This window comes from Diorhabda sublineata, chromosome 3 (genome assembly GCF_026230105.1).
Source record: "Diorhabda sublineata isolate icDioSubl1.1 chromosome 3, icDioSubl1.1, whole genome shotgun sequence".
In the NCBI taxonomy this organism is placed as follows: Eukaryota; Metazoa; Arthropoda; class Insecta; order Coleoptera; family Chrysomelidae; genus Diorhabda; species Diorhabda sublineata.
This window is the reverse complement of record NC_079476.1, coordinates 21,936,922-22,155,905: the sequence shown is the minus strand read 5'-3', so window position 1 is coordinate 22,155,905 and position 218,984 is coordinate 21,936,922. Positions and strand designations below refer to the sequence as shown.

The 218,984-nt window shown below is 31.7% G+C and overlaps 26 protein-coding genes and 1 long non-coding RNA gene across 42 annotated transcripts; 15 read left to right on the top strand and 12 right to left on the bottom strand.

The window, feature by feature from the left end:
• The first annotated feature begins 2,561 nt into the window (after nt 1-2,561).
• LOC130441110 (gastrula zinc finger protein XlCGF26.1-like) lies at nt 2,562-34,033 on the top strand. Of its 5 annotated transcripts, XR_008909589.1 has the most exons (3): nt 2,562-2,791; nt 11,308-12,963; nt 14,733-19,131. XR_008909589.1 is itself a non-coding variant. In XM_056774640.1 (2 exons), the coding sequence occupies exons 1-2, from the start codon at nt 2,769-2,771 to the stop codon at nt 12,782-12,784; spliced, it is 1,500 nt and encodes a 499-aa protein (XP_056630618.1). In that variant the 5' UTR covers nt 2,562-2,768; the 3' UTR covers nt 12,785-19,131. The 5 variants fall into 5 exon arrangements, 4 of the variants coding, with proteins under 4 accessions (XP_056630618.1, XP_056630622.1, XP_056630620.1 ...); XM_056774640.1 differs by having other exon boundaries at nt 11,308-19,131; XM_056774644.1 differs by lacking the exons at nt 11,308-12,963; nt 14,733-19,131 and adding an exon at nt 28,777-34,033 and having other exon boundaries at nt 2,584-2,791.
• Nucleotides 34,034-53,787: 19,754 nt separating this feature from the next.
• On the top strand, nt 53,788-57,108 carry LOC130441700 (zinc finger protein 585A-like). The gene is made up of 3 exons (XM_056775483.1): nt 53,788-53,882; nt 53,936-54,382; nt 55,908-57,108. Exons 1-3 carry the CDS (start codon nt 53,788-53,790, stop codon nt 57,106-57,108), a joined length of 1,743 nt encoding a protein of 580 aa, XP_056631461.1.
• A 707-nt stretch (nt 57,109-57,815) lies between these two features.
• LOC130441111 (uncharacterized) lies at nt 57,816-63,407 on the top strand. 2 transcript variants are annotated; one of them, XM_056774645.1, is made up of 5 exons: nt 57,816-59,286; nt 60,269-60,660; nt 62,072-62,233; nt 62,449-62,613; nt 63,314-63,407. In XM_056774645.1, exons 1-5 carry the CDS (start codon nt 58,865-58,867, stop codon nt 63,379-63,381), a joined length of 1,209 nt encoding a protein of 402 aa, XP_056630623.1. In that variant the 5' UTR covers nt 57,816-58,864; the 3' UTR covers nt 63,382-63,407. The 2 variants fall into 2 exon arrangements, with proteins under 2 accessions (XP_056630623.1, XP_056630624.1); XM_056774646.1 differs by having other exon boundaries at nt 57,823-59,059.
• Nucleotides 63,408-63,955: 548 nt separating this feature from the next.
• Nucleotides 63,956-65,967, top strand: LOC130441109 (dynein light chain Tctex-type protein 2B-like). Its single transcript, XM_056774639.1, has 4 exons — nt 63,956-64,442; nt 64,921-65,054; nt 65,474-65,607; nt 65,851-65,967. Exons 1-4 carry the CDS (start codon nt 64,339-64,341, stop codon nt 65,896-65,898), a joined length of 420 nt encoding a protein of 139 aa, XP_056630617.1. The 5' UTR covers nt 63,956-64,338; the 3' UTR covers nt 65,899-65,967.
• Nucleotides 65,968-67,109: 1,142 nt separating this feature from the next.
• On the bottom strand, nt 67,110-69,648 carry LOC130441106 (parkin coregulated gene protein homolog). Its single transcript, XM_056774637.1, has 5 exons — nt 69,060-69,648; nt 68,684-68,984; nt 68,450-68,621; nt 67,848-67,997; nt 67,110-67,335 (listed from the first exon to the last, which is right to left on the bottom strand). Exons 1-5 carry the CDS (start codon nt 69,086-69,088, stop codon nt 67,175-67,177), a joined length of 813 nt encoding a protein of 270 aa, XP_056630615.1. The 5' UTR covers nt 69,089-69,648; the 3' UTR covers nt 67,110-67,174.
• A 145-nt stretch (nt 69,649-69,793) lies between these two features.
• Nucleotides 69,794-72,277, bottom strand: LOC130441108 (cytochrome b-c1 complex subunit Rieske, mitochondrial-like). The gene is made up of 2 exons (XM_056774638.1): nt 71,654-72,277; nt 69,794-71,366 (listed from the first exon to the last, which is right to left on the bottom strand). The coding sequence occupies exons 1-2, from the start codon at nt 72,076-72,078 to the stop codon at nt 71,057-71,059; spliced, it is 735 nt and encodes a 244-aa protein (XP_056630616.1). The 5' UTR covers nt 72,079-72,277; the 3' UTR covers nt 69,794-71,056.
• Nucleotides 72,278-74,468: 2,191 nt separating this feature from the next.
• LOC130441105 (cytochrome b-c1 complex subunit Rieske, mitochondrial) lies at nt 74,469-76,626 on the bottom strand. Its single transcript, XM_056774636.1, has 2 exons — nt 76,028-76,626; nt 74,469-75,022 (listed from the first exon to the last, which is right to left on the bottom strand). Exons 1-2 carry the CDS (start codon nt 76,518-76,520, stop codon nt 74,709-74,711), a joined length of 807 nt encoding a protein of 268 aa, XP_056630614.1. The 5' UTR covers nt 76,521-76,626; the 3' UTR covers nt 74,469-74,708.
• LOC130441104 (probable glutamine--tRNA ligase) lies at nt 76,615-82,358 on the top strand. Of its 3 annotated transcripts, none has more exons than XM_056774633.1 (14): nt 76,615-76,673; nt 76,959-77,209; nt 77,267-77,659; nt 78,133-78,265; nt 78,333-78,472; nt 79,071-79,257; nt 79,746-79,933; nt 80,020-80,243; nt 80,307-80,446; nt 80,553-80,724; nt 80,781-80,943; nt 81,380-81,600; nt 81,664-81,853; nt 82,233-82,354. In XM_056774633.1, the coding sequence occupies exons 2-14, from the start codon at nt 77,087-77,089 to the stop codon at nt 82,278-82,280; spliced, it is 2,322 nt and encodes a 773-aa protein (XP_056630611.1). In that variant the 5' UTR covers nt 76,615-76,673; nt 76,959-77,086; the 3' UTR covers nt 82,281-82,354. The 3 variants fall into 3 exon arrangements, with proteins under 3 accessions (XP_056630611.1, XP_056630612.1, XP_056630613.1); XM_056774634.1 differs by having other exon boundaries at nt 76,624-76,673; nt 78,336-78,472; nt 82,233-82,351; XM_056774635.1 differs by lacking the exon at nt 76,615-76,673 and having other exon boundaries at nt 76,998-77,209; nt 78,336-78,472; nt 82,233-82,358.
• Nucleotides 82,359-83,993: 1,635 nt separating this feature from the next.
• LOC130441103 (B-cell receptor-associated protein 31) lies at nt 83,994-86,719 on the top strand. Its single transcript, XM_056774631.1, has 3 exons — nt 83,994-84,412; nt 84,525-84,802; nt 85,901-86,719. Exons 1-3 carry the CDS (start codon nt 84,184-84,186, stop codon nt 86,078-86,080), a joined length of 687 nt encoding a protein of 228 aa, XP_056630609.1. The 5' UTR covers nt 83,994-84,183; the 3' UTR covers nt 86,081-86,719.
• A 304-nt stretch (nt 86,720-87,023) lies between these two features.
• LOC130441100 (lysine-specific demethylase 8) lies at nt 87,024-92,364 on the bottom strand. Of its 2 annotated transcripts, none has more exons than XM_056774625.1 (4): nt 91,366-92,364; nt 89,406-89,623; nt 88,858-89,013; nt 87,024-87,763 (listed from the first exon to the last, which is right to left on the bottom strand). In XM_056774625.1, exons 1-4 carry the CDS (start codon nt 91,973-91,975, stop codon nt 87,506-87,508), a joined length of 1,242 nt encoding a protein of 413 aa, XP_056630603.1. In that variant the 5' UTR covers nt 91,976-92,364; the 3' UTR covers nt 87,024-87,505. The 2 variants fall into 2 exon arrangements, with proteins under 2 accessions (XP_056630603.1, XP_056630604.1); XM_056774626.1 differs by having other exon boundaries at nt 87,024-88,104; nt 91,366-92,320.
• LOC130441097 (probable ATP-dependent RNA helicase DHX35) lies at nt 90,841-123,919 on the top strand. 5 transcript variants are annotated; one of them, XM_056774621.1, is made up of 11 exons: nt 90,841-90,895; nt 93,779-94,104; nt 108,405-108,575; nt 111,563-111,703; nt 112,624-112,786; nt 112,950-113,264; nt 115,555-115,696; nt 121,644-121,930; nt 122,988-123,296; nt 123,443-123,596; nt 123,753-123,916. In XM_056774621.1, the coding sequence occupies exons 2-11, from the start codon at nt 93,853-93,855 to the stop codon at nt 123,874-123,876; spliced, it is 2,058 nt and encodes a 685-aa protein (XP_056630599.1). In that variant the 5' UTR covers nt 90,841-90,895; nt 93,779-93,852; the 3' UTR covers nt 123,877-123,916. The 5 variants fall into 5 exon arrangements, with proteins under 5 accessions (XP_056630599.1, XP_056630597.1, XP_056630601.1 ...); XM_056774619.1 differs by lacking the exon at nt 90,841-90,895 and adding an exon at nt 92,808-92,942; XM_056774620.1 differs by lacking the exon at nt 90,841-90,895 and adding an exon at nt 93,108-93,211.
• Nucleotides 93,976-107,051, top strand: LOC130441102 (ceramide phosphoethanolamine synthase). 2 transcript variants are annotated; one of them, XM_056774629.1, is made up of 2 exons: nt 93,976-94,104; nt 102,302-107,051. In XM_056774629.1, the coding sequence occupies exon 2, from the start codon at nt 102,483-102,485 to the stop codon at nt 103,515-103,517; it is 1,035 nt and encodes a 344-aa protein (XP_056630607.1). In that variant the 5' UTR covers nt 93,976-94,104; nt 102,302-102,482; the 3' UTR covers nt 103,518-107,051. The 2 variants fall into 2 exon arrangements, with proteins under 2 accessions (XP_056630607.1, XP_056630608.1); XM_056774630.1 differs by lacking the exon at nt 93,976-94,104 and adding an exon at nt 99,435-99,516.
• On the bottom strand, nt 123,888-125,060 carry LOC130441101 (tRNA (guanine-N(7)-)-methyltransferase non-catalytic subunit wuho). The gene has a single exon (XM_056774627.1). It carries the CDS (start codon nt 125,020-125,022, stop codon nt 123,916-123,918), a length of 1,107 nt encoding a protein of 368 aa, XP_056630605.1. The 5' UTR covers nt 125,023-125,060; the 3' UTR covers nt 123,888-123,915.
• A 54-nt stretch (nt 125,061-125,114) lies between these two features.
• Nucleotides 125,115-131,702, top strand: LOC130441099 (WD repeat-containing protein CG11141). Its single transcript, XM_056774624.1, has 8 exons — nt 125,115-125,442; nt 126,420-126,701; nt 127,115-127,275; nt 127,511-127,646; nt 128,201-128,406; nt 129,013-129,107; nt 129,889-130,689; nt 131,084-131,702. Exons 1-8 carry the CDS (start codon nt 125,218-125,220, stop codon nt 131,188-131,190), a joined length of 2,013 nt encoding a protein of 670 aa, XP_056630602.1. The 5' UTR covers nt 125,115-125,217; the 3' UTR covers nt 131,191-131,702.
• Nucleotides 131,703-133,166: 1,464 nt separating this feature from the next.
• Nucleotides 133,167-134,345, top strand: LOC130441096 (ragulator complex protein LAMTOR3-A). The gene has a single exon (XM_056774618.1). The coding sequence runs from the start codon at nt 133,268-133,270 to the stop codon at nt 133,640-133,642; it is 375 nt and encodes a 124-aa protein (XP_056630596.1). The 5' UTR covers nt 133,167-133,267; the 3' UTR covers nt 133,643-134,345.
• Nucleotides 134,346-134,494: 149 nt separating this feature from the next.
• Nucleotides 134,495-138,631, bottom strand: LOC130441095 (vacuolar protein sorting-associated protein 26C). Of its 2 annotated transcripts, XM_056774617.1 has the most exons (6): nt 138,480-138,631; nt 138,283-138,426; nt 137,869-138,196; nt 137,648-137,818; nt 136,568-136,693; nt 134,495-135,622 (listed from the first exon to the last, which is right to left on the bottom strand). In XM_056774617.1, exons 1-6 carry the CDS (start codon nt 138,534-138,536, stop codon nt 135,540-135,542), a joined length of 909 nt encoding a protein of 302 aa, XP_056630595.1. In that variant the 5' UTR covers nt 138,537-138,631; the 3' UTR covers nt 134,495-135,539. The 2 variants fall into 2 exon arrangements, with proteins under 2 accessions (XP_056630595.1, XP_056630594.1); XM_056774616.1 differs by having other exon boundaries at nt 134,495-136,693; nt 138,480-138,624.
• Nucleotides 138,632-138,639: 8 nt separating this feature from the next.
• LOC130441094 (E3 ubiquitin-protein ligase ariadne-1-like) lies at nt 138,640-141,805 on the top strand. Its single transcript, XM_056774614.1, has 4 exons — nt 138,640-139,318; nt 139,525-139,908; nt 140,805-141,118; nt 141,221-141,805. Exons 1-4 carry the CDS (start codon nt 139,010-139,012, stop codon nt 141,717-141,719), a joined length of 1,506 nt encoding a protein of 501 aa, XP_056630592.1. The 5' UTR covers nt 138,640-139,009; the 3' UTR covers nt 141,720-141,805.
• Nucleotides 141,806-142,319: 514 nt separating this feature from the next.
• On the bottom strand, nt 142,320-145,309 carry LOC130441092 (gastrulation defective protein 1 homolog). The gene is made up of 6 exons (XM_056774612.1): nt 144,657-145,309; nt 144,474-144,596; nt 143,572-143,796; nt 143,119-143,514; nt 142,744-143,068; nt 142,320-142,639 (listed from the first exon to the last, which is right to left on the bottom strand). Exons 1-6 carry the CDS (start codon nt 145,180-145,182, stop codon nt 142,351-142,353), a joined length of 1,884 nt encoding a protein of 627 aa, XP_056630590.1. The 5' UTR covers nt 145,183-145,309; the 3' UTR covers nt 142,320-142,350.
• Nucleotides 145,294-151,452, top strand: LOC130441093 (26S proteasome regulatory subunit 10B). The gene is made up of 7 exons (XM_056774613.1): nt 145,294-145,699; nt 145,761-145,880; nt 145,934-146,233; nt 146,288-146,497; nt 146,559-146,659; nt 146,726-146,940; nt 149,957-151,452. The coding sequence occupies exons 1-7, from the start codon at nt 145,606-145,608 to the stop codon at nt 150,093-150,095; spliced, it is 1,179 nt and encodes a 392-aa protein (XP_056630591.1). The 5' UTR covers nt 145,294-145,605; the 3' UTR covers nt 150,096-151,452.
• LOC130441090 (protein MMS22-like) lies at nt 150,420-154,401 on the bottom strand. The gene is made up of 2 exons (XM_056774611.1): nt 152,901-154,401; nt 150,420-152,114 (listed from the first exon to the last, which is right to left on the bottom strand). Exons 1-2 carry the CDS (start codon nt 154,260-154,262, stop codon nt 150,489-150,491), a joined length of 2,988 nt encoding a protein of 995 aa, XP_056630589.1. The 5' UTR covers nt 154,263-154,401; the 3' UTR covers nt 150,420-150,488.
• A 94-nt stretch (nt 154,402-154,495) lies between these two features.
• Nucleotides 154,496-156,197, top strand: LOC130441089 (mediator of RNA polymerase II transcription subunit 18). The gene has a single exon (XM_056774610.1). The coding sequence runs from the start codon at nt 154,679-154,681 to the stop codon at nt 155,351-155,353; it is 675 nt and encodes a 224-aa protein (XP_056630588.1). The 5' UTR covers nt 154,496-154,678; the 3' UTR covers nt 155,354-156,197.
• On the bottom strand, nt 156,188-167,854 carry LOC130441088 (cilia- and flagella-associated protein 91-like). Its single transcript, XM_056774609.1, has 14 exons — nt 167,721-167,854; nt 167,573-167,649; nt 166,005-166,174; nt 165,640-165,887; nt 163,940-164,102; nt 163,190-163,365; nt 162,622-162,807; nt 162,038-162,193; nt 161,815-161,987; nt 161,613-161,759; nt 159,296-159,666; nt 157,782-157,954; nt 157,529-157,674; nt 156,188-156,706 (listed from the first exon to the last, which is right to left on the bottom strand). Exons 1-14 carry the CDS (start codon nt 167,773-167,775, stop codon nt 156,494-156,496), a joined length of 2,454 nt encoding a protein of 817 aa, XP_056630587.1. The 5' UTR covers nt 167,776-167,854; the 3' UTR covers nt 156,188-156,493.
• Nucleotides 167,855-171,055: 3,201 nt separating this feature from the next.
• On the bottom strand, nt 171,056-186,436 carry LOC130441087 (uncharacterized). The gene is made up of 15 exons (XM_056774608.1): nt 186,286-186,436; nt 183,464-183,597; nt 183,210-183,363; nt 182,907-183,155; nt 181,234-181,445; nt 181,014-181,158; nt 179,927-180,138; nt 179,075-179,368; nt 177,218-177,395; nt 176,644-176,760; nt 176,338-176,591; nt 175,014-175,215; nt 173,924-174,274; nt 172,924-173,070; nt 171,056-171,695 (listed from the first exon to the last, which is right to left on the bottom strand). Exons 1-15 carry the CDS (start codon nt 186,413-186,415, stop codon nt 171,418-171,420), a joined length of 3,057 nt encoding a protein of 1,018 aa, XP_056630586.1. The 5' UTR covers nt 186,416-186,436; the 3' UTR covers nt 171,056-171,417.
• Nucleotides 186,437-187,372: 936 nt separating this feature from the next.
• LOC130441086 (leucine-rich repeat protein SHOC-2) lies at nt 187,373-192,832 on the top strand. The gene is made up of 4 exons (XM_056774607.1): nt 187,373-188,366; nt 188,491-188,743; nt 188,836-191,184; nt 192,609-192,832. The coding sequence occupies exons 1-3, from the start codon at nt 187,876-187,878 to the stop codon at nt 189,040-189,042; spliced, it is 951 nt and encodes a 316-aa protein (XP_056630585.1). The 5' UTR covers nt 187,373-187,875; the 3' UTR covers nt 189,043-191,184; nt 192,609-192,832.
• Nucleotides 192,833-193,274: 442 nt separating this feature from the next.
• Nucleotides 193,275-194,882, bottom strand: LOC130441085 (rRNA 2'-O-methyltransferase fibrillarin). The gene is made up of 3 exons (XM_056774606.1): nt 194,760-194,882; nt 194,293-194,672; nt 193,275-194,030 (listed from the first exon to the last, which is right to left on the bottom strand). Exons 1-3 carry the CDS (start codon nt 194,770-194,772, stop codon nt 193,449-193,451), a joined length of 975 nt encoding a protein of 324 aa, XP_056630584.1. The 5' UTR covers nt 194,773-194,882; the 3' UTR covers nt 193,275-193,448.
• Nucleotides 194,883-196,560: 1,678 nt separating this feature from the next.
• On the top strand, nt 196,561-201,026 carry LOC130441084 (uncharacterized). 2 transcript variants are annotated; one of them, XM_056774605.1, is made up of 3 exons: nt 196,752-196,802; nt 196,857-197,011; nt 200,588-200,992. In XM_056774605.1, the coding sequence occupies exons 1-3, from the start codon at nt 196,799-196,801 to the stop codon at nt 200,780-200,782; spliced, it is 354 nt and encodes a 117-aa protein (XP_056630583.1). In that variant the 5' UTR covers nt 196,752-196,798; the 3' UTR covers nt 200,783-200,992. The 2 variants fall into 2 exon arrangements, with proteins under 2 accessions (XP_056630582.1, XP_056630583.1); XM_056774604.1 differs by having other exon boundaries at nt 196,561-197,011; nt 200,588-201,026.
• A 3,579-nt stretch (nt 201,027-204,605) lies between these two features.
• On the bottom strand, nt 204,606-218,570 carry LOC130441083 (uncharacterized). Its single transcript, XR_008909588.1, has 2 exons — nt 218,021-218,570; nt 204,606-213,148 (listed from the first exon to the last, which is right to left on the bottom strand). It is a non-coding gene; the product is annotated as an uncharacterized LOC130441083 (long non-coding RNA).
• Between the last annotated feature and the right edge of the window lie 414 nt (nt 218,571-218,984).

The following is a 218,984-nucleotide window of genomic DNA, read 5'->3' as shown; positions in this document are numbered from 1 at the left end:
GTAAAAAGAAGGGATAATTTCTTAGTGTCTTCTGTAGAATTCCCAGAAAGCTTTAATGTGTATTGTCTTGTCTTTCTCAAGGTTAGGAAAAGCCAATCAATTGGTTCTAAATCTAGTACGTAAAGCGGTTATATACAGGAGTTAACGGGTTACAGGCACTTAAGTCTAAAATTTAACTTTCAAAGACATCTCCTTATCTTGTTATTGCTTATTTCTTGTTAATGACGCAACAGAATCTTAGAGAATTGAAGTGGATGTAACAAACATTTGTCTTGGTGCTTCAAGTCTCAAAAATACGTCACGATTTGCATTAGTCATACAAACATAGACCTGGTCGTTGATTTGTTCTGCTCCATCTTTTAGAACCTTCGTAATTTTGTAATAATCCACAATTGTGTCATTTATACTTGCCTTTTCCGATCAACGCAATAACTGCAGTACATTCTTCTGGGGTACACAGATACACTAAAAATTATAATTAACGAAATATATGACACAGAAGAAGCGCCAGATTGGCAAGTATCATTAAAGAAATAAACAAGAAACTGATATAATTATGGAGGAATCACATTACTAAATATAGTCAGCAAGATGTAAACTAAAATAATAGAAAAAAGAGTAAGAGAAAACAATAAAAAAAACCATACCAGATTCACGAACAGATAAGAAACAGATGCAAACTTCACAATTAGACAAAAAGGTGAAAAAGCAATAAGAGAAGGTGAAAAGATACACCTGTATTTCATACATCTGACAAAAACATTTGACCTAGTCAATAGACTTGATACCTATATATATATATATATATATATATATATATATATATATATATATATATATATATATATATATATATATATATATATGGAAAATTGGGTGAAGTTGCTTAATATCTTGCTTGCTACAATATCGACTGTTTCCGTCAAAAAATTATTAATTGATGAAAGTTTCTGTTTTCTAAAATCAGCTGTTGATCTATTGATCTATTGTCTATCCTGGTGTTTTTCAGATGGTAATTCATTGGACAATGTCCATTGAGCATACTAGTAACTCCCCTTAGCTCATTTTTGCTTAATTAACGGGCCTTTTGGGATCATTTTGTAGAATAAGAAAGAAATCTAAGATTGCTTCAGACCTGGTGTCTCATTCCATGTTTCTGACTTCTTCTCGGTTTCCCACTTGTTTATGAACGTGACGTAACGGATTTTTGGGAAATCTATGCAAGGTTGTGGTCCTATAAAAGGAATTGTCCGCCTTTTTCGCCAGGTGATCAGCTTGTTCATTGCAGTGTATTCCGTTGATTTTCTACTCTTCTCTTTATATGACTCTTTACTAAAGTATCAGCTAATTTTTTTAAGAAGTTAGTTGGAGTATCATCATTATCGATGTTTGAAATCGATACAGTACAAAAAAGTTGATTCCAGCCGCGTCTAGCATATCGTAAAAATCTTCGTGTTTTACGTTTATAATAATGTTAATATCTCTCTTCAAGCCCGTGATATCAAATACTCAAAGGTTTTGATGTCTACTTCCGCTTACCACTCTATGATAGATTTGAGATACTCTGGGTTGTTTTGTATTGGAAGGAATTTGCTTAAAATTTGACGATTGTCGATTGAAAGATAGAAGAATTAAAAATATAATTAGAAGCGACATTTATCCGTCATACTAGGGACATTTTAATCGTTGTTTTTTAATTTTTCTTTGTTCTTTTGTATTGCCAGTTTGGAGAGATATTATGGTAACATGGTGGTTGGGTGGAATTTAAAAAAATATCGATTTATTTTATTTATAGATTATAATGTGTTATAAAATTATTGTTCGCACGTACAAATGTGATATAAGGGGTTAGAGGTTATTTAGAATTATTTAATTTTTTTTTCAAATGATTTATCGCAACAAAAATGTGGGTATCATTATCAAAATGGCATATCAGATGATGAAAATATATTAATTTGAAAGATATAGGATGAAAATTGGAAAAAAAATGTGATTATTTCTAATACTTTTAGTACCACGTCACTCATTATTATTTGTCAGAACAATACTATGTGTTTCTGAACTAGATCCTATATTATTTTGATAATATCTTTCTCTTTTTCATCTTTAACTACCTGTATCTCATAAACTAACAAAGTTGCAAGAGAGATTTATGTCTTTTTTTTAAAATAATTGCAGATCTCGAACAAAGCTTCTTTTAGGGACCACCCTACCCTTTATATCAAATATTTGGGAAATGTACTAAAAATATATTTGAATATTATCTTGTTTTATATTAATAGAAATGTAGGAGCTCTATTGTTGATTACAAAATGTTAAAGTTTTAATCTATATTACATACTTAATAACAAAGTTACTCTATTTTATTATAGATATTTTATATTTAAAAAGTATTCGAATAATAAAAACATTTTACAATCTTTTCTCTCATGATTTCTCCTTAGAATAGCACAGTTGGATTTATATAAAATTGAGCATAACACAACATTCATATGTATACTGATGACGTCAGGGTAATGAAATGATTTGGTTTGACCGATGAGTCTACCCCGCTTCGTAAATCTTGTTGTAATTCCGGCGCATGCTTGAAGAATCCGTGAGGCGCTTGTGCAAGCCATTAAAAATGATGACGCGTTTCAAGATGGCGATACACAGGGTGTTGCGTTGTTTGTGTGTGTGAAAAAACATTATTTATTATTTTATGAATTTTAACCTTAATTATTCTTTGTGGTGGTGTTTTTTCGGCGTTTTGTGAAGGAAGTTTTCCAATGGCAGAGACAGACGAAAAAGAGTGAGTTTTTACTTAATTGGTTTGTTTTATTTAAATTTTCTTTAGTCTCCTATGAACGATAATAAAGAATACCGATTCCATGTGTGCGTTAAGCACATGCGCAATGTCTTCGATCCTATAAAAAAATACAATAACCAAAACATTTTGAGTACAACTCGTATTATTGAAAAGAATTAATAAATATTATATACAATCTTAGTAGTCTTATTTACGTTAAATGACATTTGACGTAGTTAGGTTTAAATGTTGAGTTACTTAGAAAACCCTGTGAATGTGATATTGGTAAATGGCTATTCAAAGATTTTAGGTAATATTATTGATTTTTTATTTTTCTTTTCTGTTATCAATAATATCTCACATATATGTTACTATATTAGATAATTAACTACAATGCTATATTAAAACATTTTTCGAAAATCATTGTAATAGTATTACTTAAATAATATGTAGAATATTGGAAGTTGTGAACACGGAGCAAATCAGATACTTTTGATAATACCGACCAATAAATTTTCTAAGTAATATAACTAATAGCAAATAATCAGATGAGGCTTAATGTAAAAGTATGGGTTTTTCTTTATAGAAATCGTTCATAAGATATTATGGAATCATGCATGCATTTCTAAGTACATATACTTTTATTATACTTGAATAAAATTTTGGATACATAATAATCATATTAGTAAAATTTTAATTTTGTAGTGTTATAATATAAACTAAAATATAACAGTGTATAATACAGTTTCACATAATATTGAGCACTTCCTATGGATACATGAGAATATTAGTTTTTATTTCTATGAATATATAAAGTTTAAGTACAGAGTATCGCTAGATAATAATATACATTGGGATCCAAGAAATGAATTATTCATTATAACAGTGATACATTTACTAAAAAGTCTTCAGATTTGTTAATACTTTTTCTTTTGTGGAACCTTCATTTTTAATGGCCTCTCTTTGCACATGTTCAATCCATCTTAATCAATTTTCTCAAGTTGCATAACTACCAAGTAATCCAACTAATAGTGTACTAGTAGTAGATATAGAATACAATTTCCTGTCATCATATCAGTTATGCAAATTAATTTGTATGCACAGCTCTCATCAGTTGAACATTAATCTTGTTCTCAATTGTGGTTCTGTTTCGAAATGAAATTTTCTTTTAACTTTAAAACATTAAAAATTGTATCTATCTATTACATTTTATGACATTTATTTTCAATTTGTTTTACCCATTATTATAATTATATTATCTTCTTTAAGGCTTCATTTCATAAGTGTTCCAATTCATAATTATAGAAAATTGATAGTTAGTAGTGAAGTATGATGTTTCCATGGTTGACTATTGGTATTAAAAAATTATATTCTAAATTTATAGGTTTATACTATTGGGTCCAATACAAAATTAACTGTAATATGTATATTTATTTTAGTATATAATTAAATTTTTGCATACTCCTGTTAACACCTCTTTTATGGAGTCAAATTTTATTTGATACAGTTGAGGAAACTGTATAATACACATGTTGTAATTATATATCCTATAAAAGTCGTAAGGCACCAGATGTTTTTAGAAAAGAACTGTTTATAAGTGAGATTGTTATTTATAATTTATTAACCTACTGGGTTTTCTAAAATTTTTATTTTTGTAACCAAATTATCTATCAAAATGTTTCCTGGATATTTTTGGAAATTTACTCCGTAAAATGATCGCCTTGTTAATCGTTGATATAAAAAGTAACCTACAAAAGTGTGTGAAACGACTTATACAACATTTGATTATAGACCAGAATAGAGACTTGAAGACCATTAAAGATGAATATTATAAATTTTCTAACAATAGTTTTTATACAAATGATTACTAACTGAATAGTTCTAACATTTTAACTTTTCTAGGTTTGTATTTCTTTTTAAACTTATTAAATTGTATTTGAAAACATAATCAAATCTTTCTATATATATATATATATATATATATATATATATATATATATATATATATATATATATGTATATGTATATATTTGGGATCTAATAGAAGTTTTTCATCCACCGTTTTGGATGCTCATTCGATTGTTATTTATGTCCAATAAAAAATATTTGCCATAATAGTGTATAATACACTAAAATATTTAAATATAGTTGTATTAATGTATATGTTTTTAAAAGAGATTGAATATTTCTGTTCTTACAGGTATGTGCTGTGAATAGTACTATATTTTGCTATTTTTGTGGGAATTTAATGAACTAAATTAAGGTTCTATATTACATACACTAAGAATTGGTTTCTAACTTAAGTTTTAGTGAAAACTTCAATACAAATTTAGTTTTATATTTCATTTCCTGATGTTTCATACAATATTGACTTGTTTTATAAGATAATAAGAATAAGGGTATGTTGTCACTACATGAAATTCATAATTACTTGAATTTTGCGGGAGATGTATGACACTATAGTGAAAATAGAGGCGGTTTACTTACTTCTAAAGCACTTTTTAGCCTACACTTCTTGTCGATGATAATTATCTAGCCTGGGATTTATGTTGACTTATATTTTGAATGTACATGTTTGACACAAGGAAAGCTCAGGGTTTCAAAACAAAATATTTTCAATTTATCTAGATAAATTTATATATACAACATATGCCACATGTTTTAAATTTTATTATTTCAATTTTTGAAAAATAGAGGGTTCCATTAAAAACCCTTTGAAGCATACTTATCACATTACATGTTGATATAACAGAAAATAAATTTCTTTGTATAAAATATATATTTAAGTTGAACTTATATGAAAATGGAGACCGATGGTACTAATATACTTTTATGTTTCTAAATCGTCTTGATTTTAGGTCTCTTCTGTAATTTCAGGCTTTATCAAAATATGATATTATACAGACTGAAAGTAGTTAAAATTTTATAACAGAAGAGATCTAAATGAGACGATTTAGAAATATCGTTACTATTCTTCGGTAGAATAGGGAGTAGAGTTTAACAGTACTACTATGCTCACTCTATACCTCAACTTTCAAAATATTTTAAAATATTATTAGCTATCATAGTTCCATCCTGTAAACTAACTTCCTATAATATTTTATTATCTTATTTGTGAGACTTTCAATTTAAATAATGTATATTATTTTCCTTTTATACATAGATCCATTAAAAGTATTTTGGAAAAAACGTTATCATTAAAAAACGACTATTTAATTATGAATATTGATTAAACTGAAAAATAGAAGTAAATTTCGTTTCGTAATATTATATCAAAATATTAAGTCGATCTTCGTTTACCTTTGTGAACACTCTTAGATTGTTGCCTTAAGGGTACTAGATAGATTCTTTAGTTTTATCAATTTTTTTATTCCTATTTATTCTCTAACCTATAAATCTATTATCACCATTTTAATTCTTACAAGAGTTCAAATATTGTCTCAGAAAAGTGACTCTCGATTAGATCTTGGTTTCTGTTAATATTGAAACTGTTCAAGACAAATTCTGCAACAAAAATGGCCTTGAGACAAATGTTATAACAAATTTTAGATCTACATAGTGTAAAAAATATTAATGTAAGCCAAAATTCTTGTCCTTGAATGGTTTGATAGTTAAATTGGGATGACAGTTGGTACAAATGGGTCCAGAGATAATCAAGGATGAGTCTTGAGTGACCATTTCTTACCCATCTTAAGAAAGTTGATTCTAGTTTTGAAATGTCTACGAAATTACTTGGTTGAGAATATTATCTATCGAATGTAAGGAAATACCAGTATCATCTACCATATTACTCTAGTTTTTCTTTTAAAGTGTACTTTTACATCCTTAAATTTATTTTATCGGTGATGGTATATGAAGAAACTATTTTTGTCAGTTAATGTTTCTTAAGGAGAAAATAATAACAACTGATACAAAGAAAATAAAAAGATGGTAATAGAGAAAAAACACAAAAAGAAAGATTAAAAATGTCAATGGAATCAATAATAATGAAAATAAACAAGGAACTGATGAATTTGCAAATAGTAAGCATGAAAACAGATAATTGAGAAAATAATTGGAGGCTGGAAACTCTTTTAAAAACGAAGAGAAGACCAAGAAAGAAATAGAAGGAATGGGGGGAATACTTTGGAAGAATAGAGGAAGATGGCAAAAGAAAATGGTGCAAAAGTGATCATTCAATATCTGATTTGTGTGTAATCCTGATTAATTCATATCGTTCAAACATGACAAACCCTTGGATGTACCTAATCAACGTATTTAATTGTTTTTATTTACAAAAGTCTATAATTTCGAAACAAAGGTTCGTATGACAAAAAATTTGGCATTGATGTTTTTTGTTTAAAAAGGAATCACATGTTAAGGTCATTTGCTCAAATCCGAGGGTGATTCAAGGTGAAAAATTTAGTGTCTTGAAAGTGGCTGAGGTGGGTTTTAGATTGGTCAGTTACGAAGCGATGGCGTAACCTCGTTTATATTTGAACCATCCTCGTAGTGTTGGGAATGTTCTTGTTTTGTGAAGGTATAGTCGTCCAATAACTGTGGTCGAAAGATATTAAAAGAATATAACAATCGAAATATAACTTTAAATTCAATACTTCTTTGTAATCTGTAATATATCGGACGGTTCTAGTTGGTTACAGTTCAACGCTTGGAAAAGTACAGTCATTGTTTTCTGTCGTATTTAATGCGCGCCATCGATTGATTTGTGATTTTTTTTTATACAAGTAGGTATTTTTGTATTTTTATTATCATAAAATACGCCTTGCTCGTTACTTGGCTTAAACGTTTTCTGTTATTGTTTTAATCGTAAATCTATATAAAAAACGAACATGTTCTTTTTTAAAAATTATCTGGGCGTCCTAAATTATATCTCTAGATTATTACTGTACCATCCGACACACTGCCTGCCAGTATTTAAAATGCTCTTAGCTGTACTGTACTTGTACTGTAGACGTAATTTGACGAGCATGTTACGACCACTACTGATTTTATGTTCATTCGTTTCGTTGCCATAACGAAGTTACGAATGTTTTTGAAGGATTAAATTATAGGGCAGTTATTAGTAAAAGTAAATGCATTCTGGATCATCCTTATAATTTTTATAAGCTATTTTATCGTATTCTGGCTTCTGAGTTTTCCTTTTCAAGAAATCTGGTACTTTAGAACAACCAATCATTTTTATACAATCCAAATTTCGAATTAGTTTTCTAATATGAAAGCTATTTCTCCATTTATGTAAAAAAAGTGTCGAAAACTTTGAAATATTTGAAAAAAACTAGAATTATCTCGTTTATATGTATATCTCTTGTCCACGCGGTTATATAATATCATTTCAATAGATACCAGGAGTAGTATAGCGATTGTTGTGGATTTAAGGGACATTTTTAACAATTTTCAAATCAAGTATTAACTATTAATCGATTCTGAGTGACAAAAATGATGGTTGTATAAAAATTTTAGTAAAAAAGGTTTCACGCAAAAGAAATTATACTATGTGTTTAAAAATATTATTTCCATAAATTTCAATTAAAAACAGGTAGTGTGTTGGTGTAGTTAATAAAGTTGTGTTGCAAGGTATCTGTAACGAAAAGTGAAAAAATTAAATAAAAGCTTTAGTAATTCTAAAATATATTAGCAACATTGAAATTATTATATTATCAATTAGTATCTAGTATAGGTACCTTTTTTCAGTTTTTTTATGGTAATTCTTACTGCTTTTTCGATTTTAATGATTATTTTTCAACTTTTTTTGACGTTTTGACCTTACTTCGGTTTTTATCAATGCTAGATAATAAATACTATTAGAATTATTACAAGAAAATGTGGAAAAGATCGAGGTAATCCGTATAAGAAAATTAATATTAATTCCAGCAAATTATATCTCTAGATAAACTTTCCGTTATTTCTATTTTTTTTTGCATACTTTAACTTACGTTTCCGCATGTCTTCGTCATATTTGGTCTTGTCATTTCCGTATATAAATTCTTATGCATTTATCGCCAATCAAGCTCGCTTTTACTTTGAATATAATTTTAATGTCAAATAAAATAATTTTGACACAGAAAAAAGTTTTTGCCACGAGTATTTTTTTTCCCTTTTACATTTTTAATTTGACCTGATACTGAATAACAATTAAGGAACGTATATTGACCATTAATAGCTAAAAGACTGAATACTTTGGTTTATTTGTTTGGTTTAGGATATTCTAAATCTAGTCTAGATACAGATAACTTGTAACTAAGCATTGAAGCCAGTTATTTAAATAAAAAGGACATGTTAATGCAATAAAGTTTGCAACGTATTTGAGAAACTTTTAAATTATTAAAATAACGCCAGTTGAATTAATTAAATATGTCCCAAAGTTAAATTAATAAATATTTGTTATACAAAATCCAAAAATTGATAATTTTAATGTCTTTTATGTCTCGTTTAGTTTATTTTCTCGGCCTCATTTTAAATGAAAATGAGACCTATGTTTAAAAACCAATAATTTTATATGGAACCACATCTTTTCAAATATATTGAAAACACCTTGGTAAGTAACTATATAACCCTCAACCCTTCAGTTAGTTTGTGTATAATAATCGTGTCAAACATAAAAGGGGAAGGAACTTGTACTTCATCTTCACTTCAACTTTTGTCCTTTCTAATTTCTTAGAAAAATGCGATAAAAATTGTCATATTTGAAATTTTTTGTGACACTTGTGATACTAACCCTAAAACGATACTACTATCACATAATGTAGTAAACATCAGAAAACGGTACCGATGAATCAGTTGTTGCATATGATGAATTGGTTGGCTTTGTCTCTTCGTACAGTATTGGGGACCTAAATATCGCTCTATTTATTTTTCCAATCTGCAGCGAACATTCTGTTTGTTGTAAGCGTGTCTTTGTCTAATGCTGTTGGTCTTAATGACCGATAGGAGTGAGAAATCAAAATTACCGGACCTGAATTTAGAGAACCATCTTTGGCATGCAATTGCGAAACTCATCAAGCATTTGATGGCTGATAAACTCTTGTGGTATGGCCATTTTACACTAAATTGCAAAATATCTAATATTTAATTATTTAGGAGTGTCACAAGTCACAATGATTTTAATATGCTTTTGATACGTCTTCGAAGTACAAAATAAGCTGACAAATGACAATTAAATATCGACATGTGCTGAAATGACTTTTACTCTCCGGTCCAACTAAATAAAAAATTAAGAAATATTAGTTTTGAGAAAAATTCATATTTTTTAACATAACTCATATACGACTGAAAAGTTTTAATATTTTTTAAGAACAACTAGTTTTTTGGGTTTTAATTAATAAAAAAGTTTCTCATGTACTTCAAATTTCAGTGAAGAGTATAAGCAATATTTCTTTAAATTTACTCGTGATATTTTGAAAAGAAACGTTTAAATCAAATAATTTTATACCTGGTGTCGAATGTCTCAATAACTTCAAATATTTGGCTCTCTGAGGAAACTATTGCAATTCATAAACATCTTTTTTCATCTGACCTGGCCACCACTATATCGTGCAGGTCTCTATCTCAAGCTTCATATCTTTTGTGATGAGTTCCTCTTGAGGTGATGAAAATCGGTGTTCGCGCATCTTTTATTTGACAGTGGGCAACAAGAAATGATCATAAATCGGTCAGTTATTTACCGCGGTTTATGTGAAATCCATCATTGTCACACTTAAATGTTTCTGTAAAATCGATTGTATTGCAGTCAACGGTATCCTAAGAGACGCCTGTATCTGTCTGTAAGTCACACAACGATCTTCTTCATCATGTTACATTCAGCATCGATGGTTTTTGGAATGATAACAGATTTTAACTGATCTTCTCGACATTCATCACCGACGGACCATGACGAAAATTCTACAAACTAATTGTAAACACTCTTCTCGGATGATGGTCCTTCACCAAAAGTTGCACGAAGTGATTTTATGCATTGTTATTGAATAAGGCCTTTTTTAAAATCATAAATTATCATCTAACGTGAACAGGTGATTTCCATTTTTTGCATAACTTCTTTTAAACGCTGGCAGTAAAAAATTTGTCAATTTTTAAAATACCACTGGTGTCGCAACAACAAATGTCAATGTTCACAAATACATTGCTGCCATTTCATTACCTATTGGAAAAACTTGAAGGCAAACCTCGTAGCACTCAGCAACATCCAATTACAATTTTTTTACTAACAACTTTTAATTTTCCATAATTATCAAGATTTGGCCATATTTATCAAGTCGCAATAGTCTGGGTACCTATAACTTTTCCTATTCAACTCTCATTTTCTTTAAAAACTTTAATGCGAAAAATTTTATAAAAACTGCCCGTTTCAAGATTATTCATTTCTATTCATAATTACTTATAAATAATTTATGATTTCACTGTATACGTAATATCTATTCATCTACCGCACAATGGAACAACTTTATTTTCGAGTAAATTCAGAGAATATTGCTTTTGGCGAAAGCATTGGAATATATTGTTTAAACCTAAATCATTATTTACAGATTTCCAATGGCATTTTTCACACCTATCGTTACAATAAATGAAACTCCCCCTCCAGAACCGTCTAAAACGCCGAAAGTGAAAAAGATAAAGATAAAAATTGAAGGTAGCCAAGAAGGCGTCATTTCAGGCGAAATAATAAAACCTAAACGTGGCAGACCTAAGAAGATTGTCGTCGATGACGAAAAAGATCCATCGTGGATAGAAGAAAAACCTAAAAGAAAAAATAAATCACCTCAATCGGATTTCGTTAGGAAGAAATCAACCAGAAGAAGAAAAACTGATATGAAGGAACCAGTGCGAGATGCCGTAGCCGAAACAGTTGAAATAAAAAAAGAACCTAAAGATGACAGCTCCGAAAACGAAGTAGTAGATATTAAAAAAGAAGTTAAAGAAGAGCCCTCTGACTCTGTAGAACTGCCTGTGATAGTACCGCTTTCCGAAGAGGAATTCAATGCTCTCATGCCTATGGAAGAAGAGAAAAAATTCAAATGTCCTTTATGTTACAAAGAAAAACAGGACGCCACCGAAAGATTTCCCAAAGAACTTAAACAGCATTACAAAGAACGTCATCCTGGTAAGAGACTTCGTCAAAGTAGATTTTCCAACGAAGTGCATCCGTGTGATATATGCGGTAAGGAATTCCGCACCCATAGCGCCGTTAAAGACCACATCGAAACCCACAACAATTACTTCTACTGCGAAATATGCAACGCTTCCCAGAAGAAAATTTTAGATCACATAATCCATTTAAGGATTCATTCCGAAGAAGAAATGTTCAATTGTCTAATGTGCGACTATCGCACGCCGGAAATCAATCAAATAACAGAACATATTAACAACCACGATGATACTCTCAAGTACTGGTGCGACGCTTGCAAGAAAGGCTTCCAGATTCTTCCTTGGTTCCAAGAACACGATAACTATCACACCGGTTTGAAACCATTCGATTGTGAATTTTGCGGAAAATGTTTCCTGTATTCAAGGTACTTACACGCTCACAAGATCAATCTTCACAAAGACGATATGAACTGTCCTAGTTTGCACGAATGCGTCATCTGCAAAAAACAATACCAACACAAGAACAGTCTCAAGTTACACATGAATTCCCACACCGGTAATTTTTCAATATGCGATATTTGCGGCAAAATGCTTTCCAGCAAAGAGAAACTCAAATTCCATATTCGTATCCATACTGGTTACAAGCCATACAGTTGTTCGTATTGTGATAAATCGTTTACGAAAAAACCGATACTCGTCGAGCATACTCGCATTCATACCGGCGAACGACCGTATATTTGCGATTATTGCACCAAAGCGTTTTCGCAAAGATCTAGTTTAGTAATACATATGCGCGGACATACTGGCGAACGGCCATACGCTTGCCAATTTTGTACTAAGGCTTTTGTTGCCAAGGCTATGTTAAACATACATTTGAAGTCGTGTAAAGGTTTGATAGTTAGGCATGATGATTATTAGATCATTTTATAGCTGAGCAGAACTTTTTCTCTTTTTATATATGTGTTAGCAGTATTTTGTGATTGTTTCAACTTGTAAATAATAAACATTCCCGTTTAGTTAAATATTAGTTGTGGTGAAAAGGAAAAAGAAAATAATATCTTAGTATCTCGAAGAATCGAAATAGCTGTCGGTATGAGGTGAGTTTTTGATTAAAATTTCTTAACGAAAATAATGTATTTGGTGTAAAAATATGATGAAATGTTTCGGTTCATCGGTATTTGATATAAATAGCCATTCATTCCGAAAGCGCATTCAACATTTATTCGTATAAAAATAAAAATTAATAGGAAAATTAAAACTGAATGGGAAAAGTCCCTATATGTCTCATTTCTGCCAAAATATTGATTTAAGATGATATTTCCAAATATTTTTTAATCCCCTAACCGAAAGTATCCCGGTCTTCCCGGTAAATTTTGACGACTTATAACCTAGGAGTGTTTTGGTTATACAAAACCGTGCGTTTACGAAGTCTGGCTATTAAATAACGAGAATGGTTACGAAAAACGGTTTTATTATAAAAAATATTCCACATTCAAATGCTTTCCTTCAATATACTCCCCTCCCCTCACCACCAACCTTTCCATACGTTTTTTCCATTAATCGAAGCAGTGCTGGAAGTCTTTGGCCATTTTTTGCCTTACCGCTTCCATTGACTCAACTCTGGTCTCTTTTAAAACAGATCTTTTTCTAACCTTTCAAGGAAATCTGAGCAGACCCGCTGATGCAAAAGCTTTTTGTCATATGCAATTCCTCATCTTAAATTTTTCTAACCGTTTCATTATCGGCGTTTACAGCATGGGTAATCATTCGGATGCTCATTCGACGATCTGCACGCACAGTTTGGTAGATTTTGGTCACTGTTTCCGGAGTTGAAACAGTCACAGGGCGACCTGGGCGCTGGTCATCTTCAGTGCTCTCTAGGCCTTCACGAAAGCGCTTACACCACTTAAAACACGCGCACGAGATAGAGAATTGTCCCCATAGGCCTCTAGCAATAATTTATAGTACTCAGTCGGAGTTTTTTTCAATTTAACGAGAAATTTGATATTGATACGTTGCTCCTGTTTTTCGTCACACATGGTTTTCGCCCGTCTAGGGCGCCCTCTAGGCGCGCAGTCTCCTTATTTAATAGCCAGACCTCGTACATCCAAAAAGTTCAACTTCCTAGTTTTGAACTTATGCAGCTTTCATCTGAACGTAAGTTTTATCAAAAAAATTTGTCTGGCTCAAATGGTTGGTCTTACATTATGTACGGCGATTTATTGAAAAACTTTTTACCAAATATAGGCATAATGGACTTATTTTTTATTTATTTAATTTCAAGTCACAGCTTACAAATATTATGAAGCTGGATTTGTGCAAGATGTGTTTGCTAAGAAAATGAAAAACGACTTACCCGTTTCAAAGGGACTTGCACAAATTCTCGCATTATTTAAAAAGTGATCGCTTAAAATTTCATCCTCTTCAACGCCCGTATCCAACATTCACGTCGTTCTTTGGCTAATGTCATAATTTGTTCTCCTTTTTGTAAACTTTTGGGAATCTTAAAAAAACGAACTTGGTCTCTGCTAGTAACCCACGATTGCACAAAACCCCGGTATTTTCACATAAATCCACTTCATATGAAATAATATATTTCTTACCAAAAGTTTTGTAATCTCAAGGTTACTTTTCAACATAAATCTCCAAAAAGACATGGACAAGTTTTCCAGTGTCCACTTCCAATAAAGTTGCCGCCAATTCATTCAAATGTGGATTGACGTTGTCTTTAGTCTTTATTTGTTTGGAAGCGATGTCCCTTCTAGTCAAGTTTTTAGTTCTGGAAAAAGGTGCTACGTCAAAAGGAGTTGTTATTTTTCATCAGCAGTGTATGGACGAGCGTTGTTATAGATTAGCTCTCTTTCAGAGATCATCATTCCGGAACAGTCGTTTCACAATGAACAACTTCAATTCACTTGGTGGGGGAAACAATAACGGCAGCCATGTTTACTTGGCGGTAGCACAACGCAGATTAACACTTGTTGGCAATAGCACACTGTGTAGTATGAGAGATGCTTGTCGCTTTCTGCTATTCAGAGCGATCGTAGGTTGAAAAAAAAACGACATGCGTATATCTGGGAATGAATTAATAAAGGATGTTTTAATAAATCCAACGCCATCTATAGATCGAAAAGCGCAAAAACTGATTTGAAAGTCTACTTCTCAATGTTTGCACTGGTTGCAGTAACCAACTATTTCTATTTATATTATTGTTTTGCATTAATTGCTTAAAACAATTATTTTTATTGTATGTTCCTTATTTATTGTTCCTGTTATTTATAATTTTAATGGCCGCACATATGCAACACTAAATCATTTTCTTTGTACTATCATATATAATATAATCACCTTTGTGTCTTGGGCATTCAACATCTGGTGCGGTACTCCTGTTTGCAAGTGTTATGTCGTACCCATATCAGTGGCCCAATGATCATCCTTAGCTGATTTCTTTCGGGTTGTACAAGACTGTCTCTCATTACCTTGGATTACCCTCTGCAGAGTGTTTGGGTGTATCGCATGTCAGTGGTTATCAGTTGTCTAGTCAGAAAGCTGTCTTCAGCTCTTCTCTAATGAAATCTTCAGGTATGAAAATTACCCTTCTATTTCCCTGATCTCCAAGCATTCAATACGTTTCTGTACCATCTCCAGTTGATAACCACTGCTTTGAAACACTCGAAAGCTTGTCGGCTGTTCGCATCAGATATAATTGTGCTTGTCCCCTGCTTGAAAGATTGTGGATTATAGTATCCACCGTTGCTTCTGCCCCCAGTTGTTATATTATCAAACACGATGCGTTTCGATTCTTACAACTACTTATCTATGACTAGATGTTTCACGCTCTAAACACTACCACTTTGTGGGTCAAATATTTGATTCGTGTATGTTGCATTGAATAATTGTCAAGAAATTTTACCACGTAGGATCTTTGATTTGATCACTTCTTTAATTTAAGATAAAACTGGAAAGTACTGGACAAATAATTTCAAGCTCTCCAACTTCTCGCAATGTAATACATCAACTATCCACAGTTGCGTTCACACGTTTATATGAAAATGAAAATTTAATTATAATTTAAATGTGTGATGAGGAACCCATGACTGAAAGCATCATTGCAACATGCTATACTAAAATTTAGTTGGTAATATGTGATTGAGGAGTAGCTCGTAGCTCACACATGTTCTATGAGATTGATCTGTGCTGGCTTTAGCATAACATCAATTGAATCAATTGCGAGTCCAGAAGTATCTGGAAGATCATCAACGTTAGCACCTACAGCTGTTGCTTATGGAATGACGATTGTTTGAACCATAGTTGTACTGCCTCGGCAAGAATGTATTTTCTAGATAAAGAGGAACTCTTAAAGCGCTTTTGGCACGTAGGTTGCGTTAATACACTCTTCCACTTGTGAACCTCTTGAAGTGTAATTTGATGTTATATTTTGATGAGTACCTTCTAAATTTAATTGCATAAAACGGTTTTTATCTCGGGGTATGATTCATATGTCTTTTCGTGATGTAAACGTGAAATAACACGAGTCATATGCCTTCTTGTCACTATGTATACATTGGATGTTTTTAAAATCTTTTAACAAGAATATCTATTTTGACGTGATTTAGTGTTGTTAAATGCCATCTCGAAGTATTTATTACTTATTATTTATTATCAAGTATCGAAGCTGAGGAAATAAATTTTTAATAACGTAGATAAGTAGAAAAGAAACGCATTTTCTATTCTGCTTTGATATTTGTAAATCTCAGTACCTAAGAGTGTAATATACTTAAACAAAATATTTATTGATGTTGTAAATCTAATTGTATTAGAAAATGTGTAATTCAATGTGCGAAAATTATTCGTGTGGACGTAGATACTTATTTATTTACCAAATATTGATTTCTATAATTTGTATATATAATGATAGCTGGTTAGGTAAATGTTTACGTGTTAAAAAAATTGAATTGCAATCTCTTCTTACCAAAGGAATTTGCTTATACAGCTATTACTTTTAGAAACATATTTTACACATTAAACATTCCAATTATGCTATTCCGTTTCCATTGTGACGTGTATCTTTCACATCTCGAGTTTACAGTACATCTGTTGCCGAAGAAATTTCAGCTGTTGCTGACCATATATAATATGGTATTTTCAAAAAAATAATTAGATTTTTATCAGCTCTAATTTCCGAGTTTCAGAGTTGCAGCTATGTAGGTATAAAACAGAAAAAACTTGATTATAGAGTTCTGAAATATTTGACGTATCAGAGACCCAGAAACTCTGGTAGCGCTTTTCCATGAGGCTTTATTCATACCTCATAAATTCTCCTCATAGAGGAAGTGGAGCTTCATGCTCATATGACAACCTATATTTTTTAATTGTAGCGGAAATTTTGCAGAAACGAAAGCTGTTCAATTATAGATTTTCTAAATTGAGTATCTTTCGTAAGTTATTTAATTTGGAGACCATCAAAAATACTGGATTCAATCTTTTCCAGGATTTCCAGGAAATTTTTGGCAAATATAAGAAAAACAGTTTTATGATGCCTGGTTTTATATGTACTGGTGGAAGGATAATTTTGTCACGAGTCACCCTTGAATCCTGCACTGAAGTTTTCTTTCCAGGCTCAATATTTTTTTTAAGGGACAAGTTCTGGTCACCCAATGCTCTTGTCTAGCTCTACTATCCCAAAGACGCTCATTTTTATCAACAAGTTTTTGATATCATAGAGTTTTCTTCGGAAAATTAATACGTAATTCTTCAATCTCCCATATTAAAAATTTATTTGAATGTCTTTCAGTCGTGATGCTAATAATTCTAAACCTCGTTCATAATCTATTACAAGACTATCTAATTTATTTTGGGTGGATCATTTTGGTCCATTCAGATACCTCCAAAATCAGCATCATTTTTTGATGAGCTTTGTCCTTCAATATCTTGTTCTAAGGGTTCGGATATATTTTTAGGCTCTAAAGAATCAGGTGAGCGCTGCAGTAGCCATTTGACACAACTAGTACTGGGATACTTTCATTTGGCTAGATTTTTATTGTTCAAACCGAGACCATTTCGTGGTTCTCGCCAAATTGGAATTCACTTTAACCACTTTTCCATAATCTTAAATATTCCATATACGACTTAGAAACACAATTGGAAGTCCAAGACTCATCATTTTTATACAAGAGCTTCCCAAAATACTCAAAATAGGTATTTTCCACAAACAGAAAAATAATGAAATCAAAAACAGAATAACTGGAGCTGTTTTTAAAATAGTTGAAGGTCGATTTCAACAACAATATTCGCGGCAACAGATTAAAAAGTAAATTTTGTAAACTAGTATTAACTATATTTTGGTAAAGTTCTTTAATGACAGCTGCAAATTTGTACAATTTTCAAGTTCATTTGATTAAAAAATTCCCAACAAATATTTTTACTCTTTGACATAAAAACCCAGTAAAAATTATGTCTTTGATACTTTCTACTACTGATATTCACACGTTTCCTCATGTGTCTAGAGATACCCTAAATAAGGTGATCGGTATATACTGGATTTATTATATTTCATCCCCTCTATCTCATGTAGGAGAGTCATCGAAGTTTTCAGAGGGCGCTGTGAATTTTTTTTCTACGACAGATTTTGCTATTACATAAATTTCTCAATCTTGGTGGCAAATTGGCACCATTGGAGGGAGCGACAGCAATGTTTATGTGACAGATCTCAACGGGAAATGACCTCTTGGAATCGCCAGTGACAACGCGGTTCATTAGGGAAGATGCGCCGTCTCCTACTACGCACAACAATCTCCTGCTGTATTCCTGGCTATCATACAGTGCAATCGTTGTGAAAAAACAACCCTCGTATGTTTATATATATATATATATATATATATATATATATATATATATATTGAAATGAAAGAAGCATTTGACATTTACAAAGAAATAAACACTTTATAGTCTTTAATTGTCTTTCCCCTATTATTGTTTTGATAAAATTTTGACTGATAAGAATTATACAAATTTGCGGCTTATTACTTTGAATCTCTTATTGTCTCCAATATTTAAATTTAAATTGTTTTTTGGCGTTTTTCGATATACAATTGATTTCGAAACAAAGGAAATCCAGATCTGACAGATAAGAAGCACAATTTTTTCAAAATATAGTTATAGTTACATTGATTAGAAACAATTTTTTGTTTTTATCATGTGATAACTATATCAGTTCCAGCATATATGGTAGCTATTGAATTTGATAGTACGTCCATTAATAAAAGTACCTCTTTATAAAGACTTTTTTTTTCTCTACGCCTCGTACTTTTTCAGGTATCAGCTTTGTTCATAACTGCGTAATGATAAGTATACTGTGAGCAAACAATGAATATTGCTACGTCTCCATATGAACATCAATTACCACCTTAAATTATTTCCCTCTATACAAGATGTTCCAAAGTAGTATTTTTGATATTACATGGAAAGTTAGGTCAACTTCCATTAAGGTTTCATGTACCTAGGTTTTGCCATCTTTAAAATATTCTTTGTTCAAACTGTGTCCCATTTACTATTTAATATAGACCAATACCATGGTAAACCTGATTTGCAGATTTTCATTAATTCTTCTAAATTGTTAGCTCACATAACATAATATGGACTCGACTTTTTAAATGTCCCCACAGAAAAAATCAATAGGGGTGAAATCAAGTGAACTTCGTGGCAATTCCATTGATCCACATCTTCCTATCCACCTTCCTTCAAACTGGTTTTCCAGAAACTTCATATTAAGAACATTATATTGACAAATTTGACGGTAAATACGATTTTACCTTTTTCCATATAGCAAGGAGATCCAAGATGTGTTTAGTTTAGTTGCAAATTACGAGGTGCATTGTGAATTCTAATGTGATTATGGGAACTTTGGAAGGGCGGCTTAAACGCCGAAACATTGCTTTAACAGTTATGTTACATCTGTTTAAGTTAATATACAGCTGAAACCGAGTATATTTGTAACTTTTTTAAATGAGTCTGCAAGTAACATTTCCATCGTTGCGTTCTCAATTTTAACGAACATGAGTAGGTTAGTGATAAACCAGTGGCAACTCAGAAATACTAGATAAAACGTAAGCTTTAGGTAGAGTTAACCTCGTTTGATTAGATGCAAAAAGTTTTAGCTAGAATCCTACTCAAGTTCCCAATATACTTGCGTTTAAGATTATAATTACCGCTAACCTACACTGAGCACGACACTGCAAAATGGGAAAAAAACGGCAAAGCCACTTTCCGGTAGAAAATTCCGCATTTCTTTTCGTGGCAACTCTTTAAGAAGCAATTTCCCAATATAACTCAAAATAACAAGCTGATATAAGCTCGATAAAGCGAAGGCAGACAAACCCTTCATGGGACCGAATCCTTCTATGATATCAGAAACAGAACAGAAGCATTAGAAAAGATGATAGATAGGAGCAAAATCAATTATTGGGACAACCTACAGGGGCTGAGATAGACAAAGACTCTTCTGGAAAACTATAGCCAGAGTAGATCTGCAGAATGTATGTCATTCTGTCACCTCAATGGACATCTAAAGACGCTAGAACTAGCAGATAATGCGGCGTGCGGATTTTGTTGCCTAGAAGACGAAACCTCTATCCACATTCTCTAAAAATGTGAAACACCAAAGAACTTCAGAGTACTACTACTAAAGTCACCTCACATTGTAAACCCCAAATCAATGGATTAAGAATTGTGTAAAATTTTTTTGCAATTTTATTATTGGAGGAAATGAAAAGATCTTTGAAATTAATCGATGTGTTTTATTTCTTATTCCTACTACTATTATTATTATTATTATCATCATCATTTACTTACCTTTATTTTATTAATTTTTATTAATATGAATGTAATTTTAGGAAAAATAATAATTCAGAGGAGATTCTCATTGTAATCGATGAAGATATCGAAGTAAAAAACGAATATATCGATATAAAAGATGAAAATGATTCTTCTTGTTCTGTTTCTTCAAAATACCTTTATATCGACGGACAAAAAATTGAATTTGAAAATATAGTTGAAGTAGTAGATTCCGAAGAAGAATGTAATAGAAATACGAAAACGCATTCGTCGTTCAAAAAGTTAGGCCTTTGTAGCATATGTGGTAAATTTGTGAAAAATATCGATAAACATTCAATAACACACGACAAAGAAAATTGTGATCTTTGCCACAAAACTTTTAAAACTCGCGACGAATTACAAATACATAAGAAAGATCATAAGAATGATAATTATCAATGCAAAGTATGCAATTTATCTTTCAAGGATACTTTGGATTTCGTATATCATAATTATATACACCTTAAGACATATTCTTGTACGCTATGTACGTTCAAAACCGCCAGAAAACACACAATAAAGGGCCACGTTCTTCGACATCAAGGTAAATTCAATTACCACTGTGATATTTGTGGTAAAGGTTTCTTCATCAAATGTTTGTTGGACTCTCACATGGATATGCATTTGGATATTAAAAAGTATTCATGTCAATTTTGCGATAAAAAATTTTCCGTTAAGGCTTACCTCCACGGACACATGTCGCTTAATCACAGAAAGGAACTTTTCGGTATCGACGAACTCTTCAAATGCGACGAATGCGGCAGAGAGTTTACTTTTTTGAAAAGCTTAACGAGACACAGAAGCGTTATGCATCAAATTGGTAAAGATCGTACCGTAGAATGTCCCGTTTGTCACAAAATGATAGCTAATAATTATAATCTGAAGGTGCACATGAGAGTTCACACAGGTGAAAAGAAATACTGCTGTGATCTATGTGGAAAAGCATTTCCAGCTTATAAGAATTGGAAGAAACATTGGAAGGCTCACGAAAAAAAGAAAAATGTTGTACCGAAAGACAAACCAGTTTTAGGCTTTTTTCTGGATGACTCTGAAAATGTTGACCTCAATGATATGGGCGAACATTTTATCATCGATTTCGGTCTCTAATGTATTTAATAGTTTGTTTTGTGAATTCCAATTTCATTATTGATAAATATTATTTTTTAATGTAAAATAAAACAGTTCAAGTTAAGTTTTGCCAAAAATTAAGAAATAATAAAACCCCAAATATAATTTCGTTTTTTTTATTTGGTTTTCTTTCATATTTTCAATTTTTACTCAAAAACTTATGTATTCAGTGATTGAAATATTGCCCATGAGTTGCTTTTCTTTATAATCCTAGTGGAAACTGCAATCTGCATAGCCTGGACTAAGCGTGACATAAATACAGGACTTACAGAGTATCACTACGATATAAGTTATTATTATGAATTATATCAAATCAGTCTTAATGAACTTAACCTATTGTTGACTGAGTCCTGTAGACAGGTTGGCAATACTAGTTTCAGTTGACACAATTCATTGTATCCTTGACTGATTCTGTGGGGATGTTATGCTGAATCACCTTGTTTAGAACATAGTAAGTCGCATTGACGATGATGCGTAGCACCTTGTTTTGGGACCTTTGTAAAATGTTTATATTGGTCATACTGGGCGCCCCCCGTAAGTCCAGATGGGTTTAAGGGTACGCACACAACTAGGACCTTCGATTCTCGCTCAAACTCCCGCACTGGTGGTCATCTTGAGGCTCGGACCATCTCACTTTTGTAGCAGTTTATTGAACAAGGATTTGATCGATGGTCGAGGGTCGAAGTTCGATGGTCCTCGTTGTGTCCGTACCCTAAAGATACAGTTGTACAATAGAATCTTGTTACCCATTTGGTTTGACGCCAATAAGCCAATACATATGGCTTAATTTTAGTCCCAGATGCATGCGTTTGGTAATTATATGCTTTTTCCAAGACGACGGTCTAAATTAATACCAACATATTTGGCATCTTCGACTTGCGCAAGTTTCAGTGAATATTTATAGAACACGTTTCTCTTCGCAACGTAAACGTCAAATATTGGGCTTTAGTTTCAACAAATTTTTGTGTACCATAGGCCAAGGACGCTACCTAGGAGAACGATTGAGAATTTATATGATGAATATCCGTAAATTCGTTTCTTTGTTCCACTAGGAAGTATATGTCGGTCATATAGGAAGTTTACCAGAAGAAGTGGGGATAAAGTAACAGCTTCTATAGTTTAACTGGCAATCTTGTGTTTCATACTTTGTCAATCGCTTGAGTAATATCAATAAAAGCCGCCAACAAAATTTCTTTACATACGTCAAATTGCCTAATGACAAAATACAAAAAATGCCAAGTTGTAATGTACCTACACTTACTACTATTGTGATTTTACGAGTACTATAATATCCCTAGAGCTTGAATTGTTTCCGAAAATTTTTTTCGAGAAATATTTCACAAGAATTAATTCGAACTCGTGGGAGATGGACGTGTGAATAAATTTTAAACAAGAAATAATAAATAAAATTTTTAACATATTGATGAGTGTTTATTTTGGTTTGATGTTTGGTTACTTAATAAATTAAGATGGCTATGACACAATTTTTTCTTGAGTTATCTATATAAGTTTCAATAGCGAATTTTCCTGAAAAGAAAATGTTGGAAAAAATAGTTTGAAAGAAATAAAAATTGAGGTAGAATACTGTCCAAATGTGACACACACAAAACAGCTGTCAAGCCAGGGATATTATTAATTTTGCGGTTAGGTCTCGCGACCAAAAAAATTTCTAAAAAATTAAGTATGTTGTTATAGCAACTTGTCAAAGTTAAGGCATCCGATTGGCTTAAAATGACAGGTATAAAATCTTGAATGGAAATACCATAGCCGGATACGAGGAGATATCTTTATCAATATAAATGACCTGTTCAGTCCTATCACCCAAAAATGCAGGCGCGCACACCTTAGATCATACAGTTAGATGGACTCCTATTTTCCATAGCGTAAGGAAGGTTGCAAAACGCCAATGAGTATAAACAGGTCCTCTTAAAACAAGAACAACAAATATTTAGTTCGGATCTTAAACCTTATTTATTCAGATTAATGGTAAAATTCTTGTATTGGAAAAATTTTGGATCCAAAAGAGATCATCTAAGCCCAAAGAATGGTTTAACAAGTTTCTTGTTGAACGTTGGGTCAATGCTTCGAATATTAAAGTTTTCTTTGTGTATGTTTATTCAAATTGAAGTTGGAAACCAACATTATTTATTTGACGCCATCTACAGAATCGTGCAAGATCGTTTTAGCGTCAGACCTTTTAGATGTTTTGCCACTTTTTCGGCCAAGTAGCAGTTTATGTATCTGTATGGTTTCATATATACAATGTCCATACAAGTCTATATGCACGTGCGCCAATAAAAACGATTTTTTCGCAAAAAAGTGCGACTGTAGCAGTTATATCTCCTCATAGGAAGCATGTAGCGAACTCGGCTTTTTGCATTTAATTCCTCTATTGCTGTAGATGTGCTACAACGATAGAAATTATCGACATCATAAGACATCAATCAACATCAAATGACAATAGACGTCAATTGTTTTCAATGGACGTCAATTCGTATCATTTGAAGTCATTTTTCAATTCATAAACCAATTATTATGAGAATATGAAATTTTTTTTTACATAGTAAATTTATTTGTAAATTCTAAATATTAATTGAATAAATTGAATAAAAATTAATGGTGTTTTAATGAATATTAACTCTAATATGTATTATAATTATGGTAAGTTTTGTGCATTGGCTATTTAAAAATGACTTGTTCCTACCAGACACAACATTTTTTTGTTTTTTAGGAAAATTAAAACTGAAATTGACGACTTCCTATATTATGATATACCCAATCAGATGTTGAAAAACCCTAAAGTAACAAAAAAAGGAAAAACCAAAACCGTCGTAAGAAAACAAAGAAAGTCACCTCAAACGAAATATCTTCCGAAAGTGAAACCGAATCACAAAGCAAGAGCATGGGTGTGCAAAATTTGCTTCGAAGAATTCGATTCGCGTAAAAATATGTTCGATCACAGAAAATTAGTCCACGATGACATCGACGATGTTTTCAAAGAAGACGTGAAACTACAAAAGTATACGTACGACGAAGTCTTGGAATTTTATACATGTAATAATTGTTCGGCCGAATTTCAAACTAAAGAAGAAGTAGAGAAGCATGTAGAATCTCACGATGAAAAATACGACTGTCAGATTTGTCAGCTCACCTTTCTGGGTGCCTTGAACTTTTCTGTACACATGCAACAACATAGAGAGGACAATAATTTTCCTTGTCCGATGTGCCCGCATACAGCTAGCAGAAAATCAGCGATGCTGACCCATATAACTCGAATGCATTTTAGGAAATACGATTTCCAATGTCGCACTTGCGGAAAATGCTTTAACGACGCCACAACGTTCAAAGAACACGAGAACTTCCATTTGGGTGTAAAACCGTTCGTTTGCATCGTTTGTAGCAGAGAATTCATTTATTCTCGTTATCTAGTAGCCCATCAAATCCGCAATCATAGAGTAAGCGTCTTGGATAAAGATTCCAAAACGCAATGTCACATGTGCCCGAAAATGTACGCCAGGAGCGAAACGCTCGTCAAGCACATGCTGACCAAACATTTGACTTATCACGAAGGACCACACGAGAAGAAGCACCTCTGCGACGTATGCGGTCAAGGTTTCTCCAGAACCGATAAATTGAAAATCCACTATCGCAAACATACTGGAGAAAAACCTTATTCTTGCGTTTACTGTAGCAAGAGCTTCATTAAAAAAGATTATTTAATTATGCACGAACGTATCCACAACGGAGAGAAACCATACGTGTGCGACTACTGTGGTAGATCGTTCAACCAAGGAGCTCCTCTGAGGATTCACATGAGATCGCATACAGGGGAGAGGCCTTATAAATGCCCCCACTGCGAAACTGGTTGTGTCTCAAAAGGAGCTCTCAACGCGCATATTAGAAGCTGCTTGAATTCCGTATTATAATTTCAGCATTTCTTCATATTATAAGTTAGATATTACTTCAATAGAATCGTTTACATGTTATGATTTTATATAGAAATTAATTTAATTTGAAATGAAAGAGTCTTAGCAAACTATGTTCAGTATATTGTCTTGACTTTATGGAATAAAAATTTCTATATTATACCATTTTTAGTTTCCCGTCTTCGTTTTCATTAAATTGAAATCAGTACATAACGTTTTGTTATTTTTACTCCCTATTAAATAATGAACAGCCTTGATATATTCCATTCGTCCCTCAATGAAAAGTATCTAAACATAATGGAAGATATAAGATGAAACATGTGTCTATTCACAACACGACGAACATTGAAACCAGCCGTTTTGTATATCTGCCCTCTAACAGAAAAAAAAACACAACATGTGTTTCGCAATTTTAGGGTAAATCGGTTCTCCTTCCTTTTTCATATCTTCTTTTCTCCTACCTTTCTAGTTAGTTTCTAGGTAGCTGAATAAATATCTGCTGTCACATTTTTTTTTCTTATTTTGGGGACTACTCAGTCCTACCTGCACATTTAAAGTTTCCTCGATAATAAGAAAAAGGGATTTCGGGGGCAATTGATTAGCTTAAAAAATTCAACAGAATAAGAAACAAAAATATTTTTGTTAAAAGGTAACTGAAGAAATAATCAATATATATCTATTTTAAAGCAAAATGGGCTTAGATTTCTACATTTAATTCTAAATCTGTGGAACACAGATGAATATAAGTTATTTGTCTTCCTTTCTTAGGCTCATACTTTCCTCTAAGACAAAATCACATCCAATGCTCTATCCTCATCACACAAATGTAATTATCTTTCTCAACTACTTTCTCTGTATTTAAAAATTCCTCTTTTGTACTTTAACACATATTTAATGTGGTCGAAAAATGTTTCTTCTTCTTCAGATGATGAGTTCTTTCAAAGTGTTGAGCACTTGGCCTGGTATCCCTATTGATACTAATATACGCTTAATTCAAATGCAATAATAGACTATATTAGGTAGTTCTGTTGATCATGTGATTCGGTTTATTGGTTGAAAATAACAAGACCTTATCACCCCATAAGTATGAAATGGTACAAAAACTGTTTTATCCAAGGGCTGAAGCTCATGGGTGATATTGTTGGGTAAGCACAAGATAATATAATTTTTTTTCTGCATCTTCAAAGATAATGTAAATTACATGAGATTACGCCCTATTGAAAATCAAAAGAGCTTTTTCAGTTTTTATATTTACAAAAAATACTCTATCCATATCACGAGTCACCATGCTCGCTTTAGAATTCGTATAAAGATCTGAATCAAGTGATAGGTGGAATTGCTTGATCTATTCCGTTGACCACGTAACATCATATTTTGATATATATATATATATATATATATATATATATATATATATATATATATATATATATATATATATATATATATATTGAGTTAGTATTCTCACACTCAATAGTTTATTTGGGTGATATACAACAAATAAAAATAATACGATCGATTTTGATATTTACAAGGGCCATTTTTTTTCAACCTTCGATCGCTCTATGCAGACGCTGCGCAGGCAGAAGAAAGCGGGCGTGTGCTGTAGATGACTGCGAAGCTCTCGCACTACACACTCCTCCATTGTTGACATTCAGGCGTCAGTCGGCGTTGTGTAAACATGTCCACTATTATTGATGCTCCGGTCAAGTGTGATTCGTTTTCTACAGGCTGAAGGCAATAGTGCTGCAGAAATCCATCGGAGAATGAGTCGTGTGTATGGGAGAAACTTCATGAGTGACGGTGTCGAAGGCTTAAAGATGGCTGTAATGATGAGCATGATGAAGGGGCTAAGGACGTAAATCTGTCATTTCAGATGACCTGGTTCAACGAGTTGAGTTAAAGAAAACCGCAGATTCGCGATTACTGCTTTGTCTACGGCATTTCCAGAAGTTTCAAGGTCTGTTTTATACTAGGCTACATTGGCGTCAACTTTCTTTGAAGAGGGTATTGAAAAGCTTGTCCACAGATATGACAAATGTCAATCTCTTCGGTGATTATGTCGAAAAGTAACCGTAAGTGTACCAATCTATTTGTAATAAAATTATTGTTTTATATGAACTTGTCTTTTATTTATATCCTATCGGAGGTTGAAAAAAAACGGCCCTCGTATATTCTAAAGAACATATATAGATAAGAATATAGTATTAATAAAACTATCACAAAGCAAATAATTGCTGGATTGGCAAAACCTCAAGCACAGAGAACCGCCACTTAGAATGATAGGTACGTGCAAAAACATGTTTACAACGCTTTGGACAGAATTACGCATTTATAGATCACTATATGACTGGCACGTCGAACTAACAATTGTTTGTCTGGTTTTTCAATAAATCCTTCAATAAGATTAATACGTCTTCCATTCGGTTGAAGTCTTTTTCCATTCAGAGTAAGGCTGCACCAAAACATGCATTTTCAACACAGATACAGTTTATTCCAACTGTTGAAAATCGTTGTTCTTCACGATAGGAAATAAAAAGAAGTGCCAAATCTTGGACATGTGACACTTTGTCGAGAAGCGGTTTAGACGTCGCCTCTTCTATGATTTTTTACAAATTGTTTCAAGACTTCTGGCTAATAACATTTTTGTGTTTCCATGACTTAATCCTTCAACATTTCGTAATAATTAACTCAAAAATCTATGTATTTAGCTCAACATATATTACGTATCTAATCTGACAAGATGATGCTTCTTTCGGTCAAATAAAATGTCAATAAAAAAATATGCTCGAGTTGTAACTACTATTGCTTAATTAGATAAAAATATTGGTAATGTTACCTAATTGATATGTATTGTAGTGTTGGTTTCGCAATGTGCTTATGTTTTCTAAAAACATTTGGTGCCTCTCTACGACAAAGTACGTAAAATCTTCTAAATTGAATTTAGAAGGCTATTAGGTTATCGTATTCAATTTTTTTTTCCAGACTTTTGAATCCCTTGGATATGGACGTGAAAATGGACGAAAAGTTTTTTCCTAACGTAGACGTCGACATAAAACAAGAAGAAAAATTTTTCCCTAATGTGGAGGTTGACATGAAAGTAGACGATAAGTTTTTTCCGGCAGTAGAAGTGGAAATGAAAGTAGACGACAAAATCTTCGAAGTGGATAATATAACACCTCCTACAAGAAAAGCTAAAGAAATGGCTCCAAAGAAAGTGAAGATAAAATTAGAAGAAGACGATGAATTCACAGAAGAAGATTATAGCGATGAAGAATATACCCCACCTGGATATAAGAAAAAGAAAAATAAATGTCCCAAAGAAAAGAAACCTCCTAAACCGAAATCGTCCAAAGTTAGAGTGAAACGACAGGAGCACAAAGTTTGGACGTGTCGAAGATGTTTGGAGGAATTCATGTCAAGACGTGAATTAACAGATCACACGAAAACGTACCATCCCGAAGAAAACAAAGAAATACAGCATACATTCAAATTCGATGAAGAGCAAGAAATATATACTTGCTCAACCTGTTCAGCAGAATACCAAAGTCAAAAAGAAGTAGAAGAACATATTTCTAAAATTCACGAAGAGTTCTACACCTGCGACGTTTGCCAGCACACCGCGACAAAAGCTTACAAGTTTGCTCTTCATATGAAAATCCATAGTGCTGATGATACATATACGTGTCCTTTATGTAGTTACAACACACTTAGAAGAACATGTCTCCAAACTCACATCAATAGAGTCCATTATCACAAGTTCTACTACACTTGCCCTACTTGCGGGAAAGGATTCAACGATTCCGTTATATTCAAAGAACACAACAACGAACATTTAGGAATAAAACCCTTCGTTTGTGTAGTTTGTAATAAGTGTTTCGTTTATTCGCGGTATATGCTCATACACCAAACGAGATACCATACGGTCCACATTGAAGGTACCTTACACAAAACCCAATGCAGCATCTGCTTGAAAGTGTTTAGTAAAGTAACAACGTTGTTGAAACATATAACAACGAAACATAGTGCGAACCCAGCAGAGAAGCCCGAGAAGCGTCATCTCTGCGATATGTGCGGAAAAGGCTTCGGGACCTCCGATAAACTAAAAATTCATTATAGGATACACACTGGAGATAAACCATTTGCTTGTAGATATTGCGAGAAACGTTTCACGAAAAAGGACTACCTTATTATGCACGAACGTGTCCATACAGGAGAGAAGCCTTATCCTTGCATGTATTGCGGGAAATGCTTTAATCAAGCAGCCTCACTACGCATTCATGTTCGGGGCCATACTGGCGAAAGACCTTACATATGTCAGTTTTGTAATGGGGGATATATTTCTAGGGGATCTTTGAATTTACATTTAAAAATTTGCAATGGTATAGCTGTAATGTAATTGTTATTTTAAAATAATTTTACTTTCAAGATAATATACAGGGTGTTACAAGTAAAATTTGCATAACCTTTAGTGTTACGTTGAAATTTGGAAAAAATACGAAAATAGGTCAATTTCAACATGAAGAGGACTCATTTTTTCATCCTTTAACGACCCTTGACAAACGTTGAGTAGCTAAAAGTGTTCTCCCATTATATAACTTCTTGGATTATTCTAAAAAATCACAATTACCGTACAAATTAGCCATCTCTACAATAGTCTAACTTCCATTCTCAATTTTATAATTAAATTACATTCCATTCAGTCATTCTTTATCGAGGCTCTTGATGAGACTAAGGTGGTGTAGCATAAACTTTGGACCTTAAGTAGCAACGCAAAAAATGTATTGGAGTTAAATCGGGTCACTTAACTGTCTTATTCATAGTCCAGAACAACAAGTAAGCTATTAAATTGTACATCGTATCGTGGAGGCGCTGCATCTTATTAAAAAATCATGGATATCACATAATTTTCCAATAACCGTGTTATTTGAGTAAATGTCCGTCTAATTCCCATCATAATCCAGTCATTAATAAGAGATGATTTTTTGTTTTGTTATTAGAAGCAAGAAAGAATAAAAGAGTGAAATTGATGGATCAGCTGTAAACACTGGGTTCTCCAGTATCGCAGCAGGAAAGGGGTACACAATAGGTCCTTTGGGTCGCAGTGTATATGAGACCACAAATCCATACATACAAAAACGAATAACGCACATGGTCTTCCGAACCGTGAACATGCCACAGAAAATTGATCATGACGAAAACTTTGCTTTTCTATATTCCTACCGTAGACTTTCAAAGATTGTCCTTATGATTTGTTAATGATCATGGCAAACGACGAATCTTGTAATCTTCCTTCTAGATCGTTGCTCTACTAACTGTTGAAAATAACCTTGATTGTTGTAGGCTTCATTTCGTCAATCCATTTCGCTCAAAGTCGATTTGTCTTCTCAATATAGGCGTTCGAAAAAGTAGGAATGTTGAGGGAGTTAAAAACAGATAGTTTTAAAGAGTAGTTCAACTTTTTGAGAACTACCGAATTCCACGATAAAAACAAGCTTTCATGTCTGACAATTTTCATCTTTTGAAGTCAGAGTGCGACCAGGAAGTCATTTATAAACAAAAAACAACTCCCGAGATACTGCAGAACATGTAACAGCTCATTAGAACGTTTTGTCCTTTGTACTGGTGACAGGGTTGTACAGACAATTAAATTAACTGCAAAATAATATATTAATTCACAATCCTTGCCTTTTAAGGTTTGCATGGACTTGACACTGGAAAAAGACAATTAAACTAAGATTAAAATTGACCTATTTTTAAAATCTAAATGAAACTTTGAATATATTTAGAGATGTGCAAATTTTAGTTGGGTCACCGGATATAGTAGATTTTAGGTTATGAGACAAGGTAATAGACTGAATATGTTCAACAAATCCATTTAGCTTTAAATATGTTACATTTTTTTTATTGAATTGTCTGAAAATGCAATTTTAGATCGAGCTAATTCATTCCGTTTCAGAAAAGTAATTTATATTTAGTTGAATTATTGATCGAAAGTTTAATAGTTTTTTCAAACTATAATCGGGCAGTACATGACGTTTTTTGTTAATTTAACATAAAATCGCCTGGAATGTTCCAAACGGAATAATGTTATAATAAAAACTACCAGATAGGTCTACTAGATACAGTGAGTTTCAAAAAATATATATAATTCAACGTACTATCTTTTTTCCCGCTTATTACTACATAAAATCAGTCGTGTGACTAAGTAAAACACATTTTTGCCATAAATCGATTTTATTCATCAATATAATCTCCTTCAAGAGCAATACAATCATTTCAACGCTTCTCGATGCCGTGTTTGTAGGATGATTTATCTTTTGCCTCAAAATTTCAAATCGGCGATCATTAATAGCTATTAGTCACTGGTGCCATATCTCGACTATATGGTAGATGAGGAAGCAATTCGAGTTGTTCAATTTAACCATTGTTGCCATAGACTTGTGAATCGGTGCATTGTCTTGGAGAAACAGTGTTTTTTTTTTTCTATAAGGCTGTTTTTTCTTGATTTTTACATTCAAACAATCCAACAACTTCCCAGCTGACTGTTGTGCCTTCGGGCGTGATTAACCGGCTGCAGTCTACTTAGATGACGATTGTTTTGATACCGGAGTGAAGTGATGGATCCATGTTTCATTTATTGTCACATATCGATGCAAAAAATCTTATTTATTACGTGTAAATATGGCCAAACACTGCTCTGAATCATCAACACGTTTTTGATCGACTATTAGTAGACGCGGCACCCATTTTGAAAAAAGCTTCCTCATGGTCAAATGTTCATGCATAATTGTATACATACTGCCTGCTGATATCTTTACGACCTCAGCTATCTCATGCAATTTCAATTTAGTATTAGATGTAACTATTTTGTGGATTTTTTTGATGTTTTCTGAAGTAATTTTTTTCATCAAGAAAATAACAAAAGTAGCTCCACTTGAATGGCTGCCACTTTTTTCTGACTTATCTAAATGTCATGAGACATAGTCTTTTGAAAGTTGGTACTTAATAAACGTCATATGAATTTGACAATGGCAGCGCCATCTGTGTATCAGTCACACGACTTGAATGATTTTACATTACGATTAGTACTATAAACTTAAGTTGTTTGTTATGTGGTATGAGAATTTTTAGGATTGATGTCCAGTGACATCATACCTCACTGTTTTCATTCACTAATATATCATAATATACAGTAATACCTCGCTTTACGCGAAGGATGCTTTCCGATCGAATTCCTTCTAAGCGAAATACGCGTATGACGAGGTCAATGAAATAACAAGCAAAATCCATTACAAATTACTTTTATTACCTATAAGGTTACAAAAAAACGAAATAGATATTTTAAATTTTCAAGAAACTCTGATTGAGTGGAATGTTTCTTGCGCTCAAGTAAAATTTTTGCCATGGATTGCCGCAGATATAAAACACGGTTGGCATCACTACCCGAACTTTCCTGCAAATCTAGACCAGAATATTTTTTTAAACACCGAATTGAATCAAAGTGGAGTTAGTTTGTTTTGACAGTAACCCGATTAACAAGCAAAACAGAGATTTTGTCCAACTTTTTGTGTTGAGTGAGTGGTGTCTAACTAACGAAATAAGAAAAAAATTGGACGAAAAATATTACAGTCAGATCGGCATATTACAGATGTTGTTCATTAGACATCAATTAAAACGGGTATCATCCAATTTATCGAGTACCTGTCGAAGTACTACTGCATTTGCGTATCTGTAGCACGCGATTTTAAAAAATTGGCAGTACATACTAACTCTACTTTATCGCATATTTTATTTTAATAACATCTGGGGCCCTGGAATTTGTTATATTTGTGTGTTCAAAATGCTGTTGAATCATTACCGTAACTGCTACTTCCAAATATACTATTGAAAAAATCTATTTGGTGAACTAAATCAGTTAAAAACTTTGTACCAATAAGGATAGTATATTTTACACTTAGATAAACATTATTAAAGATATATGAAACATGGTATTTCTTTTATTTCAACCCTTTTTAATCCTTGAATTATTATAATGAATAATATTCAGTTTACCTGTGTATACTTGATGCAGAAAATTCGAGATTGAATAGATGACGTGTAAATAATACTGTGAGATAAAGAAAATGTCTCATAAAACACTTCGTTTCTGAGTTCTAGGCCTTCAAAGTTTCGAAATGAAAACTTATATTTAAGTATATTTTCTAAATTATACATTCGAACATTACGAATTTCTAATGGATGATTACTTTTACAGGGACAACCTGTATAATGTAAATATAGCAAAAATGAATTTTTATATCGATTTTTTAACAAAAAGGTACTCTTTGTTCAACTCTATAAAATTTATGGTTTAGGAGATTTGTTGATTTTTAGATGGTTGTACATACCACGGAAACCGTTCGTCATAAAGAGATATTCTGAGGAAAATTATTTTCTCTTTCTGCAACTTTGAATGCCTATAACTCAGAAACAAGGGGTCGTATGAGAAAATTTTTTTACGTCGCAGTATTATTTCCACGACATCTACTCACTGGCGAATTTTTTGCATCAAATCAAACCTTGTATACAAAAACATGAAAATGAGGTAACTCATTTGAATGTTACTAAAGTTCACGTTTTTAAGTAAAAAGCAAGCACAAGAGGGTAAACGTACTACGCTCGAGTAGTTCGAGTGGTACTGGCAGGATATTGATCTTAAACTGTAGCTTGTGGAAAGATGTGCCTTAGTAGCTGATTTCACAGACTTGCACTTCTTCTTCTAGGAGTTTTCAGGCGAATTCGTGTTCATGAGCCATGTTTAGACCAACATAGGCATATGTCAAGGCACGAAATATAAAATTGAGGAATAGAAGTTGTAGAGCCAAAAATTCCGAAAAAAAAATCAATTTCTACGCAACTCTTAATAAACGGTAAGTAGAAAGCGATTGAATCATTCTGGGGTACTAATTTGGGTCTAATAGTTGGTTTAAAAAAGTTTATTTTCATACCATGGGTAATAATTTAATCCTAAAACTATTTTTACTCCACAATTCTTCTCGGGAATTATAGTTTTTGTGGACGTATTGTGATAAAATTCGATTAGTACGGCTTGTATTAAAAATATTCACTAGTTCAGAATACACATAAATTCTATGTTTTATCTATTCAAAAACGCAACCAGCGAAACACGGTGGCTCGAGGTGGTACTTCATCACCAAAAGTCGAAACGAGATGATCGGTACACTACTGTTGGTTTAATCCCCTTTCAAAGTTATAGAATCGCATTGCGCTGTATGATGACAGTCCAAGCGTCCAACATTATATAGATTTTTGATGTCTCAAAACAAAAAGTAACCGTGAGCTACTGATTGGAAACATAAGAGAATTGAACACAATTTTCATACCAGGAATAAAACAATACCGTGAGAAGAGTCCATCCATAATCTACATGGAACCATTTCACGTTCAGCAAGAAGGTTTGATAACAATAACAAAGAGCAACAAAAACCAATATTGAAGAGGAATCATACCGAATGCTTCTCCTATTTTTAAGGCAACTTGATGTCAGTTGGTTGACAATGACTATACTCGATTGTTTTTAGACGTTTTTTTACATAAAAAGAAAGCACAAGAAGGGAACCCTATTATTCCAGACTAATTCGATTTGTGCTTGCCGTGTGGTGATGCCTATGGATCTTGAACTTGGTAGCTGATTCCACAAATTTGGAATTCTCAAAAGGAAGGAGTTATGATAAATTAACGTTCTGTTTGTAAAGAAGGTCTTGCAGAAACTGCTCTAGGTGGAATTATATTGAACAGCTTAAATGTGCATCTGCCGTGGTATTATCGGTAAAACATCGGCAACATTTATTATATGCTCTAAGTTGTTCAAGTTTCTGGTCAACTGTGAATAGCCTATAAGTCGAATTACTCTCTTCTGTATTGTATCCTCAGAAGATGGTAGAATGTGGACCCAGTTTTTCCCATGACAGTCACGAGGTTTTCTGCTAGGCAACGCTTTTTGTCATTTCTTCAGATCGTCATGTGCAAGCACGTGCGCCTTCATAGGAGTAATTTGACTTTATAAATTAATATGCAGAACAGAAAATCTCAATTTTTTTCCTCGTGGATCACCTAACCAAAATTTTACTATTTTCAATGGAAAATATAAATATCAGATCTAACGATGGAAATTCACGTAGACCCGTCGAGTGTCTCGTGAATCGTTGGGGCTCAACTGGACTACTTTGGGAATCACTGATGTGGATTGATTTAAAATTTCTAGATTATCTATTGAATGTCATCAATTCGACGAATAAATTCTGAGAAAGTAAGTACGGAAAAAAACTTTTTGTTGTCATTTTCTCATAATTAATTTAATATTTTTAGATTTTTTAAAACGGAGTTCTTTGTAAAAGAAGAATTCGATCTTATTGAAGGTTCAACCAAAGAAAATATAGATAGTTGGTTGGAAAATTACGATTCCGACATCGAAGACGAGATGGATATTTCATCTCGAATAACCTTGAACAAAAAAACGGAAGCAAAGCTACGAAGAAACGCTGGTCTTAGTTATATATCCTCTAAAAGCAATAAAATAATAGAAGCACGAAAACTGCGTTCGCCGTGTGGAAACAAATGTAAAATAGGCTGCTCGAAAAAAATCAACGAATCTCAAAGAAGAAAATTATTCGACGAGTACTGGGCGTTAGCCGATCTGACAAGGCAACGGAATTACATAACTTCCGTAACCACACCCATTATGCCCAGATATAGGTACGTTAATGGCGATAAACACCGACAACTCAATAACGCCTTTTATTTCGAAATAGACAATAAAAATATACGAGTATGTAAAACGTTTTTTAAAGCCACCCTGGACATCAACGACAGAACAATCAGGACCGCTTTGGGTAAAAAAAATAAAGACGGTTTAATCGAAGCCGATATGCGGGGAAAACACAAACATCATCCGACTGTCGGGAAAAAAATCGAAGAAGCCATACGGAAACACATCGAATCAGTTTGTGTTTCGAGTTGCTCGAATGATCGTCGAAGCATAACACACTTTTGGAAAGATTACAAAAAAAGTTCAATTGAATCCGATAAAGAATACGCAAGCCTTGCTACGTATGGAAGAATATTCAAACAATACATATAGTAGATTTTCAATGCGAGAGTGAGATACGTATCATTTTGGTTTTTAAGAAATCCTTTCCCAGGTCTTCAGTATCATCTAGCTAAAGATCCATAGTTCAAAGTACAATACGAATATTAATAAGCAGTGGGGTCAAATTCAAATAAAGATTGTTTGGAAATAAAGTTTTGTTTATTGTTTATTAATTATATTATAATATAAATTAATAAAATATAATAAACTTGAGATGTTCCATAAAATTTTATTCATATTATGAATGAATAATATGATGACAGATATCCCCATATTTCCATATTTTTTAACCCAACGAAAATTATCTGTGCGCCAGTATCAATATACCCAGAATGATTCATTTGCATCGACTCATCATGACTCAGAGTCTATTTTTATAAATGAGAGCGTATTAAAATAATGAGATAAACGTAATACAAGTGTCATTTCTTTTAGTAGTGAAACAAGGAAACATTTTTGAGTAGGATATATGCAATATGAGTTTATTGCAGAAAAGTTCCAGATTTGCTGTTTTGATAAAGAAAGCTGACACTGCAGCTCATCATTTGGTTAAATTTGAACATGAGATATCACCATCATCACCGATGCGCTTGTTGGATATTGAGATTCGGAGCAATACGTCTTGGTATAGTCACGTGGCTGAATTAGCAAATGCAGCTTCACAAAAACTTGAAGCCCTCTTCAAGACCAAAAAGCTATATACCCCGCTACAATTTCGAATTCTATACAAGTCCAGTATTTGTCCATCTTTGAAGTATTTGGAGCTCGACTCCCAAGCATACCCTGCGGTTAATCGACTAAAGAGAAGAACAGAAGACTTATAAACGATCTAGAGTAGACTAGAAACAGGTTAGAGCATAGAAGAAATGTCCTACCACGACAGATGCTCTTCCATACTGTCCAACATAATCCTACCTAGAGCAGTATTTGCGAAACCTACTCGACAGGCATCTCCACATGGCAGGCACCATTCGAACTACTCGAGTGTTACAGGGTTAACCCTCTATTGCTTGCTTTTCACACCAAAAAATCGATCCGGAATGATGTCAATTTTCCTCCTTTTCAAGGATCTCTTTTCAAACATATGTATACCTTACATGATATAAGCGAAAAACCAAACACAAAGGTGTTTAATTGTTTACAACTTTTGAAATTTTTTATGGGTATCTTTCGAAACTCAAACATCCGATTATTGGAACGCGCCATGATTCAATAGAGATTATAAAAAATAATTCGCTTAAGGCACTGAAGGACATAAAGATTTGTATCAAAATATGTGACAATGTTATTTCTTGGTGAGTCTGGGTCAAATTTAACCTCGATGCAATTGTTGATTTGGTCTTGATTCTTGTTTATATTGTTGATATCGCTGCTTTCCACTACACTTAGCACTCTTTATATTAAATAAAAAAGTCAGTAACGAGAATTTCAAGTCTTTATTCAACACTGATATCAAATAATGAAATTTTATTTTAGGAAAACCTTAAAGAAACATTATATCACAAAACACGAAATTAGTAGATCCTGTGAATCTATAAAATCAGAATGTGAAGATGAAGATTATGGATACCCTGCAGAAACTACAAACATTAAATTGAAACAAACACACAAAAAAATCAAAATTAACAAACAAAGTGATGATGAAAACGAAGATGACTTTGAAGAGTACCCTGATAATGATTACACATCAACCAAAACTAAAAAAAAACAAAAATCTTCTGAATCTAGAACAAAAAGATCGCATGTATTTAAACGATGGCCTTGTAAGAAATGCGATGAAATTTGCTTTACAAAAAAAGATCTAGCTGCCCATAGGAAGGAAAACCATATTAAAGAAGAGCCGGAAGAACACACATACCAATTTGATAATATTCAGGAGCTCTACATTTGCAATACGTGTTCTGCAGAGTTTACAGCGGAAGAGGAGGTGAAAAAACACATTAAAACTCATTCAGAACAGTACGAGTGTACCGTCTGTAACCAAAAATTTAAAAAACTATACGATTTTGCTATCCACAACTACACGCATGATCCAGAAGGGCTATTCCGTTGTCCATTATGCCCATATTCAACTTTGAGACGTACTGGTTTTTCGGTACACATCAACTTTACTCATCTAAAAAAATGTAATTACGTTTGTGAAACTTGCGGTAAAGGTTTCAACGATATGGTTTTGTATAAAGAACATCATAACGAACATTTAGGCGTCAAACCGTTTACTTGTATAGTTTGCGACAAAATATTTACTTATTCGAGATATCTGTTGAACCATCAATTACGCTCACATAGAGTCGGAATCATTGGTCAACTCCTTCCTAATCAATGCTCGATATGCAAAAAAGTTTTCAGTAAGATGAGTACCTTAGAAAAACATTTTCAAGATAAACATATCAAAAACAATCTACCTCATGATAAAAGGCACTTGTGCGATACGTGCGGCAAAGGTTTCGCCCAGAAAACTAAACTAAAGATCCACTATAGAGTTCATACCGGATTTAAACCGTATACTTGTTCTTATTGTTCGAAAAGTTTTACCAAAAAAGATTATTTGGTTATGCACGAAAGGGTACATAGTGGAGAAAAACCGTATTCTTGTGAATATTGCGGTAAGTGTTTCAGCCAAGGCGCTCCACTTAGGATACACCAACGGACGCATACTGGAGAAAGACCGTATGTTTGTCAGTTTTGTAATACTGGTTTTATATCTAAAAGTGCTTTAACTATGCATTATAAAAATTGTACTCGATAATATGAAGATTATAAATAAGCTGTAAATTATATGGTAGAAAATAAATTTATTCTTTAAAACTATTTTTAATATATACTATATCCACAAAATCAAAGGCAATTTTTTAGAGAAGCTAAACACAATTAAAAGTCTCAGTTACTTTCAATGGGGCTCCCACAAAATAATATTATCATTACTTTACATAGCTTTCATTGGTTTTAAGTTTGTCTATGATAGCTTTATCTTTATATCTGCACCCAAGTCTAACAATGATTAATTTGATTCTGTTCACAATACCTCTACTTTTGTACCTTCTGCTCTAGACCGGCTACTAATGAATCAAACTTCTCTTTAATATTACAATCTCTTCATCTTTCATTTGTTGCTTCAGTATACTCTAATCCAGGGATTCCCAAACCATTTTAAGCAACAGACCCCTTTTCCTAACTGAACTGATATCTCAGACCCCCGTATTTATTTTAAAATTAATTAAAAAATTTTATCTCAATTTTTTTTTCTATTGATACAAAATACTTACCAATTTAGAAACTTTGCTGTTGGTTAAGTGAGTGAACTTAACATTCTTTAGTCATCAAAATTTATCAAAATAAATACAATAAAACTCAGTAAGTAACAAGTGTAATTAATAATTATTAATACAAGTTACGTAAGAATACTTGAGTAGCGATTATTTTTTGAAAAAACATTTAAATCGCAAAGTGAAGATAAAAAAATGAAAAATTCAGTGCGATGGACGAATCTGGCGACTTTCTACTTTTTTAACAAGTCAATTTATTTTCTACGGACGTGTGCACGCTTATCGATTGTTAGGTTTTTTTAAGTACAAAAATGATACTTCCTACTAAAATATTAGTCATTCTCATAACATGTCGGTACCCCTAGAACAAGTTATACAGTATCTAAAAAATTTTAAATGAGAACTCGGGTTAGTTAATTCCGACCACTATGGGAATCTCTGCTCTAATCGTTACAATCCCACTAACAAATCTCTATAAATTGCTCGCACTTTTGTCTACTCAAAAGAAGAACTCATTTTTTTACCTCCCTGTCTTCTTCTCCTTCTTGCACTAAAAATATTCTTGTAATCGACCCCACAGATACAGGGTGCGGCAGCATAACTTCCTTTTTTCAAAAGTTAATAAAACTTATTGTATGAATCAGAAAATTTTTATTCGTTTTTTATAATACAGGCACATACATAAAGTTTTGTTTTACTGAGTTTTGAAGATCAAATCAGTTAGGTGACGTCCCCCATTCTCCATACACTGAGTAAACCGATTTCTGGCGTTTGTCATGACTCTTGCCAGCATAGCAGGCGTTATGTTGGCAATTTCTTCCTGGATGTTCGTCTTCAAATCTTGTAGGGTCCTTGGACGGTTCACATACACACGGGATTTCAAAAAACCCCATAGGAAATAATCACAAGGGGTCAAATCGGGAGAGCGGGCTGGCCACTCCAAATCGCCCCTAATTGAGATAAGGCGCTCTGGGAAGTGTTCCCTCAAAACAGCCATCGATGTTCTTGAAGTGTGTGCCGTTGCTCCGTCTTGTTGGAACCAAGTGTCCCCTAAGTCCAACTCATCTAGCCGTGGGAAAAAAAATTCCTGTAACATGTTTACATACCGGTGCGAATTCACTGTCACTGTGACTTCATTTTCCTCAAAGAACCAGGGACCAATAATTCCACGTGAGTAAATTGCACACCACACTGTGACTTTAGGTGAATGCAAAGGCCGTTGATGCAATTGTCGAGGATTGGTATCAGCCCAGTAGCGCATGTTTTGTTTGTTTACGGATCCACACAAATGAAAATGGGCTTCATCACTAAAAAAAACAATAGCGTCCTCAGGAACGACTTCCAGAAAAACCTCACACGCGTTCCTCCGAGAATTGAAGTCACGTTCAGAAAGTTCCTGCACAATTGCCATCTTGTATGGATGAAAATGAAGATCATCATGAAGTATTCTCCTCACAGAACGATCGGAAAGTCCAAGGGCAGACGCATGTTTGCGCGCAGAACGCCGTGGTGATCGCAACACTGAAGTTCTAACTAACTCAATGTTCTCCGGTGATCTAATGGGCCGAGGGACTCCAGTTCTTCGTCTTGTCACACTTGCAGTTTGTCTGAACGTAGTGACCCACGTAACAATTGATTTCCGGTCCGGGACAGGGGCCAAGGGGGCTAAATTAAAGCGATTCCGAAAGGCGCGCTGGGTTGCGATCACAGAACATCCGCTCGAAAAGTAAACCTCAACGGCAAACGCACGCTCCTCACTGTTCCAACGCATGATGGCGACTGAACTGTGCCGGGACAAAACTTTATAGTCCCCCCTCTCGAACGAGACCACTAGCACACCGTTACGACATCTACCGACTAAATGGCGAACTTTTTAAAAAAGGAAGTTATGCTGCCGCACCCTGTATAAAGGCATATGTACTGATTCTCTTTCGACTATTCAGTCAGTTGAAATTATTTTTACCGGCCACCCAATAGTTCAAAACATACATGACATCAACCAAAATCATTTTAATAGTGATCACCTCGACACAAAAACTTCTAACAAAAATCGTAGTTCAGATCTCGAACTTAACTTAAAAAACTTTGTACAAGCTAAATGATGATTTTAAATGGCGATATTTGAAATTTTTAGTAGATCTAAGGGAGTGCTGGTACTAGGTTGTTTTTCTACCACTTGCCTTTTAACCTCAATATCTCACAAAATAAAATCTCCACTAACACTCTGTCGTTCGCTCATTAGCGACGGTGTCTCCCTCTCCACTTTCACATAATCTTCTTGTTTTCACTTTTTTTGCCAATAATATTATAACAATACAGGTGTTTTATATTTATCGCACGCCATATTATTTATTATAAAAACATACTGCGTCTTCAATAAACAAAGAGAGTATGGTTGAAAGAAAGTAAAGCAATTGGAGTCTTCATAGAATTAGAGACAAGTTACAACGTGTTTAAATTGAGGCGTAGGAATTTTCACATTTGAAAACTCTCTGTATATCAGTGATGTAAATATTAATATATTCAGAAGCTACAAAAATTGTATTTACATAAAATTTACAAAATATAATGAAACCCCACTCGACCAATAATCATATGAAGTTAAAAAAAATCATGAATTCATTTAGGTTAGTTTCCGAGAAAAGAACCAATACAGTTCCGAGATCGAGAAATCTTCTGGACTCGATCGCTTTCCTCAATCCGTCGCGAAGAGCCAGAAAGTAAAAAAAACATTGCATAAACTTTGAAAATGACTTAACCTAGTTTTCTGTTCCTCTTGGAATAAATATTTTAAACCGTGAACGCACTCCGGGCTTGGATCATGATTATCGTTTTTTTTTTGCAAATTGTTGAACAATGATCTTTGAGCATTGACGGTTTATAACTTTATTGTTTTTCAAGAAATCTAGACGAATCTATTTTCAGATTATAGCTATTTTCTTGCTCTATCAATGACCTAACACAGTGACATCTACCAACCATTGTTTCTTTTGCGCGAACCTAATTAATATCGTCCGATGTCTAAAATCTATTTATAGAAGAAAAATAGTAAACCAAAACAAATTCACGAATAGATCATTTGATCAGAATTGAAAACGCCAAAGCCGAGCATGTTACAGGACCGCAATTTAAGAAATAATTTGCGGTTTCATGACATTGAGCTTCCGCTGTCTTCAACATTACAATAAGATGCTCCACTTGCATATCAATGACAATGTATATATCCCACATTTTGGTTTCAACCTTTTCCTAGACGCTTTTTCCACTTATTCTTTGATTAGCTTCATGGAAAATATTTTTAACGACAGAAAATTGTTTTATTTAGGTAGACACTTGAAGAAGAAACCCAGCAAAATTGACCGTTTTAGAAATAACTCATCTGTCTACGTGTCAAACATTTTAAGAAAATTATGCAACAGACAAATAAAAACAATCTCACTGCAGTATAATAATACGATGCAATTCCTTTAAAATACTTGATCTAACGGCTTCTTCAGCGATCCGGCGCTCGCTCCTCCAACGCGGCTTTTTATTTGTGATTTATTATGGTCCTATTAATTTGGACCAATAACGATGCCTCGCCGCGTTTCATCCGGAATGTTCACGTGTAGAGCCGCGTTGATATACAGTTCGTAAAGAATTCCAAAAATATTTTCCCTTTTATTTCAGTCAGTTATTGTAGTAAGTTATTATAACTCAAGTTCATTTATATACCATCAATTCTTCAAAAACAGTTGAATAATTAATTCATAAATTAATAAGTAATAGATAATTTTAACTAGATCATAAATATATTGAAATTAATTGAGTGGTACGTTATAAGCTACTTTGGAAAAACGTTTCTTTGAGCGCAGCGAATTCACAGATTTCCTTTCCTTTTTTACCCAGTTAATTCTCAGATTCAAAGAGAAAAATTTAGCAATTTAATGCCTAATTTTCCTAGTAATTAGCCACAAAAACAAAGTATGCTTCAATAATTTTGGTTGAAATTTTTACATAAACTTATCTTCGAAAATAATAAACGACGAAAATTTTTCAAAGCATTAAACTATATTGTCATTAATATACCCACTTTATTTTAGGATAAAGCAAGAATATGATTACTATACAAATAACAGACCTACTCGAATACATAAAGTTACGAAATTCACCTACAACCAGAATTCAAACGGCGAAGAAGACAGCGATTATGGACCGACACCCAAAAAAAGATATAAAAAGTATTCTCAAGTCAATAAATCTATTTATCCGAGAAGGCAGTATAACATACTGAAACAATGGCCTTGTAAGAAGTGTGATGAAATTTGTTCCAGCAAAAGAAATCTTTCCGCGCACCGGAAGGAATATCACAATAAAGAAGAAGAAGAGGAACAGCACACATACCAATATGACGCAGTACAGGATCTTTATGTTTGTTGTACTTGTTCAGCAGAGTTTACAGCCAAGGAAGAAGTTGAAATGCACATTAAAACCCATGCGGAACTTTACACGTGTACGATTTGTAACAAAAAATTTACGAAATTGTACGAATTCGGTACTCACAATTACACGCACGATCCCGAAAACAAATTCCGTTGTCCGTTATGTTCCTACACGACGTTGAAAAGAACAGGATTTTTGGTTCACGTGAACTATACTCACCTGAAAAAATTCAATTACGTTTGCGAAACTTGCGGTAAAGGCTTCAATGACCTAGTGTTGTACAGAGAACATAATAACGAACATTTAGGTATTAAACCGTTCTCTTGTATAGTTTGTTCTAAAATGTTTACCTACTCAAGATATCTCTTGAGTCACCAATTACGCGCTCATCGAGTAGGTATCGATGGTCAACTACTTCCTAATCAATGTTCCATTTGCAACAAAGTATTCAGTAAAATGAATACTTTGGAAAAACATTTTGAAGAGAAACACGTTAAAAACAGCCTGCCGCACGTCAAAAAGCATCTTTGTGATACTTGTGGCAAAGGTTTTGCCCAAAAAAATAAACTTCGAGTTCACTACAGAGTTCATACTGGTTTTAAACCTTACACTTGTACGTATTGCGCGAAAAGTTTCACAAAAAAAGATTATTTGGTTATGCACGAAAGGGTACATAGTGGCGAAAAACCGTATTCTTGCGAATATTGTGGTAAGTGTTTTAGTCAGGGAGCCCCACTTAGGATCCATCTAAGGACGCATACCGGGGAGAGACCGTATATTTGTCAAATTTGTAGCTCTGGTTTTACGTCAAGGGGTGCGCTAAATATGCATACTAAAAATTGTGCAGGTAGCTTGTAAAATAGAGATTATACGAATTAGAAACTATAAATTACAATTATCGATTGCAAATTACTATGTGTTAGTTATTTTCACATGTAGCAGATTATTACTTCTTCAATGCATTCTTATATAGCTCCGCCAATAGACAGTTAATTATAGCTTGCTGCTTCAGTACTTTGCTAAAATATATCGCTAATAGAATCAAGTTTTTCTCGCAAATTTACAGATTGTATCTTAAATATTTATTCTGTATATTCCTAGAATGAAAATTTAGCTGCGAAAGCTGTTTTTGTTTCAATTTTCGTTTGTGTCATAGTGGTTATATAGGTATAAGGGTTTAACTTTGATTCCTAAACAAACTTACGTCCATAAAGAATAATTTTAATATTAAAACTGACTAGTATAAGTAGATCTATCCCTTATAGATCCAACTCAACATCGGAATCAAAAAATGAACTGTTACAACCATTTCATCAGTAATATTGTCCAACTTCCATATTTTCTCTTCTTATTTAATGGTATGATTAACTGCCTTCTCCCAGTTTTCTGGTTCCATATTATTTACAGCCTCCAAAGACAACTGTTAAACATCAATCATTTTAAAGAATTTTTTTCTTGAAACTTATCCCTTTATATGTACCATACCAGTTCAATCGAAATATCGAGACATAACCACCATCATTTAACGATTTTTTTGCTATTTCATTAATTTCATATTCTTCGAATATCTAAGGAGGAAACACAAAGATTACAATTCTTTTTCACAGAACCACGATGGAACTTCATATTCTTTGAATATAGCTTTTCCTATAATTTTTTTAACCACTTGGTTGTTCGAACCATTTGGAAAATCATCAGCATTCATGTCTTCATGGTAGTCACTGGAAAGAGTAGTATCAAAAATCAACAATTAGGTAATTTCTGCTCAATATTTAAATATCGTTTTTGTTTAAGTAGACTTTTGGGGAATCCTTATCATTCTTATCATTTCGATCCATGACAAGACCTTTTTCTACTGTTGGAGATTCTTTTTGATAGAAAGTTAGTAGTACTTTCCTTCGAAGTCTTTCTTCCAAATGATTTTCTATTTGAAATTTTTGTTTCTCTGGAGTTTTACATGCTGTTTGATACCCGCCACACTTCTCGTCTTTAGTAAATGTAAATCGTAGTATTACTAGTAATTATTCCCATTGTATCATCAATACTTTTACATAAATGTTTGTCTGTGGATGATTCAAAACAATTGGACCTCCTTACTATGTATCTAGAATCTTATTTTCGGTGAGAGCCAATTTAATAATAAACTTTTCTTAGCTGCCAAACGATTATCCTGGTACTTCTTTATCAGTCTTATTCTTAGAATCATAAGCAACACACTGCACCGTTGTATAAAAATTCAAGTCTTGAATAAGTTGTATATATAAGAATTAATTATCACACAATAAAAATATTAAAAAATAGCGTCCATTTAAATGTAGCAAGCCCAGGATCCATTAGTCTTTCCTTGTCTAGCTGTTCATGATCATTGCAGGATGTTTTCAAACTACGTTAAAAACTATATGAGTGGAAAAGGTGTAGAAAATTAACGGAGGGTCGAGCAACATGACGAAGGTAGTCAAGAACGCAAATCTGTCGCTATAATGACTTAACCAAATGAACCGCGAGATAAAGAGGCTCGAGATTATGGAATTTTCCACAGAAATTTCACGATTTCCCCTGCATAAAATTGTAATCACGATGCTAGGCTACCGAAAACTCTGTGCCTGAGTCAGTTGCACTTTTGTTCACAAAGTTACAAGGATCCCGTAATATCGATCAGACTTTCTATTATGCAATTTGGCATTAGCCGTCGATCCCTACCAAGAATTTTGTTAAAATATTTGAAGATATTCCACCTGTTAACGGCTGAATGCCAAACGCGTGAAACCTACTGCATCTCAACGAACGAACATCGGAAAGCATCATAAGCGAAGAGGCTTATTTACATATTTATCGTTACGTGAATTAACAAAATTATTGTTTCTGGGACACTTGAATTCTGTGTATCACCATTAAACCCGCTCGAGGTTACTGCGTGGTGTGTTGTTTACTCTGGAGGAATCATTGAGTCATTTTTTAAAACGTCGAAGGCCAAACGACAACTGTGGATGGCGCGGGCTACTAAGCCTCAATTACCAATTTTTTCCTTCCTCAATTGAATGGATGGAGACCGGAGAATATAAGGTATCAACAAAACGATGCAACAGCACATATTGCTTGAACAACTTCCTTGCCACTTAATCTCTTGTTATGGTGATTTGCACTGGCCGGCCAGATCACCAGATTTAACCGTTTCAAACTTTTTTTATGGGGTTATTTAAAATATTGAACTCACGTATTTTTCTCTTTCAGTTTTTATTTGAATTACCTTAAAGAATAGAATATTATCTTGGAAAATAATATAATATTTTTGGAAAAACCTGGTTAGGGTTCTCAATTTACTTTTTCTCAAAACTTACTGCAGCAATATAATTGTAACAATTTAGCGGATCTAAGTGACCACATTTTGTAATTTTTTGAACTAATATTAATGGTTTATTCATTAACTTCTTTTTCTGCACTTCATATAAAGAGTGTCTCATAAAAAACAGTTTGGATGATAATACAAATAAATAACCAGAAAACGTAAACGTTTTTTTTATTCACATGTTCCCCTTCCTGTCATTTTTTATTATAAAAGCGAATAATCAAACTTTTTTTCTAATTTTTAGAATAGTTTGCTTGTAGCTATATTTTTTACGAAAATAGACAGTGGGCTTCAGGCTAAACATTTTTTGTCTCAAATTTGAGGCCTAGCTTGCGCCTATGATTAAGCACGCTACTCCACTGGATTTAGATATAGGTTTATATACCAAACCAAATACAGGGTGTCTATTCGAAGTAAGCACCTCATAAATGATTTAAATTGTATATTTGAGGGTTAAGTTAAACACCCTATATGAATTGGATACATGCAGTTAACGGGCAAGCCCTTGTTTATTGGTTACAATTTCAAGTCTCTAGCTTGTGGTATAGGATATTTCAAGAATTTTGGAAGTGCCACATCATGTTTCAAAATCTACAGCTTATTTCAGATTTTAACATAACTCTAGCCGCCATTACTTTAGACCAAAACTTTTCGAGCTTACCCTGTATTGTATTGTGTTTCATTCACTATCATTATCTAATATCTTAAATTAAGTCTTTATATTTGTAAAAAATATGGATATATCTTTGAAATACAAATTATTTATTTGTTCGCCTGCTAATCGATTTTATAGTTCTAATAAAAAATTATTTTTAGGTACATATTACCAAGCAATATTTCCGAATCTCTCACCTCTGAAATTCATATAAAAACTGAAATTCCAGAAGAATTAGAACCGCAAATGATACACATCGAGCCGAAATCAATCACAAAACAAAACATTGAAGTTCCTCCTCCATATAAAACAGTGGTCAGAGAAGGTTTCCAATTTGTAGTACCAACAATAAGTCGTCAACCGCTTACTCCAAACCAATCAACCTCACAACCTATAATTAATTCTCGGATATATAAAAAAATTGTTAAAGATGGCAATACTTTTATAGTACCACTCAAAAGCGACGAAGCTCAAAATGTCAAATATGTTAATTTCATGAAAGTTAGAATACCCGAATTAGATGTAAACAATACAAATAGAAACAGCACACACCCAGTTATACCAGGAAAAGTTAACAATAATGGTCAAGTAGCTACATCAGAAATAAACTTTAAAAATAATAATCAAACAAACACGGTTTATCAAGCACTACCGAATCAAACTAATAAAAGTTCTATACAAATAATACCTATCGTTCAAGAAGCTACATCACTTTCACAAACAATGTATCCAATAGTACCCATTAAACTTGCTAACAGTTCGGTACAAGTACCAAACTCCGGTACTGTACAAAATCAACTTAATAATAACCCAATAAAAACATCTAATATTCAAACTTCACTATTAAAAACGACACATTCACCAATATCTAATGGAACATCTAGCTCAAAACCTTTATTATCAACGGTACCAAATCAACTTAATATTGGTTCGGTACAATTTGTATCTAAAAATCGTTTGAATTTATATCCGACAGTACCAATTCAACTATCTAATAGTTCAACACAACTACAAAATGTCAAGACTTGTACATCTGCTCCAAATACTGTATACACAACATCAAACTCATTACCTATAAAAGTTGCGCATTCACAAATTATCAATCCACTCGATATAATGCGTAAATCTTTTGTGTTTTCATCCGAACATCCCAAGCAAATATTCCTTATTTCAAACCAAATAAAATCAGTTCATGACGAATATATAAACCCATTCGATTATTCAACTACACCCCCAAACTATACTACAATGACCGAAAAACCAAAAGAAAAAGTTAAAAAGTTGGAGATCTCCTGGACGTGTTCAATGTGTCATGAACAATTAGAAAGTAAAATTTCATTAATCAATCATTACGCCGAGCACAAACAGACAATGGACAAATTAGAAGAAAATGACATCGTAACTGAAGAAGAGAAAATTGGTTTACTTTGTCGCGTATGTAACGTTTACTTATTTTCTGAAGGAGCTTACGAATTTCACATCCTGAAAAACCACGCACCTAAAAACGACCATTGCACAATTTGCTTTCAAACATTCGAAGACATTTTTAAATTGTGCTCTCACAGCGTTTGTCATTCGGAAGATGCGTCAACGTTCACGTGCTCGGTTTGCAGCAAATTTAAAACGAAAAATCTGACAGATCTAGCAGATCATTTGTCTAGAGAACATAAAATCTCACCTATTCACTGCAACGAATGCAATAGAGACTTTTATTCCCAAAAATGGTTCGAGGATCACAAAGCTTTTCATCTAGACGAGGATTGTTTTAGTTGCAAATTATGTCCGTGTAAGTTCAACAGTAGATCCGGTTTAAATAAACATGTGAGAAAAGAACACGGAGAAACCATTAAATTGGTAAAGTACAAATGCGATATTTGTAACGTAACTTTTCCTTATAAAAAAAATATACTCAAACATAACAGATGTTTACATCCGTCTAAATCTTACCTGTGCAGTACATGCGGGCAAACTTTTACGGTTAAACACAAATTTACGACACATCTAACCAAACACGAGGAACAAAGTTTTATGTGTACAGTTTGCGGAAAACGTTTTAGAAAAAGTTGTCAATTGAAATTACATATGAGGGTACATACTGGAGAAAAACCTGCCAAGTGTCACTTATGTGACAAATCTTTTTCCCAACGATCAACGTTAACTTTACATTTACGATATCACACCGGAGAACGGCCCTATAGTTGTAATTTATGTAAAAAAGGATTCGTTTCGAAAAATATTCGAGATCATCATTTAAGAACCTGCGAAGGAAAATCAGAAAAATCTGTAAAACGTACTAGAAAATGTTCGCAAGCCAAAAAATAAGTACGTTAATCAATAAGACTGATACAGTATCTTTAGTATGTAATAATAAGAGCGTTGATGAAAAAAATACAAATCGGTTAAATAAATATTTATCAACAAGTTGATCCAATAAATCCAAGGTCTCAGTGAATAATTTGACATCGTTATCTGGATAGAACCGTATCCATACGCAGAAACAAGAAATAATCACTAGATGTCAAATTTGGGCTGTATCGAGATATTTTACATAGATCTTTACAACTTTACTTGCCTTACATGACACAATATCCATCTCTGTTAATGATCCGGTCTGGATGACCAATTAATTGATCAATATATAATCCAGGATGTTTTAATTCTAAGTTTCGTCCTCCGCTATATACTTGCAAGATCTGAATATTTTGAGGTGTCCTCTGCAGAAGACTGATCTAGCTAAGTCATCAATCCTGGAGATATCGATATACAAGATCCATTATGCAATATTGTAGATTCAACGTCATTCATCCAATGTTTTGACAGTAACCTTTTTTATTAATAGTCACATGTCACTGGGCACCAAAAGCATAGGGCATTCACCTATAGCCTGCTTCCAGATTTTTTCATGGCTATAATTATTTGTGTGGCGTTATCTATAAGGAACGGTGGTTCTTCTTCTGTTATGTACAATTCATAGAGAGCGTGGTACTGGAGCTTGATTAAATGGGTCTGAACTGCTAGTAAAGAGAAAAAGAATATGAATGTACCTTTTTCTTTACTTGTCTAGTCTATTCTGATGGATCTCCTTGACGTTGAAGTTCCGAGAGATAAGATCAGCAAAGTAAGAGTAACAAGTTTGGATTTGATTGCCGAGAAGTAGATAGAGAATGGTAAACCGATGTTTTTCTAATCTTTTTCAATTGGATTCCACTAACAAACCGCTCTCTCTTATTATTAACTCCGTGCATTAATTTTCGTCTTTTAATTCATTCTTATAGAATTTACCGTTTTGTCAAAAAACGCAAAAACTTCAGTTAGGACATTTTGACCTTTTACAGATACGGAATCGTCGGATATTATCAGCATTCATTTATAATGGTGTTTTATTATTATGCTGATGCTTTATATATCGGATCGAGCTACTTCAATTGCCGGCAAATATTTTTGATTCGACAATGAATATATAAATTATTAATAGATTATTGAAATGTATAAAATGCGCATACAAATTACTTGTTTAGCCCTGCTACAGATATTGAAAATTATCAATATCTTTAATTTTAACTTGTACTTTTGTCATATTTTATAATAATCGGCCCTTTACAGATAATTATTCTAGTTATTTAAGTTTTATTATAAACAGTGTTTTTTAAATAAAATAGTTCTTCTCCTATGCTTTTTTTTTTTCGTAAAATTTGTAATCTAGAATTTCTACGATTTTGGACTATCAATAAGTGGAAAAATACGGTAAGTTTAAGGTTCGCGTCAACCAGATTGGCAAACGCGATGGCACTACGGAATACACCTATCCCCAGATTTACACGCTACTTTTCGCTTTTACACGGTTTTCCAAATAAGTTTTTTTTGTTTTTATCGCACTCTACTAAATGCTACTGTGATTGAACACGTGCGCTGTATACACATCTCACACATCCCGAGCTGATGTGCTGACTTGCTGCACACGCACACTGTGTCTGTACTTCTTCGCATAAAATTAAAGTTTTATCTATGGAAAATTGTATTTGAGTGAAAGTTTCACAGTTTCAGAAATATTTAATTTTCCATATTCGTAAATTACAAGTGAGTGCATAATTTAAATTTTTATAAATTAACGGCTGTGATTAAAATAAAATTCAGAGGGAAAAATGCGGGAAACTTTTGAGGGAAATGATGGCAATTTACCAAATAGATTTAATCAAAAAAAAAAAAAATTAAAACATTTTAATTGGAATAAAAATTAATTAATAAACTTTTGTTAAACAGTCTAGTTATGGTGAATTAAAACAACTGGTTATTTTATTAAAGGTATAATTTTGTTCTTATTTGGCGCTTAGTGCTTGTAAATTAATGAAAAAAACAATTATTATAATATATAATTTGTTGATTTTTTTTTAGTTAACCAATAAACATTAGGTAGAATTCTCTTACGCTTTGATAAAGTTTTATTTATAATACATATATAATAAAGAAATAAATAATAAATAAATTAGTTTCTAAAGAAAAGTTATTTCTTTAGAAACTAAACGAAATTTTGGATCGCTTACGAAAGGGAGAGTAGAGTAGATATTGCAAAATCATATAGCATGAACGAAGCTACAATAAGAACTATTAGAACAAATGAAAACACAATTAGAAAGAGTATTGCAGCTTGCAATACCACGAGTATGGGCACAACATTATGCACCAGAAATATCGCAATGGAAAAAATGGAGAAAGCGTTAATGCTTTGGATAGAAGATCAAACACAAAAAAGAGTACCCATTGATACAAGCGCAATAACAAATAAAGCACTACGAATTTACGAAAAACTTGTAGAGCAATTACCATCTTCTTCTTCAACTGAAAAGAAGCCAAATTTTTTGGCAAGTCTTGGCTGGTTTGAAAGATTTAAAATAAGACATTCGTTACACAGCTTAAAATTAAAAGGTGAACTTGCTTTTGGCGGCGTAGATGCAGCCTAAGAATATCCAGCTAATTTTGCAGAAATTATTAACGACAATTCATACACCCTGGATCAGGTTTTCAATGCTGATGAGTCAGGGTTATTCTGGAAAAAAATGCCTGAAAGGACTTATGTCTCAAAATTTTATAAATCGGCTAGTGGTCATAAAGCAGCATAAGAATTCTTTTCTATAGCAATGCTTCAGGAGATTATATTATGAAACCATTAGTGATTAACAAATCAAAAATGCAACGTGCCAACGAAGTAAACATCAATAATCTTCCCGTTTATTGGAGGGCTAATAAGAAAGCGTGGGTTACTGCTGCAATGTTTACTGAATGGTTTCATGAATGTTTTATTCCAGATGCCAAAAAATATTTGCCTTATCAAACACTGCGATTAAGCAAACAACGCTCAATAGCTGTTGGGAAAAATTGTTGCCAAATGTAGTCAAAAATGAACATTCCATTTCAACGTTAAATGATGAATATCGGCAGATGGCGCATTCATTGGGCGGAGAAGGTTTTGATGATTTTACTGATGATGATATCGCAGAGTTAATGCCTGATAAAGAACTAAGTGAGAATGATTTAGTTAACTTAGTTTGCGAAAGTGAGTCTGACAAATCTGATGAAGAGGAATTAGTACCGGTAACATTCACTGATAAAGTCATCCGCGAAGGATTCTCATTGGGAAGAAAGCTTATACAAAATGACACAAACGTTGAAATGGCTTTACGATTCCAACGTGACATAAATCACTGCTTGGTTCAATATGAAGAAGTTTACAAGGATCTTACAAAAAATTCGTGGCAATTGTTAATAACCGATTTTATTACCATCTCTCATAATGTAAATATTTCTGCTTCAAACATCGAATCGGAACAAATAACTTCGAGTGATGAAAGTGAATTCGAACCTTCGATTCCTAAAAAAAGAATGAGAGTAATTTCTGACAGTGGTGAAGGATAATAAAACACCTTTGGTTTTATTTTTTGTTATTCTGTTCAATGTATTGTAATTAAATAAAAAAACATTGTTTCCGTAATATATTAAATATTTTAACCTGTCAATGCATTTCATTTTTGTGTACACCTAAAAATATTGAAAAAAATCGCAACTGTTAAATAGCAAAATTATGCATTTTCTGCAAGCTTTTCGATTTACACGATTTGATTTGAAAATTTTTAATTTTCGATTTACACGTTTTTCTCAGGAACGTATCCACCGTGTAAATCGGGAGATAGGTGTATACTGCGAATATAAATAAATGATAAAACCAAAATACAAGGTGTCTGAAAGAAAGTTGACCTTTGTATTGCTTGTTGCGTGAACACAGCTATACGGAAGGGCGCGAGAGGTATGTCAATCGGTAGCCTGGCTCTTGGGAATTAGTCGCTATGGAGAGTTTCTCAGCAGCGAACCGTGAGTTGTGCGTGTGTGAGTTTTACAACAACAATGATTCAGCGACTGTGGCTGTAGAAAATTCTGCTTAAATGATGCGCCAGGTGCTCGACTGATTCTAGAACGGTCTGAGACGATGTCTCAGGATGCTGGTCATAGGCTCGGCTTAGTAAACCAGATGCTTGAGCGCTTTTCAACGTTCATTAACATCTTGTTTTCATTTTCATCTTAATAGACACGTCAACAAGTAAAATTGCCGCTACTGGAATGCAAATAATCCAAAACATAAACATCAGAAACACCTACATTCGTCTAAAGTGACTGTATGGGCTGTCAAAAATTGCTATTTCATTTGAAAATGAAAGGGGATACATAGTTACAGTTAATTCATCCAAGTATACCATATTTTAGGGGTTATTTATTTATTTGATGGAATTTACCAATTTTTAATCAAGAAGAATTTGGGGACTGTCATCACTGTGCATGACGAACCTTTTTTGAATATGAATTGAATAAACCGCTGATTAATGAGTTTTCATTTCTACATATACCTAATAAAAAATTACGATGGTATGAGTTGCATTTAACCAAACATGATAGTTTAGTTGACAAGTCCTTTTTTCAATATACTTTAATAGAGTATCACGTCGACAAAAGGTTGTTGGAAGTCACGTACTACCTTAATGACCTAATTCAATATGCCTCCCGTTATCAGCCAAATTTTCATCTTCTATGAACGGCAGACAATATTTACAAATTATTGAAACTCTAAACAATATTAGAGTTGGACTTTTATCCAATATTATTTTGAAATTGTGTATGTCCTTCTACCGATTCCTCATTCTGTGTCTCTTCTTCTATATGCTCTGGCTCTTCTTTTTGCTTATTTGGTACTTTTTCTGAAATAAATTTACTGATAAACATATTTTTTAGGCAAGAAGAAGTAAAATTACTTTCTAGTTTGAATAGAATTATAGCATCACATTCCATTTCATCCAGTCACAACGTACAATGTACATCTGATGAATCACCAATCAACGAAGATCAAAAACCTCTTTCTTTCGTGGAATCTTACAAGAATCCTTTCGATTATACGGCTCTAGCAGAGAACAAACTTCCCAGGAATGCATCGAGATATCGAAGATTGTTTAGAACACCATCCAAAACAAAAATTTGGAAGTGTGAACTCTGCTCCGAAACACGAACTACTATAGAAGCTTTACTGGATCACTATGAAACTCATAAGAAAATAAGAGATGAATTGAAAGACGCCGAAGATGAGACCGAGGATTTATTCAGTTGTCCAGTTTGCAAATTCACATTTGATGATGTAGAAAAATTCAAACGACACGTGATCTTGAAACACGGACCGAAAGAATATTTTTGCGACATTTGTAAATACGGATTAGCGAATTACGTTTTCCTCACAGTTCATAACGCGATACAACATAACGAAGATCACGAAACGTTGATATGCGCTGCTTGCAAACGGTTTTCAACAATTTCGAATGATGAATTAATGAATCACATCGAAGTTGAACACAAAACCAATAACTTTTTTTGCGACGAATGCGAAGATAGTTTCATTTCCAAGGAATGGTTCGAGGACCATAAAATATTTCACGTTAAATCCCAGATTACACGTTACGGCGAAAAAGTTTCTAACAGTAATGAAACATCTAGTAAAGAAAATATAAAGGATATTATATACAGGAAATTTCACTGTAAAGATTGTAAACAAACATTTCCCTATAACAAAAATCTGGAAAGACATCTATGTTTAATACACGGAATAAATAAAGAGAGTTTCAGTAGTAATGTTCTTGGAAAAACTTTCGATAAACAAAACGCGTTGAGTACGAATTTGAAAACACATAAAACCAAAGAATACATTTGTTTGGTGTGCGGTAAGCAATTTTTACATTCGCAAGGACTAAAAATACATAATAGAATACACACGGGGGAAAAACCATATAAATGTCAACATTGTGACAAATCTTTTGCACAAAGATCGCAACTGAAATTACACATCAGGGCGCATACTGGAGAACGTCCTTATGCATGTAGCAACTGTGATAAAAGATTTATAACTAGGTCTCGTAAAGATACCCATCAAAGAAAGTGTACTAAATAGAATTTAAAAACAATAAGGTTGTTATTTTTTCCACAAGAATAACATAACAAAAATACTATCGACCATCCTTTTCTCTCTTTTGAAAATAGGACAAGGTTTTAAAAACAAATTATATTCTGCTATGACACATTTAAGAAAAGACTTCTGTAGAGAACCTTAAAAAATTAACAATTACTTGATTATTAACACTGTGAATTTAGTTATTATTCGTACCGACGCGAACTTCAATCATATACATATGACTTGCGCCTCATCATTAATACTTGTCTGGTAGTTTTAGTCAGCAAAAAGCTATTTCTTAAAAGTTACATAAGGAAAAATTTTCGCACAAATGATGCGAAGAGTTCTCACCCGTGAACAAAAACTACAGGGATTCAAAGCAACGGTTAATTTGTGCTGATGATGTTGATGAGAAATATATGGACAAAAGCCAAGGTAAACCCAAATCCCAACTGAAGGTTTCTTTCGATATTCACTTCATCGTGCTTCATCACATCAGCTGTCATCACCGGACAGTTCGATATTAGCGTCATAAAGCCGAAAACGCTATGACAAGCTGAATTTTGCTCCACAATGAACCACGCACCATTCCTCATTGATAGTGCAAAAGTTTTTAGCAAAAACAGACATTCAGAAGATTTCGCACCTACTCTATAGTCCCAATATTGGTTCCAGCGACTTTTTGTATTCACACCTCAACGGGACTCATCATTTTGGCGTAACTGATATTCTAAACGAGTTGACGTCATGTTTTAGATTATATAATCGTTGTATAGAATTGAATGAAACATCAATAAATAAAATTTTATATAATAGTTATTTAGTTTCATACAAAATTTTTTCTACGTCCGTAGACTTAAAAAAACTGTGGGCATTATTAATTTGAACAAATAATATCTAAGCTTACATTAAAATATTTTGCTAGCATACCTTATGTATGAGATAATGATCGTCTGGAGCTTGCAACAGAAACTTATCAATTTCTTCACAGGCAAATGTTTTAGATTCTTTGAGTCTATAGCCAACTGATTTAGTTATTTACTATTAGGGTGCCTTTTAGTTTTGAATAAGTCGACCAAAGTGTTAAAGACTAGAAATACTCTTTCCGTCAAGCTGAAACTCCTTTTAATTAGACACAAAACGTATTTTCTTGAACGAATATCAAGAGAAATAAAAGTGTGACAGTTTATAGGAGAAACTAATTGACATGAGAAAGAAATCGTTCACATCCCATTATTTTGATAAAACAATTTTATAATTGCGTTAAAAAATGACACGTTATGGTACTTTTTTTCACGCTTTTTAACCGATTCAGAAATTACATTCTTTATAAATCCAAATGAATAAAAGAAACGTGAATATTATAACGGACGTTTATTCCCTTGTTTCTTATTGATAAATTCCCCGTACTTAATTGCCACACCTCGTAGTAGTTGTTGTAAAATACAAACCGCGGAAAGATGTATTGATGTGTAATAGTTTGCTTATCAATGAAACGTTTCTGTAAATAAAGATTATTTTATATGAAATGCCAAATAACGGGTGAAAATCAAGATTCTCAGCGGTAGACGAAATATTCTACGAAAACAAGGCTTAAAACTGTTTCTAATAGATAGCCTATCCTAGTATAGATATGTGTCAAATATAACTCACGATAGACGTTTGTCGTAAACTGAATTTTTGGAAAACATTTTTTTTATCTCGAGAAATTTTAGCTACAAATTTGGTCAAATTACAATGTTTCCTGCATTAGATTATGGATAGTTATTGGCAAGACTCGATCCCGATAGAAGTAGTGTCCGAAATTTTCAAGTATTTATCTAGAACGGATAGACTGTCGTGTTCAGTAGTTTGCCAAAAATGGAAATATGCATTATGTAGACAATACTTATGGGAAACCATTGTACTTCGTGTGGATAAAGATTTTCTGGAACCAAGTACCACTTTGCTGGTAAGAGAATATTACAGACACATAAAAACATTAGAAATAGGATGGGATAAACCTCTGGTGCAAAATAGATGGCTGCCACTTAAAGTGCATGATTTGACGAAAAGAATGGTACACTTTATATTTATATTGTACGAAAACTGCGTTCAACTCAGTTGCTTCAGGTTCTTTGATTGGCACGATATATACGCTTTCAAGAAAATTATTTATCATTTGAGTAGGTTTTTGAAGTAAGTTCTTTTTATATATTTTTCAAATATTGCTATCCATTTAATCCCACATTTTATACTACTATCATATTCAATCTTTCGTTTATCCATCACTCCTCTAATTCATTACTACGAGGAATGTTTTAAGTATATAACGTATCTTCCAATAGTTTTTACACAAAACATTTTATATGGGAAAATACTATATATAACTATATTTAATATATTCAACCTTAACGATCTAATCTTGATGTGTCTCTTCACGTTTGGCCTCAGTATTGTTGTTAATTATATAGATTTTCATTATTTTTCTTCTTATGTTTATTATTTTCTTTCAATTCTTCCTCCTGTCTCTGGATGTAGTCTTCTTTTTGATACCGCGTGATACCTACATATAAAAGTGAATCATCCCATCATCTTTCAAGAGGTGTCTCCATACTTTTTGAGAATTGTCTTGGTCACCATTTTAACAATTTATACTTCCTTCTTGAAATTAAACTTCTGACTACATGACTGATTTATCTTTACCTTCATTTTAGTTACTCTTTCGAGGATGTCTGTTATTTTCCAGAATCTCCAGTTTATATATTGTCATTATAAACGCGCAGTGCTTGTTTGATATCTTTTTCATATTGATAGAAGGATTTTTTATTGCCTAAGATGTATTCCCATTTTTTGAAACTAGATCACTAAGCTTGACTCTTATTTTTAGAAAACTGATTTTCCATACATAATTTAATAGCGTGGCATAGGTAAAAAATTCATAATTTCATCTTCTTCTCCTTGTTGCAAGAGTCCTTATTTCATATAAAGGAATCTCCGCGATCTTTGATTAAATTCCTTCCTTCATACGTTTATTGGTTTTTATTGTTTCAGTACTTATTTATTCAATATTTTCAAAGAAAAGTATGAAATAAGCGATGGCTTTGCAGCCATTTAAAAGATTGTACCTACAAGCATAATTTTAACTCAAACCATACACGGTAATCACCTTATTTTTTAGGATACAATCGAATTTGAAAAAGCTGATATTCCACAATATTAATTTACCAAAAAATGAATGTTTGCGAATCCTCAACGCCTGCGTGGGATCCAAATTATCGGTGACACATTTAGAAATTCACAACAACTATTACAATTTTAACACGGCATTCGATACAATCGAATTCGTGGTGTTTTTAGAAGAATTTTTATGTTTAACGGAATTGAGATTGGATTATTTTATTCTCTCAAGACCGAAAGTCATGGATGTGATAACGGAAAATGGTAAAGATCGACTGAAATTTTTGGAAATTTATTTTGATGAAACAGATCTTCATAGCATCATAATTCCGGAAAACAAGTGGAGAAAATTAAACAAATGCTGTCCTGATATCAAGGTCTCCATAAAAATAAGTGAGTATTATTTATTTATATAAATTGTCCTATATTGTATTTAGTAATTAAAAATTTCGTCCATTGAATTCAATCATTTGAATGAATTTGATGTGAAAGCGTCTAAATTGTACAGAACATCAAAAATCAATCGTTGAGTTATAAAAACCTTAATTTTAATGTTCTTCTCTGATGTGTTGACTTTGGAAAATGACGCATCAAACATAAACAATAGTAAGACGTCATATTCGCATCTCAGAAACCCTAATACAGTTTTTCCATGACGTGTAAGTCCTTATGCATACCCTTTCCCTACTCTTCGCTCATATCCTTGGAGAAAGTGGAGTTTGATGCTCGTGTTGTACTAAATATTGTTAAATTGTATCAGAAGGCCTCTGCAATATAATTTTTAGATTTTTCACTTACGAGAAATTTTTACCTCGGAGATACGAAAACTGCCCAAGCCCTCAGTTCTAACTCACACTAAATTGAATATATTCCATAAGTTGTCTTATTTGGCGGCCATTCAAAATACCGGTTTCAATCTTTCTCAAAGTAAGCTGAGCAGTTCCCATCTTTAGTAATTTAACAAACTGCTTAATGATGCCCAGTATTATATGTACTGGGGGAATGATAATTTTGTCATTAGCTACTATAATGAATTCTGAACTATATTTTTCTCAGGCTCCATATTTTCTCTCAACGGCCAGTTTTTTCTTACCCAATGCTATTGTTTGGCTTTACTGTCCCAAAGACATAAAAAACAGAGAAACTTAGTGTATGTCAACAAATAACTGTCAGTAGCTTGATGCGTATAGTTCCAAGCCCATGTGTTTCAACAAGGTTTCAATATAACCGTGTAATTCTTTACATCTTTCACTATTTTTCCTTTCAGCCTTTATGCTAACAATTCTGAAACTTGTTTAAAAAGATTTAAATCTCTTACAAGATCATCTAAATCGTTTGGGGAAAAATATTTGGATTCATTTTACATATCTTCAAAATCACCATTATTTTGTGATAAGCTTTGTCCTTGAATGTCTTTTTCTAAGGGTTCAGATGTATTTTCAGGCACTGAAGGGTCAAATGAGCACTACACTGGACGTTGAACACAACTACTACTTAGATACTGCCTTTTAGCTCGATTTTTAATATTTGAATCATAATCTTAAATATTCCACACACAATTTACAAACATAATTGGGAGCCCAAATCATTTTTATCTAAAATAATCCCAAAAAACTCAACATACGTCTGTTATCGATTAATATAACCCTTAAAGAATAAAAATCAAAAACAAACTAACCCAACTGTTCAAAAAATTTTTATGGTAAATTTTATAGAAAAAGTCGTAAGTGACAAAATTCTGGGCAAAAGACAAAAAGTTTAATTATGTAAATAGAGTGCATCATAAATATTATCTGTTCTACAGGGAATATCTGCCATTATGAACAAATAGAATTCATCTTCTTGATGGATACCATACCACTAAATTCATTCACAATGGTGACTAGCTACAAATTCGATCAAAAAGTTAGCCGAAATTTCGGAACTACTCTTCACCGTTTAATTAATAACTACCATAATACTATAGGTAAGTTTATTTACTCGCCACCGAAGTCGGGATTGTCCAAGTGGTCTTTTCCCAGGTGAGACTTCTTGCCATACTTACCTTATTGTACTGTAACCATAAACATAACCCTGTAACTGGAATCACTCACATTCCCTCTAGTCTACATTGAAGTAGTCTACAAAAATATATATGTATATAAATATATATACAAAAGTATATATATTTTTTTTGTTTAGAAAGAATAAATTTGGATCTCAAAAACAACAGGGAAAATCTAGACGACGTTCTTCTGGATATCATCTTGAAATGTCCCAAATTGAAGACCTTATTTTTTGATGGGATCGTGAATGATAATATGAATCTATTTCATGAAATATGTCATTATAAACAAACTGCGAAGGGTGAGTAGAGTTCAAGTTGATAAATGAAAAGTCCTACAGCAATATATTATAAAAACTCAATGTTTATATCTGTTATTCATTTTTGCCGATTGCTGATTTGATCCATTTTAACCCTACAACAATTCATCATCAAATTCTTCCATTTCCCAATCCAAGCTTCTTACACAATTGATGCCCTTTAGCAATGATTATTATTCAATATACAACATACAATTCAATATTCACAATTACTTGTCATATTACTTATTAGGTATAGCAATGCAACTAGTGTGATTTATCATCTCACAAAAATAAGAAACATGCAGTTTCCGTATGTGTTGTACTCTATACCTTTCCTATGATCTACATGAAATCTAATAAGTTACAATGAGCTAGTGCACGTAATTGTTGAGAGTACTACTATATTTATATTTGTGCGCATGTACATCATTGTGCGAAGAGCGCATAATCTCTTGTATGTGTGGAAGAGTTCATGCGCACGACGTGTGTCTTGACAGGCCCCAGTTCTATGTTCGACGTTCTATTGTACTGATAGTTCTTTTATTGTTCTTATTAACAGGCAGTAAACCTTTTTTATTACGAGTGATATGTATAACTTTCTGCGATAGGTCGTAAATCAAAATTTTAAACATTCCGTGTAAGTCATTGAAAAAATAGTTTTCATAGTATGTATTCAATTATATCATTGATTTCTTCACAGGAATCCACATGAAGGTTTTGCCGAACAAGTATAAATCTTTAACTAATGTAGTACACATGTTTTCTTAACTGTCTAAATAAATTTTTCAAATTGTTTTCTGTCTTTTCTTTTGATTAAAACCGTAAAAATTACCTAGTATTCAATATGCAGTAAAAATGTGCTATTCAGAACATACGAGATAATTGTTATTTTCATAAAAACTTTACATGGATTATTAGTCACAACCATAGACCTATTTAAGGTTTTCACAAGTAGTTCCGAGGTGCCAACATTAGAAAGAGAAGTTCGAGATAGAGCTAAAGAGGGCAAAAAGCCATGCTAATATGTAAAATATAAATAGGACTATCAGAAATACTGTTCAAAGATCTGATTTAAATTGACAATTTTTTGAAAATTTTATAATGAATATCAATTGATACTTTCATTGTATTTATGAATGATATATAAATAAAATAATAGGAGTAATTTAACTATTAGTATAGGTAAAAACGGAAGAATAAATCATATTTTCTATAAAATCTTGACATTTCTAAACCACAAACTATGCCCATATTTTGAATGAGTCTCAGGTGATAAGACACTAACGGACAAAGAGTTCTTAAAGATCCTTCAGGAACTCAAAGATAAAGTATCGTAGGTAAACGAAATAAGCTCCAAATATAAATTCCTTTCATGTTGTCTCTCTTGCACTACGCTGGTATCGATTTAAAATCGTTTGGGCTAGTCCATAACCTTTAATAAGTTGATGTTCACAACCAATGAATCCTATATTATAAAAAGCCTTTAGTAGTTGAAACATAAAGTAGGCATATCATGAGATTACTTGGAAAGAAGAATTAGGTTATGATGTCAAATATAACCAAATAAACAAAAATTTTGAAATTTGAATCTACAAATACACATTTCTAAATATCGGCTCTAAATGCTTCCCGTTTTTCCGAAACAACAAAGAAATTTTATAATCAGGTTGTCATAGAAACAGTTCTTAAATCAATAGAACCTAAAAAGAAATATCTAAACACAAAATGACCGAGACTGAAGCTGATGAATTAAAAGAAGTTGAAGATACAAAAGGCTCTATTTCAACGGATGGTAGTTCGTACACAATAAAACCATCGTTACAACACAAGTAGGTAGTGGTTATCTTTTTAGTTGTACATCAATTATCATTAATAATTAATTTGTGCAGTTAGGTGAATTCTATTAAAACTAATTTATTACAATAAACACATAGTAACAATTCATAATAGCCATAGTATTTTTCAAAAATCTATAGTATCATTTGTGTAATGAAAGTATAAAATTATATATATATACATTATATAATTACATAATAATAAATAAAAATCCAAGCTGTTAATGATACAAGCTTTGTTCTGTAAAGTTTTTCAGGCTGAGTTTTTTCAATATATTATATTATTAAAAATAAATATACTAGTTCTAATATCAAATAAACAGTTAAAGCAAAAAAATCACATGCAATTTTTTTTACATAAAGATAGTTGAAATTAAACCAATTGTTTATATTTTCAAGAATAGTTTCTATAATACTGCCTATTAATGTTGTATTATTTACACGTATACACACAATAATATTGAGCGTTTAGATTTAAGGAACTGCCAGTGAAGGAAATTATTAGAAATGTTGTTGCAGCAGTATTAACAGGAAAATCATATGATCCAGATCGAGCTAAAAGCTGGTCTATGCAGATATCAAATGAAGTAAATGAAAAAGTAAAAGGTACTGAAATTTTTAAGTTATCTTATCCAAACTGTCTTAATTTCATTCAATAAATGGTCCATGTAAATAGTATCTTAAATTTGTTTTTTTTTCAATCATATAGATTTACTGGTTTTTAGTCAGGAAGATTTAAATATATAAAGTTCTAATCATAGTTTTACTTTGTCTTTTCTCTCTTCCTTTTTTTATTTTAATTTATGGCCCCTTCAAAATAAGAAGCTGAAATTGCGCATAGGTTTAGTGGTAGCATAAATTGTAAGCTCAGTAGAAGTTCTGGTGCTGTTGACTATGAGATAAAATATAAAAGGGAGAAAATAACAAATATTTTACTCTATTCTAGTGTAAAATGAATAATTTGTTCACATTGTGAAATGTTATGTATTTCCTGTAGATTTTCCAAAAAATTATCTATTTTTTAGATTTACAAATGAAGAGATATAAACATATTGTACAAGTAATTATTGGAGAAATGAAAGGGGCTGGTGTAAAATCTGGAGTAAGATGTATTTGGGATTCAGACGTTGACAGTTATACTAGTGAGATATTTATGAACGTAAGTTTATATATCATAAGTTTAGGGAAATAAATGTGTTTCATAACTCAAACTTGGGAAGATTTCTCATTTATTGTTATATTCGTTTAATATGTCAAGACCTCCCATTATCAGTAACTTAGTTTCCATTCTAAAAGTTTTACCAAAATTACTATTGTAAAATAAAGTCAAATAACGTTTGAAGTTTATGTAATTTTTCAAATTTTCTTTACACCTCTGTGAATACCTACTATTTTCTTTTAGGACACCATCTTCTGTGTAACCACCGTATTTGCAGTATATCTTTATTAGTATAAACTTTTTATTTTTATATATAATGTAGATAATTCAATTTTTAAAAATAAAATATATTTTTTTTAATCTCAGCCTTTTGATTATTTCCATTGTCTTTTTTAAAAAAAAATCATTCGTCTTCTGCTTGGGTAAAGTTGACTCTCCTGCACAGTCAACAAGGTTTGCTATTCTTCGGGTCTTCCTGGCCTACATTTTTTACTAGTCTTTTCCAAGATGTCCAAGAATCGGAATGCCGAAAGTTCATTGATTTTTATTAGGAAGAGTCCTTATTTTTCAAACCTCAACCACCATATCTGAAGTAAATTGATTATCCTACCTTCATTGTCCTTTTTCCTATTTGTGATTGAATCTTCGAAGGATTTTGTACTCAAAAACTCTTCTTGCTGTATTTTTACAACTTAAAACTGAGGCTTTTTCATTTTTGCAGTTTTAATAATGCTGTACCAAGCACAATTATGGTCCCATGTTTCTTGCTTTATACCAAATTCAGTATCGTTGGGAAGGAATGACCTGGTATCATAAATTTCATATCAATTGTTTCCACATCCAATAGAGGGTCTTGAACAAGTTTCAGTAAAGTAAAAGGATAGTTTCTATATTCCTGTTTTGCCCAGTGCATAAGTCAAAAAACAGAACATAGCATGTTTATACAATTGTTTCCTAAGGCATGAAACTAGATCTTCAGAACCCCTTACACCAGTAGTCTCATCCCAGACGTGCATATAGGTAATGCTGTTGTTAAAACAAGGAATACCAAACTGGAACACAAAGTTTTCTCTATTGATGATGTGAGAAAATGCAATGCCTTTCGAAGATCAAATATGCAAAAATATTTTTTATCCTGCAGGGCCCCTGCTGCGCTTGTTCTGGTCACCTTAAGTGCAATTTTCTTTGTATCTTGAAGTCTGCTATAAGTTTCAGATCACCTGGACTTGGTTCAGTTGTATTCTGAAAGAAAATAACAATCTGTCTTTAAACAACAGGGCTTGCTTCTATTCAACGGATATCCAGCCATAATGTAGGAGGGCTTTTGTCCACTAAGATTCACACTTGAATTTCGAGGTGACGCTAAGAGTACAATAAACATGTTTATGGTTTATATTTCACTGAAATTTCACATAGTTGGTGCATGTTACACATGACATAATTTTAAAATATTTGCATACTTAAATAGGTTCAACATTGATATAGACAATAATAGTTTGATGTATGGTCATGAAAAAATGTATATATTTATTGAAAAAGAAATGAAGGATTACATTCGAGTCTTAATTTAATTTAGCATACAGGATTCGTAAGTTGGAATTAAATATTTAATGTTTATGAATGCATCTTCTCCTCCGTATCTTTCTAATACTTGTAAAGTCTCATTTACGTTATCCGCTAAGTTATCTCCTCTCATTTGACTGTAATCGATCTCGTCTCCACAGTTTACTGAAAAATTAAATATTGATAAACAATTACATATATTCTTAAATGGGTAAAATGCAGTCCATTGCCTCAATAGCAGAGTAAAAACTGGTTCTTAACAATCGAAAAATAAATACTTCATCTATGAATAACTGGTCTTACATGACATAATAATAATGAGTGCTTAGTTTGTTTTTCAGTTCATAGTTTCATTTTATAGGTTATGTTAGTAACATCATTGCGTGTGCTAATTGACCAATTTAATGAATTGTCAAATTCAACTGATGCTCACTTAAAAATGACCGTCGTAGGGTAAATAAATCCTTTTGCTTCAAGTTTTTGTGAAGTTATTTACAGGATTTTAGACCTTATTATTTCCATTTTTATTTCGAAATGGCTTTTTAAAGAGTTATTACTTAAAAAAGCTCGAAATTTACTCCCGGAATGGTGTATATATATAGTCCAATTAAAAGTTCCTCCATGTTTTTTGAAACTGTTCAAAATAAAATACATTATCAGAGTATGAAATAACTTACCGTTTTTTTCTTTGTACATATTAAGACAAGGTAAAATTTGTCTATAATATGGTACCAAAGCTTCACCAACCATATCTCCAGATTTCACTAAATGTTGTAAAATACGCAAAGTGTTACACATCACCTCTTTATTTTTAGTTCGAAGTGCATCTACAACACAAGTAAATTTAGCTAATACCTGTGTAGATTTAGAATAAAAATTTTATCAGTCACATCCAACAACAGTTTTTGATTACACTAACACTTTTGATTAACTAAACAAATTTTATACAACTCTGTAGTTATTTAAATTTGACTGGACTATGCACAAAATAAAAATTCAGAATTTCAAGAAGAGCATAATGAACGACTCTCATATAAATAAAAGTTTCTTTGAAATTGTACTATAAACAAACATATTCATACACACAATTTATAGCAAATTATTTGGCAATTATTTTTACAAGATACCAGTAAATTTTGGAAATGAGACTTAATTTACAACAAATATTTACACCCTAATACTTTAAACCTGATTAAAACACTAGAAACATTTATAATTCTTCTCAAAGTACTCAATACTATTACTTAGATTAGATTTTTTTCAAGAAGAGTATACTTACCTTTTATGGGTATAATTAATTGAGGAATGCATGGGAAAATTTTGTTTCCTCCATGAGTTAGTAAATCATGAATTCCCTGTTGGGCAAATAGTTTATAGGGGTGTTCTGTTTCAACAAGTCCTTCAAAAAACATTGGCAAATAATAATGAAAGTCTAATTTTGTTATATCCGCCTATAAAATATCAATACAATAAAATAAGTAGTTATTTAACATAGTATTCGTAAAAAACTTACTTTCCAAGACACTTTGTTACCTTTTGGATCTGTTCCTATGGGTAAATTACCTCTTAGATAGTTTGTTCTGAACTTTCTATTAGTTGAAGGAACTTCTTTATAAACATCGCATTTAGGAGGTGGTAAAACACATGTATGCTTTTGTAGGGCTTGAACAGTAAATGCGGGTACCCAAATCTTGCACCCGTTTTGCTGTTTTTCGCCGGTTTTAGGTCTTGACTCCTTATCTGTTACCATTACGGAACAAAATGGTATGAAAATGGAACACACATTACTTATATGAAAGCAGTAATGTCCGATGCTGACAAGATTTTGTTGATATGGAAACGATTGTTTTGTCAATTTTATGGAAATTGAAATCTGGGTTAAGACTTACGTGATTTGGTTTTCTAGAACCTTCGCCATATATAGATATCACAAAACATACTTTTTGCTTCATTGTGCAATATATTTAACCGAAAACACTCATTAGAAAATGTTGTAACTTACAGAAATATTACAAAGTTGATATTGTTATAAATTTTTATCATATTTTCTTTTCAAAAATGTCACTTTTATGAAAAAATTTTATATTTAGTAGGGTTATGTTATTTGCGTTTGATTTAGAAATTTAGAAAAATTTAACGAGACAAAGATAAAAAATTCTGCTGCATCTGATTTTATAAATATCCATTGGTGTAAAAAATGAATCTTCAATGCCTTATTGAAAGATTCTCAATATATGTACATGGTTTACACAATCTCTTTAACCAAAATTCTACTGACACCATTTGGTATACCCTTTTTTAATTAACTTTTTAAAAATTATAATAGATAATTATAACAGATAATCTTGAAGAAATTTGAGGATCCTTAGGCCTTCTAGAAAAAAATTACATATTTTACATGTGCCAACGGCTCATGTTTACCTCATCATAAAAAAGTTAATAATTTCTTACATAAAGATACAAGTATTGCAGTGCGACATACATGTGCAATAGTGACAGCATTTTGTAATAAAACAAGTTTAGACTTTATTTTGAATAGTCTACTAATAACTACCACATTGTATTTTTGAGTAATTAGTTTATTGAAAGAGAATAAAACGTGATAAATTGAAACGACTTGAAATACTTTATTATAATAATGTATTTCCAAAAAAAAAACACAGAAAATTCCTGCCAATAAATTTATTTATCTATTAAAATCTGTTTCAACCAATCAAAAATTTGACTGGTATTCTGGTTCATTGTTGTAAAAAAACTCGTCACATATTAATTCGATTCAAGAATGAACTGTATCAAAGATTTCATCAAATTGATCAAACTCTGTGAATTAACCAGATAAATCTGGAAACATTAGAAAGTAGGTTAGTGAGACCATTGATTAAACTATATAATGCAGTAAAACAGAATGAATCTAAGTATATTTAGCAATTCTAAATTATAAATGTTTGAAAAAATACATTTCTCCGATTTTTGAAACATTACTGGTGTCTGATTAATTTTAATTGATATAATTTCAAATGCTATAAAATCTTCCTCAATTTCAGTGAGTAAGTAAGGGGAATTTTGAATTTTGTACCAGAGCATCCTCCAATTCTTGAAACTTGATCTCAGCGTTAGACTTTTTTTCAACAATTAGGTGCTTTTTATTTCCCATACTAGAAAAACGACGTTCCGTTAAGGTTTTTATTTTTAAAAACAGAGAATATGAAGGATTGGGCATCGTTACAGTATTGTTTTTGAACAGAAACTCACGAAAAGGCAATTATAAGCCAGCAAGTGAATAATCGTCGAGAACTTTAGATTAGGTTAGGATATGGAGGATTGGGCATCGTTACAGTATCGTTTTTTAACAGAAACTCACGAACAAGCAATTGAGTCAGTAAGGGCAGTGCAGAATTGTTATTGTTACCAATTAATAAGTGGAACGAGGACTAAGTAATAATAACAGCGGGTCCGATTCCGAATCAGTGTAGGGACCGATCGCATGCGCACTTCCAAAATTAAGTCGTTAGCGGGGGAAAGAAGCCATCGACCCGCAGTCGACAATTTTGTGTTCCAAAATCGCGAAATATTAAGAATGCATCACATGGCGATCATTCATAAACACTCCTTTTACTCATATCAGAATCACCAATTATATTCACTCCAATTTTACATACTTTTTTTTTTCATTTAAAAAAAATTGATATAAATCCTTTTATCCATGCCTTTTGACAAATGAAACCCTCCAAGCTCAAAATAATTTTATTTATGTTGATCATAGCCAATAAAAGATTTAGAAAAAGGCACTATCAACACAAATTTTTGCAAACTTATCAAAATACATAAGATTGTGTAATGAGTGTGTCATTTTTATATCCAATATCTCAATTTAATCAATCAACCCCTAACCGACAATTAATAATTCATCAGATGTAAAGGTGTATGGAGGCACTTCCAAATTTGAAGGAGCAGGACCTTTACGGATACGACCAGAAGCGTCATAGTGAGAACCATGACATGGGCAATAATACCCTCCGAAATCTCCAGCATTAGCAATTGGTACACAACCTAAATGGGTACGTACACCAATAACTACCAAGTAAGATGGATTTTGGACACGTTCATTTTCATGTTGAGGATCACGAAGGGTATTTATAGCAACTGATTGTTCTGATTCTATTTCAGATGGTGACCTATGACAAATGAATAGAGTTCTGAAACAAATTAATAGTGAAGCATTATTTGCTTGAAATAAAAACCATAACAAATTTTAATAATTGTTCAGTACATTAGATATTGATCTTCAATTAGTTTGTGGATAATGCTATTATTCTTAAAAAAAATAATAAAAAGTAAAGACAGTATCTATCAAATCACCACTCCATCCAAATAAAAATATCTTAAGTCAACTAACTTTTATAGTCGTCACCCTACTTAAAGTTGTCGTAATTTTAAAAAGGCAATTTATACCTAAATAAGTTCAATTGTTAAAAACTTCTGCTTACTTCTCCATTTAAAGGTAACAGATTTTCCTTCAGGTATATCAGCTAGTTTAATTTCAATTTTGGCCAAAGCTAATACATCAGCTGATACACTCATAGAACTGATAAAATGAGTAACTATAGACTTTGCACCATAAGCAGTACCTACACTGAATGCCCCTGCCATTAAATATGTAGAATTCTCAGATTCTTGAGATTTCCTGCTAGGATTTTTGGTACTATCCCTGCGGTAAGTACTGAAATCTGGAAAAGTAATGTCTGTGTGAGCCCATCTAATTTGAGTGCTAACAGCTGGTCCAACTGATATTGTAATGTTTCTATTGGGTAGAGCTCTCTTTGAGAATAATGCAATTTGGTTTCCAGTATTCAATTGGCTACTCACTACTTTATTCACAGCTTTAAAGTAACCAGGAACGTATTTCATTATTTTAATATAAATAAACTAATCTGACAATTATTTAAGGTGTTTTTGTAAAGGTACGTATTTCATTGATAATTTACAAGTTTAACTAAACAAACACGTATACATTTTCATAATTTTGAAAATGCGTTTGCATCATTCTAATAATGTACTTAGAACTGATGATATTAACGAATAAACATGTTTTTATTATCTACAAGTGTTGTCATTTTTATTGTTAATAAATAATTGAGACTAAAATAATGTACATATGAACTACGAATACATACCTATGAACTATTATACCACGTGTCGAATCTGACATGTCATTTTGCCCAGCTTTAAATTACAACGGAATGTTATTATTTAAAAAAAATGTCTCAAAATAATGATGATAGATTTAATTAGCTTCAAGTCATTAGAAAGCAGAGAAACAACGTTTTCCTGAATAAAATGTTTTTCTTACACTACGTAGGAGATGGAGCCTCTTATATCAACTAGGAAAAAAACTACAAATTGCTCATAATTTACAGCTCCTGATTAAGTATCTATAATCTAATAAATTCGATTAGTAATCTAAATACTAAAAACTGGCTGAGGTGTTTTTATTGTAAAAGCAGTCGGGAAAAGGGTGAGAAGTTAAAAATATCGTGATTAAGGTAGGTGAGGTTATAATACACGATAGTGAAAAATCTGTTGATATTTAGGCACCTACAACTTTCCACTCACAACAAATTATTAATGCCTATAAAGATTCCAAAACTGAATATTTAGGTTCTCCAACAATTTACATGAAGACCTGAAGTTAAATTTGCCACACATGAAATTTAGAAAGTCACCAAGAGACTCCACAAACTTGAATTTCTCTTACTTATAGACCAATAAAAGTTTCTATGATATAGATAATCAATTCCAAATACGAAAGTTTAAAAGAATTAATCATTTGAGATTGCGTAGGTAAGTGAAAAGTTACTATATAAGATTTGTTTATTCATATTTATAAATATTATCAAAATAGTCTCCATACTTGTACCAGAGCTTTTCCCAATCCTTGAAATACTTCTCTAACTTGATAATTGCGATAAATTCGAGCTTTTCCATTGATATACTTTCAACGCTCATTTATACTTCGTGCCAGTGTAGTCGGCCGAGCAAAATGCGCGCGCCTCACTAGCAAGGTATTTGGAATTGACTATTAAATTTAAAGTTAAGGGAGGAGCAATAAACAAAAGTTTGGTGGACCAGGATGGTTATTGCATATGGCGATCGGCAATATCCGTTTTACCATAGGCGTGGAATATAAAAATTATTTTATAATGAATAAAAAATTAAGAACAAAATGACAGAGTGCTAAAATAACTATATAAAAAAACACATAATTCAGATGTAGAAATTTTACTGTCCTTTAAATATAATTAATTTGGTTAATATTCCGAGTATAATCTGAACTAACAACATTTTTACAAATAAAACCACCGCAACAATCAAAATCAAATGAGATTGGATACTTAAGATGGCTACTTCCTTCGCACTTGCCGTCATGTATATAGGTAGCAGCTATTCTTCCTTTACTTTTAATTCAATGATATTGACACATACTAGTTTACTGGCAAGCTTTTTTACATGCGAGTTTAGTTGAAAATACTGTGGTTCTTTGAATGTAATATAGCGTTCTCTAGAACGATAAAGTCAAGTCAATAAAGGGTATTAATTTCTATACAAAATAATCTAAGCCAGTGCCCATTCAATACTTTACTTTTTTTCAACTCGTGATAATAAGTCGATCTAATGTTTTTGATATTTTTTTCACATCTTTCTTTTTAGGCCACTTGTATTGTTGTCTGCTCATTTTTATTTTGATACAACTCGCTAAACAAACGAAAGAAACATGCTAGTACATATTCACACTGCTAGTGCACTGGTGATTTCAGACCCCAATCTTTACTAGCACAAAAAAAGTGGAGCTGTGTGTTTTTAAGTTCTTCATGCCACCTGTGTTGAATTTTTAGGTGGTACTCCATCTTGGAAACACTTATTTTACTAATATCAGTCACCATAGGCATTTACTCAAATTTCACATACTTTGTTTTATTGATTGGAAAAAATTTGATACAATTTCTTTAAGCCTTTTTCTCTTCAAAAAAGAAAATTGCCCAGTTCATAAAATTATGTCTAATCTTGGTTAGTACATAAAAAGTACAACTGAAGATATTATCATGTCAGGAGACACATAATGAAAAAAATTGATAATAAGACTCTAAACCTGATAAAAAACTTATCGTTACTTTCTGATACACCTCGTATATTTTTTAGCACTTTTACTAAGAGCTATTTAAAGTTTAACATACACTAAATTTCGTATATCACTATTAAAAAAATTTAAATACACTGGAAGGCAACTAAAACATCAATTATTCACCCTAAATTGTTTTATTTTAAAGTCGAAAGGTACAGTTGGTTAGAATACTTAAAGAAATATGTACATAACAAGAAACAATATGTCTGGAATAATTTTTCAAGTAAAAATAAATAATTTCATTTACGTTGGATTTAGAAAAAGGCATCCTCAACACAACTTTCTACAAACTTGGTACAACCAAGTACATAAAAATTGCGTAACGAGTATACCCTTTTTATATCCAATATTTCAATTTCTAACCAACGATTAATAACTCATCTGATGGGAAGGTGTAGGGGGGCACTTCCAAATTCAAAGGAGCAGGGCCTTTACGGATACGGCCTGAAGCATCATAGTGAGAACCATGACATGGGCAATAATATCCTCCAAAATCTCCAGCATTAGCAATTGGTACACAACCTAAATGGGTACATACGCCAATAACTACTAGGAAAGAGGGATTTTGGACACGTTCGTTGTCATGTTGAGGATCGCGAAGAGTGTTTACAGCTACTGATTGTTCTGATTCGATTTCAGATGGTGATCTGTGACGAATGAAAAGTGGTTTACCTGAAACAAATTTATAATCTCATGTTTTAAATAATTAATACAGTGGCTACCATCAGATTGAATATCTGCATCAACCATAAAACATATTTAAAAAATTATAAATAATATATTATTGGCATTATTGTAACTATATTTTATTCAGTAAGTGGAAATTTGCTATTATTTTGTAGATTGTCTGTTATTCTTCCCAAAAAGCTAAAAGGCAAAGTAAGGTAAAATTAAATACTTTATTTAATTCAAAATGTAGTTGAAGTTACTTTAGCAAAAAAATTTTATGGGATTGATCATATTTGGTAAATACAATAAAGGTGAAGAAATTTTACCATGCCTCGAAAAAGGGTAAATTTCTGCATTTCTTCCAGTTTTTCTTCATGCTCATACCCATATTTCATTTTTGAAAAGAGCAGGAATTTCATTTCTCTGCCCAAAAAATATTATAAAGCAATTTCCAGCACTTAGCTAGCATTTTTCTCAGTAAAATAAAATGTCATATAAATTATATTAAAATTGTAGTATGTCCATTGTTTCACTTAATTTTTCCACCTCATCTTTCTCAATGAAGCCGTGGAAAAACAAAAAAAAATCAATCATTTTTCTTTAAACGGCACCTTTGTGAAGCATCAATATGGTCGTTAGTTACTAGAAAAACCATTAAAAAGGGCGAATTTTTTTCCTCTCCAAATATTGAAATATATTTTATTTATAATTTCTATTTAGAAGGGTATGGGTTAAAAAAAATAAATAGAAAGGCCACAGGTTGCACCACATTGTCTCCTGTAAATTTTACAAAAATTTAAAAATTGGAAAAATAACTGTATAACCCACATCTCAATATTATGCTCTCTGGATGCTTATGCTTAAGATTAAAATTATTTGTGCTATATATATATATATATATATATATATATATATATATATATATATATATATATATATATATATATATATATATATATATATATAATGTGTGTGTGTTATTTCAATGTAAAAATGTATTTTGCTTACCTCTCCATTTAAAGGTAACAGATTTCCCTTCCGGAATATCAGCTAACTTAATTTCAATTTTGGCCAAAGCTAATACATCAGCTGATGCACTCATAGAACTAATAAAATGAGTAACTACGGACTTGGCACCATAAGCACCACCAACACTGAATGCTCCAGCCATTAAATATGTGAAATTCTTTCTAGAATCCTCAGATTCTTTAGATTTTTTATAAGGATCTTTGGTACTATCCCTACGGTAGTTACTGAAATCTGGAACAGTAATATCTGTGTGAGCCCATCTAATTTGAGTGCTAACAGCTGGTCCAACTGAAATTGTAACGTTTCCATTGGGTAAAGCTTTGCTAAGGGCCAAGGGAGAACTGCTAGACCAAGGTATATAAACTGAGGTTTTCTTTGGGAGAACTGCAATTTGGTTTCCTGTATTTAATTGGTTACTTACTACTTGACTGACAGCTTTAAAGTAGCCAGGAATATTGGCGGGTTTCAGCATTTTGCAATTTTGATATTTTTTCTTAAAAATTTATTATGCAACAAAACCACTTTTACGAAAGCACTGGCGTAGCGATCTTTTGAATGACACAATTGTCAATTATGTCAAATAACAGTTATTTAAGGTGTCTTCACAAAAATAAAAAATTTATAGGTAATTTATATGTTCAATTGAAAAATAATTTTTACATTTTTATAATCTTATAATTACATGAGACCATTTAAATATTTCTCTATCAAAATAGGTGGTTATCAAGAAATAACATGTTTCATTGCATAGGACTCTTTCATTATACAACCACATGGAAAATATTATTTTTTCTGCATATTTATAGCTTTCATTGTCTTTTCTATATACATTATTCTTTTTATAATAAATTTATCAGCCTAAATAATATAAAAATAATATTTAATAATTATTGTTAAATTTCCATTATAGTTATTTTTCCTGATGTACATCTGAACTACTATACCACGTGGCCAGGCTAATGTTCCAATGGTCTGACATGTTATTGTCACTTTGTCCGGTTTTAGGTTACATCTGGATAGGTTATTACTTTTGAAAAGATGGCTCAAAATAATGAAGAAACTATAATAGCTTTCATGAGTTTAGGATTAAGTGAACAAAAAGCAAAGGAAACTTTAAAAAACAGCGTAGTTACCAATACTTTGTTAACTATTCTACATGAAGTAAGTTGAATCTTACTTTCACTTCTGTTTCACAATAAGATATTTTTCTTACATTAGGTACGAGGAGTGAACCTTTCAGAAGGTACTGGGGCCCTTTTATATCAACTTGGAACAAAAATAAAACCACAAATTGCTCATCATTTACCGCTCCTGGTCAAGTATATATCATCCAAGAAACTTGATAGTACATTGAGGGTAGATAAAGCCATAGAGTATGCTATTTCCCACATTAACAACCTAAATACCGACGAACTAGAAACTTATTGCGGCGTTGGTATTGTTATAACACCGGAACAAATTGAAAAAGCTGTTGAGAAACAAATAAAACAAAATAAAGATGAACTACTTGAAAAACGTTATAGGTTTAATACTGGACCACTTATGCAAAAAGTTAGATTCGAATTGATATGGGCGGATGGTAAAGCAATAAAGAATGAAATAGATATGCAGGTATTGATTTTTCATATATTTTAAAATGTGGATTATGAAATGATAATACTAAATTTTTGTATTTGTATATTTGTAGTTAGTTCTTATCAGTGTAATCATATTTATTTATATTTTGCGAACTTAGGTGTCACCTCACTACATGATATAAAAAAAGTTATCTGCATGTCTGTTTATCTATTAGTAATAAACTCTAGAATTATTGATGAATGGATTTTCATGGACTTATCACCAATGAATTAAGTGATTCATTGAATAACAAGTATATGTGTAAATTGATTGAAATATGATATACAATTTCTTTATTCAGTCTATTCATTTTTTAGATCTCCCCCTTCGCTTTTTAACAAAGTTTCCAGCCTCTATCGTATTAATGTATCTGTCATCATTTTTATGTTTCAATTATTAATGTTTGTTATTAAATTAATTTCATGACAATTGTTATTACCGACATAACAAAATTTTGTTGTTTTAAGGTGTTTGATCTTCTGGGACCAAAGACTGAAGCAGATTTAGGACCAGCTCTAAAACCTGAGAAGAAGATCAGTAAAGTTGCCAAAAATGAAGCAAAACCAAAAAAAGAATCACAAACAACTGAAGTACAAATAGGTAAATGAATGCATTAATAAAACAATTATCAAAAACTGAAGGATTTTAAAATCAAATTTTGTTTTAGCAGAGGGTCTTACTATTATAGATGTGATGAAAAAGCTTAACTTTCATGCTCCAGGGGAAAACTATAAAACAGATGGATACATTGTTACAGATAATACAGAAAGATTATTGAAAGAGCATTTAAAAATCACTGGTGGACAAGTATGAATATTATTTTTTAATGATACTAGTGTTGCTTTTAAACACACTTATCCTTAATGAATTTTCTACAGGGATTGTTAGTAGAAACTCTATCCTATAAAACTACTTTATAGGTATTTCAGAAATGTAATGAATACTAAAAAATGATCTTTATTTATTTATATAATTATTATTAGAGCCAATCTCAAAAAACTATTTTTAACAAAATACCATAGTGTTTAGAACAAAAATAGAAAAGTTAGAAGATAAAAAAGCAACAAAATTAGTTCAAAATAAACAATGTAAACAAATCGCCTACTATTATATAGATATATATAAAAACAAATATCAAACGTGCCGCTTTCCACGAATTTTAGAATTCTATCATAACCAGATAGGGCCGGCTTCACGTCAGGGACGAACGAGTTCGTTACAATATAAAAAAATTGTGTTTACAGATTTCGCCTTAAACATTTATTTTCTTATCAATACAACTTCTGACAATAAATTAAACAATACCTAATTCCTGCAGATAGATATGAAAAATAATGTTTGAAAGTGGTTCCTGTACAACAGTTAACTACTTCTAAATTTTACAGTGCTAATTATTTATTTTTAGGTAAGGACCAGATTTCCTCCTGAACCCAATGGTATTTTACATATTGGTCATGCCAAAGCTATTAATATTAATTTTGGATATGCAGCTGCACATAATGGTATTTGTTTTCTGAGATATGATGATACCAATCCCGAAAAAGAGGAAGAAAAGTTTTTTACTGGAATCAAAGATATGGTAGACTGGTTAGGTAAAAAACTTTGATATTATCTGGTATAAAATTATTTTTCAACATACATCGTATATAGATTCAGTATTCATTGTAACATAATTTTTTCCCTGATTCCTGTGTTGCATTAGTACTTGTTCTCATTGACTATTCAATATAGTTCAGTATTGTCTTCCGGTCTTGTTAATAGGATTAGTTTAAGTGGTAAGTAGATGCAGCTCTTAGCATTAAGAGCACTTATTTGTGAGATCACTAAGATTATATCAAGTGTATTGTCCCTCTTTATGGCCAATACTGGACATTTGCATTATGGTTCTTACTTGGTGCCTTGCAAATATGGTATGAATGCTTAAACAGTATTCCAAGCCTAGTAAGTCTGTGTCTCACTTGTTGAAGCACTTCAAATTGACTAGCTTTCATCTCTCAGATAGGATAAATAAACATGAAGGAAAATATTTATATTAAAAGCACGATATGTACATGGTAAGATTTTAGTAAAAGATTTTTAGGTTATACGCCCTACAAAATTACCCATTCATCTGATTATTTTGATCAATTGTATGAATGGGCAATAGAGTTGATCAAAAAGGGACTTGCTTATGTTTGTCATCAAACTGCTGATGAGATGAAAGGTTTTAATCCTGAGCCCTCCCCATGGAGGGATCGTCCAATTGCTGAAAATCTACAATTGTTTCAGGTAATTTATTTTTTTCAAGATCACAATAAGCGAAGTAAATTTTTGTTTAAATATTTTGTTAGTTGACATCAAAATTGTGATTTTAGGATATGAAGAATGGTAAAATTGATGAAGGAGCGGCAACACTAAGAATGAAAATCACTTTAGAGGAAGGTAAACTAGATCCAGTAGCATACCGAGTAAGATTTACTCCTCATCACAGAACTGGAGATAAATGGTGTATTTATCCAACATATGATTACACCCACTGTTTATGTGACAGTATTGAACATATCACACATTCTCTGTGTACTAAGGAATTTCAATCAAGGTAATTAATCACATAATAAAACATGGTTTTATTTGATAGTTAATGTTTCCTTGGATTTTTTAGACGGTCAAGTTATTATTGGTTATGTAATGCACTTAACATTTACTGTCCCGTTCAGTGGGAGTATGGTCGTCTGAACTTCAATTATACAGTTGTATCAAAAAGGAAAATAGCTAAACTTATTACTGAAGGAATTGTTAAAGGTAATCAAAATTTCTAAAAAAATTGAATCATTAAAATTTATTACCTTTCCTAAAGTTATACATAAATGATAAAATGTAAATATCTATAAAAAATGTTCTATTTAAGATTGGGACGATCCAAGACTATTTACACTAACATCTTTAAGAAGACGTGGTTTTCCATCAGAAGCTGTCAACAACTTTTGTGCCCAACTAGGAGTTACAGGTGCTCAAAGTACGGTAGATCCATCTATGCTAGAAGCTTATGTTCGAGATTATTTAAATAATACTGCTCCAAGGTGAAACATAATCTATAAACAATTAAATCAAATATTGTACAATTATATCTTTGCAGGAGAATGGTTGTGCTGGAACCTTTGAAAATTACTATTGAGAACTTTCCTCATGGTAAACCTATTACAGTGGCAGTTCCTAACTTTCCTTCTAAGCCAGAATTAGGTAGTCACAATGTTACTCTTGATAGGACTATATACATTGAAAACAGTGACTTTATGGAGGTAGATAGTCTTATTATCTAAAGTTTGCATATTTCGGTGTGTGTATTATCATTATAAACAATAATATTTTCATCAATGTGACAATTTACTAGAAATTAATTTGATATTTTGCTAAAACTTGTAGTATAACCGTCGATTTATAGAGCATTAAGGTTCTAAGGGTCGAGAAGAAATGAAAGAGACCAAGTCAGTTCTAATCAGGATTGATTTTTGTTATTTCAAGTACTAAAACAAAAGTTGGTTGAGTTTTCTTCACACCAAGATTTTTATGTTGTTTTTGGTTTGACTGCCTACAACTGGACCTCTGTTATTTCCAGTCTATCAAAGAGCTACAGTGTGTTGGAGATAATTATACGATTTGAAATCCTCATTTATTGTTTATAATAGTGTATATTATAAATTTATTTCATCATAATTCAAATAATATATTTTATAGGTTGGTGATAAAGGTTACCGAAGATTAACAAGATCCCAATCTGTTGGTATTCGACACGCTGGCTTCGTGTTAGAAGTAATAGATGTCAAAAAAGATGGATCTACTATTAAAGAAGTTATATGCAAATGTACCGAAGTTATTAAAGTGAAATCTAAACCGAAAGCTTTCATTCACTGGGTTAGCGATCCACGAGAGATAGAAATTCGCTTATACACTTCATTGTAGGTTATCTCAGTTATTAATAAGGAATTTTTATTCTTATTGTGCTTCTTGTTGCTTTTAAGATTCAAACATAAAAATCCTGAAGATCCCAATGAAGTACCTGATGGATTTTTGTCAGACTGCAATCTTGATTCTTTAAAAATATTGAAAAGTTATGCGGACAAATCTTTATTAAGCGCTAATGTAAGTGATAAGTTCCAATTCGAAAGAATCGGGTTCTTTTCTGTTGATCCGGACACGAACAGGAATAAAGTAAGTTATTTTATATTTATTATGTTTTCGATCATACGAGAAGAAGTGGAATGACAAAGTCTCATCTTATTATACCATATTGCAATACATTTGCATTTATTAATTTATTTAAGGCTGCATTATAACTTTTCCCTTCAAAGTTTGACTTTTAAGTGAATTATGTCCTTTTTCCTGATCCTCTTGTGTGCTACTCATACTGTGACAGTATCACCCTTGTAGTATCCTCGATAGTTTTGGTGTTCTTGAACGAAGTGAAGGTGCTACCTAATAGTGTTATCTCCTAATGAACGACATAACTGATTGAATATCTGATTCAATAAATTTTTTTTATTCAATTTTATATTTTTTTAGTTTACTTATCTTTTTTTTTTAATTTCAGTTGGTCGTCAACCAAACAGTTAATTTGAAAGAAGATGCAGGGAAATGATCCAAAGTATTACTTCATATAATTTGCTTCTATTTAAAAAATTGTAATATATTTTGCCGCACTAGTGTTTATTTATTACTTTTAATTTCTAACTTAATCACCCGATGTGATAATCGAACATCCACTTTAAAAAAAATCACCCCTGTGATATTCTATCTCCAGGATGTGGTAAGCAAAAGGTTTTACTTCCTGAAAATGGAAAGGCAACTGCTGTTATCAGTGTCAAAAGGGCACAAGGAAAAAGAGGTATCTATTATTGACTTATGGAAAAGCGGAAAGGGAATTGATTGGGGATTACTGCACACTAAAATCGCCGTGGTTGCCACGACTCCAAACGTCTTTTTGGTTATATTTACTAGGACGTATGTAGGTAGGTGAAAGAATTTGATGGTTACTGTGCTTTTCTATAGTTTACTCATATTTAACACGCTAGGCACTATCAGAAAGTCAATAACTAGAAAGTTATGGACGCTGGTCTTAGGGTCGAGGTTTGCGAAGATATATCTATGTATGTTATTGCTCTAGTCCAACCTACAACCACGTACGAGTTCTCTTCAGCAGCCTAAAGCCGACATTAACATTCGAATCAGTCGGGAATCAAACGTAGACGGTAAAGATCACGCAACTAAGACGGCTCATTTAGCGTATAAACTACATACACGAATATTTTTACTATCAACCTTAGTTCTCTTATTTACATTGTACATAAGTAAAGTGTTTTCATTATTTAAATTTCTGTAATAAAAGTGCTTTCTTTCTAACCGGCGTTAGCCTACATTGGGAGACCCCTACATATATACTACATATATATATATATATATATATATATATATATATATATATATATATATCAAACTAAAAACTAAACTAAGTCGCGCGTATCGAATTTCTAAAAGTTGCCTAGCTCGGCTGAGATCTAGGCGTTCAAGTTTCTGATCGTGTCGTTCAGAAACAGAATGAGCTTGGTTTTTCCTAAATTACGCATTAGCTATCAAAAAGATTAAATTGATTGCATGTTATTAAGACAGTAAGAAAATTATAAAAAAAAATTGGGATTGCAAAAAAAAGGTAACTTGGAATTACCTGCGTGGGTATCGTTCAGTTAGGGGTGGTTATGAACAAATATTGTAACACATCAGGGATTTTTACATATTTTATTAATTGGAATCACCGTTTATCTAGAAGGGTCTCCAGCTTGAAATTTTGTCGTTTTTCTAACTATCACTCTTTTCATTACTTTTATATTATAGTCACCCCGAGGCACCAGAACATTCTTGTAAGTTTTTTAAAATACTTAAAACATCCACAATATTCGATTGCTATGTAATTATATAGGCAATGGCCAAGTTACAGAAAAAGGAAGCACGATTTTTAATGGAACAATCAATCTAATCTCGTTACAATTAAATGTTAAATAAAGGTAGCGTCACATTAGCATCAAGATAAATTCCTGTTAGGTTATATTTACTACATTATTTTGTATAGCACAAGTCGTTGAAATTTTAAATAAAGACCTGTATGAGTCAAAAATTGTATTAAATATAATTTTTTTAATAATTAAAATTACTACAAGAGGTCTATAAATTTAAGGGTAAACTAAATTTTGTTTGGAATCCGGACATTTAAAAAATACCGTTACGTTATGTTAATCATATATTCAACTAATAGCTGTATGTTTCATCTTGAGCCGTTCCTGGAATTTTATGCATTTTTGAATTCTGTCAATTTGACTATGTCAGATGTCAATTTGTACAAAAAGTGTACGTCATTTTGATCTTTAGAATCGTGAGTAATAATTTGTGTAATTTATAAATAGAATAAAGCCACATCAGACATCGTTTAGATCTTTAAATAGATACAATCGACTCTCCCTCTCTGTTAACTACATTCTTCATTAGTTAAAATGAGTCTTCAGTGGACACTAATTGCCGGTTTTTTGTATCTGGAAATTGCGGTGGTACTTCTTTTGGTACTACCTATAGCTTCTCCAAAACGATGGAATTCCTTCTTCAAATCCAAATTTTTGCAAGGATTGCAAAGACAGGCAGGATTTTACTTTTTGATGTTACTAGGAATTTTAGTGCTGTTTCTTCTAGACGCCATTAGGGAGATGAGAAAATATTCAAATACTGGTAAGAAACAATTATGATTATTATGTCAAAGTTCAAATTAATTATTAGATTGAGGAATATTTGATTTGCTTTTTGAAATCCTATAGGACTAAAAAAAAAATAATTATTACAGAAAGTGAAGAGCACGGTCATGCTCATCTTGATCGGGAAATGCAAGGTAGTATGAGATTATTTAGAGCCCAACGTAACTTCTACATTTCTGGATTTGCTTTATTTCTTTCACTTGTAATAAGGAGACTTGTTATACTAATTTCTGAACAAGCTACTCTTCAAGCTCAATCTGAGGCTTCTATGAGACAAGCTCAAAGTGCCACTACTGCTGCTAAGAGTTTATTAGCTCAAAGAGGAGAAGAAGCACAGAATCAGAGTAATGAAGCCCATGATGAAGAGGTGAGTCCACATTTATCTATGCATTCAGAATATTTCTAAAAATATCTATTAGTTAGGTACTGTTTAAATAAACTTGACCTATTGCTAAAATTTTAGATTAAAATATTTTCAATTTTAAGTTTTTTTCAGGGCTACTTTCAAATAGTAATAATTGTTATTTTCCTAAGAACAGGTGATAACAACCTTTAGCAATAAATAATATAGATTGTTTATCTTAATAACCTATAAACACTTTGATAAGAGTTTCTGAGGCTAAACTAATTAGCAAATATTTTTTTTAATCTATTTCCTTAGGTCTGCGTAGAGTTACAAACATATATTTTTCTTTACAAACAATGTTTATCACCACAAGTTTATGAGAATAGAGTGAAATAACTACCAAATAAATATTTAATATATTAATTCTGCTCACTATCACCATAAAATATTTCAATGAATATTCCAAAGAAACACTTCAATTTTACATACATTCTACAAGAATTATACATTAGTACAAAATGTTAAATTTCTGAGTAGGTAAACAACAAGATCTCCCCATTTTTAGTAGTATGGTGTTAAAATTATCACATTTAGCTACTTTTTTTCTGAAAAAACTCTCAGTGGTTATAATCATCATTTACTCATAGTGCCGTTACAATTATATGCTTTAATACATGTCTTACTAACACTTCCCTTCATCTCAATTCCCAAGAAAATGTTTTTTGAAAAAGTGTGCAAAAAGCCACTCCTTTTTAGCGGTAGGTAAAGGTTCCTTTAATTTTTAATGGTAATTGACATTATCTATAACTATTAAAAATGTATCATTTGATTGAAATATCTCGAAAAACAACAACATTAAATTGCCCTTTAATTTCATGGAAGTTAATTAGACATTTTTGCCATTTTTATTGTAAACTGAAATAATGTTGAATTTGAATAACCCTTTTTATCCATTAGAAATTTTAATTATTTCTAAGAAATTTGAGGACTGCTTATCTTCAAATGTGAATATTTTCTACCTATAGATTAAAAGCAAGGCATTTTTATAAATTTTAGAAAGAAAACCAAAGATAACGTTAAAGTTACAAGTTTGTACAAGGATAATTTTTTTATTTTCAGATTAATGAACTGAAATCTAAAATTGTTAAACTTAAAGAGGATCTTAAATTAGAACAAAAAGATAAACAGGCTGTTAAAACTCAAGCTGACAATTTGGCAAAAGAATATGATAGATTGGCCGAGGAGCACAGCAAACTCCAAAAAAAGATAACTATTCAAGGTGATAAAAAAGATGAGTGATCTGTATGGTAACATCTTTGTACTTAGTAACATTAAGAGGCATAGGTGATTGGTAAAATGGTCATTAACTTCTATATTAAACTTCATATTTATAATAATATTCTAAAATGAATCGTATAATGTTTATTGAAGAAAAATTTACAAATCCTAGCTTTGATAGCTTAAGAAAAATATAGGAAACATGATTATTTTTATTGAGTAAATTTTCTATTTTTAGAAAAAATATTGAAGCATTTTTTACCTGATTGTAAACTAAAAATTTTAAAATTCTTACAGTCTTGAAATTATAAGTAGTTGTTGAATAACATTATTTAAAAAAGAAAAAATTCACTAAGAGTTGGTTAAAATAATTATGATTAATGTATAAACAATTCTTGTTAACTATGGCTGTTCTGATAATCTTTAACTTCTTTACTGATACTGACGATTATTTATCAGAAATTTAAGTTAATTTATTATTAGGAATCTTGATGGAGTATAATTGATCCATTATTTTTAGACATTAATTTTTAGGAGTTGATAAAATTTCCGTTAAAATTAATGTAAATGTACTAGTTATGTTTTTAATTTATATTTATCCATTTTTGTATTGTTTTTAGTTGTTGAAATAAATGCGTTCCTTCATATATTTTTCAATTATTTGTCTTTTAATTGAATTGATTTTTACTGAGCGTTCAAAAACAAAATGGCGTCAATACAGAGCTATAATCATAAGAGGAATTTTCAGTGGGATCTCTACTACTATCAACTTTTTGTCATAGCTATACTATCTAAGAAACAACTAAAATTGCAAATAACTTAAAACTATGGAACAGTTTTAAGTTATGTGCAATTTTAGTTATTTAGTATGGGTCCAGTCAAAAGATAAAAAAAGAAGAGAGGACAATGAAAAAACATTGTTGCTTGCAAACGATAATGAAAGTACTAAAAATAAAACTACTAGTAAATAAATACAGTTTTAATAAAACATATAAAAAGAAATTGAACAACCAAAAAAATCAGTGCTTTGTCAGTGGCATCCCATCAGTTTTTACGTTAGGTTCTTAGTTAGATTTTTTATATTACCTATAACTTTACCATTTAACTTTTATCTGCAGAACATATAGTTTTGGAGGAAATAAAATCATATTTTATCGTTAAAAACTCACCCCCACCCACTTCTTGATCTCGAATAGCTCGTAATTCATTTTTTCCTTCATTATTTTTATATCCTCTGCCTTTTCTAATAGGTTTCATCCTACTATAATTTTTTTTCACTTTTTATTATTTTTGATGTCTTCTGCCATGGTCTAATAACATTGGCAAAATAGTAAAACTATTCTTTTACAAAAGTTAATTAATATCTCTTGAAATGATTTTGCAAAATAATTAATTGCTTTGATGTAATAAAAATATTATAAATGAAAAAAATGATGAACCAAATCTTTATTGCCACCAAAAACTGACGGAGAAACTTTTGTCCAATGCAGTAACATGATGCCACCATTTAACTGGTATAAATAACATGTCTCCAGGTTCTAAAAGGCATTTGTATAATGTAGATTTCACAAAATTTGGATAATTTTTCAAATCTGGTTCTAACGGATCTACTTGAGCTGTGTTGTTTAGCAATTTATCTTCATGGGGATATAAATACTCTGTATCTTTAGGTGAAAACAGTATTACTTGCTTCGTACCATACACCTGAAACAGAATGTGAAATACTTGCATATTAAGTTTTGTCAATTTGTAGTGAAAATTACAGCCACTGAACAGAATCTAAATACCGATAATAGTCAACATCAAGTAATTATTAAAGAATTTTTTGTTTTTGTTCATGATCGACTTCTCAAGGGCATGATGGGCCTATCTGAAGGCATATGTGCTCAAGGCTTCTTTGATCATTCACAATGCTACAAACAATGCTCAAAATTTTAAATTCTCTGCGGCTATTTTCTTCAATGTAACACAAGTCAATTTACTGTTAAGAACTTGTCCATAGCATAGACCGTGAAATCGGTCCTGTCCAGTTATCATGGAAAAGTCTAAAATTGTTTATATTGTTTCTTTTAAACTAATTTCTAAGAAAGCCTTATTATATATATATATATATATATATATATATATATATATATATATATATATATATATGTTTCTTTATCCACTAGCTTAACTCATAGTGAATAGAACAAAATAGTAAAAAGTATATATATATATATATATATATATATATATATATATATATATATATATATATATATATATATATATATATATGTATATATGTTTCTTTATCCACTAGCTTAACTCATAGTGAATAGAACGAAATAGTAAAAAGTATCTGGTAAATTTATATAAATTACAAAGTAGTGATAAGTTAATTATTATAGTGTCTAGTGTAAATGTGTAAATAAATGAGGTAAGTGACATTGTGTAGAAATTCACCCCACTGTTGAAAAAAGTTTAAATAAATAAAAAAAATTACATTACATTATCATTTTATGTTAAAAATTACAACACAACATTATGTAAAACATTTTTCAACTTATCCTAATACTTCATATTAAAATTAATTTCATTTTGTTCATTTTTTATCTCATTTAATATCATTTTGAACAGAAAATTGCTTTGCTTCAATTTTTAACTACAAACAAAAAAAGGTTCTCAATTATCAAAGATAAATTTTTCTTCTCACAAGCAGATCAAATTAATTTTTTTTTTCAAAATGAAAACTTTGCTTATCATTTAATATCCATAAGAAACAAGGAATAATATTGACTTAATGCAATATACCCTACCTGAGCAAGAAGATTGTTCTTTGGATCAGTATGCAAGGGAGATAATGTTCCTTTAGGGCCGAACCATGCGTTTATATCTGGTTCACATGAGTTTTCATAATCTAAACTTAAACAACAATATTCTGGAATACAAATATCATCTTTTAACTCAGTTATCTAAAAAAAAATACTTATTGATTCTACATGACATAAAGTATTTTGATTTATAAATATTCAATAAGAAAACATTTCTGCAGATGCTTAAGGGAACAAAAATTAAAACCTTTAAGTTTTGTTGAGAAAGTAGAAGCAGTAAAAATATAGGGAAATAAATAAGACATTTTTTCAAATAGCCAGACTGGTTAATTGTGTGTGAACAATAGATATATTTGAGATATAATAAAAAATAATACAATTTGCTGATCATACCACAACAGGGCTAACAGGTGAGGAGAATTTGACATATTTATGGGAATTTTGGGTCGTCAAAAAACAGTAAAATGTTCTAAACCTTGATTTCTGTAAAATGATTAGTATTTATTGATTAATAATTAAAGCAATATATCTACCTGTTCAAATAAATTATGTTGAGCAAGGTATCCAATATCTCCATTATCGCTTACGTAATATTTAGTGATAAATTCTTTAAGCGTCATTAACTTCTGTGACCAATTTGCATCAACATAATGAGAACCAATTTCAACAGGAACAGTTCGATCACCTGCCAATTCTAATAAGTAGTTTAAATCGAGCCATTTTTTTGAAGCTGGCCAATGTTCCAGACAACCTTGAACAGTTAAGGTTCAATCTAAATTGTTTTTGCCCATTTGCACCGTAATCCCTAATCCACTGTTTAAAATAACGGGCTGTTAAAATTCAAACAACGGTTTAAATCATAATTGCTTGCACACCGTTCAAGTTATGTCACAAATTTGGGGAAATTTTCTTAAAAATTAAAAGAATTCGCACAAACACATATATTCATATCATACATTTTAAGGTTGTACAAGCAGTTTTTTCGTGTTTTTTTTTCTATTTTAAGATTTTCTAGTGAAATTGCTAAATGCGTAAGATCATAAACTTCTGATGAAAAAATACATCTAATTAAAATGAATAAAATCCCATTATCATATATTAAAATATAATATAGTTTAACTATGGTTACTGGAAGAATTAGAATTGATATGAGACTATCCTCAATTTGCTCCAAAATATTAATAACTGTTGGATTTAAAAGTCTGAACCTTATAAAAAAGATAAAATATCCTAATTTGTAAAGTGATCCGCTTTATTATCAACTCTCTAGGGAAATTCTGTAGCTTTTACTGCCAATTTTTTAATTCAGTAAACTAAAAGAATGTCTTGTTACTTATGAGAGCAGAGACAATAATATTGTGTAATACCTATAGCTATAATGATTGTTTCTGCTGTGTTTTTAAACACAAAATTACCAAATTATAGGTTAGAAACTGTTTAACTAAATCAGTTTAGGCCTCGATTTTGGGGGTTTAATTAAATGATAGTTTAAAGACTTTATTGGTTTAACACACCGTGCAATTAAAAAAAAATTAAGCCATTGTTAAAATGTACACCATTGTTAACCTTAGGGTGCAACTGGCCATTAGTTACTTACATTGCAATCTTATCGAAAATTTGTTTTTAAAAGAAACAGTGGAAATACCGATATAATATGTATATAATAAACAACATAAATACATATGAAAGTAAACTAATTCCTGAAGCAATAGCTTATTAAGATTATAAAATGTATATTTTATCTAATACAGATTCCAATGTGGTTGGATTTTTTTGACACTTCCACCAATTATCATATTTCAACAAAATTACACAAAAACCTTGAGAAATTACATATCTCAACCTTCTTTATAAATCACTATCTATTGGTGAAAACCACATGAAAATCTGTTTGGTAGTTTTTGAGTTTATCACCGTCAGATATAGAAACTGTTTGTATCAACCAATATTATTTTGAACTTTTGGTAATACATGTAAAAAAACGAGCTTCATATGAAGAAAATAGTACATGAGAAATATGAAGGTAAGTTCTGTTTCTGCTATCCTAGAAGTGATGGTGAAAAACTACTAATATTGCGCCTTGAAAAGCTTCTATTTACAAGTGCAAATGTGCTTTTACAAGGAGGAATGTAGAATGAATTATACTGATTGGGGATGGGAACTAAAAGAATGGCATTTAGTCCTCATAAAAATGACAAAATTGCCTTGCCCACCAAGCACCATGGTCCATGAATATAATATTTTGCCAATGCAAAAGTTATAAATTTTTTATTTTTTAACAATTTGAGATGCACTTTTTTCCTACACAAATGCAATTTTGATTCCTCATTAATAATTTTTGTTAACAAAGTTTCCTGATGCTCTCCTGAATCAAATGCACTTTGTTGCATCTTAAACTGTCTTATTACTCAGTAATTCCAAGTTTTGTGTTTTATTTCCCAACTAAGTTTTTATCTAGGAATGTGAAATTATTTTGATATTTCAGAAGCTTACCTGTCAATTTAACTGGAGTTTGAGGTAGGAACCATTTGCTATTAAAATATTCTATTGAAGGAGAATCTATTGAGTCTACTAATATGCCAGGAATCTTAGAAAACTTATCATATTCTGTAATCTTCCGTTTATTCTTAATTTCAACTTTATTTGAATCTTTCAAAACATGTTTATTTATTTCTTCTCTTAAAACTTTGGCAGAATTTGTTAAAATTTCCAAATTATTTTCTAATGGAGCTCCAAGTAACAAACCAATATCGAGGCATTTTAAGCACGTTTTTAAAAGCTGTTCCTTATCGCAATTGTTAGTTTTTAAAAGTACGAGACATTTAACAAAGCTTGCAATTGTAAAATAATGTCTTGTATGAATTGGAACATCGCTCCAATGTCCACTATTCAATTCATCATTTAAAAAATCTAATATGCTATCTATTTCTAATAATTTCATATCACATAATGAGCCTGTTTCTAAGGAGTACTTTAAGCAGCTCACCAGTAATTCTCTCATGTCAACATTCAAAGTACCTTCCTTTATACATTCCAACTCACAATAATCACTAATACATCCTTTTAGTTTCAAATATATTACGTGTGTGTTTATTTTATCCATTTCATCTTAACCTGGTTGACAAATTACAGATGCTTAACTTGTAAACAGACGATCAACTAAATTTCGTACCCAATTAATATAGGTAGTAATTACATTTTTTAGAATTCTTAATTTTTTATTCAACAATATGAGAGGCGAAAATAATTTAAATATTTCGCATTCAACGAATTTAAAATACAAAATCCTCTACAATAATTGTCGCTTTCCAATAACACAATTTGAACACACAATCGATCACATGGATGCACAATGGTTAAAACCGACGTTTCAAATTGTCAAATTTAAGATCTGTGCGTCCAGACATTTTTCTAAATTTAACACTTGACATAAAACTTACCGAGGTTTGTTCCATTTGATTTTTGTGTGCAAAGCTTATAAACGACGAGCCCATAGGTTTCGTGCACGATAGGTGCACTCCACTAAGCACTTACGACCACGATCTTTCTCGTTCCACTTAGTCCAGAGCGTTATAATCGTAAAACCAAGTGGAATTGATTAAGAGGCATTTTGAGAGTTGAGATAAATGTTAAGGAATGGCAAAATAGAAAAAATTAAGCGAAAGCTTTAAGAAGTTATGTTATAATTTGTAAGTTATTGAATTTTTTTAGTGGAGTGCTTAACTGATTTACATTAAAGTAAAATCAAAATATCTTCTATGGCGATAGTAAAATATTTGGATGTACATCACAAGAATGCTTCAAAAGTACTTATAGTATACCATACCGCATCAAATAATGAGATAGATTCTCAGGGTTGCAATCTGCGTTGCTTGAGCTTTAAAAATTCCATTAACTATTTCAACGCTCACTTTCCATTGACACGGAGTATATCTAGGAACGCAAGTTAAGCGAACGGAGTTATGAAAATTTGACTTTATAAAAATAGAGAATTGTCTAAACAGTGAAGTTTATGAATAACTGTTATATACTCCAATTCGAATCCCTTATGGTTGTAGTTACATGAAAAGGTAAACAAACGCTTAATAAATTACAATGTTGCTTGTGCTAGTGCTTTCATCGATTACCTGTTGCAATTTAAGAATCCTGGAGTTATTTTGAATTAAAATAATTACAGTATTTCACATCAGTTACTTAAATAGAACTTAAATCGTTTGTCAGTTATCATTGACCAAGTTTTGATTAATTTATTTATAGGTAACTGATGAAAGTACTAATTATAAGAGAATTTTGAATAAAGACTATGTTTAATATTAAAAAGAAATCTTTTTCAATGCATGTAAGTCATAGTTGTGGAACTATTTCACATAATAATCGTTGACTTATAAAATAATTTAGATATGATGAAAACCTGTATCTTAAAAAATAACTAAGTGAAATTATATCTATAATTAATATGGTAAACGTTTTTACATACTTTTAATGTTGATTTCATGACAAGTTATTTTCAAAAACTTTTTGACTGTAATTAAAATAATATTAGTATTGATAATATCGTAATTTTCAATAGTATATCAGTATAAGTACAACATGAAGTAAGTATGTGCACTAAATACTAGGCTATAATAGAAGTATAAAATTAACTATATATAATTTCAAAATACAATAATTCTCTTCAATCTAATGTGTGACAAAGTTTGTTTCTTAAAATAATAATGCATTAAGAAAATTGTTAATTAAAATTATATTGTAGTACAAAACCCTGAAGGCTATTCATGTTATTTTTTTCTTGAGGTAACTATGTAGTTTTGTAAATTTGATGTTCAAAATGGACATTTTTTTAATCATCTGATAATAAATTCTTTATACTTTAAACTTTGTTACAAATTGTTTTTTATTGTTCCAGATTTTTTTAAAGGCGTACAATGAGCATGATAAGCTTGGTATTTTTCTAATTATTATTCATGAACTTAAAGCTTTATGATGACTGAGTTCAAGCCTCGGTTTCTAAAACCTTCAAATACAACTAGTTTTCTGGATAAAGATGAATCAGTTTCTATAGAAACTACAGATTTTATTTATAACAAACATTTGTCGCAATCTATTCAGACGCAAAGACAACGTTTACCAATTTTTAATAATAGGAATCACATACTGTATCTTGTGGAGAAATACCAGACATTGGTTCTTATTGGAGAAACAGGTTGTGGCAAGAGTACACAAATTCCACAGGTAAGCTTTTTGTTTTTCTGTACTATATTTGATATAAACGAAGTTTTTGCTCACCGATTTTATTTATTTCATTTGCAAACTAGATTTGCATGACAGATGTGTATGATTATATTATATTTCAAGGTTTGGAAGACTTTTTGGGTTCAATTTAAAGTGACATAAAATCTAATTTTCTGTGGTTTCGTATTGATTTATGAGCAACAGATATAATTATAGAAATAAGAAAATAAGTTTAACACCTATAATATTCATTTAAACAAACTTCATTGATACGAAATTTAATATAGTAAGGTACCTCAGCTTATAAACCACTTCTACAGGTGTAAAAAAACGTTGACCTCTCAGTCTATTTTTGATCTGCTGGAATAAGGAGAAATCATTGGGTTAGGACTGTACTGTGGATGATCCATCAATTCGATGTTTTGACTGTTCAAAAACGTTTTTGTTTGAATTGATATGTGAGAGCTCGCATTGTAGTGGTGGAGAATGATTCGTCTTCTACCAAGATCAACCAGAAACATTTGATCACTCATAGCTGATGTATATCTTAATTTTCTTTCTAACATAAGCGCCAGCATAGGAAAACCAAATATATATATCTTCAGAAAACTGAAACTTGCATCTATGAAACATTCAAAAAAATAAATTATTGCTAGGAAAGAAGAACAATTTCTTGATTCCAATCTGAGGATCACCAAGAATCAAGCAGATGTAGACGTTTTTCAAAATGTATTTTCCGATTTTCAATTTTTTTATGACATTTTCTACTATTTAGAATTTTTACGTCAACGACGATAACCCTTTGAAGAAAATACCTTGTCTATCTATGAGAGAGGATATCTCTTCTGAAGGTATTATAGAAGCTGCCACTGCAAACTTTCTGAAGTAAGCCAGCGATCAACTTTGACAGTTTAGGAAAATTGGGGTCAGATTTTCGCTCGATGGATGAAGACTTCAAATTTAAGGACGATGTGCGCTGACTTTTTGTCTAAGTTTTAACAAGATAAGGATTTGATAAAATGCACGTAGCCAAAAAAGTATCAGTGGAAAAAGTAGTGGCTGATGAAGAATGAAGAAAATACTTCACTTTATCCAGTTGTTTTTTTGGTTAATGTTTGGAGTTTATAAACGGATTTCTGTCGCCCAGAGTTGGACATCCTGGTGTAGGTTGTGATATGTTTATAAAAGTAAATAACTACTTCTGATGTAATCACTATCTAAAACACCCAACCCCTCATGTTATCTAAGCAAAGGAAATACCTCCCCCCTCCGGTCTCTATGATGCTTACATAATACCTGATCAACCCCAAGGCTGCATCGAAGAGAGAATTTGATTTTTTGGTTTTTAAGTAGCCAATTAAATTATAATTTTATTGTATTTGTTATGTTGAATTGAATATTAGAAAAAAAATGTGAAAGAGATGTGAATTGTTCTTATTTGGATTAACATTTTAATAAATACTTTTAAACATATTAGAGTGTGTATACTGTAGCTGTCTCCAATATTAAATTATCTTTTTATGTATTGTGCATAGTTATCTTGTTTATAAAAATAACAGTTTCATATTTTTAATGAGATAACACCACACCTGCGAAGTTTTTTCATGCTGAAAGCCCATTAAGTACAAAATCAATTTACACATGGTGACGCTATATATACAGAGCGAGTCTCTAATTTCGAATCTGTTAAATAATGAATATTCTTTTTTTTTATTGGAAAAATGCCAGAACTGGCTGTTTAATTGGTCTCCTTCTATGGGGAGACACACCATCTTAACCAGTTGTTTCTATTCAGGATATTAGCTTATGCAGCTTTTTCCTGTAAGAGTTCCAAATATTGTATTCAGTAGAGAGTTTTCTATTTGTTGATGATGGCCTTTCATCATTCAGTGTGGACTTGCATCAACAATTTCATCTATTGACTTCACTATTAAACATAAACATTCACAAATAGTCTGAAGTTATTGCCCACCATATAGTTTTCTTTCTCTAATTGTCGTGTATTCAAATTTTTTCTTCTTAGATGTAACTTCCTTTTGCTTTTATTATTTCGGTACCCAATTTTAACATCCTTTGTAGCAATTTCGACAAATAATTCCATTCGTTTTCTAGGATATTCCAGTAAAGTGGGGCACCGCTTTCTGTCTTCCCTGTACAATTTGTCTCAAAACAACTCAATCGGGTTGAGGTCGAGCTACCAAATCATTATTTTTAGTACATTCTTCCTTTCCAATTCTTTCAAATCCTCTTTGAACAGCTTCGAGGAATGCTTGGGATCGTTGTCATACTGGAAGATGAATTTTCTTCTGATCAGGCGCTAGTCTGAACGTATTACATTTTCCTTAAATATTTTTATAGCCCCCTTTTTTCAAAATCCCTTCAATTTCAACCAGGTGTGCAGTCGTCCTTCCTCCAAAACATCCCGATACCATCACCGAGCCTTAGCCATGCTTTACAATCTCGATTGCACATGGATCTACCGTTCATCTTTAGCCCACTGCAACCTCTTAATTTTATTTTCACGTCTTATATGAGGTCTCTTCAGTGCCATCCTTCCAAAGCTTTTTCTCTTAAAGGCAGGTCTCTAGATTCATTGATCTGAGCTCGTGAGTCTTCGTTCACGTTTACTGATCAATACAATACGTTTATCTTCAGTGGTTATTGTTTTTCCTCAAGCCGATAACGAAAACAATTCGTTTACAAAAGAAGATGTCTTCTTCTTAAAGTATAAACCAATTGGGACTAAACTACAATCATAAACACCGAAGAAATAATTCAATATGAAAGAGAAATTTGTTAAAATGTATTATTTTGAAATTCAATGAATGGATTATGGGGTGGGCAAAATCTTTTGGCCGGTAGTATAAGTTTATTGGAAAACAAAAAACTGCCGTATTTTCTTGCTCCCTATTCAAATCCAATCATTTCTAAATTTCAATACAATACTTTAAATAAACCATATTGTAAGATTTCTCAAAAAGAAATAGTTTAGCTAAAATCACAACTAACATTTTGTTTTATATCCGACGAATATGAACCCCTCTGAAGGGGTTTAGTATTTAGAAGAAAATAAGTATTTGTCTTCTTGAATTCATTCCAAATTAAACAATCATATTGTATAGGTTTTGTGTTGATTATATTTTCAAAACCAAAAATCTCAATTTTATTTCTATCACTGTTATTTCTAGAGCTCAAATTAATTTTAAATTGAAACCATATGTTACTATATATTTTATAACTGGGTAGTGCATATTATTTTACCTTTGAAGTTTAATAGGAAACATAGGAAAATAAATATTTCCATAAAAATAAGATGTATTTACGGGCACGTTAATTTATTTTATGAAATTGTTAAAAGTAAAAAACGACTTATACAATATACTTTCTTCTCTTTTGAACAGTAATAATTTTCCATTGTATAATTTCATTTGTTCCTATTGAGTGAAAGTAGCTTTCTGTTGATTTGGTTTATCAATTAATGTTCATTCTCAGCAATATCTGGACCATGTTTCCAGTATTTTTTAATTTAGTAGACTAAAATCTTCTAGAGAATAGCGAAAAGCGTTATCCAGCTGCAGTAGAAACGTACGTTGTTAAAGACACAATGACCGCAGAGAAGACACTGAAACAATAGAATATATAATTTCCGCTAGTATCCTCAAGAGTCATTTTGTAATGAATTCAAGTTTGTAAAGCTGATTCTGTGTGTATACCTTACCTTACTAATTGGCACTACACGGTTCTTGAAGAACCTTGGCTTCCCGGACAACTATCCTCCATCCTTCTCGATGTTTTAATTTTCTCCGTCTAGTTCTTTTATGTTCTGTTCAACGTCTTCCTGTCATCTTATGCGTGGTCGTCCTGGTAGTCTGCGGTCTTCCGGCTTTTGCCGCTATCCAAGTTTGTTTCCTCGACCCTGCGGCATCCGTTCGACGTGACCAAGCCATCTTAGTCTCGCACCCTTTATCTCTGCTACTAGGCTAGTCTCTCAATACAGCGTAGTACGGATGCGCTATTCTTCTTGGCCTTGGATTGGGTAATAGTTGTGCTGAAGTACTTTCCTCTCACACGAGTTGAGTCTCAGCTCTTGTCTAGAAGCAAACATGATAACTGGCCTAGATCCTCTCTTTTGTGCGTCTGCTGAGTAGGCGAGATTTCAGCATCTTCTGGGTCCCGTTTCCAGCTTTCACTTTCTCCTGTATCTACAGTGCAGTCTCGTTATTTTCAATTATGAGAAAGTTGTCAACACGCTCGTAGGTGTGATTATCTACCGTAAACGCTGTCATGTCTGCAGGGTCTATGTTGTGCGACATGAGCTGAGCTTCATCCACACTAAGCCCTGCTCGCTTGGATTCTTAATTGAATGTCCGGAAGTCCTCTCTTAGCTCTATTTATTTTCTGCTTAGCAGGTCAACATCATCTGCGTAGGCCACCTTCTGTCTTAATTGATTGAGTAAGGTAGAGTGGACTGTAAGAAATAGACGCCTTGTCCCAATTTAAACTGTTCTCACATTTAATTAATATACAATTTATTATTGGATACATTTTTTAATAATTTTATATTATTTATATTTATTTTTGGCTGGCAACGTGCCCTATATACGCTAATTTCATATATACCACTTTTTTCCAAATTTGGTTTTTATCCTTAAGATTACCCAACAATTGTTTTAATTGTATTATAACTCTTTTACTCATAGAAATATTCCTTTCGGTCTATCCTAACCTAATCATATTTTTCTGAGTGGTTCTAGGGGTGCAAATAACATTTTTCAAGTGGTACAATAGTTATTTTCGTATGCACGTTTTTTAAGGGCACATGAGAGTGCTATTCTCTTGAATGATCCACGAAAACATGAGTTTATACACGAAATTTTTTATACCACTGCGAATCTGTCTCCAATGTAGAAACATATATAGAAGATAAAATATAACGTTTCTTATCAGCAGCAACATGGAGCATCGGGAACTTATTTTGGAAGTAATTGTACAATCATTATAAATTATTATATCAATAAATGAAATTAGTTTATGATGAATTATCAATCAATAATTGACTGTGTTCAAAATAAATCCTCCATAAAGTAATATTTCATTATGCATTAATAGAGGTGCAGAAATGTCAAATTTTTTGAAACTTGTACCATAGTATATTATTAGGAACTGACATTATATGTATCTCGAATATTGTCCTCGGCCATTTCTCGTTATTTTTTGTTAGCATATGGCAAATACGTTCATGTCTGTTAATCTATTTATTACCATAGGTATCATAAATAAAGTCTTATCTAATATCAATAATTTTATAATAAATAATAGATAAATAACACATTGTAATATGAGCTAAGGTCCATATCGTTTACAACACTAACCGGAATATTGTAGTGTTTTTAGATTGGTGTAAAAAATCAAGTAAGTCAGAAAATATATTGTTCGTTGTAACGCTCATTTTTAATATTCACTGCATAGAAAAATCAATATAAAGAATATAGATAATAAATATATTTTATGTCGTTATATTCTGATTAAGTATTGTAGGAATTTCAGCTGTTTAAGTTAGATAAGACATTAGGTCAACACCCACATCTATTGTCAAGATCATTTGTATCGTTCCACCTTGTTCGTTACTCTTCTCTTTTCTGTAGACATGGTGATCTGGAATCGATTAATCAAAGAAACGATTCCTAGGACCAAATATATCAATTTTTCAAATCGATTTCTTATACTGGATCGATTCAGTGGAAAGATATTTTACCCTTGATAAATGATTTTTTCTGCTTAGATAAAAACTATAAAATTATTTACAATTATGTGAATGTGCTCGTAATATTAGGGTGTTGCCGGTGTGTATTTAGTTTACGATACTTGTAAATAAATTCACTCTCTACATATTTGCACTGGAAAGGGCATAAGAGAAAAATTTAATCATTATTTATCACAGGCAGTTGTGCATCTAAAGTTTTTTCAACTTCTTGGCAACATCGCCAGTGATGAGCGGATGAATTAAAAAATCCTTGATTTTACTGATAAGAGATCGCAGACATTTTTAATTATGGTATCTCTCTTGTTTTTCATAAAATGGATTCATATCTACATTTCAAATACAAACTTGGAAAAAAGTCGATATTTTAGACCTCGATTTTTTTATGAATCGATTTATCAGGTTGCGATTGGAATTGATTCAAAAATCGATTTTTTTTGAAAATGATCGCCATCCCTAGTTCTGTCGATGGCGTGGCGCCCATTCCACGTATACAATTTTGGTGGGTGTCGAATTTCTTTTTTTAATGAAACGAATATAAATAAGTTTTTTGGAGTTTCTCATGCCACTCTATATAAATATTATAGTTTAAGAAAATGTGTTCTGGAATGCTCGTCAGCTTCCTAAAAGTGTTTTTCAGAAGTTTGAAAAAACTGTAGATTGAAAAGCGTCTACTAAAATTCTTACACTTGCATAGTTTCAGATGTACGAAATGAGCAACTGGAAGAAATGGAAATTTATTTCCGCTATGTAATAAAATGCTTTCAAACTTTTCGTCAAGCTATCAATAAATAAACACCACGCACTAAGAACACAGGGTATCCTAATTGATTCAAATAAACATTATTACAGTCTATCTTTTTTGGTTGACATCAATAAGCAAATTCTATTGGTTAAAACGGAAATTCAAAAGCTGAGCCTTACTCTTAGGAAAATTCAAATCTCTTATTATGTCATTAAAGTCTTCTAATGTAAAAAAATGAGATTTTGACGGGTGCATTTTCGTCTTAAAACAAAAGACATTGGGTTGAAATAGGAATTGGGGCTTGGAACAGTGGAACAAAATACACTTGATCGATGAATATCTCTCTGAAGTCTGTGATCATCTATGTAGAGCTTTCTCCTTCGTGAAAGAAGTGAGACATATCATCCAGATTATCTGAAACGACATCCGTTATGATGTGGATTGGATATCTCTAAAGGTGTCGGGCTCTGTTTTACTTTATATAGTGCACTAACAACGATAAGCACAGCAAGACCACAGCCTTTCCCGTTTCACTTATTTTAGACTGTTATAATTATAAACCTACACTACTGGTTAAATTTTTTGCTCACCATACATATTTGCGACAAATAAATAAATTTTCGATAAATAATTGTTGTCTTGGTATTTGGTTCCATTCGTTTCAAAGATTTGATGTGGAAGCAGAACACTGTTTGTCGTTCCTTTCCTGTTCTATTTGTCCCACAACATCACAATTGGGTTGAGGACGGGCAACCATATCATTACTTTCAGTACATTTTTTTCCAATTCTTTCAATTATTCTTTCCACGGCTTCGAGGAAGGCTTGGGATCGTTGTTTTGTCGGAGGATAAATGTTCTGCAAAAACATCAAAATTTGACTTATCATTTAATAAAACTCTTTCTTACACTTTACAGCAATGTCTTAATTTCATGTTTCGATAGAGGTTTTCTCACCGCCACCCTTCCAAAAATGCCAGCTTGTCTCAATATCCATTTCACTGTATAAGTATTCAAAGGCAGATCCCTAGATTCATTGATCTGAGCTGTTATCTCTGGCCCCCTGAGTCGTCGATTACGTTTACTAATCAATATACATAATACAATCATCTTCAGTGAATGCATATTTTTTCACGTTGTAGTCCACGGTATTTGTAATTCGGCGGCAATGGTACCGTAACTTTGCTTAGACAACCGATAATTCTTTAGTTTTACCCACTTTAAAACTTACAAGTCCGAATTAACGAGAACGGAAAAAAATTGAATACGAACTTCAAAAAAAGATGTCTTGGTCCAAAAAGTATGAATCACCTCACAACTGGGACTAAACTACAATCATAAACACCGAAGATATAATTCAAAGTTGAAGAATAAATTACAAATCAGCCGGTAATTGCAAGTTTTAACTTGTCGCACTCGCTAACAAAATATAATCATAATTTAAACAAATAACGGACACTATTATTTTTAGTTTCTTTCGATCTTTGCTTGAAAATATGAAAGAAATTTGTTGAAATGTATTATTTTGGAAATTAAACGGATGGATTATAGGGTGAGTAAAAACTTTTGACCAGTAGCGTAATTTATCGACAATTACAGTTTTCCTATCACCGTGTAAGTAAAAAAAAAATTAATCGTTCGGATCTTATACTATTTAATATTTAAAAAATGTCCAAACAACAATTTCTTTTCAGGTAAATGAACGCCAAGTGCTCTAGCCGTACTTCTTCCTCATAATAAGAAATCCAAATTGTACTTCCTGCAAAAAAGTATGCAATATCCAAGAACTTTTTCATTATTTAAGGCTGACCGCCTTCTACGAAGATACGTACCCTAATATTGATTTTATCAAAACAAAAAACGAAACTTGGCATAATGATTTGTCCGGCATCGCAAATTAGCAAGTTCCTATTAACTTTGCTAATTATAATTTTATTATTTTATTTCTACATGGATTTCAATTTGTATCTCAGATTACAAAATTATCCTTTAGACAACGATAATTCGTCAGCGATTACCTACGAAAAAGTAACGTGGTTAAGCTGTCGAATAAATCCACTGTGTGAAGTAACCGTAAAAGGAGTTCTTTTAGACCATACTAACTATTATGTTTTCGGTCCGTTGGTCCAAATAATCGACAATATTCTTAGAATAAGCGACATAAAATGGATAACCCCCAATTCTATTAGTTTCTTTCATATATTCGTAGCGATCCTTAGCGCGAAATGCGTGACCAGCCATAGTTTGACTTATAGGAGAATCGGTGTTTTGCTATTCGAAATAAGAACCTGGTTAGATGACCTAGACGGTCACGTAGCCAGAGTGAGGAAGCATATTAAGGGGGAACGATCCGAAATCGGTACAGCAGGTTATTACATCGACGGTATCTGCGACGCAGTGGGTTGTACAGCGTTAATTATCGGCGTTTTCGTATTTTTAAGAAACAACCCACCTAGAAGGGGATACATTCTACTTTCTACTACATCTGACAGCAAAGAGCCTAATATTTTACATAGTTTTAAAGTAACCGTTAAAAAAGTTGCGAAGACCGTTTGTTGCTTTAGTTTACAACTCATCATTAGTTCCACGGCTTGGAACAGATACATAGCGTTGTATCAAGATTTGTTAGAAAATTACGATTTACCTGGCGTCGATAAAGTAAAACAATGCGATGTTTTCAAAAATTCGTTTTTCTTTTTCGTAGCTTGGCTGTGGCGAGTAATAAACATTCATAATTTATTACATTTATTATTACTCTCGATATTTTGTGATAAGTTATGGGAATTTTTGAGGAACACACAATACGTTGGTTATGGTGTATTAATATCTGTTGTATGTATTACCGAAATTAATATTATAGACATTAAAAATTTTATATTTTACTCTTTGAATGAAACCGAAATCGTTTGAGATTATGACGATTTTTTGTATGCAAAATTGATTTTTTTTATATACGGTATGTCGTCGTACTTAAACTTTTATTCTTCTCCAACTTCATTTTCTTTTTTTTTTTATAGTGAATCTGCTTCGAAGTAAGTGAAACGTGAATCTCCAATATTGTTTTTCTAATAAACGTTTTTTCCACGTCGTCTAGCGCAAATTTTTTTTTGATGATGAGTGAAAAACGAATCTGCTTCACTTTTTTCTATCATTTTATTCTTTTGAAATGCGCATATACAACTCATACTTATATATGTCCGGAAATTGATGCATTAAGGTTCGAATATTGAAATTTATTGATCTGAATTGTACAGTTTGTTAATATTCTTGGATCTTCCTACACCAATACACTTTTTCCGTGAATATTTCTCTTTCTAGAAGAGAAATGTCCTTCAGCAACCTCGTCTTAAAGGCTCTAATGCTGTCCAGCATTTCCAAATGTTATTCTTTCAGCGATACATTGAGCCAAGGAAACAAAAAGTGTAGCGGGACGATGTCGGGCCTGTATACCAGTTGGGGTTTAATGCTGATTTCGTTTCGTTAGAAAGAACGATTGAGTGGACTCATTTTCGTGATGGAGTTCCAAGAATCTTCGATTTCCACTGATGACTCTTTGTTTTAATCGTTGTAGCACTTTGACAGAATGGTTTATCCAGGTGGCGGAAATTCGGAGTGTCTTCGTGTCTTTTCCCGGCCAACATCCTGTCTGACTGGATTATCGACGGATAATCATTCCTAAAGGTCTCCTGAAGAATTGCCAAAGTCTCTGATGGCATTTTATTCAGTTTAACGCAAATTTTGATCGATTACTGCTGCTCGATCGTTTTATTTCTCAACCCCCTGCTCGAATCCAACCCTCATATCGTTCCAGAAGCTCGGAGCTCATTGCGGCTCTGTCCGCTGTGTTGCCAAGCAAAGAAAATGTGAAAGATCTCGAAGCCAATGGCCAAATAGGCCTTAATTGCTACAATAAACTCAAAAATTCAATATAGAATAAAGGAAATGGGGATTGAACATTCACAATTGGACGATTTTCGGGATTTTTCATAAATAGGTACGGTAATGAAATAATTTCGTTTTGACACACTATATAAATTCAATAAAACGTTAGTATCATTCCCGGTTGTCGCATTAAACAAAAAATATTACAATGTACATTGATATTTATAAACGTTTGAATATAAAAAAAATTGTTTGGCCTTTCAGTTACCTGTTTTATCAAATCTAAATAAATGTGCTATAAGAAAAAAAATATAAATAAATGTCCTCGCTTGTTAGTAGAATGGCGTGAAATATTAATGATTAAACATACACGTAGAATTAGGTTCCCATTTTTTTTATTTGGGTATTAATTTTTAATATTTCATGGTTTGATATTTGATGCTCTGATATAGAATTCGTTTCCTATGCTGATATAAATTTCGTGAGATATTTCCCAATTTTTCTAAAACTTGACACAATGATAGTTTGAAGCAAGCTGATTAAAAGCCTCGAAATTTAAATTCCAAAACTCCCAAAAGCCTCAATGTGCAAGAAATCTCAAATCCAAGACCCTCCTCAACTCCTTCAAACTCCCACTGAAGTGTCCGATGGTACCTTGAGCGGAAGGAAATTAGTTTTGGCCAATTGTTCTGAAACTTGGCACAATGATACTTCGAAGCAAGCTGATTGTAAGTCTCAATGGACACTACATCCGAAAACCCCCCAACCTCCCCAAAATTACTCCTGAAGAATATGCCTTGATTTAATGATGAATTTTTTTATCCAACTTACCTACCCCATTAATTTTTTAATCAGCTTGCTTCAAACTATCATTGTGCTAAGTTTCAGAAAAACTGGCCGAAACCCTATCTACTTGAACTCTTCAGGGGTAGTTTTGGTGCTCCATGCCTATTGACCAATTATTTTTCTTTCAGGGTATCTTCGGATACGTCAGGGGTAGTTTTGACGGGGTTTTGTACCTATTGAGACGTTTTAATTATCTTGTTTCAAACTATTAGTGTGCCAAGTGATTGTTCTTCATTGAAATGATTGGTCGTAGAAAAAATAATGGCTGTTAAGAAACATTACTCGTCAAGGTTCGTATTGTAACTTTTATACATCGTGTCTTAACAGCTATCATTAAATACTTGTTACATAATATACTATGATTAAATATTTAATTTATTCGTTATCGAGAGTTATAATAAAAGCCACGCCATCTTAAAACCACAAGAAAAAGTTGCTCGTCATGATTCATCGCTTTACAATACACATTTTTTTACTAAATTTACCAAACGTTATACAAAATGTCGAGGACGAAATGACAAAGAAATACGTGGAACTTTTGCCTAAGCAAATAACGTTTAAGTACAAATTGCTGTTAATTTATTCTAATTAACCTTTTTTATTGTGTACCTGTTTACGTACAAATCACTGGGGTTATCCATTTCAAAAGTTATATTTATTAGATAATGTACTTTGGAAACAAATATTATATAAAAATGTTGTATTAGCTCATAAATATATTTATTATATTATTGTTATATTTTTTATAGATTTATATTTCTTTTTTATATTTATTTTTGTTGACATCACGTGGATCGAGTCATTGAATATATATCAAAGGTAAGATGTATGCAAAGTGGGATTTGTCAAATTGGCTAAATTTAACACTTAAAATTAAATTGGGCGGTTTTGATTTTCTAGATTCTGGGAGGTTTTGGGATACTGAATAAGTCTAGCAACTCTTAACAAAATTACGGGCACGGATTTTCGAAATTTTGGGACATGAAACTTTTAAAAAATTTTGAATCTTCACATAAAAGTATCGTAATTATTTGTTCCTAACCTAAAAATTATCACCGTAAAATGGGTTCATGTGCACAAAAACATTTTGAATTGCGGATAACTCGAAAACTATGAGGAAATCGACACAGACTGCCGGGACAAAAAATGTGGAGCACAACATTCTGTACAAAAAAGGTTTCAATTCTTTTCCTAACCTCAAAGCTTCCATTATAAATTGGTTGTAGACCCTCAAACATATTTTGAATCGCGAATAACTCGAAAACTACGTTGAGGGAGATTTACTCAGAAATAGTGGCTCCAACGAAAAAATGACTAAATACATTTTTTGTAGAAAATTTTGTGCACTACTTTTTTTGTTTGGGCAGTTTTTTTCAGATTCCTCTTAGTTTACGAGTTATTCGCATTTCAAAAATTTTTTCACTTACAAAATATCGAAAATCAGAAGCGCCCAATTTAATTTCGGGCTTAATCCGTTTTCACCTGTACTAAAGTACCTGGCCCAACAAAGAAAAAATATTTTTTTGGAATTTTTTTTCTTTCAAACAGTCATGTAAGATAATCCTTCAATTTTTGATCATATTAGAAAAAATAATTATTGCAAAAGTTTAAGATTTGTATTTTCCATTATATATATGTTATTTATCATTCACTAGAGTGTTTTTATTCACGATAACTTAATATTTATGTTTTTAAAGAGATTATAACTTCGAAACGTCCTAATAAACTATTTTTTTTTAGATATTTTGTTTTATTTATTGTTTAAAACCACTTCCTTATAGATCAACCTTTGAAAACCAATATGTAGTAGGGGTGAGTTTTTAAAGGTGAAAAAACGGTTGATTTTGATTTGCAGTAAAACTACAATTCCTTTGGAAAAAAGTTAATGGTAAAGTTGCACGTAATAAAAAATTTTCCAGCTTTTTTATTTAAATTTCTCTGACATAACATATGAAAATTTCAAATAACCAAGTCTTTGATTTTTCTAGTGTCATCTTGAAAAAATATTTTCTTATGAAATTCGGTGAAAATTAACCTTTGTATGTCCCAAACATGCTGTAATTTTTTTAATCTAAAATATTAATTTTTGTTGCGTTATTTTGACTTAATATCGAAAAACCTGTTGATGTGAAAATGTGACATTACTTTTGTAAATTTTCTCAGAAAAACCTAAATATAGTAGGCATTTCAAAAAGTATAATACATCGCATATTAACTAAAAATTTGGACATAAGAAAGCTGTGTGCAAAATGGGTGTTTTCATCGAGTGTTTGCAATGTGTCACAGAAATAAAGCCGTTTTATAACCATGAATGGAACGTGGGTCCATCACTTTGCCTCCCCCTCCCCGAAACAAAAGAACTGTCAAAACAATGGACTGAAAAGGGAGAACCGGCTTCAAAGAAGGCAAAGACCGTTCCATCTACAGGCAAGGTCAAGGGGTTCCTTTTTTGGGATGCACGTGGGATAATTTTCATTGACCACCTTGAAAAAGGAAAAACTGTAAACGAGTATTGTGCGAATTTATTTCAGCGTTTCAACGAAGAAATTAAGCAAAAACGAACCTATTTGGTTACGAAGAAAGTGTTGTTTCATCAATACAATTCACCAGCTCACACATCCGTTATTGCAATGACCAAAATTAATAAATTAAAGTTTGAATTGCTACCTCATCCACCAGATATCACCCCCTAGGATTATTTTCTGTTTCCAGACTTAAAAAAATGGTTCGGTGGTGAAAGATTTTCTATAAAAGAAGAGGTGATGTCTCGTACGAATGAACATTGCTAGAAAAAGTGTATCTGGGGCCACCCTCGTATATGGCTTGAAAGCTTACTTCCAGATGGATTGAAATATATTTAGTTTCAGCTGTATTAGTTCCACTGATATAAATCTAAAAAGTATCCTCTTAACACCATAAAACAAAACAACTGACGTAGATCAGCTGTTGTCTTTCATACCCAAATCGGTGGGAATAATGTGTCATCTTTTTTTAAAAATCTATTGTAATAAAAATCCATTTTGAACCTGGCGTTTTATTTCGCCTCATGTTTTTTCTCTTCTTTCGCAGTATCTAATTGAAGCAGAATGGCCAAAACAAATCGGCGTGTGCGAACCGAGAAGGGTGGCTGCTATATCTTTGGCAAACAGAGTAGCCGACGAAACAGGCACTCTAGTTCAACAAGATATCGTTGGATATGCCGTTAGATTCGATGCTTGCTACAACAATCCAAAAATTAAGGTAAGTCATAGTTTACTAAATTCAGTTTTATTGATAAAATATTTGCCTTACTCTTAAAAAAAGTCCTACAAACTTCCAGAGAGAATTTTTTCGGCACATTTCCAAATAATTTGGTACAAGAAAAACGAAGTTTTTTCACCCTCATCATCATCAAAACTATGTTACTTCGTTACTATGTTTTACATCATTTCATATATACTAAAAAAAGTGGTAACCTTAATCGACAAAGTTTTTAAGTCCATTTGTTTGTCTGACCCCAAGCGTACCTTGCGGTGTCGAAAATGTCGAACTCAAAATTTTGTCACACCAGGTCCCTGTTCATTCGATATGCTTTGCAAAGGAGAAAGAAGCTCATTGCGAGATACGGTTTTTTTAGGAGTGGGGTTTGGGTGATTTTTTGATGTTGAGGTGGTTTCTTTTCGTGAGACGCTCGCTCAATGTGCACGTCCCCTCTCTATCGCGCGTGGAATCGAATTTAGGTAGTTTGAATATAGAATAAAAACCAAAATGGCAGCTTTTGTGGTGTATTAACTAGGGAGCTGCATTCTTCTCTCTCTCTCCATTTGACTGGTGAATGAGTTAAGCATGTGACACCACAAAAACACCGACGATAGGTGCTTAGGATTCACCGAATAACGATCGGGTATCAACGAGGAAAGTAAGAATTAGATAGATGGGAGAGATGGGAATGGGGAAGTTTCCTCTTGAGAGCCATTCTGCAAAAAAAGCTAGTAGAGAAGTAATTAAGTTTTCATGGTTCGACTTGGCACAGTTTAGGGTGTCGGACGGGCATCAAATTAACAATGATTTATTCTTCTTTTTAAAAGTGCTCGAGTTTAAGGTACTATCTATGTTTCCCCATATGAAAAGGGTGAGCATGAGATACTTTAATACAGCAGACTTTGCGTGGAAGTACGCCAAAAGCACAGTTTCTTCCTTGATTTTTCGGGCAGCAGACATTTGGTGGCTGTTCTTCATAAAATAACAATGCTTATGCTATAGAAACCGGTCAAAGCTGTTCATAATTTTATGCGAAAAGTAACGAATTGAACCGATAAAAGTCTAAGAATAAATTCTGCGGGCAGGAAACAAAATCTTACATAGTTTGAAAGATGTCTCGGACTTTATTTCCAGCCTCGTAAATGTTACTTACATCCTGTTCCTGTTCCAGCAGACTGCAAATACTGGATTATGCTCAATACGAAAATTGCGTTAAAGTAATGAAAATAAACTTTCACGCTCCAGCAATAAATTGAACTAGTTCAATACTAGTTCGAGACGGCTACGCGCATGTCGACATATATTTTAGATCGTTTATCGTGCTTTATCAAGTTGTAAAATATCCATAAGATGGAATTTGGGTAATTAGTCGGTAGTGGAGATTAGAGTGAATGGTCCAGTGAAACTATAAAAAAACAAACATAATAATTTTCCCTTTTTTCGTATCTGTTTCAGCAGCAATTGTTAAGGACGTTTTCGTAACAGATTATAGTTAAATAATGCGTAGTGCGCCGAAGTGAGAAATATGATCTTAACGTACTGCCGGAACAAACCTTATTGATTGGTCTTGAATTTTATTTTCAGCCCTCGTTCTGGTATATGTTACTTGCATCCCTTAGTATACATATTCTTTAAATCATGATGCCCCGTGTTAACCTTTGGTGCCTGTTTTACATAAAACATGAAATGAGTACAACAATTAACATTTTTATCAAACAGGTGCTACGTACAACCAATTATAGCTCATTTTATTTTTTAACATAATTTTTACAAATTTTATCTATAGAATATAATTAAGTATGTTATCAACAACTTTTTATGGAAATATTTCTACTGTAGGACGTTCAACGTTAACGATTTTCATAAAAAGCTTGATAGCACCTACACTTTTTCAAGTACATATCATGATTTGAATTGTATTGAAATTTTTTATATTTCAATTATACCGGGTGGGCAACTGAGAATAGCCCTGAGAAACCCGTGGAAAAACAGATATACACTCACACACATCGGAAGTCGGTTTGCGGCATCGGCAAACGCTTTGTAACATCGGAAGTTACTTTTGAGGCAGCTGCAGTTGCTTTGAGGAATCTCCTCGTGCGTTCCTGGTGATATTTTTCAGCTGATTTGCCGCCGGGAGTGCAAGCCAAGAGATTTAGCAAATTTTCAAAATTTATCTATTCCTACGTAGTTTTGGGTACACGAATGAATAATTGGGGGATCTCAAGAGATAAAGGCGTACAAAATTCTTTATTGCTTTAACGTGCTACAGTGTTAAGTTTACTGAAATTTGGAAAATAACGAAAATGTTTTACTTAATAATTGTCGCTGTTCATACGGTGATATTCAAGCGTAGGAATAACACTACTTAAAATATTTCAAAGGACTCATGAAACGAATGTTTTTTTTAATCGTGAGAATCGGCATTTATTGATTTATAATTAAATATGACCTAGTCCCCATTAGTGATCTTGCCGTACTTTCACTAGTACATCGGCCAGCATATTTGAAACGCTTGAAGCAGCAATTTAATCATAAAAATATTTATATTAAATCCAGATGAGTTGCGATTTGATTTATAGCCGAAATCTAAATTTCGTTTTAGCTTCCATAATTATATGATATAATCCCAAATCTTATCCTGTAATTTTTTTATCTACCCTAAATGGCGATAATTATTATTCATTCATTTATTTATTTTTTCATGATATGTTGTAAACGTCCCAAAACTTTGCGTCTTTGCTGTTAACCCTACCCGATTTCCTCTCTTATGCAAGTTGCGCCTTCGACATAGGGAAAACTGCCCAGTACGCAAAGGAAGTCCAAAGATCCTCGACCAGAATCACTTGGATCAAAGGACAACCCCTCCAGGAATTTCAAGTCCTATAGCGAACGTACCCCCAATGATCCCTTTCTATTTTTTTTTATTTACGTTTGAAAAAAATTGATTAATCAACAGGATAGTTGACAATGTTTTATTTTTGCAGTATATGACTGAAGGTATACTCTTAAGAGAAATGATGGCAGATCCACTTCTGAAAAATTATTCCCTTATAATGTTAGACGAAGCTCACGAGAGGTCGCTTTATACTGATATCTTAATGGGATTAATGAAAAAGATTTTGAAGGTAGGTGATTTTTATTAATATACGAGGCATGTTCTTTCAGTAAGTACAGTTTTTAAAATCTCGCGACCACGCATTTACGATGTCTTCTGCATCTGTCAACATTCCTCAGATGCCAGTACGGTTGTTTAAGTCAAAGTACATTCTCCAATGGAGAATAATCTCCTCCGTGCTATTCAAAACAAAAGGCGCGGAATGATGAGTGGAGGCATCATTTTGCTTCACGATAATCCAGTACCACATCCCGATTTAAAACCCAGGGAGTACTACTTCGTTTCAAAGAACATCTAGGTGTTGAATATGTTCGAGTTATTGACAAAACAGGCGGTAGACATCTTTAAAGGCGAAATTCAACAGCTTAATGGAGAATATTGCAGGTCCCTTAATATTTGTGGAAATAATGTTGAAAATTAGATCAAAGTACAGTGTTTAAACAGTGTTTTTAATTACGAAACGGTGGGGTGAATTTATAAACACGCTGTATCTTAAGTAATTTATTTATATACTAAAACTTAACTAAACCATTCATTAACACTTATTACTAAACACTAAACATCGTTTGGTTGTTTACTGTTCACTATCCCGATGTATTCACTATAACATCAAATTATTTACTCACTTTCTCAGGCTATTAGAGACTTTTTTCATGTACTATCTCACTTTTCAAAATCTTCTTTGCCGTAAACAAATTAAAAGGCTTTCTCGGTCTCAACATAATGCAAATAGTACCGGCTTCACTGTCTATAAGATAACAAAAGTATGTTCTTTTTTCACTGAAAACGGGACTTAATTCAAAAAAAACAAGCTTTGCAATTAATCTTCAACAGAAATTCGATCAAAAGTAGCCGATAATGATTGTTGTTTATGTGAGTTTAGTTTATTATAGGCGATTTCTTCTTTTAAATAATGATGATTCTATATAGAAACGGAAAGAACTTCGACTAATTGTAGCTTCCGCTACATTGGATGCAAACGAATTACAGCAGTTTTTTAATGAAAACCCTACTGGCAATAAGAAAAACGACACCGCAGTTATAATGTCAGTGGAAGGAAGACAATTTCCTGTTGATATATTTTACGTAGCTGGTAAGTGATCTATGTGAGCTACGCCCCTCATTAGCGTTCGTAATATACTAGAAATTGATAAAAGTAATGAAATACCTTTTTTTCAAAACTTAATTACAGTTATAAAATAATTGGTAATAGTGCGCTTGAATATAAATAAAATTGTTGTATATTTTGTTATTAGAACCAGTGCCATGCTATATTCAAGCCTCTGTAGACACTGTTCTAAAAATAAACTCGTCGAAAGAACCAGGAGATATATTGGTATTCCTAACCGGACAAGAAGAAGTGGAACGAACAGTAAGACTACTAAATGAACACGAAAATTTAATCGAACAATCAAGAAAAAAGGAACGGATGATGATTTTGCCTATGTACGGATCATTACCTCATCACGATCAACTAAAAGTTTTTAGACCAGCACCGGATGGTTGTAGAAAAGTTATTGTCGCCACTAATGTTGCCGAAACATCGGTTACTATACCCGGAATTGTACACGGTAATTATTTATATTTGAATCGATTCATATTAACAAAAAATTCAAGATTGGAAATATTTCTAAATGATAACTGGTAGCTAATTAGATGGACTGCTACTTCTTCTGTTCTCCCATTGAGGAAAAACCAAAACTTCTAATAGAACTAAGGTAAACCATGAAAAGTATGGGGAGACCAAAGATAGACTGGTTGGATGCAGTTTTGAAGGATATTAGAGAGGTAGAACAAAATTGGAGCGAAAAAGTTATTGTTTCCTTTTGGTGAATCCAAAAGTTCAAAATAACATTCTAAGCAACTTACGACTCCTTATCAAACGATAATACACTTAAATTTGAGATTAACGAGCTCAAAACAAGTTTGAATTAAACATATTTTCCAATCGATTTTATATATTGAACCATAAAGTTCGAATTAATCAAATTGTATATTGTTTACCATTGAAGCATTACACCATAAAATTACCTGGACTTCTGTTTTGGCCGAGAAAGTGGCAAAACATCTGAAGGATTAACGTCGATCTTCCACAACTATATTCTCTTGGCTGATAGAGTTATAGACAGAGCGAGGACAGGGTTGTCCAAGTGGACCCGTACCTCTGATAGAGAGAGAAATAGCATCGGTTTACCAATCTCTACTCTTGAAGTCATGAAATTATTATCCTCCTTTATCGTTCCCACCACTCGAAACTTCGACATTACGGCGATCCGATTAGAATTGAAAGTGGTATTCCGATGTTCTTTCTCTATCCATCACCAGTTCATGCCTTCTTGAACAAGCTCTCATGCCTCGCTCTATCTTTAATATTACCTCTATACCTTGGCTGCTCTTAATTATTTCGAAAGAATTATTTTGAATGCCTTATTCCAAAATGGTTTTTACGAGTAACGAAAATAATTTTAGAAATCATTCATATTGTTTTCAAGGAGTCGAAATCCATTATTAATTCTTAAAAAAATAAACGGAATGTATTGTTCCTATACGAAGGTTGCTACTTAAGTCTTGAGTTATTTCGAATGGATACAAAACATGTAATTTGAACGCATCAACCAGTTCTTCAAGAGTAGAAAAACGTTGCCCTTGCAATTTATTTTTGATCTGCGGTAATAAATTGAAATCATTGGATGCCAAACAAAGACTGTTGGTCGGATGACCCATTAATTCGATGTTTCGTATGTTCAAAAACGTTTTTATTTAAACTGATGGGTAAGAGCTCGCGTTGTCGTGGTGGAGAATGATTCTTCTTCTGAGATTGGTTTGTCTAATTTTTTTGAACACACAAATGCTGGAATAACATTCAAAATTGGCCGTTCTACTTTGTTGTGATGAAATGGTGTCCAGTTATTCTATAAAAACAATCGACCATTTGGTTCAAAGTGCTTCGAGCGCCAAGAACTTTGTTGGATTTGACTCGTCTTGAAGTCTCTAGTTTCGGATTCAAATGCATAAATCCATGATTCGTTGCCTGTCACGATCTTATAGACGTCTTTTGAAGCACCGTGATTGAATTTTTTAAGCATTTTTTTGCACCAATCGACACGAGCTTTTATTTTTGAGCGATTGTCAAGTTATGCGGTATCCAACGCGAACAAACTTTCTGGCAGGCAAATGTTCATGCAATATTGAATGTATGCGAGTAGAACTAATTCTTAAGAATGCCTCAATCTCACGGTATGTTACATATCGATCTTGCAATAACAGTTCACTCATCGATGTTTTATGGTACAAGAACCGATTTTAGATGACCTTCAATAAATTTTTCCTGTAGTGATCTGTGACCACGATTGAAGCGAAACACGGTGAATCGAGATAATCGAAGCGAGTCGCTCAACACAGTTCTATTGATTTAATCCACGTCGAAAGTCATAGGAAATCATCGCACGAAAATGTTTCTGTGAGCAACTCACATAGCAATCGTATGACAACACGTTCTGAGTACGTTCACCATTAAAAATGTCAAACTTTATGATGGAAATGTCAGATTAATGTAATGACATCAGTGTTGCCACCTCACTGATTGTTCTGTTTTGCCATTTTCTTTTTGCTGTTGAATAAAACTTTTATTTTCGACCCTATTGAAGTCATTAAAAGCGTCCAAAGAAATATAGAATCGTGTCTTTCAACATAGTTTTGACGTTGGTTCATTCAATTTTTTACCACTCTTTCTCTGCCGAAGAAGTTCATGAAACTGTATGTGTAAGAAGTTTTGCCATTTTCCTTCGTTGAAAAGAATAAGAGAAGTACCAGTCCAGATAACTGAATAATCCACAGTGTGTACTTACATTTTTTTTCTAGTCGTTGATTGTGGATTCGTTAAATTGAAATGGTATAACAATGAAGCACACACTGACAGCTTAATAACTGTTCCTATTAGTAAATCTTCAGCAAATCAAAGAGCTGGAAGAGCAGGACGAGTAAGATCAGGAAAAGTTTATAGGTAAAAATATCTTCTAATATAAAATTGATCGGAGCGAGTCAGTAAATGAATCAACGAACAATTAAAAGCATAATAATCAATTAATGAGTAATGATGACTATTACTTATAAGGATTTAATTTATGCGTATGAGTAATAGCTATTACTTGCGAATAGAATACTTTCTAAACAACTATCAAGGAAAAAAAACCAATTTAATGTCGTATTTTGAAATTTGAACTGCTAGGAACGTAAAAGATCCGGAGGAATGTTGAGAATGAACGCGAATATGACGCTGGTTCGCTATTAAACATAATCTTAATTTGACATTTGCCCCGGTGTAGGTGTGTGAAACCCCTCAATTGGAATTAACCGGGGTTAATCAACAGTTCTTGTTATGAAATTCCCTATATGCTGCAGAATTTTAATTTTCTTGTATCTAGCCAACTGTTCGTTATATAAACCCTCATGAGCACGTACAAAGTCTATCAGCCTTTTACTAAGAGAAGTCATTTTTCAGGGTATCTGCAATTACAAACTACTCTAGAAAAGTGAGGTTATATTTATGATTTTCAGCAACGTAAAAAGTTAATTCCGACGTTAAGAGCGCATACAAACGCAATAATTGTGTGCGTTATCACAAGGTTTGTTCTTGGTAGCTGCACGGATACAAAGAACGATATAGTTCAGAGTAGTGCAGAGAGCAATGGAGCGTTTGTTGATTGTTGTATTTGAGGTTATTTGATGTGATTCAGGCCTTGTAGTATTAACAATAATGGAAAGCGATTTAGTACTTTTTGATATTTTAAATTCGTCCGTTGACGAAGATTTAGTGCCACCGTTTTCAGATTACACTTATTGCACTGCACTGGCTGAACTGGCTCTAGACTCGGTGCAAGCAGTACAGTGAACTGGGTGAACTAGTTCTCTTGTACTGCTACTAAAAACAGCGACACAAGCGCAGGTTCTGCTACTAAGAACGCTTTAGTGTGCACTTCCTAAAATAGTTCTGCCAGTGCAGCTACAAAGAAAAAACCTACAGTTTCTCAACGAGTTGAACTATCTTTGACATTTATGAACACCTCTAGAGCGCTTCATGCTTGCGTTCATTCTGTTTACCGCTTAATGATACATTTGATGAAAAGTTTGTCCTTGACTTATTCTAATTCACTGTCACTAGAATCGTGTAAATTCATTTCAATTCTGTATTCTCACGCGATAATAAATATTAAAGGTCGTGTGAAGCAAACTGTCATTGAGAGTAAACATTTCGATAAACAAGTCGTTGCTACGATACCGGAAGCAAAAGAAAATTCTTCCCGGGAGAGAAAAGGCCACTTTTGTCCCGCATACGAAGGAGGAAAAGCGAACGATTCGTCCTGGCGAGAAAAAAATTGTCGTTTTTGATGATCTGGTGCTTCGTTAATACGTTGAGCACCGGTGCGGTTCATTGGCCCACAACTGAACTTCCCCGCAGCCCAGAGTGGTACTACGCACGATGTATTTTATTTAAAACCTTCTCCACGGCCCAAGGGACCGTATTTAAATGTGTTTTAGAGTTTAGTTTGATCGTCCCGGTTCCTTGGAACATTATCCTATACTTGGTCCATTTGATTTGTTTTTCATGATCTTTAATTTCAATGTAAAACAAAAAACTTGGTTTTCATTTTTTTTTATTTTCTTCGACATGATTCAAATAATATTTTAATTTGTGCTACCTAATTTATGTTAATTTTGTTTTTAATTGTATAAAAAACATGGCAAATTTAAGGGCATCAATACGTCGAGCTCTGGGCCCTGCGGAAAGTTTTAACGGTAAACTTTCCCTCGGTGTGAAAACACAAAAAAATTCAGTTTATCAATTTTGGTTGGGACTCAAGAAATTCATTCAGTTCCTTCGGTCTTTAAGTCTAGGTTTTTTTGATACATAGCACTTCAGGAGCGCTGGTAACTTGTTACAATTTTCCAGATGAATAACATAATGAATCTCGTGGAAAACCCATAGTGAGAACGACTTGTACTTCTTGTTTACTTCAGCCAAATATACGGGTAACACTTTTTCGGAAAAAAGAAGTGGAAAGGCACTAAATGAATATTTTTACATTAATTTTCAAACCAAACCATTCGCAAAAGTGATAAACAAAAAGTTATGCGGTTTTTAGTCCTTGGGGAAAATTAATAATAAAATAATTATGAAACATAGTTTTTAATGTTTAAAGCAAGTTATGGGAACGTTTCTAGTAACCCGACACCGCTAGACTGCTGAATTGCAATCCCACGGATACTTTTCATATTTTAATGTCATAATGAGATATTTTTTAGCTTTCGAGTTGTAAGGTCTCTCTTTTAGTTTGTAGAAACAAAAATTATTTTTTAAAAAATAGTTTTAATAAACTATAAATTTAATTGGCGCAGTCAGTAGGATTGCAAATCGGTTCAACAAAAATCGTGACACCGGATCCTTTTGAAGAAGAATGAACATTTTCTTCATAGTACTGTAAGTCGAAAAACATTCCATTTTCCCTTTTCCAAAATAAATTTTCGATTTTTATTTACGTTTATATACTTTTATAAAAATAAAACATTTATAGTGACATAAAGTAAATTAGTTGATGAATGACTCAATTGTAGAAGAGTTAGCAGATTTATTTAATTCTAGTATATCTTTAGAAGAAAAAAGTAATATACCAGAAATTGAAACAATGGCTAATCCAAACTATCAATTATTAAAATTATATATTGATACAATTCCACAATACGAGGGCAAACCTCATACTTCAAATATTTTTCTAGATAACTGTAACACATTACTTTCTCAATTTTACGATGTAACAAATCCACAATTAAATAGTTTTTTATTACGCGCATTATTGAGTAAATTACATGGGCTGAAATAAAGCAAGCTCTTCAATTATGTTTTGGAGATCAAAGAAATATAGATTGCTTAGTGCAAGATTTAATTGTTTTGAGACCATTGAAAAATGAAACACCATACAATATTGGTATGCGATTTCAGGAAGCACGTAACTTTGTAATTTCAAAATTAAATGCTTCAAATGATGCTCTTGCAGCAAAAGCAGTTGAAATTAAAAACTATAGCGATTTAGCACTTAAAACTTTTATTAAAGATTTAACTGGTCAATTTCACAGTAATATACGTTTAAGAAACCCAGACACTTTAGAAATAGCTATGTCTTTAGTTATAGAAAAAAAGAATTTTATGTATAGTCAGAATAGAAATAATACTCTAAATAATCAACCTTACAAACCAACACCGAGAATTACTCCATCCAAACAAAACAATTATCATCCCAATTTCTCCAAAAATAACAACGCTAGTTACCCAAATTTCCATTCGCCATTATTTCATTTAATAGGAATTCATATCCTAATAATCAATTCTCGCAACCCCCACAGAATTCTAGTAATTTCAATCGTCCTTTCATACAAAATTCACAACCCCAGTCGAGGAACTATAATAAGTTCCAAACTCAAATACAACAATTTTCCAATCAACCCAGGCAAAGCCAGATATCGAGAGCACCTTCAAATCGAAGCAGAAATCAATCAAATCCCAACAAACCATATAAACCTACTCCAATGGACAACATTATCAGAGAAAATTTACGTGCACAGAATTATTTGCACATGATGTAAATCATCAAAATTATGAATTCAATAACCAACATGGTGAATGCTCGTACCAAACCCATGACGTCCAAAATAATTTTGATACATATACTAATCAAACATATCCACAATATGACAATTCTGATCAATACCAATTCGATGATACTATCAAATTTCTCAAGACCCAAATGAACATTTTCAACAAGAAGCCACTCAGAAAAATCCCACTTAATAACTTTAAATATATCTAAAGTAGTATTAATACTGATTTTAAGTTAGGAAAAATAGTATTTAAGAAAAACTTTCGTTATCAAAGTAAAAAAGATAATAAATTTATAGGACCTTATGAAATAACAGAAATTGTAGATAGGAATAAAGTAGAAATAACCTCAATAAAAAATCAAAAAATACATATAAAGGAACTACAACAACCTCCAGCTGTTACAGGTTGTCCACCCACATCCATGAGGGATCAAACCACTCAAGACTCCATAACTTAAATAATAACCCCGGTCTTCTACCTTACAAATTAGGCAATGCTCAAAATAAAATCGATTTTTGGTCTTTTATTAAAACTTTTCAACATTTCAGATATCATAATCATTTCGAAATCATACAAAACCACTTTAAAAGAATTCAGCAAACACTTCCAAGAGATAAAGATAAATCGGTCTCAATTAATGAATTTCAAAGTATATGCAACCTAATCTTAAATCTGAAACAAAAAATACAAACTCAGTTAAATCAAATAAATCCAGTTTTCAATATAAGAATCAAAAGAGGAGTAATAAAAGGACTTGGCTCAATAATTAAATCTTTAATGGGCAATATAGACCAAAACGATGCAGAAAAATACGATAAAGCAATTAACACACTTTCTGACAATCAATCAAAATTAAAAAATATAGTTAATTCACAAATAACACTTCTTCGAAATTCTATTTGTCACTGATTTATCAAATCGCTCCAACGTATCAATTAATTTACAACATTCTGGAGAAAATCGAAGTAGCTATCACATTTTCCAAATTACATACAGTTCATAATTCAATAATTGAACCTATAGAACTTTTAAATGGAATTAAGATTGTGAATGAACAATTGAAATTTAATAAGCTTCCATTTGAACCGAGAGTAGAGAATATTCTCTTATATGAAAAGGTCAGAGAAATAAAATGTTATACTAAGGGATACAAAGTAGTATTTATCTTAGAAATTCCTATAGTAGAAAGCGAAATGTACCATTATTTCCACATAATATAGTCATTGCCTGTACCCACTCAGAATTCCTTCAAAGTAATTTTACCTCAAGCAAAATTCTTCATCCTAAATGACCTTTTCTATATGTTTTTTGACGAGAATTGTCAAGAAGTCTAATCCGAACAGCTCATTTGCAGCCAGAATGGACCCGTCATCATTCAAGAAGAAACCCCATGTGAAATTCAAATGCTCCGCTACTACTTCAAGAATGTCTCATCATGTCAACAGTTAGCTATCCGAATGCCAAAATTACGAATCCAAAAATTAGAGAAGAATCATTGGATTCTAACATCTCCTGAAATAAGTGTAGATAATCAAAAGTGCGGATCTAACAAAGACAATTTTCCAATTCAGGGAACTTTTATTTTAGAACTTGACTCGGAGTGTGAGGTGAACATAAACGGTATTATAATTAATCATTGTGAAAATTATCAAACCGAACACAAATTAATAAACTTTCCAAATTTAACGTTTCCTAGTGAAATATCAAAATTTCAAATGGAACCAATTCAACTACATTCTATCAATTTAGACGAATTTAAACATATTCAAAGTGCTTTAGACATTCAAAAACAGAAAATCTCAAATATTTCATCTCCAATAATATCGGCAAATTTTTATATTTGGACTGTTTTTAGTTATTTCATTATAATAATTATCACTTTGTATTGGACTGTAAAATTCATCCAAGTAAGAAAAACCAGAAGAAGAAGTTAAGGCCGAGAAATCCAGAATGGTCCCCAAAATTTGGAACTTTGAAATTCAACATATTCCTTGAATTTCTGTCTAACGGCGGAGAAGTTATGGGAACGCTTCTAGTAACCGGACACCGCTAGACTGCTGAATTGCAATCGCACGGATACTTTTCATATTTTAATGTCATAATGAGATATTTTTTAGCTTTCAAGTTGTAATGTCTCACTTTTAGTTTGTACAAACACAAATTATTTTTTAAAAAATATTTTTAATAAACTACAAATTTAATTAGCATTTTTAATATGAACAATTGTTACATAAGTCACCACTGGGATTATTAATATGAACCAAAAGGTCTCGAATATCTTATTCTATTATTGTAGACTATATACTGAAGACTATGCGGTAAAGTTGGCTGATAACACCCCACCTGAAATGGTACGAAGTAATTTAACGTACCCAGTGCTTCAAATAAAAGCTTTGGGAATAGCCAATATACTCAAATTTAATTTTCCCAGTCCGCCTCCTCTAGAAAATTTGAAAGGCGCTTTGGAAATTTTGTATGCGCTCGATTCTATTGATATTGACGGGGAACTGACGAAACCTTTAGGCTACAACATGGCTGAATTTGCTTTGGATCCTTTATATTCGAAGGTTTTATTAAGTTCAGGTGAGAAAATTTGAGAAATTACCTTCAACACGTTTACATACCTACTAAATTTTTTACGCTAATAAAATTGCGAAAATTTCAAAATTTAAAAAAAAACTTATCAATCAAATTGTAACCAATACATTCTAGTTGGTTCATTCAAACTTTTAGGGCCAATTCTACAACCTAGAGTAAAGCTGGAGATTAAACTAAAGTTTAAACCATGGTTTGAACTCTAGTTTAAACAAAGAATAAACAAAATTGCTTTATTTTACAAGTCACAGTTAAACATACATTTTACTCCCAGTTGTCACAAATATAACCAAAGTTTTTCCGGTATTTGTTTTAAAGTTGAATTGTTTAAGAAAATTGTATAAACATAAATGAACGAAAAGCAATTTGAAATTTCTCTGAGCTTTCCATCAGGACGACACATATCCGAACACGAATTGCACGTCAAATTTGTCGACCACCCACCAGATCTGGTACCTAGCGACTTTTTCCTGTTTATAACCTCAAATTTCTTGCCGGAGAGAAAAAAGATGACAATTATTATTTGGAAAAGTTAAAAAGCTTAGAGCATTGCTAGACTAGATGTATAAACTTAAAGAGACTATGATAAAAATGAAAATGATTATGGGAAATGGTATTTAGCAAAATATTTCCGTCATAGAGATATACCACCAAATTTACGAATTACCTTAGTATTCTCTATAATTTCACCTCAATGCTCCCATTATTTTGACGTGGATGATTTTTTAAACATGCATATGTTTTACGTCAATATTCGAACATGTCTGTTGCTACGTGTATTTCCAATACTGTGTGAGCCAGCAAAGTCTTGATTTTTTTCCACACAATATTTTCCATAAATCAAATTCAACCTAATTAAAAGTGTTTAGCCCTTATATGTATCTTAGTGGTATATACCCTATACCAAAATTCTCAGGAGAGTTCTGTAATTGACTAAATTTTTCTGTCTACAGATAATATCCATTATAAATATTTGTTAATTCAAGTTTTATAATTCCTGGGTATGAATTTTCTAAAATCCTAATCAACTAAAATCTACTTTTAGGCGAATTCGGTTGTTCCGAAGAAATCCTTACAATAATAGCAATGCTTCAAGTTGAAACAGTGTTTACAAAACCTACCACTGGAAATTCTGTAATAAAAGCGAGAATACAAAAAAGACTTTTCGAAGTAGAAGAAGGCGATCTTATAACATATTTAAATGTATATAACGGTTTTATCCAAAGTGAGATGTCACAAGGGTTCTGTCACAAGAATTTTCTAAGTTACAAAAGTTTGAAAAGAGTTGTCGAAATAAGAAATAGATTGGAGAAAATGATAAGAAGTTATGGCATTCCTATTGAATCGTGTCTAAGTAAGTATTAGCCATAACTCTCACAACAAAAAGTACTTCTAAATGAATCACCTGTTACAATATATTTACATATTTGAATATAACTATACATATAATTGATTAATCCCAACCAAATTTCATGAATCTAATATACAATCTATTTTAAGGATCTACAGAAACAATAAGAAAATGTTTGGTTAAAGGTTTGTTTCCTAATGCTGCATATCTTCATTACAGTGGCGTTTATAAAACTATAAGAGGAGATATTGAATTATTCGTCCACCCAGATAGCGTTCTATACACAATTTCACAACCACAATGGTATGTTCAAAAATGTACTGTTTTGTGTACACTTTTACCTAAAATTGATTAATAATAAAAGATCACTGACTCTGCTTTACACTAACATTCACGCCATTCATGCTGTTATATCATAAAATAGGTTTTATTTATTATTTTTCTATTGTATTGTTACAGGGTTCTCTTCTGTCAAGTTGTGCACACAACCAAGCTATTTATGAGAGATATAACTGTAATTGAAAGTGATTGGCTATTAGAATTGGCACCGCACTTTTATTATAAAACAACTTTTTATGAATAAAATGTTCCATACACATATAAAAAATATATTTTGAAAGTGTTACAATCTTTGTTTTTTTCTTTCCATATAATCCTGTACATTATCATATTTTCTTTTGTAGAGTACTGACACATCGTTAATATTAGAAAATTTTATTATATCCTTATACTTATCATACAAAGTAATAAGCCATGGTTCAGTGTTTTCCTCAAAAACATTATTTACAAGTGTGTACTCGCTAAACTTATTACTTAAGACAAAAAGTTTGTTACATAAACAAAAACTAAATGGAATATCCACTTTCAAAGTCGATACCAAACTTGAATTAAAATTGGAAATATCTACAGTGTATAGCTGAATAAATTCATATCTATAAATTGAAACTGCTAAATAAACAATTTTATCAAAATATATTTGCATATCTATTATAGGTAATGCCAGTATTTCAACTTTTTCTTTAATCATTTCTTCAGAAAAGTTTTGCAGTAAATTTTCGTTTTGAATAAAAGAATTAGTGTCAATTAAACTTAACTGTTTGCCTCTAACAAAATCCCAAAATCTGATAGTACCATCTCCTGAAGAAGATATTAATATATCTTTCAATATTTTCAACCTATTCACAAACTCTGTATGGCCTAAGCAATAACTAGCGATATTATAACAGTTTGGAAAGTGTGATACTCTGATCTTCTCATCTCTATCACTAGTTATTAAATACTTTCCACAGTCACTTATAGCTATATCTAAAATTACACTTAAATGTCCAAGAAGTAGGATAGGTTCCAGTTTTTCATCGTGAAGTTTGTATAAATATACATCACCCGTTTTATCTGCTACTAAAATATCGTCGGAAGGCGTGAAGCGTGCTATACTAGGTGCACGATTCACTATAAATGTCTTCACTATGTTAAACTTCTTGTCATATACTAAAATTTGTTTATTTTCTGTTGAAATTAAAATGTAATCCTCTGTTTTTGAAAATTCTAATGATATTATATTTCTTTCTTCCCGTTCTAGAACCTTGATTTGGTCATCTCTCAAATTTTTAGGTATAATTGGTTTTGGAATTTTCAAATGTAGATCCGTTAAAATATCATGTCTATATTGAATAACGTTATCAGCGTAAGTAATATACATTTCAGGTCCTTTTTTCTTCAATAAAACCATAGTTAAAACAATTCATAAGCAAAAATAACCACGAAATGTTTTCATAATAAAGGTTGTTTTCTTCTTCTCATTTTTTTTTGTATAAATCAAGCAGACATAAATAAAAAAGAAGAATATGCCCTACACAAGTTTAAAGTACTGTCAGAATTTAATATTTTTGATTAAAGTCCCATAAAAATTTATCTTTATGATACAATGGCTTTATCTCAAAATAGTATACGCCCTACATTAAGAGAATGGGCTCCGTTGACCGAACTGTTAGCAAAATTACCGACAAAACATCAGAATGGTTTACTTTATCAAGAAGTAAAAATCGCCTGTATTGATGTTTTACCCGAATTCATAGCTGTTGGGACAAATGTTGGAATTGTTTATTGGTTTGATCGAAGCACAAAGGATATACAGAGATTGAGATGTGAAGTAAGTTTTTCATAATGGATTGATTTTATTTTTATGTTTACTTACTTATGTTTTTGAATCTAAACAAATTAGTAATGCGAAAATTGGATCGTCTTGTTTATATTGTCTAACAACCAATTCTTCAAATTAATTTAGCTTATTTTTGAAATTGAATTTCACTAGATCCTGTTTTATGTTTAAATTGAAAATTTAATAATTGAAACAATTTGTAAAATTTAAATAAATCTCCATAACAAAATATTTGTCATTCTCAATCTTCTCTATATACATAAATATTTTGTCTAATTACATATTGGGAAATATTTAATTACCATAATAATTGAGAATTTATAAATTTCTTAATTGGCATTATATGTATGTATATTAGGGTATCAAGTACACCTTGACTCAAGGGATCTATTGAGTCCCTCTTTATTTCTGCAATACTGGGGAATCTAGTGTTTACAGCTGATCTATTAATCCCACTCTTCTTAGAATGTGGGATAACTCTAGCTGTCAGAGATCTTTCTCTTCTGTTTTATACACTTCAAGGTATAGTGCTCTGGAGTGTCTCACACTTTGAGAGATTATGGATATAGATTTTGTTTTCTGTCCAACAGAATCTGCACAATGCATTATCTGCTGAGTCTAGCATCTTCAGTGTGAGTCTCAAATATTTTCCATCTGTTTGCCACTCAATGGTTTGCCTGTCTAGCTTAATGGGCTTGAGATTGGGTTTTTTCTTCCTAGTGAAGGTAATTATGTAGGTCTTATTTGGGTTGACATTTAGTCCTACCAATTAACACCACCTTTTTGTGTGGTTGAGTCCTTTTTGATCTATGTTACAGAGTGTATTCTCAAAGAGTCCACATAAAATTTTGTCTATTAGTAAGTTCTACATAAGCATGGATCTAACTCCCCCTTGTGGACATCCCATGGGGCAGAAGCATTAATTAATATAACATAAAAATATGTTATTTATATAGTTATTTTTTTAGAACAATATTTCAGTAACTGTCCTAAAAATCATATCTACCGTTGACTACATGGTAGCCTGTGGAAATGCAGTCGGTAATATAAGTATTTTTCAAATACCTAAAACATGTCCAGATAATCTACCAGAAAGTTTAAAGCCAAAAAATAAGCAGGTAGAAAGATACACTGTAACATCATTGCATAAGTCTCCTATAAGTGCAATTGAATGGTCTAAGAATGGAATGAAATTATTTTCTGGTGATAAAAATGGTTGCGTGGTATTAACAGAGATAGACTTTTATATGGTAAGAAATTCAAATTATACAATTAATTACATATTAATTAGATAAGTTTTTTTAAGATAATCAAAATTAAGTGAATGATAAGAACTGTAGTTTACCATGATAGTAATTTTATTTAGATGAATAAAAACATTCTGTTCAGCTTAAAATAATTATAAACATTAATCACTACTCATTACTAATACTATGCTCCTTTACATTTATCAATTATATTAACTAAGCCATTTCCAAAATAACTTGCTTGATAACTTGGTTAGCAAAATGCTGATTAGACTATATTAGTATAATGGTAATCATCATCAACAGTTCTAGAAATTCCAACTTAGCCATCTGTTCATAATTAATGGGCATTGTATATACTTTCTTGTTTCCAATAACACATATATTTTCTTCTTTTTGCATAATTTTGATTACAGCACATTTGTAAATCATATGATATTTTGAACGAAGCCTATGAAGTGGTTCAATTAAGTTACAATAAGCAACGACTTTTAGTATCAACTACTTACAGAAGTATTATTTGTCAAAAAGTAGAAAAGTGGAAAGTATCACAAGTAGGAACAAAAGATAGAAAAGTGTAAGTTACAAATCAAGTAATTTGTGAATGTTTTTATTTGATTACAAAAATTTTTGTTGTGCTAATATGAAAATCTGAATTTTTTCATAATATTTATAATCAAAAATATCAATGTATCATACATTGTAGATTGATAACAACAAAAGAATATCATCTGATCCATTCTTCATTATCACACTTATATACTTACTTTATCCAACAAATATTTGTACTATGCTGGTAATCTATTTTATAGACTTGGTAGTTTTGGAGGTATAATATATCAATACAGTGAAAAACCTTCAGATATTTGTTTGTATTGTACAAGACCAGGATTACGACTTTGGTTAGCAGATATTGAAGGAAATGTAGAGAAAACACTTCTATTCAAGGTAAATTATAGTAAGATATCATTGTTGAGAGAAACTCTCCTGGCAAACACAAATTACAGATACTAGATATCTTTATATTTAATTCCTCAAAGAGCCATTGGAAGATGGTACTGCTAAGTTAATTCTTTAAAAATACTGTCTATAAACTTTCTACATTCTTTAAGGAAATTATTCATGATATTCCTTTTTATTTATTGCCATTACAAATTCCCATATTCAAAAGGCGTCAGCTGCAGGCACGGTTTCAATTTCTCAGTTTGGGGGGTCACGGAAAAAAAGAAACAAAGAAAAAAAAAGTGAAACTGTGGTATAGGTAAATTTTCCTTACTGAAAAACAGCAAATCCATATAAAGAAATAAAGACACTATTTACATGAATCATTTATTAAATAAACTTTTTCAATATAATAATACAAAGTCCTTTAAAACAACTTTTAGATGAAGGTAGATTAGGTTAGACAGACATAATATCACATCTAGTACCTGTAGTTGGTATTTGGTAGGAGAGTTCCTGTATAAACAAGCAAAAATATATTTACCGTTAGTTATTTTCAGGAAATTTTAACTAAGGAACGTCCAGAAGTGCCATTAATAAACCCAATTTCAATACATTTGAAAAGGTTAAAACCACAAAAGGAACCTGCATTTGGAATTTTGTTACCATTCAATGAAACATTATTAGTCACATATAACAATGATGTTCTATACATTTTGGATCCCAAAGAAATGGCCGTTATTTCTACAGTTAGTCATTTGAGAGGGTGAATATTTTTGCACACTTCAGTTACTAAACAAATGTTGAAAAATTACAAATCCTACTTCTTTTTAGCTTCTGACTAAAAAAAGTCATTTGCCCTATATTTCCTTTGTTATTGAATATTTCTGATTTATTCTAATAAAAGTAAAATCCCTTGAAATAACTCATTTATAAATTTTTTCAAGGTAATTAAACCAGCTCCAATATAGATGGAACTGAATATTAAAAATTGACTTTAACTCAAAAAAATCGATAGATTATTGTTTCATGGTTATTAGTTTTGTTATTGGAATATATTTTCCATAATATTCCAGTATCAGCTCCTGTGACAGTTTTTGAACCATCTTTATACACCATCTAATGGTCTTAATTTTGAATGTTTAGGTAGCGTAAATTTTCTCCGTCATATTTTACAGTAAAATTCTTCTTAAGTAACATGTCATTTTGTTGAGGCTGATATAACAATGTATGTAGGACCTTGATTAGATTTATGTTTATCTAGATTTAATCGATTTGTTTTGATTAAAAGCAACTTGTTACTTTTTTTATTAAAAACCTGTGCAAACCAATGTATTTTATGTGTTTAAGTATTTATTGAAATTATTTTCAGAATCTTGAATGTCGCTACACATAAAGATGAAATTTTCATATTGGAAGAAGATCGTAGTATAGTGAGGATATCAATTAAACCAGAAATAAAATGTGGTATGTTTTGTATATGAGATTTTTCATAATTATTATAGACATGTTATTGACAGAGTATCAATCTGAATTATCTTTCCACTCCTGATGCGAACTATTAGGATCTGTTAATCATGCAGTTACATGATACAAACTGTCCCTTATTCTACCCTCCATTAACTGACCGCTCCTAATTGAAACCAATGTCATAGTTAAGTGATTCCAAGTGTCTTGAGTTCCATTACCTTATCAAACACTGTCCTCACATCAATTTTAACTGTTACATAAATAATATTCAATCTTGTTATACTAACTATTATTTGTATTTTACTGTTTCATCAGTTTTATTCGATTAGTTGTACAAATAGTCTATTCTGATTTGATTAATTTCATGCTAGGTTCAAGTTTTTATTCCCAAAATTGATGCTCATTCACTTTCTCCTGTTGTAACACTTTAAATAATTGGAAAACTCATGCTTTATTTCTTAATTTTAATTCTAAACGTGCTCTCTACATGGTTTTATAAATATTTATTTATTTTTATTGAAGATTAAATTAATATCATTATTTAATAGATTTACTTGATAGAGTCTTTTCTACCTTTTCCAAATCTATTTTTTTGAAATAGTAACAAATTTTATTTGCTAGTAGTATAAAACCCAGAATTTTAAAAGTTGAAGTTGAAAACTAAATTTGTAATTAAGATACAAAATTAAAAAAAAAAACTTGTTTGGATTAAATGTAAATAAATACAGATACTTAAAAATTGTTTGCAGTAAATTAAATCTTATTTATTTTTCAACAGGAAATACATTTGCATCTACAAAAGAGACATTTCTGCCACTGAGTTCTCTAAAAGATTTAACATCAAAATTACAATCAAAAAATATAATCACAGCAATGCCAGCGCTAGTAGAGGGTTCCTTTGGACAAGATCTAAATATTCACACTGATGACACATTAATAATGAATGCAGAGGAAGCCAAAGAATCTCCAACAGCAAGTGGAAGTTCCAATTCCCATATTCATCGAAGATTTGAAGAAATTGGTAAACAAGAATTTGAAGATAATATTTTATATAAAAAGAGTAAGCGTAAGAAAAAACGTTCGCCCATGGATACCAGTACCTTGAGTATAAGTTCTAATAGTTCAGAAGAAAAGGAATCTAACTTGACTAGACCAACAATCATGAATTTAAGTACTGTAGGTGTTTTGCCTGATTTAAGAAGTCCGGAATCTATAAAATATGATATCGAATATAAAGAAAAAATATTAGCAGATGTATTGAATTTAGATAAAATCAGAATACTGGATATAGAAGATAGTTCTGGTGAAAATAATGTTCCAGATAACAAATTTCTTGATGATAAAACTTGCAAGCAACATTTAATTGATCAAGAATATTCTTTTAAGCAAAGCTCTAGTAAAATAGTACCTAAATCAACATCATATTCAAAAGAAAAAGATAGTTGTACCATATCTTCAACTAAATTTGAATCTCAAAGCAGTTCCGAATCAACTGTAACGAATTTACACAAAACTCCAGAACCTACTAAAAAGGTACCACATGATACAACTTTAATATCCAATGTTTTAGATCCACCAGGTAGGTCAGAATAGGGAAAAATGTTATATGAAGTATGACATAACATTACACTAGTCATTATTAAAAATTAAAAAATCTGAATATTTTTGAAAACCGATCTGCAATGAGATTTCAAATACATTAGTTCTTAATTTGCAAAAAATTGACGTTTGTAAACTATTGCTCTCTGCACTATATCATTCTTTGTATCCGATCGAACTAATTCTATACACTCATGAACTAGCACTGGTCCAGTACCATTGCAACTACCAAGAACAAAACTTATATCCCTGAAGCAATGTTTTCGAATAAAACTACTTAAGCTGTGAATAATTAAAATTCCACTTTTATTAATGACAATTGTAATGGTACCTGGATAATAAATCCTAAGGTTGAATTGTATCACTTCTTTCAGCTTGCATGAACATCCCAAATACATGGGGAGTAAGCAACATCCGTTTAAGAGATCGAACGATCAATGTGATATCTGATGATTCTCTAAGTGACTGGGAAATTGTTTAAAAAATACTCACTATTATTTTTTAATAAATATAAGCCTAAATGATCTAATGAAATTATAGTCAAACATAAACAAGGTGGTCTAGATTTATGTACGTTAATTTCTAGAGCTGGTGGTAGATACAACACTTTAAGGGATGAATTGGGAACCTAATTTTTCCAAATATCCGTTATCATACAGGATGGGTAGTGGTATGAAATTCGTACTTAAACTGGTTGGTAGATATTTAGTCACTCCTTAAAATAGTTGTACCTTCCTTATTATTTAGCTCTAGAAATTAATGTAGCTGGAGCATATATTATTTTTTATTTTCACATGGTGATATTTTCGTTGCTACAATATTAATATATTTTTTTTTATATTCAATGAATAAAATTATGACAAGAAAATTTGTTGTTATCATTTTTCTACGAAACTATGGGCGTTGAATGTATCAGCCTAATTAAGAACAACCTACTAATACTAACCGGAGACTTGTTGCCTCAATGGACATCGAAAGACGCTAGAACTAGCATATAATGCAGATTCTGTTGCATACAGGGTGAAACCTCTATCTACATTCTCTCTAGTGTGAGGCACTAAGGAACCCAAAGCACTACACCTCTGAGCGTATAAAATAGAGGAAAAAGATCTTGGGTAGATACATCCATCCCACATTATTAACTTTCTAACAATACATACATGACACTATAGGAAGTTGACTTCCTGGCTAGTTTAGCAGATTTAAAGTCCAATTACACCTACAGAGTGCTCAACAGAGACCCAGTCACTATGTATCGGGCGAGTAATTTTGAGCAAGTTAATTAATAGAACCACGTTTTATTTTCTCGGTACAGTAGGCTCCACTAGATCGGCCACCGCTCGTCTTTCTACTCCGCCCGTGTAATCACATTTGCGGCAGGCGAGTGCCCGTCTTTTATTTTCTTACCATTATCAGTTAATTGTCCAACGAGTCAATTATTTTCGTTTTGAAAATGTGAAAGTGGAACTACAATTGAATTTATACAAGAGTACAGAATTTACGAGTTTTTTTGAAATTTCAAATCGGCTGCTTATAGAGACAAACACCTGTGGGATGCAGTATTGACTTTCGGTGTGGCGGAAGTGGGGGTAACATTTCTAATGCAATTCGCGGGCGAAGTGGAGCCACGGTACACATGCTTTGCATATGAGAAACAATGGTCGTATTCAGCGGACGAAAACGTTCTAGCGAAATAGTTCGGTGATACATACTCTACAAACTCAACACGTTCTGGAGCGGACGGCGTGTTTCAGAGCGCGTTCAATTTGTACTAGGTAGCGGAAGTGAAATTTGTTAAATCGACCGTGTTCTGTGATCAAAAGTCAAGTTGTAATCACTTGTCTATGGTTGTAACCTTTCCTAGAAGAAAAATGATTGAATTCGTTAATGAAGATAGGAAAAATAATTTCGAATTGCATGAATTATTCTGTATAATTTCGTTTTGATTTATTACAATGACAATATTTATATACATATAAAAGTACTTCCATATTAACCATTTAATGTAACACTTGTTAAGTTCAATAAAAGCAACCAAAAGAGTCTCTGTTTCGAAAATATACCTATCATAAACTAACAAGACACAAAAAACAAAAGTCTTGACAGCGACTGCTAACATTTTCCCGATCGTTACCATTACTGATAGACCAGTTAGCATCTCTAATGCAATTAAAGGTTAAAAAGCTCCAAGATTTTGCACTTCGGTACACATATGAACTAAATCGAATTGTCATATTTCGCATTACCCTTTATCTGATTTATCGTTTTTGTGATATAACATTTAGTAAACGGCTTAGGTGTTGCTAAAATGACTGAAGATATGCACTTCATATTTGATGATGTTAAAGAAATTGTAAACATTTTAAATTTAGCTTGTGACTGTATGCCCTGTATAGCAAAAGGATACGATGAAATAAGGTGGTTGTAATCAGTACGAGACAAATAAACTTGGAACAATAGAGTATTCTAATGGTTGACAGTGTTATAAAAAGATTGTGTATTTGTCATATTATAAAAATAAAAATCTACTACTTCGTCAAAAAAGATTATTGTTAAAAATGGCTGATGAAGCAAGAAAATTTCTCCAAGATATGCTGAATAGAGTAAATGGGCTACATTGTATACTTATTTCTGACAGAGATGGCGTACCAATGTTGAAAGTTTCCAATGATAAAATTCCAGAACAAATAACAAAACCGAATTTTGTTTCCACTTTTGGTTTGGCGATAGACCAAGGAAGTAAATTAGGTTTAGGAAAGACTGAAACTTTAATCTGCACTTATTCCCAATACCAGGTTGTACAGATGAACAAATTACCTTTAATAGTCTCTTTTATAGCCAGTGATAGTTGTAATACAGGTCATATCTTGGCATTAGAAAAACAAATAGATATAATTGTTGCCGATTTAGCTTTAGCTGTTACAGAATCATAGTCATTACATTTTAAATCGCACAATTATTAGATTTTGTAATATGTTTCCTATTTGAATAACAACTTTTATATTTAATGTCAAAATGTATAATTTATAATACCACTATAAGTGGAAAAAGTGTACTGTTTATATAAATTTTTCTTCATATATTTATAGGTTCATGTGATAATTATTTTTAGTCAGCGGCTAGTTATGATTATGTGGTTGTATAGTTAGAGACACATCACAATAAATGCAAACTTACACTCAGTTGCAGTATATGCCAAAATTTACTATACATTTCAGCTAGTAATATCAAATAATACTAAATATGGGCTAAATCACATTTAGAAAAACACATTTTTCTATATATTCATAATTATAATGAAAATTTATTTTTGTAAGTGATGAGGTACCTGAGTACCTTTGGAATATTGAAATTTAAAGAAAAGTATGTTTTGTGCTTTGTAAGTATCTGTGAAGAACTGTAGACTATTTAATTTTTTACCCAGTCAACTAAATCCAATATTTTGTGAAAACCAAAATTTTTCACTCTCAACTCTTTTCACAAGGTAGCCGGGTACCTATTTGCATTTTGTATAACAATGGAAAAAAGTATTTATAATTTCCTACAAAAATTTGTTAAAACAGTTTATTTCTATAAAAATTACAAGTTCTTTGCTTATACAGAATTATCACTGCTATCGAATCAGGTTTACATGTTGTACCAGTTTTCCAAACCAAACTGGATTGTTTAGATTGCATATAAACTTTATGAAAGTACCTGGACACCTCATCACTCTCATTAAGGTGTTTTATTTGTCACTCTCATAAGGGTTTAAAAGAGGGTTTGCAATAAAACTGCCATTGATGTAAGATTGTACTCAAATATCAAAATTTATTGAAATATAACTAGAAGTTTTCTAAATAAATGTTTTCTGCAATATTTTTCTAGCTAAGTATATATTATTGTATGTTAGTAGTTATTTTATATATAAATTAGATTAAAATTGCAACGTTACTGAGTCACTAGTACATTATTTATTCAAATGACTTGAGGTTCTAAAAGTAGTTATATTTTATTATAGTGATACTAGATTTCATATCACTGTAGTTGTAATCATTTGTGTTGTTGATATTTTTATGTGAGTTCTTGTAATTTTTTTACATATTGTCGCTGATAGATTTGAAGATCTATCAGCGTTTTCTAGATGTGCATCTTTTGATTCTCTATCAAATGACATTTAAAAATCAAAAAGGCATTTTTTGGACTTAAGCCATGATATTTGGTGTTCGCGGAAAAAAAGTGAGGAATGTGTCGATATTTTCACACACCTGAAAGCATGCCCTTTCACGTGAACTTTGTCAAACCGACAAAAAGAATATTTACACCATTTACCTTTTATGTAAACTGACCTAACCTAATTAAGTCAGATATTTTTCATTAAAATTTTCAGAAATATGACGTTTTTGCAAGGGATCAAAATCACAACTGTCACTTTTCTATAGATGTAAAAGGTTAACCACTAAATTAAAATTTTGACTTGTGTCACTTTTCTTTAGTATAGAATAATATTGATGACTTTAAAATAGATAATCTAATGAATCATATACTGTGATCAGAAATTAAACATGTTTTTAAAATAAATTTAAAAAAATACTCTTTATATTCGATATACGTAATATTGCAGTTAACATACCAATAATTATTGTAGTATTTTTTTTTTCATTACATTATTAATTTGTATTCTTCTGTAAATGTTTGAAATTTTTTATATTAGTGTTTGAAGTAGTTGTACATTTCAAACACAATATTGTTATAAAATCTGTGGTTTATTATTAGTACAATTTTCTATATATAAAAATGTATTTCACTTATACAATAATATATTTTGTAATATTTTGATGTCTTTGTTTGTTATTCCCTTACCAGAATTATAGGAAAATTATTTGTTATCAGATGATCATCATGGAAAACTATGACTAAATTAATTTCAAATTCTAAAAAAAAAGGAAAATGATCATGAAAAAAATCGATTATTAGAAGATGGAATGTTTTTTTGTAAAATCAAAATTGAATAATGAAAAACAATAATTCAAAGAAATAAATTAATAATAAACAATCCAGCTAAGCAATGTTCAAATATATTTCACAGGAAAAGTGTCAAATCTACTAATTCTACCACAAAGTTTGAATATTCCGTTAATTCGTAGTTCTTTCAAAATCGTATCAATAAATATTTGGTTTTAAAGAAAAAAATTTTGGAGATAAATTTCGTTAGGTATTTGAGAGGCCACTCGTTTGAACCACATTAGACGATTAATCTTTGGTTGTACTTTCAAGCAATGGTAAACATTTTTCCATCTTCTGCATACATTTTTTTAATCAGTCTCACCTTATTGCATTTTAAAATTAATCAGTGCAAGGACATAGAACAATACTCACACACATTCCCATTACACTCTGGTAAAGTGGAATGTAACCATAACGTTGAAACTGGTAAATCTCATTAAAATTAGTGTTAATACATGCCTTCGTCCATTTCTCATTGTTTTTAATTTGATTACATACATACTCATGTATCATTCGGATGTGTTGTAATTAATGGTTTTTCATCAATTGGTAAAAGCTTGTTAAATTACCTGATATTTTTTTTTCATTTGTACCAATTATTAAGAGCAACCCACTGCAGTCTAAACAGTGAGGATGAAGTAATTTTTTTAATAAAAAAATATATGCTTTTGACTTATCAGTAGTATTTGTTTTACTGAAAGTTGTGAAAGAAAATTATGATCTACGGAGCAGTAAAATTGATATTAGAAGAAGATGAAAAATAATCATCTCGATTTAAATGAGATATTGATAATAAACAAAACATAATGTCACAAACACTAACTCATGGTTTTTAAAATATGTGTGTATAATATTTTTCAAATAAAATATACCTAATTTGAAGTTTGTAGTTATTAGAGTCGGGCATGTGAACAGTCTTGGAAAAACCATATAAATTGGTATAGGAATGTTGTGGGGAACATCTCCATCTCCTATTTGTATATTTTGAATCTCGGTAGCTAAAAATATTTTATAATAATTCTATTATATCAAAACAGGTAATATAGTGTGAAAATAATTAAATAGATATTACGTGTGGAAAGGTATCAAGAATACAATTCAATAATGTTTTATCTTTTGGGGGGTCGTACCTGCTTAATACGTCGAATATGTGCATTAAATTTAATTACAATATATAGTTCACATTACTTGTAGTATTTTAATGTATATCATAATGTGCATATTACATACTATAAATACAAAATTTCCATGCATATTAGTTTTTGAATTGCTTTAATCGCCCTTGTCCTAGCCAATGGAGGTTTTCCAAAATTGGAAACTCCTTTAGGCATCAAAATCCTAGGATACTTTTTTGGATGTTCATAAGAGCTTGGCAGGTGTAGAGGATGTGTATAGTAGTCTCCTCCTATATTCTACAGAAATGTTAATCCAGCTTAGCGGCCCATCCTGTACTGTATCTATATTAGTGATTAGACCTAGTCTTTGCCTCCCGACTACTTATCTGTAGTGTTTTTGCTACCCAGAACCAAGTCCTAAGATTATTAAATTATATATTTATAAAAATGCAATTGAAATGTTTAATGATCACTGATTTCACTAAACTTGGATGGATTTTAATTCAAAAGTAATTAGATTTCTTCTTACAATTGCAATATACAAGCGAAAGATCTTCCATGAATCAATCAGTTGAGCCTCATCTATACATGTGTGGTTCAAAATATATTACAAGATATATCTCTTCCAAAAATTGTCATATTCTAACCAATTTACACAAAACTTAGACAAATATTTAAAGCTTCTTCGTAATTAATTCTATCTATGAATGATAATCTGTTCCATATTTTTCAACATAAACAGCAGCAACACAAGTTTTGGTCTTATAATATGTAAGTTTGTTTGATACAAAGTAAATATTTATATATAGCTCAATAAAAATTATAGAAAAGTTTCACCTTCTTTTGCATATCCTTCTGCACACCCACAAGTTTCTACTCTTACTAATTGTAATTCTATTGATTTTACTGGGACAGCACATTTAACTAGAATTATTTTTCCCCTCAAAGGTTTGGCAATATTACAGCAAACAGACTCAACATGTCCTCTTAATAAAAAATTTGGGGCCCCTGGAATTGGAATTATTATAAAACAATACAATTACTTAATAAACTCATACCTGATCTTCCACTAGTTAAAGTTGCAGGACTCAACTCAAAATTCAAAGGAGTCTTTTTATCTTTGAGAGGTAATTGAGGACAAGCATTGTATCCAGGTTTGTACTGTACTAAAAACTGTTGAGTCTTTTGTAAATCTTTTGATAAAAATGATCTTTTAATATCACACTTGATGGTATAACCGATATTTACATAAACACCATGATATGTTTCATATAGAATTCTGTTGGGTTTGGGCTTTAAAGGAATTTCAAAAGGTATTTCTGTAACCCCAGAAGGTAGTTTGCCTGGACCACATACTTCACATGCTATCCCTAGTAATTGAATAGGCTAAAATGAATATATTATTTTTTTTCAATTAAAATAAATAACTAGCAATGAGGAAATTCCAACTTATCAGTAAAGTTAGAGTCTACCTTTACAGAATTATAAAAAGCTTCTAGTATCCCTACGTTTTTAGAACTAATTTGTAAATTTACTGATCCTTCCATAGTTAAAGATATTCCTTCATGTTTGAAGTCCGAATTTGTTGACAAAGATATCACACCCGTTAAGTTTTCCTAAAAATGATTTTAATAAAACCAAAAATATACTGTGTTGAACAAAAATTTACTCCCTCGGTATATATTTTATCGGCCCTTTTCAGATATATTTCTATATTTATTGACATGTTTTATTTATTTTCAAACAAAAATGATAATCTAACCTAAATTTATTTTTTTATTTGATATACGTTTCATAAATCGAAGCGCTCTTCTGATTGTTGGTATGTCACATCACTATTTACTATCATAGTCATAATTAGATATAAAGAAAACGATATGAGTTTAATAAAAATAGTGTATTCATTACAATGATATTTTCTTCATTATAAGGAAAATATATTGTGTATAACTATTGATGGGCTCAATTTTTATTAGATTAAAATTATGAGCACGAAAAAATGCCTAATGTTAAATTTTTGTATTGACAGCTGTAAGAAACATGTGAGAGGGGCAGACACTTTTGGTTACCTACTTTAATCAAACAAAACAAAATCATTTAAACATTTAATAATTATTTGTCTAAATTAGACGGTGTCATAACTCGAATAGTCCCTGTTATAAAAAAACTTACAACTACAAATGTTAGAATAAAATAGAAATGAACGTTGACGATGATAATATCTACGACGATTCAGGAAATGAGACAAGTGGCGATGATGTTGATTTTGTTATTGAGGTAGACAATGCGTCACATACCAAGGAACTGCAAAGCTACGATGAAGAATATCAATATGAAGTACTATCAACTGACGATATAGTGCAACATATGATTGATTGCATCAAGGAAGTTAACGTTGTAGTACAAATACCTGCAACTGTTACTAGAATACTTTTAAATTACTTCCATTGGGACAAAGAAAAACTTATGGAGAAGTTCTTTGATGGCAATCAAGATGAACTTTTTAAGGTATGAGTGAATCAGTGTAAAAACCAACAGATATATCATATTAATAGTAGTCACAAATATAGTTGTTAGAATTTCTGTTCAGTTTAGTGTTAGTTAGGACTCTAATAACAATAAATTATAAGTCATTAAATGCATCCTTCGAATTAAAAGAAGCCACATTTTTCATTTGTATTAATGTAAAATGCACAATTTGATTAATTTTTAAGGAAGCCCATGTTATAAATCCATTCAAGAAAGTAAATGTAGCCAAACGCAAAATAGCAAATAAAGCTCTGGGAACTGAAGAATGTGATATATGTTTTATGGTTTTCTCACCTAACCAAATGACTGGACTTGAATGCGGACATAGATTTTGTTATCAATGTTGGAATGAGTATTTAACAACTAAAATAATGGAAGAAGGTGTTGGTCAAACTATAGCATGTGCAGCTCATAGTTGCCCTATTTTAGTAGACGATCAAACTGCTATGAGGCTGTTAAAAGATCCCAGGGTGAAGCTCAAGTACCAACATCTTATTACAAATAGTTTTGTAGAATGTAATAGGTTGTTAAGATGGTGCCCAAGTCCAGATTGTAGTTATGCTGTTAAGGTAAGTTATATTTATAATTTTACTTTAAATAAACTACAAATAACAAGAATTAAGTGATACAAAAAATTTTGGACTCTTGGAATTGTCATAAAACAATTCATTTAAATTCATACCTGATCTTCTGCATGACTCAACACAAAATTCAAAGGAGTCTTTTTATCTTTGAGAGATGCAAAAAATATTTTTTAAGTTTTATTAGAATTGTGATGAATTATAATAAATGCAACTGAATTCCCACTCCACTTTATACTAGAGTATAGCGGAAGGCTGCTGCATAAACCCTGCATACTATTTCAATAGTTCTCTCACTTTTGTTCCCCATATATATTTTTTATATATATGACAGTGTCTCTCACTCACATTCAATCATATGCTGATGACACACAGGTCCTACACTACTTTGATCCTGTGATCAGTTTAAAGAACATTGCATGATGTGTGTGTATTGTATAGCTTGTCAAATACGTATATTAAAAATGAGAATATTAATCCCTCTTTTTACTTACAAAAGTATCATTTATTTTATACAAGCCAATTCTGATTGTTTTTGATATTATTTATATTGTCTTAAATATTTTCCGAAACATTTGAAAATGGATTGGCTTCTTCCTAGTCAGTTTTTGTATGAAAACTAATTGACTAAAGTAGAATCTTGAATATTTTTGTATTATGATAAGTTTTGTAGCCTTTCTTTTCTCATGTGCTATTTTCAATAAAACTTTTTTTTCTTTTTGTCAATTTCATTCTAATTCTAGTGGTAATGTGTTAATAAGAATTTGTCTTTGTCTCATATTTGCTTTTGTTGATTAATTTTAAAGTTGAAACTTTGTGTTTGGTTGAAATTGATATTTAACTACTTTTTTTTCAATACTGTATACTATGATCAATTGTTGTAGGTAGCTTATGTAGAAGCAAAACCAGTAGCTTGCCGGTGCGGCAATGTATTTTGTTTTGCTTGTGGTGAAAACTGGCACGATCCCGTCAAGTGTGGTTTACTGAAAAAATGGCAAAAGAAATGTGACGACGATTCTGAAACATCAAATTGGATAGCTGCAAACACAAAAGAATGTCCAAAATGTAATGCAACAATAGAAAAAGATGGAGGCTGTAATCATATGGTATGCAAAAATCAAAGCTGCAAAGCAGACTTCTGTTGGGTGTGTCTTGGACCCTGGGAACCACATGGTAGTTCATGGTATAATTGTAACAGGTATGTAACATTGACTATGACCTTATTATATCTATATTCCTTTTGAATATTGACTAAATAAATTTCACTATAATTTGTTCTAAGCTGAAATATCTTTTTAAGGTATGATGAAGATGAAGCTAAAGCTGCTAGAGACGCACAAGAAAAATCCAGAGCAGCCCTCCAGAGGTATTTATTTTACTGCAATCGTTACATGAACCACATGCAATCCCTAAAGTTTGAACACAAACTCTATGCTTCGGTTAAAGATAAAATGGAAGAAATGCAACATCACAACATGAGTTGGATAGAGGTACAATTTCTAAAAAAAGCTGTTGATATACTCTGCCAATGTAGACAAACACTCATGTACACTTATGTATTTGCTTATTATTTAAAGAAAAACAATCAATCTGTGATATTTGAAGATAACCAAAAAGATCTGGAAAGAGCCACTGAGCTTCTTAGCGAATACCTCGAAAGGGACATAACTCAAGAAAATTTAATAGATATAAAGCAAAAAGTTCAAGATAAATATAGATATTGTGATGGCCGAAGAATGGCATTGTTAGATCACGTTCATGAAGGTTACGAGAAGGATTGGTGGGTTTATAGTGAATAAATTTGAAAAAATATCTTTTCATTTCAGGTGTACCTTAATTATAGCAATGGTACTGATTACATGATTTTTCAACTATGTTGTTTCATTTATTGTTTATTAATAAGGTGAGTGCTAGGTAACAGTTGTAATGTTACAGTAATAAAAAAGCAGATGAAATGGTCAAAAAAGTGCATTGTCATTCATCTGGAATACTTTGTTGGGTTGTAAAATCAACATAAATGTGGATGAAGTACAACAGAACGTGAAGGAATTCATTACGCTAAAGATAAGCAACAGTTTATATTACAACAATCACCAGTTCATAACAAATACATAAAGACAGGAGAATGGTAAAAATTACTGTCTGTTAATGGAGCATTATAAGCTAATAGATATCTGATGTTGATGGGGTTGACTGATTCTTTCGATCAGTGGAAGAAACCAAGAACTGGAGGACTAGAATTTTACAATGTGCCAACAATAATAATTAGAAACTTGGTAGAAAAACTTATTTCAGACTATCCACAATGTAAACTAACAAACCAAAAACCTCATATATGCTAAGAGAGAACCATGAGAATTTGGTGCTGGATGGGAAGGAGAATAAATAAACAAGTAAACTGGAATAAATAATTTTATTTTGCGCCATAATTTATTCTGTTCTAGATTTTTTTTCTTCTGGTTCGTCATCATCATTTTCAGCATAAGTTGGTTTTGGCTGAGTATTTTTATATGCAGGAGTAATCCAATAAGGATTTTCTTCTGCTTCTTTTGCATACTTCAAAATTGCTTCTCTTGGATCTTGATCATCCTCAACTCTCTTACTCAATCCCAAATTTCTAATAACATAACTGCTAAGGGTACCTCCGCTAGAAGCTACCCTACCACCTTGACCAGAGGTGATAGGCAAATCTGGCCTCTTAGATTTTACTGGATCTAATCTGTAAAAAAGCATATTTACCTTCATTGCTCTAGTTAGTTTCATCACTAACAAATAACTCAACCAATATTATAAATATACAGAAAATAAACAAATTTCACTAACCTATCTTTCTCAATTTGCTTCCTACTTGTTTTCCTTCGTTCTTGTCTGAATAATGGCAAAGCATGTGGTGTTATAATTTGTTGAGAACTGACAACTTCAGACTGCTGAGCTTTTCTATGGTGTTTGACAACACAAAGCGTAGCTCCTCTTAAGCTGCGTCTTTCGTCATAATAACATTTGATCAAGCCATTTCCAGTACCAACAAAAATTTGATTCAATTTTGGATGCCAAGCTATTTTGATTGTATGTGAATTTGTTATTTGCATTTTTCTGATCAAATTGAAAGATTTCGTTTCATAGAATAGCACTACTCCATTTTTCTGACCTTTAAAAAGTGTTAAACAGATTCAAGCAGATATAATTAATCATACAAACCTTTCTCTAGTGATAATGCAGTAGCCACAACTTCATCATTAGGACTAAAAATAGCGTCGGTAGTATCATACCTAGTGTATAAATCTCCTACTTCATTTATAGATTGTTTAAAGTTTCTAATATCCCATAACTTCATAGTTCCATCACAGCTCCTAGTTAAAAGATTATCACCAATATGAGAAAAGCATATACTCGTTATTTCCGCAGGTGAATGTGCCTTTCTTATTTGCTTTGCTGGGGCTACTGAACTTTTTCTGAAGTCCCAAAGTTGTATAGAACCATCAGCACAACCACAAGCTATCACTTTTCCTTCTCTGTTATAATTTACTGCATTCGGAGATACCTTTAGACCATTTTGAGCTCTGCACTTTATTATTTGTTTATGTTGTTTACCACCTAAATCAATAAAGTCAATAGGCTTACTTTATAATAAAATATTTATCATTATTTTACCTTCATAGAAATCCCATGTTCTTACTGTTCCATCTGCACTTGTAGTTAGAAACTCTTCTTTTGTAATTGGATTCCATGTTCCTGCTAACAGACCTGCTGTATGACCCTTTGTTTTTGCCTGGTCTGTTATATACATATCTCCTTTTACAGTTTCAAGTTTTTCAAATCCATCCCTGTCTATTACTTTAGCTTGAGTTGCACCAGATATGACTAGCAGCAGATCTCCTTTAAATGCAAAATAACATTTTATAATAAAATGATCTCAGAACCATATACAGCTTCCCAAAAAATAAGCGTAAATATAAACATTGCTAAGATCCGATTTTTGACAAATTTAATCCCCAGTTTTAACCTAATGTTAGAAAGTAAAGAAATCGAATACATAACATCCTACAAATATCTGGGACATGAAATTCAAATGGGAAGAGGCAATCAAACCTGGGAACTAAACAGAAGGATAGGTCTGATTTGGGCTGCATTTGGCAAGCTGAGACATGTATTCAAGTCAGATATACTGACATCTTTTCAAAAGTTCAATTAATTACGTTTAATTTGATAGGAAAATTCAAATAAAATTAGTGTTTTTGTGGCAAGGTGAGGTTTATATTCAGTCATTTTAATTATAAACTGACAGTTAATATTTTGTTAAAAAATATATTAAGAAATTTTACAATTCACTAATCTGCTGATATTGATCTGAAAAGATCCAAAACTAATAAAATACAATATTAAAAAAAGTTGTAGATCTCAGATTTCAATAAAAAACATTTCACCCAAATTTTTTACTTTATAAATAGTTGTTTCAGTAACTTGTTATGTATATATATATATATATATATATATATATATATATATATATATATATATATATATATATATATATATTCCTTAATCATTATTACCTGTACTAGAATAGTGTAGTCCTCTAATAGGATGATTGTCAGCAGGTTGTAATGTTCTAAAACTCCTCATACTAGAATCCATACCAGCAAAGTCCCAGAAACTAACATCATAGTCCACAGAACCTACAAGAAATTATATAGAGAATAAATGAATTTCTATATTTAGTAAATATGAAAAAGTACCTGATGCAAGACGAGCGCCACTTGGATCTAAACACAGGGCAGTAACAGCTTTTGTTCCATGTATCATTTGAGTCTCATGAGTACAAGGAATAAATAGATTATTATCGACAGTTTCTTCGGCTTCTTCATCACTAGCATCACTCTCAACCTTTTTTTCATTACTATTAGGTTTTTCTACATTACTAGGAAGTAAATGATCTGGAACAGGAGGACCTACAAAGTCTTCATCGTCACTTTCCTCATTACTTTCTTCAGCAGTTTCTACAGACTCTTCAGGTTTTTTAGTAATTTCTCTGGCAGTCGCCTTTACTTGTGCTATCATTTCCTTAATATCGAAAGATTTCGCTTTCTTTCCAAAAGCAGATATACCCATTACATTTTTCAACTGTTGGGATTCTGCATCATCTTCTAATGATTGTATAGCTTTAGGGGGACCGAATGTTCCAAATGTACCAGTTGCTTCGACCTTTTCAGAGTTTTGACTAAAGTTTGCACTAATTTTTCCAAAACTAATTTTTTTATTCATTTCGATTATCTTTTTCTTAATATATACATATATATATATATATATATATATATATATATATATATATATATATATATATATATATATATATATATATCGCTTTTATATTGTTGACATTTTCAAATTAAAACCTTAACCTCCAAATATATGCTTCTTCTTTTCTTTTTATTTTTCTCAGTGAATTTCAATACTTAAAACAAAGGACAAAATAATTGCTTCTAGTTTAAAACAAAGAGTTCCATTAATTGGTGAATTTTTTTTCCTCGGTTTTTATTTTGTGTCAATTGTGTTACTTAGTCTATGGCTCATAATTCGATTGAAAGAGCGTAAAACTCAACGTCACATCTGTCAAAAGGCAAAACAGAAATACGGCTAGTCATCATTAACTTATTTTCAGTTTATTTCATTAAATAATCAAACAAAATGACTCAAATGGATGCTGAACGTGAGAAAAGTCTTCAAGAATACCGGAAAAAACTATTAGAACACAAAGAAGTTGAGTCTAGGTTGAAAGAAAGTAAGAATTGTTTCACAGCAATTACTTTTCTTTCATAACGTGCGTTTCTTTTTCATTTTAGTGCGAGAACAGCTAAAAGATTTGACAAAACAATATGATAAATCAGAAAACGATCTCAAAGCTTTGCAGAGCATGGGCCAGATTGTTGGAGAAGTATTGAAACAACTAACTGAAGAAAAATGTAAGTAGGTGAGAACCTAATTTTTAACAAAAAGGTAATTTTCATTTCTTCAGTTATTGTGAAAGCTACTAATGGCCCTAGATATGTAGTCGGATGTCGTCGTCAATTAGATAAATCAAAATTGAAAGCAGGTACAAGAGTTGCACTAGATATGACTACATTGACCATCATGAGATACCTACCTAGAGAGGTAGATCCTTTGGTGTACAATATGAGTCATGAAGATCCAGGTGATGTTACTTATGCCGCTATCGGTGGTTTATCTGAACAAATTAGGGAATTGAGGGAGGTGATTGAATTACCTTTACTGAATCCTGAACTGTTTATGAGAGTTGGAATAACACCGCCAAAAGGTTAGTAGTTTTTATATTGGAAGATTTAGATAATTTTTAGTTCATACATTTCAGGTTGTTTGTTGTATGGACCTCCTGGTACTGGAAAAACGTTATTAGCTAGAGCTGTAGCATCTCAGTTAGATGCAAATTTCCTGAAAGTGGTTTCTAGTGCTATAGTTGACAAATATATTGGGGAATCTGCAAGACTTATCAGGGAAATGTTTAATTATGCAAAAGACCATCAGCCTTGTATAATATTTATGGATGAAATTGATGCCATTGGTAATTTGATAATTATTTTTATTGCATATTCTGTGATTTTGATAACACTGATATTTGTTAGGTGGGCGAAGATTTTCAGAAGGTACTTCAGCTGATAGAGAAATTCAAAGAACACTCATGGAATTATTGAATCAAATGGACGGTTTTGATTCTCTGGGGCAGGTATTATTACTAATTTTCCTTTTTGTGTATACAAAAAATTTAATACCACCATTTTTAAATTTCCAGGTGAAAATGATTATGGCAACCAACAGACCTGATACATTGGACCCTGCTCTATTACGTCCTGGCAGGTTGGATAGAAAAATAGAAATTCCATTGCCAAATGAGCAAGCACGTCTTGAGATTTTGAAAATTCATGCCCTTCCTATTGCCAAGCATGGTGAAATTGATTATGAAGCTATAGTTAAATTATCTGATACATTTAATGGTGCTGATTTGAGGTAAAGTTAAACATGAACTCAACGATCTTCATGATATACTCAAAAAACAAATGAATAAGATTTTTTTCATGTGGTTTCCACTAATAGATGTAATATTATTGTAAAAAATTGCTAAAAGGTCACAGTTTCATAAATTATCTTGTTCAAAGTTACCAGTTGTAGTTATCCATCAGAGTTATTTAGATCAGTGCTCCGCAACGTTTTTTTATTCGTGGCACACCAAAAGCTTTTTCTGGTTTTCACGGTACACCAAATTTAATAGGTATAAATATAATAAAACAACACGTATACACATCAGAAAATAATACATTAATTAATATTTTAATTCGTTTTATTTTACATATTTAAGGTATTATATGTACATAACATATATAATTAATTACAAAACTACAATAATACAAGAAAATAGACAAAAAGGGTAATTAATGTGATACTTGAGCTTGTTTCAAGGAACACAAGTATTTTATATTGGGCTCGATATTTTATAGTGCAACTTGAAGTTCTTGATCGAGATTTTTTAAGCAAGACCGCTTATCATTTTGAATTAAAACAAGTGTCGAAAAGCTTTGTCCGCATGAATATGTTGTTGAAAAGGGGATTAAAATTGAAATAGCCTGTTTTGAAATTTGAGGATGTTCATTCTTAACCGAAATCCAGAAAACATCCAATGGAACTTCTCCAAAATGTAGTTTTAACGTCCCGTCGTTACTCAGTTCAATAAACTCTTCTTTAAATTTAAGAGAAAATGCATCAACAGATTTTTTTGCATTAGTTGCAAAAGGATTGCGAATCCAATCATATTCTTCACTTTTAATCGAATGAAAATAGTAGTCGAATTTATTTTCCATTGTTGTTAAATTGCCTATTTTCAATTATTGTATTATGAACCCTTTGAAACGTTTCTAAAGAGTTGTTACTTAGTTCATTCTGTCAAAGTTCCAGTTTATTTTTGAACCCTTGCAATTTGTCGGAACAGGTTAATAAGTTTTCATTCGGACCTTGCATTTTTCTATTAAGTTCATTAAGATGGTCGAAAATGTCAGCCATATATGCAAGTTTGGTGATCCAACTGTTATCTTCGAAGTGCTGGCCGAGTTCGGGCATATTTTGATTTAGTAAAAACTGATGCACTTCACAGCGAAGTTCAAACAATCTATCCAACACTTTTCCTCGGGATAACCAACGTACTTCAGTATAAAATAATAAAGATTTATGTTCTGAACCCATTTCTTCACAAAGCATTTCGAAAATTCTTGTATTTAAAGCTCTTGATTTAATAAAATTTATAATTTTGATGCATTCATTCATAGTTTGTAAAAGTTGTTCTGGTAAATTCTTCACCATCAATACTTCCCGATGTATGCAGCAATGTGTAAATTGTATTGCCGGATTTTGTTGTTTTACATAGGCAACAAAACCCTTTATGTTACCAGTCATTGCTGCGGCGCCATCCATACAAATACTCATGCAGTTACTCCATTGTAGATTATGTATTTTGAAGAAATCATCAGTTATTCGAAAAATATCCTCTCCAGTAGTTCGTTCGGAAAGTTTTTTACAAAATAAAAAATTTTCTTTTATGCAATCTTCGTCAACAAAACTTACAATTGCAATTAATTGTGCTTGATTTTTAATAACCGTTGACTCGTCAATTTGAAGAGCAAAATTGTTAGCTGCGATTAATTTCAAAATAAGCGTGTTCAAAATATCTGTTGACATGTCGCCAATACGTCTTTTAATAGTTTCAGCTGACAGTGAAACCTTACTCACTTCCTGAACCTCTTTAGGTCCAAGCATAACTCGCACAATTTCCATACATGCTGGTTTAATAAGTTTTTCTCCAATAGTATGAGGTTTCTTTTCACGAGCTATTAATTTTGCAATGTAATAGCTGGCTTCTAATGCTTTATCGGAAACAGATACGGTCGACATCATAAATTTTTTTTGTTTTAAATTTTGAGCCAAAAGCCTTTGAAAATATGATATATCCTTTTTAGCATAATTCGGATGTTTTGAAGTTAGATGGCGATTTAGTTTACTGGGCACCATTGAGTCGATTGTTAATTGTTCGTTGCATATTACACATAATGGTTTCGGAGCCGCTTCATCGCCGCACCAATAAAAGCCATAACGAATGTAGTCTTCGGAGTATTTTCTATTCACAATCTTTCTTTTCTTAGCAATACTGCTTGTGCAAGGTTCATCATCTTCTGCCGGAGAAGTAGATTGTTTTCAAAATAAAAATTTATCCATATTGAAATGGGCACAAAAATAAATCACGTTAATAACAAACACGAATGGTTAATTTATAAACTTCTGCGATTTAATTTATAGGGGTAAGAAGTGATCTGGTTGTATGTGTCCAGTAGAAATTCGTATCTAACACTGACAATATTATATTAGGTTCGTTCTAAATCCTAAACAACGCTGTCTGCTGACTATTGAATTCTGCGCAATCACTATTTTTCAGGAACAGTCGATATAAACATTGTGCAGGTGGTTAGGAGCGTTTCTATAGGTTGTGATGACATTTTTAGCTAGAGCCGTATTCGCAAATTTAATCTACCACAATACAAGTTTGATCTAGTTGCTACGGCGTTTGAGCTCTTGTTGTAACATTGTATTTATGCTTGAAAATGTAAAGTTTTCAGTACGACCCAGACTACAGAGTCCATCTTCTATTTACTTCTATTGACATCCATTTCTTCTATTGTGTGAATACATTATAGCAAGTGCTAAACAATTGTTATTTTATTTATGGTTTTGCATTGAAATATAGTAAGTATATACAATTCGTTTTTATAAGTTGTAAATTTGTATTAGAGTACATTGCATTAAAATAAATATGTTGTGTAATTTCAAGCGACGGCACACCGGTGTGCCGTGGCACACCGGTTGCGGAGCACTGATTTAGATGACCAAAAATTGTATATTTCCGATGATATTCTATGATATACATTTTGAATGTCTACAATAACATTCAAAATGATTTTTATTTAAAGTTTTTTTGTTACAGAAATGTTTGTACTGAAGCAGGTTTGTTTGCAATAAGAGCTGAAAGAGAATATGTTATACAAGAAGACTTCATGAAAGCAGTTAGAAAAGTAGCAGATAACAAGAAACTTGAGAGTAAATTAGATTATAAACCAGTGTAAACTTAGTTTTTTTATTGTGCCTAATCTAAGATTTTTTTGCTATTAAAATTTAATAAAACATCTTTTGACTTTAATAAATAAGTACGACATTTAATTTTAATGTGGAAATTAATGTTTAAGGATGTCAAAGTTTATGTTTCATTTATTTAAGTTAATTTTACATAAATGATTTACATTTCATAATCCTCAAAAGTTGTCTACAAAGATCCAGGTTATTTTACAATAAAAATTAATTTAATAAATTTGCACCCCATAACCCCCAATGGACCGCTCTGAAAATTGTACTAAACACTAGTCCATAAACCAAAAAATTATACAACAATACTTATTAAAATAAATTTATTTACATAATCTTTTCATCAAATATTTAAACAATTAATAAAATTGATTGACTTATGTTATATTTACGGCATTTTCCAACTTTTCTAATTGAGATCTAAGATTAATATCATAACCAACACCTCTTAACCTTTCTACGATTGCTACCTGTTGACCAATTTCTTTCAACACATCTTTAACATCGGTAGGTATAAATTTCGCTAAAATATACATCAACTGAAAATAGTTTATAGCGTTAAAATTTAAATGTTTCTCTGTAGTACTTATAACACAAGTACTAAATTCCAGCTTCACCTGAGGATAAAGAGGGGATTGAATGATTGTTTTAATAAGATTAATTGCTAGGCTTCTTTGTGGATGGAATATGACCAATTCAAAGAGTCCACACAAAGTTTTAGTGATTAGAAGTTTTAATAGTGGAACAGAAGTAGTACTTTGGATAGTGTCGTTCAAGATTTTTATTACTTTTGATAAATTATTATCGCGTTCTTTGACTGGGTGTTTGAAGTAGCAATTGCAAATTTTTTCCAATACTGTTTCAGCTGTTATATCATTTTCGAGACATTTTACTATAGGCGAATCAGTAGTAGGAAAATAGGGTATGTACTTTGTAATCAAATCCCTTAAACTCCTTTCTAGGAATACATCAGAATCAGATTTTAACTTCACTAACGCTTCATAAAATAAATGCCATGTTTTTTTAATGGAATTTATAACATATTCATGAGGTGTTTTTCCTAATAAAAAATCGGAAGGAAATAATAAACAATGCATCAATTTGGTTAAAGGACTGGAGCTTCTATTTCGGTTATAAAGAAGGGACCCACAATGTAAAAATGCTAATGATAGAGAAATGTATATCCTAAAAACTACAGACTCGTTTTCAGGATGATTTAAATATTGCGGTAACCATTTATCAATGCTCCCAAAACATAATTCGCATAATTTATTAATTGTATTCGATTGTATATGACTTTTTATATCACTACCTAAATATTCAATAAAACCTCTTAATGAATCTTCTGAAGAATTTATATGCGATTTTAGAAGAGTGGGAAAGTGATCTAATTTTGTGATAATGCTTGTTAACTTTGAAGATTGTGTATTCAAAAGACATATTTTCATCCAGCATTGAATTACAGAAGCTTCTTGAAGGTTATTTAATATACAACTGCTGGGATACTCTGCCAAAACTATAGTTAAAAAATGTGATGATATCAGTGAAGATATGTTATCATTAGTGAAGTAATTGAAAATTTCCAAAGATAAATGTGGAATGAGAAAATACAATTTTCCAGCAATTATTCCTACAGTTCCTGGAGCGTTGTGGCTAGGAGAAATTTGTTTTAACATTGGGTAAACATAATTTTGAAAAGAGGAACACCAGACTGACCAAGAATCCGGACTTTCAACTTTCCCCAAAGTGTATAGCAAAATTTCCAATGCATTTGTCATATCAGCATAGTAACATGAGGATAGATATTTTATTAACCAGGTGTTTAATAAAATCCACTGATGCAAATTCATATGAATGCTAATGTTTAAAATGTGTTCAAAGTTGGTTATAAATGTCTTTATTAAGTGGAATTTCTTATTGTCCAGTGATGCTTCTTGAATCCAAGTTAGAAGTAATGGTGATGTTTTCTCTATACTTAAGCCTCGCTGTACTTGCATAAAAATCTAAAATTAAAAAACAAATACGGATTTTGAGAATAGTGTTGCATACAATGATTCATGTTATTGGAAACTATTTCTTGGACATGTAATTACAATCTGCCAGTGAAAATTTCAATTAAACATAATAAATTATAAAAAATTCCATCTCTTTCGGGTAAACAATATCTAAATATAATGTACCTAGATAGTCCCATACCTCCCAGGTATTTTTTTATTTATTTTTTTACTTTCATTATTCAATATTTGTAGCTGCTTCAAAGTTATGATAATAAACATTTTATTTAAAACAACCCAAAAAAATATTTTCAAGATAAACTGATGCTCTGCCACTTCACTTGATTATTCAATGTCAAGAAAGAGACTTAATTTTTGCTGAAACTGTAGATTTTTGTGTAAACAACAGGTCTTAGAACATTCTGTTTTTATTTTGAATCATATTTCACTTAATTCGCTTGATATTGTCTTTGAGCCAAATACAAATTCTTGCACATTCTAACTATTTGCACTAGACATTTACAATAAAAGTACTCCCATTATCTTCATTCCACAAAAAAGGGGGGGCAAAAATAATGACAGTAAGAATAGTTGCAGCCAAATAAAAAGGTTAAAATAATTTTTAACTCTTTTGTAATCAAACAGAAAAAATGCAGAATATGAGATATTATTTTCTAAGTTTTCAGTAGACCCAATTATTTTCCAAAACAATAATATTAATGAACCCAAAATGACTATTTTTATATGTATATATTTTATATATCTTATCATTTGAGATAAATGAAAATAACTCACAAAGGCAGTGAAAACATTCCAAATCAAAGGATCACTCCTTTTTTCTTGTGATATAGCTTCCAAAAAGGATACAATTTTCTTCAATAGCTCTTCATAATTCAAATTACTTAAACTAGCAAATAAAAACATAACATGTACTATTCCAACGTGATTTAATTCTTTTAATTTGTGGGGTCCTAATTGGGAATATATCCTCCCCTTCATTTTCCCCCAATGACTGGGGTATTCTCTTAAATGACAATTCAAAATACCTAAAAATATTTCAAAATCTTCTTTGCATTCATCTGGAGAGGAAATTATATTATTCATGGATGCCTTTATTTCCAATGCACTTAAATTTGAATAGTTTTTATTTGATATGTTCAACTTCTTGCTATAAAAATCCCAAATAATTTGATATACATCAATTCTGGCATGTTTTAACCAATAATCTGTTAATAAGGGCGTCAAAATTTTAAAAACATTCAGCAACATATCAGAGTCAGCATCTAAGAGTAAATTTTTCAATTTGTTCAGCAATAAATCATAATTTGGCCTTATCCTATGACACAAATTTCCTTCATCTAAAAGAGATTCATTTTTTAAATGTAATTTTGATATTTCTACTAGGATCCAAAGAGAAAATACAGAATCTTCTTGTTCCAATAATTTGTTGAAAATCTTCCAAAATTGTTCTCCATCTTTGCTTTTCTCCAAGTAAAACTGAAGTAACAACCAGAAATTTTTTACACAATGGCAAACAAAAACTTTGCCAGTTTGTCTCTGATAATTCTTTTTACTTAATTGTATAAAATTGTTCATTATAACTTCAACAAACTCATCCATGACACAATCAGGTGGTTCACAAATGTAATTTAAAAATAGTATGTAATACTGTATTTCTAAAAATGTGTGGAAATATTGATATACCGGATTTTTGGCATCATTATCTTTCCACGAAGACAATTTTACTACAAAATCGTCATGCAGACGATTGACGTGAATAACACTATTAACAATACATTTTATTTCTTCAAATACTTTTTTCTTGTAGCGGTCTTTTCTATTAGGAAAATTACATATTTGTAGTGATTGTTTAATACCAGTTAAAGCTTTGTTAATGAATTCTCTTGCATAAAATATTTCTTCTGTATTTAAAATAACATCGTGCAATGCAATTTCTTGAAATAAAAACCATTCTCTTTGCACTAATCCAATAATAACATCAATTTCCTCTACAATTCCTTCTAAGTGATAAACATTATTTCCAATATACATGTTTACTTCCTGTTTTTGAACGTGAATATTTTCAAAATATGATCTAAAATCACCGTAGAGACACATATCATTATTTTTTTCACAACTAAACAAATATCCGTTCATTTCTTGTTTGTAAAATTGTATATTTTGAAAATAAAATAGGTTACATTCATATGCATTCTATGAATTTACCGGCTTTTTTTCTGTTATGTTGGTACAATTTGTGTATGGGTTTGTCCCTTGAAATAATGAAATACTACTCGATGTTCCAAGGCTTATCTTCAAAACAATACCAATCTGATTATGTGTGTTTATCTTTAGAAAAAGAAGATCTTATCACTTTTATCTAGTAATATGGTTGAGGAAAAATATTTCCAGACCTCATAGTAAGATAATAATACGTATATCTAGCCAGACCAGAGGTTATATAGTAATAAGAAGAAGAATTGAACCACAGTGACGAAAGTTTATTTTCATAGTTTTTAATGTGAAAATTTAAATATTATTTACTGAAACCGTGCAACTATTTTACAATAATCATGTCAACACCCGGAAATGCTATGGATTCTCTTAGTGCGGCTTTGAAGTGTAACATAATTCCAAATCAAGAGTACCTTTTACAGGGTTCAGTGCTGGATCAATATGTTGAAGTTCTATTACATCGTTTAAGGGGTTTATGTGACAACGTTGATAGTGGCCCGGAGACATTTCATGATCACGAACTATGTTTTTCCTTACGAATAAATACAGGAGGTACCAACGCGATGCCAATGTCTGTATTTTCCCTAAGAGTTCGTAGAGCATTAGATGTAAACGATACACCATTTCAATTACGATATATTGGACAGCAAGAGCTAGGAGATAAAAATAGACCAACAGTAGTTAGATCAAGTATTGACATGGCTTGCAGTTCTACAATAATAGACTTTTTAACTGAACTTGGTTGTAGACTTGATTTTGAATATATTGCAAGAGGATATATGTTTAGGAAAGGGAGAATGAAAATTACAGTTTCTAAAATTTTTAAAATGGGTGGAAGTAAGCCTGGTGAAAGTGTTGAACCTATTTCTCAAAGTTACTTGGTTGAACTTTCTGTTTTGGCACCATCTGGACAAGATGCTATTGGTGAAGATATGAGAATATTTGCTGAACAGCTACGACCTTTAGTACAATTAGAAAAAATTGATTACAAAAGACTGGGAAATATTATGTAATTTTTTTATGTTTTCATATATGTAGTTTATAAGAAAGATAATAAATAAGCTTAAACTCTTCATGTGTTGTGTAATCTTTTTATCAGTATTAATCTGAATTAGAAAGAATTAAATTTTATCAAAGTATTGCACTTATTGTCTTTATTTATGATTTATTATATGAGAAATATTGACCTTCCCTATTCAGTGATCCATTTTTTAATTTGTATTTCATTTCAATATATTTATCTTTTCTGTTTTGGGTCCCTTGCATAGATTTTCAGTTTTTATGTCCATAAAGTATTGTAACGGTGGTTATATGAAATATTTAATCTTTTTATACATGGATAACAGAACATTTTTATAAATTTTGAAAATCATTGGGCACATGTAATTTCATCCTTTTTATGTTATTTACCACAAAATAACCTCTAACCTCTGTGGTTTACTACGCAATTATATTTAAAAAAGTGGTAGTTGACGTTGTTCTTACAAATATATAGAATAAACCTTTTGCCAGTTAATTATATACATTTTATTATCCTAGCTAGCTTTGAATTCAAAATATAATTTTGGATGTTCATGAATCGTTAGTGGAGGAATGTATGTTTAGAACATATTCTGATTAAAGTATGCGCATTTGACACGTCCAGAAGAAATTCGCAATACATTCATAATGTGTCTCAAATTTTATACCACCTGGTGATTTTTTGTCTGTTAGATAAATATGAAATTCTCAAAATGTTAAGTTTATTCTGTTATGGATTGTTGTGTTCTCGTTTGCCAGATTTTTACCTTGTTTACAAGTAGATCTTAGTATGGTTGTTATAACAACTAGGAATAAAAAAAAGATAATTTTGCTGGTTAAATATTAACATTATTTTCATTAGTTTATTTAGAATAATTCGTGACATACTGTTACTTACAATATATAAATGTGATTTTTGTGGGTTAATTATTAGAGCTTCATCTACCTAGGGGATAAGTATATAATAAATTTGTAGGTTTCAACTTTTAACTTGTTATAAAGTATTAATCACCTTACAATTTCTTTACTATTAACAATATATTGTTTCGTGGTTATAAAATTAATTAGTTGTTTTATTTCTAATTTCATAGTATTTGACATTATATTGAATGCACTTTATCATTCTTCAATAACTAATCTTTAATAGACGAAGTTTCGTTATCAGCTTCAGGAATGGTTTCCAAAACATCTTTTCTAAGATTGAAATCACCTTGTTCTTCTGAAAATACATTGAATTCTACAAATTCGTCCTCCTGTTCCATCAGATGAGACATGTATAAATCTACGGGATCTTTATAATCTTTTTCAGAAATAGCCTCTGATACTATAGTTGCTTTTCTATGTACCTGAAAAGGAATTTGAATTAAATAAATTATAGATTTAACAAGAATAAATTTTTTCAGAAATATTCATTCTAAATACTGGATTTATAGGTAGTAATGTCCTTTGAATAATAAGTACAGTAGTATACATACAAGGTTATGTTTTTAAAATGAATTTGTTGCCATTTTTAAAAACGGCCGAATTACTGAGTTATATTTGGTTTTTGTTCTAATTTGAATACTGCCGTATTTTAATAATACTTATCAAAATAAATTATGAGAAACTTGTAATAACATAAAATTCAGTTAGTGACAAGGCGATAAAAATTATAAAAGAAACTGATTTTAAATCAAGCTCATTTGAAGCATAAACATATAAAAAGTTCTAAGAAATAAGAAATTAAAGAAAGTTATTTTTGTTTTTGCATATTAAGATTGTAGATTGTTATGGGGAATTGTTTTGGCTTTACAAACACTCTGCATCTATACCTAGAAGATCTTTAGTACGAGTGCACATGAAGATATAATCCAATGGTATATTATTAAAAGAATAAAGAAACAGTAAGATCATGAAATTTCCATATATGTAATACTCCTACATTGACAGTTGGTAAGGAAAAAAACATATCTACGTAACGGTGTCGACGATATTCATTTTCTATCTCGTTCGAGACACTTTATCTATACTGCGCATGCTTGAGAACGCGCAGAACCGAGCCAGAACATCGGAGGATAGAGAAATTGTTGTCATTCTGTCTTCGGTAGTTAGAACAGTTTCCACTTATAGAAACTGTCCATATAGGATTATTACATATATGGAAATTTATTTGAAAGTATAGAACTCACCTCAGAAATGTCATCTTCACCAATGTCAGACATTTGGTAATCACTCAAGTTGCTAATTGACGTTTCTTCTATTTTTTCATCAAGTTTTGTTAAAATATCTTCCATTATAGATGCTGCAATTTCATCAGGCTGCATTTCAGTAATTACTACAATAAAGAACAAAAGTAAATATGGTAAAAAGCGTGGACTTTAAAACTACTGAATTTTAAAACAAATATTTCATTAATGATTAAGAATTAGAATGAAAACAAACCTGGTTTTGGCAAAGATTCTAATTTTGAATAAATAGCATTGTGAATAGTTTTTAAATTTTGTTTCTGTTGTTGAGCAATTTTTTCGCGTATAATTTTTTTGTTGACTTCTGGTAATACGAAATGGAGAACTAAGTTTGCTATTATTTCATCTTCTTCGTCGACTGACAAGAGTCTGGAGAAAAAAAATTAATAAAAATCTCAACTATCTGTATATCAAGAAATCCACAAAATATACGAGGGAAAAATTATATTGTTGTAGAGTAATCATGATGTATACAGGGGTTTTCCAAAAGCGTATTGTTTAAATATTTTCTCCTTACGAAAATGGTTATAAAACTGTTATTCATAATGTATTCGTTGAAGTTCATCTAGACCATTGGTTCCCAAGCTTTTTTGTTTCATTGACCACTTTTAAAAATTTGCTGGATCCGGTGGACTACAGCTACATTACTACTAATTTCCAAATCAAAACAAAAAATTTGTGATTTGCAAAGACACCACAACTCGTATTAATATGAATGTCTGAACAAGCATTGCGGACAGCGCGGCAACGGCAATCTCGACGCGTTGTACTGAATATGGAATATGCAAGTTTTTACAAGTACCTAACAATCGTTCAGCTTTTTAAAATATTATAGATCCCGCTTACAATTGTGGACACCTGGTGATTCGCCTGAACCACTTTGGTTTCACGAATCGAGATGATTTCTCTTTAATTTGATTTTTTTATGTTTCACTATAGAATAATGGGTAACTATGTGAATCTTTAGATTCGATATAAGCTTCTGGGGAAAATGCTCATCACCAATATGGCGTTGCAGTAACGTCAGTATATAGTAAGCTTGTAAATAGTTGACGGTATTCTTAGGTAATTTTTATTTGTTATAAAATGTTTGAAGGTGAACATTTCACTTTCAAACGTCAAATAATGTAATTGTGAGTGTTAGTGTGGTGTAAAAGGTATGTTAAGTATCACCAATGGCTCCAAAAATTCTTCTAAGAAAATTAAATAGAAATAATGACAATGTAAATAGTAACAGCTTGTTATTCATGATTTTAATAAAAATTATTTGGTAAGTAATAATTAATTTTGTTAATAAAATGGACTGATGCAATTTTATTACTATTAGATATTGTTAACTTTGCATGTTTTAAAATCTTAATTTTTTTACGTTTTTTGTCTAATCTTTAATTTTAAATGAAAAATGAAAAGCGCTTACGAAAACAACTACTTCAGCGTAATGCTCCCTATCTATAACTTTGTGTTACTTGATTGGTGTTCAATTGTTCAAATTCAATGTCTTTTATCAAAATTATTATGCTTTTCACAAATCACGAAAATAATTTGTCTTTGGAATTTTTTAGACTTTTAGCAATAAATAATACTTAATACAACAATTCACCTTATTTTTTGATAACAAAATTAAGGTTAGGATTGATTTGTAATATTTTTATGTTACTCTGTGAATAAAAACGTTAAGTTCAGAGCTGTATTATTTTTTATTTTACTTACTCTTCATAAGCGTCCTCTGTTTCTTTTTCTATTTGTTTCGCCAATTTTTGCACATACTCAGTACTACTTTCTTGAGAAACAAAGTCCATTCCTTCTGTAATAATATCTTTCAAATAAAGATCGACGCTTTCTTGGGTGATTTTTACAATTTGCTTAAACATTTCGTCGTGCTCTCTTCGTCTTCTCAATTCTTTTTGTCTTCTTCCAGCTTCTATTGCTTCGCGTACATATCTCTCTCTTTCGTTTAACAGACACATGGCATGAGCTTTGCGTTCTTCCAGTAATCTTCTTAATTCTTTATTTAGGAAGTCGAGAAGAGAACCCACAACGACTCCTTGAAGTTTACCCAAAGAACATTGCAATTTCTCCACCTGTAATCAAGAAATCTTGTAATATAGGTATATAACTGTTTAATAGAAAACTTGATGTAGGTAATGCTTGACTGATAATCATTAACACGCTGCCGATGACGCATTTATGCGTCATAACGATTTATTCCCACAGACAGATGACGCAATAATATGATTTACAGAGATCAGGACTGTCTAAGCTTTCGGAGTTCGAATAACTAAAGGGGAGTTTACACAGTGCCAGTTGCTGGGCTGGTCAGTAAACAGTAGCTGTAGCAGTAGCAAGATACTGTACTCGCCGTTCAAATTAAACGAATATGATGCGAGCTACTGGCTTAATGTCTCGTGGGGGAAGGCAAGTGGCCAGTTAAATCAAAAAATCTTGGAGTTACTCGCATTCAGTAGCTGCCCATCCTTGAAGAGACAGTAGCTCGGCGGATCCATTTAAACGGTAACAATAGCTGGCATACAGTTACTTGCCGTCTCAACTGACCCGTTAGCTCGCACCGTGTAAACTCGCCTTAAGATAAGAGCAAAATAAGGATTGGTTGATCTATGGTATTATTCCAGCGTCATCTAGGTTTAAAACATAGTGTAAACTATCGATTAATCGTCGGGCTTTAAGTGAAAAGGAACTAAAATACCTCGTAAATCATTCGGATGGTGAATCATTTCAAGAATAGGAGAATGAGTACTGCGAGTATTCGAATTTACATAATGATGATGACAGAGAATGTGATGAGCCTGTTCCTCAAAGTGATCATGGGTTAACTCCATTGAGTTGAAAAATGCTTCTCTTTTAAGATATTATACTATTCATATTTCAAGTTTATTATAATTTGAATGTTGAATTAGTTCTTTCCAATCCTTGACATTGTTGTTACACATTTCAAAAATTCTTAAATAAAAGAAATTTTCTAATCATTAACGTCTATATAGGAAATACTGGATTAAATAACCCCAAGTACTTTCAATTTATTTATCACCGATAGTTTCTTTGGTAGTAAACTTTCTGCAACCAACGAGTGTATCGAAAATTTGCTTTTGAGTCAAAGTATAAGAGAAAAATCAAGGTTATTGAGTGGAAGCCAGTTGATATTCAAACAATGAATGTTTTTCTACGATTATGGCTTCACATGGGAAATGAAAAAAATAAAACGGATGCAGGATTATTGGAAAACTAATCAATTGTATAATTTTGGCTGCTTTAGGTAATACGATTATCCAAAACAAGGTGGTTACAAAATTATTTCAACAACAAAATTGTAGAAATTCATTATCTTTCTAAACTTACAATCGACGAATCATATCAAATTTAGCCAGTACAAAAAGAATAAAAAGCATACGTTCGGAATAAAACCTTATTTCCTAACAGTTTTATATTGCGGGTAATTACTTTCCAGCTTTGTATTTTGTATTTTTTATTTCAAAAAATGAATTTTCACAAATATGGTTTCCGAGTATATTTTTAATTAGATAATTTACAGAAACCGATAAGTTGCTGTTTCCAAGGAGTGACAGTACGAAGATCTCATCAGCAATTGTGAACAATTATATAATTATGTTAAATAAAGTTTTTAAAAATTATATTTCAAGTTATTCATTTGAATCATGAGAATAAATGAATTGTCAATATTTGTAATTCTACAAGTTTCCTGTTTGCAAAGACCATGTCAAGATTTATTCAAATCATTGACAACAACTATGATTCGAAAAACATGAACATAATACCAATTTATGTATCGGTTGTTGGGGTCAACTTTTAACTTCCTTTCGACACCGAACGTATTAATAACTTTTCCAGAAAATTCTATAATATTTAACGCTTACTTAGATCAAAATATTTTTAAGTACAGCTTACCTTTGGTCCTTGAAGATGTTAACTTAGTTATCGAAACGCGCTAGATAGTGCAATTGCTGGTCGAGTTCAGTAGAAAAATGACAGAATGCTATAAAAATATGCTTACCATTCTCATTTGTATTAGTTCATCACGTTGCTGAGCTTTAACTCTGAATTTCTCCCTCTTCTTTAGTTCTTTCTGTTTTCGTAGCAAACCTTTGGAATGCTTAAGTTCTTGTATCAATTCTTTACAAGTATCTCTACCTTCGTATATCTATATAAAGAGAAAATATTATTATAATTAGTAATATTTCAAATAAAATATATACCATAATTTGAGAAGCTCTTCCTTTTATGATGCTTTGTAGTGTGACCAGAGCTTGATATTGGGCTTCTTCTTCTACCGAAATACCTTCTACTTCCGGTGTATGTGGTGCTTCCACGAAAGCGTCTACTCTCGTTCTTAATGTCGAAAAACGTTTGTCGTCACCTTTCCTTAGATCTAGAATAATAGAATTGTTGATAATAGACACGATATATAGTTTATTTTACCTTTGAGTTCTTCATGTAATTGTTTCAAAACTGGAGCCGTCCATTTAGTTTCTCTTATACACAAACGTCTTTTAGGCCAGTTGGAATGTAATGTACGTTTGTCTATTTTCGTTGCTTGATTCAGCCATTTTGGTAAAGTACTTATATGCTCAACACCTGAAAAAATATATGCGAATCGAATAATAAGGATTAAAGAAGCCTTAGATTTAAAAAAATTTAAAAACTAACAAAGTAAGTTAAAGTGTGGTAAAAATGATCCTTCACATTTAAGATAATAAAATATTAAACATTATTTTTTGGAAAAAAGATGCTGAGGGTGAAATATTTTCAAAATATATCATTAACAATGAGAAATAAAAAAGCTTCTCTCTTAACAGAATAAAACTTTGTATTTTCTGGAAGAGAAAAGAAGAAATGAAGAGTAGGTTGTTTTCAAAATATATCAGTAACAATCTTTGGCTTTGAGATTTGAGATCCTAAGGTAAAAACTACCCCTCATAAGTGAAGTTAAGAGAATAGTTAACCCCATTATGTTTAAGGAGGGATATATGGGTGGAGGATCAAACATTTACATTATTACTCACCAATAAATTGTGCTTTGTATTTTTTGAGTTTTTCGTCGATTATGAAGTGCCAACGTTTCGGATGTTCACCATGACGAATTAATGGAGCATAAATCTCCGATTTTTTATCAACATGTTCGTCGACAATATTAACTGAATGGTATTTTCTTTGTGTACCTCTTTGTTTCGTTTCAAGTTTCCTCAATTCTATATAAAAAAAATATATTTTAATGTATTTAAATTTACCTTTCATTACAACAATTATTAGCCAGCTCTGATCCCTTCGATTAACTCAATCTTCTTATATACGCGCATTAAGCGTTTCGAATACTTGAGGGTAATCGAATTCAATCAGATTTCATTGTAATTTTCTATCTGTCTCCAGTGGAACCACACTTTTTAATTATATTTTTATATTTTGTCGTAATTCTAAGAATTGTGTATATTTCGTATTTATACATATGAGACAAAGTGTATAAAGCTAACGTTAAAAACTGAGATGAGACACGTTCTTGTCGGCGTCCTTGTAGTACAAATTTAGAAACTTAAATTATGTTTCATTGTAATTTCAAATTTTCAAATCACTTACCTCTAGCAGTTTGTTTTCGAATTTTTTGAATCTGCTCTTCTTTTTCGGCCTCTTTCTTGGCAATGTAGTTTTTCATTCTCATTTCCGTTCTATTTTTAGAAACTTCATGTAGTTCGTTTAACATATTTTCCAAAAGCTGTAAACGTAATTCTTGAACTTCGTTGATTTCCTGTTCTCTACAAGAACAACATCAAACATTTCCAATTATTACAAACCATAACTCAGTGAGTAAGAAGAAGCAAGTAACAATAATTTTTAATATAAAATTAAAATTGATGCCTTTAGTTTTGAAAAAATGTCATATAGAACATTCAACACTTTTAGGCACTCTGAAAAGCGTCTTCTGATGATTCTTATAAAGACAATGGGACGAAATTATTAAATTAGTATAACTGTTACAGACGTGTGTGACGCTTAATATTGATCGTTATCATTTCTTATTAGTTTTATTCCCAAATGTAGAATTCTCTCTTTTGAAACAGTGGAAAGTATCTTCGGGGAAAATTGTTAACTCTATTGCCTCTGATAACGAAAATAGGACAAAATTATTAGTCCAGAATTTGTAAAGTTGAATTTATCTGTTTATTTAATGTGAGTTTACAACAAATATTCAGTTGTGATTCTGGTACTATATCTAGAAAAAATATATCTGGAATGAAACATATTTTTCATACAGCTTATACTGAAGCAGCAATAAAAATATGATTAACGAGCATAGAGATTTGATAAACAAACGAATAAAATCCTTACCTGAATGCCCATTCGTCGAGTTCTAAAGCAGTCATGTAATTTCTGAATTGAATCAAGGAATTTTCGTTTCTAATGTCTGGTTTAATTTCTTTTTCCCACGCCGCTTTCATTCTTGCTCTTTCGATTAATTGGATTTCGCGCATTCCAGCCGGCAGGCCACTGCCTACAAAACGTGACAACATTTTTATAGATGATCAAGAATTGAATTGACATTTTCTATTATATTTTCAATAATCAATTACCATAATAGAGTTTTATTTAATGGCAACCCCTATAGAATGCATTATAATGACGAGCTTGATGAGTTTACTAACAAAGCAATGATTAATGATGTTACTATTTGTCACAGAAGGCGGATTATGTCTATTATCAAATTGGTTAATTTCAATATCACTAAGTTGTCTTTATTCTTAATCTAAAACAGTGCTTAGATATACATCAATATATCGTAATCTGCCTTGAGCAGTGAAAATTAATTGCTATCGGAACAGTTCTAAGTTGGCACGAGTTAGAGCGACTTTAACGGTTTCTGGTCTGACTCTGTCTCAGATTTTGTTCACGCTTAAGCTCCTCTACCTTTACCTAGCACATATTAAAAGCGCTCGATTCCGCTAGGGTTTTACAATAGATGCACAACGGTATCGTCCGCTAAATACGACCAATGTTTGGACGTCACCAGTGTTCCCAACTCTCAATAATTTATCTCCCTAAAGCCTCAATCAAAAACCACTAAAATCCCTACAACTTCTAGGGATTCCCCCTATTATGAATAACATTAAAAGTAATAAAACATAATAATAAACAAATAATGAATTTCAAACAATCAATAAATAATTTCATTGGGCAACTTCATTTTTTTAAATTATTCTTTAATTAACGAAAACTTCAAGTTAAAAAGCATTTTCCTCAGATTCTGTTGTTCATTTTCAAAAATTCCTAAAAATATCTTATTCCCCTAAATTTGACGGGAAAATCTCTAAGTTGGGAACCCTGGAAGTCACCGTAGGTTGGACTACTCGTTTCCAATAAACAATAATAAATTGGTTGAAATAATCATCCGTCTGACGTATTTTGAATAGAACATTTTTCCGCTTTTTCACTCAAGGTTCTTCCTTTATCAAAATGGCACGTCTAGGCAATACATAGATAAAATATGTTGAACTGATTCACACAAATTCCACTCGTAGGCCATACTGTTGTATGGACTGCTGCTTTGGCCGAAAAAGTGGAAAAACATCTAAAAGGACTACGTGAAAACGATCGATCTTGCAGGATTATGCTTTTTTCTGATTCTGATACTGGAATTAAAAACAATTTTAATTCTTTTAGAAATCTCTTTATAAGGGATCAACTAAAAAAGGACCATTATGAAATATTACTCATTTGATAATTGGATTGCGAAAAGAATGAACTAGAATCGATTTTTGAAAAATTGAATTCTCGAAAGCTTATCAAAAATTTTTAACTGGTTGACATTAGTCTTAATATATGTTTTTCTCCTTTCTTTTTGCTTAAAAAATTCTTCTAGATGTCCTGTCAACAAAGATGAGAAAAAAAGAAAAAGTCTAATCCAATTTTGTATCTTATTTTAACAAATGGGATTTTTTAGAGATAATAACGCCTTTTGAAAACACAACTAATTTACTTAACATAAAATTGGAATCAAATGTTGAGTTGAATTTTGTACGGAAAATACGAACCCCATTTTAGAAAATCTAGTTTCAAAATTTCCGGATCCCCTTTTCCAATTATCTTATATGGTGGTTTCCATGGGTCGGTTTGCGTCGTAGATTCTCTAAACTTAGTCTCAACTTCCACGTCTCTAGTTTTTTGATTTTCCCATTGTTTACGTTTTCTCGATATTCTTTCTATGGTAAAAGTAGGAGAGGTTTGATAAGGGATGATATCTTTTGGTGGAAAATTCATAACGGTAACAAAAAATTTGGATCTATAACAATTAAAAATATGCGTTAGTTTCAGTATTTGTTAAAAAATTCTATAAGAAAAAACAGGCATATATCGTAGATACATATTAATACATATTAAGTAGTCATATATAACGTACCTGTCGATTCCGCGGACATCTGGCGGTCTACAAAGATGTCGAACTTTCGATTTACCAATAGACAAACATTCTTCATACTTAGCGATTGGTCGTTGCCTGCGTTTAACAAGTTGTATTCGAGGTCGAGTAGGTAAATCCGAGAACATGTTTGGAAATATTGGACATATTTGCTAAAAACAAAGAAAAAAATATTTCAATGAATGAAAGTTTCATACAAAACTCGCAAAGTTGACGTATTTCTAGTTGTACATTAGTCCTAGACTTACGACTGCTGCTGTGTAAATTTAGTTTTTATTGTATATGTTAGAACATAAGCTTCTTTTTATTCATATCTTTTCTACCTACTCGTTCAACCATCCCTGCTTTCCCAGCTTCCCAGATCTTTAATATATAAATCACAGTTGTTTTTGATTTAAACCTGCTTTTTTTTGTTATATTTTTTAGATACGTTGTTAATAAAAATTTTTTTACTTTTTAAATTTATTGTTAGAACTTGCAACAACTGTTTGCATCTAACAACCCAATGAATCATTCATTCATGAAGTCAAAATTCGTTAGAGTAATAAGTCAGTACTTTTGTTTTCTCGGCTTCAAATGATCGTTTTCTTAAATATGTGGTTTTTGAAGACCAATTTTTTTGTTTGAAAAAGAAAATAAATCTGCTTGAAAAAATATTTATATAAATAAATTCTTGAAAATTTTGTTGATATTGTCTCCCAAACTAAAACTCTTTCTCTGACGATTACACGAAAACAAATCTAGAAATTTTTAATATTTATGCTATGGGCAAGGATTGAAAAAATATACGGTGTGGAAAATCCAAGAGGTATAAATTCGTTTATAAATGAATTTCTTATTTGAAATGCAATCCCCAATCATTTTTTTTTAATTCTTTCGTATTTCTGAATGTTCTTGAATGTTGTACTGAAACAATGAGACGTGAAACAGAGTTTTCCATATTACTAAATACTTGATTTGACATAACAATTTATGACGACGTAAAAGAAGAGGTAAGAGAGCAAGTAGTTAGGGCAAATAAGGTCGCGGGATGTCTTCATAGCGTAGTATGGCGAAACAAACACCAAAGACAAGACACAATGCAACAATCAGACCTATAATAACCTATACATCGGAAACATCAACAATTAAACGACTCTTGGACACCCCAGGAATGAAAATTCTCAGGCAAATTTCGGGAAAAAGACTTCTAGACCGAGAACATCAGATGTTCACGTAGATAGCAATAATGAATGGGTATCACAGCATAAGAAACGATGTAACCCACATATATGTCTAATTAAAGAGATGGAGTGACAACCTAGAACCAAGATGAGGAAATATATTGAAGAAGGAACAGGCTATTATGGAATAATGAAGATTTGTCTATTGATTTGTTCCTTATATACATAGGCTGGAAAATGTTGAAGACTTTTATTAAAATTATTGTTGTTAATTGTAAAATTTTGTATTTTGGTAGATCTTATACAAATTATAAGTATCTTTTTGCAATTCTATGAATGTTGAAAATATTATTGATTGAATTTTATTACGTTTTACATTTTACTTACAAACTTCGCAGCGGACATTTTAGCTGCTATAGCTGCCTTGTAATGATCCGTTGGTCCCGATACGGTGAAAATAGGATCTACGAAAAAAATTTGTTCGAGCAAGGGTAATATCATTCTCGTAATTCTATTACCGAATATTTCGACTTACCGTATACATAATCATGAGGTCTATATGGAAAACAATGAGAAGACGTCGGAGCCATTTTTTAAAATGGAACTAATCTAATTAAAATCAGCTGAGTTTTTTTTGATAATTCGATTTTAAAAATCACTGAGATACGTGACGTTTAAATATAGGTTAAAGAATCATTTTGGGTTACTGTAGAAACATGTTGAGTTTGATCAATAGTATATCTATAGGGAGTTTCGGAAGCTATGATCATGTTAACCTTATTATTTGAGTGTCCGGAAAGTAATTTATCGTAGTAATATGCCACGTAATCGGATCTATGCCACGTAATCGGATCACTTCTCTTCTAATATTTTTCAATAAATTCCATCAGGTTGTTTAATTTTTTTCCATTTTTTGAAGTTTAATACTTATTTATGTATCAAGGATACGAAGTAGATTATTGGCCCTGAACAATAGAAATCTTGTAAAACGAAGGCTTTTGTTCCAAGGATTCGTACTGATTTTTATTTTAACCAGCAACATACTTTTATCTTTCTTACACATGAAGACCCCATTGTAGTTATTTCAATGCTTGGGCAGGCGATCTGGGTGATTACATTATTGGAATACTTATAATTGATCAAAATTAGTCTGGTGACGTTTGTTTGGACTTTAATATATCAAACACTTCAAAATAATATGAATATCAGAATATCTGTCAATATCACTTCAACATTTTGAGTTTGAATTCAAATTTATGATATTTTCGCGCTGTTGCGTCTTCTGACGATTATGACCGAAGACCTTGCGATCATCTTAAATGCGCCAGATTTTTATTTAGTCAGTATAGTTTAGGTCATAGACTTATCGAAGGTTATGGACCAACCTAAACGATTTTCAATCGATGCCGATGCGGGGCAAGAGAGACAACGTAAGAAGGATGGAGCTAAAAAGAGCAAAATGAAAGTAATTTATATCTGAAGTTTGAAATTTATTTCGTTTGCTTATTATTTTATTTGAGAGATAGGGATTTTGTTTTTTAATCTCAAATTTGTGGTTTAAGGATGGTGCAATATTTTGTGCCATAAAATATAATGCTAGAAGGAGGAAAGATGCGGAATTAAAATTAAAAAATAAAAAAATCTAAATCAAACAAAATTCTTTAGAAATAAGGACTTAGATTCTGGCTTAGTAAATTATAGAAAAAATTATTTACTTCTACCGTTTATACCTATTTAACTAATAGTTAAATTGCCGCTATTATTTTATTTATTGTATATTATTTATAAGTACCATGAAAGTACTTAAAATATTGCTAACAACCAATATTTAGTATGGATTAGTATTCTAAAATTTTCAAAATTGTTCATTTTAATTCTAATATTTGAACAGTTTTGTTGAAAATCGTTCTTATATTCTACATAATAGCATGGCTTTTTGCCCTCTTTATTTCTATCTCGATCCTCTCTTCCCAATGTTGGCACCTTGTAATTACTAGTGAAAAAAAAAGGTATGGCAGGTCCATAATCTTTAATAAGTCGATGGTTTATGTAGTCATCAAGTGTGGTTTATATCGCAACTGATATTAGCACAGAACATACCCAATCCGCCATGTTGTTTCCACTGAATAGTTTGCATTCTTCTTAGGGTATGTTCTGTGGAAATAACTAACCCATAGATATCACGCGTAGGTTTCTCAAGGTCAAACCAAATACATAGTTGAAGGGATAGACCTGTAGATGTCTCTAGCTGTGCTCTTCTTCTTTATTGTTCTTGGTTGCCTAAATAAACTAATTCTCTAATTTATGTGCCAATATAAAAACTGTTTTGTGGTCAGGTTTTCAGCTTTCGCTAGCACTTTTTAGTAGTCGCCATTTTCTACTAGATTTTTGTTATGAGTTTGCATTTCTTCTTAGGGTATTTCTGTGTATATTAGTTTTTATATGACGTGCAAGTGAAACTGTACAGGCACATTTCGAGAAACCCATTAAACATTACTTTAACTGATAACTGATAACTTTAATTGCATGTATGAATACGTTGCTCATTTTTAGACAATGAATATGACGTAGACGTTCCGAAGATACGCCCGATTTAACTTCTAGGGATATTTTTGAGAAACCATTTATAGTACAAAGTTTATGGTGCACCACCTAGAAATATGAAAGATCTCTAACACTGCCTAACTGTCAGCGGACTCCAACGAATAATAAATAATATTCACATAGTCAGCGGATTCCAAAACACGGATCAAATAAATATAAGTTCATTGTAACTAATGAAGATTAATTCATTTTAGTTAAAAAGTGTCTCGAAGAACATTTCTATATCATAGCAGGATGTCCTTTAAGTACATCATAAATATCGCGGAAAGAAAAGCATTTGAGAACAGATTGTTGGTTGGTATATTCGTTGAAATTTTCAAGAAAATTTTATGTAGGTTATACCTTTAGGAATCATTAAACTTGATGATAATAAAAACAAAAATTTTGTGCTTCGTTGATGTTTTGTCACAAATTAAATTTCTGAACGCAACTATAATATTTGACATTTGACAACTATATTTGCGAGTGACGATTACCGCTACGTGCGCGAGAACTTTCTTTATTTCGGTGATCCTTCGTGATTGTGACATTTCAAGTTATGCGATCTTTTGTGATAGTGAAACTTTACTACTAACATGCGAGTATTGTTGCAGTTTTGTGAAGCAGTTGCTAGACGTCTGGTTTCCCACGGAGTTTTTAAATTCACTAAAATTACCTGGATTACCACTTCACAATTTGCGGTTAAAAGTAGAATCAGTTGCCATCATGCTGGGTAACATTAATCAACCTCGACTGTGCAATAGAACAAGATTGACTCTGGAAAAGGACACGAATAACGTCATTGAGGCAAAAATCATAAAGGGAAAATACAAAGGAGAGGATGTCTTGATCGTATACTGATGTTTCCAACTGATTTACCATTCGATTTTAAACGTTTACAATTTCCGGTACGACTGGTCTTTGCGATGACCATAAATAAATCGCAAGGCTAGTTGTTCGAAGTTAGCGGAATCAACTTGGAGTTCCCCTGGGTCGCATATGGACAGTTATACGTCGCATGTTCGCATGTCGGAAAATCGTCATCTTTTTTTATTTACGCACCACAAAACAAAACAAAAAATGTTGTTTATTAGAAAGCTTTAAATTGATTAACAGTGTGTATCATAGCTGTGTGTGTCTTCAATATAAAATTGAAACCTTATAAAGGCAGTATTTAAGGAAAACTCTGTAAGCTATATCATGTGTAATTAATCGGATTAAAAAAGGATTCCTTTTGTTTGTTTTATACAAAAGTTATACTAAGGATAAAATTAAAAAAAAAACTCATAAAACTAAAACGGCTCTTTATTGAATGTCATCTATTATAATAAAAAGAATCATAGTAATTGGTCTTTAATACAGTTTTTCTAGACCAAAAAATGTGAGGTTGTATCTTTTAGAGGTCCCAACGAATCGAGATTTATTGGCTCCAATAAATTTCCAAAAATAATACACATTTTCAAAATGAGGAGCAAATAATTATATGTTATTGGCAGCAAAGTAAATTACAAAACCTCGTATTTTTTATCTTCATATTATATAAAATATTCTTTATTTTCCATTAAACAAGTCTTAACAAATTATATTGAATCACGACTTGTTTGTTATTCAATAATGCGGTTTTTCTTTTCTCTGTCGATAGTTTAAATTCAAACTCGTTTTAAAAATACACCATCACCAAGCGCTCCTAAATACGTAGGCCAACTCTGTTTATTCTTTGGCAAAAATTTAGCACAAGTCTCATTCAATTTTTGATTCACACATTCACATTCAACTCTTAATCTGTAGACTGTCATTTCTCCAAGTCGAAGATGGGGTAATTGTTTGAAATAAGCGAACTCGTTTTTCAAGTTAGTTTGTTCTTCCGTACATTCGCTCATAAAAAGTTCTTTATCTGTTGTTTTTTGAAAATAATGCGAAGCTTTATCTGAAAACGAATAAAAAAATCACCCAATAAACTAAGTCAGGTTCTAATCTTGAACACACGAAGGTTGCTACTCAAATTTTAAGATATGGCAACATTGATGTGAATATGTCAAATCTGACAATGACATCATAAAGTTTGACATTTTTAACGGTGAAAGTACTCCGAACGTGTTGTCATACGAGTAGCATTTGAGTTTGGTCAAAAAATGGAATTAAATCACGAACATTTACATGCGATGAGTTTCAACGTGGATTGAACCAACAGCCGATGAACTTGCTTCGACTTTTGGCGATTAATCACCGTCTCCAGCTACCGTATTTCGCTGGTTTTCCGAATTCAACTGTAGTCGCACTTCGCTACGGGATGAATTTCGTGAAGGTCGTCCAAAATCGGAGTTTTGCCAGAAAACATCGATACTGTGCGTAAACTGATATGTCATGTGATATACCGTGAGATTGAGGCATACTTGGGCATTCAATTTGCATGAGCATTGAGCTGTCAAAAGATTTGTTCTTGTTGGATACCACATAATTTGACATTCGCTCAAATAAGCTCGTGTTAATTGGTGCGAAGAAATTCTGAAAAAATTCAATCTCAGGTCTTCAAAAGACGTTTATGAGATCGTGATTGGCAACGAATCATGAATCTATGGATATGAGCCCTTCTTTTAAGATGAGCGCACTAAGCACTTCAAAGGAAATAACGCCACCGTAGAACGGTCAATTCTGATTGGTACACATTTGTTTGCCAAAAGTGTTCGAAAAAATCAGGGAAACCAATCGCAGAAGATGAATCATTCTCCGAGTTCTCACACATCAGTCCAAATAAGGAAGTTTTTGAACAGTCAAAACATCAAATTGATGGTTCATCCGCCGTATAGTCCTTGATTTCTGCAAATCAAAAATAAATTTGCGAGGTCAACGTTTTTCTATACCTGAAGGACTGGTTGATGCGTTCAAATTACATGTTTTGGAAGTATAAATTCGAAATGGAAAAAATGAAATTGGTTCAAACGCATCCGAAGTGTATCGATCTTAATGGAGAATATTTTGAAAAAACAATAAAGCCGTTTCCGATTATAAATATTTGTTTTTATTTGTTTATCCCAAAACTTAAGTAGCGTCCCTTTGTATGTTAATGTTACAGATAAATTTTAAAAACAAAAAAAATATTTCCACAAGATGCACTATAAAGAAAAAAGTATTCTTTTAATAAGCTTTATTTCTACCTTGCTCAAGTTTATCCTGGATGCATTGATTAATATCTTCTGAAAGCATATCTTCAATTTTTTTTGGCGGCGGTTGCCAGTAAGTCACGAATACAATGTCAAATGAATTAGTCCCGTTAGTTGTGTTGAAAGATTCCAGTATAGCACCTACACAGTACAAATATTATCTAAGCAATAAAATGAAAATTGTACAATTTTCTTAAATATTTATTTGGTGTGGTTGGGTGTGGTACCGGTGAATTTTTTTGGAGAAACTACAATAAAAGAGCAAATTTGCTACTAGAATATGTTATCGGGTTCTTCTAAGAAGCCATCCAACCTTTTTATAATAGTTAGGAAAGGAAAAGATAATCTACTGTTTTAAGTTTGAAATCTTTCGTATGAAAACCAACTAAAAATTTTAAAATGAAAGCAAAATTGATCGAGGAACTAATCTTGGTAAGAAATTCGTTGTTAGAAGGGATAGCGTTGATTTGGCAGACCAAAGAGTTTCTACATATGATCTCGATAGTAAATATACCAATTGGTGCCGAAAAGATTTTTAGAATAAAAAGGTTTAGAGAAGGGTATCGTCTTAGAGGTACATGTGGACTTAGAACCAAACGTCAAAAATTTATGGTAAATGTTGACGTCCATTTGCCAGAAGAAGATATCACCAGCGTACCAAAAATAAGGTAGAAAAGCGTACGAGGACAATCTGTAAGCTTGTAATGTGCAATATGTAAAAATTGTTTTTGTCTTTTCATTCATAATGAAAAATCAATAAACTATAGATGATAATATGTTGGTGATGTCTGAAATCCGTACCAATGAGAAATACTATCCCAAAAAAGCAAACATATAATCCCAGGACTTTTTGACTCAAAAAAAATAATATTATTAACCTCGAACTAAAATTTAATCGAAAATATATTTAGTGGTGAAAAGTTTCAAACTTCTTTTGAATAGGAAGTGTTTAAAGATTAAAATGAAAATAAAGAAGTAAACACTACGAACTCACCCACTGATGTAACTTTCACAGAACCATGTGAAGTAAAATTAACATTTCTTTTTCCTCTATAACGACCATCTATCCAATCTTTCATTTCTTTTTCAGATTCCAAATCCCACAAAGTCATAGAAGCATTCTTTTTAGCTTCCTCCATTTGTTTTTTAATAATCTTTTGTATTTCTTCCTTCTCTTTTATTTTATCAATATGCTCGTTAACGTCTCTTTGTTCAAATCTAGATTTTCGAAGACGCATTTCTTCATTTTTGACGTACGTATCTTTTAGGATTTCCGTAGGTACGTAATCGACGTCATGGAGAAGCCTATTTCTAGATTTTCTGACATTGGTATAATCGAAGATACCTAAGAGAAGAAATGAAGGCATTACCTAGCATCCTAAGATTTACTAAAGAGATAATTCTTTAGATATCAAAACTGATTTACTTAGAAACTATTTGTCAATCAAAAATTGACGCATCTCGTTATTTTGTCTTAAGTTAAATGAAAAATTTCCAAATATCTTTGAACAAATTCGCGAACTAAATTATTCAAAATGGAAACTGGTTTTTCATTTTATGTGTTACGGGCGCTAGTCTTGTGTCCAGTTATGGGCGAGTGTTGATTCGAGGATCGCGAAAAGGTAGCACAATAAACACGTGCCGAATCTCTATGTGTAGCGTAACTCCGCTGACATCTAGGCGTTCGAGATTTGCTTACGCCGCTCTCCGAGGAAAAGTGTCCCTAACGATTCGATTCAACGTTTTGCCCGGATCCGTGTAGGTAAGGAATAGGAGGGGTGTCCTGAAACAGTGTGGAAGGTAGAAGGATGTTGATTTTATCCTAAAACGTGCTAGCAGGTTTATCGGTTAAGTTATTTCCATGCTATTAGGACGGTTATAAAAGGAAGGAATTCCCAGTCGAAAGATGAAAAAGTCGTAAGTGAAAGTGTTCTGTATTGTACATTTTTGAATGCAAGAGAACATGGCGTGGTCGCCAAAATGTAACCTCAAATTCATCTTAAATTAATGCAACAAATTTGGTTCGTGAGAACGCGTCTTGAATAAAATATTAATTCTAATACTTATAAAGTTAAATTACAAACCGTTGTTTTTTTCCGATAAATTTTTCTTTTTTGAAGTAGAAAATCCACTTTTGGACGTTTTTATTTTATTTTCTTTACTTCTGGGATCTCTGCTAGTTGCAGATACTAAATTGTGTGTGATTGTAGGACGTTTAACGTCATATGGTATCGTTTCTTCTATCGTAGGATAATAATTAGTGTCGTATTCAGGTGGTGGTACTTCCTACAACAAGTCTTAATGGAAATGCAACCATAATATAGTTAAAATTTATTTAGTTATACCGTATAATAAATATTGATATTGATACTATAACGCTTTTAGAAAACTATGATTCTGGGCGAGAGAGATCAGTTGATTACGGATCCTAACTAAGAATGAGATTTTTATCAAAATTTCTGAGCGTTGTGTTCTGTTTTCAAATTCAAAACCCACAGAAATCTTTTATTTCTATTAAGTACTTTAAATTCATGTGTTGTTTCATAACTTTACGGCATTTATTTTGTAACAAAGAGCAGTATCAGAAAAATAGCTCGGCTTAAATTTAAAATCTAATTCTCCCCCGAAACCATAGGCAACGCAACCCCACCTTTCACACACAAAAAAGGAAAGAGCTCCCTTATAACTTCGGGGATAAGAAGTATGAGCAGAGTATGAGCACCTGCGAAATGACAGGGGGTGGTGAAACTTTTTTCTTCGCATTTATCCGTGAAATTATCAAGGAGTGGGCTTCGAGGGACGCGCTTTCTCACACGCACGCGTGTATGTGTAGGAGGAAGGAAGTTAAACCACCGTCCTCATCGAAGCTAGAAGTCGACCAAGGAACAAACAACACTAATGTAATTATGTTTAGCCCAACCGAAATACGCGCACTTTTGTACAGATCAGGTAATAAACAAATTGGTGTAAATGAGAAGCATGCCAAGTACGACCGATAAGCAGAGGATTTTTGTGGATCATTCACTCCCTCGTCTGTTCAGCAGATGAAGAGCTTCAAATTGGGAGAGAACAGCTGCTGCACTAATTGTAAAGTGGAAAAAGTCGTTGGAATGGATCCACATACGTATTCAAATGACAATGTTGGGTGCGATCTCTCTGCGAGTTCGATGAGCTCGGAAAAGGGTTCGAGCACTTGTGCTAGAAGATGGGGCCGTCCTTCCATGGCTAAATGTTTATTAACTCGTTATATATTGTTTGTTATCTATATATAAATATTATGAGCAGAGTAATTGATAACTTGTTATCAATTCTAATTTATTTCCTTTCTTTTATCATATTTGAAACTATTACAAAGTAATTTCAAATAACCTATGACAAAATTCCACGTTTTCATTCATTTATACGTACTCTGTCTTCTCCAAAGGTATCAATGTCATCGTTGGAAGAGGTCATAAAACCTTGTATTCCTAAATTTCGATCCTTATGCCTAAAGCTGGAAGAACCGTATTTTCTAATTCCAATCGGTACTGGATCTACTTTATAATTTTCATCAACTTCTGATTGTCCGTTGTTTATATGAATTTTAGAATGAAATTTATAATGATCTTTTAACTGTCTCAATACTGATCTACTGCTGTCCAATTCATGAGATAATCTATCCGCTAAAAAAAAACAATTTTGAGTCGAGATGAAGGACGTATCTTTATTGATTACCTGAATTATATAAAACAAACCCTGGCGGTTGGTGGAATTGACTCAAGGCATTTAATTTCATATTCAACGTATTGTTAAATTGGTCAATACATGGTCCATAAAATTCATTTGATATAACTAAAAATTCAATTTCATTATAAACATTAATACAGTTGAAACTGTTAAATTGGGTCACAGTCTTATATATAGGTCTTAAAACGAGGGCAACGGGGATGGTTCGATCCACAGCCGCTTAGTTATCTTACTCAATGGCCGCCAGGTCGGCGTTGTGATCGAGGGATGGATAATAAGAGCCATGTACAATGCAGCTTAACAGTTCTAAATCGGTTTAACCTAATAATAAAGTTAACACCTAAAACAACGTCGATGTGTAGAAATTTCGGTTTCAAGACCCATATGTAAGACCGTGGATTGCGTACTGTATTTATGTGATAAAAAAATAGTAACAGATTAAAAAGAAAATTAATGTGATTATAAAAAGAAAGCTATACGTAAATAACATGTAAGAATGATAGTTTAAACAGCATAATATGTTTATATTATTAATATTATAATTGAAATTTTGTTATTTCACCTTTAGATCCATCCAACTTTTCAAGGGCATCCAACTTTGTACATTCTGACGTCCAGAATAAATATAAATCAAATCCCAATGATTCTAAACTTACTGTTAACCCACTAGACTGGGTTATCACAGCACCAGTTATCGGTTTATAGATAGATTCGCCGTTTTTTCCATCAATTATAAATGTCTAAAAGATAATTTAGCTTTATCTTGTGAGCTAGTTTTGATAATAAGAAACATCTAGTCACATATCTCTCAGGTCGAAATAAATATTCATAAATCTCCAAGAAGGAAAAGTTTACAGAGAGCGAGACATTCGTTGGTTTATTTTCGCGAGGTTTGGGGACAGTTTTATGCAGGATGTGGAGTGTAGTTGGGATTGTGTTAGATTATAGGAAGGTAGTGAGGTATAGACTAAAATAATGGAAGCAAAAAATAACTCAACGGTTTAAAGGCTCAAATGGAAAGGTGAGAGATGTACGCTCCGGGCATCGGAATGGTTGAAGATAATGAGTTGGGTTTTTTGAAAATTGAGAGGCGCCATCCAGCCAGATTTTGAGACGGGTTTTTGAGAGAACGAATATCTGAGTCGGAGGCAATTAATGCGGTATCTTCCACATATCAATGGACCGTTTCCACGACACTCAGTTTTATTATCAAATACGGCAGTTGGATAGTCAGAAGCTTACTCATGAATCCGGCATGCCATCTAATTATCTGATAGTCTTCTGGATGAATTAATGAATTATAACGTTAACGAAAGAGATAATAATAAGAAATTGTTAGTGTTTGTAGATACTCTATGTGCAAGGTTTAAGTACGCAAAAGTGACAATCGTGCAATGTTACCAATTAAAAATTTCTCTTTAATGATCTTGAAAGTTGATAGCTTCCTACCAATCCTACTTCAGCTGTTCTAATAATTAAATATGAAGTTAGTTTTTTATTGGTGACATGATTACGGAGCGCGATTTAAATTTTTTAAAAATACTTTTGTATATGCCCAGTTCAGAATCATAAAAAAATACGGTTATTTGGCGATGTCGAAATTAGAAAGTTCTTATCAATACTTTGGTTTATGATTTACACGAAACGATCGATTCTTTTGATTGAAATTCATCGAATTTCATAGAATTATCTCTATTATCTCATATCATTATCATATTTCTAGAATTATCGACCCTAACCTAAGCTGAAGTAAACCTAAACTAAAGTTAATCTTATCGAAGCTAAAGTAAGCTAACCTAGACATAAAATGTGTTCATTCCTAGGTTGAACACTATCAAGAGACAGTTCCCAATTCGAGTGCAAAGAATAGTTGAAGAAATAAAAAGGTGAACGGTTTTATTTGTTTTTTTTATGACTATATGTTTTTGCCCTCTCAGCTAAACTTCCTATTTCCGAAAAATAGACCCTTCAAAACAAAACCATTTGTTTAAATCATAAATCCAATTGAAAAAGCTGAGCAGAATCTACTAACTCGTAAGAAACTCTGTTCCGACATCTGGGATCTCAATAAATGGAATTTTAGATCTCGAAAACGCCAAACTAACGTGTTTTTACTATGCTCCTATGTCGGGCAGATACAGAAGTATGGACAACTTTGCAACAGCTATAAAAAGTGACAATTAAATCCCAGAGAATATAATAATAGCCTCCCTTTATTAAATGTAATTAATGGCTTTAATATAATTTTATTTATCAATCAAAAGATGGTCGATCTACTGAAAAGTAGGTAGCTTTGGTAACACTGTAATCACGTGACTAGAAAAACGTTCTAATGGGTTAGGTGCGTAAGTCAACCTTTGACATATATATAAACAATGGCCCATCCGCTGAACACGGATTTGTATTATTTTCAACTTACTTGTGTATAATTATAATTCAAAATACCATCATATTTTTGATATATGATCAAAAAGTCCGTAATATTGTCAGAGTTGAAGTAAGCAGGAGTTGGAATAATATTCGTTTCTGCACCATTACCAGGTACTGTGAAATTCCAAATTTGTTTGAAGGATTTTCCATCTATCGCTACCAAACATGAATTATACATGGCTGTTACTATATCAGGGATTGCATCTCCAGTGATATCTACCAATACTGATTGCGTTAACACACCCTTGAATTTATCTTCGTAGATATTTTTTGTGGAATTTCCCTGGAATCATCGAAATTGCCATAAAAAAATGTAATAAGACAAACGTTACACATTTATTGAAAATATATTTAGGCAATTTAGGGCAAGCGCATTGTTGTGATGAAACAAAACTTTTTCTTTCAACAAATGCGGTCGTTTTTCTAAACCTCAGCATCAAAATGTGTCAGCAAATCAGCATATTTATAAGTAAATAGAAGTTACAGCTGAAAAGCTGAAAACCACCAATAAATCATTGCATAAGATGGAGGACTTTCAGGATAATGTTTACACAATTTTTTTCAGTTTCTTTGATTTTTTTATGAAACAAATATTTAATTATCATTCGCAATTCTTTTTTCTCCCAATAACGAAAACAATTTTCTTTATATGACTATTAAGACAAGCCAACACTATTGTTTCAACTTATTTTAGTAATCAAGGTTGTTAGAAAAAACTTTATAAAAGTAAAATTTAAAACATTACGATATGCATAATGCTGTAGATGTATCTAATAAGAAATTAAAAAGCAGGTGTTGTTTTACGGATAATTTTAGAAAATTGCAAATGTATAATACTTACTAACACTCCTAATAAAACATCTTCCAAAGGAGTCACGGTTAGATTTCCAGCAGTTGTGGGAGATCCTGTACCAAATATCACAAACGACCTTGTATTATTCTGACTAAGAACTTGAGGCATGTAAAAAGTTTTTGCACCTCCTGGAGTTGTCACAGTTTTCAATTTCTCTCCATTTTTACCAGATAACAAAACTAGACGACCATCTTTCTCAACTAAAATTCAAAATTACGGACAATGATATATATTGAGACTCTTAAAAGTTTTGGTATCACAGACTGGTATTTCCATAACAAGCGTTCTAAGGGTCCTACATGAGTATTTAAATATGACAAAAATTACTGCAAGGTGAGTGCCTCGAATTCTCAGCGCAGTGCCAAAGCGGCTTCGAATAGAATATTGTGAGCAATTTTTAGCGCTTTGCGAGGACCAAGAAATGTAATCCTGTCAATTGAACAGGTGATGGAAAGGCGAGCCCATGCGAAAAAAAGAGTAAAGGTCAAGAGCAGCACCAGAAAAGTGATTGCTTCAATAATTAAGGACTGCGATGGTATCCTTTAATTGTTTTATACTGAAAATACAACCGCAAAAGCGGCTTATTACTCTGAAATACTAAGGCATCTGCGTTAAAAAATTATGGAAAAAAAACGACAAAATCAGTCGAGATGTGCGGTCCTCCAGTCTACATTGCTTCGCTTTCCAAGGCTACTATACACGAATATGGTTTCACAGAAATTGAACACCCATTGTATAGCCCTGATCTAACCCCGCCCGACTATTTTTTTGACAAAGATGCCGACCATGTTAAAGGATAAAAGATTTAATAGCGACGATCATATTTTTATAGTGGCATAGAAGCTTTAGTCAGACGTTCTGTAAAGTGTGCGGAAAGAATATATCGAAAAATAATCACAGTTTTTTTATTTATGACCTTTCTTTCTATATACATATCTATACTAACTTATGATGCCAAGATGGCTGCTAAAGCATCCTCTCACTGCCATGCCAAACCTAAATGTCTGTTATTTTCCTCGCATATATAAAACACGGTGTGTTTAAATTAAATCTAGTAGATAAATGTATATATTACCACTTAAAGAAGAACTGGAAGCTAAAATATCGGGAATGGTGTCATTATTTTGATCTGGAATGAACGAAGCGACGTATATATTGAGTCTTCCGGTATTCAATTTCCAAATAATTGTACCATTTTTTGAATCAATCACTGCAATTGTCTAAAATTAAAAATAATAATTAATATAAATAAAAAGGATAAATAGTAAGGATTATTTCGTGGACATAATAATTACCCCTTCCATTCCTATAACTAAACAATCATTTTGTTGATCTCCATTTATATCGTTGGTACAATGGAGAGAATATATTGTATCATTAAACCAGTGTCTCCATATAATATTTCCTGTTAGTCCATTTAAAGCTAGAACACCACCCTCACAAGGAGATGGTACTCCCATGAATATAGGACAAAATAAATCTGGCGGTAATATGTTATAATTATCACCTGAAAAAACAACGTGATTACAGCTGAAAGAACCAGATCAAGAGGTAAATCATTACGTCAATGTATAGATCAGAAGAGAAAAATCAATCTAGGATTACACGAAGCCACTGAAATAAAAAAAAAACGAAAAAAGGATCCTGACAATCAAAAGACACTTAATGTCCTTGCGGAAATAAGGAATTGAGGAGAAATGTGCTAGAAAGAAAATGAAGACTGGTCAGTCTTGGAACAATGGAAAATTCTATATGTATCTCAATTCCATCAATTTAATCAATTTCTACTTTTTCTTCTTCTAATGCAATCCATCTATTGATGTTTGCGATAATTTTTTCCATTATTTTTCTATTCCTTGTGGCGTTTGTTAATGAATGTATATCGTGTAAGTCTGTTCAATGTTTGATATTTCGCAGCCAAGACATTTTCCTTCTTTCAGGAATTGATATTTCGAATTATATGCCCCAAATATGCCGTTTTACTCTTTTTAATAATTCCAATGAGTTCTCTTTTCCAAGTTTCAGAAATGCTGTTATCTGATGTCCAGTCCTCAGAAAGCAATGTGCCCAAATACTGTTACGCTAATATTTTCTTATATATTGCGGTTTGTAGATATTTATTTTTGTTACTTCGGTCTCCCACTTTATCAATCAATTGTTGTAGGTCCGACAAGTTATCAGCGATTGAGACCGTGTCATCAGCATATCTGATATTGTTAATCCACACTCTATTAACCTTAACTCCCATCTACGGTCCTTCAAAACCTCCTGACAAATCCCCTCCGAATATAAATTAAACAGAAGTTTGGTTCCAATATAAGTTTTCAATACATCGAATGTTTTTTGAGAAACTGCATTAATTTATGGTGTCGTACACTATCGAATACCTTCTCGATATCAATGAAGCATAGACATATTTTCGTCGATCATGGCAATTCTGAACTAACACCTGCGTGGCGATTATTGCTTCTCGTGTACCTAATCCTTGTCTAATCCCAAGTTGTGAGTGGCTCATATCTCTTTGGTATTTTTGATATATGATTTTTAGGAATATTTTTAAGATATGTGACTCCTCAGGCTTTTAAGTCTGTGATTGCTTTCTCAATCTCGTCTTTAGTAATCGGTTGTCCGGTTATTGAGATATTGATATCAACTGGGGGTCTGTCGTCGTTAAATAATTCATGTTTTTGTTTTTGTTTTTTTGTCGAGTACTATCTAATTATTATTATCAACTGTTGTTTTCTCTTTCCTATATACGACCGCGGTGTCTTTCAGCTTTTTATGCCGATTGAAATCGTGTTGATTTTCTAGTTGTACTATTTCTGAACGTTCTCGTATACTAATCTATTTTGTATTGAGCTTCTAACAATGAATCTCATCCCTCATCGTAGATTTTATTAGAGGGTCTTTAATTTTTTTCTAGTGCGAACAGTTTCTGTGTGACTGATTTTACTATATTTCTACTTACCTGTGCCAAATCCAAAAATAATGTCATCGACACCATCGTTATCTACATCTAATACTCTAACAGGAGAATCAGTATTCAGTTTTGGTAAATTGATAGACCACACGTCGGAGACTTTTAAATTATCACATGGAAGTAGCTTACTCGAGTTGATTGGTTCTTGTTTCTGAGCTTTTTTTATTATCCAATCTCTTACTTTGTCTAATGGAATTGGGTACATTGATACTAGAACTACTACTAAGATAATAAGACCTAAAAAAATGAAACGGAGTTAATGCTGTAACAACGGAATTATATATTACTTACCAACAAGAACGCTTAGAGCTGCAAATATGTAACAACAAGGTTTGAGGAAGGCTTTGCATGGTGGCTTAGCTTTGAGTCTTGTTCCTAAATCCGGTCTTGCTACTTTTCGTCTGGGTGCCATGAGAGGTCTTTTAACTGTAAGTTCATCTGCCAACTAGGTAGAAATATAGAATGAATCTTTGTTTATCTTTCATACAGACTTTATCTCTTAGTATTTCATAGTTTCATAAAGGAAATTTATTATTACTACTTACTTTATATCCATTTTTCCCATCTCTTATAAAAACCTCGTCTTCGACATCACTTAAATCATCTTCATCCAAAGATATACTTTCTCTTACTTCGCCTCTTAAATTCATACTCGGATATACCGATACTTTCATTTCAGCTTCAACAAAAGGATTTAATAACGAATTTAAAAATATAAATTCAAAAAAGATCATTTAGAAAGTCATCTGCGAATTTTGTCGGTTCATTTTAAATACGCTGGGATATAAAAGACTTGATTCCAGTTGCGTTAAAGTTTTTGAAAATATTTTGGGTTTTTAACAAATTTATTGACTAAATATAGAGGCTATAACAGATCTACTGTATGAGCAGATTGAAATTGTCTTCATAATAATTTACTTATTTTGAAGACTGCTCCTGACAAAGCCATTAATCCATGAATCATCCGTATACTACTACATTATTCACTATTGTGGGCTTGTCTACTGTGTCTTTAAGCGCTTATTACTAACAGTCACAAAGACCTGGTCACTGCGCATTAAAATGATAGGACTTTCACCTATTACCTGCTTATAGATTTTCGCTTTGCCGGTTACTCCAGCATGCATTTTCTTAACGATACACAGCCTATATGTCGTCCACATAGCTTCGAATTGTATCATAAGGTGCAAAGGTGGAAAATCCAGAAGAACTTCAAGGACCCTTGTTGGAGCCGTACACATGGTCCCTGTATTACCAAGGGACGTGAAGCTCTTATTTCTGTTCAGTTGTACTCTGGATTTTTTATCTTTCTCTTTCAGGGCCACCACACGAGAGCACCGTCTGTGGTAAGAAGTTCAACTAACAAAATCTATATCCAGTGAGGAATCTTCTTTATTCTGGTGTCGTCGTGTTCACATCCAATGTATTGGGTGTGTAGATACTTCACCAGACGCTTGACATGAGACCTCGCAAAATTATGAGATTACGAGACCTCGTTTTAATCAGCAATCAATTCGTCAAAAATCAGACACCACAGGGTTAGAGACAAAACTGCAACATATGGGCAAGCTCTGTTATTGGAAATGTTTATTTATTTTATCAGAAGTATTCAAATGATTGGTAAATTTCTATTTGTTTATTATCTCTTTGTCATTCGCAAAATAAGGTCTTTCAAATCTTGACTACCCTACTATATACTATTAGACTATTGATAGTGGTTATTTTACCATGATTATAACATGGTAGAAATGTTTTATGTCATCTGTAACGTTATTTCAGGCACATATAATTCGAATCGCTTGAAAAAAGTATAATATAATAGTAAAAAAATACACAAAATGTCCAAAGTTTTGGACGCTTCCAAGTATATCAGATCGCTTTCAAATGCAAGAACTATTGAAAATGTAGACAGAATATGAAAACTGAAAACACACCACCGTTCATCCTACTTTCCTAATTAATTGTTACACGGTAATTCGAATAAATAAATAAATGACTTTATGGCTAATGGCTAATAAAAATAGTCCTGTGACTCCTTAACCTCCCTTTCATCTGAGGTAAGTCCTCTTGAATTTTTCATCTTCTCTAAATTGAAAACTCTACATGAAAGTTGCTTTGTGACAAGAAAACTTTCCAAAAGGAAACAGAAAAAAGTTACTGAAGGCCAGATTGACAGAGTACAATGGATGGTCAACAAATTGGAAGTGCAAATTGTTAATTGTAGCCATGGTGATCAACGAAAAGCGAGAAGGTACGCTGACCTGATAGGAAAGCACTTTATTTTTCTTCAAATACGGTCGCTTTTTGCAATTTCACCTTATCAAGCAATGATCCGAAATACGATCCTGTTATTGTTTTACTTTCCTGAAGATAGTGGATGAACAAAACCCCATAACTGTCCCAAAAAATCGGCCGACGTTGCTTGCAGAGAGCAAGTTCGCTCTTTGTAACCCGCTGACTTATCTGTTTTCGACCTCTTCATTTTCTCAAACCGCCTCTTCTATATATCTAACCTTAATCTCGCATTCGTCTAATACCATTTGGTGAACTTTTTCGATGATATCGCTAGTTGTTGTAGTTTTTGGATGTCTCGAACGCTCGTCGTCAGCCAAACTGATACGGCCACGTTTAAATTCAGCTGCTTCAAAATTTTACGATCGTTAATGATGATGCAGGGGATCCGTACACAGTTTATAGCTCCTTTTTTGCGCAGGCGTATTGCCATTCAAAAACAAATATTTAATCACTCAATTTTCAGAAATATTTTCACAGCACTCATTTGTACAATTGTCAAACACAAATTAAGCGTTCAAAATGGCTGGAATTTTAATGATAATCTCACAAAGCATGCGCAAATAAATTGTGCTGACATCTTTAGGTTAAAGTCGAAAACTTTTCAGATAACACTCGTAAATGTAAATGCCTTTCAATTCCAATCAACTTGATGACTATTTTCGATTATATGAAAACAGAAGAGAATTTTCTCTCACCGATCAGAAATTATTTGATCTAAGAGATACTCAGAATTAATCGTTAATTACTTACCATTTTTTTACTTTGAATAAAATCAGTCATAAGTGAAATTCTATCTACCGCAACAATATCTCGGTTTATAAATATAATATGAGAAAAACGAATGAAAGAAAACAGATATTTTTCACATGAATTAATATTTAACGTCATATGGAACCTGTTGATATAGGTACCTATCTATAAATATATAATATAAATCACAGATAAACAAAAAAATTGCTTATATTGATTGATTTCATTTGATTAAATACAAATATCACATTTAAGTAATATACAAACATACAGATATTTGTCAAAATGTATACCAATTCAGCTTATTTTAAAATATTCTTACCGTTATGTGCGAAAAACGTCCTTAAAAACGAATATATCACAGTCTCACTAAATATTAAATCTGTGTTTATGCTTGTTAATTTGCTTCTATATTTTTTATTTATATAAACATATGTTGTTGTAAGGTACATGAAAGAAATTGATGAATTCTGGTGAACAGCACAACTCCGAATTATTGATTTTGCTGCAAGCCTGCGTTGGGTTGTAGTGGTTCATCTATGGGGTTATTTAAATACCAATACGAATCGTTTTTCAGTTTATATTTACATCCTCATTTGTTAAAAAGTGGTAGATTCGATGATGCACATATTTATATCAAAATTTTCAAGATTCTTAAACTTAAGTTTCCATATTTTATTTAATTTTTTGTTGAATACAAATCATACTTGACTTTTTCCTTCCACCATGCATTTTGTATACATGTCTATTTGTTAACACCAAAATAAATATTTAAAATATAAATAATTAACTATTTTGATACAGGCAACCAAACTTACGAATATTACACTTACAATATAAAGCTGACTTCTCTAATACAGGGTAAAACATTTAAAATTTAGAAAAGTTTTTTCCACCAACCAATGTTGACTTCAATATCAAAAAATGAAAATAGATTCTTTTAAGATTTGAATAAATAAATTACCAAAAATTTGACTCAATTTTCGAATGTAATATATTAATAAAAAGTAATAAAAAAATAGTGAATGAAATTGCATTAACGTGTTCGAAGATATGAGTTTTTCTATATAACCATTGCAAATTTATGAAACAATAATTTGAATGTAAAACACAAATTACGTACATTTAGATCGTTCATGACCAAATTTGCGTCATCTAGGGGTATAAATCTTAACTACTATGTCCCATCAGCCACAAACTAGTAAATTACCAATTATATTAATGGCGCCAAGTTTCATTCTGATTTCACTGTAGTTCATATCTACCTCAGAACAAGTAACATATTTTCAAATTTATCTTGATTGCTTGAAATAGATCAACAAACGATTCAAACAAACAACTTAAGGTTAAATCAATTTTTTAATAAAAGTTCAGAGCCCTAGATGGATCTGTCAGCATTAGTGGATATTAAGTTGGCAATTGTGACACAAAAATGTATAATATTGGTATTCATTGTTCAATTTCTTTTGAATATTTATTATCGTTTTGTTGTACTTTTTTAATTGTATAGTGTTAGTTGTTTATAAGTTTTTAAAATGCCTTTCAATAATGTTGTATATCATACTGGGAATCTACAATGAATTTGTTTCCCGAGAACGTTTCAATCTGACTATAAACAATAATAAATTGGACAAAATTTATAAAGATGTAACATTTAATTTGCCCATTTTTGTATGTGATATATAATATTTTCTAAAATTCAATTTTTATTTTCACGTTGTTAGTAAATAATACCTTGAGCAAATAATAAAGTGTTTTGACTTTGAAATCTGCGTGAACCGACTATATGTAGTTTAAATTCAGTGTTATGTAGGTCAAATCTGACAACGGGAATGACAGTGACAGTAGAGATAAAGAAAAAAATAAACAGACCCTTGAACAATAATTTTATTAATTTCTGATAAAATTCGGAATGAATCCCGTTTACAACTTTATTCAAATAAATAGAGTGTTGGCGATCATTGAAAAGGCTCAACAATCCGGTGCTCGAAGTTTAGGACTAGATGATTATGATTTAACAACTTTTCCAGATGTGTTATTAACGTGCCAAGGTCTTTATTCTCTTAGCATAGGTCGTAATAGAATTGTCGAAATTCCTAACGAAATATCGCAATTGAAAAATCTCCAACATTTATCATTAGCATATAATAATTTAGATAGATTTCCAGAAGCACTGAAAAACATTCCACAATTGTCAAGTTTGAATATTAGTCATAATCCTATTAAAGATCTTACTAAAGATATTGGATGTTTGATATCACTAGAAATGCTCTGGTGCAATTCATGCTGTTTGACTAGGATCCCAGATGAAATAGGGAATTTAACGAAACTTCAGACTTTTGGTGCTAGACATAATAAAATTGCTAAACTACCTAATACTATTTGTGACCTAATTTATTTAAGGTATGTAGTGAATTTATGAACTAAAAATGTATATTTTCCTCAAAAATAAGGGAATATTTTTACCAAGAGTAATATGTGTTTAGATCATTTATTACATATAGTATAAAAAGTTGATTATTTTTAGGTGGTTGACATTAGAAGACAATAAAATATATACTGTGCCCAAAGATTTTGACAAGTTGCAGCTACTAAAACATGTGAATTTTAACAAAAACAATTTTAGCCATATTCCCTATAGGATTTCGAAGATTAAAACATTGAGATTCCTTTATTTACAAAATAATGAATTTTTCTCTTTACCTGAAAGGACGATATTTGCAATGCCACATACAAAAATAAATTTACAAAATAATCCAATTCAAACGAATGACTATAAGGTAAAATTTTTCAAAATAATTCTAGTAACAATTATTTTTGAATAGTTTGTAATATAATTATTATTGTATATAAAATGCATGTTTTATTTCAGATGTTTCCAAATGTAATAATAACAGGAGCTGAAGATGAAATTCTAGATATGCTCGGATATGACTCTGACTCCAGTTCTGACGATTGGGATAATAGTTTGGAAAGTGCAGATCTAAATTTGGAGGGTTCTGATTCAGAAAGTGATAATGAAAATAGAGAAGTGATATCTAATATACCTGTACTTTCAAAATTTTTGGTAACATGTTAGTTTTTAATTAAATTCAAAAAATTATATTGATTCGAATTAATGTATTATTGGAAATTATAAAAGCATGTATATTTCATATATATTTTCTTAAGCCTTATTGAATATTTTGAAATGATGTAGAAAGTTGAGTTTGTACACTAGTGAGAAATGAAATCCTGCTTCTTAATTGGAGCTTATTAACTAGTGACAAATGTACTTTCCACGCCAATTCATGGGGTGAAATATCAAGTACTTTGTGTAATTGGAAAAATATGGTTTACAAAACTGAATATTTTGTACTTGTGTGACCAAAATATGAAAATAAAATAGATATTTGATTATAACAAGAAGCCAAAAATTAATTGTTAAGACAAAATGTTAAACGAAACTTCAATTTCTATTTTCAATATTTTGCCAAGTAATATTTCGAATATAATCACCGATCATTATTTGTACTATTGATATTTTCTATTTTGTGCAAATTTTAATAAATCCGTTAAATTCAAATGAGTAGTACTTTTTTTTCAAAAAATGCCGAATTTCAAATTGTGCTCCCTCACAAAATATGCATCAAGAAATCAGAATTTTGTAGTTAAACCATATACAAGAAATTATTAAACAGAGATACTTTTTGGTCACTGTCAAATTGATTCATTAGACCTAATAACTTGATCAAACTATGGATGGTATTGTTGGTAGCTATGTAGTAATGCTGGAATTTCGCTTAGAGTGTCAAATGAGATCATGTGATTCAATTTTGACTGGCGTGTCATTTTAAATCAATGCAGCGTCGAAACTAAGCATCATTTAGTTTTTAAGACCTATGCGTTGAATACAGCTGCGTTTTCTTCTTGCCCTCACGCACCAGATGAATGTTTAGGCTCCATGAGTTTCAAAATTGTGCTTTGAATACAAACGTTATGTGGGTATTTATTTCAATTCTACCAATAATATTCAAATTTCCCGCTGAACTCAAAATTTCAAATACACCGCATTTGATTATTTCCGATGCAGACCTGTAGAGTGAATAAAACATAGAGATATTCCGGTAATATCTCTATGGAATAAAATCAGTCTGATTTTATTGTATTGTCATGGAGCGTCTAGATCTAAGAGGTCTGTGGTGCATAAAGCTCTAAACCCATGAGCGTTGAGCACAGAATACAAACTGTAGAATTGACGTTTATTTCAATTTATTTAGATTTACATTTGTGTTTGCTTAAAACAAAATTTTCATATTATATTTAAAAACACATTAGAAATATGCATTATTCCTTAATGAAATATGCTATAAAAGAGCGTAAGAAGGTATATAGAGTATGGTTTCAAAGAAGTGCTTCCATAATACCAATAACTAAATAATTTGTGATATGTTTTCAACTTTGACACTTGAAACAAAAGTTTGTTCCAATTGATTCTTGCTTTGAGAAATACAGAATTTTCAGTGAATTTCATATTCAAAATTAACTGTCTTAAAATTCGAATAAAAGAGATATTGTTTTACAGTTTTGACCAATCTCTCAACCATAACACCAATAAAGGGCTGAACACCATAGATTTTGATAGTTCTCTGCTATTAGATTGTGGATTGTTATCTAAAAACTCCATTTAATAGTGTTAAACGAATTACTTTTATGATTGAAATTGATTAGAAAATTACTTAAGTTTTTTTATTTAGATTCATAAATTCACTTTATATAATTCTTTCACAATAACCTTTAGTTTTTGAATAAAAAAATAACAGAATTTTAAAAAATCATCATTACTCTTATTAATGGCGAGAAAAGAATTATTAACGAGATTAGAAATGACTAATATATCTAAAAAAGGTGACAATATTACCAATATAACCACAAAAATCCCGTTGGGTTTGCGAAACTTCCTCTTTATAGATATAAATGAATCTTCTAAAACATTTTTACCTAGTTTAGCAATAGACAAACACTTCGAAATAAAATTATGAATATTAAATTTATATTACTTTTATTTTCAATTGGGTTATCCTGTTCAGTAGGAAATGAATTAATGGAAGCATTTTACAAACATGCCAAAAGAGTTTCAGTTCAAATGTATCCATGTGAAGTACCCAAACCAAAAGTGATTTACCTTCAAGATATTCTAAACAGTGAGCAATGGGCAAAATATATGATATATATACGTCATGTAAGTTGTTTAAGTTTTTTCAAGAAACAAAATATACCACAATAAGCTGAAACATTGACATTTATTTCTTGTTATTTTTTTAAAACCTGGTGATAGTTCAGATATCTTATCACATAATTAATTAACAGAGAATAATCAATAAATGAATTCCATATTTAATAGGTTATGTTCAGTGATAGTTTCTCTGAAGATGATAACTTGGTTATTGAAACAGACGTCAGACAGTGTAATTGTGAGTGTTGGTGTTAACAGTGTATTAAGTTTGAATATCGCCAACGTTTCCAGATATTCCAACTTAATAATATTCTGGGATTTTTATTGGATAGAGCACTGTATTTAATTATTTTCAAAGATATTAGAGAGAAAAAATGGGATATTCGATTCTAGGGAATACAAAATAAATCTAGACAAATTGTTATATATGAAAAAGGTCCTTTACAACCTTTTACTTGAATAGTGGAAAATTGTTTTGCTTTGGTCGTTATACAACCAAAGTGCTGTGAAATTTTTGTACACGGTCCTCTACAACCTTTTATATACATTGTAAAAAACTGATAGAACTAGTTCATTCATTTTATTACCAAAGTGCTGTGATGTTTTATGTGTTTCTGTTATAAATATTGCTAATTTTTGACTTATTAAACTTTTCAATTTGTTTATCAGAAAAATCTATATTTTATTCCAAGTGATATTGTAATCATGTCTACTAATTTTACTTGGTTTAGTTGAAAATGTATGTAAATATTATTTTGTAAATAAACGTGTTTCAGTTCTAAGGCGTTTTTTTCCACCGCGAATTCAGGAAATTGCAAAATCGGAACTAGATGAAAATGTTAATTTAAATGAACCGCGAAAATAGATTAGTTCTGCCACCTACCATCGCGGGCACTGGCATCAAAAATCCGCCATGTTGTTTCCACTTAATAAAAACTAAGTTTGTATGGAGGGTAGAGGTAAGGAGAATTTAAGAATAAGGACAGAGAAGGAAAGAAATACAAAAATTCTTACACATACACAATAATTAACATTCAGCTTTTCTAGGTTATATTTACAAAATTATTTTGGACTAGGTGAATAGTTTAGATTTTGTATACCAATATTTCATTAACGACTCTAGTCATTTGAAATATTGAATTTTCCAACACACTTCACTCTATATAAAATAACTAACTTCATATGATATTTCGTCCGATAGAAGCGCCATTCTGGTCACATTTTGAATTATAATTTACCGTCTGCAAGCGGATAGTTTTTAAGCTAAACTCTCATATGAGATGGTCCTCCTTACCTCTACCCACCATATAAGTTTGCATTTCTTCTTATGGTATAAATTAGATGTACACAAAATTCAGTAACTGCACTGAATTAGTATTACTAGACACCCAGTATATGAAATTAAAATATACTGAATCACATTTTTACAGATAAGACCCGTCCAGACAGTGGTTCATAGATGTGAAGGTAATGGATGTTGTCCAAAATATAATCAGAGATGTGTAGTAGAACGTGAAGAACCTATACGAGTGATGTTTTACATCAGTTTCGTAAAAATATTCATGGAATTAGAATTAATGAATCACACACGATGCAGTTGTAAATTAATGTAAAATTTTGGGAAAAATAAAAATTATTCACTGTTACGTCTCAATAGCGATTTTAGTTTATCTACCAGATTTAATATTTTTCCCTGTACCTTCTCAGTTGTTGGATGACGGTTTAAGACAATCTTGTATCCATTTATTCCAATGTTCTCTGATTTTTCTCGTTATGTACATTATTCATTTCTTCTGTTATCGACTCTTGTTCTATTAGATTTCTAATTTCTCTGCTCATATTGTCCAGCTTGGTTTTCTATTGTTTCCAGTTTTTATATTTCCATTGCTTGCAAATATTTTTTTTTTTTCATTTAAATTGTCCAGTTTTCTTCTGCTGTATGTTTTTGATTGCACAACCACATGTTTACCTATTTATTCTCATTTTAATTATTTATTGCTTCTAAGAACACATCATCACTGTATAACAAGCTATTAATTCTTATAGGTTCCATGTTCCTCAATTCTATTAAATAAATTTGAAATGAATACTCGCAATAAAACTTATTCCCTTTACTATTAAATGACAATCATTTACAAAAAAATAAAACTAGTACAGGGTACTAATTGTAAACTAATTTATTATTTTGTTTATGTCTAATTTTATTTAAAAAAAAATACATGATAAAATCTTCATGTAATATACAAATATATATATAGTTTAGATTAAAGTTAGTTTTTAGGTGGCGGCCTAAATACCCCAACCACAACAGCATGATCCCTTTCATATGGTTCAAGCGTTATTTGCTCCCTTGGTTTCAACTTATCTTCTTGTAATTTTTTTATTTCAGAAGCAAATACTGCTTCTGGTTGAGCCGTTGAATCTATACAAGAGGCTTTTATTGAAATTACAAAGTTTCCATTATTTTTTAGAAAATGTTGAGCGTTCAATGCCACAATTCTGGCTTGATCAGGTTGAGCTACATCTGCAAATATAGTGTCTACCATTCCTACTAACATTCTATATTTGTGAGGATGTCTTGCATCTTCTATGATAGGTATTATATTTGTTCGCTTTTTGGCAACGTTGATTAAATCTCTGCCCGATCTATGAGAAAATTCAACTGCATATACTAATCCTTCAGGACCTACAATATCTGAAACATGAGAGACCGTTGTTCCTGAAGCGGCACCTAGGTAGAGAACTTTGCTACCAGGAGGCATGTGTATTTGATCCACTCCACCTAAAATAGCAGCTGCTAATTTACTTCTAAAAGGATTCCATACTCTATATTCTGTTTTGTTGCCATCAGTCTGAAACAAAAAAAAACAGATAGATTTTAGATTAGAAATATAAATTGAACTGAAAAAATTGAGAAATTAATATTGTCAGATTGAGCCCCAGAATTGTTAGCTCTATTTAATAATAAATATATGAATAAAATAATAAAAACACACAATAAAGTTTGAATTTCTGGAATGTTGGTGATTAAGATATACTTATCACCTTCAAATTAACTTACAATTTAATCATGTTTAGGTTATAAACTAATCAAAATGTTTATCAAATACATACCTCAACAGATATTCTCTTTTCTCCGTAAACTTCTGAACCAGGTACAAGGTTAAGTGTAACTAAAGCATCCTCTTTACCTCTGGCAATGAATACACCTTCATGTCTGTGTGGTTCAATAACAACAGTTTTTCCACCTTTGAATCCGCCGCCTCCTCTTCCTCTGCCTCCACCACCTCCTCTTCCACCCCGACCTCCGCCCGATTTATTTCCAAAACCGCCTCTTCCACCTCGGCCGCCACCACCGCTGTTTCGGTCACCAAATCCTCCTCTTCCTCCTCCCCGGCCACCGCCGAAACCACCGCGTCCTCCGCCACCACCACGTCCTCCGCCGAAGCCACCACGTCCTCCTCTACCGCCGCCTCGGCCTCCAGATGAAAATTCTACAACATATTTATTTGTTTATAATCTTATAAAATTAATTTTTTCTCAATATGATTATATCCTAAATAATTTTTAAAAGAACATACCTGGTTTTCCCATTACTATAGAATATCAAATAATAAACAGGATTATTTGGATAGACCACGTGCAAATACTAGTCACCACTAGCGTTTAATGAACATAACCATTCTAATGATAGCTTACTAACTTTCTTCTTCTTTTTTTCTATGTATAAGGACCCTGATTGAAGTGGCTACTCCTTCGCTAGTACTACGATGACATATATACATAAACCAAATCGGGAAATGTTATAGCCATTGATTTATTACTTTAATTATCATTGAAATACTTTGATAGTACTAATAGAAGATATTTTTTAATATATTATTATGTTTGCATTGAACAGGAAATAATTGTATTATTTTTTTTCATTATGGTGATACACCATCCATAGATAAATTAAAATCATACAATAAAAGGTATATGTTCTATGATATAATCTAGTGTCAAGCATTAAAATATTTTTAAAAACTATCAAAATATGCCATCTGCGAGAAAGTATGTCTTAACACACTTTTATTAGCTTGTTAAATACCTATCTGTATAAAAGCTTTCAGCTTGATTTCACCATATTTAAAAATATTGTATTAATTTTAAATTCTTCACGTAACTTTATTGTGTTCGTTTTTTTGAATGGCGTTTACGACTTCACATTTTTATCATATCATTACCATTATATCTGTTATATTTCTCTTGCGGCTGTTAATTTCGAGATTATAGATAAAAGTTGTCTTTTATATTAATGAAACTCATTGTAACATTTCCAAATCAAATTGACTGAGCTCTACTGTAATATACTATAATATAATGGATCGAAGCAGCAAGTGAAACTTTTTGTGAAACTTTTTGAGACTTGTCTGTGACGCGCGCAAAAATCTTTTTGCACTCTATTTACTATATGAGCTCACGAACCGCACTACGTATGTGTTGCATTATGACATCACGTGTTTTGATACATATTAGATATGTGACTGTAGCTTAACGTTTCTTATGCTTTGTAACGAATAAAACCTCTATATTTGCCTCACCGATTGTCGAGTCGGTGTAAAAAGCATGCTGCAACGTTTTTGCGGTTTGCCTTTTTAGAAGATCACGTGTGTTACTTAATTTACAGAAATGTCTTGCGTTTCCACCCACAAACTAGTAGCACAAGAAATACGATTGGTAGGAACTGACTTTCACAAAATCTGTTTTGACGATTAAAAACAGGTTGGGCGACCCTCAGATTACGAATTTTGTACTAGGCATTTATTCTTGACTTAAACTAGTATGAGAATTTCGATTTTCGACATTTTAGGGTTTACGCCTTTCATCTTGCCGATATCGACATGCTTAACAACCTCTTCATTTGGTTTTAGAATTTGCTTATATTCTCGTAACTCTAATTAAACATGCAATAAAATGGAAGTGGAAGGATGTGGTGCACAGTTCATGAAGGGCCAAAATATTGGGCTCGCGGGACCAAAAAGAAGGAATAAGATGTCGTATGTTACACTGTATTATCCATCAGGAGGCATTATATGGTTTATCCCTATAACTTCACAAATTATTTAAACATTTTGAAAAAATTCTTTCAAGAACAAGATAAAAATGTATGTTGCTTTTATAAAGATGTTACTGGATTTAGAAACAAATTAAAATTGTTAATGTTTAATTATACAACTAAATAAATATCATGGAAGAATTAACACACAAAAAAGCGAAAAAAAAGTTGTTGTAGATCGGAAACTGTGATCTAAATCTCGTTGTGGCAAGCAATCAACTAATAGGTGATCTACATGAACCCGGGTTATAATTTCCTAAAAGTCGGACGAACATCTATTATAATTTAGGGCGTGATTACGTTATTATTTTTTGTCTGTATATTTGTTAGTATCGTTGCTGATTACGGGACAATCTGTATAATACTGACGCTACACGTGCGTATTATTAAAGTATTAGCTCTTCACTGATACAACTGATGACCGCGAAATGTAATCACCCCGGCAAAATATCAATTCATTTTTCAAATGAGTGCAGACGACTCAACATTGACACGTTCAAATTTTAAAATGTTGCTCAAGTAATGGGTAATTTATGAGAAATGTTGAGCGTTATAGTGCTAGTTTTATTCTTGGTAACAGTTACAGTATCAGAAGAAGACGAGGAGCAGTTCGAGAAACATATTCAAAGAGTATCTTCCGATGTATATCTATGTAAACAACCTAGTCCTAGAGTTATATATCTTCCCGAAATATTTGGAGATAAATGGGAAACCTACAAACAACATCAAGCATCTGTAAGTATTGGATAAAATATATTTAGGCTCCCCTTTTTTAGTTGTTGTTAATTGTGGTAGGTTATTTAATAAAACCAATTTAATTTAGATAGTAATGTTTATCCAATACTGATATTTGGCATAACCAGTACCAACATCATTTTTGAATGAACAAAATAACTATTTCTTACATATAATTGATAAATCGATGGTAAATGAAGATTCGGCACATACATGGTGATTCAACGAAAACTTTCCTTTAAAATGTTAATAATAAAATAATATAACAATATTTTTTAAAGCCACACTATTAGACATTTTTGGCATAAATTGGTTTTTAAGAATAATGTGGTCATCTAGGAACTATTCGTTTTTAAATAGCTCAAAAACTCACTATTTAGTAAAGTGTCATAGATACTAATACACAATGTAATAGAATTAGAATTATAAAAAAGGTTGTCATGTCTGAAAAATGGTTAAAAGGTACATGAACATAATATACCATGAAGTGTGGGCGTTCGATATAAACAGTGATTTTGGGAGTAGTGGGATAACTTTGAAAAAGCCAAAACACTGTATGGTATAATATTACTATGTTCAATTACCAGGTGGACTGAGAAGTTCCTTGTTTTTTATACAATTTGATTTTATTATTCAATATAGTTGCCTTCGGAGGTGATACGATAAATTTACAAACAAAGCATTTGAATCGTTCAGAAAATACGCAAAATTAATTCGGAATGTGTTCAAATTATTTACCGCAAATAAAGCTAATATTGTAAAAATAAACATCAGAGTTTTGAATTGCTAGTCTTCTTATATTTATATAGTTCATCCAATATCAATTGCAGAAGACAGTTTTGCAAGGAATCATCGATATTTCATAAATCTCCACTGTTTACCAATGCAAACATCGAATCGTAAACATAAATGCATTTCTATTGGCCGAAGCTGTTGGAAGGAGTATCTACAGCATATGGTTTTAACACCAAAAACTGAATAATAGGATGGCAATAACCGAATCGTCAAGGATAGTTCGATTGGCGACAAGAAACAAGTTCTTATAGACGAATGGGGTACAAAAAGGGTTCAGTTCACGTCTGGTATCCTGTTTAAACCAAATTCTCTTACAGGCAGGTACATTTTACTCGTCTATTTACGTTTTATAATTAAATTTCAGTTGTAGCAAGTTAATGAGGTATAATAATGATTTTTTTCCAAGTTTCAAGTAGGACTACAATTAAGTGCAACTATCTAAATAACGGCGTATAATTCCGTCCAATTTATAATGATTCAATTGCCTTTTAACGAAAATAATAAATTTATAAAATGAGGTATCTACGCCTATGATAGATCAAATGAAATTGTTGGCAAGAGTTTTTATAAATTTGCTATTGATATTGGAAGAACTATTTGGGAAATAACGACAAAAAAATCAAGTTCTTTGTAGTTACATTTTGTTACGGTCGGTATTAACAAATTAAGTCATAAATGAATTAAATTTCTATGTTATCAGTGACCTCTGATTGTGATAAAACTATTATTTACAATTCACTGGGAAAACCGAGCGATGTAGGCAATGTAACAGTATCTATCGAATCCACCTCAAATACTCCCGGGTTCATCTTACTAATTCAGGACGAAAATTTACTGATCAAAATAGTCCAAGAGCTGACTGCATAAAACGTGGCCTGTAAATGATACCACTCATTGTAATTAATGACAAAATCATTTAATGCCAGCGCAAATATGGTACATAACATTGCTGTTAAATTGCTATTGAACACTTATGTTGATTGATGTCTGTTGACGTCGATTTAGGTCGAATCACATCAATTTACATATTCGTTAAATCTCATGTTAATCCAGTGGCAGGAAACTTTTTTCAATTTTTTTTTGTTGCATTACTTACCTATAAAGTAACCGCTTCAAACTGTATTGATGTTTAAACATTTCTCATTAATAAAACATATTAGTGCCACTTCTATACTAATGACAAATATCTGGCACGATACTTATAAATTCGTTTGACGAGACCAAAATATCAACTGGGTTTTTGGCGTCGTCAAGTTAACTTCCCTGCGTCAGACGGCAGGCTCCGAGTGGACCCCCGGACGCTTTAAAATCTCACTAACCAAAGCAGTTGGTCGTATCTGAATCAAAGAACTTCAATTAAGGAAGAAAATAAGTTGTGGCGTCTAGTAAAGAATCTGTGGTGCGTTGATACCTAAAGAAGAAGCTCGCAGGGATGTCTCAGCCAATGTTAATGGATTTGTCTGATATATCCAGTCAAGAAGAACTTCGAATGAATCAACAATAACGATGAAAAATCCCCATTGTAGATATTGAAGTGATACTAGTTGATACTAGTACAATATGGAAACCTACAACACAAATTGGAATGCTGGAATAAGAGAAAGTGATCAAACTTGTTTTTCAAATATTATGAGCATTATAGTTTTTGGGAAGTACTTATTTCTTTATATTAGATTATTATTGAGATTGTTGCCTTATCTTGATTATTGAAATTCTGGGTAGCTAGTGATCAAGTGTTTTACATTTAATTGTGTTTTGTATAAATCACATATGGAGCAATCATTTTTAGTAATTGAATAACTTTAAGTAAGTTTAGTTTGTGTTGTTAAATATTCTTGATTTTAGGACTCTTCTGTTTCAAAATTAGTTTTTTTGATAATTCTTCAAGTCTTTATCAAAATATGATATTGACACTGACAATTTGTATATTTATATTGATCTATAGATCACCTTCATCATGAATATCAAAATAAGAATAAAATCAAAATAGAACTTTGTTCTATTAAGAAAAATTAATTTTTCATTACTTCTTACTTCACAAATATATAGCAGTAATCAGTTAAATTATTTATAGTTTTATTAAAATTTACAAAATATCACTATAAATTTTACTTAAATAAAAATAGAACTTTGTTCTAATTATTTAGGTCTTCTTTTTCACTTATAGCTTTTTCGTTTTTATGGATGTGAACCATTTCTAAAAATTCTCTTTGTCGTGTATTAGATTCCGTTTTAAGAACATTTGAACTTTTATAATTGAATTCATGTTTTTTTGATATTTCATTGTTCGTTAATGCAGTTCTATTATTTTTATGATTTTTATCGTATTGATGACCTTATAGTCTATTTTCTAAATACTGAGATGTTTGCCCTATGTAGATAGCGTCACAATTAGTACAAGGCACTGGATATATAATATTACTTCTTTTGTTTTTTGGTGCAGATTTTAATTTAGTGAAATATCAGGATATTCTTGACTGCGACTAATATATCACTTCTGGTTTCACATTGCGCAGTTTCGATTGGGATAGTTGCCACATTTTAGCACTTGTTCTAAGAACCGGTTGTATAAAGTTGTATACTGCTGTCTGCACTTCTCGAAATATTGCTTGTCGCGCGTTGTAGTCAATTCTTCGTTTTTTGTTGACCAGTATAGTTCTCCAATGCAGTCGCTGTTTGTTTCTGGTAACGTAAATTGTATATTTTAGAAAAAACGTTAACAATAATATCAAGTTTTCATTAGTAGAATCGAATTCTTAAAAATTTATATCTATTTTTTAGATCAGACCTTTAGCAACAGTACTTCATAGATGTCAAGCAACCGGATGTTGTGAAAAGTACAATGAAATATGTAGAGCGAAATATGAAAAGACCGTACCCCTAATGTTTCTAATTGCTTCTACAAGTGAATACGTATTACTCACGGCAGTCAATGATACGGAATGTATATGTGAGTTGGATAATTCAATTACATGAAACTAATTACTTTTTTGGTTTTTATGAATCCCATGGAATAATATCTTGCAAAAGTGACAAATCTTATTAGAGGTTATGCGTCTATCGGGAATCGATGTCTTCCGAATTAGAAGAACTTGGATTGTGTGATATGACAGACATATGAAAACGTAATGCCACGTTAAATGGATCAACAACATTTAATTTATTCCCTTTGGAATAGTAAAGAGTCTGTGATAATGTTAATAAATGATTTTTATTGATCGTTCATTTATTTTAATTGCTTAATAAATACTAAGTCTCTATTGAGTTCAATTCTACTTTGGTTATTGGAGATCTGATTCTCTCGCTCCTCTCGAACCGTTTATAAACCTAAACAATTGAAAGGTGGTTTTCCTTATTAGAAACAGTGGTGTGTATTTGGTACCATTTGTAGTTTGTTGATTTGTATTGTGAGTTTGAGCAGATTTCGTATGTGTTTTACTTCAAAATCTATTCATAATTTCGATCATAGGAATCGAAAATAATGTAAAATTGAGAAATAACTCAATCTTAAAATTGAGGTTAATCTGCCAAGTTGAGTAAAAATAAGCGTCTCGGTCGTACCATCTGAAGCAGTTTAGGCTACAACTTCATTGTAAATTGAACTAGGAATCAGTAACTAAGCAGCAATTTCAACTAGTAGTTTAAGAATTAGAAGTAGTAAAAGTTTTGTCAATCACTCCATCCATTAATTAAAACTATAAGACACATCTAGTAGACACAGAAGCTTCAAATTCAGAATACGATTAGTATATAAATCAAGGAAATGAAATATTTCGCAATTTTGATCCAGTTTTCTGCATACACCATACACGCGAAAGATTTCTTGCTGTTCGAATGTGTTTAACAATGTTTAGAATGTTTAACCATCTACAAAAAGAAATAAGATGCTTTCAGAAGCACACAAAAATTCTTCATATAAAATTTTCTGACTCACGTTTGAGTCGTAACTTACTAGACGTCTACGTTTTTGGATTCAATATCTTTTGCACACTGCGTCTCGTACCAAGATCCAGGTGTAATAGACCCTCCACGAAATTGACATTGCACTCTCAGTTCTACGCAGTTCGAAATCGTCACGTCCGTATGTCACTGGTATAACCACAAAGCTGTTCAAAGTTGCCCCCTTTCTTGCAGTCCTCCCTTATTATATTATATTTTTCACAAAAAAAGTTAAGTCGTTTGGAAGCTATTTTTTGTATACTAGGGAGAAACCGAATATTTCACGATTCAATCAACTTAAATGAACTAACGAATGTCTCTTTACGAGGGTTATACAATAAAAACTTAAACCAGGCCGAAAAATATATGTGTACGAGAGCGATGACGCAAATTTTATGATTTAAACAACTAATATGAACAAAAAAGGTGTATTTACGAGGTTGTGCGATAAAAAGTTGAACTAGGCCAGGCGTCAAATAAAAAGTGAATGTAAATAATTTATATTCTACCCTCTTAAAAAAACATTTACATTGAAATAATTTGCAAAGTAAATTCTGAAAAGCTCTAATAATTTATATACAATTTTAACATGAAAATTTCATCATAACATTATTTATAATGTAACGTACTTCTTTTACTACTGAGACGCAGCAGCAAACGGCAGAATCCTTTGTTATTTTTATCTTTTACTATATTTTTTTATCTTTAAACTAAGAATAGAACTACTATTCGAACATATATTACTTTGTAGAAGCGTGCCCACAATCAGAAGTTTATTACTTCGAGGATTATTCTTTGCGAAAATTTTAGAAATTCAATTAACGTTTTGTTTAATGAAGCATGGGAAATTATAATTTTAATTTCTATTTAGTTATAATATAAACGAAATACACATTTTTAAAGCAAACGTGATATAAAAAATCATTATAAAACTTATTTTATCTACTTCTGAAAAAATACACAGTTCAGAAATAGATGTCTTCCCAATTAGAAGCAGATACTACTTGGATTGTTTGATATGATAGACATATAAAAACGTGACGCAAAGTATTAACCATCTGTTACATTTATATTAGATTATTTTAATGTGTCTGGAAAATGAATGCACTTGAAATGTTTCGTAGTCTAAACATTAATAAAAAAAACATCTTATTATATTGAATCTATTAATAGATAAAGCTTTTTAAACTTGTTTAAGACCGGAGTCGTTTCTAAAATTAAATGATTTTGTAATTCAAGGTATGTCTTAACTGAATTTTGATAGTTGAAAAATTGTATACAACTTCTGATGGTTAAGAATGGATTTTGGATTGGATTTTTTTGGTGCACTTATGGTAACCCCCAAAAACGAAACTTCTACCGCATAATGCAGTAATCTCCCTCAATCCATTCATATTTTTTTCAGCTGCGTACGATCTTTAGTTCTCTTTCAGCTGTGACTTTCGTACATGTTTGTTAATATTGCTTGTCAGAAAGAAAAGCGAGATCTCCAGCAATACTTCGTGATAAAATAAGATTTACGGCGACTAAAACTTACAGTAAAGCATTAAAATTGTTTTGTGGTGTTTCTATGCACGAGTACTTCGTGGAGTATTTCGAAGACCATGACTGCATGGAAATGAAACACGAGGAATGACACCATGAACGCGCTGTGTGTAACGCAAATTTTAAGTCAAGATTTTGTGATGAGTAATGGTTGCGAAAAACTTTTCAGGAGAGTCGAATGTTAATTGAAGGAGACTGTTTGGAACAGACCTCGAAATGAAGCAGAAGCTATCATCAAATGATCCAAAAAAAGCTCGTATCAAGAAGTCGAGAGTGGAAACTAATCTCATTTGCTTCTTAGGCGGGTTCACAATGAAGAGCTCCTTTCTGGACAGACTATAAATAAAGTATTATATCGTAAAGAAATTGATAGACTTGACTAGGGTCAATAGAGTGCACTCCTTTGCCACTTTCGTGGTTAAAAACAATAAAGGACAACTGAATATAACTTATAAATTGGATGAATTTGAGTTTTTTAATATCAATTGAGAAAAATGGCAAAAAGTTATGTTACTAAAATAGAAAATGAATATTTCCAAGAAGTAGAGACTCACGCTTATTAAAACTCAACCAACTATCTAGTGATAATTAGTTCGAATATGAAGATTGATTTAAAAGTTTGTTATACATAAATATCAATTTTTGTTGCTAGATCCTTGTTGGTGATATTCATGATTTATGAATATCTATTTCCCGCATTTGAAATTATATGGAAGGGGATCAAAAACGCTGACTAGTTTTGACGTTATTGCGTCTCATCAGAGTGGCGTAATAGCCTCTCGTTCGGAATCTCTTAAGCTGCTAGTTGGTTCGTATGGTTAAACATTTCTCAGAAGACACTATATAGCGTCATCCACACTTACAGCTAAAAACCATTAGTCAAGTATAGCCCTAGTTGGCTATAATATGAAGTTGTTGGTGATATACAAATATAAGAATGTATCAAAATATGAAATATCTACTTATCCCTTTTGGAATTATGTGGAATTTTAATAATTAGGCAATGTATTCTGTTGGTTAGGTACTAGTTGGATCGTGCTGTATAATCCTAGAAGCAGGAGTAATGATTGCTAAGGTCAATATGACATGAATAAGTGGCAAATATTGTTTTGTATTTTACAGTATCTGATGACAAGTTTCCATAGATATCGTTGCCAGTGTCCAGAAAAGTGTTTTGGTACTTCGAACTCTGGCGATGAAGAAAGAAATCTTTTGTATTGTAATTGTTTGTTTGTAAATTATAGACTTATTTCGATGTGAATCAAGAATGTGTGTGAATAATTGATCGTAATCGTTTAGGCATAAAAAACACATATTATGTTAAGAAAGCGTTTATGAAAATAATTTTACTTCTTTATGTACATATATAAATAGCGAGTATAAAAATTTTTTACTATTACATAAAACAGACAACAAATATGACTTAAAAAGCATTTAAATTCCATACATCCATCTTTTTTGTTATATAAAAGGATAATATGAAACAGTAACCAAAGATAGTGAGAAAATTGAAAAATCAGTTAAAGAAGTCGAATTTAACGAAAGTTTTGAGGTCCAAATAAAATCTCACTCCTCAACCACACCACGTCTACTACTTTTCATTGTAATCAATGTCATTTTTACCCACTATTTAATATAATATATGAATTCACTTAATTTGAGTTCTGAATCAATTCGAGAAAAATTATCATAAACGAAATAACGAGATAATTGTTTTTATTAAACTGCGGGGACAGGATTTTTTGCGAAAATGTGAGAAGGTGTTGAGATTAGGAGAATTCGATTTTCCATCTGACTCTAAGACTTGTCTGAAATAAGTGAAATAGGAGAGGGCTGTTTTCTTAGTAAGTAGCTGCATCCCTGACCCCTATACAAGCACTCGATATTTTCATCTTGTAGCAGCCTGTGAGCTTTGTGACGTTTCTTTAATCTCTCGCCTCGCTTGTGAGATATAGTCTGTTATACGTTCTCTGACAACAAAAAATATCTCAGCTACAGACATTTTCCTCTAGATGATAATTTATGGCACTGAAGTAACGATTGAAAGTGTAGTACAAAAATAGGTGACACTACGATTACTTTGGATGCAAAATCAGACAAAAATGTGTTCTGATGCATTCGTTCGAATGAACAAACGCCTCTTTTCCAATGAGTCTTTCTACTGGTAGCCGCCAGCATATCAGAACATTCACGACGTCTTCAAAATTACAGTAGAACTCCAATTATCCGAACTCCGACTATCCGAATCACTTTCAAAAAAAAATTTGTCCAAAAAAAGTCTAAGTGACGCTAAGACGTGCGTGAAATAAACTGAAAGGCCTACCGTCTGAGAAGAACAAAAAAAAAAAAAAGAATCTGAAGAAAATGAGAAACAAGAAAATGGAGAGGATGAAGATAATGCAGATGCGTTGCCACTAGAGGAAATAAGAAAAATGATTGTAAAAATTCCTGGTAGTACAGAAGTAAGTGCTGAAGATGTAGGAGAGTGGATGGCTTGTGACACGTCTGACCCTGGTTTTCAAATTCTCAATGACGATAAAATTGTTGAAAGTGTGAGAGAAGATGTTGAAGTGGAAGTGGAAGAAGAACTTTCTGCTGATGTTGAAGTAGACCATCAGCTAGTGAAGCATTTGCGGGCCTAGAGACTGCTTTGAAGTGGATGGAGCGTCAGCCCGAGTATGACCACTTGCAACTGCTCACCGTCAAGCGAATGCGTGACCTGGCTGCCCTAAAACGGATGAATAACGCAAAACAGCTTACATTGACTGAGATGTTTGAAAAACAATGATTTTTATTTCTAAACTTGTACATAAGTACATTTTATTTATATTTAAAACATGTGAAAATATCATGTTTCTTTCATTTAATTCAATAAAAAAATAGTGCAATATCAAAACGTAGCTTTTTTTCTCTCCAATGGCAATTTTTTTAAAAAAAACTCCGATTATCCGAATATTTGATTATCCGAATGGGTCCCGGTCCCCAATAATTCGGATAATTGGAGTTCTACTGTATTTGAGCGATCAAACAAATTTGTGTGCACGGCAAAAGTGGGAAAAACGATAGATACGATTTTCTATTTTTTCACCATTTAACAACAATAACATCTAGGGATTCATTAAAGAAAATAAATCTTTGCAGTGCTCCAAAAACGAATATAAAAAACGCGCACAGTATAACTGCTTTTGATGAATCAAAATTTTTACTCGACATATGACATTTTCGTCATAATTCGCATTCATAGTAACTTTACCTTAGGAAAATTTAAAGATTGGCATACAAACGCGTCTATGACGAAGACAATCATGCCCAGACTTTTAAAATACTGATGGTTTAAGTTAAACATTCGTAGTTTGTATTAAACCACACTTCTCCAAGTATTTTCTTTGAAAAAAATTTATTATGTATCACCTGCAAGAGAACTTTTTGCAGAATTTTGTATTCTGCTAAATAATACGTCACAGAAAGATAAAAAGATGGATGTGTGTTTAATGTGAATATTTACAGATAACAGTTTTAGTGGATTGACATTAAGTAATCACAGATTAAAAAATAATTTACATACAGCTATTTTTTTGTCAAATATTTAAATAAAATTGATAATATAATCCATTTTTCTAATTGAACACGCACGTAAACAATGTTTTTTTTTTCTAAATTGTCAAAATAGAAAACTGTCTTTATGTTCTAAATACTTATATAATAAATATTTTCTAAAAGATAAAACCAATCTAAAGTAACACCTTAAATATTCCTCAAAGATTGAAACAAAAAATACAAATTCAAGTATTTTTCTAATGATAAATAATTTGTTTCATATCCAAGTGATTTTGTAATAGAATTGAATGTGACAATAGTCGAATTACATCGTTTTAGGAAAAAAAATCACCAAAAAGTGGCCACGTGGCAGCGATGTAAAAAATCTATCGACTTGGTCAAAGGTAATTTGACACTACGACCTCTTAAAAATATAAAAGCTATATTACTATTGACATTTAATAATAGCAGTATTGAATTAACAGAAATCCCATAATGTTAGAGCAGATAAAAGGTTTTCCAATAGGGTCTTGAAAATTTTGAATTTAGTTTGTGAATGCACCTTTTCACTTAACATCGAACTGTCGTTGCCAGTTTATTCAGTAAACATAAACTTTTCATCATGGTGAATTACACGAACGAACAACGTCTGCAAATCTTGAAAATTTACTACAGAAACTCGGAGTCGGTGGCCGCTACTTTCAAAAGCGTTAACTACAATTTTCGGTCGTAATTCTTGACCTAGTAGACAGGCAGTGAAAAAGTTCGAGTCTATGTATTTTTGTGTGATTTTGCCGTGTTAGTGAGACTACGAGTTGGTCTAAGAGTCGATAATATCACTGCCGTTGAAACGTCCGTAGCAAATAATCCAAATCAGTCAATTCCACGGCGTTCTCAAGAGTTGGCCATCGCCAAGACCACTTTATGGCGAATTTGGCGTAAGGATCTTACTCTACACCCATACAAGATCAGGCTCACTCAAGAATTGAAGCCGATGAACCATTCGAAGCGACGTACGTATCGGTATGAGGTATCGGGCGGGTGAAAATCCATATGTGCTTAATGAAAAACCACTTTATCCACAAAAGATAACTGTTTGGTGTGGTCGCCACGTTACTGTGAATGGTTATCATTATCGCGCCATGATTATCGTTTATTTTTGGCCCAAATTGGAATATATGGACTTGGACAGCATGTGGTTTCAACAGGACGACGCTACAAGCCACACAGCACACGTTACAATCGATTTATTGGAGAACAAGTTTGATGAGCGTGTTATCTCAAGAAATGGACCAGTCGATTGTTCTAAGCTAATAAGCCGACGACGTTGATAGAGCTCAAAGCCAACATTGAACGCGAAATAGCAGCCGAGTCATGGAAAATTGGGTCCAACGAATCAACCGCTGCAAACGTGCCCGCGGTGACCATATGAGCGAAGTCAAGTTCCATTAATAAATGTTTTCAATGTACTTCAACTCGATAATAAAGTTTTTAAAATATCTAAAATGGTTTTCATTTTATTTTGAAAAAAGTTGAAAAGTTGTCAAGTCCTTATTGGAAAAAATAATAGAAGAATATTTACAATTAAGGAAAATATTTATGAAGCAAAACTATTTCTAGTCTAATTTTACAAACAACCTGAAGGAACACCTATGGTCAAGTACCTCCAAGTAGATTAGTTGAGAGTATCACTATTTTCCAAGGGTACAGGTATCTGGATGATATTTTCGGTATATTTGATACGAAAAAGGCAAATGTGGAATATTTCATTTTAAAACTCAATTAAAATTGGCCTTCCATAAAGTTTACTGATGAAATGGGACATAATGGACAGTTACCATTTTTAAATACTAATAATTTAGGAAAAACGCCGCTACGAGCAGCTACATGCCGGCTGATTCTTTCCAAAATAAGATGGCCAGTCTCCATCGAACATCGAAAGGTACAATAAGGAAAATAATTTTACTGATGTGACGGTACTTAACGGCCAAAATGAATAAAAATTTGCTTTAGAACCTTTCAATTCTGTTTATACAAAAGGATGGAAAGAAATTTCTAAAAGAATGGATTTACATTTGGTTCATAAAATATGGGAATTACTGGTGGAAGTTATAAGATATAAGATAATACAAAATATTTATGAAAACAAGAGAATGCGGTCATGAGAAACAACAAAATATGAAATGGCTTCACTACAAACATAGGATTAAGATAAGGGGGAAGTTTAAGTCCATTACTATTCTTCATATTCATAGACTAGATCATAAATATATGCATTGTGTGGAGTAAAAAAATATGTGTGGGGCATTTACAACTACAAAGAATTGACATCAATGAAAGAGCATTTGCAGACGATGTCATGCTAATAATAAAGAAGAAGAGTTACAAGAAAATATTGAAGTGTGGAGCAAAGCAGTAACAAGAACAAGACAAAAGTATAAGAAAAGAAAAATATAAGAATCGATACACAAACACTGGAACAAGTTAAACACTACCAATACCTAGGAACAATAATAGACGAAAACAGGACGCAAGATGCAGATACAAATAACAGAATTGCAAAAATCAATAAACTATATTACGCCGTGAACATTAAATTCATAAAAAATATCCAGAAATACCAAACTAAGGATACTGAAAACAATATATAGACCAATTCTAACATTCCGATGTGAATCTTGGGTATTAACAAAACGACAGAAAAATAAAATTCAGGCTACAGAAATGAAATACCTTAATAAATTGAAAGGAGTAACAGAAAACGATAAAATACAAAGCATAGATAAAATAAAAGACCTAAATATACAATTTACATTAGTTAAATAGAGGATAGACAACTAAAATGATGGGGGCAACGTATGAATTTTAAAAGAATATGGAAAACGGAAATTGGAAAAAACAGAAAGAGAGGTTGACAGAGAAAATACTGAATGAACGAGGAATAAACTGGAAAAAAGCAAAGAACCTAGCTTATAATTGTATTGAATGGAATCAACACCCTACACCACTAAATGGTAGAAGGGCTTTTATAAATCCAGCAATAGATTAAAACAATTGTATTGTTGTTGACGCTAAATAGTTGTTTTAATTTATAAATGGGCCAGTGGCAGATGGCTTAGATAATAATGTTTATTTGGTAGATCGCTTTTAGAAAACTAAGGAGGGTAGAGTTGGTATCTAAAAAGCTAAGTGCATAATTCAACTTGGGTATTTTCACAGTTTTCGCTATACAACGCACATTTCCAATCAATTTATACTTTTAGAAAATATTCATGTTCTTATAGACAGTTCTCCATTATGCGAAGTCTTGTAATTCCTAAAAAGATGATAAATTACTTTAAATAATAAATAAAAACAATTAAAAATTAATTTCAACATTTACAGTATATATCGTAATTTTAAAATTTGTTTCACTGTAAGTATCCAATAAAAAAATTACGCAACTATTTTTATCAACATACCAAAATTATTAGAAACAATTTAAATTTTATTCATTTGAAAAAATCTTCGAATGACACAACATTTTTCATAAAATAGATTTTACGAAGATCTTAACAACAAACCCGTATTTTCTCTTTTATTTGGTTAGTGATAATAGTTGTCATACAATATGGTCAAAACTACGGAAAATATTTTGACGTAAAATTCACGTCAACTTTGCTTTAAGATTGACCACTTCTCACGCAGATTAATACCGTGAGAAATATTTCTTGTAAAACAATACATGAACTGATTGAGAACTTTTGGGTGACTTTCTTTTTAAAATAAAAAGAGAATTCAGTATTCAATGAAGCTATGGAAGTAGCAGTAGATTAATTCGTGGACACTAAAACCCTCCTGAGCTTTCTGGATAATCGCTAGATACCTATAAACAGTTAGTGCAATCACATTTCTGCTTAGTCAAAGCCAACAAATCAAATGACAGATTTTGGAATAGAGAAAACCTTTAATTGAAACACCAAAGACGTTACGTTTTTTTTCTCACAACAGTAGTTACATATTTTTGAAGATTACAGCAATAGAACATGAATGCAGCAAAATGGCTATGGTTAAATAAAATATTCATGTACAGAAGTATTCATGGCCCACACCTAGCTGATTTCTTTCGATGGGATTTTCTCAAAAGTCAAGTCTACGTGAATAAACCAAGAACAATACTCCCATGAAATGAGGATTTTCTTAAAGAAATTTGTAACATACCCCGCCCTATATGTCGAAGAATTTTTGAAAATTTAATATTTTAGGAATGCCAGCAAGATTACGGTGACTTGAAAACGATATTTTTTTTCCTTGGCTATTTCAAAAGTGCAAAAATTAATTGCCAATAATGTTCTTCCCGGTATCTTTTCGTTAGTCCACTTTGTACAACATAGTTGCGAAATTTTTATATTAAACTTTTACAGTTTGCAATTAGTCATATTGAAGTAGTCCTCGGTAATGAAAATGATAATAAATAACTTTCATTTCTTAAACTTAAATCTATAATACCAAATATATACATCGATTCTTAGAATACTGATTCTTAACTAAAGTCTTTATGATCACACCACACGTTCATTCATATTCATTCAAATCAAAATAAAAACGTTGTTGATGCAAGAAATATAAAGTTCGTTTAGGGTCCAGGCTTTAGAAATAATAAAAAAACTTCAATATCTCAAAATCTATCAAAAATAGAATCTTCCCATCATACAAAGATAAATAATACAACGTTAATTAACATTTGAAACCTGCTTTAGTCTTAAATTTTCAATAGTACAGTCTGAAATATTTCTTGCATCATGATTGATACATTTTAATCATTTATAAATTCGTCCGCAACATAATATAGAGAGCTGAAAAAAAATACGGAATATACAAATTAATTTTAGTATAGATATATTAACCAATGAGTTTTAACAAAACGTCACGATTCATTAAGTTGGCCACTCTGTATTGACATCAGACCATAATAAAAAAATTACTAAGGTAAGTAGCGTTCCGGAACAATCTACAACAGATTTTTCCGCTATTGTTAATACGTTATACGTTCCGCCTCAATACGCTCCTGATTTGATTCCGATGGACTTGGAAGGACTTTTTTATTGTAGGGACAATTTAAAATCGAAGTTCCAAACATGAACCAGTAGATTTATAAATCCTACGGGATCGTATTTTACCAAAGATAAATCTAATACCATTAACTTATTCAAAAGACTCGATTGAACATGAAAAATTTGATACCCTGAACCCTTACTGTAGTATTTATTTGGTGATTCTTCTTCACATATTTAAATGTCGATTCTAATAAATAGAGAAGTTCCTGTAAACAGTATTGATATTTCAGAATCTACTTTATTACCAAGCCTCCATGTCAAGAGTTTAATGAATCATATTTTTGGTTAGAAATGTTCCAAATTCAATAGAACATCATATAAAAAATGAACTTTTGTTAACTTCCCACCCATATACTGATCAATGTCGATTCTAATAAATAGAGCAGTTCCTGTAAACAGTATTGATATTTCATAATCTACTTTATTATCAAACCTCCATGTCAAGAGTTTTATGAATCATATTTTTGGTTATAAATGTTCCAAATTCAATAGAACATCATATAAAAAATAAAATTTTGTTAACTTCCCACCCATATACTGATTAATTTCGAATCTAATAAATAGAGCAGTTCCTGTAAACAGTATTAGTATTTCAGAATCTACTTTAATACCAATCCTCCAGATCAAGAGTTCTATTAATCAAATTCTTGGTGATATATATTTGAAATTCAATAAAATATTATCTAAAAAATATAATTTTGTGTACTGCAGGCTCTGATACTGATCAATTTTGTTATTAAAGAAAGCAGTCAAAAAAGCAAGTTGGATGAATAAATTTTACATTGAAATTCATATATTCCGTAAAATTTTTCTAATAACGTATTTTTATTCTTGTCTTGGACGTTTTTGTGCAATTATTAGAATATAAAGAGTTTTTAGCAAAAACCAATTTGCATTAAATTGGATTCTTGTCTTCTCTACTTAAAACATGTTCCTTTCTATATTTTGACTTTTAGTTTTAGCACCTGTATCGAAGGCACCTCATAACATCGTATAATACTGTGTTTTTATTTAAATATTTATTTATCATACTTCTAATCGACTGGATATTTATAGAAAGCATTCCTGCGTCTCTGGAATGTACATACACGAACAGGCGGTGTGGTTGTATATCGTCATTGATTTTTGCAATCCTGTGTTAGTAATGAAATTTATTTGATGCTCCGTTGCACTACTGTTTGAACATCTTTCGTGGTTTCGGGCACAACATCCGCTGTCTTCGCACCTAAAACAAAATTACTTATAAAAAAAATCGTTTCTATAGTTTATTTATAAAATAAACGTAACATCAACTTTAACACTGATTTAATCTTCAGGTAAACAGTTCCTAACCTATAATTCAAGCAATTTTGTGTGAAAAAACAAAGCATGAACAATAATTATCGCTATAGGTATTACACAATATTATTGTCTCTGCCCTCATAAATAACAAGACATTTTTTTGGTTTAAAGTCTTAACAGAACTCCAAAAATGGCAGCAGTAGAAGCTGCAGAAAACATATGAAGATTGATTTTATGGAGATTGTACATATCGGTTTTCTTAGGAAAATGTATGATAGAGCGGACCATTATACAAATATGGATAATTTTACCTTTTTTGAATGATCCAGTCTTCTAAATCCAACAGTTATTAATATTTTTGGAGCAAATTAAGGGTAGTATCGAGTTTCCCTATGACTTGTAAGTTTGTATGATATATATATCGTTAAAAACATGTATTAGTGCAGCAAAAAATAGAATAAAATAACATAAATAAAGAATAGCTGCTCATAACTGCTTTTTCTAATCTGCTGGTTTCCGATTATTCAATTTTGAATAATTCCCTGCTGTCTACAATGCGAAGCTCTCGCACTACACACTCTGCCATTGTTGACATTCAAGTGTCAGTCGGCGTTGTGCTACAGCCACGTAAACGTGTCCGCTATTGTTGATGCTTCCGCCAAGTGTGAATTGCTAAGTTTTCTACAGGCTGACGGCCATAGCGCTGCAGAAATCCATCAGAGAATGAGTCGTGTGTATGGGGAAAACTTCATGAGTGATGGTGTTGTGCGTAAATGGTGTCGAAAGATGGCCGTAATGATGTGCATGATGACGGGTGTCGTTTCAAATGATCTGGTTCAACGAGTTGGCAGAAGGTTGAAGAAAACCGCACATTCACCATTACTAATTTGTTTACGGAATTTTCAAAAGTTTCAAGGTTTGTTTTGTAATCTATTATTACTGAACGGTTAAGCTACATTGGCGGTAACTTTCTTTGAAGGGGGTATTGAAAAGCTTATCCACAGATAAGACAAATATCTCAATCTCTGATTATGTCGAAAAATAACCGTAAGTGTACCAATCTTTTGGTAATAAAATTATTGTTTTATATGAACTTGTCTTTTATTTATAGCCTATCGGAGATTGAAAAAAAAGTATATACAAAATTTATATTCAAACAACTCGTGCGAGATGGATTTGAAGCAACTAAGTGATAATCTACAATTGCTTTACTTATTAGATGAAATGCGTCAAATGAAATGTGGATGCGAATAATTTAAATTCTATATTTCTTTTTCAAACTAAGGTTGTTGATGGAAAAAATCATTATATTAAAATTCATTTCTTTCTAACCTAAGCAAGTTGTGGGCAACGTATTACACTACCTAGTTATTTTACCAAAAAAAACTTCTTTGAAGACAGCAGAATCCTTATTTATTGTTTTTTTCTTTCGCCTAATTCTTTGTTTCCTAAGAAATAGAAAGAGTTTACAAGATTGTCTACAACAATCTAAAACATTATAACGACTACTGGACTTTTTAAGATTTATGACGTAATAATACAACTTTTTGACAATACAAAATATAATTCAAAAAATACTACATAGTCTGTCAGCTTTCAGATGCTATTAAATTAAATTAATCGTATATTGTCCACTTTTGTATAAATTTTCTTTTGGGAGCAGATTTATCAAATTCTCCGTTTATATGAAAAAAAATTGGGGACCTCAGCAGCAATATCGATATCATTATACAAATGCTATTAAACGTATTTAGCTTATACGGAAACGAACCATATGTGACAAGCATTAAAAGTAGATCATTATCGAATTTTCTATAACTTACGAATGTGCCTCGTACTACATATATCGTTTTAAATTAAAATCCAGTAATTTGATCAGACGTTGTAACGATCACTTATATATTCCAAATTAAATCCAAACATACACATATTTAACATCATTAATTTCCACTAATAACTTCGAGATGTCAATTTTCGACACATTGCATTCATTTAAACGAAAATATTCAATTAAAAACTAAAATTAGAATAGAAACGTTATGTTTTGACTACTCAAATGAAATGTTATGTTTTTCTCGAGTAGAAAATACATGTAAATAAATTTTAACGAAGACAGACGAAGTTTTTGTCTCGAATTAAAAGTGCTGCCAGCATTTTGGTTTTAGACATGTTACCGTTAACGTATCCAATTTGGTATTTCATATAATAACTAGGTATTTTATATGAAAACCAGAAACTTGATTTGAATATATTTTATGAATGTATTTCGAAAGAAATTAATTTCTTAAAAATAGCAAATTCGATACACTATATAAGACCATTGAGGAATAGAAAGCGATCGATCCAATCTGGGGAGTTAGTTGGGAGTGACCTAACCTTACAATTTCACATATTTGTCAGTTGATTTAAATTTTACCCCATGGATAATAATTGAATTCTAAAACTTTCTATACTCTTATAATTTTAGCTAAAAAAAATATCATTTGCACATAGCGTGGGAGAAATTAATAAAAAAAATTTAAGTTTATATTATTTTCTTTTTTTTATTCAGGATGATCAGAAACTCGGACCTTTTATTTTCTTTCTTCTTTCAAACGTATTCTATAGCATAAATAGAATCTTCGGTTATGTAACTTCAATTTTTGTTAGGATTCCCTATACCCAAAGTTTATTAAAACAGTGTTATTTTCTAGTATTCAGTCATCGATCAGAGAAACACGAATATCTCACATACATAAATAAAATATATACCAAAATATTCCGTTCAGAAGGTACTTTGGACGCATTGCGTATAGAAAACACATTCAACTGAACGCTATCTACACCGAGTTCCAAACCACCAACTATATCAATAATTCGGTATCATAAAAACTTTATCTAAAATACCAAGAAGAAACTGTGAACCAGAGGCATTCGATACAAATTTTAAAAGTGCTCTGGGGAATAATTGAATTACGAAATAAAAAAAATCATTGCAGAACGGAAAAAAACAGAAACAACAAGTGTCACCCAGCAAGTGATCGTGATCGTACTTCCAAAAAGGAAATATAAATACGATATACAAACCGACAAAGAAAATAAATGAAAGCCTAAGATCTGCCAAAAACCCTCTTTATGTCTCAGTAATCTACCGCACATTCTGCACATATGGACGCGTATACATAAGAACAACAAGAAGGTATATAAACACAAGAATCAAAGAACATACATTTTCTCCGGCCAGACTCTACTAGAGAGCCATAAAAATTAATTTGCATGCATCTAATTTCGACAGAGCAGAGGAAGCACTGAAGGTACATCAAACGCTAAAATCGCCCCAAGCAACAAAGATAATACTCGACGACGATCGTCACTACTTGAGAAAGACACTCGCAAAAATGGTTACGACCGAACCGTCAACGTCAAGTTCATCCACGGTGTTGCGGGTTTTCTGAGGATTTCCTGCAACCTGGTGAACACATTCACCAGCCAATTAGTCGGCGATAGAGAATAATGCAGCCGCAGGTGTACTGGACACAAAAAAAAACATAATACAAAAAATCAAAAAAAAAATAGAAAACAACAACAAAACATCAAAAATATCACTACAATTTGTGAACTGTTTGTTTGCTTCGAACTTTTTTTACTTTTCCTTTGTTTTTTTTTTCAATCTTTTTTATTCTTTTTCAGCCTATTGCAGAACAAAAGACATTAATATCAACCACAAATCCAGCCTTGCAGAGGACCAAAACTGTCTGTCTTCTTTTTTTACTTTTTTTATTCCATTTTATATCACACCACTCTACACTCCTCAATCGACCACAACTGCAGCCCTGCAAAGGTAAATTTTCCTATATCATGGTCAAACCTAGAATATTCCTCAACCCAAGGGAATAATGTTCCCATTCCATTCACAAAAACCCAACGAACCTCTATCTCTCCAGTAGTTGGCTAGCAGTCTGCTAGCAACTTCTGAAGATGCCAACCTCTCGTGATAATCAAACTTTAATCAAATACATCATTTAAATATGATTTTCAGATAACCGTGTCTATAGTTTTCAAATGACGCTGTAGAACGAAACATAACCTCAAATCATAAGCATAAAAAAATATGAACGATATTTAATCGGTATAATATACATATTCTCGTTTAAAAAAACGTAACGAGCCTTGTAACACTCTGTATAGTTCGAGACCCTAAATATATTTTTTTATTATTCTCAATAACATTTTTGATATCTCTTAAAATAACCCTCATACTGTATTTCGTATTAAAATTGGTACACCTTGTATATAAAAATGAAACTAATAAAACGACACCTACTTCTAACATATATTTCAAGTTTCAATAAATTATTGATATAAGTATAATCGGAAATAATTATCTTTTAGTTTTTACTAACATAAAGACAAATATTCCAAGTTTTTCAGATTACAACTTTTTACTTTAATTTGCAATCCAGTATTCGAAAATTTACCACGCCACTGTCAACTTCTTTAAAACGAGATAAAACATCTTCAAAGGAACCGCAACGTCTACTTTTTAATTCTTTGCGTTTTTTTTTAAATTTTGATAGACTACATTTTTAAATAAAAATATGTCGATTTTGTTTTTGTAAATACCCTTTGTAATGTTATCATTTAATTTAAATACCAGAAAAATGTTTACTAGTCGCTTTTAACCCCGAATAAACAAAATAAAAGTTACTGATTACGCGGTCAAAGTCACTCTTAACCTTAAGCTGATGTTTTTTAAAGTGATTTTTTCGACAACGTGTTTCGGTTTTTATTCTCAAATTATTTATTATATATTGGTGATAATAAATAGCGAAAGTACCTGTAGAGTATAACCATATTAGGTGTTGTAGGAGTTGTGAGATTCAATTCCAATAATGTCCTTAATAGCATAGCCCTTTTCTGCGGCTTTCCACAGGGAAGTTGACTTTCTCCACATCTCAATTTTAAATCGAATTCGGCAATACCTATTTGTCCGGAATGACACGAATTTTTAAAACTATGAACACTAAGAATTTCCACCACTATTACCACCAAAACGATAAGAACTTGCATACGACTGAGTACTTTCTGAGAAACCGCCGTATTCGAAACCAAGAAACTCATTTTAGAACTGTGTGCGGTAGATCGGAGCTATACCCAGTTTTTTATTTTTACTATTTTTAGTGCCACTTGTGGATTTTTAATGTGGTAAATTTAGAATTTCATAAGCGCGCACCAGACTGACAACAGACAATTAGAATATTTCCATAGATTTCTGCTATTAAGTATCCTTCTGATTTTCGAAAGAGAGAGACGGAGAAAGAAAAAATTCAAACAGCGGCCGACTCTTTCTTAAAACAAGTTCTCGACAAAAGTCACATATTTGTTCTAAAAAATATGTTTCTTTTTAAAAGCAATTAAGTCGTTTTATCATTTCTTTGGAAAAGAAATTTCTTATCGGGACATTAAATTCTAAATGAAAACAAAATCGTTACATAACGTGAATGATTTTGTTTATGCACTATTATTTGAACTAATCAATTTCCAGTGTGTTCACTTAGAAGTAGAGGGCATCACGATTTTTGGAGAGTTTGACATTGACATATATTTGATTTAATTTCAACAAATTCCAAAATTTTTCATTTAACTAAAACAACAAAATGTGAGTACGAGCACATGCTTTCAATAAGATTTTTAATTACTGTGGATATTAAGAAAAAATCGGAACATATTTATGAACACTGATATAAGATATTTATGATTTCATTGCAAATAAATAAATGAAATCATTTAAATTCTAATAA

Bases quoted from the DNA above. Each gene is read 5' to 3' on its own strand.
- LOC130441103 (XM_056774631.1), top strand. From the start codon at position 84,184: ATGAGTCTTCAGTGGACACTAATTGCCGGTTTTTTGTATCTGGAAATT. The intron at 84,413-84,524 runs GTAAGAAACAAT...TAATTATTACAG, and splicing joins GAGAAAATATTCAAATACTG to AAAGTGAAGAGCACGGTCAT. The intron at 84,803-85,900 runs GTGAGTCCACAT...TTTTATTTTCAG, and splicing joins ATGAAGCCCATGATGAAGAG to ATTAATGAACTGAAATCTAA.
- LOC130441700 (XM_056775483.1), top strand. From the start codon at position 53,788: ATGAAACCATTAGTGATTAACAAATCAAAAATGCAACGTGCCAACGAA. The intron at 53,883-53,935 runs GTGGGTTACTGC...GTTTTATTCCAG, and splicing joins TGGAGGGCTAATAAGAAAGC to ATGCCAAAAAATATTTGCCT. The intron at 54,383-55,907 runs GCAATTGTTAAT...CATATTTTTTAG, and splicing joins GATCTTACAAAAAATTCGTG to GCAAGAAGAAGTAAAATTAC.
- LOC130441089 (XM_056774610.1), top strand. From the start codon at position 154,679: ATGTCAACACCCGGAAATGCTATGGATTCTCTTAGTGCGGCTTTGAAG.
- LOC130441097 (XM_056774622.1), top strand. From the start codon at position 93,853: ATGATGACTGAGTTCAAGCCTCGGTTTCTAAAACCTTCAAATACAACT. The intron at 111,704-112,623 runs GTAGGTGATTTT...GATTCTATATAG, and splicing joins TAATGAAAAAGATTTTGAAG to AAACGGAAAGAACTTCGACT. The intron at 112,787-112,949 runs GTAAGTGATCTA...TTTTGTTATTAG, and splicing joins TGATATATTTTACGTAGCTG to AACCAGTGCCATGCTATATT.
- LOC130441105 (XM_056774636.1), bottom strand. From the start codon at position 76,520: ATGCTGAAACCCGCCAATATTCCTGGCTACTTTAAAGCTGTCAGTCAA. The intron at 75,023-76,027 runs GTAAGCAAAATA...AATTTGTTTCAG, and splicing joins TGTTACCTTTAAATGGAGAG to GTAAACCACTTTTCATTCGT.
- LOC130441086 (XM_056774607.1), top strand. From the start codon at position 187,876: ATGAATCCCGTTTACAACTTTATTCAAATAAATAGAGTGTTGGCGATC. The intron at 188,367-188,490 runs GTATGTAGTGAA...GATTATTTTTAG, and splicing joins TGTGACCTAATTTATTTAAG to GTGGTTGACATTAGAAGACA. The intron at 188,744-188,835 runs GTAAAATTTTTC...GTTTTATTTCAG, and splicing joins TTCAAACGAATGACTATAAG to ATGTTTCCAAATGTAATAAT.
- LOC130441094 (XM_056774614.1), top strand. From the start codon at position 139,010: ATGAACGTTGACGATGATAATATCTACGACGATTCAGGAAATGAGACA. The intron at 139,909-140,804 runs GTAAGTTATATT...CAATTGTTGTAG, and splicing joins ATTGTAGTTATGCTGTTAAG to GTAGCTTATGTAGAAGCAAA. The intron at 141,119-141,220 runs GTATGTAACATT...TATCTTTTTAAG, and splicing joins TCATGGTATAATTGTAACAG to GTATGATGAAGATGAAGCTA.
- LOC130441087 (XM_056774608.1), bottom strand. From the start codon at position 186,415: ATGTACCTTACAACAACATATGTTTATATAAATAAAAAATATAGAAGC. The intron at 179,369-179,926 runs GTAAGTATTATA...CGATGATTCCAG, and splicing joins ATGTTTTATTAGGAGTGTTA to GGAAATTCCACAAAAAATAT. The intron at 171,696-172,923 runs GTAGAAATAAAG...ATTCGTTTTCAG, and splicing joins CCAGGATAAACTTGAGCAAG to ATAAAGCTTCGCATTATTTT.
- LOC130441100 (XM_056774625.1), bottom strand. From the start codon at position 91,975: ATGGATAAAATAAACACACACGTAATATATTTGAAACTAAAAGGATGT. The intron at 89,624-91,365 runs GTAAGCTTCTGA...TAACTGTTCAAG, and splicing joins AACTCCAGTTAAATTGACAG to GTTGTCTGGAACATTGGCCA. The intron at 89,014-89,405 runs GTAGATATATTG...ATTTTTTTTTAG, and splicing joins AACATAATTTATTTGAACAG to ATAACTGAGTTAAAAGATGA.
- LOC130441109 (XM_056774639.1), top strand. From the start codon at position 64,339: ATGACCGAGACTGAAGCTGATGAATTAAAAGAAGTTGAAGATACAAAA. The intron at 64,443-64,920 runs GTAGGTAGTGGT...TTGAGCGTTTAG, and splicing joins AAACCATCGTTACAACACAA to ATTTAAGGAACTGCCAGTGA. The intron at 65,608-65,850 runs GTAAGTTTATAT...ATTTTCTTTTAG, and splicing joins CTAGTGAGATATTTATGAAC to GACACCATCTTCTGTGTAAC.
- LOC130441104 (XM_056774633.1), top strand. From the start codon at position 77,087: ATGGCTCAAAATAATGAAGAAACTATAATAGCTTTCATGAGTTTAGGA. The intron at 78,266-78,332 runs GTAAATGAATGC...ATTTTGTTTTAG, and splicing joins AACAACTGAAGTACAAATAG to CAGAGGGTCTTACTATTATA. The intron at 79,934-80,019 runs GTAATTTATTTT...TTGTGATTTTAG, and splicing joins AAAATCTACAATTGTTTCAG to GATATGAAGAATGGTAAAAT.
- LOC130441095 (XM_056774616.1), bottom strand. From the start codon at position 138,536: ATGTCAATAAATATAGAAATATATCTGAAAAGGGCCGATAAAATATAT. The intron at 138,427-138,479 runs GTAAATTTTTGT...AATCATTTTTAG, and splicing joins ATAAAATATATACCGAGGGA to GAAAACTTAACGGGTGTGAT. The intron at 137,819-137,868 runs GTATGAGTTTAT...TTCCAATTCCAG, and splicing joins TTTAACTAGTGGAAGATCAG to GGGCCCCAAATTTTTTATTA.
- LOC130441108 (XM_056774638.1), bottom strand. From the start codon at position 72,078: ATGAAATACGTTCCTGGTTACTTTAAAGCTGTGAATAAAGTAGTGAGT. The intron at 71,367-71,653 runs GCAGAAGTTTTT...AATTTGTTTCAG, and splicing joins ACCTTTAAATGGAGAAGTAA to AACTCTATTCATTTGTCATA.
- LOC130441092 (XM_056774612.1), bottom strand. From the start codon at position 145,182: ATGAATAAAAAAATTAGTTTTGGAAAAATTAGTGCAAACTTTAGTCAA. The intron at 144,597-144,656 runs GTACTTTTTCAT...AATTTCTTGTAG, and splicing joins TGGCGCTCGTCTTGCATCAG to GTTCTGTGGACTATGATGTT. The intron at 143,069-143,118 runs GTTTGTATGATT...CACTTTTTAAAG, and splicing joins TGCATTATCACTAGAGAAAG to GTCAGAAAAATGGAGTAGTG.
- LOC130441106 (XM_056774637.1), bottom strand. From the start codon at position 69,088: ATGGCGAAGGTTCTAGAAAACCAAATCAC. The intron at 68,622-68,683 runs GTAAGTTTTTTA...GATATTTTATAG, and splicing joins GTAACAAAGTGTCTTGGAAA to GCGGATATAACAAAATTAGA. The intron at 67,998-68,449 runs GTAAGTATACTC...CTTGTGTTGTAG, and splicing joins ATTAATTATACCCATAAAAG to ATGCACTTCGAACTAAAAAT.
- LOC130441110 (XM_056774640.1), top strand. From the start codon at position 2,769: ATGGCAGAGACAGACGAAAAAGA. The intron at 2,792-11,307 runs GTGAGTTTTTAC...CATTATTTACAG, and splicing joins GCAGAGACAGACGAAAAAGA to ATTTCCAATGGCATTTTTCA.
- LOC130441102 (XM_056774629.1), top strand. From the start codon at position 102,483: ATGATTTGTCCGGCATCGCAAATTAGCAAGTTCCTATTAACTTTGCTA.
- LOC130441093 (XM_056774613.1), top strand. From the start codon at position 145,606: ATGACTCAAATGGATGCTGAACGTGAGAAAAGTCTTCAAGAATACCGG. The intron at 145,700-145,760 runs GTAAGAATTGTT...TTTTCATTTTAG, and splicing joins TGAGTCTAGGTTGAAAGAAA to TGCGAGAACAGCTAAAAGAT. The intron at 146,941-149,956 runs GTAAAGTTAAAC...TTTTTGTTACAG, and splicing joins TTTAATGGTGCTGATTTGAG to AAATGTTTGTACTGAAGCAG.
- LOC130441084 (XM_056774604.1), top strand. From the start codon at position 196,817: ATGTTGAGCGTTATAGTGCTAGTTTTATTCTTGGTAACAGTTACAGTA. The intron at 197,012-200,587 runs GTAAGTATTGGA...TCTATTTTTTAG, and splicing joins ACAAACAACATCAAGCATCT to ATCAGACCTTTAGCAACAGT.
- LOC130441111 (XM_056774645.1), top strand. From the start codon at position 58,865: ATGGATAGTTATTGGCAAGACTCGATCCCGATAGAAGTAGTGTCCGAA. The intron at 59,287-60,268 runs GTAAGTTCTTTT...CTTATTTTTTAG, and splicing joins CATTTGAGTAGGTTTTTGAA to GATACAATCGAATTTGAAAA. The intron at 62,234-62,448 runs GTAAGTTTATTT...TTTTTTGTTTAG, and splicing joins TAACTACCATAATACTATAG to AAAGAATAAATTTGGATCTC.
- LOC130441085 (XM_056774606.1), bottom strand. The intron at 194,031-194,292 runs GTATGTATTTGA...TTTTTGTTTCAG, and splicing joins AAAAGAGAATATCTGTTGAG to ACTGATGGCAACAAAACAGA.
- LOC130441096 (XM_056774618.1), top strand. From the start codon at position 133,268: ATGGCTGATGAAGCAAGAAAATTTCTCCAAGATATGCTGAATAGAGTA.
- LOC130441101 (XM_056774627.1), bottom strand. From the start codon at position 125,022: ATGGTTTTATTGAAGAAAAAAGGACCTGAAATGTATATTACTTACGCT.
- LOC130441088 (XM_056774609.1), bottom strand. From the start codon at position 167,775: ATGGCTCCGACGTCTTCTCATTGTTTTCCATATAGACCTCATGATTAT. The intron at 157,955-159,295 runs GTAAGTAAAATA...TTTTTTCTCCAG, and splicing joins ACAGAGGACGCTTATGAAGA to ACTCTTGTCAGTCGACGAAG. The intron at 156,707-157,528 runs GTGAGTTCTATA...ATTCCTTTTCAG, and splicing joins GTGAAGATGACATTTCTGAG to GTACATAGAAAAGCAACTAT.
- LOC130441090 (XM_056774611.1), bottom strand. From the start codon at position 154,262: ATGAACGGATATTTGTTTAGTTGTGAAAAAAATAATGATATGTGTCTC. The intron at 152,115-152,900 runs GTGAGTTATTTT...TTTTAATTTTAG, and splicing joins GGAATGTTTTCACTGCCTTT to ATTTTTATGCAAGTACAGCG.
- LOC130441099 (XM_056774624.1), top strand. From the start codon at position 125,218: ATGGCTTTATCTCAAAATAGTATACGCCCTACATTAAGAGAATGGGCT. The intron at 127,647-128,200 runs GTAAATTATAGT...AGTTATTTTCAG, and splicing joins AGAAAACACTTCTATTCAAG to GAAATTTTAACTAAGGAACG. The intron at 129,108-129,888 runs GTATGTTTTGTA...ATTTTTCAACAG, and splicing joins TAAACCAGAAATAAAATGTG to GAAATACATTTGCATCTACA.